This window comes from Rattus rattus, chromosome 15, assembly GCF_011064425.1.
Source record: "Rattus rattus isolate New Zealand chromosome 15, Rrattus_CSIRO_v1, whole genome shotgun sequence".
Taxonomy (NCBI): domain Eukaryota; kingdom Metazoa; phylum Chordata; class Mammalia; order Rodentia; family Muridae; genus Rattus; species Rattus rattus.
The window spans coordinates 69,502,994-69,791,351 of NC_046168.1; the positions used below are offsets into that span (position 1 = coordinate 69,502,994).

The 288,358-nt window shown below is 41.2% G+C and overlaps 2 protein-coding genes across 3 annotated transcripts; one reads left to right on the forward strand and one right to left on the reverse strand.

The window, feature by feature from the left end:
* Positions 1-6,474: 6,474 nt before the first annotated feature.
* Positions 6,475-144,521, reverse strand: Htr4 (5-hydroxytryptamine receptor 4). Of its 2 annotated transcripts, none has more exons than XM_032885516.1 (7): positions 144,176-144,521; positions 128,319-128,391; positions 58,105-58,230; positions 56,698-56,898; positions 42,290-42,443; positions 29,926-30,494; positions 6,475-7,347 (listed from the first exon to the last, which is right to left on the reverse strand). In XM_032885516.1, the coding sequence occupies exons 2-7, from the start codon at positions 128,342-128,344 to the stop codon at positions 7,257-7,259; spliced, it is 1,167 nt and encodes a 388-aa protein (XP_032741407.1). In that variant the 5' UTR covers positions 128,345-128,391; positions 144,176-144,521; the 3' UTR covers positions 6,475-7,256. The 2 variants fall into 2 exon arrangements, with proteins under 2 accessions (XP_032741407.1, XP_032741408.1); XM_032885517.1 differs by lacking the exon at positions 6,475-7,347 and adding an exon at positions 12,955-13,115.
* Positions 144,522-265,712: 121,191 nt separating this feature from the next.
* On the forward strand, positions 265,713-267,969 carry Adrb2 (adrenoceptor beta 2). Its single transcript, XM_032885634.1, has one exon. The coding sequence runs from the start codon at positions 266,155-266,157 to the stop codon at positions 267,409-267,411; it is 1,257 nt and encodes a 418-aa protein (XP_032741525.1). The 5' UTR covers positions 265,713-266,154; the 3' UTR covers positions 267,412-267,969.
* Positions 267,970-288,358: the final 20,389 nt, after the last annotated feature.

Below are 288,358 nucleotides of genomic sequence, written 5' to 3' on the forward strand. Positions count from 1 at the left end.
CTATTTTGTTGTTTGTGCTGCTACGCATGAATGTGTCATTTCGAAAGCAGTTTACCTGGCATGTACGACTACAGGCAGAGAGGAGGTAGATGGTAGAAAAGGATGCTGTAGCATGAACTGATGGGGAGTAAATGCTGAGCAGTGCCTGGGAAACCAGAGGACAAGACCAGATGAACAGAAACTAAAAGAATTTGGAGACCAAATATAAGAAGATTGGACAGCACAGAGGTCATAAATGACTTCCCGCCTGAAACATTAGAAAAGTAGCAATTTTATCAGTTACATGTTGAACTCATTGCCCTCTCCTCTACACTTTAGAAAATTACATTTTAATTAAACTCACCATAATTAAACTCTGTCTAGCTATTTGTGTGTGTGTGTGTGTGTGTGTGTGTGTGTGTGTGTGTGTGTGTGTGTGTGACTATCTTTCTCCTGCTTTTAACATAGAGGTCACCAAAGTCCAAAGCTTATGCATGTGTCTCTCCAGTGAACTTTAATGGATGAGTAGATTCAGTCAGGTACCATAAGAAATGGAAGACCCAGAAGGGTAAGAGCTTACCAGGCAGGGTTTACTCAGCTGGTAAGTGACAGAATGCAAGATAAAGTCAGAATCCATGTTTTTGTGTCATTCATTCTACCACAGTGAAAACATCAGCTTCAATAGCAATGTACAAGGAGCGATAAAATGTCCACACATTAGAAAGTAAACAGACTACTGTCTGACAAGAAAGAGACCTTTAGACAAAGCTGAAATATGTTGGAGCTTTGGGTTTAAGCAGTTTAGTGTGTCCAGAGGCTCCGTGTTCAGCCAATGGCAAAGTTGACATTGGTAAGGAAAACAGTGCCTGGCTACTAACATTAACTCACCTCTTTGACCTCTTTCCAGTCATGCTGCCTTACCTCAGCCAACTAGGAGCTTTTCACTTGACATTATGAAACCCTGGCTCAAATTCCCTTTCACAAAGGCTCATATCTGATGACTCATAAAAGTCCCCTGGCAAGTAAATGCCTGAGGGTGATGGGGAGAGATTGCTATAGGGCTTTGGAGAATAAATGTGGGTGAAGGGAGAAGGCCTGTGTTCTGGCCAAGAATTTGATCATTAGGCACTGGCATATGGGTCCCCATTTGGACCCTGTTGACAAGAGCACCATAAAGCAATGCTTGTCATGCAATTTGGGAACTAAGGCCGGAACGAAATGGCATAATCGCCAAGAACACTGAACGGATATTAAATTATTTGATTTCAATCAAGGTTTGAGAAGCTATATCTAGAAACCAGCTCCATCTGAGTGCAATTGATTACGTCCTCGTCTGAGTAATTCATCGTGTTCATTCTGTACCCTATATTACAGCCCACCCTTTCTTCAATTCATGTTGTCTCAATAAATGCCATCATTGGTAACATTGTTGTCCAGTGTCCTTTAGACCTTTGTAAGGTCAGGTGACTAATTTCCACTCAGCCTGATTCATCTCTGCTTTCTAAAGGTATAAAACGTCAAGATTAAGTTCCTTTTCAACCAACAGTCATGAACCAAAAAAAAGAAAAGAGGCCTGCGGTAGACCAGAGAAATAATGGCATTTTAAAATGCTAATCCTTTAGCTACTTGTGAGAAATATGATAAACATCTTGATTTTATTGTCACAGAAAGTAAAACTCCTTTTATCAGCAGGCTGCAGCTTTTGCAGTGGGTGGCGTATTCAATGTGAGAGCTACCCTGAAGTTTAGGGCTGAAGGGATGGAGAAGAACGACGGCATCGCACAGATGCAATCGTGAACAGCTCTGAATTCCTCCAACTGTGGGAACTTAGTTCAGTTACTGAATGGCTTCAGTACACAAGCACCTGTTCTGGGCACTAGAGACCCAGCTACTGGGGGAGCCCAGGAATCATTAATAATCACTCTGAAAAGCATATAAAATGTCACAGGAGAAGAATAAATAAAGTGTTGGAGATTGGATGGAAAAGTGTTTTTTTTTTTTTTTTTAAAAAAGGTCGTCATGAATGCTGGAAAAAATTTAAGTAGAAGGTCGTATTTGAGATATAGCATGTGCAAGATGGCTGGGAGAAAGTACCCAGGGGACAGGTAGCTAGAGAAGTAGGATGACTGAAGAACTTCAGAGAGGAATGACATCATCCAGACTATCTTGTTTTGCTTTGCCAGGATGAAGAGGAATAACTACAGGTGACATCATAAGCATTCGTATCAGGAAAACAGTAGGAGACCAAGGCTTGTGTGTAGCGACCGGTTCAGATGGGATGATGGCAGGGCAGAATTGGATAAAAAAACTATGAAAATTATTCACACTCTGATATCTAGTGATTATACACTGATGTGCCTTGTGTCTGAAAATGTGGGTTGTTTTAGTTGGAAATCTCTTTCTCTTCTTCTTGAGTAGGAGCTTATTGGCAAGTAGATAACTTAAAGTCAACAAAGAGCCCCAGTATAAGTGTCTGAATCAGCATCAGGTTCTACACATTCCACTGAGCCCACCTCCGGCAACAGTCCCTCACTCCCTGAACTCCTGCTGCCCGTGTCTTGCTCTCTGCAGCCCAAGGAAATTGCTACTCTCTCTGTTCTGCATAATATCCCCACCCCTTCTTGTCTCTGATCACAGAACTCTCCTCTATACCCCCCCCCGAGAAGCCAGGCAATAGTGGTACCTCATCCTTGTAGGATATACTTTTTATTTATGCTCTCTCTCTCTCTCTCTCTCTCTCCCTCCCTCCCTCTCTCCCCTCCCCTCCCTCCTCCTCCCTCTCCTCCCCCCCCCTCCAGTGCACACCAACATCTAAACCTGTCTTCTAAGTCTTAGTCATCTAAGACTTGTGTCTTCTTGCTTATTTTCTATTTGACAGAGCAGAAAGATCGTCAGTGGTCAGTATTGACAGGCTTCTGATACATAGTCTGCTCAAAACTGTTTCTTTGAACCCCGCAGTGCTGTTAGAAGGGTTAAGTCTCAGAATGGCCAGGTCAGTCTGTCCTGCAGGACACTTTTAGGACCTAGAACTTCACCTGAACATGGCCAATACTCCATATTTCGTACTAGCTTATGTTTTCATTCCAGGAAATTCCAGGCAGTAGAGTTTATAGGGAGAGGCTGTGTCAGTAAGGGGAAGATGAGAATCTAGGTCAAGGACTGGCACCTACAAGAATAGCTTGCATCAGTTCTATGGATACTGTTTTAGAAAAATGAAGAATGATGGGAAAACAGTCATCGCCAGGCCCAGTTGTTTAGGTTTTAGCTCCCAAGAAGTGTCTGTCTTTCTAGCATGTGGGTTAAAATGAGCAGATATGGGAAATTCAGAATTATGAAACTCCTTGAATTTCTTATGCAATGAAACTCTGGAAACTCTTTGTATGGAGAAAGGACTCTGGCTTGAAAACCTAATTATTGTCCTGTTGTCTACAATGTATGTTGGAAGGTAGCAGTCCCAAGAGTCGAAGAGTTGGGACTTGTCATTCCACACTCTGCCCCAGTTTGTGGCAGTCTTTTCACTGTCATAATTCAGAAAAGATGGGACTCAAACTTTATCAGCATCAAATAACTTGTCTTGAAGGGAGTTGGTCGGGCTTTGGGTTGGTTTCTTATATTTAAAATAGGTTCTAAGTGAGGCGGCACATGCTTAATAACTTCAATCCGGGATGTACGCATAAGTCACGGTCACACTGCTGTGAAGGACTCCCTATAGATCCTGTCTTTAGTGTGTCTGAGCTGTGTCCCTATAGTATGAATTCAGGACGACTATGTCAGAGAAATCTATCCTAGTGCTTGAGGCCTTAATAACGATGACAGGCAGGCAGACAGGCAGGCAGAATCATATTTCTTGAGATACCTGGGATTCTGGGCTTATTTTAAAGAGAATTGATATTGAGGAGAGACAGTTCCAGTTGACAGTAGCTTCCGGGAGGTGACCTGGTTCCAAGGTTAGAGAGATGCCCCACAGCGCTAACACACATGGGAGATCTTTGGCATTTTATTGCATACTCAAAACTCAATCATTTCTTTTATGACAAGATTTGTCTGAATGTATAACTTATTCAAATATGTACAGATGAAATCATACAAACATGTGTAATATGTCCATACCTTACCAATAAATATAATCTATCAGTTAAAAAAAAACCTGTGCAGGTCCCTGATTGTTCCAAGAACATATTTCAGGAAGCTGTGTCCAAAAAGGATCTATCAGAAAACCAAAGATGCTTTGCATGGAAACAAGGTAATAATCGTGGCTATTCATATCTTAAAACTATCAGCTTCAATAAACCACATACATAGCCAACCAGTTCATGACACCAAAGATAACACCATCATCAGAGCTCATCAACCCTTGAAATCATAAGATTTAAGCTTCATGTTCCCAACAGCACACACACATGTACTTACTGGATTGATTACACTAGTGGCTTCATTGAACTATAATGTTACAAGTAGCCCCATTTGTGACTATGCTTGGAAAAACTGTAAACAAAATGAAGGTATTAGAAAAAAATGGCATTATGCTGTAATCAACAGCTGATTACACAGACTACCCTCAGTCAGAAAATGTCAGAGTCTGTCCTTGTTCCGTAACTTAGTAACCAATTATTTAACATTCTTGTCAGCTGACCTTTCATACATTGATCCACATTTAATTTAATATATATTATATATTAAATAAAGATATATTATGTATATATCTTATTTATAAGGTGGGAATTAATTTTATGGACAGGGAACATTTTTGGATACATTTTTATATGAAAAACAGGTATATTAACTTAGCTCATGAGATTATGAAATTGCATATAAAATTAGTCATTTTTACCAAAATTTGCCCACAGTCTCTTTCTCTATTCACCACTCTGAGAACAAAGAAATCATTTAGATGGAGGGTGGTATAGAAATATGTGTGCTGAGTAATCAACAAGGACCAAATAACGAAGAGGAGTACCTAGGGGCATGTTGGTACTCAAGGGCTGCTATTGGGTTTTGTTTCCAACACAGAAAGCTCATTCTAAACTGATCTCATTCCGTAGCGAAAAATAAAATGGTCTTGAGAGCTCAAGCACATCTACAGTAATTCAAAATACCCATAGTCATAACAAGCATACGAGCTGTCATTTTATGGTTTGTAAAATGTTTCCATAAACATAATTTCTCTCCCCATCAACAGTTATGGAGTACACGGAAGCGTTTCTGAGGCTCACACCATCCAGCTTTCAGTTCCATCCACTTAGTCAGTCCATCATTGACTCAGTGCTTGAGTCACTCACTCACCACTCTGTTCATTGAGAGGCTGGGCATTTGGTCAGTTGAGGCAGATTGGTTGCCTCTCATCTTTTGGGTTAGAGAAGAACCAACCTCAAAACACTGCTTGCCTCCAAATGAGGGCTGAACCTATCCATGGCAGGGAACCAACCACTTGCAAATCAAAGTGGACTGATCCTGCTACAGAGTCAGTATGCAAGGTAATGCAACTCTCTTCATGGTTGACAAGAAGAGGCCTCCAGTGAGAACCACTCACGGGGTCAGTTTTGATGTGAACCATCTCAGCATGCAATATTTCTCAGTGCACATCTTTTTTTTTTTCTCTCAGCAACATATAGAAGTTCTCTCTCAGGGTCTACTTCCTTTTGCTAAGGCTTGCGCTCAAGAGAACTTAAGTCTTCACATAACAGAGAATTCTTTTTTGGCATTTGACTGGTTTTGGCAATCTTCTCTTCCTCATTCCAAAGTCTCTTTTCCTGCCAAGTTCAGTTCCAGAATGAAAGTCAATGCTGACAGGAATAGCAAGTGCCACTCCATGAGAAGCTTAAGAGAATGGTGCAGTACATGGTCCTGAAATGGAATCAAACCACAGTCAAGGTGAAAGCTGAACTGTCACCTGTTTCTGAGAAGTGGTGCTTCCCTTGCTGAGAACCTTTGCTCTCTGGTAGTTGGGACAAACCATGGACTCTGCTTTGAGTAAAAGACACCAGGTTCACTGTAAGGGCACAGATGACCAAGTCAGAAGTCTAGAATACCCAAATCAGTAGGGCCATTCATTTGAAACAATGCCAACAGGCAGGCAGGCCATGAGTTTTCGAGGTAGCAGAAGGCAGGGTATAGCAGCATCCTATTATCTTAGAAATGGAAAGAAATCTTAAAGACTCCCCTACTCCAAGTTTCGTTTGGCAACGTAGAAAGTGAAATTCATAGATGGAAAGACATCGTTCATGGTCTCACAGCATTTTAGAAGCAGGGTCTGGGCTGACATTTGGGTCCTCTGACTTGGAGTCAGATACTGTTTTTTCATTCCTAGCGTTTTTGGACTCTGTAGTTCTCCATCTGAAAGATAGCAAGGGTATCAAGGCTGCACAAGGTGAGCATCCATTGGTTCTGTCCATTGGAAGCAGCAAAGCCATAGTCTGAGGTTTCGAGCTGCTACTGTGGGTTTCACCACAAGCTCATAGGAAAATCTGAGCATCTCTTAATAGATGCCCGTGATGACACCAGCCCCGCCTAAGGCTCTTTAGGTGTTCTATCTATGCTGAAAGGAAAGTCAAATCTCTCAGATGAGATAGATCTGGTCCTGGCACTGGGAGAAGCTGTCTTTGACTTCCCTCCAGGCTTTCTGCAGAGACCATTTTCCACTGACAGATCTCTCTTCTGTGTCTCCAATGGCAAATGAGTGGAGTCTGTCCTCAAGAGAACGTTAGCACTAAACACAGGTAAAAGAAAACAGAGCTCCATGATTGACACAGGACTGGCCAAAAGGATGCACGTCTACAACTAGACAAAGGGAAAAAAGGGTCCAAGTGCACAGCAGAAAGCAGAGAAAGGATGGTAGAGAGTTTAAACACAGCTATGGTAAATAGGACCAAGCAAGAAGTGTGATCAAGCCAGGCACATGTTTTGACAGTATCCGTAAGGTGACACTTCAAAGAAGGCATGTTTGGAAACTGAAAATCGAACACGGTAAACGTTTACAAGACAGACTGGAAACAGCAAGGGGACTGGGTCGTGGACTTCAGAGACCACCAAGCAAGAGTGGAGACTCCAGGAAGAGAAAATGTTGAGAAACAGAAAGCGAAGGAGGAAGCCCTTCTCTCCCCTGACTTCCTCTAATACCGCCTGCTAGAATCGTGGCGGGAAGTCCAGGGTGGATTGCCTCATGCTCTTGAAAAGCCTTGGAGAACAAAGTGCCAGGGGCAGCCACATACACCGAAGTAGCAGCTTAGGACTGGCTTCTTTTCAAGCTACAGCTGTCTTCTAGGTCATTGTCCTGGGGCCTACGTATCACTGGGCTGAGCAGCCACCAAAGGAGAAGTTGCTGTGAGGTGACACCGACTCTCCCATTGGCCACCACATTCCACTGCATCCCTGGAGAAGAAGAAGATTAGAAAGGCTCAAGCACTGGAATGGAGTCAAGGGGTGGCGGGTAGGCACACCCAAAGCAGGCACCTCCATGCACCATGCAAATGGGTTGCAGCTTAGCTGCTAAACTAAAAGTTCCTAATAATAAAATAGCCAATAACTATTCCTGAACGACTTTAACTATTAAAAAATTAATCATGTTCAGCCCAAATGTATCCTCCTAACACTTCTGCCCAACTTCTTCCCTATATTCCAGACCCACCCAAAATCCTAATCTCTCCTGATGGGATTTCTCTTCCCCAGCCCAATAGCTTATTGTATGTTGTATCTTCCAGAACATATTCCGTAATGAGCACTGTCCTATGAACAAAATAAATGCATGTTCTGGTGATGTCTCTTTAATAAAAAGCACTTGAAAGGAGCCCAGCTCTTCAAGCACAAGCAGCACAATATAAAGACTAAAATCTGGTTCCCTAATTGTTTCTTGACTATGTCAATAAAGACCACAGAAGCTAGTCATCAGGAGAAGGTAAAGAGGTGGGATTTCCAGGTCCCTCCTGATTTTGCTTATGCGGACATACTCTCAGTGATCTCATTCCTATCAATGCTAATATGCTATTAAAAACCCATGCTTGTTCCTTGCCCAGTGCCAGCAGCTCATGCTTTTCCCAGGAATGCCAGGAGCTGCGATTGCTCTACACTGACCAACCACCTTCTCCCGATGATTAGCTTCCGAGGTCTTTATTGACATAGTCAAGAAACAATTAGGGAACCAATTTTAGTCATCAGCTACTCCCCCTACACAATAGACTAACAATGACTTTGTTATCAATACATATGGACATATATGTTTCCCGACTTTATCCCTTTAATTTCTTTCCCTTCTCATATTGCTGTAGCTAGTACTTCAAGTACTGTTGAAAAAGGAGTGGGAACAGTGGAAGCCCTCTCTTGTTCCTGACTTTAATAGGATGGCTTTGAGTTATTTGCCAGTTGGGTCATGTTGGCCATATGTTTGCCATATACAGATTTTCTTATGTTGAGGTATATTTCCTTCAATTCAACCATTTCTAGGACGTTTTAATCACGAAGGCATGTTGGATTGTGTCAAAGTTCTTTTCTGTTGCTATCAGGATGATCATGTGATTTTTGCAATGTCAATGCGTAGGACTGCATTTATTGATTTGTATGTGTTCAGCTATAGCTGTATCTGTAGGATGAAACCAACTTGACTACAATGGCTAATCTTTCTTGACATATACCTGTATTTAGTTTGAAAATATTTTATCAGGAGTTTTTCTATCGATATGCATCAGAAATATTGGCGTATAGGTTTTGGAGTTATAGTAATAACAGGAAGCATTTGGAAATACTTGTTTTTAATTTGAAAAATATCAGTTGTAGTTCTTTATTGAAAGTCTGGTAGAATTCTTCTGTGAATCAATCAGAATCTGGACTTTTTAATGTGAGATCTCACATTAATCTCCTTATTTGTTATGGTTCTGTTTAATTTGCTGATACCTTCTTGGTTCCAGTTCTATGCTAGATAAATCTAGATGTTAACCTGTTTCTTTTAAGTTTTCTAGCTTAAAGGAGTATAGGTTTTTAATGTATTATCTTATAATATTCTAAATTTCCTTGATGTTTATTGTAGTGTTTATCTTTAATTCTGATGTTTTGGGTCATCTCCTCTTTCTTCTAGTTCATGGTCAATTTTATCTTTTCAGAGAACCAACTCATAGAGTCGTTAATTCCTTGTATTGGTCTATTTCTATTTTATTAATTTCTGTCATGTTTTAAGGTTTTTTTTCTTCCCATTAACTAGATGTAGGTTTGGTTTATTCTTGCTTTCCAAATTCTTGAATTTGTCATTAAATCATTTATTTGTTCTCTTTCTGGTGTTATAACAGAATCTCCACAGATACATGGGATTTCTAGAGATTCTTTTCCTTTGGATTTCCAGCTTTATTGCATTGTGGTGATATAGACAATATAGCATGTCTCCATTTTTTTCTGTTTTGGTTTTTTTTTTTTTTGAGATTTGTTTTGTGTCCAAATCATGTCATCTAGTTCATAGGCCATTGAGTAGAAAGTATATTCTTTGTTGTTTGGGTAGAGACATTAGATCTTTGCTGTCATTTAATTCTTCTGTTTCTCTGTTAGTTTTCGTCCGGATGATCTGGAGAAAGGAGGGTATTGAAATCACCCACCATTGCTGTGTTGTGGTTAATTTTTAACTTTACAGGAGGATGCTTTTTATAAAATTAAGTGAGTGAGAGTTTGCTGTGTATGTGGTTAGTAATTACATTAATTAGAATTGGTATCATTGGTCTTCTGATTAACTTTGCTGAAGTCCACTTTTTCCAGCTATTGGAATAGCAAGACCAGCTCCTTGCTGGTCCTATTCGCTAGAACTTTTTTTATGTCTTTCGCTCTAAGGTGGTGTCTATACTTGAAGTTCTGATGAGTCTAATCTTAATAATTGTGTTATTACATTATTATATATTACCATGTATTTGACTCAAAATGAAGAACATTTATCTCAGTTACACTTTATTTTATGGGCCTGGTAGCAATTTTCCCACTTGAGTTCATGCTATAAGAATTTCAACATTTCAAATGTTTTCTAAGAACATAGATAAGCTGTAGTAGGCACTATCTGAGTCTTGTTTTCTGCCAAGGGAAAGTGCACAGCAGGGCAGAACAAAATATAACAGTACACCATGCTATAAACATGTTTAACATGCCCTAACATGCTTAAGCATGGCCTCATCCTGTCAGGCTTTGCCTGGTGATATGTTTAAGTGTTTCACCAAAACTTTTCTACTAGAATATGCTCACATCTTACATTGAGTTATTTTTGTTCATTTATACAATGAATGTCTTGGAATTCTAGTGAAGTCTACTTTACACCACACGTTTGTAATTTCTAGAGTCTTTTTTGAAAAACTGGGTTTTGCTTACTGATGTCCACTCTTCCACTGTTTCACCTGTGTTGCCAGAGAGCCATTTGGTGATACTGCCAGTCAATTTTCAAGACATGAGAATTTTGTATATTTTGCTTGGATATATGCATGGCTTTTCATTAACCTAGACAGCAATGTCTCCATAATGTTCTCTTCTTTTCAGCTAGTGTCTTCTCTTATTGTAGAGAATATGCATCCGTTCTTCCTAAAATAGTAACATAAAACTATTTCTGAGACCGCCAGTTTCTCTGAACACACTTGGGATTCAGATTCATTCTTGGTTGTATGTCCTTCTATAATTCCAAATGCCATTAACTCTTTAGATAGCGCAACATATGCCCCAAAATGATTACCCTACATTTTTATCTCATCTGTTGATATATCTACAAAGACTTTTTAAAAATGTGAATACAAGGAAGAAGAGAAGGAAGAAAGGATTGCTCATATGCCATTGGCCAAGTCTTCATAATGGCTGAGCGTCTAATTCCATGGATGATACAATCATTTCCTCTCTGCAGTAGCAAAGGCAGTAGAGGACTTTAGAATAGGAAAGGGGTGGTATGATGATGTCACTCGTCTGGAATAATCTCAACTTATGATATTATACCAGCACAATGAACAGTTAATACTTTACTGCAATTTGCCTGAAGGTTTTTACGCGAGATAAAAATTTATGGAAGATTATATTACACCCGAAAAGGTGGCATTTGTTATAGAAGATGACACTGAGTGTGCACTGTTTTGCCATCGCAGGAATGCACTTTTCTGCCAGCCAAAGTCAGGAGCAGGAGCAAAGTGCAGCAATAAGAACAGAAATCAGCACACAGGGAGCTCTAATGCGGTGTTAGTCTGCCAGGGTATGCCCCTAACAGCACAGACCTACTTCTCTGCCTCATTTCCCCCATTTGTTAAGTGAGTAGGAGGAGAATAATCCATAAGATCCTTTGCAGCTCTGACATTCTGATTCCATGAGTCGCAGAGGTAGTGGGTGACAGACATGGGCCTTCTGATTGGGTAGCAGTTGTGTGTGGGACTGTTCTGCAAAGCCGTGGGTAATTGCTTCAGATCTGGCTTTTAATATCCTATTGTTAGCATTTGATACTTTATATTCCACTTAGAGGGAAGAGGATTTTCTGGAAACACAGGAAAGTTAATTTGTCTTTTGTGTCAAAGAATCGAAAAGTCCTCAGTTTCTGAGCCGCAGATTCACTCTCCAAAGCTGTTAAGTAGAAGGGTGTGGGGTAGGGTTCAAAATACAGTGAGACTACGACCGACTGTCCTCAAACACAGACATCGCCAAGAACATTGCCAGAGCTATGCAAAGTCCTTGATACAAAACATCATTAACAATAAATTTTCTCCAATATTCTAACGGGTCAGTTTGAAAATGCAGGGTTTTGCCTTATGAACTGGCAAAGCCTCTTTATAATGGATGGCACATTTTCATCTTCCTCCATGTTTAGTCTTCAGCACAAATCTATAAGGAAGGAATGTACTGAATATTTATTTCCATTTGATAGGAGGAGGGAAATATAAAGTAGATCTGGATCGATGGTTGGTGTGGTGGTTTGTTTGATTGACATGTTCTTCATAGACTCATGTGTTTGAACGTTTGGTCTCCACTTGGTGGCTGCTTGTGGAGGCTTAGGAGGTGCACACTTATTGGAAGAAGTATGTCACTGGGGACATGCTTTCGGATTTCAAAAGACTCATACCCTTTCTTTTTTTCGGAGCTGAGGACCGAACCCAGGACCTTGCGCTTGCTAGGCAAGTGCTCTACCACTGAGCTAAATCCCCAACCCACTCATACCCTTTCAAGTTAACTTTCTACTTCCTTTCTGTGGATGAAGATGTGAGCTCTCAGCTTCTGTTCTAATGCCAGTCCTGCTTGCCCGCTGCCATGCTCCCTGCCACGATGGTGATAAACCCTTATCCCACTAGAGGTAAGCCACACCAAACCTTTCCTTTCTATAGGCTACCTTGGCCATGGTGTTTTATCACAGCAAAAGAAAAGTAGCTACTACAGAAGTTGGCCCATGGGGGTGGGCTATTGCTCTGGCAGATCTGGCCATGACGGGTTTGGAAGATTCTGGAAGACTTTGGGACTTTGAACTAGAAAAGTGGTTGAGTGCTATCATCAGGCTTGAATGGGGCAGCCTTATAGGAGCCTGGAAGACATTGCTAAGAGCTATATGGCTTGTGGAGGTCCAGCTTAAGAAGTTTGAGAAGGAAGCAAGAACTTTAACAACAACTGGGGTACAGACCATTACTATGATATTTTAGCCTCTGTTTAACCCTTGTCCCAAGAATTGCCCTGGAACTAAATTGAAAAATAATGAACTAATTTACAATTTGGAAGAGACTTCAATACAGCCTAATGCTGACTCTGTTGCATGGTTATTAGTAATCACTCTTACGTAGAGCTGCGATGAAAGAGAACAGTGGGCCAAGCAGGACACAAAATACACAGTTTGAGGAGAAAAAGAGGACCAGGAAATGTCATGCTGGAGCCAAGGCTTGTGCAAGGAGAAACAAGGAGATTAAGGGGAAGCCTGATTCTCAATGTGATAAAAAGGAAGTGTGCCCTCAGAGAAAGACCCAGGTAAACTCCTGCTTGTGAAAGAAAGTGGTTGAAGGAATCTTCTACTTCTGGCTAGGCTTCATCCCAAATGGGCAGCCAGATCTGGCAGATACTCACATGGACCTTGTTTTAGAGTTATGAAGGATACTCACATAAAAGAGTAGTGGAATCTTCCTCTGTGGTTAAGGAGAAAAACTGAAGCCAGGCTATGTGTGGCAGGGCATTCCCTGAATGAAAGCTCAGAGAGGGTAAGAGACCCTGAAAGGCCTTTTTGTGACACTGTGAAAACAAAGCCTGGATTACGTTGGAGAATCCAAAGTGTTAAAAGTTCTAAAGTCATGGGATATTGGCTAAGGAGAGCTGCAAGCAGGGTTGGGACCAGCCCAAGACTGTAATATATTTTACAGGCAGTAAAACCATAAGGATGGAACCATTGCAGCCCCTTGACACTAGATACATTTTCCTTAATGTTCTTTGGTCTTTGGTCCAGCATTTCTTCACTATGCCTCCTGCTTTCCTTTTGGGATGATAGCATGTATGTTGGAAGAATGGAATTTGCTTTTTGATTTAACAGGTGGTTAACAAATTAAAAGGTTGCCAGAAGTCTCAGAAGAGACTTTGGACTTTAAAATAGTGTTGAGGTGCGAAAAGACTATGGGGACTTTGAAACTGGAGGAAATACATTTTGCCTTATGATATGGCCATGACCTTATGGGTGGAAGCAGAACGTAGTAGTTGGAATGAAATGGCCCCCATATGCTCATGTGCTTAAATAATTGTTCTCCAGTTGGTGGATGTTTGGGGAAGATTAGGAGGAAGGATGTCACTAGAGATGGACTTATTAGTTTCAAAAGTCTCACGCCATGTTTAGTTAACTCTCTTTGCTGTTCTGTTTGTGGGCCAAGATGGAAAATTTCAGCTATTGTTCCAGCACCATGCCTGTCTTCTGCATGCTCCCTACCATGATGACCATGGACTCTTAGCCCTTTGGATCCATAAGCTTCAAATAAACCTTTCCTTTTGTATGTTGTCTTGGTGATGGTGTTTTATTACTGCAATAGAAAAGTAATACAAGTAGTTACCTGTGGATTCCACACCATAAATTGATACTTCTTCCTAATTCGGACTCTCAAGCTCTTTCTCGAAATAAAGTTCTCTCCAATGGGGAACATGGGAGTCATTTTTGTTTTGGAAAGAATTTTGCGAAGAAGCTTGATATTAAAAGCTAATAAATAGACTTATAGTAGTTATAAAAGGGGAGAAGAACGGTAATGGAGACATATAATGTTACTTAAGTCATCTATGCCAAAGGACTCTGGACTATGTGTATGATGATTATGTACATGCAACAAACAGAGTTCAGGGTTTCCCACCAGCCCACTGACAGTGGAGGGCAGAGTTTAGGTGAGAAAAGAATTTTGCACTTAAAAAATTACTGGCAACTGATTTTTACATACAGAAGAATACGAGGTCCTTTGAACAAGTGAGTACTAAACTCTTCTATTAATATCTATGAGACAGCTTAGTGATGCAGTCTTGTGGGTAGTAGAGAGAAAATATGAGTCAGAAGGACCACAGCCGAATGTCTGAGGCAGTCAGTGAAGCTCTAAACATGGTCAGAATGGATAAAATGAAATAAGGTACAAAATATCCCTGTGAGAAAAGCTAAAAAGGGCCATTTATTGTTTGTATGACAAGGATAACAAAAAGGCTTGGTGACCAAATCATGCAAATGAGAGAGCAAACAAATAAGTTGTAAGGAAGCACAATAATTAAACAAGCAATAATAATGAAAACCATACTTAATCTCCTATACTTAATCTCCTATTATCTCCCTCTATAGAAACATCCCCCATCAATGGGCCTTTTCTACTTTCCTGATTTCTCTGTATACTTTGGTTATATACTCAAATTAAAGATTCAGAGCTCAGATCTAGAAACAGAGAGAACATGGGGCACTTGAATTTCTGGGTCTGAGTTACATCGCTCAGTGTAATATTTTCCAGTTCCATTCATTCACTTTCATGATTTGTTTTTACAGCTGAACAGAATCTCATTGTGCATATGTACCATGTTTAGTTTAGTTTCTGAGCTACTGTAAACAGAAAGACAGTGAACATGTTGAAGCAAGTATCTTTGTAGTATTATATTGATTCCTTTGGGTAGATAGCAAAAAGTGGTATAGTTGGGTGATGTGGAAGGTGCACTTTTAACTTTCTAAGGATTCTCCACCATGATTTCCATGGTGGTTGTACCAGCTTGCAAGCCCACAAAACAGTAAATAAGGGTTCTCCTTTCCCTGAATTCTTAACAGCATTTATGGCCAGTTTATTTATTTATTCATTTAGTTATTCATTTGTTTCTCTCTTACTTAAAGGTTAATAGGAGCAATGGGAACTCCAACTAGGGGGTGGTGATAAGATGAGTGGGAAGAAGCAGGGATAAATAACATTATTAGCATTGTCTACCATGATTTATAAATAGAAATCTGAGTCTTTGTGCAGGTCAAGATATGCCCGTGTTTATTTGGTTTTGTTGTTGTTTTTGTTTCTTGCTGACTCTTTTCAAATAGAAAGATCTATTTGATCTAGAAGATCATGCATTTAAAATTGAGATTCATAGTAAAAGGAACCTTTATTTGCTTTCTTTATTATTGTACTAGATAAATCATGGGTACCTCATAAAATCATCGAAGAATTCCAGCACACTGATCTTCATGTTTTGGCAAAAGGATGAGGCCTACTAACTAGGCCCAAGTAGAACTGGAGAGCCTCATCAAGTCAGCACCACTAAGTGTGTATTGGCCCTCAATAGACCCCCCCTAAACCCCTAGTCATTGCTCATGTGAAGCAGGGAGGGTGGTTGAAAATATAAAAGGTACACAAAGAAGATCCTGGGGTATGCTGAGCTTCCACAAGAAAGGAGAAGCAAGCGAAAGAGAGTCCGCAGGAAAAAAGTAATTAATTATTGATCAAAGATCAGGAACTGGGAGCAGAGAAGTTTAGAGAGCTCATAATGGACCTGTTTTTGGAGGAAAGATTAATGTGCCAGGAAGGAAATTGAGACAACAGTCAAGGTAGCCCAAGTAGGCCAGTGGCAGGAAAACTCACCAATGATTTAGAGAAAGCTCACCAAGCTTCTACACCTACCACAGGAAGAGGAGGAACATGGCTGCAGTGCAAGTAATGAGTCAGACCTAGCAGGGCTTGTGTGTCTTTCCACCTTCAGCTCACTGCAAGTCACACCACACAGCTTAAGCTTGTTCTGTCACAGCCCAATCCAGCTGTCATGTGCAGTTTAAATCTTACACGTCTGAGTGACCCACCATCCTCCTAGATGTTAAGATGCAAAACAGAGTCTCTTTCTAAGCTATACTATACATCGTTCCAAAAGGGGAAAAAGGTAGAAAAAAACCTATATAATATATTTACTGTGTTGTCAAGGAAAAAAAACCTCCTAGGATTACCAAAATGTGTGATGAGCTTTACATTCAAACCTTTTGGAAAGTTGTGAAAACACTGTATTGAATACAGAGGCTTCCCAGGATGCTCTGAGTAATTTGTTGTAGTTTTGGGTGTGGCATCCAGGAGCAGGATTGGAGCCATCAGAAGTAATCGAGAAGCTGTGAATGCTGAGACACCTTTCTAGGAGGTATCTTGTCTTTGTGCATCTTTGCTGAATCTCTACCTACAAGGATGTTGTTTGTAACTCTACTAGGAATGTAATAGCAAGATGGCGAGTGAATGGATGAACCAACGAGTTAGAGAGAAATTGACCCTGAGTTCTGAACCCAAGATCTGAACTTTCTTTCTTTCCTCTATTGACTCCTAGTGTTTGAGCCTCCTATTTTCTTGTCTATAACACACGGGGTTCAGTAGCATAGCTCAGGTAAATTTTATATAGGACTTTATCAAGCCCCATTATGGGAGAGCCATTGTAGACATTAGTCATGGAGCAATGGTCATGGTTATGTGCATATATCCCTATACTAGCACCTCCTTTAATCCAGTTTTGTTTTGTGTTGCCACACTTTTGAATAAGAATCAATTTGAGCGAAATGGTTTGTAAACCTGAAAAACAAATTTGAAAGCTAGTAAGTTGTAATTCTAGAACCAGTTCCACCCATAAGATTCATGTCTTATATTATGCCAAGATACAGGAAAGTAAAATTTAACTGAACTTTGCAACAATGAGGACTGTTCAAACTGTAGAATTCCTGGCCTTCGATAATACTGAGATACCATGTGTTGGGAGTTGAACTAGACAGCTAATCATTGTAGAAGAGATCCTGCCCTGTTTGGTGACATAGTTTGGATGCTGAACATCTCCCAGTGGCTTAGTTCCAAGAACCAAGCCATCAGTTGATTTCTTTGAATATATTCCCCTCTCAGTAAATTGGGAAGAGTAAAGCCTGCCCAGAGATGATTAAGAACTCAATGTGACAACACATATAATGCATTTAGCTCAATGATTTGCATATAAGCCATTAAATATTATCTGGTAGCCAGCCGATAACAGCCATGAAGAAGAGGTGCAGAAATGTCTCCAGATCTGTGGATTTGACCAAGGTTTTCCTCAAACGCAATCTCAGGCATCCAATAGTTGTATGCTATTAAACTCAGGAATGAATTTCTCCCTCACAAAAAGTCTGAAAGTTGTAATTTTTCATTAGGTTCTAACCTGTCTTAGTTAGGGTTTTACTGCTGTAAACAGACACCATGACCACGGCAACTCTTATAAAGGACAACATTTAATTGGGGCTGGTTTACAGGTTCAGAGGTTCAGTCCATTATCAAGGTGGGAACATGGCAGCATCCAGGAAGGCATGGTGCAGGAGGAGCTGAGATTTCTACATCTTCTTCTGAAGGCTGCTAGCAGAATACTGACTTCCAGGCAGCTAGGATGAGAATCTTAAAGCCTACACCCACAGTGACACACCTATTCCAACAAAGTCACACCTACTCCAACAGGGCCACACCTTCTAAGAGTGTCACTCCCTGGACTGAGCATATACAAGCCATCACAATATCTCAAGATGGACCACTAAGGAGAAGCAGAATAGCCCTGAAACAGATTATATCACCTGTAATACATCTCTAGCCACTGAACATTTCTTCAGCTATTCTCCAGCCTTAGCTGAACACAGCAGCTGAAGTGGGCTGTGCTTTTTCCTGCATATCACTGTACTGTAGGAAGAAAATGGTCTGAGACTGTTTCATTCAACACCCCCCCCCACTTCCCCAGAAACTCTGATAAATGATCACATGTTAGTTCCGGTGACCGGACCCTCATCTGACACTGCTAAGTGGTCATCCAGTTGTTTCCTTCTGCTTGACAGAAGCACTCTAATCAAAGTTATCAATTCCACACTCTGATCGAACACATATTCTTAAAACTCCAAACCATTAAAAACAGACCAGATGTCCCCTTTTCCCATAGTAGTCCCTCAAATATATAAAAACAAAGCTTATGATCTGAATCTTTTGTTCTGTAGACAGACTTCTCTGTTCCTTCCTCTGTTCTTTGGACACAATGAATTGTCCCACGGGGGGGGGGGGGAATCATAGTATCAGCCTTCTTTTGAGCACATTCTAGTTTGTTAAGTCCCTGCATAAGATGAAGCTTCTATCAATTCAATGGACCAGAGACCTATGCCATTCTACTGTGGGCTAAACACACATTTACACGATACTCTAGTTTCTCAGTGGGTTTCATAGTGTGCTTTGGAGGCAATCCCTTCCTGAGCAGCTGCTCTGACTAAATTGAGAGGGCTGTGTCTTTGCCAAGTACATGGTGTAAGGGAACAAGTGCAGAGAGCCTGCCTTGTAGGAAGCTTATCTGCAAGGTGGCTGCCAATACCTAAGCACAGATTTCCCAGAAGAAATCTCAGTCACCTTCCACAAGGCTTCTTTTTCCTTGTCTTGAGACGGCATGGGTTGGGAAATGTCAGCACTACAGGTGCCGTACCTCTAGTGTTATTCAAGAGCTCTCCAGCTGTCTCCTAGCAAGGACAAGAAGTTTCTCTGTGGTGAAACCCAAAGTTTAAAGAACTTTCTATTTTAGGATAATCTAGCACTTTAGGGCCACAGAGTTCTTCCTATAGGGAGCTTCCCTGTGTGCTGTGAGTTTAGCATCATTCCTAACCTCCACCCGTGAACTGTCTATAGCAAACTCCAGCTACAAGAACATGTATATTACCAATCCCCCAGTAAACAGAATTGTACCACTGAGCCCTTGTGGTTTAAATGCCTATTATCTCAGTTCCTAAGAAATGGATCTAGATTTGATCCTCGGGTATTATCTAATTCTACTTCCTCATTTTACTGGTGTAGAGGCAGGAGAATGACTGATTGGTGATAAATAAAATGTAGAAATTCCTCCTGATTTCTGTATTTCACAAGTGGTTTTCCACCTCACTGCATGTCAGAACTCTTAAAAACTTTAGATTTTTGCTCCTTACCCAGGTCAGTCATGCTAGCATCTTGCACATGCAAAACCCACTCTTGGGTACTGTTTCAAAGCTCCCAGGTATCTCTAATGTGCAGTCAGGATTCAAAACCAGAACACCATGCCAAACTGTGTCCATTTTTGACCTTGGATGCTTCCTTCAGTTTGGAAATTTGAAGATGCCCAAGATAATAGTTGTCTTGGGCTTGCCCTGCACACAAATGTCATATACAACCCCTGTTCATGGTTGACATCCATCTCAGAAGGCTGCTACCCAGAACTCTGGTACCCTGAGGGTAAGCACACTTGTAATGTAAACAAGGAAAAAACCCAATACACACAGAAGGTGCTCAGCCTGTTTGACACGATTGACATGATTCATGTCAGGTCAACGAAATGCCTACAGGTGATTGAACAGCCAGAAGACATTCAATATTAAATATGCAATTGTTCAGCACAGGGCACAGCGAACTCAGTGACTAAATCTTATCTCATGCTGGTTAAACAATTACCTATAAGGAGCAGCATATTTAATTAATTCCTGGCTTTTATTTTAGCAGAGGAAACTCCACCTTTCCTATTTAAGAAACACTACTTATTAATTCATTCCTTGGAGACACTTATCAGAGAATTAGACAAAGGTGTTTAATGAAGATGTGGATGATGTTGTATATACAATTATAATGATACCCCCATTTATTGAATGCTTTCTATACAAGAGGGGTTGGGTTTAGCTCTATACATGTGCAATGTTACAAAGTTGTTTTGCGAAGGGTCTAATATTCTGACTTTACAAATGAGGAAACAAACCCAGAAACGTTTAGTGATATGTTCCAGGTCATGTGGACATTAAATGACAAGAAGCACGTGACTGAGGCCATGGTCTACCAAATTCCAGCATCTGCATCTATCATGTTATATTGGTTGGGATGTTTTGGGGCTCTGTGTCAAAGCTCACCTTCCACCAAGTCAGAGGTGGCAATGTGTTCTAAGCCACAGTAAAAAGAATAGGGTTTGTCTAGTGTATTGGTCCAAAAGTGGTTATCTTGGAAATAATCTTCAGCCATTTCATGAATAAATTTCTGAAGGGTGAGCATATTCTGCAGTGAATTCTAACTTGCACCAAGCCCCAAGTTTTGACAAGGTAAGTAGATGTCTTTGGAAGTTTCCTTCAGTGCTTTCCTAGTATGATGTCAACAGACCCTTTATTTTCTGAAAAGCTACTTCTTGTTAAGATTTTGGTGGGGTCAGCTTTATGATTTCAGGAACCAGTGAGACCCCAAAGAGATCAAGCACTGGGTTTAAATCTCTCCTGTCAAAATTGTGAAAAGTTTGATAAATGTTTACTGGACTTATTGAGAGTGCATATGTATCGAGAAGTGATATAAAAAGTTGAGCTACTTTTGAGCTGTGTTCTGTTAAAAAATAAGCATATATGAGCTGCAAAGTACAGTTAGTATAATTGCAGTACTTCTGCAAATATAACTGCCACTACATTTACACTGAAAACTAGTTCTGAACAACATAAAGGTGAATCTTAGCCAAGCACAATGGATCACACAAGTAATCCCAGCATGTGGGAATCAGGGGCAAGAAACCAGAAATTCAAGGTCATCATTGGCTACATAGTAAGTTTAAGGCCAACCTGGGCCATTGTATAGCATTTTCCTTAGAGATTGAAATATTCCATCCTGCAGGAGGGCTCTAAGACAGATGGTAAACAACTAAAAACAACTTCAGGAAGTCACTGAAACTGAGCAGATTAACTAGGCTTCTCCTTCTCAAGTGTAAACAGTAAAGACGGATGGCAATAACTCTCACGCAAGCCAAGCTACAAGGAAGACTCTAAGACCAGTCTAGCAGAAACCAGCTGAGCTGCCTGGAAGGTTTAGAGCAACTGATTCTCCAAAGTGTTGAGCTGCCCGCAGGCTGTGCAGTGTACTCTAGATTCCCAGATTTTGTGAGCTGTCATCTATGCTGGGGTAGGGTTTGGTGATGGAACTGTCCTTGAGTAACTTCTGTTCCTGTAATTCTTCACCCATTTTCCTGTAATTAACCCCAGTAAAATTCATTGGTTCACCAAGTTGGATTTTGGTAGTATCCAGACTTTTGTTGTCATGGGTTCATAATCTGGGGTTAATAGATGTGTGTTGCTTTTACTCAGGAAAAGTTTTGTCATATAACAGCTATGTAAAATTCTGTCTCAAAGGGTGTACTTTTAGGATAATACTTAATTATTCTGCTATATAAAGGTAGAAAAATGAATAATTAAATAAAAATCAAAGCAAAATTAATTAAATAGAAAGGAATAAAACAATACAAAGAATCTGTGAATCTATGAACTGGAGGAGATAAACAAGATTGACAGAGCCTTGACTCAGTTAGAAATAAAGTGATGATCCAAATGAAGAGTGTTGGGATGATAAGAAAACTTCAAAATGGATGCCAAAGAAATTCAGAATTGTAAGGGAAGACTTTAAAAACCTATTCTCTATTACTTTAAGAGCCGAAAAGAAATGGGTTAACTTTTAGATTCATACAAACCACTACAGTTAAGTCAAGAAACAATCAACAACTTAAAGAGATCCACAATAAATGGGAAATCAAAACAGTAATAAAAATTATTTTTTAAAAAGCTTTAAATTAAAAAAAGCCCCAGCCAGATGGATTCACAACAGAGTTTTAGCTGACTTTTAAAGAAAAGCTATAGTTAATATTTCTTAAATAACTAAAATGTTGAAACAGAAGGATAATTTTCAAATTTCTTTCTATGAAATATCACTCTAATATTAAAACCAGATGAAGACTGAATAAAAGAGGAAGGAGGAGGAGGAAAAGAAGGAGGAGGAAGAAGAAGAAGAGAAGGAGGAAAGAAAGAAAATATTACTGATCAGCATAGACTAGAAATGTCCCCAATAAAATGCAAGCTGAATGTAGGCACATATCACAAAGAATGCCCACCACAATCAAGTTGGCTCTGTCTCCAAGACTCAACGACATTCAACTTATGTAAGTCAATAAATCATATAAACAATCTTCACAATACAAAAACCACATAATCATTTCAATAGCTACAGAAAAAGCCTTTGACAAAATCCAAATTCCTTCATAAGTTCTAGGGAGAGAAGAACTGAAGAGAAGACACCTCACCATAATAAACGCTGTGACAAACACACCATCAACATCATTTTAAATGGAGAAAAACTCAAAGCTAAATCAGAAAAATCAAGAACAAGAGATGGTTTCCACTGTCCTCCCGATTTTCAATAGAACACTTGAATCACTTAGCTAGGGCAATAAGAGAAAGAAATTTAAAGGTTAAAAACAGGAAAGGAAGAAGTCAAATTATCCTTATTTGCATATGATATAATGTTATAAAGGAAAGCTTCCATGAGAAACTTGTAGAAGTGATCAACACTTTCAACAAAGTGGTGATGATTCAAAATCAACTTGCGAATAAAAAAAACCCAGTAGCCATTTTATATACCAACAGCAAATACTTTGAGAAGGAGATCATAGGAACGCTGCCAGTCATCTATCCCTAGATAAAGAGCTATAGGTAATTTGTGGCTTCTAAGAGAGGGATGAACTGTATTCCAGGGATGAGTCCCCTGATAGGTTAGCTAAGCTCAAATGGTCAGTCCTAAATTCATGTACATATGAGCAGTACTAGAGAGACTCAGCAGGTCATATTTATGTATATATGTGTGTATGGGCATGCATGTGCACACATGTGCATGTACATTGGTGGGTGTATGCCATAACAATAAAAATTTAAAAAGAAGAGAGTTGTAGGAAAGCCATAATGAGTTTGAGAAGGAAAGAAAGTGATAAAAATGATGGAAATATAATATGCATATATTAAATTCTCAAAAATTATAAATTTTACAATAATTAATTATCTTCTATATAAAAGTACACAGTAAGCCATGACAATAAGTGACCAGGTAACAGAGATAGATGGAAGGAAAGACTTTATATTTTAGTGCCTCTAATGGGAATTTTTCCTACCCTCTTAACCAATAGCCCAATATGTTCATTTTTATTTTGAGCTATAAATTGTGCTGACCCTGAAGAAGATTAAGGGAGATCAGCAAGGGCATCCACATCCATCCTTGACTTAACACAAATTAAATTGACCTTGGCTCAATTCAATGAGTAAATGTTGACTTCATTTGTAACCTCCAAGGTTCAGGGTAAAGGCCATAAAAATGTCATTTAAATGTCAAACAAATTGACAAGATTAGAAATTTCCCGGGATCTCAAGAAAGAAAATCTAAATTATTTGTTCATCTGGGGATGGAGGAATCTTCAACTCAAAAGTATGAAAAGCTTTATTATTGAAAGGAATTAAAGGAATTCTGATAGGTTGAAGTCAAATGTTGGTAAGTGGATTCGTGGTAAAAAAATAATGATTTTAATAGCCATACCTGGGTGTGTGAAAAATGTGTTGTGGTACATAATCTATCTACACTATAGAATATTCTTTTTTCCAGCAAATATACTGACAAATGTCTACATCTTAGGGAGTCCTTAGGAAATTAAGGAGACAATTGCCTGTTCTCTTGTATAGACAGTGTATTGGGGGTGGGTAACAGCTTTTAGAAAAAAGTAAGTTTTGGTAATTGTTTATAAGGGAAACAAAAGGAGGAAAAAACTCCAAGGAATTTCAATTTTTTTTGCTTTGGTTGGGAAAGGATGGGGTCCTCATTCTCTTTTCCCCTCCAGTTTTCCTCTCTTTTTGCCCTCATGTTTTTTTCTACAAATCTGCATTTACTAATCCCATGCTTAGAAATATAGAGGGTTGATATACATAATTGATATACATATCATTTATACATATACATATAACATTATATATAAAGATTAGTATATATACTAGTTTATTTAAGATAGAGCTCTGGCCAGTAACACAAGTTGTTAAGTCTAAGAGAAAGATATATTGTACCCCTTTCCAGAGGAAACCCTTGTTTGCCTCCAAAATTGTAGTATCTAACAGAACTTTCTCCATTCTTTTAAATATTCTACAATTGTATTATCCAATGCAGTAACAACTCATGTGGTTAAATAAATACTAAGGATGGGGCCAATACCACCAGGGAAACAATGGTTTTTTTTTTGTTTTATTTCATTTTATGAATATTAAAACGTTAATAGTCACATGTGATTCATAGTTACACCACTGTACAATATATTTGTAGAGACATGTAGACAGTGGAAAGCCATCTACCAGGAATGTTAGGACCAGATTATGGAAGATGATAGCGAAGAACCAAGCTAGGTAGCAAGTTCTTTGGAATTTGGATAAGTTCATCCACCATTCTAGGAACTGAGAATTGAGCCTGGTGGACTAACCAGTTCGTCTCTAAGTCTAAACCATAGACAATTCTGTTTGTTACCTAGCTCTGTCTACTCTTAGAGCTATCTATGCCATGTAAACATGTATTATATTAACATTATATTATATTAACAAAATCAAATTGCCAAGGAACCTCTGATCAAATCAGTGTGACTTGTCTCTTCCATTTGTCACCTAGTTATGGTGGTCACAGGGCAAAGCTATGTGTTCATATCATGTTTCTCAGCTGAACTGGCTTGAAGCATGGCTCCCTCAAGACAAATTTTCAAAGACAGTTTTCTAGTACATTTTGTTAGCTAATATAAAGTTAATATTTACCCTTATGGAGACTTTATCAGAACCCAAGAACTGCAAGTATGTGTCATAACCCGCAGTCCTAAAATAAAAGCAAAGACATCAGGCACTGGGCATCCTTTCTAATCAGTGCAAATATAAGCTGGTGGATCTTAGAGTTCATGATGCAGAAAATTTGTCTCAGTAAAATATCATTGCACTAGTCTAGCCCTGATTTGCTGAGTAGGGCCTGGGAATCTGTTTTACTAAGTAATTAGATTATTCTAATGCAACAAAACTGTTGATCATACTTCAGTTCATTCTTCTTTTATAAATATGTAAGTCTGACCTGTAATATATCAGTTCTCCCTGAGTCACAGAAAGTGTATTAATTCACTGTAACATGATAGAAGCTGAATCCATTTATGGAGACAGAGAAGACTCAGGCAATGTGGCCAGGAGTAGGCAAACAAAACTAAGAATCTATTTGACTTTGTTAGACTTGAGATTTTTAAGAGATGTGTACATGGGGTTTGTCCAGCAAGCAAATTTCATCTTCTGATCTAGAACTCAGAGTAGGCTATGGCTAAAGATAAAAGTCTTCCTTTATTTTAATCTTTAAAAGTAGGTGGCATGAAGAAGATGGTGAAATTCATGAATGGGGCAGTTGCATGAGTGTTGAGAATAACATTCTGAGAACTGACAAGTCCAGAGAGAAAAGGCTGAGTATGTGAGGAAATTAACGAGATCTGCTATAAATCAGGAGTAGGTCAGGAGATCACAATGTTTAGGAAAATGAATGTGGGAAGTGCTTGAAGAAAGAAGCTAAAATCTGTATAAGAGGTCAAGTAAAAAATGTGGTTTTCGAAATTTGAAACGTCTATTATTTTGTTAACCAAGGTTAAAACCAAAGCAGAAGATAGGAAGCTTCATTTGGAAAGAACACAATGAAGAATTGCTATCCAAAACATGACAGATGCCCAGAAATCAATAAGAAAACCACATATGCTTTAATGGCGGGATATAGAGAAATCAATCTCAACTGACTAAGACAATCTCCATGTTGGCTGGCTTTCATAGTGCTAGAAGGGACTGAGAAGGTTGCCAGGGGAGAAAAGGGATGAATAGCTTATCTAGCACAGAATTGTGTCCAAAATACATAGTTTGCAGGTATGAGATGATTAAATAATTAATAAAACATTATATAGCATCCTTTTGTATTTTAAAATATATTTAGTTTAAACTATTACTTAACGAATCATATGTACCTACGGGATATTATGCCAGTCAGTGAGAACTTGGTTTATTCCTTTTGTTTTGGGTGAGTAAAGAGAGACTCAGAAAAGTTATCTTGTAGTGAGAATTTTGATTTCTTAGAAAAACACACACATAAATAGTATAAAGACATACTTTTGCATAATCCCACGGGTGGGATAGGGAGATACTTCACATTGTCCACAGCGACTGACTATGATTTGCCTCATGCTCTAGCAGGGGCATGATTCTGCCAGCTACAGATTGTTTCTGTAATTGTGTGATGTTGAAAGTTCTGGGGACTTTTCAGAGGGTTTATAAATGTTAGAGTCCCTAGAGGTGTATGTGTGTGGGATCATTGGCTGCCTGTTGGTTGCTGTGCTCATGATTTGTTAAGTAGTCGAACACAAAGAAAAATAAGAAAAAGTAGATATTCTGACATCAAAAATCAAACTTTTCTCAAGAAACTTGATGCCCCTGATCAGCAGAAAGTGATCTAATGATAATCTTGCTGATTTCTGACTCCTGACTTTATTCAGGGATTGCTTTTCTTTCCTCTCTATTCCTTTTTCTCTCTTAACTAGTGTTAGGAGGTTGAAAGGTTAGAAGAAAAGGGATGGAGAAGAATGGAAGAAAGAAGAACCACAAAGTAGCAAAAAGCCAGCTACAGCATCTATATAGCTTTTAAAAGGCAAAATCAAGACTAAAATTCAGACCTTGTGATTTCTAAAAACAATGCTGTTTGTACATGTCTAGTGATATAAGAAAAACTAACTACATTTTAAAACGAGTAGTACATTTTTAAAAAGCACTAATTTTAAAAGATTGTCATGATAAGTCATCTGGGAAATGCAAATTAAATGAATGTTTTTAACAAAATAATAAAAAGGATAATATTTGATATTGGTGAGATAAAAAATCTTCTTACACCCATTGATAAGAATGATAATTGTTCATATAGTATTGTAGGAGTCCATTTTATGGTAAGCATGTTATTAACACACATGTTAATAAAACATTTCAGTTTTGGTGCTATCTGAAGTGTCAGCATATGCACAAAGAAATGTGTTCAAGGGCATGAAAATAGCGTAGTGTTCCAAAATCCTAAAAATGCATATGAGTCTGAGAATAGAAAATAAATAAGACAGTTACACGGGAATGAATGTGTTCTGTTCATACATTCTCCAGTGGAATTGAGTCCAAATACATTATTGTTAAAGAATAAAACACAAGATCCAGAAAACAGAAAGATGTGTAGGTGATCATACCATTTATTTAAAATGATGAAGAAAGTTATGACTTCATATAGTTTTAGGAATGGGTATAGAGATACTAAGAAAAAGATAGCCAAAATGATATTGGAAATAGGGTGGCCAATAAAAGCCTATTTCTTTTTTGTTATTTTAACTTTATCTTTATTTAATTTGTCTACATTCCCTGACATTCTACATGAGAGATCTTTAAGGCTATGGTGATTTTTGAAGATTGCATTAAATAGGATGACTTGATCTGAAGAACAAATTTTGTTCACGCAGTCATCAATGGCCTAAGTTTCTATGTGGCTCAGACACTGGATCCTTGGCATAGAGCAGTGAACCAAACAGGTAGATTCTTGTACCTGCAAGGCTTGACCTACAGTAGATGTAGTTTAGAAATAGATGTATTTTCTTTTCATGGACGACTCTGATTTCTATACGATTCTCTTTCCCATAGAACAATGCTTAGTAACCTGTTCTTCCTTATTCCATGAAGATGTCTAAGGAGGACCTCATGGAGGGTCCATTCATAGCCCTCCAAACCAGTCTTGTTGCTTATGCAGGTGACCAAAGGATCAAGGGAAAGACGTACAGTATCAGCAAAACGAACCATCTTCAGCTATCCCAGAGTCTCCAGAGGTACTTTGCTGTGGCAGTACCTGAGCTAGAAAGTCAGCAACTTTAGAAACAACAGACTTAGCAAGTCTGCTGCTGGAGCACATACTGTTTTAAGTTGCCGACAGCCGGCACTTAGGCAGCTTCCCGCTTCCATAGCTAAAGCTCCCGGCACTCACACACATTCTGCACACAATCCGTAGTTGGATTTTTTTTTCCTGGTGGCACTCCCTCCATAATAATGAAGATAACAGCAGGCTGTCAGAGCGTCCTTCGAGGCCCTTCTAGCAGCTGAAGCTCCAACACTGTGTCAGGCTGCCACTACAAGTGTGCACGCACTGGGGATTGACGGTTCTGAGCAGCCTCTGAGGACCATTGTTTGTATTTCATAGCAGTTTAAGCCCACTCCTCTTCTCGCAAGCATATGAAGGAAAAGCCCTCAAGTCTCAGCTGCTAGAACAGCTCCATTTTGTCATCATCCGAAAAAGACACGTGCTCACTCAGTTACTGAATATGACTGAGGTATTGATCAACTCTGAGAAACGAAGATACTCTTGCAACATCAAGTATTCTTTACGTGAAAATAAACAAGCACATCTATCCTGATTTTAATAAATGATAAAATTATATAGACTCAGAAAAGGAAAGAAAGAAAAGAAGAAAAAGAAGTGCTTAACTCAAATGAGGAAATATTCCTCAAAAATCCTCATTGATCTCAGAGCAAAGAACAGCATATTATTGATACTCTTGCGACGTATTATTGATAATTAATCTTTGCCAGGGGATGAAGATTCTGTGCCTGTAACTTTCACAGTTGGGAACAATTCAAGCTCACACCTAAAGGCTCTCTGTGTGTGGGACAATGCATCATGATGCTAAACTCCAGTGTCCCTCCCACTTCCAGCAGCCTGTGTCGCCTTGTAAGTGCCTACCACTCAGGCGCTCCTAGGCTTCCCTCTTTCTTCCCTGTGCTGCTCTATCTGCCTGGAATGGCTTCTTTTGACTTTCCCCCTTATCTCAATTTCTTACAAACTGCAGTTCTGTGGAATCTCCTCACGTGCCAAATCACTGTCCTTCCTTCTCGGATCACTATTGTAGATCCCCACACCCCACTGTACAATTCGCTTCACAGCATTTCCTACTGCACACATATTCGATTTGTTTTAGTTTTATCATCTCATTTAGACTTTTTGGCTACTACTAGTACAAGTACTACTAGTTAGACTAATATTAGTACAATTAGTGGTACCATGAGCACACTCACATGTTATTTCTTATCGTCACAAACTAAATTAAAATGTAGTAGTATTATTGACATTTTTTATAGTCCAAGAAAAGTAAATGCAAGAAAGATTATGAAGATGGTTAGTAGGCACTGGAAGAATCAAAATCAAGTCTCTCTTGCTTTTTAAAGATGATGCTTCCAGCTGCTCCCTAAAACATTATCTGTGAATTGTAGTGGACAGCACTTACTCTTTCTAAGAGCTTACTGAACTCAAGGTCTGCACTATAAATGCCACACATATTAGCTCACTGGAGGCTCACAAAAGCCCTGGCATCTACATAGGTTACAATTCCAATATTTAACAAAAGGGCAATTACAGCTTAGCACTGTTAGCGATCCAAGGTCAAAGAACTATGGGTATGAATGCAAGTCAGTCTCCCAACAGAGCCCAAGTTCTTCTAATTGAGTCCATGGTTAGATGGCAGAATGGACATGAATCTTGGGAAATGCTGTACACATTTTCAGGACTAACTCCCTAGAACAAAACTGCATCCCAACCTGCTGAGCGATGCAAACCAACCAGAGTGATCCCCTCCCTAAGCACTCACCTTAGCACATGAGTGGATCCATTAATGGTTGTGGTTGAACAGGGGACAGTCTGGCCCAGAATGGGGGGTCTTTTGTAGCGCTCATCATCACAGCAGAGGATGATAAGGAAGGCACGTCTGAAAGACTTATTCAAGAAGGCATAGAGAAAAGGGTTCAACCCTGAATTGATATAGCCAAGCCACAGGAAAGCAGTCCACACCTTCTCGGGCACAGTGTAGTCTATGAAAGGGTCCACAATATTGGTGACAAAGAAGGGGGCCCAGCAGAAACAGAAGCAGCCCATGATGACACATAAAGTCTTGGCTGCTTTGGTCTCTGTCCGCATGCGATGTGTGCTGTGCTGGTCAGCTGTCTGGGGCCTGCTTTCAGAGGTGGCTCCTGCCCGTTGTAACATCTGGATCTGCTGGGCATGCTCCTTAGCAGTGACATAGATACGGTAATAGGCCAGCACCATGAGGAGAAACGGGATGTAGAAGGCCACCACAGAGCAGGTGATGGCATAGGGCTTGTTGACCATGAAGACACAGGATGTAGAGTTAGAGTTGTGGTTGAATTTCCTTTTCTCTATCTGAGAATGGGAGGGAGGGAGAGAGAGAGAGAGAGAGAGAGAGAGAGAGGAGAGAGAGAGAGAGGAAGGGGAGAGGGAGGGAGAGAGAGAGAGAGGAAGGGGGAGAGGGAGAGGGAGAGGGAGAGGAAGAGGGAAGAGGGAGGGAGAGGGAAGACAAATGGGGAGGAAATGGTTTTAAAAAAGTAAGCAAAAGTGAAGAAAACATAGGACAAGAAATAATGAGAAGAGAAGGAGAAGAAGAGAAAGGATCCGAGAAAGAGTGAGAGAAGGGGAAACAGGAAAGAAAAAATTAATGTTTATCATTAAATTCTTATGTTTCTTACAAGTCTATAGCACACAGGACTTTCATGGTAGACTTACATGTCCCAGAGTTCTAGGAGTTTATCTGTGTGGGGGTCTCAGATGATGTAGTCAGAAATCATTCTCAATTCTGTCTACCCAGTCTTTCTTCATTATCTAATTGTACATAACATACAAATATCCCTTAATAAGATGTCTTAGATCAACACTATCAAATATGCTTATGATCTGTGCAGATTCTGACTTCCATAAAGATCAAGTGCATCAAAATCACTGTTCCTTCATTTTTTCTTTTTCTTCATTTTAGACACTTTAAGGAATAGCAAGTTTGTTAATATTTGAAAAGTTCACCCTCTATCATTCTAATCTCAGATCTTTGGGGGATGCTGGACTCTTTCCAGAATTGTTTCTTTGCTTACTGAGTGGACTGATGAAGGTTTTTCCCATGTAGAAAGTATAGTATCCAAAGTACAGATATTAAGAAATGAGCAAGAGAGGCTTTAGAGCATGAAAGAAAGAAAAGGTGGATATTTCAGAACCATGGAAGATGTAACATTGCAGTTGTCCAATTGCTCATAATTTTACCTACTAAGGTTTTACTTCCTGTGGTAGTCTAGTTTAAACACTGTATAAATAAGCAATCCCTAAGTTTTAAATTGTGTGCCACTTAGAGTAACATTAAGTAATTGTACACCACCCTCTTCTGTCTCATGTAGGGACGGAATCACTCCTCTGTCCAGCATGCCTGCATTATATGTCATACAATCATTTATCACCTAGTAGCCTTCTCAGTCATCAGAATGACTATTGAGGTACTTGTAGTCAAGTCTGCCCTACTATACTTAACAATGGCCCAAAGCACAAGACTAGTGAAATTTTATGGAAGCATGCGGTTGTAATTGTTCTACTTTAATGTAATTATTGCTATCGATCTTTTTCAGACAAATAGAATTTTACCATGTGTGTGTATAAGGAAATATTGTAAGTGTATGCAGTATGTATGTACTGGTTTCAGGAATCCCTAGGGGTCTTGGAATGTTCCACCTAATGGATAAAGGGATGCGCATCTCTTCTTATTTTCCTGCTAAATCCACTCCATTTAGGTCTTATCCTAGTCATTCCACTCAAATTGTCATTATGAAAGTTAACAAAGATTTCCGCAAATCTAACACTTATTTTAAATCAGCTATTTAATGTATTGGTATTCTTAGGTCTCCAAGCCTTCCTTGCCAATACATATTTTGTTGAAATAAAATACAGGATCCCAAATATTAAATGTATATGTGAATGAGTTTTATAAAGTATATATATATATAGTCTGTTATGGTTTTTGTATATGCTCAGTTCAGGGAGTGGCATTATTAGATGTGGCCTTGTTGTAGTAGACGTGTCACTATGTGTGTGGGCTTCAAGACTCTCATTCTAGTTGCCTGGGAGTCAGTATTCTGCTAGGAGCCTTCAGATGAAGATGTAGAAATCTCAGCTCCTCCTGCACCATGCCTGCCTGGATGCTGTCTTGCTCCTGCCTTGATGATAATGGACTGAAGCTCTGAAGCTGCAAGCCAGCCCCAATTAAATGCTGTCCTTATGAGAGTTGCAGTAAAACCCTAAGACAGAAGTTGGTATCAGGTATTGCTGCTTTTGTTTGGAAGAATGTGGATTTGGGGACTTTGGATTTGGAAAGCAGAAAATGCTTTAAATGGGGCTTAATGAGCCATCCTAGTAGGACTATGGAAGTGCTTGTTGCTGTGAGTGATTTGAGCTGTGCAGACCTGGTCCAAGAAGTTTCAGAGGAGAATTTCAGTATGTGGCATAGAGACTGGTTTTTTGGTATTTTGGTGAAGAATGTGGCTGCTTTTTGTCTTTGTCTTTGTCTAAGAAATATCTGAGGCTAAGGCAAAGAGCTTTATATTAATTAATTGCATTGACAAAGGAAGTTTCAAAAAAAGCATAGCAGAAACTTTGTTCTCTGATTAAGTCTCATGAAGAGTGTTTTGAACAAGCATAGCAAGATTAGAAAGGAAAAATATAAAATATATGGTTCAAGTACTAAAGGGCCACCAGGAAATGAAATGGGACTGAACCCTATGTTCTAGGAGATAACAGATTAAGGGATTTTGGGACAAGATCCTACCCAGATAAGTTTAGATCCAGGCATGGTGGTACACACCTTTAATTCCAAGAGACAAAGCCAAACAGATCTGAGTCCAAGGTCACCCTGGAACAAAGAAGGTTCTATGTGAGGAAAAGTTTAAATCCAGGCATGGTAGTACATGCCTTTAATCCCAGCACTACAGGAGACAGAACCATGTAGATCTCTGAGTTCCAGGTCAATCTACAGAGCAAGTTCCAGGAAAGCCAAGCTTTGGCAGAGAGGGAGTTGGAAAATAGAAAGCTGGTAATAGAATAAGGGGGCCATGTTCCAGTCCCAGAAAGCAGCAGAGCCCAGCAGCTCCCGCCATGTGGTTCTGGATTTAGTGTGAAAAAATAAAAGGGACAACTGGAACAACTGATGCTGGTTAACTGGAGCTAAGAAATTAGTGGTGATTAAGAAGAGACTAACATCACTGAGGTGAAATCTTCTGGGAAGTGATTTCTGAGAGCACAGAAAATAGACAAGGTTGTACCTTGTGCTGCAACTGTACTTGGTAATTTGTAAGAGTCACCCAGGTGGTACTGTTTTGAAGGCATCATGAAGAGTAGCTGAGGCTTGGCACTGTGAGAGGCCATGGAAGGCCATTGGTGAAGGTGCAGCCTCAGTAGTAGTTGACCACTCAGGACTGAAAGGGTCACTCAAAAGAGTTGAGGCTTGACACTGTGAAGAGAGCCTATGAGGGGCTATTGGTGAAGCCTAGGTGCTGTGGAAGACCCCAGCCTACTGGAGATGCTGTTACAATGGGATGATTACCCAGAACAGCAGCCGCAGTGGAGTGAATCAACCTGAGTTTAGAGTTACAGAGGGCAGAGCTGGAGAAGTGACACCAGCCCGTTGGAGGAGCACAGAAGATCATGTGTGGATCCCAGACATTGAAACAAGCAACCGTAACATTGAAGCTGCCTGGGAGACTCCAAGATTTTTGAAATGCCAGAGCCATAGGATATCTCCTGAGAAAATCTGCTAACAGGGAGTGGAACCAGCCCAGGAAAAGAAGTTTGTTGCAGTCAAAAAGCTGAAAAGGAAGTTGAAGATCTGAAAACTGCTTTGACATCAGACATGGAGATGCAGAGTTTGGTTAAAGTTTGCCCAGCTGGTTTCCTGACTTGATTCAGGGATTACAATTAAGTCATTGGATAACTCTCAGAAGATACTTTGAACTTTGAACTTTTAAATTGTTGAGACAGCTATAAACTGTGGGGACTTTTGAGGTTGAACTAAATGTATTTTGCATTGTGTTATGTTTAGGTTTGGTCCCCATAGACTCACGTGTTTGAACAAGCCTGTGGGGGTCAGGGAGTGGAATGTTATGGCTTTTGTATATGCTCGGTCCAGGGAGTGGCACTATCAGGTGTGGCCCTGTTGGAGTAGGTGTGGCCTTGTTGGAATATGTATGTCACTGTGGGTGTGGGCTTTAAGACCCTCATCCCAGCTGCCTGGAAGTCAGTATTCTGCTAGTAGCCTTCAGATGAAGATGTAGAAATCTCAGCTCCTCCTGCACCATGCCTGCCTGGATGCTGCTATGTTCCTGCCTAAATGATAGTGGACTGAATCTCTGATCCTGTAATCCAGCCCCAATTAAATGTTGTTCTTATAAGAGTTGCCTTGGTCATGGTGTCTGTTCACTGCAGTAAAACCCTAACTAAGAAATAGTCATACATATCAAAGTATAGGATATTAGTGGGCTCCCTAATGTCTCCCAAATGCCTTTCTCAGCCATAACCATGTATTTACAGTCATGGGTTCCCAATGGGCTGCATCAATTAACATGTCTGCCACTCCACTAGGAGTATTATTCCTGGTACTCCAAATCCCCACCAGCACTTATTCTTGTCTATGCAAATCTGTAACTCATTGTGGGCTTGTTTAAGGTTTATTGAAAGTTCTTCCCAATTTCCTTGATATTCTCTCTCTCTCTCTCTCTCTCTCTCTCTCTCTCTCTCTCTCTCTCTCCCTCCCTCCCTCTTCCTTCCTCTTCCCTCATCCCTCCTAACAGTCTCTGTGTATGCCTGTGCTAGTTCTTTGAGAATTTTATATAGTGTGTTTTGACATTAACCCTTCCTCGTCTAAGTCTTTCCAGATACCCTCTCTTCCTCTTTTGCCCAAGTTTGTGCCTTTTTTTGCTTTCTAACAAGACAAATTTGTATTTCCCAAATATACTTAGATTGTGATCTTCCACTGGAGCATAGCAGATCTATCAGTTGCTATACTTCTAGAGAACATTGATCCTTCCTCTCCCAGAAACTAATAATTGCCAGCACCTTCTGTGCTAGGAGTGAAACATCATGGCTAACTCCCATTCAGTGTTGGGATTTGGTCTGGCTTGAGTTTTCACAGATCTTGTGCATGCTTTCACGACCACTAAGGATTCATATGTGCAGCTGTCCTGATGTATTCAAGGGACATTTTGTTGTGGTCATCGAAAATATCTGACTCTAATGTTCTTTATACAATGATCCCAGAGTTTGGACTGGGATGTGTGGTGCATATGTTTTGTTTAGAGCTGAATATTTTATATTTTCACATTTTCTACACCTTGGCTAGTTGTGGGTAACTTTTTTGGTCATGGTCTACTGCAAACAGAAGCATCTCTGATGAAGGTTGAGAGAGATGCATTAATCTATGGGGATAATGCCATTAGGAGATAAGTTAATGCTATATCCATATAGCAGAATAATAGTAGACTCTTGTACAGAGTCTGTGATCTGTCTAGCTATAGATTCTTGGCCTAATAATGGTGGTAGGTGTGGGTTTTTGTCTTGTGAGTTCAATCAGAAAATGATTGGTTGTTCCCATGAGATTCATGCCACTATTGGACCAGTGTTATATCTTTCTAAGCCGGTCATTACTGTAGCTCATAGAAGTCACAGCTGAGAATGAATGATGAGTCCCTTTCTCCTCTGGTAGCATGTATGACATATTCCAGCACTATGAAAGCTAGTCAGTAGAGATGAGGGTCAGTACCAGCTTAATTACTCTGTGTTCTGTGATTAAAGTATGTGGTGTCTTCAGCAATAGTGTCTGACTGTCAAGTTCTGGAGGACAATCAGAATATTGGAAATCGTCTGAGTCATGTGAGCATCCCGAGGAAACCTAATGGCCGACGAGTGAATCCTGGACAGTGTCTCAGGCATTCATGTGGTTTGAATGCATGCATTTCATAGGAAAGGAGGGATGGGTTTCTGCTCCTATTCATGACTGGTGTTCTGGTTCCTCCTCTGAGACTAGATGAGAATGGCGAGCTACTCAACTTCTGTCAGACCACATTCTTGCAATTGTGTGTTCAGATTTAATCCATGACAGTGTTCTTAAGTTTAATGTCCTCTGTCCTCTGTGCTCTGTTTCATGTTTATCCTACCTCACCCGACTAACTGGAATTTTGAATCAAATTCAATAAGCCAAAATAAAGTCTAACTTAATCTGGGCTGTTCACATTGAGAACATGGTTTCACCACACATTTCTAGACATCTAGATGTTAAATTATGACTTTTCCATTTGTCTTCAGAAGTGATGTTCAGGTAATTTCCCCTTAATATACATCTATATAAGTCTTCCTTGTTTTTAATAGTTCTATATTCTGGATATGCCCATTGTCAAATCTACATATTGCAAATTCTTGGTTTGTTTATTGCTTTCTTGCTAGTGTCATTTGATTGCAGTTTTAATTTGAAGAACCTGTAGTTTCAGTTAGTACCTTTGTGGCCCATTAAGAAATCTTTACCCCTTCATGATAAATATTCTCCTGTCCACCACTTAATGACATTTCCTCATATCTTGGAACATCTTTGTTGTGTTCCTTTTCACACTGTGAATTCTTCAGTCTGGTTGGCATGAATTTTTCTGCAAGGTGTTGTTTTTGTTATAGTTTCTATTGCTGTGATAACATGCAATGATTAAAACTTGGGAGAAAAGTGTTTATTTCATTTTAAAACTCTCAGGTCATACTCTACATCCAAAATATTCTTGGATGTATGATCTTCCACTGTAGCATAGTTAGTTAGTTAGGAGTTACACTCTGGGAGAAGCTGAACTTTCCTTTCCCAGCAGCTAACAATGTCCAATCATTCCAAGGCTAGGGTTGGGACTGTGTGTCCAACTTCCCACTCCATGCTGGGATTTGGTCTAGACTGGGCTTGCACAGGATTTTTATTGTGTAATTTAAATTGGCTGGATCCAGAAACTCTCCTGGCTCTGCTTCTGAAGTGCCATGACCATAGGTATGAACTACAATGCCCGACACTGGTTTTTGAATATAGTATATTTTATTCATGCTTATAGTTGTGGTTAGAGTGCTTGTTACCACACCCAGAAATAGCATTCTCTATCCTTACTTGTAATGTGGTTTGAATTGGCTTTTTAGAATTTTCCCTCAGGGTTGGGGATTTAGCTCAGCCAGGAGCGCTTGCCTAGCAAACGCAAGGTCCTGGGTTCGGGTCCCCAGCTCCAAAAAAAAAAAAAAAAAAAAAAAAAGATAGAATTTCCCCTCTTCCTTTGTTTCCTCTTTAGTTGTATCTTCTAACCTTCCATTACTGGCTTTTACTTCTGAGGCATCTTCTCTTAGGTAGCTTCATTCCCCAGACAGGCACATCTACTGTATGGGTTTAAATAGCATCTAGCTCTGAGAACGACTTACCTTTGAGTTTGTTTTTGATAGAGAATTCCCATAAATATCAATATTTGATATTAAGCTGATTTCTACTGTGTTGCAGATTCTTCACAATTACATTGTGTTTTCCGTAGCCCACAAACATTCTACCTTGTGGCATTTCCAATCTGGAATTCCCAGCTGAAGGCAATCATTATTCACTAGATTTTTCCAGTTGCACTGACCAAAACCTTGGTTGTATTTAACTAATGTTTCTCTTTCACATTTCTCTTCTAACCATACAGAAGATCCTTTTAATATTAAAAATACACCTGTTCTGAATCACAGTCTCCATTGCTCTTTCACTGAAGCTAGAGTACCATTGTTGCCTCTTACCCATGACATCACTTTAACAGACTTCCTCTATGTTTGCTTTTTAACAGAAAAAAATGAGGATTCTTTCAAAATATTATAAATCTCATTATTGTTAAGTTCAGACCCTATATTAAACTCCATGTCACTCCAAGTTAAACCTGATGCTTTAAATGTCCTGCAAATGAATACATTATCTCCCTCTTCTATTTTATTTTATTATTTCTTAAACTTCTGTCTTGTGTTTGAACCTCCTCATTAACTCTATAATGGCCTGTCAGTCACATCTTGCCTCTGGAGATTTATATCAGCTATTTTCTGCCTTCTGTATGCTTCTCCAAGATACCTACAAGTATATTTCCCCCATTTCCTCAAAGTCTTTATTCAAATGTCACCTCCTCAATAGAGCCTACTCTAACTCCCTATTTAGAATTCCAATCTGCTAACAACCCACCTTTTAAGATTTAATATTTGAAAATTGTGTGTGGGTGCGTGCACCCACATGTGGGCATATTCACGTGTAAGCAGGTTGCCAAGGAGGCCAGAGGTGTTGGATTTCCTGGAGTTGGAGTTACAGGCAGTTGTGAGCCACCTGGTATGGATGCTGTACATATTCTTAGCTTAATATGCCATATTTTCAGTCCCATATTGAAGTAAAATATAGTCATTATCACCTAACACTCTAGGTATCCGTTTATCTTTAGTGTATCATATATTGCTTGCATCTCACTGGGTGGACGTAAAGTTACAAGTATTTGGACCATTACCTGCTCTTTTTAGTAACACAGATCTAGCACCCAGAAACACAGGTACCCAATAAACATAAAGCAAGGGAAGATCTGCAATCTCACAATGTCTGGACACTTCTGGTCACTGTTATCCTACTCCATGTCACCATCATCAGTTAGCAGGAACATTGAAGTCTCTTCCCAGTGCTTTCCCAATTTCCTGTCAACCCTATCATCATCTTCTGCAGACTGGTTATAATGTTTCTTCAGAGACACAAAGGGGTCATGCCACTGGACTCTCCTTTGCCCTGAACCCTCCAATTATGAAGTAAAATTTAAAAGCCCTCGATTGTTCAAAGTGAAAAAAACAAACAAACATAAGAATCTGGCTAAAGAGCAGCTCTCCAACCTCTGCTTTTGACATTCTTAGAATTAGCAAAGCATGCTCCCAACTGAAGGCCTCTGCATTCGTTCAGAAAAAAAAAAATCAACATTTGAAATATAGTGTGATTTCTCTTATTAGATCATAAGAGCCGCAAAAGTTGAAATTGATTTCTTAGAAATCAACCAAATATGATGGGCTTTTAGTTAATATTTCTTGAATAGTTAAATGAACAAGTAGGGCAACTCTTAACCCATAGACTTGGAAATCAAGATTTTCTTTAGAGAGTGGCTGTGAAGAATGGTAGTATTGTATGGACCAAATGACATTAAGTCATGAAGAATTTAGTATATTAACTAAAGTGCTTAGTAAATGGTAGCCAAGAAGAAAAAGGAGACATTGTTCACAATGTTAAATCCCCTTCGATAAGTTGGTATAGTGTCCATTTGTAAGCTTTGAGGAGGAAGCAGAGCAGTTCTGCCAAGCCCAGATTTCAAAGCATAAGTGTTTCAGCTAAGCAAAGAATGTCCCTGAATGTGGTTTACCGAAATACTGATTAACATAGGGCTTGATACATAGTAAGTATGAAACATTGTTGACCGTTATTATTTCTATTATTTGGATATTAGTGTTTGTTGCAAATTGGTATTTCATTCTCTTCCAGATTTTTAAAATAACTAACAAACTGAAATAAATGGTTTGGGATTCAAGAAATTATCTGCAGCTTCTCCCAGGGCAGAGCCCTGACCTCTTGATTCCTGCCTAGAGGATTTTCTCAGAAGCTCAAGAACTCTTGCTCAGAAATGTCTTGGCCATGGGACTCATTTGAATGTGAAATTAAAATCCTTAGGTGTTCAGAAAAGAAGGCAAACTCTCTCTTTTCTGGTCCACTTGGGTCTGAACTCATTCTTCTTTCTTAGTTTCTTCTTTTTGTTCCCTTCTCTACATCTAGCAAGATCTTAGGACTGGCTTTAAGTGACTGCCTGACATTTTCCTTTAGAAACGTGCAGTCCTAACATTGAATCTGGACTATCAGTTTTAATCCTTATTATAATTTGGAATGTCAGAGTGGATAATTTTGACAGTGAGATGGTTAATGTTATGTGCCAGTGTAACCAAGCCATAGGTATCCAGATATTTGGTAAAACCCGATTCTAAGAATGACAATATTTGGGGTTGAGATTAAGCTCTGAACTGGCAGAATGTATAAATCCATTTTCTCTTCCAATTCAGCACTGCATCTAACCCTATTAAAGGCCTGAATAGAACAAGATAACTGAATAAGTGGGAACTACTGTATTACTGTACTACTAATGAAGGCCATCAGTTTTTCCTATATTTGGATTTGAACTGAAATATCGCCTTTCTTGAGTCTCTAGTTTGCTGAGAATTGTCAACTTCCATGACAATGTAGACCAGTTACAATATGTCTATATATCTGACTCTGTTTCTCTTTTTCTTTCTCTAAGTATATCGGTAGATAAATGAACAGACACAGGAAAAGGTAAAGATAGGTAATAGACAAAGAGATAGATAGATAGATAGATAGATAGATAGATAGATAGATAGATAGATAGATAGATAGATAGTAGATAGTAGATAATAGATAGATGATAAGATAGATAGATGATAGATAGATAGGTAATAGATGACAGATGCATAGACAGATAGATGGATAGACAGATAGATGAACATATACACACAAACACCCTATTGTTCTATGTCTCTGGAAAACAATACCCAGTGTTTGGACAATGCCTGACATATGTGGCACCTGTCCCCTTAAACTCACATTAGACATCACTCAGCACCAACTTCCCTTCAGGATGTTGGACATTAACAGAGCTGGGCTCGTAGCTTATTTTCTGACTTCTATCCCAAAACTTTCGCCATTCCTTGGCAGACTCCATTCACCTGGTATGTCTTTCCCTAGGCAGTGTAAGCCTTATAGATTCTCAATATGAAATAGAATGAAGGCTTCTCAGGGCATATGATATACCTCAAGTTCTGGGAACTGATTTATAAATATCAATAAATATTTACTAAATATAAAAATAAATAAAATTCTTTTTACAGAAGAACGATGTATCATGGAGAATGCAAATTAACCTGCTCATCTTTAAAACAATCATTAACTCTACTCTTCCCAAAAGTATTCTTTTGGGGTTACATGTATAAAGTGTTTACTGTCCCATCTGATTTACAGTAATATTAAAAACTTGTTTGAAACACTTGCTAAGGAGCCTTTATTCCACATTGTTCTCATAAGAGAAAATACTGTGATTTTGCATAAGGAGATTAGATACAACTCTAAAGAACCAAAGGAAAAAAGTGGGGATTTGTAGCCAAGGAGTTAGTTGATGAGGATCAGTGGGCAGAAAATTACTAAGAGTAAATGGAAGGAGAAAGCAGGGTTCTAGCTAAGTCAACTTAGCAGGATTCTTGCTGAAGACAAGCCAGGGCAATCAGACATAACCTGGGCATGGTGAAGGATGAAGTTCCTGGTCCTTTACTGAGGATGGGGGATTGAGGATAAAACAACTCATCAACCTTCTTGCTCAAACTGAGCAATGCAAAGTTGGACATTGTGTTGGTTAGAGGTAGTTGTCAACTTGACGGAATCTGAATCATGTGCAAGAAGTGCCACTATGTATAGCTGGGAAAGATTACGGTGTGTGTGGTAATTGGTGTGGGAAGATCCATCTTAGTTGTGGGTAGGACCTTTCTCTAGGCAGGGGTTTCTGGAATGTAGAAGCCAAAACAAACAAGCAAACCCAAAACAAACAAACAAAAAAGCAAAACTGAGCAGTTTCGTTGCTCTCTTCAGATTTTAGATATTAAGGGACTCACTGCTTTAGTTTCCTGCTGTCTTGACCTCTCTGCCATGATGGATCTCTTAAACTGTGAGCTAAAATAAGCCCTTTCTCCCTTAAGTTGCTTCTGTCGGGTTATTTTATCATAGCACAGGCAAAGAATCTAAGACAGACACGGAAATGTAAACTTTGAGGCTGACGGTTCCATGTGATCTAAATACATTGTGCTCGCATATGAAGTTCTCAAATGATAAATAAATAAACCTTTAAAAACACAAGTTCTCATTGGAAAGATAATTCAGAGGGTCTTGACTAACATTTGGCTAAGGCATCAGTAGGCATTTAAACATGTTGCTCAGACCATTATTATAACATCTGTTAAAATATCTACCCAGTTTAGTGGTGTTTGCTAGCAAAACCTAGTGGATAATAATCCCAAGGTTTTGTACACATACTTACCACATCAACTATGCCGATGTTGTTCCAGCCTTGCATTATGGGGAGAAAAGATATAAACATGGGAATGACCCAGCAGCCTCCCAGCATTAATGCGATGCGTAGAGGGGTCATCTTGTTTCTATAAACCAAAGGTTGGCAGCAGATGGCATAATACCTGGAGAGACAATTAAGGGTGGGCCACAGGCAGGGGAAAATGAGAAGGAGAGGGGAAAGATCAGAGTAGATGAGGGAGAGAAGGAAGAAAGAGGAGTAAAAAGAGATGAGAAAAAGGGAAAATATTGAGAAAAGGAGAATCAGAGGAGGAGGTAAAGAGTAAAACAGGAAAACAAAATTGAAAATAAATGAGAAAGGAGGTGGCAGAGGAGGAAAATGAAAAGGAAGGGAATAAGGGCAGAGAACAAAAAGAAGAGTAAAGGCAATTATACAATAAAAAATTAACACATGGCTGAAACATTTGTTCTGCATAAAATGTTTCTATAGCATCTGAAGGTCATTGTCTCGAATTGGCTCCACTTCCCTCTTCATCTCCCAAAGTCTTATGCAGCCTGAGAAGCATGAAGGTCTACTCTGCCTTGGATTTCCACTCTCTGAGAAATTCTTTGAGCTCTCCAGACCCTGATACGCAGCTACTTTTAGCTTCTGTGACTATAGTTTGAACTATCACAGATTTGTTCCCTTCTTCCTGTTGGCTATGCTGAAATGTATGTACTTCTATGCTTCTCAAATTGTAATCCAGGCTTACCCTGTCTCCTCTCTTCTCCCTCAATAGACTTTGCTGAGAAGAACATGTAGTTCTGAGGCTCTTCTGAATCACAGCCTGCTGGGCAGCCACCTGGAGCATACATTTCCACCACTGAGTCAACCCTGCCTCCGGTAAGTACCTTGTATTTCCCCGTTTGGGGTGCATTCACCCCCTGGCTTCCCTCAGTTAACATGGGACCCATGTCAAAAGTAGAATTTACATGTGTTGTTTCTGACAGTGACCACTTAATTGTTTTTCTAAAGCTAAGGACATTCAATCGCAAACATCGCACTCGTTGGTATTGCCATCTTATTGAAAGTACTCTCCCCGTATTTACTGTGGTATGAGCCCGTTTAAGAATTCACTGTTTACCCTCTAATCTTGTGCCTAAAGTACTATATTTCTTCTACCGCCACAAATAGCCTCAGCTTGAACTCCCAGACTTGATCTCACATATTATTCCAGCCTATCCAAATGGTGGATGCCTTGATTGGCATTGCTCTAAACTAGTATACTTTGTGGATTCAGAGAAACAAATGGAAGTATTAAATTCCCTTTAAAATGTAATGTTGAGAGTGGTGTTATAGATCTAACCCACACTTTCCCAAATCCTTATACAACTTGCAGTACATAGTCAGGACACACTCAGTATCCTGGGAAACGGATAACTGAAGTTCAGATGTTGGACAGCTCCTTTGTCAGGGGCTAGGGAGGGAGGCAGCAATGTCTACTGTGCAGACAATTATGGAAATTTGAGCTTGCATAGACATGAATTATTAAGGAAGGTAGCAAAAATTCTTTCTTATCTTTAAAATATTAGCAATAGTAAAGAGGGGGAAGACTATTTTATTTATTTTTAAACTAGGTTGGTAAAATCCTGAGTGCTAGATTAGTGTATATATAAGGAAAACATGTGATTGTGCCCAGATTCACAATTCAGTTAAATTTTGTCTTTATTTAACAATAAACATAACAATCTTTTTAACTGGTAGCATGGGACAAGAGCTATGGAAATATGAGCTTTTTTGTTTGTTTATTATTTATTTATTTATTTATTTATTTTTTTTATTTTAAGACAGGGTTTTTCTGTGTAGCCTTAGAATTCATTCTGTAGACCAAACTGGCCTTGAACTCAGAGGTCTGCCTGTCTCTACCTCTGCTTCCTGAGTAGTGGGATTAAAGATGTGAGACATCACTGCTCAGAAAAAATATAAGATTCTTAGCTAAAACTCACAACATTGACATAAATGCTGAAGCTTCTTTTTGAGGATTTTGGTACCCTCGAGGCAGAGCTCTCAAAAATCCACCTTATATATTTTGAGTATCTTTTCTTAGATCATAAAATCTTCTCTTTCAAGCAAAAAATATTTAGAAACATTGTTTTGTGTATGGGTGTTGTTTCTAAGAAAACTGCCCTGTTGTATTGTGATCTTTCTCTAAAATATGCATGGTAGCATCATTAGTGAGAAGTTGTTAGTCAAATTGGCAAATGTTCTGAGATTCCCTAAACACACACTGACTGGGTTGACTGTAACAGTCACCATTGATTTTCTTACCAAAGACTCTACTTACAAAATATTACACAACACTCATAACTAGTGTTATGAGTGTGTGCACGCATGTGTGTGTTTTTGTAGGCATGTCTGTGTTTATGTGTGTGCAGAGGAGGCCAGAGGTCAATCTTGATTATCATACACCTGTTTTTTGTTTGTTTGTTTGTTTGTTTTGTGAAAAAGGGCCTTTCATGGGAAAGGAGTTCATCAAATATTCTCAGCTGGCCGACAGGGGTCTGCCTGTCTCTACCAAAGCCTGAGATTACATGCATGCACACCACATCCAGCTTTTTTACAGAGGTTCTGAAGCTTGAACAACATGTAACTTTAGTGACAGGAGTGTCTTTCCAGACCCTCATGAGTTTTTTTTAAAAGACAAAATACACAAATGTATCCATCTCAAAGAAGAAGAAATAAAAATTGATGAGGCCATGGAACACAGAAAAGAAACTACTACTACTATCATGTTCTCAAAGCAGTATAACTTCTAACTGCATTCTAAGTACTCATTCTTATACCACAGATACGTGTGGCTTTTGCGCCATGTCAAAGACGCTTCTCTTTTTTCAGAAGATGGAGACCAACACAAAATCACAACTGCTCAAACTGTAGAGAAGAGTGGGCCATGGGTAGCAGCCCCAGTGGATAGATCTACAACACAACTCCTAAGGCTCAAGGAAAATAGGGGAAGAGATACCAGAAAGATTGTAAAAGCCAGAGGATCAGAACATCTGTTCCAAGATAGTCTCGTATCAAAAATTTAAGACACGATATTAAAGGAAGCAAAAAAAAAAAAAAAAAAAGAGGAGGGTGTCTTTCTTTCTTCAAAAAGAGTTTATTAATGTAGAAGAGGTCACAAAAATTGAAAATGCCCATCCAGGTCAATCCTGCAGCATGTCCTTCTAACAGTGAGAATTAAAAGACGGGGGGTTGTTCATTCTCAGGCTAAATGGATGCTGTTTAGCAAACAGAATTGTAGTTTATCTCAGGAGTAGACTTAGAAAAGTTCTGTTCTTTAGCCATTCATAGGATATTTTTCTAGTGAACCAAAAATACTTTTCCAAAGTGATTGGATAAATGTTCTAATGACAAATTAGGTTTCAGATGACCAGGATTAACTAGAATGTAACAAACGGATTTACAAAAGTAAGTTCTTATGCAAACATTTCAAAGTTTGCTCACAAAACTCCGTAAAAGTCCCCTTTGGTAGACAACTTGCAGCTTCTCCAACCACAGCCACATGCAAATGAGCTATGTAATTGCTTTTAAATGTCTCTAGGGACACAATTTACTCTGACAAGTCTTAGATGACAGCAGTATATTTTAAGCCCCAAGCTAATGTCTTCACCACTCCTGCAATTAAGGAAAATTCTACTTTTCCGTTCCCTGCTCTCTAACCACAGGTAGAGGAGAAGTACCCAGAACAACCAGGAATCTTGGAATTTTACAACTAGCAGGGATCTTAGCAGTCAGCCTCATGTCTCCTCACAGTTTGGCACCGACTTCCTTTACCTTACTCATATGCCCTCTAGTCTTAGAGATAGCTATTGACCCTCTTCAAGACAGTTTCTTCAGTTGTAAGGTGGGATAATGATTTTATGCCATCCACTTGCTGTGAGAATGGAGGAGATAATGTTGAAAACATAGGAAGTTTCTAGTACACACATGTAGTAAGCTATTTATCAAATCATATGAAAATACTTGGATCAGCATCTCTCCTAGTACTTAGAGAGTCTAAGACACAAAACACTAAACAAACTGTTCCCTCTAGGTAAATGGCTGTGAATGATAGAGTTTATTGCATGTAAGATGTAATATGTACTATTGCTTACAAGTCCTGGGGTCGGTGTTTCACAGTAGTACCTAATACAACAGGGTAAACAGAGATCTCATCTATATCAATACATATCTATACCTATACACACACACACACACACACAGACACACGCACACGCACACACATGCACACATGCACACACACTCTTTTTTGTTTTCCCTTAATTTATTAATCTATTTACTTTAGATCCTGATCACTACCCAAGCTTCTCCAAACTCCCCCTCATACAGTCCTTCCCTTCATTCCCTGTCCCCTTCTCCTCTGAGAGGGTGGACCCCTGCACCCCATATTCTCCCATCCTGGCACATCAAGTCTCTGTTGGGAGTAGGTGTATTCTTTCCCAATGAGACCAGACAAGGAAGCCCAACTAGAAGAAATGAAATTACATGAACCAGTAACAGCTTTAGGGATAGCTCCCCACTTCAGATGTTTGGGACCCACATGAAGCCTAAGCTGAACATCTGCTACATATGTGCAGGGTGTGGGGGTGGGGAAGTCCATCCTGTGTATGCTCTTTAGTTGGTAGTTCAGTCGCTGAGAGCCCCAAGGGTCCAGGTTCATTGATTCTGTTGATCTTCCTCTGGAGTTCCTATCCCTCTGGGTCCCTCAATTTTCCCCCAACTCTTCCACAAGACTTCTTGAGCTCTGTGTCATGTTAGGCTATGAGTCTCTACATCTGTGTCTGTCAGGAGCCTCTCAGAGGACAGTTACACTAGGTTCCTGTCTGTAAGCATAACAGAGTATCATTAATAGTGTAAGGATGGGTGCTTGCCCATGGGATGGGTCTCTAGTTGGGCCAGTCATTGGTTGGCCAGTCATTGGTTGGCCAGTCATTGGTTGGCCAGTCATTGGTTGGCCAGTCATTGGTTGGCCAGTCATTGGTTGGCCAGTCATTGGTTGGCCAGTCATTGGTTGGCCAGTCATTGGTTGGCCAGTCATTGGTTGGCCATTCCCTCAGTCTCTGCTCCATCTTTGTCCATGCATTTCTTATAAACAGAACAAATTTTGGGTCAAGAGTTTTGTGGGGGTTTATGTCCTTATCCCTCACCGGGGGTCTAGCCTACCTATAGGAGGTGGTCACTTCAGGATCCAGGGATTGACTCTTACTGCTCTTCAATTGTCAGTAATCTTACCACACTCTTCTATCTGCTCTCACAATGTTCCATCACTGCACTAAGAGCTCTGTGATTCAGAGCCTCTCCTGTCATTCAGCACTATAATTCCAGTGTTCAGAAGAGCTCCCAGAAATCCGTAAGCACCCCATGAATAGTTGATGAAATGAATATAAAAGTCACAGCTCATATATTATGCCATGAAATCCAACTCAACAAATGTGACAGTTGGGTACACAGCGTGGACCAGTCTGGGAAGAGTATATGAAAAGAAGAAACTCTTGTTCACCTTCCTTGCAAAAATCACGCAGATATATTGGGAAAACAAATGGAACTGTGCGATACAGGTTCACAATGATTGACACATTTGATTTATACGTTCACAATTTTGTTATGCTCCAGGGAGATCATTAAGCGAAACAGACAGCTTTTCCCTTGCACGCGATAAAATATGCAGCCCTAGAGTGAGAAGAACATGCTTTACGAGGAACTTTGTTTCAAAGAAAACCTGGGAACTGAAGAGCTCTGGAGAGTTTTGCAGATAGAATATATCAAGTTCTGGGATGGCAGGAGACAGTTGGCAATACAAAAGCAAAGGAAAATACTGCTCTCCTTACAGGTAATGGTCTCTCAAATAAAGTAAAATGGGATTTTTTTAATGCATCCATCTTCCCTGCCTGCTGAGTTCTCTGGGGGTACCCTCAGCTCCCCAGAAAAAGCCTATATCCCAGCCAGACCTCCATTGTCTCACTACCTCCCTTCCCACCTTCATCAGACCTGCTGATCCAGAACCATACAGGTTAGATTCCCTTCCTGCACCCATCTTCCCTGCCTGCTGAATCCTCTGGGGTACTCTCAGCTGCCCTGAGCAGTGTGTTAAACCCAGTAAACCTACCACACCCCACTCTCACAATTGACAGGTCATCTAGAAAAAACTAGATGGAGAAATATTGAAACTAACCAACATTATGAAGCAAATAGACCCAACAGACATGTTCAGAATATTTCACCCAAACACAAAAGAATATACCTCCTTCTCAGCACCTCATCAATCCTTCTCCAAAATTGACCATAGAGTTGCTCACAAAGCAAGCCTCAACAGATACAAAAATATTGAAATGACACCTTGTATCTTGTCAGACCATCATGGCTTCAAGCTGAGCTTCAACAATGGAAACACCAGAAAGCCTACACACTCCTAGAAACTGAAGAACTCTCTACTCAATGACCTCTGGGTCAGGAAAGAAATAAAGAAATTAAAGGCTTTCTAGAATTCAATGAAGATAAGACTACGACACACCCAAATTTATGGGACACAATGAAAGCAGTGCTAAGAGGAAATTTATAGCACAAAGAAATTAGAAAGCTCTCACACCAGCAATTTAAAAGTACACCTTAAAGTCCACAAAAAAAGAAGCAAACACATTGAAGAAAAGTAGAAGGCAAGAAATAACCAAAATCAGGGCTGAAATCAATCAATCAATCAATCAGACAGACACAAAGAGAACAATAAAAAAAAATATCAACAAACTAAGAACTGTTTCTTTGAGAAAATCAATAAGATAAATAAACCCTTAGCCAAACCAACTATAAGACAGAGAGACAGCATCCAAATAAACAAAATCAGGAATGCAAAGGGAGACATACAACAGACACAGAAAATTCAAAGAATCATTAGGTCTTAATTCAAAAGCCTGTACTCTTTACTCCACAAACTTGGAAAATCTTAATGAAATGAATGATTTTCTAGATAGATACCACTTGCCAAAGTTAAATCAAGACCCAGAAAACCATTTAAACATCCCTATACCCCTAAGAAAATAGAAGCAGTCATTAAAAAACAAACATATAAATAAAAAACCCAGGGCCAGATTGTTTTAGTGCAGAATTCTACTATACTTTCACTCCTCAAACTATTCCTCAAAACAGAAACATAAAGAACATCGCCAAACTCATTCTATGAAGACACAGTCACCCTGATACCTAAACCACACAAAGACTCGACAAATAAAGAGAATTTCAGACCAATTTCTCTTACGAAAATTGCAAAAATACTCAAATTCAGGAACACATCAAAAGATGTTATCCACCATGATCAAACAGGCTTCATCCCAGGGATGCAGGGATAATTCAATATATGAGAGAGAGTCCATCAAAGTAATTCACTATATAAACAAACTGAAAGGAAAAAAACCACATGATCATCTCATTGGATGCTATGAAAAAGCCTTTGACAAAAATCCAAGACCCCTTCATGTCAAAAGTCTTAGAGAGATCAGAGATACAGGAAGACCAACAGAGTCAACTAACCAGGACCCTTGGGGCTCTCAGAGACTAAACCACCAACCACAGAGCATATACAGGATGAGCCTAGGTCCCCTGTACATATGTATCAGAAATACAGGTTGGTCTTCATGTGGGTCCCGAGCAACTGGAACAGGGGCTATCCAAAAAGCTGTTGTCTGTCTGTGGGGTATGTTCTTCTAGCTGGGCTTCCTTGTCTGACCTCAATGGGAGGGGATTCAGCTAGCCCTGAAGACTTGATGTGCCAGGGTAGGAGGATACATGGGTGGGCGGGTGGTGGTGGTGGTGTCTCTACCCTCTCAGATGAGAAGGCGAGGGAGATGGGAGGAGAGACTGTGGGAGAAGGGAAGCGGACAGAGGGATCAGGATGTAGAATGAAGAAAGGAGAGAGAGAGAGAAGAAAAGAGAGGAGAGAGGAATGAAGAAAGGAAAGAAAAAGAAATAAAGGAAGGAGAAAGGAAGGAAGGAGAAAAGAAGGAAGGAAGGAAGGAAGAAGGAAGGAAGGAAAAAAAGTAAAATTTACTTTTATAAGTAATTGTATTTAAAGCCAAATGCAGGATAGGTTGCAAATGTGTTCAAACAGAGTTCAACAGAGTTAGAACAGCTAAGTCTTAAAAAGAATCTAGTGGAAGAACAAAGGTATAATTGGTCAACGTAGAGGAAACCGGGGGATAACATGACTCCATCTGATTGTAGGTATGCCAAAGACACCTTTAAACCTTCAGCTCATGGTTGTTCAGTCACTCTCTCTCCCCTTCCCTCCTTCAATAATATTTTTTATACTATATGTTCAGATATGTGCACTTGTTTTATGAATGGAATTGTGACAAACATTTAAGTCTGAAACTTGCTTTTTCTCAAATAACCGTTTTATCTCTCAGCGTATATTACTCGTCAGGAGATTCGATGGCTTCATTTCAAAAGTAGCATCTTAGTTGCTTTTCATTCAACAGAATCTCAGACAATACAGTGTTTGACCTATGACTCAGACTATATCAAGCATACTAATTTTAGTTTTGAAATTCTTTCAATTTTTCAGTAATATGATTCATTGGTCAAAGTACCAAGAACTATAAGAATTATAGAAATGGCTCTTTTAATAGTAAAGATGTTCTGCATTCTTACTGGATCCAGGACCCAGTAATCTGGGCAAACATTAAGACTCAAAGTGAGTCTCCTTCTTGAAAGGCACTATCCTTTCCTAGAACACTCACAGCAGCTTGAGGTGGGAGAGGACTGTGTCCTGGCAGGATTCATGCAGATAACAAGGACATCATACCTCTCCCATCCCCAATCATCCCTAGAAACCCCTTCCCTGCCTTGACCCACTTCAAATGTGATTGTGAGAGGGACACTGCAAAGGTGGAGACTAGATCATAAAGAAAACCATATCGTTCAAGGCAAGTCATTGACTGTAATGTTTGGGATGGACCGTCCCACTCAGTGTGGGTATCACTTGGGATAGGACTGGAGACAAAGAAAACACAAAAATCAGTCCCATCTTCCTTGTGGAGTTCAAGTTTCTAATGTCAACTATGGAGAAAAAAATGAAAACTTGCCAAATAAATATTTATATGCAGCTACTGTTTAATTGTCAAAAGCATCATTAAATGCAAATTCCAGCAACTCAAACATTTTCCCATCCTTGTTCACCATGCAGTGCTTCCTCCCACAAGGGAGAAAAAAAGGCTTTGTGTGAGAAATTGCAGAACTGCATTTAATGAAAAATGCAGTGAGTTCTACGAAGAATTTGTCTAAGGAGATTAGAGATGGACTTTTGCCGCAGGGAAGACAGAACTGAACTAAAACGTGACAATCACACAGTGAGCAAAGGAGCTCTCCAGGCACAGAGAGGAGCCAGTGCCTTGAAGGCAGCAGAAGAAAAGAGGCCAAGGTTCCCAGAGCCTAGAGACAGGGCTGGTGAAGGGCGTGGAGGGAAGCTCTGGATAGAGATAGAAATAGACAGTGAAATTCTCCTTTTCTCATCAATTGTTACCATTCTCATACCTCATTGGAAAAATATCTTTGTGCACTGGATGGTGATTAACACATAGTCACAGCTTGTCAGAGGGCAGAGAATAAGTGTCCAAGGAGTGCTCAGCAACAAATGACACACACACACACACACACACACACACACACACACACACACACATACACACACCATTGATGCTTCGAGACAGTAGCAGAAGAGGGGGCAGAAAGAATCTGAGATTAGAGAAGACTAGAGGAAAAAATGTCTTCTGGATGTGGCAGGACCACTGCATTCATGAACGCAGAGCATCTTTGTTTGCCTGCACGGATCTTCGCAAGACCAAGCCAGTTAACATTCTAGCTCTGAGTGGGAAGGTGATCCTCCGCTCGTATCCAAAAAGCTATGGACAGTGGGAGCCCTTCTCAGGGAGGGAGAGCCAGTTTTCTTGAAGGGCATAGCACCTGGTAGGTTGACTGTGCTCCTGTGCTTGGTCCCACAATTAGGAATATGTGAGCAGCACATATTGGTGTTGATAGTTCATTTTAAAGGGGGACATAAACTTGGGAAGTAGGGGTAGGTAGGTCTAGGAGGAGTTGGGGTAAATAAGATCAAATACATTGTATGAAATTCTCAAAGATTTAATAAAAATATTTTATACAGAGGAATAGCAGGGCATACAATGAGTGGGGAAATAGAAAAAGAACAGGGAAAAACTTTGTGGAGAGGGGAGGAATAAATAACTCCCAAATGTTTGAAAAAGCTATAGGGAGATAATATTTTTTGTTCACTTAAAATTCACATGTGATACAGGTAATGCACATATTGTTTAAATGAAGTTCATTCCCTTGTGGTAATGTTCTCCCCAAGAGCCGTAGATTATCTAACAAACTCGGGAAACTCCTCTTCAAGTTGTTGGTCAGGGTAGCCTAAGATGCTCCTCAAAGAATTTGGCCTATTGCCACTACCCTTGGTTTCCTCCCAGAGCACGAAGGTAAAACTCTGTTGCTGAAAACATGCACACTTCAAACACAGGGATCAAACTGGATGTGGTACAGAAGCCTCTTCCCTGGGGAATTGTATCATAGTGTCATAGAAGGTGACATACAATCTTGCAAGGGAGAGAAGCAGTCAAAACTCCTACTCAAGTGCCAAGCGTGGGTACCACAACAATGACCAGCATGGCAAGATATTCCCAAGGGTCTAAGGGTGGATGATGCATCTTGGGGATAAACCACAGCTGTGGGGCTGTGTGCTCCAAGATCTCTGGCTTGGCTAGGTGCTCGGGTTCGGGTGAGGAGAGAGAACTCAGGCAGGGGTGGGGGGGATTGCAGTCTCGGTGCTGGTTCTTTTCCTTTCTGCCGCTGCCACTTTGGTTGCTCAGGCAGGGCTGAGCCAGCAGGACACTGACTAGCCAGCAAGAAGTGCCGAGGAGCTCCTGCCAGTAATTTCAGAAGGGCAGATCTCTTCCCCAAGCAGCCATGTTACAGCTCTTATAGCAGAAGCTCTCAGACGATGGAAGAATTCCTGCATGCTTTTAATCCTTCTGAACATGATTCTTAAATACAGTTTTTGGATTGGTCAGTGTCTGACAGCAGGTAATTCCAATAGGTTTGGCCTGAGAGCTTGGGAAGATCTCATCTACATATTTGGTGGCTGATCTGTCTTGACCTGTGGAGGAGGAGCTTGGGGCATTTCCCTATGAGACTGATCTGTCTCAAACCTTTCTACAGGGGTCTTTGGGTAGGGGGGACCTGTAGCTATATGAGAAGGCCCTGATCTCCTAAGAGACTGGGAATGTGCCTGTTGTCCCTTTTAGGGTCCGGGTATTTGACCTATCTCGATCAGGAATCATGATATCTTTCACAGCTGGCTGCCCTACTCATAGCCATCTAATAGGACCCACGTCCTACTCAGTAAGCGAGAATTCACACCTGGTAGTGTAAACCTACTCACCTACCTATGGTTGGCAAAACTTTGGACTCTGAAAGAGAATCTACTATGCCACTTTCCTAAACCCTGTCCATTTCCTGACCACATTCTATATACTCACCTTTAGATCTACAGACAAATGTAGCCTTCACCTGCTCATCAGACAAGGGTGTTAATTTTATAGCAGACGGGGACTATGAAGAAATCAACAGCTGATAAAGATGTAGAGAAGTAAGAGGCCACAGGGATCCAACCTCAATCAATATATCTGAAATGCAACCTCTACAATTAAGGCTCAAGGAACGTGGCAGAAGAGAGGGATGGAGAACCAGAATACCAGGTTATATCTGCCGCAAGACCATGACAGAGAAGCTACTATACCCATGAAATCTTAGTAATATATCTGACTTAAGAAGACCTATATTTGGTACATCAACAAAGATGGGGAAATATCACAAGGCTCCACCTTCAGAAGAAAAGCTACAGTCAATGATGGCTGAGAGAATGAGAATCTGTCTTCTCTAGAGGTGAGCTCCTGATAGGTGATCCAATGATGAGTCATCAGGGTTAAACACATATAAGCATGAGTAACACTAAATGGACTCAGCAGGGTGTGTGGGCTGAGGGGAAGGAAGGAGGACAGGGAAGGAATTGAAGTAGGGAGAGGGTAGGATAAAAATACAGTAAATACAATACATATGCATAGAATTCTAAATCAATTAAGTTGGATTCTAAATCAATTAGAAATATTTAATTAAATTTAGAAATTCTCTACATCAATCAGTGAGGTCGTATCTCAAAGCAAGAGGTAGCTATTGAAAAGTTCCAGGCAAGTGGCTCCGAGTAGCCATTTTCAAAGCTGGCCATTTGTTGGATCTTGGAAGTAGAAATGCATACAGCAACCTGAGGAGAACATTAGAGGATGTACTGGTGTGTTGACAGAAGTTGAGTGCCAATCCCAGCCATACCGTGTTGCCATGGACAATGATCCACCTCAGGTAGATTAACCTTTGTCCTGAACTTCGGTCCTGCAAGATTGATGCTTTACCCTCCATTTTTTTTTTTTTTTTGAGACAAAGAAAACTGGTACTTAGAAAGGCTTATTAATCCACTGTCAATCTCAGAGGCAAAAACCTGACAGAGCTGAAAGTTAGATCTCTCAAATGTTAAAACAGATGGCTTTTAATGTCCAATTCCTCACTGCTTCACTACATCCTGAGCCTACTTGAGGAAACGTTCATGAAGGGGTATGAGCTGAAATCTGAAAGTCTGAAGCTAACCCATCCCTGACAGGAGACCTTTTAGCATTTGTCTTGGAGCTGGCTAGATTCTATTCTCTACAGAAAGAAAGCAAAAAGGAAAGAAAGGGAGGAAGAAGGAAGGAAGGAAGGAAGGAAGGAAGGAAGGAAGGAAGGGAGGAAGGAAGGAAGAAATGTCTCCCATTTTTATTCCATGAGTGGTTCATTTCCTTCCCCTGGCTTTTGCCAAAATCTCACTGAGTTCCAGCTTCCCCTTAACCCCAGCCTTGCCTTTTCCTAAGTGTCAGCATTGTATTATGTCTAGTCTCAAAGATCATTGTAGTGATTGTCATACACAGGCTACCCTCTCTGATCTCCCCGTGTTTTCTACTTTCTCATATTTCATTTTATGAAATATGAAACTTCATATAATATCTACTGTTTGTAAAATATCTTTTATATACTGACATTCAATTATAAACAAGCTAAGACACAAATTTCTAATTACGACACATGGTAGGTCTTACTGTTGGCCAACAGTCCACTTATGTTCCTCTCTCTCATATGCAGTGGAGTCTCATTAAATGTATATACGTAGAATGTAGGCAATTCAACTCTGTGTTTTTATCAGGAAAACAAGGAATGGTTTTAACAGTGGAGGCTATGTCACCTGCCATTCTCATCAGCGCCCTCATGACACAGGAGGAGAATCTGTCGTCACAGTTGGTTTCAATTCTTAAGGATCAGCCCTAGATGAGTAATTTTCTAAGAAACCATTATTTTACTGTTTAAAGATGAATATTTTTTGATAATATAGCATCCTCTAACTTGGGCTAATTACTCTTCTAAGTACTTAATTTAAGACATGCATCTCTCCCAAGCCAGAGGAAGGAGGTCTGTGGGTGGTTGGAGGGGAAATGAGATGCTCTCCTCAGCTGTGTGAGCTTCTGAAAGCTTTATCTCATGTTTCCTTCTGGGTCCTAGGCCTAAAGCCACATATTCATCTGACTTCTGAAGTATGTTTGTTTGTTTGTTTGTTATTCAGTGAAATTGACCAGAAATGGACACTGGAAAGAGCTGATAAGCATAAATCTGCAACAAAGGAAGCAAAAGGGGACCATTTGACACCCTAAGTATGAAAAACAAAGAGACAAACACAATTTACACTGGGGAAAGAATGCTAAACTAGAATTGAATGCTAAACTAAAACTTTAAAAAGGCAATTATTAGAGGTTTAATTGTCAATTTTAACTTTCTAGGAAAAACATCCCCACAATCACATGAAATTAGCTAGACCTTATTACATAGGCATATTTAAGGAGAAGGTCATGTCCAAACACAGAGTGATATCATTCTGAACTGGCCCATAGCATCCTGGGCAGATGCACTAATTCTTGTCGTGTGGCTTTCTTAACCTTTTGTTCCTGCTGTCAATACAAAATTGAAAATCAACTTGGCTGAGGATACCTATCGCCACGGTAGACTTTGCAAGCAATTGCTAGTCCGTGCCAACCTTTGGGTCTTCTATATCTCTGAGAGTACCTGCCTGAGTAGGAGTCCTCCACAAGGACTGCACTTGGGAAAGAATCACTGAACTTCCACATCTGTCTCTCTGAAGTATTTGTGATGATTCAGGAAAGGAAAGAAAGACACCAGGTAATATCTGTTAGGTGACTGGTGACAAATGCAGTCCACTGGACACATTGTTCTGCTCTTACCTATCCAGGGAAATGCAGCAGAGGTGAAAAATTGATGCTGTGGTGAGTAGGACATCCAGAGAGGTCCGGACCAGGCAAAACATCTCCCCATAAAACCAGATGTCTTGGACCAACTCAATGGCACCGAAGGGCATCACCAGCACCGAAACCAGCAGATCAGCAAAGGCAAGAGACACAATGAAATAATTGGTTTTTATTTTCCTGTGAGGAAAAAGGTATAGGCAAGGTGGTGGGGGAAGGATGTGGGGAAGAAGGTGGGGAGAGTGAGGGAAGAATTGGAAAGAGTAGAAGGAAGGAATGAAGGGAGGTAGAAAGGGAAAGAAAAAAACATCATACATTAAACATAATCCACGAGACTCAATTTTCCCTTCTGCACCATGGTAGATTCTCTGTGCTCTGACCTTTTCTGACTTCTCCAGACCCATGTCATGCCCAAAGCCCTCTTTGCCTTCTGCCCTTCTGCCCTGACCAGAGGTTGGATGTTGGCGTATCGAGGACCATTCTGAGGTTCCACACAGTTGTGCTTTCTCCCACCTACTCTTCTTGCCACCCTACCTTTGGTCCCAGCTTAGGCACTCCCAGTGTTAAGCTGTACCATTCTCAGCTGCTAAGATGACCTCTTCTGTTCCTACTAAGTGTGACTCCAGGAAAGTTCTGCATTGTTTTTTCTCTGCCTCTTTACTGGGTCAGGGTCTGTCTTGCTTGGAAACAGGATACTTCTGCCTCACCTTTTCTTTTATGGTTGGATGCTACTTAGCACAGGCCAATATCCAGTGAATTTTAGGGAACTTCAGTACCTAGGGTTCAACTCAGATCAATTAGACAAAAAAAGTGAGTGGGTATTATCCTCCTTTGCTGAATATTGCTATCTAAGACACAGGATGGCCAGTTCAAATTTGATGTTTAACAATGGATACTTTTAAAATATAACTGTTTCCAGATTATTACACAGGCCACACGAATACCATACACTATTATTTTGAAAAATATTTTAGATTATTATAATTGTAGCCACAGTTGAGGCTAGTAAGGTACAAAATGTGGTAGATCCAGTGTTTATTCCTTAAATCAGTCATTGATTATGGTTGATTTATTCCCTGAACCATTGATAGAGCAAGGATACATATATACCTACATAGATAAATAGATAAACGTGTGTGTGTGTGTGTGTGTGTGTGTGTGTGTGTGTTTTCAGATAGGATGAAAGTTCTCCCAAGGTATTCTTATGGTTATGTTGGTGTTGGACTTGTAGAATTGCGTGTGGTCCCTTTTCTGATTTTCAAAATTTGTCCCCATGAATGTTTTCCATCATCATGATAAATTATAATGGACATTACTCAGAACCATCTTTACAGGGAGACCCTTCTGACACATATGTTTGCTGACAGGTCCCCTTGTGCTCCTCACCTGAGCTGCCTGTCCCTGCACACAGCAACCATCACCAGCAAGTTGCCCAGGATGGCCATCAGGATAACCACTGCGAAGAACGTGAGCAGTACGACCTTCTCCACGGACCCGAAACCCTCGTTGGAACTGGAGGTTATGGAAACACAAAACACCCAGATGAGAGGGAGCATCCAACACCTTGGAAAGGCCATTCATTTGCCCCCCTCAGTCTTCAGGAAGGTCACGTCATCATCAATCAGTAGTAGCAACATGTATCATGCACCTGAACTTGCCAATGTCTGCCATCATTTGAAGACATCTCCAGATGGCTGGAGAATATGTGAGGGGGATTGGGGAGGTGAACAGCTAGCCCTGACTTCATATTTTTTTCCTTTAGAGTCTCTCCTTGTCTTGTAATCAGGTATGTATTTAGTTGGCTTCTATGTTGCATAACCGACTCATCTATAGTTCAAGCTCCATCACACAAGGACCTCAGCTGTTTTATTCATTCACATGTGTTCAACTCATGATTCTCAATTATCAGATGGAGGAGATAATCTGTGATCAATGAATGGTAGTCATTGGAACCAAGGTCTGCATGAATGAAAGGGCTACATGTTTCTGTATCCTATTATAACTTGAGCAAAAGCTGCAGTTTATAGGTGCAGTCTAGGAAGGGACAGCCATACTGAATGGATGTTCTTATGACAGTTCGCAAATGACCTCAAAGTTCAGTGACGCCTATAGGACAAGAGGCTCTGGCTCTGGGACATCTTGTACTTCATGACATGTTTGTTTACTGACACCTAATGTCCCTTTGACACTCACATCCTTGTCGATTTCAGCACCAGATTAGACTCTGCAAATTATTCTTTTGCCAGTATAAGCTCAGGATTTGGTTTATGAGGTTGATGTAAGGGTTCCTTCTCAAGAAAAGCACTGTATTTTCAGGTTGCTCTGAAACTGCAGGGAACAATTATGTTCATAATGTCCCAAAACAGTCCTTTTAAGAAGTTTGGAAAGGTTTTTAAACTGTTGGACATGAACAGAACACATCAGCATAGAGAACTGGGGTGAAGAGCTCTTGGGACACTATAGGGTTCTGTCTCTGCAGTGCCGATGCCCATTCATTATAGAACATGCTGTTGGTATTCAGCTGCTACTTGTCATTCCTGCATGCTTAAGTTTAACCCTTAGGTGATGTGCAGTAGCCCAACCACCATTTCTTATCTTCATGGTGTGGACTGCCTGACATAACTTTCAGAATTATTCTAAAAATCACCCTCACAGATTGTCTCTGGTTATATTTGCTTTGTAATTTCCAGTGGCAATAAAGTACCTGGTCTATAGTGTGTGTGGTGTGTGGCCATATACAGTGCATACTGAGTAAGCATACGCTAGTTTGCTGAATAAATAACAGGAATGTGATATTCCATAAGGGGAGGCATAGTCCTCACTATATTCCAAAGCATTCTTTGAAAGCACGGAGATATTACCTAAAACAGAGAAGATACAGCGAAAGATTTTTTTAAAGGGGATTTTTAACCACCAGAAGGAATATTCTACTTGAAATAAGAGTAGTTTAACGGGGGTTGGGGATTTAGCTCAGTGGTAGAGCACTTGCCTAGCAAGCACAAGGCCCTGGGTTCGGTTCCCAGCTCTGAAAAAAAGAAAAGGAAAAAAAAAAGAGTAGTTTAACATATTTATTCATTCAACTCTAAGATGGGCCTAGTGTGTGTATAAGAAAAATAAAGTGGAGAGTAAACGGATATGTAAGAAAGTAGGCATTGTCAGCTCTAAAAAGGGTAGGGAGATCAGGAATATCTGTGGGGGTTAGGAGTCTGCCATCTTTGTGTTTGAAGGAGAATGTGCATGTGTGCACACATGTGTGGAAATGTACTCTCCTATGTGAGCATGTGAGGAAGGAAGAATTGTTTCTCGATTGTTTTTAGGGTACTTTGTTGGTTGGTTTTGCTTTGTTTTGTTTTTGAGACTGAGTCTAACACTAACTTAGAGCTTGTCACTTGGGCTACATTGGCTGGCCAGGGGACCAAAAGAATCCACCTGTTTTCATCTTCCAGTCATAGGCAATACCACCATGCCCAGCATTTACTAAGTGAACACAAATGTGCATGTGCATGTATACAAATGCACTTGCACACATGTGTGCATACACATATACACATACAAACACACCCGAATACCTGCTTGTATACAAGTACACACACACTCTACACACAAGATGCTGGTAGTGTTGCCACCCAGAAAACTGACTTAATTGGTCTTGTCTGTAGTCTGAGTGTCAGAACTTTTGAAGTGCCAAGTTATTCCAATTTGTAACCAAGGTTGAGTCTCACTGAAGAAGGAGATAAGAACCTTCTAATTGCCAAGGAGAGACTTCAATGGCTTCCTGGAATTGCTTTGAATTTCTGACACAAAATCCATTTAAGAACACCTGGCTCTACTGAGAGATTAATTCACAGTTGTTAGAATAACTACAGTCAAAACAGAGCAAAATAAACAAAACCAAGTATGATCATGAATGTAAGGAATTTGCAATCTATGTGTATCTCTGTATCTTCTGGGATTATAGAAGGCTTGGTGTGTTCTTAGAATGACCACGTGAACCCAGAAATTTGTAAATATGTATCCCAAAGAACTGAGAACAGGAATAAAAACAGGATGTTTTATACCAACATTCTTAACAGCATTAGTGATAAAAGCCAGTAGATATAATCTAGTGGCTTATACCCATGAACAGACAGAAAAAAAATCAGAATGTAATAGATATGTAAACACACACACACACACACACACACACACACACACACATATATATATATATATAGGAATATTATGCTTCCATAAAAGTCATGAAGGAATTACACATGCTTCAATATTGATATATTCTGAAGATATAATGTTGGGTGAAATGCACCAGAAATAAAGGAGCAAGTACATGATTCTGCTTCTATTAGAACTACAGACTATAAAAAATTACAATAAAGTAAATTAATAACTCCTCAGGCCTGGGGTTGCAGGGAAGTTAGAATTATTACTTAGTAGATAAGAGTTATTCTTTGGGTTGCTGGAAACATTCTGGAAATGATATTGATGAAGATAGTTTCACATGATTATGGATGTACTTATCACTGAAATGTTTGATTATAGTCATTATTTAACATATTACTGGTCAATTATCTGTTTTATTATAATACAAAAATAATACATGGATGAGTATTCATCAAGATGCTTCTGTATAAGATTTCTATGTTAGTGGCCAGTTGTGCTGGGTATTTTAGGCTACTTTCTTACCTACAATGGATGAGAGAATATACCCTTAGCAGGTGGATTCTCTACATAGTTCATGTTCCCCCATTAGAACCACTTTCCCTTTGCTGATTTTCTTTTAGGAAGAGAAAACATAGGAAGCTCTGAAGTGCTTGTGATGGATACCTCTGGCTGCAAAGAATAAAAAACGTGTGTTTAAAGAATGTGGGGCAGAGGTTCAACGTCATGGTTCATTTGTGCACATCAATTAGGAGCTGGAAGAGGCTAAATTTCAAATTATATGTGATAAACTCAATTTAACCATAGAGAGAACTTTTATAATTAGGCAAAATAAATATAAATTCAAGTAACAATAAGTAAAATAAACTAGGAGCTATTCTTTCAAAATCCATGTTAGATCCTTGGGTTGCCTCTGACATCCTCTGGGAACACTGTCAAGAGCAATTAGACAGTTTTTGCCACAGAGCTGCCATCTATGCTAAATGGGTTCTTCGACAACTTTTCCTATGAGAAATTTTTTTCATTTCTTTTTCCATGACCTTTTGACTCATTTACAAAGAAATTCTATAAACTTGCTGGCCAGATTTAACATACTCTCCATTCCTAGTAAAAGAAAATAGAAAGACTAAACCTGAGTTCTCTATACAGGTTAGTTCAAATAAAATCAAATATCAAAGGACAACATTAATACAAATAATTGTCACAACTAGCAGAAGCCTGTGCATGTAATAGCATAAGGTATAGATTATGCCACAGATGGCATTTGCTTCCACACTGGCTCTACTAATACTACACCATGCGACTGTAAGTCATTCACTTATTTCCTCTGAGGCTCAAAAGTTAGAGCAAATGTCTTAACATCCACCAAGTACACACGGAGGGGCAACTACATGCTAATTGTTGTGCTGGACATTGACAAAGTCCTCAAAGACTTCATGCTATGATGGGAACAGAGAAGACAGAAGTAGACATTCACAGAACAAATGCAGCTATGCTCACTATTTCAAAATTGTTCTCTCACTTTGATGCTTGCAATTCACTGAGTTTTCTTTTCCAAATACAGATTCTGTTTGTATAAATCTCAGGTGAAACAAAGGCTTTTGGCTTTTTAACCTTGTGTGACATAGATGCTCTTCTCAACCCTCTTCTATTTTGTGGAGGAAGGATGAAGGTACACATGGGTGTGCAGGCACACAGAAGCCAGAGGTTGACCTCAGATGCTGTCCTCAATCACCTTTCTACCTTGTGCTTTGAAACGTGTTCTCTTGCTAACCCTGAAGCTTACCAGTTCAGTGATTGTAGTATGCTACAAAGCCGAATTATCCTCCTGTATCTCCTTCACCCGTGCTGAGATTACAGGTGCCTGGCATTTTAATGCACATGCTGGGGATTAGATTTAGATCCTTGTGAGTCATCTCCCCAGACTTCTGAATTACAAAACTCTAAAGAGCATAAACATGAAGGTATAGTATAGAGTGATTAAATGAGAGGAAAATGTTAGGTAGGCCAGGAACTCTACAGATGACATTCAGGTGACCTTTGCAGAGGATTCAGATATAGAGGAAATAGAGGAGTGAGGCTTATGAACAAATGCCCTGAGACATGAAAACCTTTTGGGTTCTTTCTCAAGAGAGTCAAGCACCTGAAATGAGCACACAAAAGTACCGAGGAGTAGACTCTGAGGGCCAGTCTTCCCGGGTGAGAAGCTAATGTCCTACTGGATGAAGCAGAAGTGTAGGAGCAGAACAATGTCATTTGGGAATGAATGTGAAAACAAATCAGAAGAGCTATCAGGTGAGTCTTGAAGAGTCACAGTGCTTGAAGTAGAATTGGCATTATGAGGATAGGAGAGGAGAGGCTGGCTCATTTGAGGCAGGAGTGGCTATCTTCCCATAGAAAGCAAACTGGTTGTTTGGTGCCAAATGGTCAGCCAAAAAGCATGCATACAAATAACAATATATAAACTGAGAAGATTATATTTAGGAATATATGTGTATATTATGTATATGTGCACAATGACAATGAATGAAAGAAGAGGTTATGAATTTGAAAAAGAGTGGGGAGGGGTATTGTCTTAGTTAGGCTTTCTGTTGCTGTGAAGAGACATCATCACCAAGGCAATTTCTATAAAGGACAACATTTAATTGGAGCTGGATTATAGCTTCAGAACTTCAGTCCATTATCATCAAGGCAGGAAGCATGGTAGCATCCAGGCAGGAATGGTACTGGAGGAGCTGAGAGTTCTACATCTTGTTCTGAAGCAAATGGGAGAAAATTGACTCCCAGGCATCTAGGGGGATATAGATATAGTCTAAAAGCTCACCTCCACAGTGACACACTTCCTCCAACAGGCCACACCTATTCTAACAGGGCCACACCTCCTAATAGTACCACTCCCTGGGCTAAGCATATTCACACCACTATAGGTATATGGAAAGGTTTGGAGGGAAGGGAGGGAAGGGGGAAATGCTGGAACTATTTTATAATTCCAATAATAAGAAAAAATGTTTAAAAAATTGGTAGACTCAAAGAAGACAGTGCTTACCACAAAAGGGGTAGCATGCACATATATGTTATTTAATATCCAATATGGAAAAAATAATGCCATGGGTGGTGGTGAGAAGTAGAATCAAATCCATATTTCTAATTTGCATACATAGAAAGGTGCTATAATTTTATTAGATGGAAAAATAAGGTGTGAAATACCTGTACGAACTGCAAGTTTGCATGTTCAATAGGCAGCTAGGTTGTGCTTGTAGCTACAACTGGGAAGGGATAGTCACACAGGAAACACACATGGTATTTGCCTTGGGAAGAAATGTAAACATGCAAGAAGAGGGCCAGAATCTGGACCTAAACATGATGTAAAGAGGGTACTAGCTGAAGATATGAAGAAAGTAGGAAGCATTGCGGAGGCATCGTAGAAGAAAGATAGAAAATAAGTGTCTTGGCAGTTTGTGCTGCTGTGGGCATGGGTGGAAAGGAAAAGAGCAGAAGAAGATCTCAGTGCCAATGGGATGATGAATGGATGATAGATGTATGATGGATGAATGATGGATGGATGATGGATGGATAATGGATGAATGATGGATGGATGATGGATGGATAATGGATGGATGATGGATGGATGATGGATGGAGAAGTAAATGGACAGGTGGGGAGTGGGGACAGTGGTCACAGAAGAGGCAGCTTTGGATGACAGTCAAACAAAAAGATGGCTAAAGGAAAATGATCAGATAGTCTAAGAGAGCCCCAGGTATCGGTAGGTTGATGCATCAAAACACTGAAAACCAGGCTAGCCTTCAGAAAAACTATCTGTAGAGAATGTGTCTGAAGGAATAGAGAAAAGCAGAGTACAATAACTATGGGGTAAAACTGAGAATGGCTCAGGCAACATAACAGCCATTCTTTTATGTATTTACAAATTGACCATTTAATAATGTTATATTGACATAGAATTTTATCATTGAACAAAAGTCTTTGCCAGAGGAAGAGGCTGCTAACACATTAGGATTGCCATGTACAGAGGAAACATCTTTGAAGATACACAGTGTGCACTCACGGAGAGTCCTGGGCAGCTCAAATGCTCCTATTCAGCTTTTTTCTTCATCTCCCCCCACCTCACAATCTTGGTGCACTCACATAAAGATGAAGAAAACAGCACTTTTTTCTTTTACCAATCAACAGTCAACCAAAAAATGTAAAACTAGGAGATGGTGGAGAACACCCAGTCATGAACTCAAGGAAGCTGGATCAACAGGTAGGTGATGGCCAAAGATCTCTACTCCTCTGGCAAATCAAGTAAGAAACAAAAGCAGAACAGGGAAAATGCAGAGTCCATTATGTGTGCTCTAGGGAACTCCAGGGGAAGTAGGGTGACCAGACAGCCATATTTAAGCCTCAGAAAACAAGTGCCACACTCTCAGTAATAGACACTTTAAAGAGAAAAGAAGAGAGGGAGAGCGAAAAGGCAAAGCTAGCATGTAACTGCAGCAAAGCAAGGAAAGATGCCAGCAAAACTCTGTTGTTTTAGCACACAACTAAGACAGCAGAAAATAAAAATGGAGTCAAAGAGAGTTGGGACAGAGATGGATAGCAACAGAGATCCTGGGGACAAAACCTGAAATACTAGAAATGGAAAATTCCATCAACCAAATACAGAATGTCATGGGAAGTTTCACCAACAGAATGAGCTAGTTTTTCACTGAACGTTAAACAGCATACTTTGTCCTTTAAACAGGAATTTTAGCTAGCCAAACAATGATAATGTAGTGTGAAGATTGTATCTGTAAAATAAATTTTGAGAAGTCTTGGGACTACTGACTATATTACCCTTGAATCTCAAAGAGTGACATCCCAAGGAGATTGAAAGTGTTGACAAATTAATTGCCTTTGTTTCCACTGGGTGTGACAGTTATAAAATGCATCACTGTTGCTGAGTGAAATACTTTGCTCTAGTTTTTGTAATACTGAAATAGCCAAAATAACCAGGAGTAGAAAGAATACTGGCGCTATCACTATAGAGGATTTTAAGCTGAAACATGGATTCATGGCAATTAAAACAGCCTGGTAGTGGCACAACGTAAGGAAGAATGAAGGACACAGGTATGAATCCGTGCACTTATGCCTATTAATTTCTGGCAAAGACGACAAAATGCACTTGGGAAAAAGAGATAGCCACCTCAACAAATAGTGCTGGGAAGACTGACGTCTATACCTAGAAAATGAAACTGGGTCCTGTCTTCACGATCTATAAAAATTATTGCCAAATGTTTTAAAGACCTTAGTGTCGAACCCATATCACTGAAGATGTCAGAGGACAAGTTAGGGCCAACAGTTCGAGATGTAGGCATTAGACATTCTGAGCAGAACGCTGACTCTGAATGAAATAATAGCAGTTGACAAACAGCCTCATGAAATTAGAAAGCTTTTGGACAGCCTACAGAATGGGAAAAAGATAGTCCCAAAGGTTCAATATTGGCACATACCTTAGAGGTAACCAACAGCTGTCCAATTTTAAGGCCCCCTTCAATAGGAAGGAAATCACGCCCAGTATCGCGAGCCTAGGCATATATCCATTGTTCGTGCTGCCATTACTGCTACTGTCTCCAATTCAGGAAAATTCCCAGTTGCATTCTTAATATCTATCCTTTTGTCTACAGGCAAATGTAGCTCTCACCCCTCAACAAAAAAAAAAAAAAAATTCTCCTCTTGCCTTTGCTTCTATGGAGTTGGTTGGCTTCAAAACACAATCCCTTTTGTACTTATTTCAGTTGCTTTCAAAATATAACCCATATCTGTAGTGACAATGTGGGAAATTTGGGATCTTTAAAAAACAGAGAAATATTAAAGAAGATGCTTTTGTTTTAATCTGTGGTGTGGGATATGGGGCTATTTCAGATTGTCCACAGCAACTGACTGTGATTTGCCTCATGCTCCAGCAGGAGCATGATTTTGCTAGCTGTATTGTGTGATTGTGTGACATTTTGGAATATGGGGGACTTTTCAGAGGATATATAAAGAATAGGGTCCCCAAGACACATGGCGAGCTGTTGGTTGGTTGTTGGTTGTTGTTGGTCATAATTTATTAAGTTGTGTGTAAAGAAGAAACGAGAAGAAATTAGTTATCCTGACGGTGAAGATCAAATTTGTCCCAAGGAACTCAATACCTCTAATCAGCAGGAAGTCGTCTAATGATAATGTCACCCCCTTTCTGACTCCTGACTTTATTCCTGATCTCTTCCCTTTCCTGTCTATCCCTTTTTTCTCTCTTATGTGGTGTTAGGGGTTTGAAAATATGAAAGAAAAAGGGTGGAGGAGGGTAGAAGAAAGAAGGACCACAGAGTAGCCAAAGACACCTACATATACCTGTTTAACTTTGTCCTCTGAATCTTTGCTTTGAAAGAATATATTGTTTTTATAATTATGTAATGCATATTCTTTAGCATTCCCCATTGATAAATCTATGACCACTGGACTACACATAGGAGAGAGTTATTCATATTTGTGTTGGAAATACTTCTCATGTAAATTAGTTTTAAGAACACCATTTTAATTAAAGTAGTAGTAGACTGTAAAAAGGTGGTAATTGTTAACTAATAACTTAAGTGAAAATGTAACTATAACTTTTAAGAGTGTATTCTATTTCCGTTACATAAATGAATCTTTTCCCTGAGGCCTACAGTGATCAGACTACATATAACAGTATAATTCTAGCTGAAAATCTGCAGAATCCACACCTGAATGCATAAGACTTATCCAACTCTCCTCTTCCCTATTTTCTCCTTCTACTTACTAACCACACAAGACCAACCATACAAAGACAGTTAGGTTCCCAAACCAATTACTGAGGATACCATGCTTCCTGTAAATGCATCTCCTGCTCTCCTTCACCTGCAGTCACCACACAGGGTGCTTCTGAAGGCTGTGCACAAATTCAGGGCTTCTCTGTTCCTGGGCTTGTGTTTGAGTCTTGGCTAAATGCAAGGCATGGAGGGCTGGCCCTCTTGCTATACACCCTCAGAATGATGAGTCTCTGTGTGTGCTCCTTTCTTAAGTCTTGGTTTATTTCCACATTCTAGATAAGTTACTGTCACTAGGAACTCTCTATTTTCAAATTAATAATTATTTTCTGGAAGAGAGATTATTTCTTACGCCTTATGTTACTTTGTTGTTTCAGTAAATGTTGAGATCTCTTAGTTAATTTTTCAATAGACTGATTTTCCTCAGGTGCTATTTGAAAATGAAAGAATAAGTAATATTGTGTGTGTAGGACTGTTTCCTAGTGGGAGGCATCACGGTAGTGCCACTTCTGCCTCAGCAGCAATCACCCAGAGGTCTTGATTAAAACTCACATTGCTGGGCGCACCCATACAGTTTCCAGTTCAACGCTTCTGGGCTAGAGGCCAGTTCTAACCAGTTCCCAGGTGATGCCGATGCCACCGGTTTGTGAAACAAACTCCGAGGACCATGACTTGAGTACTTGGGAAGGTGCCAACTCTGAATCCATGTCCTGTCACCCTCTCCCAGTGCTTTTCTTCTCACTGAGAGCTTCGCTTGGAAGTGGGTAGATCTTCATGACGGTCTCCTGCATGGTTCCATATGGGCGACAATGCACCAAGGGAAGGTTCTTTTTTCTTCTTCTTCTTTTATGCTGGCTTATTCCATCTTCACACTTATGCCATCTGATATCACTATGCGGCCACCTGGTTCTGAGACAATATTCTACATCTGTCAAATGGCGGAGCTGGAATTTAAGCCCATGTACTCCGATTGTAAATTCAGTGCTCTCCCACTAACTTGGAAGTATGCTAATTTGGAACTGAGTAAATTTTCCTTTAAAGAAAAGACATGCTGAAGTTTAGCTTTGGTCTAGGAGCTTAGGAACAATAGGCTGATGGTGACAGCTTACGATGCTTCTTAGCCAGGAAAAAAACAAAAACAAAAAACGAAGAAAAAACCATGCTGGATCTATAAAATGGTAGGGGAAAAGAGAGTAAGTCCTACAAGATAGAAATTATATATAATGGAATTCCTTTACAGTGTTAAAATAATTCTCACTGATTTTGAAGAGAAGTATGGTAGCTGGTACTCATGTGGTGACAGGTAATTCTGAACTGGAACTACCATTCTCCTGAAAACTCCTAATAGAGCTTTTGAAACCAAAGATCATACATCCCGGGCATGAGAGAGCTTCCAAGTTCAAAGAGGTTCTGTCTGTGCACAGCATTTCAGAGTTAAAGATTACAAAAAAAAAAAAAAAAAAAGGAAGAAATACAAAGGATATCAAGATCAAAGGCTCTGTTCTCTGAGTCATGCATGAGTTTGTTAAGCAAAGCCGGATCAGATTTGACACGGTAACGATACACGAGGGCAGATCGTCTCCAACTGCAGTGTGTTAACTGTCATAGATCCATTCCCTTGGGAAATTAAATGAATAATGATTGTGTCCATAAATTAAACCATAAAAGAGGCTCCACCCCTTTAAGAAATTGCTTTAAGAAATTTCATTCTCACAAAGTAGAAAGTGAATAGTTGCAGGGATACAATTATATTTACTTAGAGATACATTTATATTTACTTAGGGATACATTTATATTTACTTGTGGATTCCATATAGAATCTCTGACTTATTTGCCAATACGTCTTTACCCACAACTGTTGGGGGGAAATGCCTACTCTGTAGAGAAATATCTTCATTTGTGCTAAACGTATGGTATTTCTTCAGCTTTTGGCTGATGGTTTCTTCGAAAGGATTACCTTGTCTGTTAGAATGTTGGTGTGGGATTGAGGAGAATGGGAACTGTATGTGGCCTTTCGCTTATGGTCAATCATTTACTTCAAGAAGCACTCAACTGAGAGAAGATTTCCCCAGACTCTGCTAATGACCTGCTCCCTGTCTACTGAAAAGAAGAGAAAGCAAAACAAAATAACACCCTTGCTTAAAGCTACTCTGCTGTTGGCACAGCCAAGCAATAGCAGTGGCCAAGCTCGGCCCACTGCATTTTTGTAAATACAGCTTTCACTAGAACACAAACATCACCCTTCCTGGTTTTATGGATTTTTATGGTGACTTTCATAGGACACAGACAGAGTCCAGTGATTATTTAAGACTAGCTAAACTGTAACTTACTCTACAACTGCTTACACAGAAAGGTTTGATGGCCTTTGATCTTTAGGAACCAGAGATAAATTTGATCAACAGAAGAATACTGATAACAGGTGTGGTGGCACACATGTGTCTCAGAACTTGGGAGGCTGGGACAGAAAGACCCGCTTAAGTTTGAAGCCAGCTTAGGCAACAAAGTAAGTTCTAGGCCAGCTAGGGCTACATAAGGAAGACCACATCTCAAAATACTAAAATATAAATAAAAACATCAAAGAATATTGTGTAGGAGCAAGAAGATCAGGGGAGCCACTGATTGTAGGTATGTATGTATGTATGTATGTATGTATGTATGTATGTATGTATGTATGTATGTATGTATGTTTGGGCTGCATCATTCATTCTACCTGAGCAGCACCTTCCCATTGGTTGAGCCAGAGACAAAGCGTCACATCTCGTTCTCTCTTCCTTATTATCTACTTGAGTATCTCCTCAGCCTCTCGCTTCTCTCCAACTTCCTGTCAACCCCCAGAGAGGTCTTTCTTTTGTCTCTATCTAGATAGTCATAAACATCTGTCCTCTTACTCATTTGGTCTGCAGTCCATCAGTTGGCTGAGATTCTAATGTGGCCTCAGTTTACCTCTTGCTTGTCTTGCCCTAGTCTGCTTTTCATCCTACTACATGGCAAACCACCTTTCCTATTGATCGGGCAATGATGTGGGATAATTCTTTATAGGTCTCCTTCTCTAATGCTCACACATGCTAGCAAATTCCTTGAACTCTGTCTTCTAGATGTCACCTCACGTGTGGCCCTTTATCAGCTTCTGTTCAGTAGCACCCAGCTTCATGGTTGCATGTTCTCTGACGCTCTCAAACTGGTGATTCTGCTCCCACTACTTTCTACACACAGGGAGGTCATCCTTGAACTTTGCAAAATGTTAAAAGTGGGACATACCACTTCTGTATTTGCCACCCTTGACATGACCCGTCATTCCCTGGAGAGCCACATCCAAAGCCCTTGCCATGACCTAAATGAGGATCTAAGGATTCTATGATCTCAACTCACTACTCTCTTTCTTCCATACATTGCTTGAGACATAGGGGTTCCCAGGCTTAAGTTCCCAGAATGAGCCAAGCACACTCATCCCCAGCTTTCTCAGAAGATGCTGCCCTCTCACCCCCAGCTCCACATCTTTCTATCCACCCAGATCTCTCCGTCTAGGATCTGATCAGCACCCTCTTTACTTCATTCAGGCCTCTGTTCAGATCCACCTCTGCAGACAGGGAATGTTTCCGGCCACCCATGTTTAAAATAAACCCCCTCCCTCTCAATCCCTTCTCCATGTGTTGTATTGATAATTGTAGCAGTTACCTGGCATGCCTCCCCATGAGCACCAGAGAACGACAGAGAGACGGAAGGAGACAGAGAGAGGCAGATGTAAGTATAAGGTTAACAAAAGCAGTATCTTGTTCTATCGTGTTGATTTTTTTCTAGTTCCCACAAAACTGACATGAACATATCATATGAGTGGTAAAACAATAGTTTGTGGAATACTGAAAGAAGGAATTAATGAATGAATGAGCTCGCTCTTTAATTTAGTGTTCTCATGTGGCCCATACATATACAGCCACCAAACTAGATAAGATGGATGAAGCAAAGAAGTGCAGACTGACAGGAACCGGATGTAGATCTCTCCTGAGAGACACAGGCAGAATACAGCAAATACATAGGCGAATGCCAGCAGCAAACCACTGAACTGAGAACGGGACCCCCATTGAAGGAATCAGAGAAAGGACTGGAAGAGCTTGAAGGGGCTCGAGACCCCATAGGAACAACAATGCCAACCAACCAGAGCTTCCAGGGGCTAAGCCACTACTCAAAGACTATACATGGACTGACCCTGGGCTCCAACCTCATAAGTAGCAATGAATAGCCTAGTAAGGGCACCAGTGGAAGGGGAAGCCCTTGGTCCTGCCAAGACTGAACCCCCAGTGAACGTGATTGTTGGGGGGAGGGCGGTAATGGGGGGAGGTAGGGGAAGATGGGGAGGGGAAGCCCGCATAGAAGGGGAGGGGAGGCTAGGGGGATGTTGGCCAGGAAACCAGGAAGGAGAATAACAATCAAAATGTAAATAAGAAATACTCAAGTTAATAAAGATAAAAAAACATTTAAAATGTAAATAAAAAAATGTAGTGTTCTAACTTCTTTTTCACAACAAGTCATATTACTAGAGTCAAAATTTGGGAAACTTTCACAGAAAAATAAAATACTAATTCCCCCTTTGCTAGAAACCGTGTGATAGCTTTCCATTGTTATTTTGGTAAAATACCGAAGTTTGACCTGGTTAACTCTCTAGTTCTGTTTTTGACACTGCAGCATAATCAACTCCACCACAGAAAAATATATAACCTCTATTGAGGTGTCATGCACATTTAGCCACTCCTGTCTTTCATCTTTACCTGGTGAGCTGTCACCTTGCCTTCAGTACAGGAGCTAGAATCTCATTGGCTGAGAAGTCACCCATCACTCCAGTATCGTTCTTGTCCTATATGCTTCAGGAGTGCTTTGTAACAATGTCTCATGACTAGATGTATTTTTAATTAATTTTAAAAGTTAGCCTATAAAACAGAGGGTGTTTTCACGCATATGTTGTTCTTTTCCATCCCCCGAGCCCAGCCTTCTCCGTAAAACTGCTCTGCTCTCATGTTTCACCTCCTACCCATCAACACGCCTTCTGCTTTCATGATCTATAGATATTCTATTCTATATAGATATTCTATATATATCTATATTATATTCTTTCTGATGGCCCTCTGTGCCCCATCTCTGTCTCTCTGTGTCTCTTCTGTCTCTTCTTCTCTCATGGTCCCCTTTCATGACCTCCTCACACATATTCACATCACATAATATAAACCTAAACCTAGGTTCTGCATATAAGGAAACACATGAGGAATTTGTCTTTGAAATCTGGCTTATTTTGCTTAACATGATGACTTCTAGCTCTTGACTTTTCCAGCAAGTGTCACGATTTCATTTTTTCTTTACAACTCAATAAAAGTCCGTTTATCTGCCCTGTGTAGGATGAGAGGGCAGCATCTTCTGAGAAAGCTGGAGGTGAGAGTGTGGTTGGCTCATTCTGGGAACTTAAGGAAGCCTGGGAACCTCTGTGTCTGGAGCAATGTTTGGAAGGGAGAGAGTAGTGAGCTGAGATCATAGAATCCAGGAGGAGCGAGCTTGCTAAAGCCATCATTTAGTTGCTTTACAACTCAATAAAAGCAACTGCCAGTTATAGCACCACGTTTTCCTTATCTGTCTGTTGATGGACACCCAGGCTGGCTCTATTCCTTAGCTATTGTGAATAATATAGGAATAAACACACACATGTAAGAATCACTGGGGTGGGACTTGAAGTACTTAGGTAGGTCCCTGTGACTGTGCATAGCTGGATAACATGGTAGTTCCACTTCCAGTTGTTTTGTGTAACCCATACATACTGACTCCCACAGAGACTCTGCAAGTTTGTATTCCCACCAGTGGAAAATAATCGCGCCCCCTTTCCCACACCCTCATCTGCATTCGCCGCTTTCGCTCCCCTCGCGGTTGCCATTCTGACTGGTGTAATTTATATTCTTTCTGATGGCTAAGAACGTTGAGCCCTTTGAAAAAATATTTATCTGTCACGTATAGTCTTCTTTTAAGAATGTCAGCTCACCATACCATTGATTGGCTGGCAGTTATTTTGATGTTTAATTTTCACAAAGGCTACCGCGTGTGGTGTTAACTGCAAATTGACCACAATATCATAAGGGTCGCCCATCATTTTTACAATAAAAACTTTACTGAAGCAGAGAAAAATAAAAATATTAGGGAACAGTGACTTCAGTAGGGTTAACACCTCTTACAATAAGCTGCCTGTGTTTCATCTACTGAGAATATGTTCTCTTTGGTGAGGCACCAACTGATTTTTCATTAATGTAAGTAAAAGGAAATTAACATTTAAATTCCATGTATTCCTCTGTGGTATTTTGTTTTGCAAATGCATAAATCATGTTCCTGAAATTATGGAAACCATTTTTTTTGTGCAGTTCTTTACATGTTTTAGATACAGATCCTCTGTGTGATGGTAAAGATTTTATTCATACTCTGTGTCGTTCTGCTGCTGCTGCTGTGTTATGTTATGTTATGTATGTTATGCTATGTATGTTATGCTATGTATGTTATGTTATGTATGTTATGTATGTTATGTATGTTATGTTATATTATGTATGTTATGTTATGTATGTTATGTATGTTACATATGTTATGTATGTCATGTTATATATGTTATGCTATGTTATGTTATATATGTTATTATGTTATGTTATGTTTTTTTGCTGTCCAGAAGCTTTTTAGTCTCTTGCAACTTTATCTGATGATTCTTCAGACAAATTCCTATGATCAAGACTTTTGCACAAAGACCTTGCCTCTGCCTAGATTGCTAAATGTTTTCCTTTAGCCCCTTCAAAGTTTCAGGGTTTATACTGAGGTCTTTAATTCATTTTGAATTACCTTAGTGCAGAATGGGAGGCCTAGATCTACTTTTATTCGTCTACATGGAAGCATCCAGGTTTCCCAGCATCCTTTGTTTAAGAGAGTTTTTCTCCAATGTGTTCTTGACAAACTTTTCTTAGTGCTGTGACGAAATAGTTGACAACACAACTTAAGGGTTTGTTTTTGGATACAGTTTGAGGACACAGTCTATCACAATGGGGATGTCATGACAAACAAGTAAGGGAGCTGGTCGCACTGTCTCCTACAGTCAAGAATCAGAGAAAAATGAATGCTGGCACTCAGCCTGGCTTTCCCTTTCTGTTTAGCCTAGAAACTCAGCCCATGGAACAGTGCCATCCACATTCAGGGTGGGCTTCACACCTCAGCATACAGCATTGTGACTCCATGGTGATTCCAAATTCAGTTAAGTTGATAGTAAAGATTAGTCACCACAACACCTTTGTCAAAATTACATGGTAAAAGCTATGTGAGTTTATTTATAAATCCTCTATTCCATTCTGCTGGACCTACACGTCTGTTTTTGTTTAGAATGCAGTGCTATTGATGTTACTACACACATTTAATACAATTTACAATCATGTTTCTGCCTAGTGTCTGGGATTTCAGGACTGCTTTTTCTTGCAGTCTTATGGAGATTATATTATATTTCTAGACTCTTTTGGTAATGTGAACCTATACTTAATTTGGCATTTGGTAATATTGACATTTTTACATTAATTCTGCCAATCCGTGACCTTGAGAAAATTTTTCATCTTCTAGACTCTTGTACAATTTCACTGAGAAGTCTTTCATGGTCTTGATTAGACCTTGTAATTAGTGTTGCCTGCCGTTTCTCCATAAGTTCATTATCAGTATACAGAATACTTATTTCTGTAAGCTGACTTTGTATTATACTGTACTGTGCTAAAAGTATTTATCAGAACTATGAGTTTTCAGGTGGAGTCTTTTGAATTGTTTGAGTTCACATAATTTGCAAATAATGACAATTTAGTTTCTTTTCTATTTGTATATTCTTTATTCTTTATTTATTTATAGCTCAAAATTTAAGCACTATATTGAATAAGAATAGAGAAAATGGAGACTCTTGTTTAACTTCAGATTATAGGAAAAAAATGCCTTCAGGTTTTCTCCAGGTAGTATAATGTTGACTATAATCCTAGCATGTACCACCTTTAATATATTAAGATACATTTCTTCTATGTGTAGCTTCGTTATGACTTTTATGATGATGGTATGCGGAACCTTTTCAAATGCCTTTTATCAGTTCAAATGATCATGTAATTTCTGTCTTCAAGACTATTATACATATTGTAATAGGTTCATTGATTCGTGTACATTCAACCAGCCTTGTACCAATGGAATGAAATCAGCCTGGTAAGTATGTATGATTCTTTTCACATGTTCTTGAACTGGGTTTGCAAATATTTTATTGAAAAATTTTGCATCTGTGCTTATCAGACAACCAAGTCCACAGTTGAGTTTCAGTTGTGTTTTTATTTGGTTTGACTATCAAGGTAATACAGACATTGTAGAATAAGTTTGCTGGTATTTTATTTTTCATTTCTATTTTGTAGAATAGTTTAAGAAATGCCAGTGTGGGTGTTTACTCGAAGATTTGATAGAATTCAGCAGTAAATCCTCCCAGTCCTAGGCTTTTCCTTTTGGGGAGTTTTATTGCTGCTTCAATCTTCTTGCTTGCTATGGGTCTGTTTGGAGCTGCTTATATCTTGATTTAATTTGGGTAGGTAGGACTTGTTTAGAAATGTTTCCTTTTTTTGTCAAAGTATTACCTAAGGAATCTCTAGATTTCACTGGGATTCTTTGTAACATTCCCTGCAATCATCACTAATTTTATTAATTTGTATCCTCCATTTCTTTTTTCTTAGTTTATATGAGGATTGACTGACCGTCTTGTTTATTTTTGCGAATGAATAGCCATTTGTGTGATTGAGTCTTTATATTATTATTTTATTTTCTATTTCATTACCCTCTGCCCTGATTTTTACTGCGTCTTGCTGTCTGTTGCATTTACGTTTTTCTTGTTCTTTTTTCAAGACCCCGAGATGCATCATTATTTACTTGAGGCATATCTGATTATTTTCCTCTAATATTAATAACTATACCCTTTTGTCTTAGAACTGTCTTAGCTGCCAGAAATTTGATAAGCTATATTGCCATTTTCCTTTTGAGTCTAAGAAACTTCAAATTCCTCCTGTGCTTTTTCAATGATTTTCTACTCAGTCAGAAGTGTATTGTTACTTCTCCATATGTTTGTTTTTGTCTACTGTTGGTTTCTAGTTTTCCTACACAGAAATATTTTGATTTTATTGTATTTGTTAAGCTTTCTAAAGCTTATTTGTGGCCTATAAATATAATAGATTTTTATAGAAGTTTCAGGGGTTGGGAAGAGGACTGTGTACTAGACCTAATTAGATAGAGTATTCTGTAGATATATATTAAATCTAGTTGATCTGTGGTAGAGTTTAGCTCTAAAATTTATTTATCGATTTGTAGTTTGATTGACCTATTTAAACAAAACTGTTTTCTTGAGTTAGGTACATTAGGGCCCCCAGTTATGTCTTGGATATATATCTCTTGGCTGTTGACATCATACACCTAGAGAGATAACTAGATTCTCCAGAGAAAACAAAGTCTTTCTTGTGTTTTACTCTGAAGAACAGAAATATTTTGAAGTATCTTTCCTAATTGTGCCCTGGACACTGGAGGTATTATGAGTTTAAAGAAACGCATACAAAATACTTAACAGATAGCTTGGTAGTATATATTTATGAATGCTGTAAGTAGTGTGTAACTTATAAATGCTACCTACTCTCCTTAACACTGTTTTGTTCTGTTCATTTCAAGGATGAACAAGTGGTATTGACATTTGTCCTCGTTATTTAGTTCACAGTATAGCAAGAAAAACAGCCTGGTCAGTGATTGATCATCAAGGCGGGATGTTGTACTTTGGCTAAGGGCTATTGAAATGACAAAGACAAATGATTTAGGCAAACAGCTGGAAAGAACACAGAGGGGTCTTTTATAACTTGTATAAAAATACGGTGACAGAATAGATAAGAAAAAAATGTGCTGAAAGTTCATAAGGAAGAAGATGGCCTTGGGAAGGATGGCATTCAATGGGAACCTATGTGACAGAAATAGGAAGCATTCAATATCTTGATGTGGCATAAAGGTTTAAAAAGAATCTCAAGGGGTTGGGGATTTGGCTCAGTGGTAGAGCGCTTGCCTAGCAAGCGCAAAGCCCTGGGTTCGGTCCCCAGCTCTGAAAAAATAAAAAAATAAAAAATAAAAAGAGTCTCAAAAATATCAGTTCGCTATCTACATGTGTGTACCCTACTTACACATACACACACTACCATGCATGCAGCCTTAACAGAAGGTGTGACAGACTAATGGTAGTTCACCCAAGATAGACAGATTCATGTTCATATCTCTCCTTGAATCAAACCTCCTCTCTTCTTATGTTATAGAATCACATATAATTATTTATAATAATTTTAATGTTCAAAATTATAATATAATTATATAAATTTCTCCCTTTCCTTTCCTCTTTCTAATCCCACTCATGTGCCCTCCTTCCTCTCTCTCTCTCTCTCTCTCTCTCTCTCTCTCTCTCTCTCTCTCTCTCAAATTTATGACTTACTTTTGCTTTAATTGTTGATATACCTAAATATATAAATAGAGTAATTTCAGTCCATATAATGTTTTGCGTGCATATTGTTTCGGAGCTAACCATTTCGTATTGGATAACCAATTGGGGAGGGGTCTCTACCCTGAGAAGACTATATTCCCCTTTCAGCATTCTTACTTATCTGTAGTTCTTTGTCTATGAATGAGGCCCCATAAGTTTCCTCCTTCCACCTTAGCATGTCTACTTGTGCTGGTCTTGTTTCAGTAACCAAAATGACAAGACTGCATGGTGTGACTTCTCTGACTTTCTAAGAGATACGACCTCACAACAAACTTTATATTCCTCTCACTCTTATAATCTCTCTGCCTCCTATTCCTCAATGTTGCTTGGGCCGTGGGTTCTGGAGTTGTGTTTTAGACGTATCAATTGTGACTAGGCACCACAATCTTACAGTTTGATTGTGGTTTTCTATAATGAAGTCTGTCTCTTGAAAGAGAAGTGTCTTTGATGAGGGGTGAGAACTACACTCTTCTGGATGCATAAGAATAAGCACTTAAAATGTAGCTGGGGACTATGCTAATTTAGTAAACTGCTATTTTCAGGTGTTTTTATAGTATCCGAGAATTCTTTAGCCCCAGGCAGTTAGGTATGTTATCAGGACATGGCATGAGTTCTCTAGTGTTAAACAGGTCTTTACAATTAAAGAGCTATTGGTTACCAAGTGTGCATGGCACCATTGCCCCCTTAGGCTTTATCATGCTGTGCTGGCCATTGTGATGTATCACAGTTGGGTATGCTTCACCTGCACATCTCCATTTTCTACTTTAATTTGTATCCTGTGATTCCTCTTTCTCCTCTCTCTCTCTCTCCCCACTATGGCTTCCTTTTACTTTTCCGGTTCCTGCCATTACCCCAGGTTATATACATATACTTACATCTGGACACTTAGAAGTTGGAAGCACAGATGAGAGAAAACACACGACATCCGTCGTTTTAGTCAAGTTACCTCACTTAGTTTGCTCGTGTTGGGCTCTATCCATTTATCAGCAGATTTTAGAATTTCATTTCTCAATCCAGCTAAATATTATTCCATAGTGCATATGAACCACATTTTCATTATCTGTTGATCAACTGTAGGTCATTCATCAATCATTTAGGTTGATTCCACTCCCTAGCTACTGTCAACAGAGCAGCAATAAGCATGGCAGAGAAGCATCTGTGGAATAGGTTGTTGAGTCCTTTGGGTACATCTGGGTCATAGGGTAGACTTATTTTTAGATCTTTAGAGGGTTCTCCATACTGATCTCCAAAGTGGCTGCAACACTTTGCAATCTAAACAATGAATAAGGTTTCTATTTACTTGGCCTCTTCTCCAACATTGGGGGTAGTTTGGTTGAGCTCTGTCATTCTGGTTGATATAAGATAAAATAACAAAGTTGTTTTGATTTGCATTCTCCAAATTGCTAGAGAAGATAGCCTTTTTCTTTCCTCTTTCTTTATCTTACTTGCTTCCTTTCCTTTTTTTTTTTTTTTTTTTTTTTCTACTTTTTAGCAACTTTATTTCATCTTTTGGGAATTCTCTGTTTGAGCCATAGGCACATTTTTTTTTCTTTATTAACTTGAGTATTTCTTATTTACATTTCGATTGTTATTCTCTTTCCTGGTTTCCAGGCCAACATCCCCTAACCCCTCCCCTCGCCTTCTATATGGTGTTCCCTCCCATCCTCCCCCATCCTCCCCCAACAATCACGTTCAGTCCCCCCCAACAATCACTGGGGGTTCAGTCTTAGCAGGAGCAAAGGTTTCCCTTCCACTGGCATAGGCACATTTTTAATGTGTCTTTTATTAGGACTTTTTTGTTTTTGAGATATTTATACTATCCTGGATATTAATCCTCTGTCAGATATATTTACAAAGATTCTCTCAATTGTCTGTAAATTCTCTTCACTCATTTGCTTCTGTAGCTGTGCAGAAGCTTTTTACTGCTGCGATATCCCCCTCATCAACGGTTGGCCTCAATTCCTGTGGGGAAATGGGGTCCTTTTTTGGATAGTCCTTTCCTGTAGTCCTGTAGGACTCCCTATGTTCTCTTCTATTCATTTTGCTGTTTCATGTTTATGTCTTTAATCGACTTGGAGTTAATTTTTTGTTCAAGCTGACGCCTACAGATCTAGTGTTATTCCCCTACAAGTGGACATTGGTTTCCCCATCACCATTTGTTGACAAGACTGTCCCCCAGCGTACATCTTTGGTATCTCTGACAAATGTCAGATGGATTTAGTTACACGCAGTCTTATCTGTTTCTTCAACTTGGTTCCACTGATCTATACAACTATCTTTGTGCCCGTACCATGTTGCGTTTATTACAATTGATCTATAGTACAGCTTTCGGTCGGCTACAGCAATCCCTCTTGTATTTGCAAGGGATTATTTCGTTATCCAGAGTCTTTTATGATTCCATATGAAATTTAGGATGGTTTTCTGCCTATTTTTGTGAAGAATGTCATGTGAATTTTTATTGGATCGCACCAAATCTGTACATTGTTTTTGGTGTAGTGATCATTCCCACAATATCAGTTAATATTGAATATTTTCATTAATATGGCATGTCTTTCCACTTTCTAGTATCTGTTTCAATCTCACTGTAGAGAGACTTAAGATTTTTATCCGTCTCCCTGACTGGGTTCATTCTTAGACATCTTCTGAGGCTAGTGTGAATTAAATCGTCTCTCTCTAGGTGTGTTTCTTATTTATATGCAAAAATGCAACTGACTTTTGTAAGTTGGTATTTTATCCTGGCACTTTTCTGAAGCTCTTGGCCATTTCTAGAAGTTTTATGATGAATGTTTTTGTATCCCTTATGTATGCTGTCAAAGCATCTGCAAATACGGGTAATTTCACTTCTTTTTTCCACTTGCGTCTCTTTATTTTCCTTCTCTTTTCTATCTGATTAAGCTACTGCTTTAAACACTATGTTGAAAAGGAGTGGGATTATTGAACACCCATATCTTTCCTGATTTTAATGGGGTTGCTTTGTCCTTGTCTCTAGACCCTACAGGAGAAGTTTTAATGTTAGAAATTAATATAGCTTAAAGAAGTTATAGCTTAAAGAATTTTTATGTTTATGCACTATGTGTTCACCTGGAGATAAAGGAAAGTCTCTCTTTTTTGTGAAACCCATCAACTCATTTAGGTTGATTCCACTCCCTAGCTAGTGTGTCCCTAGTGTGCAATTTTGGCATACTCACAAATTGCCAAATTTTTTCTTCCCCTTACACCTAGAAGGTTAACATGTTGTTCTTGCCAAATGGGTCATATATTAAATCATTAATTTCTCCAGGTAGCTTGAGTGTAAGTAGAATCCAAACAAATAAACTCACTGACTCAAAAAAGAGGTTTGGCCAAGGAATGTCTGGTTAGTCACAGGGATGTTTGTCTACTCGCTCAGTCAATCATTTCCTGTCCATGGGTGCATGCACCCAACAAAGTATTTGAAAATGTAGCCTCTCAGGCACTAAGAAGAGAAAACATTTACAGTTCTTCCCTCAGAGAATCCAGAAGCCATCAGGGAAGAGACACAAACCACAGACTGTGTCTGTGTAAACTGACAGCCACGGTGGACGGTGTGAGGGCAATATTGACCTTAGTGGTCCTGTGAAACGTGGAAAATTTTTTTTCAAGAAGTCATCATTCAGGTGAGATTGGAAGGAGAACAGGAGTTACTGAAAAGCAGCAGGAGGCAGGAACGAGGCTGCTAGTGCAGCAATGAGAGAGCTGTGCCTTGGCCCTGCAGAAGAGAGTAGCACACGGCTGGAATGCAGAGAGCAGAGGAATGCACCATGTCTGAGTGAAATCAGAATGGCAAATCTGAGAGACCCAGGAGCTGTGCCTTGGCAGTGGGAAGCTGAAGACTGACTTAAGAACAGTGGCACTGGGGAGGGCTTGATCTTATGTCTCTGTCTGCAGTATCAGGGTAAACAACAGTGCAGTGAGTAAATCAGTTAGTCAGTTGGGTTTTGAGGTCTGACCTTGGCCATGTAAAAGATTTTCCTTATATGTAAATCAGTATACTGGTCTAAAACATGGTTTTTAGTGGATGTAGTCTAGTCTGCGGGGGCTGTTCATGATGACTAATGGAGACATTGGTTGTGGTTATAATTAGAGAACACAACAGGCCTTTATGGGGCGATATACTACAACATGACAGAGAGCCACTCATACAGAAAATACATTGTACATTCTCTGTGGGGCTAACATGTATTCCCAGGCATTTGTGTAAATGAGATATTCTAGAATTCAACTTCTTCTATATGTAAATATGAAGAATTTTACACAGTTACATATTTATACTAACTAAATTGAAAGAAGCCTATGCTGTCATTCTGTTCAAGCAAGCATTTGTTATGTGTCACCTGCAGCCAGTCGCAGTATTAGAGCTATAAATGGGGCACACGAGCCTTAGGCTGTGGGAAGTTGTCCCATCCATGGGCACCTAATGCTCACATGCACATATTTTAGGGTTTTTTGCTGTTTCTGCTTTAGACAAACCTGGGCATTTATATTCCCTATGTAATTATATTATAAATTACTTAAAATTTTAAAATATTCGAATGAGTGCATTACATTGAAGCTTTTATCTGTGCATAATAAATTAAGCCTCTTACAGACCTGCTTCACTTTACCATCATAAAGAGATATTTACAAAATTATCTTACAAAAGAGGAAGCTAGTGGTTGATCCGAAGTGAGAAGAAACACTGAAATAAAAATGGGTGAATTTCAAAATCTCGCTAAGTTCTAGTTCTTGCACATCCAGTGTATTGTTTTACAGCCTTGACTGTTTGCTGCAAATGAAGCCCAGTGAATGTGAAATGTTGGAAAGACGGAAGCAAAGGCAAAGACTGTTTTACCGCCAACAAAATTAGAATGATCTGTTCTAGCTTCAAGATTCTCTCACAGTCTTTAAGAATTTTGACAGCTGTGATAAACATCTTCCATAAAAGGCTGTGTTTCATTATCACATGAATATCTAATTTGCCAAATAGCTATTTGCAAACTGATTTGTGGAATCCTCGAATGTTTGCATGTGTTACTGTTGTCCTTTCCCAGAATAACCTCCGGGGTCGAAACACTTCCACACACGAGATATTGCTGAGATGGGAATCTTGTGTGATAGTTTGACAATAAATGCCCAGCTGCAGTGCACACTGTTACATAATTTAGTCAGAGCATCCCACTGGGATCTACTGAGTTCTTCCTAATCCCCTAGGCTTCATTGTGATTTCATCATAATGTCATTATTGACCGCTGCTGTGAGTCATGAAGAGTACTGTTAGTGCATTCACTGTTTTTATTGTCGCAGGCCTATAGAGATGGGCACGGTCACTCTATTTGATTCACAGGAGAAGCAGCAGCATTCGAGACTTGAGCTACCACATCTAAAGCCACAGAATGAAAAAGGGAAATTCAGGAAATGAACCCAGGGTCTCCTAACTCGAGAGCCTGAGCTCTTCGTTTCTGTGATGTCCTAACAGAGTATTCACTCTTAGATTTATGATTTGTGAGGATGAAATAAAAGGAAGTGTAAATGAATTTAAAGGCCTTGGGGCTTTTTGTTCATCTTTGTTTTGTTTCTGAGAACATCTCTGTGAGCCATATAGCCCTATAAGAAGCTCGTCCTGCATACTTCCTAAGATGTACACTTGAAGCTGTATTACCACTGGTCACAGTCTCCCTCCGCCATTTTAATTTGAAACATTCTACCCTCTGGGTCTCATTTGCCATCTCCAGAATGCCCCCGCTACACTGTGACTCCCATGCCTCTTTCTCTTCAGATGATGGGCCATGCCTTGACCCTCATCCTTCTCACCTTAGAACATGTCAACCCTTCAGAAAGCAATGGTATTTAAAGAGAGCATGAGACTTAAAGTTCTACAGGCCAACGGATATGCTGAGAATTATCCTGGGGGAGAATCATTTTCATCAGCCTGAGAACCATTAAAGGTTTTATCGGACAGAACGGCCTTTGGAATTATTTTTTGCATTGCAAATGACAGAATCGAGGTAATGGGATACCAAAGACCCAGAGTGCATCATCACCAAGCCCTAAAGAGAGTGAATGAGTTTGGCCACGGAATATAGGGGAAGGTAAAATATGGCTCGAACTAAGAAACAATAACACATTTCTTCTCATATTACAGCGTTGACCCCGGGAATCGCAGTTGGAATGTGATATTGAAAAGATTTCTAGGGATAAGTTCTCCATTATTGTGGTGTCACGAGATGGCACTCATAACATAGAATGCCAGTTCTCGGTAACCTGAGACAAGCAGAAAGAAGAAAATGTCTTCCTATGGGAAATTGTCCTATAGAAAACTCTGTGCTGCTAAGCACTCCTTCAGAAACCCAGGACCTATCAGTCTCCCAATTCACCTACAGACATCACAACAGCTCCCCACCCCCAACAAATATGGCTGGCTCAGAAAAATACACTGATATTCAGCCATGGCCATAAGCAGCCAGAGGGTAAGGCATTCTGATAATGGCACAAGGGTGGAGAGAGCAAGTGACTGAGTGAGAAAGAAACAAGAAGGAAAGAGTGTGGGTTTTGAAAATTAACATCTGAACACAGCTCTCAATTAGCCCAAGCTTCTTTGACATTTGCCATTTATGCCACCTGAGTTAGAACCGGCTACCTTTGTAGGCAATGTTTTCAGATAAACTCAGGTTCCTTAAGATTCATTTCATTTACTTCTTCTCTATGAGCTGGCACCACTGTAACTTCTGAAAGTATTTCCTTATTCTTTCATTTTTGAATTTATCACAACAGCGCTCCCCCTGCGAGGGCTAGTAATAAGACGCTAGTTTTGAAGGATCATGATTCCTGTAATATCTGGTCATTCTTTCCCCATTGTATACATTCCTTATTACATCAAAGTCCTATCCTCCACCAAATTAATTTTATTTTGCTATTGTCACAGGCCAGAAAGTAAAATTTGTTGTTTCTATTACTGAAATGTCATCCCAGAAAGGTTGATCCAAACATCAAAGGAAGAAGGGACTTTATAAAACTTAATAAATATAAATAAAAAGAGTAAACCTTCAAGCATTCTAGGAAATGTCCTGGCTCATCTGTAGATGAATGGCTAAAGGATCACACTGGTCCTATTGAGAATAGCTTCTAGGCAGACCCTGCCAGTGCCTTCTGTCTGTATTTCTCTCTCCCTCTAGCTCAGAGCCACTAGAGAAGCCTCAGCTCTAATTCTGGTACTGATTTGACTCACCAGGGGAACTGAGCAATCCTTGGACGACTGACAAAACTCCCCTCACCTAGATCCCTTTCTTTTCCTATGTTGAGTTTCTTTTTCTTTTCTTCCTCTTTCTCCTCTCTTGTCTTCATAGCCCATTTCTTTTTATGTGCAAGGGTAAAACATGAGCGCATTCTTCTTGTTAATTAAATCGGATTGGCAGTAATCTGGCATGACTGTGCATTGGCCTGGAAGATCAGAAAGCCTGAAAGACCTGAGACAATGGAACTTGTGCAAATAGCTAGAAAGTGTACCATGACCCTGGAAAGAATTTTGTCACCCCTAAATAAAGTAAAGGCAAACATAGCCAAAACCTAGTGCTGGGCATAGAAACACAAGGAAATTCACACATGAATCTAATATGATCTGATCATGGAACTGTTTCTATAACTGCAAAACACTGGAAATTATCTACATATCCATTAACAGAAGAATAAAAATCATTATCATAGAGCAAACAAGTAAGTGATGAATATATTAATATTGAGATATTACATATATATTACCAATGTAAAATAGAACATATTTTGACTACTGTTCCAAGACAATATGTAGCATTTTGCTTAGACTAAAACTGTTCCAAGATGGCTCAGCGGTTAATATGTGCTCTTCCAGAGGTCCTGATTTTGCAACCACATGGTGGCTCAAAATTTAAAAATCCGATGCCCTCTTCCGTGTGTCTGAAGACAGCTACATTAAAAATAAATCTTTAAAAAAAATACTGAATATCATTCTAAAAAGCCTGTTTAGTGTGCTCAAAATAATGAAAAACACACAGGAATAAAATAGATCTATGTGTGGGGTGCAGTTACCTCTGCTGGGAAAGTGGGAGGGTGTAAACAGAAAGGAGAAAACTTACTTCCCAAACTGGATGCTGTGACCTACTTTATGTGCAACTACAAACAATCTGTGGATATAATTTATAATATAATCATTTATAAGAAAGCAAGCATTTCAAAAAGACCTGAACTTCACCTTGCTCACCATCTAACACCTGATCCTGAGCTTATGCATAGGTGCCTATTGTTATTGGTAATGAGGTATACACAGAGAGAGATGGAGGAGAGGGACAGAGAGGGAGAGAGGGGGGAGGGGGAGAGAGAGGGGAGAGAAGAGAGAGGGCTGAGGGGGAGAGAGATGTTTAAGCACATACCCTACATTATGTGATAATGCACATATTTTCACTGGATAAGATGGAATTTCGTGTATGTAAGTCTCTCCCTTTAAGAACAATGTATTTCCCTCCCATGAAGAAGGGTATCGAGTGGTCAGAGCACAGGCTTTGGGGACAAACTGCCCTGGGTTCAATGCTCAGAGTTTGGGTTTGGGGCTTCTCTTGATAGAGCAGACCTCACAGTGTCTGCTTCTTGGGACTATCTGGCTATTAGATGAGGAAGATCATGTAAAGCATGCAAAGTGGAGAGCACTTAGAGCGCCCTCAAAACCTGCTCTTACGATTTGAAGCTGCAGTCTATGCTGCAGAAATAAGGGCCGTTATAGTGGAATTCCTACATAAAATCCAAAACATGGCTATTTTACTGAAGATTCATGATGTCCCTTTCTCACCTCAGCTAATTATCCTAGGCTATGAAAATCTGTTGTCCTTCAAAACAGTGTAGAACTCATAGTGGTGTCCCGTCTCTAATTTCTGCACTTAAAGTTTTATTTGTTCAAATTCCAGGCAGTCTTTACACACACACACACACACACACACACACACACACACACACACACACACACAATTTTCTAGAATTTCCCCATCATTTGCCCGTTTTTCAAACTTTGCTCGTATATCCCTCAGTTCTCCTCAAACTCATTGTTTTCTTGTTGCTGCTGCTGTTGTTGTTAATTTGTATGCATACATAAAAATTTACTAACAAAACCTGCTGAATTCACTTAGTGCTGTCTGTCTGTCTGTCTGTCTGTCTGTCTATCTATCTATCTATCTATCTATCTATCTATCTATCAGCACTGACCACTTGGGCTTGGATAACCTGTTAAAGAGCTCGTCCCTGAAGAAGACTAATTCTCTTTCTCTCCACAGTCATTAATTATCTACAGTTCTTCACCTACTTACAGATTGTGAGACTTCCACAGTCACACTGACATGTCAATTGGCAGTGTCATATTTCAGGTCTTGTTTAGGCAATCATGTTGTTGCAAGTTCACTGGTGCAGTTTTGCATGTGTAGAAGACAGGATGTCACAGGAGATGGTATGATGGCTTGCTTATTTCAATCTTTCTACCTCTTTTTCACAATGTTCCGTCAGCTTAGGTGTAGGTGGTGGGTTGTGGCTGTATCAACTGGGGATGGGTAGGTACCCTGTGGTCAATTATTCTGCACATTGGTACCAGTTGTGGATTTCTAGAACAATACATTTCTGCTGCAAACAAGGCCTCTTTGATGGGAGGAATAGGGATAAGGGCTATACTTATCTGTGGATATAAGAATGAGTATTTAGAATGTAGCTGAGAACTATACTGGCTTAGGAAAGTGATAGAGGTGTATGTCAAAACACGGTCTAAGAATGGAGTCATGGGAGGGGATTTCTGAGTGCTTGTGAGAGAGCCCCAAAGAAGCCAAGGCAATAAGAGCCTGTGACCTCAGTTTCTTTAAAAACATGGAATTTTTCTTTGATTAAGGTTTTATCTTCCTCCCAGGTTAAACTCAAGTAAGAGAGAGTTTAACTCAGATTATTCATTGTTGCTGGCTGTTGTTATTTTTTTATATGCTGCTATGGAAGAAAAATGTTTTTGCCATGTGTGACTTGTCCACCACATGCAGCTTGCCATGTGGCTTGGCCTTGGTATTAGACTCTTTCCTCATGTGATTCCTTTTAACCCTCAGAGTATAAATTGCCTGCCGTTCTGAATACAGTTGGCTCTTTCCTGAGACTTTAGTCTGCCTCACTTAGCTCCCTCTCCCAGGTCCCACTGCCTTTAGAGCAATAAACAATAGGAGATTCTCCCCTAGCATCTTTGGCTTCACCAGCCACAAAAACACTAGAAGATGGAACGATTTCCCATGCTCGCTGATTGATAGAATTAATATTGTGAAAATGACTATTCTCGCTAAGCCAATTTATAGATTCAATGTAATCTCAATCAAAATAGCCATGAAATTTTTCACAGAAATAGGGAGGGGAAGAAAATCTTATAGTTCATATGAACCAACAAAAGCCTCCTAGATATCCAAAGCAAAAAGCATACTTATAGGCAGATTTCAAACTATGTTACAGAACTATAGTAATAAAACCAGGTGAGTACTGCACAAAAATATAGTCATGGGGGTCAGTGGGTCAGTGGGTCAGTGGGACAAAACTGAAGACCCCGAAAGAAATTCATGTAGCCACAGCCATGTCATAGTTGACAACGATGCCAAATAGGCAACATCTTCAACAAATGGTTTTTGTGAATTGGATTTCCACATGAGGTAATAACATTAGACTTATGTCTATCACCCTGTACAACAACAACAACAACAACAACAACAACAACAAACTCTAAATGGATCAAAGATCTTAATGAGAAGCCTGAAACTGAAACTGAAGAGAAAATACACAGTACTATACAAGATAGAGGCTTAGGAAGGATTTTCTGAGTAGGATTTTATTTGCCCAGGAAGCAAGGCCAACAATGACAGGTGGGACCTCCCAAAGCGAAGAGGAAGCCCACAGAGTGTGAGAGACTCCTTGTCTACTTTTTGATATGCACTGAGTAGAAAACGAACTCAAAATACAGAGAGTCAAGAAAAAAGCCATTCGTATTTTTTTCTTAAAAAAAAAAAAAAAAAAGACTGTGACTCGGAACAGAATGTTCTCCAAAAGAATTAAAATGGACAAGAAATTTCTCAAAGAATGTTTCAAATAAAGTCATTAGCAGTTGGGGAAATGTAAATCAAAACCACTTTGAGATTTCACCTTTACCCAAGTCAGAATGGCTAAGAACAAGCACTGTTGTTGGTGGGATCACAGACTTATACGGCCACTCTGAAGATCACTGTCAGTGGAAAAAAAAAAAAAAAAAAAAAAAAAAACAAAAAAAAAAAACAAAACAACAACAATAACAAAAAAAACCAAAAAACAAAAACAAAAAAAAAAGAAACCCCAGTACAGCCCAACTCTACATATCATGGGCATGCTCAAAGGACTCAACGTCTAATCCACAGACGTTTGCTCAGCGAATTCACTCTTGCTCCATTCATAACAGCTAGGGGACAGACACAGCCTCAAGGTCATTCCCCTAACAAAGAGATGGTAAAAATGCAGTACATATACACTGTGACTGCTACTCAGCTGTGAAGAAAATTGAAATGTGCCACTAATAGATGGCACTAGAAGCTATGAGACTTGATGATGTAACCCAGATCTGGAAGACAAACGATAAATACATCTGTTCTCTTATGAGTGGATCTACCTCGGACCTTTTCGACGTGAGTGTGTAGTTTGGATTTTAAGAAAGTAAAGGGGGACCATGGTGGGGACAGGAATGCTCTAGAGAGGGGGATGGTAGAGCACTGCTGATCTAAATGAGGAACTGGGAAAGACAGAATGAGAGAGGCAGACTTACCTTGGCTACTTTGGAAGCGAGAGGGAGAGTAACACAGAACAAGTGAAGATGTATAAATTACCCTAAAAGTGTTTTAAAAGGTCGTGGGAGAACATATCATTGTCTGTTTACTTACCATTACGTGAGTGCATATGTGGGGGCTGGGCATGCGGGTGGTAATATACAAACAGGTGTCAGTCATGAAAAACACCCTTTTAATTTGTTGGTCAAGTGAGTGCAAGAGACCTGTTCCCAATATATTAGGCTGTTGACATGGTCCTTGGTTGACTACCAGAAATTGAAGGTAAAGCCCTATCAATAAATAGTGTACAGTTTTTGAACAGAGTATTAGAATAAATTGAGCATGAACCAATCTTGAAGATTTATCCCTGAGTACTACATCTTGTAGTGCCAGGGAAGGGTTGAGCCCCCCAAAACCAGACGGGAGTCGATCTGATGTAAATTAGAGCAGAGTCTTTATTCTTTTAGCAAGCTAGAGTCCCCCCCTCACCCTCCACAATGCACCGCTGTCATGCAAGAAGGTTTTGGTGGTGGGGGAGCCCCAAATGTCTATCAGGGCAAGGCTTTGTAAGCAGCAAGTAGGGGATGAGTATGTAAGCATCTAATTGGAAAGTTGCTTTGGCCTTTAACATAATTGTCTGGTACTGGGAGCCATATCATAAACTTAATTTCTGCTCCCCTCTGAATTGGTGGTTGTTAAGCAGGGGTGGGCTTGTAACCTGGGGGTGCAGGTTTGTTGGGGAATAGTAGCCTGGAGATGTTGATCTTGTTGGGAATTAGCCTAAAGACTGAAGCGAGGCTTTGGTATTGTTGAGGTCCAGACTGTTAGTTTACCTGACTTCAAACTTAGGTCAGGTTCTCTAAAGTAGAGTCTGAGCTTAAAAGATTTGGCCTCTCACTCTCACAGTACCAGGAGCCATGAAAACTACCAAGAAAAAAAAAATAACTGATAATCACCCTATCCAGCATAAATCCTAGAAACCACAATGACCAGACGGTAAGTTATTTTGAAAGGTGCAATAGGAGCACTTAGAGCCTGAGAGTAACCAATGGGTGTCTAACTGGACTTAAAGCCCACCCAGTAGGAGGGAATTTATGCCTGACATGGTGAATTAAAATACAATTACATTATTTCCCCTTCCATTTCCTCTTTTTCTAAATTCTACTATATACTCTTCTTTCTTCTCTGTTTTATTCATGGCTTTTTAAATTAATTGTTGTTACACACACACACACACACACACACACACTATACATACATATATACATACATACATGGTTTTCTATATACATAATATAACATACTTAGTCTGCACAACGCTCCCTGTGTGTATGTTCTCAGGGCTGACCATTTGGTATCAGTCAATAGATGTCCTCTTCCCCACCTACAGGTAGGTTTTTATATCACCCAGAATGGCCAGTTACTGCCAAGTTAATCTGACAACTAGAGGAGTACATTAAGTAATCATACATCCTCTTTCTTTAAATTACACCCAGGGGGCATGGCCAAACTTCCCCCCTTCTAGCTTTCTACTTCATACTAATATTTTTTTTCCTGAATTTTACATAGAACGTGTAACCTGCAGGAAATTTCTTTTCCTTAGACTTCTGTGAATTAACTCTAAATTTGTATCTGTGGTGACCTTATTTTGCTTGTACTTAGTAACTTGAAATATCTGTCTGCCCGTCTATTTGTCTATTATCTAATCTACCTAAGACCTGAAAACAGAAGGAATATTATTTGGAAGGAGGAAGGGATTAAGCCTGTTTGGGGGATGTTTCTGCACACCGTGCATTTGAATACTGACTTCTGTACCCACAGATATGGCTGCAGACTGGATTTCGGTATTGTCGTTATAATGAAACATGTCCCTGGCTCAGTATTTTGTAAAACATTGTTCTCCATCATCTTCTGATTGGTCAATAAAGAGCTGGTCAGCCTGTAGATGGGCAGGAGAGGATAAGGAAGGACTTCTGAGCCCTAAAAGAGAGGCAGAGGGTCTCAGGTGGGCACAGGGCAGTTACCATGAGTACATAAATGAAGAAGGAGACCAGAGTGAAACCAAGAAGTCAGGTAAAGGGCCACATGGCTAGGAAGTAGGCCAGGCCAGCATAGTTGGATTAGAACAGCTCAGAACCTGCCCAGCTTGGTGCTAGCCTTATTTAAAAATATATAAAGGTCTCTGTGTCATTATAAAGAACAAAGGAGAGTGTAGAAAAGGCCATACTTCTACAGAAGCAGGACTGGAAATGAGAGGTAATAGGGGATAAGAATAAAATTAAAGTATAATGATAAGTATCTGTGAAATGCCACAATGGCACCCACTATTATATTCTTAAAATTAATTTTAAATTTTCTTTTATTAAATTATTTTATTTATTTATATTCCAAATGCTGCCTCCCCTTTTCGGGTCCCCCCTTCCAGAGTTCACCCCATCCCCCCTCCCCTTTGCCGCCAAGAGGGTGCTTCCCCCTCACCCACCTACTCTACGCCATCCTACCCCCCAACATCCCCCTTCCCTGGATCATCAAGTCTCTATAGGATTAGGGTCATTCTCTCCCACTGAGGCCAGACAAGGCAGTCCTTTGCTACCTATGTGCTGGGGGCCATGGACCAGCCCATGTATACTCCTTGGTTCTTAGTCCCTGGGAGCACTGAGGGGTCTGGGTTAATTGATACTGTTGTTCTTCCTATGGGGTTCCCGCCCCCTTCAGCTCCTTCAATCCTTCCTCTAACTCCATAAGAGTCCCCAACCTCAGTCCAACGACTGACTAAGTGTCTGCATCTGTCTTAGCTGCTGGTGGAGCCTCACAGAGGACAGCCATGTTAGGCTCCTGTCTACAAGCACAATATGGCATCAGTAATGAATGGGTGTTCCTGCATGGGATGGATCCCAAGTTGGTCTGGTCACTGGATGGCCTTTCCTTCAGTCTCTGCTCCATTTTTGTCCCTGCATTTCCTTTAACAGAAACAATTAATTCTGGGTCAAGACTTTTGAAGGTAGGTGGGTGGCATCATCACTCCTCTGGGGACTCTATCTACTTGAGGTGGTCTCTTCAGATTCTATCTCCCCACTGTTGGGCATTTTGGCTAAGGTCACCCCCAATATCCTGTGGGTTTGGATACATGTTATACTCATATTATCATACCACAAGTCCTAGTAATAAATCCATCATCTCCAAACCCACCATTTTCTCTTCTAGCAAGATCTATCTCATTAACAAACTCAACACTAGACTTTATCGTTAACTGGTGGGAGTCACCACTTGTCCAGCAGATATATAAAAATCAATTCTCTTGAATATTCACTCATATTCACAGAGAATATGAACTTCCCCTAACAGTTCATTGTCTACTTCTATACTGTTGACTATTTTAGGTGTCATATATAAAGGAATCATACAGGGCTTATCCAGTGACAGACTTAGTTCATGTAACATAATTCTTTAGGGTCATCTATATTGTTGAGGAATGGCAGAACACATTTCTTTTTTAAATTAACTAATATCCTGGTGTGTGTGTGTGTGTGTGTGTGTGTGTGTGTGTGTGTGTGTGTGTGTGTGTGTGTGTGTGTGTGTGTGTGTGTGTGTGTGTGTGTGTATGACCTCCCCAATTCCTCTTGGCTTGGTTACAAATTCTCAAATGAAGACAGCTGCTCCAAGGTTCTGGTTTCAAAACAGTCAGTTGGTTGGTTTGGTTTGTTGTTGTTGTTACTGTTATTGTTGTTTTTGTCTCGGCAGGTAGTAAGGTTTTTCTGTGAAGCCCTGGCTATCCTGGAACTCACTCTGTAGAGCTGACCTTAACTCAGAAATCCTCAAACCTCTGCCTCTGCCTCTCCCACTGCCTCTGCCTCCCTGCCTCTCTGCCTCTGCCTCTGCCACTCTGCCTCTGCCTCTCTGCCTCTGCCTCTGCCTCTGCCTCTGCCTCTGCCTCTGCCTCTGCCTCTGCCTCTGCCTCTGCCTCTGCCTCTGCCTCTGCCTCTGCCTCTGCCTCTGCCTCTGCCTCTGCCTCTGCCTCTGCCTCCCTGAGTGCTGCCTCTGCCTCTGCCTCTGCCTCTGCCTCTGCCTCTGCCTCTGCCTCTGCCTCTGCCTCCCTGACTGGGACTAAAGGCATGTGCTACTACTTCCCAGGACTTCAGTTTTTTGAGGTGTCTACCCAGAAGCAAGATGATTGAACTCCACAGTAATCCTACATTAACGTTAGGAATTTCCATGCTCTTCATCACAACTGCTGTGCCATTTCAACAATAGAGCACACGTGTTCTGGTTTCTCTATAACCCTGCCAGTGCTTGCTATCTTCAAAATCAAACAAGCCTAATGGTTTTTTAAGCATATTTTATTATGCCCATTGACAATTTATACACCTCCTTTCATTTTTGGAGAAATGTTTACTATAGTCCTTTAGGCAAATGTTTTCATTTATTCAAACATTCACTCATTCATTCATTTTTCTTAATTTTTTAATTCATTTTCTCTTGAGATTATAATATGGTTACAACATTTCTCCCTTTGTTTCTTCCCTCCAAACCTTCTCATATACCCCTCCCCGCAGTCCTTCAAATCTCATCCTTGTTTTTCAATAATTGCTATTACATGCATATATGTATATTTATATGTACATGTTTCTAAATATAACCTGTACAGTCAGTATAATGTTACATACGTTTTTAGGGCTGAGAAGTTCAACTTTCAAACCATGTATTTTGATCATATTCGCCTTCCCTCTGACCAGGTCCACCTTGTCAGATCCACCCATCTTCCTTATCTACCCAACTTTGTATCATTTAGAAAAAAAACCAAGAAGCAAAAACACCTCCAAGGGCAGATGTGCTGAATGAAATATTCTTGGGCTAAACTCTTAGAGAAAACTGACCCCTTCTTCCCCAGAATCTAACAACTGCAATTCCCATCATGCCTATGGCTAAGTATATGTGCTGCTCTCCTAGTTCTAACCCCATGTTCTCTTCGTTTCCAATACATGCCATCACCCAGCTATTGTCCTCAAAGTGTGACCTTGATTTTAGTTCCCCAGGCTGGGCAATCTTGTTCCTGGCTGCTGCGTTTTGCACTGGACAGTCATGATTGCTCCCCGTGTTTATTTTCCTGCTACCTCCTCTTTCTTCGTAGTTCATAGAAGCTACTGGATTATGTTTTATAGTCTCACATAATTGTCGTTGCTCTTCAGGAGGACAGAAGACCTTCCTACCTCGTTCGCTGCTGTATTCCACAGGCCACAGCAATTCTTGGAGCCAGAGCTGACACCTGATATTTGTCAACTAAATGTGTAATTCTGTTAGCCCTAAAAATTCTAGGCTCCCAAGACAAAATTTGATGAATATTTGTGAGCTGTGCTTGGCAGGTTTCAGCTTATTTTATTTTATTTTTTGAGACTAAATGGATGAAATGAATGAATCCTGAAACCACATTATCTTTAATTTCCCAGAATACAAAATGGAGAAGGTATGTTAGCACCAACCTACCTGCATTCAGAAGGAACAGAAGGAACTAGTGATCCAGACTTGCCTCAGGAGACAACCAAATTCCACTGATATGTTTGGAGGTGGGGATCGTAGTGAGATCGATCACAGACTGAACCTCTACAAAGCTGGGTTTGGGTGGTAGGGATAACAGGTGAGCTCATGGATGTCCCTGCTTTTCTCACCCCACATCCCCTGCTATTCTTATCCTCCTGAAGCTAATTCTGATGGCTGCAGAATCTCAGGATACATTTTCATTGGTTATGTAAATTGTTCACCAGCAGTCCAGTATTGTCGAGACAGTTTTATGTGTATCGTTCCAGAGGATGCATGCACTATATAACTCTCCTGTGCCCTCTCCACCCCAACATTCCTGGCTACTGTGTCACACCTGGCTGCTACAAGAACTTATGTCATTGCCTTGGTCCTTAGAAGACTACCTTTGTATTAGAGTTAGGAGTAGGATGGCTTGAAACATTACCAGTACCACCAGTACCACCAATAAATTAGTATATAACTGGCAGTGAGCAAATAAACACAAGTTATTATTCTGTAGCATTGAATAAGGGCCTTGAAGTGCAATAATACATCAGAGCTGGAATAAATTTGAAATAGTTTGTGCCCATTGCTGTCCCTTGAGGCTGGAAATCCCAACACTTAGAGGGGAGGTGTTTAAGGTCACAGAGTAAGCTAGGAGAGCATCTAGGATTGGACTACATGCCTGGGCATCTAATATCAGAGTGAATTGGTGCAAGCCAGCGATTCTTTGAAATCCTGAGGTTTGAAGGAAACCTGGGTGATGGGCTCTACCTGAGCTGAGCCCATCTTCCTCAGACATTCCCTTCCATCAGAAGCCGGGAGAGGTAGGAGGCCTGCTCCTCCCACATAATGATAGATCTGCTCCTCAGTTCCCCTTCACTAATTTGTACCTGTATCTTTCTTCTTACATAACTAACCACTGTGTATTCTTTCCAGGTAGGTTTAGTGGGGATCCAAGCTACTCCTAAGGGCAATTCAGGCCGCATTGCTTCTTTAGTTGCTGCTCTTGGCCCTATATCATCCCACCTGAAACTCCGGGGAAGTCTAGTCCAGAAGTAATACTCGGTGACGCAGACTCAACCTCCCAGCCAGGATCAAGCCTGCATTCTTAAAGTTGGCAGCTCTTTGTTTCCACACAGCTCCCTCATCCCCCAACCCCAACCTGTGTTTCCTCTTTTAGTCTTGCTGGCCTAAGCAAAGGGGATGGCCATCCTTAGTATTCCTTCCCTTAACTTTTCTGGAGAGATTTTTGGAACTTTAATCTCATTTCAACCATGTAGGAAAATAACATGGAAAGAAGAGAGAAAGGAAAACACCAAGGCCAGAAGATTCAGATCCATTCCTTACTCTGCCACCAAGTATCTCAAAGTCTCCCAGCCAAAGACTCCATCAATCTGCCATTACACAACCAACATTGTTTTTTTTTTTCCACCATCAGCATGAGGAATTGCTGGTGAAATGCGTCTGTAAAATCTTTCAAAATAATTTCCAATTAGGAAACATTTCAGACATCCCCAAAAATGCAGGTAGGCCTGAGAAATGTAAACTGAGGACAAACTTTGAAGTTCTTAGAGTCTGGGTTGGGGAAGAACTGTATGTGACTAAGAGTCTTCCCTCCCTCACCATCACTGCCTAGCCATTTCTGGTTCACTCAGGTCAGTTATTTGTAGGTTTTTATTACACATACACATAAGAAAAAGACATGCTGTGTCATCTTTAACAATAGTGACACCACACTTGGCAGAGCTTGGGTGCCATTCTCTGGAGATATCTGTAATACACAAATAGAACTGAGTTAGCTAATATTGACCGCTAGCCAACTAGAAGACTAAACTACAGTTTACTAATCCATTTTCTTGTTAGAAACACATAATTCATTTCTGATGTTTAGCTATCTTAAGCAAGCTACAATGACAATCATACACAAAAATTCAAGAGATTATTTTCATGTAAAAATCCAAAGGGAGAATGGCTGAGTTATGGGATGTGGACTCCTCCATTCGACTGTCCTCAGAACAGGCATCAAAACTTTGCAAAGTACTTAGCAAAAAGGTCACCAAAGTCCTCTTCAAAATAATCAGACCATTTAACTCTCTCCTGAGTAAATGCCTTTTCCCTCACATTCTATCAACACTTGGTTTGGGCTTATCTATTTTTGATGGTATAGTGGGCGTGAGTTTGTACCTCATTGTGTAAGGGTTGGCATTTCCATGTGTTCTTTGAGAGCTGGGCCTTCAAATTTGACCTATTGCTCAGTCCATTTCCTTCCTTTAAGAATTATCATGTTTCTCATTTTTCTGATGGGATTGTTTTAATTTTTAAGTGATCGTACAGGTTTATCTGGACTCTTATGTACTCGTGGTACTAACTCTTTGGTGGTGATAGGTTTACAAAGAACTTTTCCAGTTTGGCCGGTATTTTGTGCCTTCCTTTTGCATATTTTGTCATGTTAAAGCTTTACTTGGCCCTTCATGAGGCTGTAATGCAAAAAAATGATGTATATTTATGGAAAGTAATATGGTGTCTTGGCATATGTACTAGAAAATGATTGAGTCTAACTAGTTAGCACATACTACACCCACAGTGTGTGTGATGAGTCCCAAGGATACATAATTTCTTGCTAAGTACAGTCATCATGCTTCCCACCAGGCCTCCAGTAAGGACTTCCCTCTGCTCTAACTGAAGCTTTCCTCCACGTAGCCAGCATCTTCTTATTCCACACCACTCCTCAGCCCCAGGAAACCATCTCAGTTTCTGATGCTATATGCTCGACTTTCTGAACTTTCACATTACTGTAGTATTTGATTCCTGGTTGTAAATCTTATACCTCGCTGAAGATAGTCTTAAAAAAAAAGAGTTCATGTTTGTGAAAATATGGGGCTCAGCAAGTGTCCCTTTGGACATGTCTTAAAATTTTCTTTAAGCAGGACATGTGCTACATGCACTACCCAGTCTCCTGTTGTGTTCTAAGCTTCCAGAATATGAGAGTAATATCAGTTTAAAATATATATATATATACCATATATATATATGACAGAAAACTTTAGAATTCATGTTTCACCCAGCTTCCTGATTTGGGTCCAGTCTGCTGATCTACAACAGCATCGCTTCAGGTACCTCACACTCTCTTTACTGTTTCCAAAGTCTGAGGGCCACAGTGCTCATCCCTCGACCTCTGTTTCCTCATTTTGTCTTCTTCCCCCACCTCACATGCTTCCACTTTAATTTTTAAATCTCAGACTTGAAATCAACTTTCTAGTTTTTGCCTCCGTGAACGTCTGGCCTCGGTTAAAACCTTGTCACCCTGTAAATCATTACCTAGGTGGCAGCCAAATGTTTCTAGAGATCTGATGAAACCAATCACACCATTCAGCTGCTTAAAACTCTATTCTGAACTCTCTCGGGCTTCCAAGTAAAGCCACAAACTCGAAACTGGAATGCACGGTCACTGGCATGGCTTTGGGTTTTTATCTCTTTCTATTTCACCCCCACAATGCCTTCAGATGGACAATCTCTCAAATATTCTAATTTTTAAGAATCTATTGAAGTCACCCCAGATATCTTACTTGTCATAAAAAAATTATAATCTGACTTTAAAATCCAGTGCATTCTCATAGCATGGAAGATTCCCCCGTCTTTTCTGGTGCTAACACTGGTTCTCTTCATGTTTAACAGAACAGCTAGACTGGGTGCCAGTCGGCCCAAGATTCTACTTTTAAATGGTGTGGGAATTACTTTCATTTGAAACATTTCACCTAACAGTGTAATAGGGCTGGGCGTGGGTGGAGGTAAAAGTGTTCACTGTAAAAGCATCAGGATGAGAGTTCAAATCCCAGCACCTACATAAAACGCCAGGCATGGCAGGATATGCCAGTAACCTGTGTACAATGTCCGGATGAATTACTGGAGCTGGAAGGCTACCAGCCCAGCTCCAGGTTTAAGGAAAGGTACTATATCAAAGGAATAAAGCAGAGAGTAAATAGAACAGGGCATCTAGAATCCTCCTCTGTCCTCAGGTGTGCATATGAGTACATACACAATAAATTAATAAATAAAATATGTACTATGTATTCCTAACTTGCTTTTGGTCATTTGGTTTCAACACAGTGATAGTAGCCCTGAGTAAGACACACAGTCAGGAACAAAGCTGAACCAAATCCTAATGCTGACAGTTTCCATGAAGCTACGGCAATGCCCTTTATAATAATCTCAATTCAATTCTGAAAAGCCTATATGAGCTTTCATTTTCCACGTTTCATATACAGATTAATGTCATAAAAGAATGAGTTTTCTCATACATTTATTCCCTACCTGCTCATAAAAACCAACTGTTTATGATAGAAAAAAATTGAAAGCAAAAACATCAAGGATAGAGCTCTTCAGGAAAGCCCACCTGACATAACAGAACAATGTTGGTTTTTATATGAACAATTTAAAATATAAGAAAACAGATGTGGCCATGTAGGGAGAATCAGCTGGCATTTGTAACTTCTGTTCACAATACCAAAATGTATTTTTTGAGCTACTTTGATAAAGAAGGTTCCCTGGAAGAAATTATATCAGTTCTGGACTCTTTAGGAAGGCTGGAGAGCCTCGAGTGCTCGGCACTTAACTAGGAAACACTGGAGCAGCACTGTGCATCAACACAGAGGACAATCTAGCCCCATAGGCAGCACAAATACAGGAACCAGAGCTCACACTGCAGTGTCTGGGGAAAGCACTAGAGGTGGCATTCACCTTCATCTCTTCAAAACTCAGACAAGCTACTATCTATTCAGCTAGCAAACAGACCACAGATGCCAATCCAGACAACGACTCACGACAAACTACCAGTCAAAATCAAAAGAGAAAGAAATGCTTTTCACATAAAAGCAGATTTAAGGACTTTACGGCCACAAAAACCAGCTCTACAGAGGAAAGTATATTTTGATTTGAAGAGAATATTAGACACATCCAAGAGGTCACAGGGACTATATAGTCCCAGGAATATTTAACATAAAGAGGTCTAAGAAGAGAATACAACCATGACAAAATACCAGGAATTAATGAACATTCAGTAAGAACTCTCAATATTAATCATCTCAATTTCCACAACAAAAAGATGACTAAGGATTAGTAAAATGGATCCCTCTTATTTGCTGCCTACCCCTAAGAAACACATTTTACCAAGAATGGTACACACCGTCTTAGGGTAGAAACATGGAAAATGATGCTCCAATCAAATGGAACAAAGAAAGAAGTAGGCATAGGTGCCCGATAGCCTACCAAATGGATTTCAAAGTAAAATTAATCAGACGAGATAGGGAAGAAGATTTCATACTTATTGAAGGAAAAATTCACTGAAAGATGTTATAATTCTAAACATTTATGCACCAAATGCAAGGCATTGGAGTTTCATAAAACAAATATATCTAAAATAACAAAATAACTCTACAGAGCAACTATGGGTGACTTCAATACCCCACTCTTATCAACAGAGAGCTCATGCAGACAAAAACCAAATAGAGAAACTCCTGTGCTTAATGATGTCATAGCATCAATAAAAATGGACCAAACAGACAACTACAGAATATTCCACTTGTCTTAGGGTTTTACTGTCAGGAGCAGACACCATGACCAAGGCAAGTCTTACAAAAGACAACATTTAATTGGGGCTGGCTTACAGGTTTAGAGGTTCAGTCTATTACCATCAAGGTAGGAGCATGGCAACATGCAGGCAGGCATGGTGCAGTCAGAGCTGAGAGTTCTACATCTTCATCTGAACACTGCTGATTTCCAGGCAGCTAGGATGAGGGTCTTATGCCCATGCCCACAGTGACACACCTATTGCAAGAAGGCTACACCTCCTAATAATGCCACTCCTTGGACCAAGCATATACAAACCATCACACTCAAACATTAAAAAGTATACTTTCTTCTCATGAAGCCACAGAACTTTCTCCAAAGCTAAGCTCTTTATTAGGATACAAAGGAAGTCTCAACAAATTTAGGAATAGAGAAGTATTATCTTGTGTATTCTCTCACCACAAAAGAATAAATCTGAAGGTCAACAGCAATGCAAAGAACAGAAAGCACACAGGCTCATGGAAAAAAATGCAACAAATCTCAAAAAAAAAAAAAAAAACAAACAAACAAAAAAAAAACAAAAAACAAAAAAAAAAAAAAAACAAAACTGGATAATCGATCCAGAGAGAAATCAAGAAGGAAAACCATAAGTTCCTAGAATTGAGTGAAAATGAAAGCACAACACATCAAAATTTATGGGATGCGATTATGACGGCCCTAAGAGGAAAGTTTATAACACCCAGTACCTACGCCAAAAACCTGGAATGACTTCATTTTTATAACTTAATGCTGCACCTGAAGCAGGCTTTGAAACCTAAGAACAAACCACACCTAAAATGAGAAAATAGATGTAAATATAGTGTTTAAATCTTAGCTAAAGCCATGGGACAAGTGAAGAAAAGAAAGGGAATACAGATAAGGGAAGGAGTCAGAATAGCTTTATTTGCAGATAACTCTCTCTGTAAAAGACTCATAAAGAGCCCAATGCTCCCACATCCTAATCTAATAAATGTATTCTGCATAGTAGCGGGATACAAAATCAACACACAAACATCAACAGCCTTCCCAGAAACCAATGACAAACATGCCAAGAGAGAAACTGGGTAAGCAGTCTAATTCACGAAGGCCTCAAAATGTATCTTGGAATAACTCAAGTAAAGACTTACACAATGAAAACGTTTAGACACTGGAAAAAAAAATGAAGATTTTTTTTTCCAGATGGGAAGACCATCCGTGCTCAGCGATTAGCAGAAATAATATTGCGAAAATGGATCAGCCTACCACAAACAATCCACAGATTCAACACAATTACAACTCAATGCTTCCCACAAATTGGAAAAAAAATTTAAATGCGTATGGAAATATGAAAGGCCCAGAATATTCAAACAATTTGAAACTTTAAATAAATGAATAGAAACCTACTGGAGGTGTCACCAACCCCAATTTCAAGTTATGCTACAGAGGTCGAGCAGTAACAACACCCCAGTACTGGTATCAGACACAGAGATCAATGAAATAGAACTGAAGACAGAGGCATAGGTCCATGTACCTACTACCACCTGATTTTTGATAAAGGAATTATAAAATTATAATACACAGCAACTATAACCATTTGTCTATATAAGGCTGTGTTCAAACCAATTGTGAAAGTCTGGATTATATCAGCAGTCACCAAATTAATATTTGCTGAGTGAATACTATATTAAGAAACTGAGTAAAGTAAGTATCATAATGCTTTGCAGAAAAAAGCAACCTACAATAAAATCTCATAAGTACTAAAATGAGAGGTATCAGGAAAATATTTAAGAAACATGCCAGAGTAAATACAGTTAGCTCAGGCTTTCTCTTGGAAAGTGATATCTAACCTGAGGGATGTTAGAGGTAATATGACAGTCATGTGATGAGATAGGGAAGACTGCCCTTAGTAGCAAGAAAATGCAACTTAAGGGGAATGAAGGAACACACTAGAACTGGAATACTCATAGGAAATGCAGCTACTCAAAATGTACATTGTATCGTGGAGTCGTGTGTCATGTAGGGAGTGTATCCACGTCACTTAAGATTCAGTTCAAGCATGCAGTGTTTCAGTTCTGTGCTGAAGAAATGGGATAGCAATGAGTAAATTGTCTATTGACTGATTTATTGACTGATAAAAGCAGGGCATTCTCCTGGCCTAAAAATCAGTAAGATGCTGAAGAGAGCAAGATCTTTATCAGAGTGGTGCATTGTAAACTAATTAACTGACCCCACGAGAGGAAGATGTCATGCTGCAGGTAATTCTGTTCACTATTACTGAAGGTCTCAGGTTCCCAGATAAGGATGAGACAAAATCTGATATCTACTGTGTCTTCTTCCAGTTCTATTGCCATCACTGGATATGGACATTGGGACTTCCATTGTAAATTAAAGAGTCATGTATTGAAAATTTCAAGCAACATATATCCTCCAAGCACTAGCCATTTGCTGCAAACAGCTCTCAAGAAAGGAAAAGAGGAATTTGTTCTGACACTAAAACAATGGAGTGTGAGAGCATATTGAGAGAGAGAGAGAGAGAGAGAGAGAGAGAGAGAGAGCATGTATCTTTGTTTTCATTTGCATAGACTATATATCCCAAGTTTCAGCAACCTTTTAGGGTGATTTTTGACTATATGGTAATTTACTCACGCTGTTACTCTTAGAAACCCATCCATATAGTTCTGGCATAAGGAAACTGTCAGAATTCACCATCCTTAAAGAATCTGAAAACACAAGTTGTAGATTGTCCTAGGTGGTGGTGGCATACTCCATTAATACCAGCACTGGTAGACAAAGATAGATGGATCTCTCAGTTTGAGGCCAGCCTGGGCTACAGAGCAAGTTCCTTGATAGCCAGGGCCATACAGAAAAACCATGTCTTGAAACAAAACAAAATAAAGGGAAAAAAATCAAATTGTGAGTTGCATGAAGATGAAAAGGGAGTCAGAGGGTCTAGGATCAATCTTAATAAGACATCCTTCAAACAAATATTTGAAATAGTCAAGATAAAATGAGACTTCTCTTCCTCATGAGCACATAGACACTTGCTGAAGAAATGCTTACATTTCTGGAAACAACATTCTTCCAGACTGCTCAGTCAAATGTTGACCTGGAACTTTCACTTGTCAATCAATTCCTCGCTGAGGGGAAAAACTATTCTGACAATTGTTTCCCTAGCGAATGCTACAAATCCTGTACTTTGCATCTAGAAGGCCAGTTGGATCTATTTTTCACTTTGATTCTTATGGTCTTTTCCTCTTCTTTTTTTCTGTCTATTTTTTGTATATAGAAAATAAAGAACAGGACTTTACAGCTATTGAGAAACACACATAGCAATTCTATTTCCGTTGCTAAGCAACAAGAGCCATGGACCAGCACAATGAATGGATTCTGGTCAGCTGTATTATACAAGCAGCTATCGAGAGCTGTCTTCATAACCACAGGGGTGAGTACTCTTGGACACATATACATCTGAATTTGCCCGAGAAAAGGAAAATCTTTCATTTTAAACCTTTCTGGCATTCATCTTTTTTCTAGAATTTTTATTTAATTCTCCTCAATGAGAAGTTAACACAATCTATTATAACAATAATCATCATCTCAAGAGAGGAAAATAAAGGAGAGGATATCAATTTTCCTAGTTCAGACTGTATTCTCCAAGCCTGGGATTCTTTATGGCCTCCTGTCTGATCCCAGGAGGCAGGCTTTCTCCCTACTCCTCTACTGTGACATCCACCCAGGTGATTAATTCCAGGAGAATTTTCTGTCTCCTGTTGTGGTTAATACTTGCTGTCTTCAGTCACTAGGAAGGAAAAATACAGCACTGTTGACTATGCTATGTCTTTATTTAGATTGTTTTAATAATACATTGCCACTAAACAGAATTTGTGCAATACAGATGGATGTATGAATGGCAACACCCATGATCTCACTTATCAGTGACAAGCAGTATAAATATTTCTACACATAGTATTCCAGATTTTATACATAGACATAAGCCTATCCTTCCATTATATTACCTGTATATATAGTTGTAGCTTGCTTTATAAGTTTAATGATAGTCAATGTTATGACTATCTATTACCATAAAACTTGGAAAAATGAATAACAGGGTAAGTCATCTATGGCAAGGTAATTCTATTAATCTTACTATGTCTTCCTCTGAAGCTAACCATAGCTAGCTAGCATTATTAATTTCCCAGTTCAACTAATTGCTCGTTCTCTTTTCATTGATACTAATACTACCTTAATTTAAATCTCTCGTCTGGCCTTTTACTGTAACAACTCTAACTAGACTCAGGTTTCAAATGTTACAAACCCCAAATCGAAGTGACTTAAACAGAAGCTAATGTTTGGCGACACTGCTAAAGGCTCCAGTAGGAGTGAATAGCTGTATGCAGCCATAGCATCAGATAAGTTCAGTGGTACCTGGCTTCTTTCCCTCTACCTCACAGCAACTCTGTCCCCTTATTAGCTTAATTTTGGGGCAGATTCTCCCCCGAATGTGATTAAATGGCTACTACCTTCTTCTCAAGGCTTCCATAATCTCAAGAAAGGGCTATAGAGATGGATCAGTTAACATGTTACACAAGTGTGTTTGGATTCCTAGAAGCCATGTAAATCCAGGCACGTTGGTGTTCACTTGTATCTCAAATATATGAGAGGGAAATAAAGTTTTCTGGAATACATTGTGCAGTCAATTTAGCTAATTAGTGATCTGTGAGTTCACTGAAGATTTCCTGCTTTTTTTTAAAGGTGGAGAAACACACAGATTTGCAACTATGTGGAGTCTTACACAGAATTCCTGGTAGAAACCCTTGACCTAGTCAGTCTACACCCTAATCTGTAAGCTTCTCTGACTGATATGATATTCTGAGACATGAGGGAGGCAGCCTCAGAATATCTAGTAAGGTTCCCAGACCCGGCCTTTTCTCCCAGCCTGACACCCACCCCCACCAATTATACTGCTTTAGCCCATATTGTGTCCTATAACATTGAAACTAGGAGGCCTAGTCTGGCTTCCACATGAGAATGATGCAGCATCCTGTGCTCTTTCCCAATGGAATACCATCTATGGGCAGGCACTGTGGTCCCAGCCTCTACAACCTAAGGACTATCTGCAGGACCCAGTAAGACTTCCATAGACTTATGAACACAGGCAGTAGAAGCCTACAAAAATTTACTCTTGGCCAGAAGTTGCACCTACTCTTCAACTGAGCTTAGAATACTTCCGACATATATTCACACATCAACACGGAGAAGAATGAAAATGAAACACTATTCAGTTGGTTCACAATCTGACAAGTTGGGGAAACAGCAAAGATCCAAACACCCACATAACAAAGGTGTGATCTGATATCCACACCAAAAAACTCTAGCAATGAGCTAATTCTACTCATTTTCTGTCTTGTTGCAAAAATACAAACAGCATGAACAACCAAGACAATCTATCTCCACCAGAAATTAGCATTCTCATAAAAATATTCTGTAAGAAAAGCAACTTAGCTGATATACAAGATGATTACTTCAAAATAACTATTATATATCCAATGACCTCAAAAAGGATATGAAGAAATGCTGGAATTAAGATTATGAAAATACAACAGGTGAATGAAACTAAAAAGCAATTTGATATGAAAATAGAAATTTGAAAAAAATATGGACTATCCAAGAAATGTCAAATTTAAATAACATACAAAGTGGAGAACTTGTATAAGACAAAAAAGCTTAGAGGAAAGCCTTGCCAATAGATTGGCTCAAGTACAAGAGACATTATAAGGTCTTGAAAAAAAGTAGGGGAAATAGATTAATTAGTCAACAAAAATTCAAAACTAGAGACAAACAAGCAAATCCCACAAAAGCCAAAAATATAAGAATAAAACATATAGGAACCCTGGGACACCATAAAAAGACCAAACCTGTGAATGATACTTATAGAAGAAAGAGAAGATCCACAGGTCAAAGGTACAGAAAATATTTTCAACAAAAATCATAGAGGAAAATGTCCCAAATCCAAGGAAAGATAACTATTAAGGGGCAAAAGGTATAAAGAAAATCAAATAGACAGGACCAGAAAATAAACTCCCCACATCACATAAGTCACAAAGCAGAACTATAGAGAACAAAGAAAGAAGACTGAAAATGGTAAGACAAAAGGATTAACTCAAAAATAAAAGCCAGCCTATCAGAAGAGCAGATGAGTTTTCCAGGGGGAGTTTGAAAGCTGAAAGGCTTAGACTGATGCTTTATAAATTCTGGAAGATTATTGATGCCAGCACAGACTACTATACCCAGCAGAACTATCAGCCATAAGAAGAAAATAAATTATCCATGATAAAAACAGAGTTAAGGAATGTATGCCATTGTCTTAGGTAGGGTTTTACTGCAGTTAACAGATACCATGATAAAGGCAACTCTTATAAAAGACAATATTTAATTGGAAGGCAAAGGAAGCTTCCTCAGGAAGCTAGGAGGAAGCTCTCAAAGCCCACCCCCACAGTGACACACTTCCTCCAACAAGGCCATACCTCCTAATGGTGCCACTGCCTGAACCAAGCATATTCAAAAGAATGCACTCATTAAAAACAGCTTTATAGATACCAGAAGTAATACTTTGTTTTGACGAAAGAAAAAAAAAAACAACCCAAGAGAAAAAAAATATACACTCCCAGAACAGTTTAAAAAAGGAGATGGAAGAAAGAATACCACCACAACAAAATAATTGAAATTTTAGAAAATTTTCAACAATAGCTCAAAAGTAATAGTTGCAATACTCTAATAAAAAACACACAGAGCAACTGACTGGATTAGTAAACATGATCCAACTTCTGTTGCTGCCAAGAAACACACCTCACCATCAATGATGGACACTATTTTAGGCTAAAAGGATGGAAAGAGTTGTTGAAGCAATGAAATTAGAAACAAGCAGGCATATCTATTCTAATATCCAACAAAATAGACTTCAAACAAAATTCCATCATAGGGGATGAAAGTTAACATATAACCCTACTCCTTACTGGGGAGCTATTAGCATTTGATAGTTCCTTGCAGAGGCAGAGGGAGTTTTCTTTGAAAGTGTGATTCCTGATAGGTCAACCACACTCTACAACAGACCTTACACCAAAGAAGGGTTGGGTACATGAATCAGATTTAAATTTTTGTGTTTAAAGTAAAGAAGAAAGAGACTACAAAATTATGTTGGAAGGAAAAAAATCAATAGATAAGGAATGAATATGATAAAAATTCATTTTAATGAATTCTCAAATAATAAAAGTATTTTTTAAAAGATAGAAAGCAATAGGCAAAAACACAGGCTATCAACCTCTGGTCTCCACATTTGCAAACACATATGTGGACACATGCCCACACGTACACATTCACATATACAAATGCTTCCATGTGTTGGTACACATACCTGTACACATAAATAACTCTAAAAGAAAAGGAATGCCTTCAATCTAGTTTGTGTTGATCCACATGACTGAATCATGAGTGACTAATCAGGTTCTTAAGATGGGGACAGGCATAGAGAATATGCCAACACTGAAGCCTCAGAACAATGTTTCCCACCCCAAACAAACACAGGAGTCCCAAAGTAAAGGGTATTTCATTTCCCAGAGCAAATCAACTGGGCAATCAAAGCCACCTGTCTCTTCCATTAGCCTCTGAGCTCCATGTTCTTCGATCACTCTTTTCTTCTCCATCTCAGCTTGGTGTACGGACCTTATCACTCAGAGTTCTTTCCCTCCAGCCAGTATCCGGGTTTAATCAGCAAGTAAAAGCATTTCTCCATCTCTTTTCTAAGGGACACGGGTTGAGAGTAGCTGTGTTCCTCTACTAAATTTCTTAGACCCTGAAAACCTCTACAAGCAGACCACTCATCAAACAATTCTTTCCACTCATATATTCACAGCGTAAGAGACTTGAATGTGGGGGTTGAGGTGTGATGATAGCTCCCAGCTACTGCTAGTCCAAGGTGCTACACCATCCCTCACTGCTCTTGTACATCCCTTCATTGCTTTGGGTTTACCTTCATTTTCCTCTGGGATGACCACAATCTCAGCCTCCTGCTTAATTGAAGAGCACCCTTCATATCCACAATGAACCTGAGCTTTATAACCATCTACATTGTCATTCAAAGAATGAACAAGAATCTTTGAAGCTAAAGGTTAAGGGTTCTTTCACTACAGACCACATGTTATGCACAAATAGCACAGGACTATCAGTAAGATTCTGCACTGAGGCTCAAGGAAAGCAGGTCAGCAGGAGCTCACACAGCCCCAGCCCCAACCCAAAACTAAAACAATTACAGAGGAGAGAGTTCCCTACATTTCTTTGTGTGGTCTGTCTGGTCTAGCCAAGACTGTAGAAGTTGTAGGAAGACTTCAAAAGAAAAAAGGAAATGAGTTGTCATTTAACAGTCACAAAAAGAAAACAGAAAAGCATGAACCATATCAGGTCAAAAAAAAAAAATAGAGTTTGGAAAAACAGTCTGATTAGTCTGCAATGAGGTAACTGATAACATTTAAAAGGATGTAAAAAACATCTTTTTGATTGTCTCATGCTAAAAATACCTACCAGAAATAGCCAGTGTGGAAGAAAAACAACAGATAAAGTGAATATAATAAGCTAGGTATGCCAGTGTATACTACAAAGGGATAAAAAACAGGAGGGGGCTCTGTCTTTGTGGGCTTATAGTCACTCGAGACAAGGTAAGGCCTTGTACCAGGCTCAGGGACAGATCAGCAGGTATAGATAGTGGGGGGAATATTGGAGATTTTTCAGAGGCAAACTGTCTGTGCTGGCAAAGTGGTTTGAAGTTACTCATGGAGTAATTGCTCAGTTGGCAGAGGCTGTCTCAGACACTTGGAAATGTGGGCAGGGTCACTGAGATCAATATGGCTCGGTGGATATAAAAATGCTTGCTGTATGTGCCTGGCAATGAGCATCCCATCCCCAGGCTCCTAAATATTGTCCTCTGACATCCACACAGCTGCCGTGGCAAACATGCTCCCACGTATGCACCCAGGAACAATAAATAAAAATATTTTTGTTAAAAATCTTGGAGACATAATAGGACCAAAAGGAAAGTGCTGGATTGGCAGTGTTCTCAGTAGTGCTAGAGTCAGAATGATGATTTGGAAGAGGGTTAACAGTCTACTTGGCAATTTTCTGACCCTGGGACCTAGATTTCACAACTACACTCTCCAATATGGTCCCCCCCCCCTTGCCACTTGTAGTGGACATGTAACTCTGCCAGAAATGGAAAACACTAAATTTTGAAAACTAAGTCACAGAAAATGTTAACTGCATTAATAATTATATTGATATGTGATATCACACGCATGAATCATATTTGGAAGTCTGGAGTTCCATGTTATAAATCATTAAAATTAATTTCAACTGTCTTTTACTTATCTTTTAGTATAGTTGCTAGGCCATTTAAAATTTCATCTGTGGTTCGCATCTGTGTGGTCTGTTTATATTTCTGCTGAACAGTTAGTTATTCCACAAAGTCTTGTTCTCTCCAGGCATTAGTGATATTGCAGTGCTCAGGAAGACTTGACCGAGCCCATTTCCTCCCATCACACAGAGTCTGGCTTTTGACTAGCAGAACAAAAACTACATCAAGACTCAACAGCTGCCACGTTCACACAACTACACCCACTCAGGAATATACAGTCACTTAGAAAAAAAAAGTCACCGGCCGCCTCTTCACATGAACACTAACTTACCATATATGCACACAACCATATCTGTATGTGTCAGAATAATATCCACAAATAGAGGAGGATTAGCAGAATCTCCTGTTACAGTGAAATTTACATTTCTGCTGTCAACTCTAATCGTTTGTTTAAACCAGAAATAGTCATTAGTGCTTGTTAGTAAGTTCTTTGAAATTCAAAAGCATATTTGAACTTTGTGGTTTCCATTTCCTAACATCAAAAAACCAATCAACTGAGGGAGTGATTCTAGTATAAGCTTCTACCTACAGTTGAGATTTCAAGGCTGCTCATGCACACTTGAAGGGAAACGAGCAAAGGTGTTCGGGATAGGAGATCGCTGTTATCGGCTGACAAGCAACACAAGTGTACCCCAGTCTTTCTGCTCTCTTCTTTGGAGGCCTGCTCTTTGGAAATCATAAGCACCACCTGATTCTTCTAGCCTTGACAGTTCCATGGGAATCTACCTAGCCCTCCTCTGTTGGCACCTGCTTGGTGTGCCAAGCTGCTGCTTCAGACTCTTAGCTCGGTCTCTGTAGTAACCCATCACATCAAATACTCAGAATGATCGAATGCAAATCTTAAGAGAAGAAAGAATTTTCTTCAGAATTGACTGTCAAAAAAGTTCAAAAGCACATTGACTATTTAAGCTAGTTCCTGTGTAAGGATATGGGGCCAGTATTAGACACTTTAGACCAGTGGTCCTCAACCTTCCTAATGCTGTGAACTCTTCAATACAGTTCTTCTTGTGGGGACTCCAAGCCATAAAATTATTTTTGTTGCTACCTCATCATTGTACTTTTGCTACTGTTACGAATCATAATGTAGACCTGTGTTTTTGATGGTCTTAGGTGAGCTCTGTGAAAATGTAATTTGATACCCAAAGGGGACACAACCCATAGGTTGAGAAACACTGCTTTAGACTATGAAGCATTCATGCTTCCTCTTAATTTGGTAAAATAATTCCATTTTCCTCAGAGGAGTTATGATTTTATCCCATGTGATCAAAATGGAGCTAAATCCATTCTTTTCACCTTTGCCATATTTGGCAATAGTTTTGCCTAGCTACCACATTTCATAAGTCTGTGAAATTCAAATGGAAATATCATACGAACTACATGGGCTTAGACATGACTATGTGTGCACAATCTGTTCCTAAGAGATTTATTCTGGGGCTTTATCGAACTAGTGGAAAGACATGTAGTTTCTCTGCATTAGAAGGTGGTTAACATATAAGTTGAGAGGTTCAAGATGTTATTAAATGGGCAGCCCTTACCTAAGCAAATGATAGGAAGCAAGGAAAGACTAATTCTAATGCCCTTGCTTTAGATCTGGATCCAGCAAACTGTAAGTGTGAACTTTCAAGGAGGTGAGCTGATAAATTCCCTTAGTTGCTTAACCTACTTAGAATTCAGTTTATCTTGAGAGAACCATAAATACTTAAAAGCCCCCATAGGTAAATAACCCATGTTTCCTATGCCTCAGGGAGCAATTTGTTGTGGAGCCTTCTCTGATGATCTGAGTTCACTCTGAAATTCCCAGTTCCCTTGTCCATGTGGCATGATTATCACTATTAGGACCTGCCTTGGAGGTCTGGTCCGTCTATAATAAGGAAATGCAAAGGTCAATTGAATACTTCATGTTGAGTGGTTGGTAACATTCACCATCAACTCACTCTTGCCACTCTCCTGGACTGTATCCCAGGTTCATGCTCTTAGTTTCTGTGTGGATCCCAAGACCCAGATGCCAATTTGTGTTCCAGCTTCTAGTATCCAAATGTATGCTAGATTCATTATTCTCTCTCATAGTAATTTCTCCCAACCCAGTTGCTTCAGGCATTATTCCTTCCAACCTAAGGTTTGTAGACAAGTCTAACATTGTGAGGAAATCCTTTTAAAAATTTAAACAGAAATATATTGTATCAATAATTAAAAAATTTTTACCCTTGAAAATTACCCTTTAATGTGGTGAATATTATCATTTTCTGACATGGCTATTATTAACTGCAAATTATAATAGCACTGTATTATGCTGTAGCCTTTCCCCTAATCAATGCTATCCTAGGGAATAAATTAACTTCAAATCCCAGAAACTTTACCAAGCTGCAATTAGGCTTTGCATAGATTCCTACCAAGAACAAATATCATCAAACCAGGATGCCTCTCTAAATAGAGTGCACATCTCATCTCTGACATCATGCTGACACTAATGCTACCCTACATTCATTTACTGACAAATGCCTAAGGTAACACCGGACCAAACATCAGAATGTCTGTATTCTCATCTTAGTTTTGTGTGGCTTTTCAAGCAAAAGAAAAAAAATAGGTGAAAGAAAAAACCACTTTCCTTTTTACCAGACTGGGAGGGGAGCCCTTAGTCCTGTGGAGGCTTGATGACGCAGGATAGGGGAATACTAGGGCGCTGAGGCAGGAATGGGTGGGCAGTTAGGGGAGCACCTTCATAGAGTCAGGGGGAGGGGAACGGAATACGGGCTGTGTGGAGGGGAAATTGGGAAGGGGATAACATTTGAAATGTAAGTAAATAAAATAAAAATAAGGAAAAAAGGAAACGGTGCATTGTCACAAAATGTTGTGAACCAAAGGCATAAATTATTAACATGAAAGTTCATTATTCACCAAACCATTAGTTTATGCTTCATTTTAAGCCACAATCAGATTGTGGATTTCTAAAGAAATGTATTATAAAGCAAAATAAGCATGTTCACCAGGAAGTTGGGACTAGGAGATAAGTAAGTTTAAGAAGAAGAAAAAAAATAACAAATGTTAGTGAGAGAAGGAATGTTGGGCAGAGAAGAAAAGCAAGAGACCACAGGGAAACGGGCAAGGGGATACAGGTTGGCAAACACACAATGCAGATAGATGAGAAGAGAAAGACACCAAGGTGGGAAAAGACCACAGAGCAGAGCATCAGCCATCCTTAAACCAGCTGTCCATTTCAGAAGCATCCTGAGAATGGAATGACTCTGGCTTTTACATACTAAGAGCTTTTAGTTACATAAGAATTTGAGCTTTTTGAAAGGGGGGGGCAGGAGGGAGGGAGAAAAGGAAGGAAAAAAGGAAGGAAGGAAGGAAGGAAGGAAGGAAAAAGGAAGGAAAGAAAGAAAGTAAGAAAGAAAGAAAAAAGAAAGAAAAGAAAAGAGGGGGGAAGGAGGATTATTATCGCATGCACATATGTGTGGATGACATATGTGTGGGAGAATGTTGGGTGTGCATCCCAGTGTGTGGAGCTCAGATACAATTTCAGGAGTCAGTTCTGTCCTTCAACCATGGGATCAGAGAACTGAACTCAGGTCATCATGATCACACTAGCACTTCTATCCTATTGAACTATCCTGGCAACACTTGAGCTTGTCTTAAACCCAGCCAGCCCCTATAGAAAACTAGTAACTGAAACTTGCCTAAGAACACAGAGAGTGCCCATTGTGGGAAAAGACAGGGGCAGCAATAGGACTAAAAAAACCTACGGTGCTTTTGGTTGGTGTTGTTTTGGAACAGGGTCTCACTGCAGAGGTCTGTTTGACCTGGAACTCGATATGCAAACCAGGCTGGCCTTGAAGTGATGGAGAGCTGCCTGTCTCTGCCTCCCAAGTGCTGAGATTAAAGGTGAGTGCACCATGCCCAAACAAAACCTAGTCTGTTTAAGAATATCACAGAAAAAGAGCAGAAGGGTAAAAAAAAAAAAATCAGGGATCTTAGTCTACAAAATAAAGGCCAGCCAGTGAGACATTACATAACTTGACACAATATCATTATTATTGCTTTGCTTCACAAAGATGTCAATTAATCTAGATTTAGTTGATTATTAAATCTAATTTACCCAATTATCTGGGCTATGAAATCAATTTAAAAGAAAAAACCCGATCTGTTATTCTCAAGCCTGATCAACTTGAGAATTTCTTAAGGGTATTCCTGGACCAACAGTCTAGGTCTCTGGCTGATTGCACATATCTCTGAGGATGCAAAAAGAAGACATAAGAATAGCAGCTAGCAGATTGGATGAAGAGAATGAAAGAGAGAGGGGGGGAGGGAGGGAGGGAGAGAGGGAGGGAGGGAGGAGGAGAGGGAGAAGGAGAAGGAGAAGGAGAAGGAGAGAAGGAGAAGGAGAAGGAGAAGGAGAAGGAGAAGGAGAGAAGGAGAAGGAGAAGGAGAAGGAGAAGGAGGACATGACTGCTCCTAGGTATAGTGGAGGAGGTAGGGTAAGAGGAAGATTACAGAAAGGGGCAGAGACAAAGAGATCTGGGAGAGTCCAGAGTGTATCTGGCTATACTGAGCCAGGTCATGAGAGGAGAGAAGGGGAGAGAGAGCAAGAGAGGAGCTGCTGACCTAGACAGGCAGCCAAGGCCAAGAGACAGGCTCAGAGACCAAAAGGGCCAAAAAGGACTATATAACCAAAATGGTTAGATTGTATAAGGAAGAGCAGCTAGGAGGAGGGCAGCCCAGCCCCTTGGCTGGAGAGCCCTGGGTAGGGGTTGGCATATGCAAGCCAGGAGGACTCTGTAACAGGTAGGGACTGAGGGATGCTGACAGAACCTGGCAACCAGTATTGTCACCTTTGATATAATAGGCTCCTCTGTTAGTCATTTGTCCTGAGTTTGAGGTCTACCAAGACTTCTGATCAAAAGTGAGGGACAACTCCTGGAATATGAACCAGTCAAAGAGAAACAAGCTATTTACAGGGCGAGTCTCCTCAGGAGGTCATGAGTCACGGGCAACTGCCTGTCCTGTCTGAGATGTGTCAGGGCCAAAGGAAATTCCATTTCCCCAAATTCCAAAAAGTATAAGGAACAAATGACTAAAATCCATGGTGTTTATTAGCATACCAAGGTGATGCTGGCATCTAGGCTCCCTCAATACCCTCTGCTTTTACATACTTCAAAGTCCATACTAACTCACTGCACTTCCTTCCCTACCCTAAACCCTTCTAACTCATGGACTTATCTCCTCAATTACTCATTTTCCTTATAACCCCGCTATTTTGGCTCTGCTTACTCCCATTGTAGTTCTCTCTCTCTAGTCTCTCTCTCTCTCTCTCTGTGTGTGTGTGTGTGTGTGTGTGTGTGTGTGTGTGTGTGTGTGTGTGTGTGTCCTATCTCCCCCTTCTCTCTACTCTTCTATTCTCTTTCTACTCTGTTCCTGCTTCTCTCGTGCTCAGATCTGGTCTTCTGGCCAAGTTCAGTCTACTCACGTCTCTCTCTCTCTGCTCTAGACTCTTCCAAATGCCTCAGGCCGTTCTCCCTCACACAGCTACAATAAAAACCTTCCCCTTAACCATAACACATTGTGGCCATGCCATCAGTTTGTATGTCATAGGCATTCCTCCTCAACCTGGGCTATTTGTGTTGCTAGCCCAGGGAAACAAGATATTGTCTGTGAAGGTCTCGCTTAGCACGATAGCCAAAGCAAAGATTTAGTAACTCATCATCGTGATACTAGAGAACAAGACCTAATAAGATGAGTAGTTATAGTAGTAGTAGCAATTGTTGAAGCAAAATGAGTAGTGGTGGTTTCCGGGCTTGGGATGGTGCAAGTATCTATAAATACAATAGCAATATGTTGTAGCATGGTATTTAGAGGTCTGGGCTCTGTATTCAAACCTAGTTATTTTGTATGGCTCCATAAAATACAAGTAAGTGAGAGCATTTTTCCTCACACTGTTGTCCTACGAAATAAATGAGAAAACACTTGTGAAAGATTAACACAGATCATGGTCTATTATGTGCTCAGTTCCTGTTAGTAATGGCAGATGTAGGGGTGAGGTGGCAGCCCAGGCAAAGGAATCAATCCCACAAAGGGCTAAAAGGAAAGGGCACAGTCACCGTGACACCAGAGGTCCCAATGCCGATTAATAGTTCTACAGGAGAGGCATTTCAGTTTCAACCTGAGAACTCGTGCTCTGTTCATGCTCCCACCACATTCAATTCTTGAGCTTTAGAATCCATGGCTGCATGGACATTCAGTGTGTGCATGGTGGTGGTAGCCATCGGCCTGTAGGCACAGATTTTCTCTCATGAGGTTTTGATAATGAGACCTTGCCTAAAGAGTTGAGAGGTAAAAGGAAAGCCTTTTACATTCTACCATGCCAGGCACTATGTCTCCTTCTGGGTTTATGATGCCAGGCGTGGTTCTTAATACTGGGCACATGAGATTCGGCAGTGGAAGAACACGTTGAATAACTACAAACAACTTTGACAATTACAATTGGTATTGGGAGCTTACACAGAGTTCTGGGGAGTCCGTTGGTGACAAGTGAGTTCGTACTGAGTATGAGTTGGGGGGTAGCCATAGACGGAAGATAACCAGTCATCAGACTGCTAGAGGAACCGTGGATAGAGAGGGATGTAGTCAGCAGAGTCAGAAATGAGATGACGAAGCGTTAACTAAGCAGAGACAGGAAGAGTGAAAAGCAAGTGGCAGAGTGAAGGTTATGTAATTTTAGGGGGGGAAACGGAGCTAAATTAAGCTTTTCTAAAAAGGTTACTACTTTTTCCCCCACAGAGTAAAATCTCATCAATTCAACATAATTGGATAGAAGCATGTCAAAATTAATCAAATATGAATTGCAGATATTTAAAAATATGACTAAGTGCTTAGATTTTTTTTTGACTACATGAGATATATTAAATAACTTTTCACTTCCCTACTCTTACTTAGCAGTGCCAGTGTTCCAGCAACAATAAAAGTAAGGCTTGTCTTCGTAAATACTAACTCATATTTTAGATAATGTAATTACATTATTTTCCCCTTCCAGGAACTCTTATCTGCTTGCTCTCTTTTAAATTTGTGGCTACTTTTTCAACTGGGCTGTGTGTGTGTGTGTGTGTATATGTGTGTGTGTGTGTGTGTGTGTGTGTGTTTAAAGTTTGTGGATCCTTGCAAAAGAGGGTACAGAAAGGTTGTAGGAGCCCAAGGAATAGGAAGTTGGCTGTGAGATTGTGTCTCCTAGAAATGGAGAAGCTACAATTTTGAAGTCTAACCAATATTTCAGCCTAAACAGGAGTTGAACAAGGAAGATGCAAAGAGAAATGCTGATGTGAAGCTGGGTGGGTAACAAGGCTTTAACCCTAGACAAAAGATCGCAGGTAACTAAGGAATGCTGCTGAGATGGGGTGGGGGAGGATAGTCCTCCCAGAAAGAGTAGACCAACTAGTTATCCAACAGCAAATATCTTCCGCTCTGAAAACATGAACAGAGAGCGAGCCCCTTAGAAATGAAATTTCTCCCCTCTAACGTAGATTAAACTTTCTCTTTTTCTGCTCTTACACCTGTGTGCTTAGGTTAGGAAGCCATTTCTGTGGCTTCAGGCTGATTATCCAGAGAAGTGGGCTGAGTTACCCTATAAAAGCAGGTAAGCAGGACAGATTAACTGCCATTCCTCTTTCTCAAACTAACCGATCTGACCCATCTACGATATCAGCACAGAATGTAACTGTCTTGGAGTGAAGAGGCTGCAGCCAAAGGTTTGCTACCGTTTTCAGGCTAGCCTGGGACACAGTGTTAAGTCCTGTTTCAAATAAAGGAACAAACAAGGAGGGGAGGTGGAAGGCCTGGGGAGAGAAGGGACAGGGACAGAGGGAAAGAGAGCAGAGAAGCGAAGAACAAAAAGCAAGAGCAGAAATTAAGATTTTTAAGCCCTTAATTATGGTAGCTTATCTATGACTCACTGTGCTTTTTATTTAACAAGTACTTGTACAATTTTTAACATGATAGTCTTCATGTTTATGAAATAATTATTTACGGAAAGTAGAAATGAAAATTTCTGTAATTCTGGCATTACTTATCAACCTGTTGAAAGTTATCTGCTCTGATAAGCATTCGTAATGGGTTAGTAGCTATCAGAAGGGTCAGGATCCTAACTTTTATATGTACCCATAATTACAAAACAAACAAACAAACAAACAAACAAAAAACAAAACAAAACAAAACAAAACAAAACAAAACAAAAAACCCCAAAAACATCCATAGTCGTTGCAAGATAGAGCAGGAAAGATCCCTGAAACCTCAGGCTCCATTAAAGGACAGACTCCTGCTCTCAGTACCTGGAGAGCTGCATTCACCTTCCAGTAGCTGGAAAGACCATCAACCCCTTTAGGAATGAATTTTATTCCACACAATTCATCACATAGCTTGTGTAATCTGAAGCTTGCTGGAAACATTTACTCCTGGCATCCACGCCAATACAATTCAAGTCTCTATCAGATTTTTTTTAACCAAATGTGTCATCAGCTTCTCCATCTCAGTTGACGCCAATATCCTAACGATTGCTGTTTACTAGAAAAGCAGATCTCTTAAAGTAGTTTCTGTTCACCAGACACTTCTGTCCCTTAATCTGTGTCAAAGGTCAGCTCCCCTGGCCAAGGGTCTCTAGTTCCAGTCAATCTAAGCAACCTGTATCAGCTCAAGGACACCATTCTCCTGACATACACACTTGCTTTCTTCCCCTTCGTTTTTCTCCTCTCTCAGCTGACCAGCACCTGGGGTAAGGGCAGCTTTAGAAGTTTGATCTTCAGTAAATCTTCCTTTCTACCCATGGAGTGGTCTAGTTAGGTAGCTTCACTGTACCCTCACTTACAGCTAACAATACTATAGTTCAGTGGGTAAGAGCACTTGCCACCAAGCCTGATGATCTGAGATCAATCCCTGGGTCCCCCATGATCGAAAGAAAGACCTCTTCCTCTAAACTGTCTCTGACCTGCAAATATGGTCATGGCATACCTGAGGGCTCTCTCTCTCTCTCTCTCTCTCTCTCTCTCTCTCTCTCTCTCTCTCTCTCTCAAATAAAGAAGGAAAGAGAATAGTTAACAAGTCCAGCAAAAATCACTATGATTTTATACATCCTTTCACATACTTTTTTCTGGGAATAATTGTTTAAATGAGCAAGGGCAGCAGCAGTTAAGAGAAGAGAGCGACTGGAAGATGTCAGTCTCAGTTTTCACAGGGAGCACTCAGAGGGCTTACAATAACTTCACACCTGGATCTATTATGCGCGACGGAACAATAGCATGGAGCAATCAAAGATGAGAACTTTGTATAAAAGTTTCCACAGGCACTGAAATGCATAAGGCCTTATAAGCTAGAGAGCAGGAGAGTGGGCAGATGAGAAAGGGGAAGGCTCCTTCTCAGGTTCTTTAGAAATGCAAATAGAACCTACCTTAAAAGGGCTGACAGAGTGCTAATCACTTACCAAGCATTTATTAGGAAACCTGTTCCAGCTCCTTACTTTAAAAAAAGAAAAGCCTTAAACTGAACAAAACCCTACTTGTTAAATATCAAACAGACCTGAGTATCGAGGTGAAAACATACATCATAATTTAGATCCATAAGCTTAGAGATAGGTAGTGCTGACTACCATTTCCTATGAAGTGGTGAAGTTAATCCACGGGGCAGGCCAGCAGATTAGACCCTCTGGCCACCCGCATGCGGTGGAGAACCTTAAGGGAACAGTTCAAAATGACTTCTTTCAAATAAGAGGGAACCAAAACTATTCAGAAAAGTTGTCCCCAGTCCCCAAGAGCGTTTTAATCACTTTGTGAAACTCCAAAAGCCAACATATCTACTAGGCTTTTGGTTTTGGATTCAAATATAAAATGCCAAATGGCAGACCTTCCCTGGCATAACATTGGCAAACTGGGAAGCTCTAAAGATTATAGACTGAGTTCAATCCCTGGAACCCATGTAGGACAACTCCTACAAGTTGTCCTATGACCTAAACACATTGCCATGGGCACATGCACACACACACAGGCACATGCACGTGCACGTGTACACAGGCACATGCACGTGCACGTGTACACACACACACATGCACACACATACACACACAAACACAAATGCAATAAAATCTCACAATGACTTTATACACCTAGACATATACTTGTTCATCATCAAGCAAAGATACGTGAACATACCGACTTTGCTCCTTTTAGGAATGTGACTTTGATGAAAATGAAGATTCCTTTCAGACTGAGGTACATGGTGTATAATAATGTGATATCTATTAATAAAGACCTTCCGGTATTTTCAGAAGTGAGTTTATACAAGTCACCTGCTTCACAGTATGACTAAATCACAACAAGCTGTTCGTTATCAAATGTTCAAAGCATCAAGGGCAAATGATTTTATATTTTGCTTTTATTATCTGGGGCCCTTTCTTTTTAGATTTAGCTATGGTTATATAACATTTTAATCTAAATTTATTCAGACATTAGAAGATAGTCTGTCTTTTAATAATTATAGATAATCTGAAGTAAGCAGTGCTTTAGGAAGAAAATAATTGGATTTTAGTCTTGGGTAAACCACATGTGTGCATGTATGTAAAGTTGTTGCTTTTTAATTATACTGCATGACAGTTTGGTACGTGTGGACAGCATATGCAATGACTAGACAAGCTTAGTTATAATTTCCTTTTTCATTATTCTTTCACAATATTTTATTATCTTATAATAAATATATGTCTATGACCATTACATGCAAAGGTATAATAGCATCGACCGATGATGTTTGGTGAGACACGGTGTGATATTTTAAGTTATATGCTTCTTGGATCTCATAATACCTCATTCTTGCAAAGAAGGACAGCCTAACCTATCTGTAACATACAGAACCATTTGATGCAGACCATACTTTAACCCTATTGTGTGCAGAGATGAGTTTTACTGGGTAGTAGATGAGGATAATATAGATACCGTAAAAGTTTTGGAAAAAATTGGTCATTGCCTCTCCCTCCCCAAGCTCTTTGTAGCTACTGATTTAATGGGAGGTCATAAGAAACCATCAGGAAACATCTTACTGTAATATGGAATTCCAATTAAAGATTGACAAGAGCTGGCAGATTCTTTCAAACACATCTTGGGATGGGTAAGACACCAAGAGACCAGGAGCCAGTTGTGCAGTTGAGTGAAAGGCAGAGCAGAAGGATGATTGTGAGTGGTGATTTGAAGAGATGTGGATTCTTATCTGCAACATGCCCTCATGCCTCAGACTCAAAGAACATCATGGAAGAGGAAGTAAAGGATTTTAAGAGCAAGAGAGCCAGATGTCTGCTGCGACGCTGTGTCTTTTTTATATGACAAGAAAGCTGCGCCTATGAAATCTGAACAACACGCCTGCCTAATCAAGATTCAAATAATGACACCAGTTGATGTGTCAACGTGGATGGAGAAAATCTCACAAAGCCCCTCTCCTGGTTAAGAGCCATAGGCAGTTAATGACTACTGAGAGGGATAAGCCCTCTACTTGGTTACCTGGGTACCAAGTAGTCAACCTTAAAATTATATACCTATAAAGAACACTAAATAGACTCAGGCAGGTATATTTCTGTATTTATTCATAAATACATAACAATGATAATTGAAGAAAAGTAGAGGAAGCAAAGGAAGGAAGGTAATGATGTCAGTACAGTAGACATGTATGAGAACTGATGAAGTTTAAAACAATATTTCGTCAGAATTAAGGTACACCCTGACAGGCATAAAGCAACTGGCTATTCGGCAGCTACAGTTTTAAATGCCCAAACTGATGGTTCAAGAAACTAAACAATCCATCTAGGGTCATGCACCCAGTCACAGGGAATGGCAAGACTTGAACCCATATGTGGGCTGTCTCCGTGAACCAGACGGCTCCTGCTGTTGTGGTGCTCTGCTGGGTGTGGTGCTGAAGTAGAAGCGTGTGAAACTCTATAATGCTCCCTCTATGTACAGATGTGCTGACTGAAGGCTAAAACCAACAAACTGGCGTGCACGTTATTGCCCTGCTGGTAACCTGTGACATATCTTGCTTGAGGACCCCTAGAATCCTATTAAGCACAAAGCTATTCAATGCAAGGTGCGTTTCAGCTTGAATCCACTGTGCCCCTGATCTAATCAAAAGAATTAATGGGAAAATCACCACTTCGTCATTGGGCTGTAAAGTTGAGTATGATTACCATTTACATCCCTAACGCAAAATCAAAATAACTCCTTTGAAACCATACCCACTCACTTTCTCCTTATATGCTAATGGATGTCACAATTTCCGCGTCTGAGGAGAGACTCCCTGTAAAACATTTCCCAGCCTGAAGACTGCACCTGTTCCCAACTCCAATTGCCAGGTTACAAACACAAATTAACCCTAGTTCCAAATTGATTCCATATTGCTAAGTCTCTAGGGAGGACAATTTATATCTGTGAGTTACTTCAAGATCCCAAAATAGCATTAAAAATTCTACTTTGTCCCCAGATTTTTGTCAAATCTAAAATGTAGTGTCACCAGTGCTAATAATCTAGCCCCAAGCCAGCATCTCTACAGAAACAATCATTACCCTTTCTCCTCTTGTAAATTTGAATAATTTCCATAGATTCTATAGTTACACTAAAACCTAAACCAATGTCTTGAAGTGACGAATTATAACTGAGCACAGCAGAACATTACGGCAACTGAACAATTAATTCAAACTCACCACTTACCTCTGTGACAGTTGTTAATTAAGTCACATGTTGTATATGGCAGGACATGTTTTTATATCTGGATTATATGTTTTACTTTATTTCTAAAGTGTTCAACTTTTGGTCTTTCTCATTTTTTTAAATCAGCTTTTGAATAGATGCATTTTTAAAAATCAGAAGTGGATGCATTATCAAGAAAGCAAATGAAGCCAGAGACTCAAAGGAGTTGGGAGATAAAATAAATACACATCCGGAGCCTGGACACCTACTCAGCCTTGCTTTTACTGAGTGTAAGGTTGGGCTCTCAGATTTTTAGAACCATAGCAAAAGAAGGGGATTGGTACGATTTATTATTTTTAACTGTATAAGATGCTTTGTTGCCTGCTGATATGAAACATTAATAAGAGAACACAGAGCCATTTTGCAGAGAAGAAACAGAATCCCAAATGAGGATGCTCTTATCGGAGAAGGAAGTAACACCAGAGGCTTCAGGGGCAGCAAGAGGGAACTTTCCAGAGCCCAGCAGGCAAGAAGATGAATCCAGGGTGGCAAGAAACTTCCAAGACAAAAGCTAAATACACAGGAAGGCTGCTCTTATGCAAAATGTGAGGTCATTATCTTAAGGATGTCTCCTACCTGCTCAATGCTGCCCTGAACCCTGTACTTTCTAGAACTAAACATCCACAGGAAAAAGTCATCAGAAGCAGACACCTTTGGCTGTAATAAGCAACAAGGAAGAAAGGAATACAGATTGTGGCTTTCTTTCAGGGTGACCTGAGCCAAGGAAAACCATATATCAGAGGAAGTGTATGCAGTTATACAAACAGTAAGTTCAGGCTGAAGTGGAGATTTCCGGGTTTCTTTAACAACTCAGTTGTGTCACGTGATATTTTTCTGGAAGCTGTCTCGTGAGAGGTCATGTGATGCTTTGATGAAAGCAGAAACTTGAGAGGGTGCATGATTTATATTTTTAGAAAAAAAATATAAATAGAGCCCCACAAACAGTGGGAGGATGCTCTTGCATTTCTACAGCACGCAACACTTTGTTGGTCTTTGCTGGCCTTTGTTGGCCTTCCTTTCACAGAAAGGAATACGCCAAAGAATTTCTCATGGTTGTCCAGCCGATTCTGGCCACTTCCACTGACTTGTGCCAATTCTAGCGGCACCTTGTTGTTTCTGCTGGATGTGCCATGGCTACAGATTTGTGGTTGGTGTTTGCTCTTGAACTGGACTGCAGGTATCTGTCAACAAAGAGTGTAATTGCCCCAAAGAACTACTTCTAAGTAGGCCCACAATTTCCCTTTTTCTATTAACCTTCTTTTCCCCTAACTCTGGTCAGAAGGGAGGTTGAAGCGTTTAAGAACACTAAATAAAATAGGTTTGGAAAAGTGTAAGTCTACATCAGGCTGTCTCTGAGGTGAAGGAGCAGGCCTTTACAGACACATTGTGTAGCTTCTCTCCCTTACAGAGAAGAGAGAACCAGTGCCTTATTCTCCCTAACAATAAGAAGATCTGGGAAGAGCGGCCACTGCAAACTAAAGACAACCGCTTCCTTTTCCTCTGACCCTCCCCAGACAAGAACAAAATGGTCTACTCCAGAGCTCCCAAAAGATGGGGCAAAACCCCTGGAATTCTGTGGGTGTCAGATTGTTTAAAAGAATCTGTCAGCCTGTCAGCTCAATGTGAAATTTGCGAGACACTGGTTATTATAGAAAGAACTTCTCTGAGCTCACTTTCCAAATTGGTCCAGATTCGCTCTGATGCTTCATCATGACTTGGGCATCCCTACCATCCTTGCTCTTGGTGTTGTAGAAAGCGTTTGCATTGCAGTTTGTAGCTCAATAAACAAGGTCCACTGTTTCTTTTCTTATTCTTCTCATACTGCACAGAGAACGTGACCCACTGTGTACCTCACTATCAGGATTCTTCTACCATTCCTGGCATCCTTGTTCATTTTTAAATGTGGCCCTCTAACATTTTGGTCTTAACTTTTGAAGTTTCACAATAGTTGGTTCCAAATTACCTCTGATTATGTTTGCCAGGATTGGCTCCTGCTGTGTCTAGCCAGGAACCCTGGCAGATAGATAATAGCAGGGACCGAGCCATAGAAGCAAATTCAATGAAGATACATAAACAAAAGCTGAAATTGTCAATATGTTTTGACAAACTCTATAAGACATTTTATTATAGCTCGAAATTTAATCAAAGATTTGTTTTTTCTCTTCATGTTTTGGGAGAGTTGATTAGAGTTCATCAATCTTACAGCCCATCAAAGTGAAAAATTATTTCTGAAGTTTACCCCAATATGTTTATTGTCTCACACTATTCTTTTTCTTCTGGGTGTCCATTACTAAATATTCATTCTCTTTTTTTTTCAAACCATATTTCTATCTTTACCCAGACAGAAATGTCATGTTAGCTATCTCTCTAACCCCCCCACACACACACACAGAGACCCCCACCTACTCACTGACAAAATAGTTAAAGGATAGTAGAAGATAGAAAAGTTTATGACCCTGAGCATAAATGAACAGAGATGATTTATAGTTCCTAGGATTGCTTAAGTCTTAAATGTAGTGATACAAGTCAACATTATAGCTCATAACGATTTCCTGCACCCAACAGTGCAAATGTTCAATACCCAATCTACAGCAAGTTAAAATGTTGTTGAAGTACTATGTCCTGGGAGAGGTCAGTGCTGTGGTGTGTGTGTGTGTGTGTGTGTGTGTGTGTGTGTGTGTGTGCGCGCGCGCATGCGTGCGTGCGTGCATGTGTGACACATTAGTGAGTATATACATGTTCACTACCATATATAACTAATCTTAATGTCCGTTATAGCTGCTAGACCATTGGTTGTTAAGTCCCTTCTTATCCAAGCCAAGCCACGTCCTCTCCTAACGTTGTCTTCTGACTTTCTTTCTTCCCTTATTGGTTATCCTCTGACTACAGAGAAATTAAAAGAACCTCTCTTGAACAAAGAACCTAGTCCATATGAAGACAGAAACTGAAAAGAAGACCCTCTAGTCTCTTTTCTCAAAATGGTAAAAATTTACTCTATCTAGCTATACCTAGAATATTCTTGAACATCATCATTAGTACAGAACCATTGTGATTGCTTCTATTAACTTATTAATATGTATTTCTGGATTTCATTTTTCTTTACATGAACTCACTTTCTAATCTGACTATATTTATATAAAAAGGAAATTTATTTCACTTGATAAATGATAAAAATATTAATTCTCATGATAATAAAAAAATTATTGATATACCACCTAAATTTGTTGTGACCTACTTATGACAAATGCATCACAGTTTGGCAAATGTGAGCCAATATATATCCTTTTTTGTTGTTGTTGCAGACACTCAGAGGCTGTACTGAGAAGGAAATGAATAGAAAGTCCATGACATTTGCCTGTTACTAATATTGTGGGTAGAGAGGAGGAGTGGGTAAGGAGGAACATATGTTGATAGGATCCAGTGAGAAAATGGACTGACAGAATGGTCCACAGACAACATTCTGGGGTATGATATCATCTTGAATCCCACACTATTTTTCCACAGTATCCCAGGAGAACAGCTAATGCTTGCGTAATCGAATCGCATTCCACCATTGAAAGCTAACACTGCTATAAATAAATGTCTAAAAGGTAGCAATAGAAGGGATCGTAATGTCTGAATGATCACCCCCAGAGGTGCACTTTAACCAGCTGACCCCATTTGATCCAGTGTTTAGAACTTAAAGGCCATTTTGCAATGTTGTACCATCAGAATTGCTCACTTTCGGTTTTCTGGTTAACAACAGGAAAGCCAAGGGTCTCTGGATTCCACCATGTTTTCTCTGCATAAATAATCTCACAAGCTTTGAGAGGAAAGTAAAGCACATGCCAGTGGGTCTTCAAATCAATGTGGTGGCGTGTTACAACTGCACCAAGTTATTTACTGCTGAGTAAGTAACAAAATCTACAATGTCTTCTATTAAGAGTGCAAAATATTTTATTGATAAATAATGCTGTTTTAGATCTAGTGTATTAGAATGCAATGCTATTTGAATATGCTCTGTACACTGATGACTACCTGACCAACTACTCTTTATTCAAAACCCATCGCATGCCAGGGATTCTGCACTGTACTGTGAGGCACATTCTGTCCTTCAGGGATTGTCTGGTGGGATGACAGCACAATTTTGCCACTCAAGTCAGACCAAGCCAGTGTTCCTCTCAAGCCAGCTATCATAGATTGTTCTATGTCAACCCAGATGTAGAAGACCCATGATTAATACCTAGAACATACTTTCCCACTGGTCTCAAGTGGAAAAAAATGTCTCCTGTGATTGCATAGGGTAGGTGACTTTAGGATGTCTTCCAACTACAGTTACCAGTGGATAATCCTCCGCCTTAAGGACTACAAAGGCAAACTATTTAAACTTTCTTAAACAAAACTTTCTTTGCACTGTTTGGTAAGGCCAAATAAATCAGAGCAACCTTCTAAGTAACACATTCCATCCCCAAGGTTTACAGAAAATTGCAAGAACAACAACTATGCAAGTTAATATAACTCCACACACTACACGGACATCTGGTATCCCCTGACTATGATCTGATCTCTGGCTGAAAACAGAAGTGGGCCAACTAGGACCTTTTAGGGAAAACTACTTGGATTCACATCTGAAGTTTAGATACAGATAGATAATCTTCAGCCACATTACTTCTGTTCAAATGCATAACTTTTCTTATTGCAGAAATGAATATGCATCTTTAAGTGGGATGGATCTATGGCCCATACAGATAGAAACATTAACAGTTGTGTTTTTGTCATTTAAGCATCAGAATTAAGCACTAGTAATCAAGCAGTATACCACACTTATGGTTCTACATGCAATAGCTAAAAGAAAAAAAAAATCCATTTCAGCTTCACAATTCCACTACGACAGATTTGCAGAGGCTGTCTGTCACAAACTCCCACGTCCAGCAGCACAAAGGATCCAGAAAGGCAGCATACCTCACATTAGCATCAAGTCTGTCCATTACAGGAAATGGGCATGAGTACGTTGGATGTCAGTGCCCACAGGACCCTGCAAGGAAAATGAGATGTTAGGCGGGAAGGTAACACCCAAAAATAAAGGTCTTTGTTACAGGAAGACAATGCCAAGTACTGCCTCCTCCTAATAAGAACTTTCATCTTGCAGAACTATTTAATAACCAATACCATATCGAAGAGCCCGTAGCACACTCTGGTGGGATGCATGAAGCTTGTTTTGCTGAGTTGTGCAGAAAAGTTCTGCTCCACCGATGACCTGGTACACGAACATGCAGCATCTTCTCGGCACCCTGAGTTAATCCATTTGTTTGTTTCTCTTCATTGTCCCAGAAACAGTGTATTTCTATGGTCGGCCTTAAGATGCTAGCAACTATACTGCTAGAAATAAAATAGTAACGGCCTAACAATATTTTTCAGGCTTTGTTTTTGTACGAACAACACAAATTTAGTTGGGGTTTTGAAAATCTAATAAATACTCTCTGCCTAGAAACAGAAAATGTGTGCAAGCAGATAAAACAAACAAAAACCACTTCCTAGGGAGTCCAGGAGTCAAACTCTCTCTTTGTATGTACATATGTCTATCTGTCTGTCTGCCTGTCTGTCTGTCTGCCTGTCTGCCTATCTACCTCTCTTCCTACCGACCTATCTTCTCTGTGTATGAGTGTAGGCTTCACACGCATGTGGAAGCCAGACGTTGACATTCTATAGCCCCTTCTGTCACTCTATCCCTTGTTTCTTGGGAGTCTGTCACTAATCTAGATGCTCACCAAGTCAGCTGGGTTGGCTAGCAGAAAACATCTAGGATCCCGCTGTCTTTGCCCTGTCCCCAGCACTGGGCTTACAAACCAAGACCGGCCTTTACACAGATCTGTGCAGCAAGCATTTTTAGTGGCTGAGCATCTGCCTAGCCCCTGAGTCTAGGAATCTTGAATCTAGGAATTCAGGACTTTAAGGCTTACGTAGGGATTCTAGGCTAAGTAGTCCTAGCCTCCATTAAGAGAAAATTAAATTTCTAAGTACTGGGAGTTCCTTTCGTGCAGACCTGCAGAAGCTCTTACATGCCTCTCTTCATTACTCCTCACTTCACTTAACCGAGTTGGCTCTGTTAAGCCCCTGTGCAAAAGAATCTTTAAGGCTTGCATCCCATTTCTTCCACCACATGGTCAGTTTGAGGATTCAGGGACCGAGTTGCCTCTCCAGGTCACCCTGGATGAGCTCTTTTTTCCCTCCAGGCATCGTCAATCACCTCCAAAGAATGGGAGGAGGTTATAGGGGAGCATCTCTGTGTTAGCTTCCAGCTCTGGTAGCCTATAATTCTGACTGTGCCTTTTCTAACTGAATCTTACCAAGCGAAATCACTAAGTTCATTTATCCACATAGGAGAACCACAAAACTCAACCTGAGCCTTTAGATGCCTTGGCGAGCATTCAGGAAGAAAATGTTCAACCATAACAGGCGCCACTCACAATAAACCCCAAAGTGTACATCATAGCTTATCAGCCCATACTCACGTGACCTGGCTTGAGCATCTTTCCGAACTCAGCTTGATCCATGCCCACAGCCTACTGCCCACTTGCACACGGTCATGCTATTTCTCTTGAACATCAAAAGTATACCTCCCTCACTTCTAGAGAACTTTGCCTTTTTCCCCCTCTTCCTATAGTCAATGAAAATGATTCTCTCGCCTCAAAGGTCGCTTCCCCATGAAATCTTTTTCCCTGTCTAAGATCTCAGACCTCAATTTCTAAAAATTTCCATCTCCTATGTTGTGTTGTTTCTGTCTGATACATGCATTTATTCTAGTCAATTCTAGCCCTCTTTTTTTTTTTTTTTCTTTTTTTGGAGCTGGGGACTGAACCCAGGGCCTTGCGCTTACTAGGCAAGCGCTCTACCACTGAGCTAACTCCCCAACCCCTCTAGCCTGCTTTTTTATATTCTGTTTCTGTCACTCCAATGTAAGCGTCAACAGACCCATTAACTCCTCTAATATCCTCAAAGCCTACAAAACTGCCCGGCACATTGTAGTCTCGCTATACATATGCCAGTCAAATGAAGTAATTAATTCATTTTGCAAATGAGAAAATAGAGTTTTGGCAGTCTGTTATTTTCTCTCTGTAGGGGTGGGGTGTTACACAAACATCCTTGAACACAACATTTTAAGTAAAAAGTAGCCAAAGCCAGGGTAAAGAGATGATTAACATTTCAGGGCAGGACTACTCTTCCAGAGGACTTGTGTTCCGTTCCCAGCATCCACATGCCAGCAGATAATTGTCTGCAATGTTAGTTACCCTAGGGATCCAGCGCCCTCTTCTGGCTTCCACAGGCACAATCACTCACAGAGTATATAGGCATGTCTATAGGCGACTACTTCATACACATAAAATAAAAGCAATTTCTATGTTGGTGAGTCCTACTAACTCTTATTTTTATTAGCTGTTATTAACTAAATAGCTACAAATGCCAGACTGTTTCTTTCCTTCCTTCCATGTCTGAATCTTTATCTCCAACCCATCCATAAGGAAACGGAGGGTCAGAGTCTGGTTCCCTTGCAAAGTTGCATAGCTAACACTTGACAAACCTGGGAATAGCTTGCACAGCTATCAACTCTGGAACTCAAGGTTTATCTTGCACAGCCATATTGATAAGACTGTATAGGTATAGCTTCTCCCACATTTCTAGGAGCTGTGAGCAAACTTCCGGTGCCTCTTTCATTCTGGCCCCTCTTTCCCAATGATCCCTGAGGGTTCAGTAACATTCATTCTTGACTTGACCCATCTCCAAGGTGAGGGTGTGATAATGACAGTTATATGGCATTCTATTATGTAATCTAGGAGAGAAGGAGCTGTACACTCCACACGAGTCTCATTACAAGAAACACTCTGAGATTATATCAACCAGACAAGGAGCCTCGAAAGTTCTGGGGGGGTAAAGTTGAAGAGAAAACAAAACAAAGTTTTCTATCATGTGAGGGACAATGACTGTCTCAGTACTCTCTCAGGACCACAACAAGCTCAGCCACTGGAATTACAGCCAGCACTGTGCATGTCGTAAGAGAAAATGACAGGGGCACAGAACACAGAGTCTTCAGAGCTTATTTTCTTTGATGGACATGTCACTGTCCCTTACAGAGTAAAAGGGAGAAGAAGAAACATCCATCTTTACAGCCCTGGACGCTGCTGACACGAATGCTCCGTCCCCTGGCTTCTTAGCTCTTATGTGACTAAGGGTATGAAAACATGAATGTGCCTCAAAACGGTCTGAAATGCTGCTAGGAAACAGTCGTTAAAGGTTAACAGAAAGTGTGTGGTTGCATCTCTATTATAGGAAGTATGCCCACTGGACTCACCTGAAATGGTCCCCACCTATTGGAACGGAAGATCGATGTAGTTTGGCGTGTTGCCAACACCTGCCCTCCTGGAGCTAAGTCATCACCTCAGTTTGCTTGGCTGTGCCCTGTTTGCTTTCCTTGGATTTGGTTTCACGGATGGATATTCATGCATAACTCTGCTTAGAGGAACCACATTTCTTTATAGAATATGCCTACATGGGTTATAGTTCTACATCAAAGGTCATACTCAATACCTTTGTTTTGGACAAGTGTCAGGAATAAGTAAAACATTATGTATCTTAACAACCAAATTAAGGCCGGGAGCCTGGCATGCTATCAGGAACACTGGATGGAGGTGTTACAGGCTGTGTGTTCTCAGCCCTACCCTGCTACTGATTCACTGCTCCTTGTAAGCAAGTCTGTTCATCGATCAAGAGCTCATTTTCTCCAGAAGTGGAATGGGAAGACACAGATTACTAGGCGGGATGAGCACAGAGAAGAATGTCAAAGAATTATAAATTTCAAAAGTTAAAAGAAACCCACATACTGATCAAATATACTCCACCCATCTTGTGGGTTGAGCCAAACAAACAAGTCAGAGCAGGTGTTTATAAAAGTTAACCATTCACATGTGTACTGTTGACCTCCTCACCTGAGTGATCTAGCCTGTCAGCAACCACAAGCACCAATGTATACAGTCCCACCGGCATCACATAACAGGCAGCCTAAAGGAGGCATATATCCTATATCATCTGTAATTTCACCAGCCCCAACTCTCTTCGAGTGAAAAATGTGCTATAAAAAAATACAGAATCATCTGAAAATGCAATAGTGCAAATTCTCACTAAATAAGAAAATTTATTCTCCCTGGCTATTTACCTGCACTTCTTTCCCAGAAAACACTTGGAATTTGTAGGAAATTGTTTTCATAGTCTTTCTAGCCTCTGTCAATTGATATATTCATTTTAAAAATTTTATCACTGTAAATATCCCCTTCCCAAATCCATATTATTTATTTAAGCATTTACATTTCAGTGTACAGATACAACTGTATACAACACAAATGGCCAAAAAAAAGTACCTGTATCCACAAGCTAGATCTACTAAGGTTGGTAGCCAAACTGCTACTTGAACTAAGTCATCTAAGATAGTTAGTCCTAAGTAACAATCTCATTTCCTTAAGTATAAATCCACACAGGGGCCAGTTCAGTCATTTGGAATATCACTATCCTGGGACATACAAGCATGCATATGTGTGTATGAATGCAAAACACTCTGATGTATTTTTTCAAAAATAACGAAAGGAAATATTCTTCTTGGTTAAATAAAATGTTATTCAGTGGGAAGTTTAGCATCATTGCTAGAAACTGGATCTTAAACAGTGAAGACCACAGAAGAGGCTCACTTAGTCTACCTTGCAGGGAAAGAAATGGTTTATAGGAAAAACAAAGAAGGGGCGTGTAGGAACAGACCTAGAATATTTGTAGAAAACAAACTTTGTTTTACAAGGTGGGGCTTCCGACCCTCAAAGAATACGTTAAGTACACGAGGCTTACCAGAGACAAACGGTGTCCAATAAGGATGGGTCTTAGCATATCAGGATGGAAAAGAGATTGAGGGGAACATACAAGAGATTTTGTTACCACTTGATCAATACTTCCTTTGACCAGAGTCTATGAAGAGAGATGGGGACAGGATGCACAAGCATCTGTTAAGGGAGCAGCATGGCATCATCATTGGAGAAGGAATTAGCCCCATTTCTGGGGTGTTAGAGCGGAAGGCATAGAAGTCTCGAGAGCAGTTTGAGACTTGCTGTTAGGTAGATCACTCGAATCACTAGAACTTTCCATTTATTGACCTGTATGCCTTGGCCAGAGGCCACCTCAACAGAGGCTCAAATAAATAAAATAAAATAAAGACAAGAAAACTCTCGGTCAGTCACGTCTGAGGGGGGAAAGCAAGTCAGCGATGATTTTGACGGTCTCATGAAATCCAAGCGCTCAATGAGAACAGAACAAAATAAGAGGCTGTTTATGGTAGGGCTGTGGCTTTCATGCTTGAGGATCACCTGCAGGCTTGTTAAAACAAAATGCTCGCCACACGTTTCTGACTGAGTAGGTTTAGAGAGTCCGTATTTATAACAAACTCACAGGCACTATTGACGCTGCTGCCGCCCCAGAGCTTCTCCTTTAGAACCGAGGTGGTGCGAGGGCCAGACATGGTTCTCCTACCTCATGAGAAAGAATATGATGACGGGGACCAGGTGACTCCAGGGCTAGGTGCTAAAACATTATAGGGTAGAAAATGTGCTCTGTTTTCATTTTCCATTTCACAAAGTTTTTATTTTATAAGTGTTTGTGTGTGTGTGTGTGTGTGTGTGTGTGTGTGTGTGTGTGTGTGTGTGTGTGTGTACAGGTGCTCTCAGAGTCAAGAGAAAGTATCAGATCCCCTGGAGCTGGAGTGATGTGATGTGTGTGGTGCTGACAATCAACTTTGGATCCTCTGGAAGAGCAGCAAACTCTCCTAACCACAAAGCTGTACCCCAAGTCCCTCATTTCCTATTTTAAACACTGTTGTTTACATTGATGAGAAAGACTCAGATATGTGCTAATTTATCTTTCATATTCTTCCTGCTATTTCAAAATACATACATGCACACACACGCACACACACACCTATATAAATATATAAATATATACATATATATGATGAAAAACTAAAAAGAGGTATGTATGGGAAGGTTTGGAGGGAGGAACGGGAAGACATAAATAGTGTAATTATATTATAACCTCAAAAATAATTTATAAAAGTATGTTCCTGCTATTCACTAATCTTCTTCATAATAAAAAAGAACAACCTTCACATCCACAGTCTTTAGCAAGGGACACACCATTATTTTAGTTGGGTGCCCTGGAAGCAGATCTCAATGTGAAGATGAAGTGCACATAGTGAAGGTGCACTGGGAAGGAAGGATGATTATAGAAAGAAAAAAGAAAGAAAGAAAGACAGACAGAAAGACAGAGAGGGAGAAGGGAGAGAGAGAGAGAGAGAGAGAGAGAGAGAGAGAGAGAGAGAGGAAGAAGAAGAAGAAGAAGAAGAAGAAGAAGAAGAAGAAGAAGAAGAAGAAGAAGAAGAAGAAGAAGAAGAAGAAGAAGAAGAAGAAGAAGAAGAAGAAGAAAAGGGAGGAGAGGGAAGGGGAGGGGAGGAGAGGAAGGGAAGGGAGGAGAGGGAAGGGAAGGGAAGGAAGGGAAGGGAAGGGAAGGGAAGGGAGGAAAGGAGGGAAGGAAGGGAGGAAAGGAGGGAAGGGAAGGGAGGAAAGGAAAGAAGGGAGGGGAGGAGAGGAGAGGAGGAGAGGAGGGAGGGGAGGGGAGGAGGGAGGGAGGGGAGGAGAGGGAGGGAGGAAAGAAAAGATGGGACAGGGAAGGAGAGGGAGCAAAAGGAGAAATGAGAGCCAGTCACGAGAAATACGTTACTCAGACACCGAAACAAAACCCTACAGGGAAACCTTTGGAAATGAGGACATTATATACCTCAGAGCTGCTTGGAAGAGTGGGTGGTAAGTGGGGCATCAGCACTCCCACACCTGTAATTGGTTGGATAGGACTGGTCACAAGGATTCCCAGGCACCTGCATATCATGATGTCTATGAACAAAGAGAATCTAGCATGTTGAGGATCTCTCTCCACAAACAATGCAGGGGTGGCACTGCCTTCTACAGGGAAACAGTGCAGGCACCTGCAGGAATACAGGAAGAAGGTAGACACTGCCTGCCACTGCTATGTAGTGTGCTCTGACACACTTATTGTGTGCAGTGCACTGCTTTTATGGTGCCTTCTATTTCTTGAAAGTGTCACTGACTTCCATGTATGGTTTTGATTCTTTAAGGATACATTTATTTAAGGAAAATTAATTAACCTAAAGGAAAATGCTGTGCAGATAATGCTCCAGATGGTATGGGTGTTGGCAAGATTCACAAAGGGACAGAAGTCAGATGACTGGAATTTGATGCACATGAGCAGAGCTGTTTGAGACAGGGGAGCAGCACACTGTGCCCTTCTGTAAAGGGTCACCTAGGTATTTTGGCTTTTTCAGAGCACAAAGACGCACTCCTAAGCATCAAACTCCGGAGGTTGTGGGAAAGCAGCTACAGACATTGTAGAAATAAAATTGTATGGCTGTACTCCAATAAGTCAACACGGAAATTTGAATTTCATAGAATTTTCACCTGACATATTCCTAACAACTTGAAAACTGTAAAGTGGTTCTTAGATTGCAGTTGGCATAAAGACCAGAGACTTTGCCAACTCCTAATTCAAACTCCAGCCCTGAAACATGCTCTGGTCCTCTCCGCTGTTTATATGACCTTGGTAAATGACTTAACCCTCCCTACCCCGATGGTGTCGTCCATATCATAGTGACAAGTGACATATCAACCTCTCATGATTGATGCACAAATATACATTTAGACACCGGGTTCCCTGTGGATTCTGTAATGTGAGCTTCCTTAACAAGGTGCATGTCAATCATTGGAGACTGTCTCCTCTTGTGATTCTTCAAAATGGAAGCAATGCACCTGAAGACTTTCGCCTCCTATCCTGAGATGTGGTTACAGAAGCCTTCCTGCCTGCAAGGAATCGAAGCATGAGGACGCTAATGTTTCTTTCACCATTGGTGTCAGAGACCCAAAACTGGGAGCATCAGAAGCCAAAGTTTTCATTACACCTAAACTAAGGCTTTAAAGCCTGTGCTTCTCAAGTATGAAGGAACCTAAGAATCTCTTCTAAAATCTCAGGTTCAGAAAACCCAGGGATCTCGAAATTATCAAATATCCTGGTGACTGTTCTGCTACAGATGAATCTGGGGACAACTTAGGAAAGGCTATTCGGATAGAGAGCATCCATCTAAGTGAGCATCCGTTCTGAAATCTTCCTTAGTGTTTCTTTATCTGTTTACACGGCCCAATGACCAAGAGTCCTAGGTCCCAGGGTTTGCTGAACATCCCAAGAGCAAGGGCTCTACAGCCTATTTAACTCTTCTGCCCCCTTCCTTCCATTGCTTCGAAAACTCCTGGATTAGAAGATAGTTTATGCAGAATTCTATATTTCAGATACAATATGCAAATGATCACACCCAATTAAATTTGCCAGTGCAATCTCCATGGACAGAAGCTATTTACAAATTCTTACCTGCAAATGCTTGAGCAGAATCCTGTCCTTTCCCTGATAAAATGTCACCTCTAAAATGTCACCTCTAAAAGTGTCGCCTCTAAAATGCTTCTGTCTATACTGTCCTCCCAAAAACATATCCCCCGACTCACAAAAGTGGGAAAATGAAACTGTGCCAACAGATTTCACAGAAGTGCATTTAACGCAGTAAACAAACAAACAAACAAAGACATTCTAAGTGGGACTAGGACCAAACTGTTCTGTGCAACATCTATTTTGTCTTCATGCTATACTGTGGGGCAGAACTACAGTGATCTTCATTTCACAAATGGATAAACTGAGACCTCTACAATGGATGCTGTCCAGAGAAACACTGGAACGTGTCTCTAAAGCCCAGATCTTTACCTACTGACCTATCCCACGAAAGGACGAACATCTTAATGCGTCCCAAGCTCAACTTTCCCAGCTTAGCATTACTTAGTAGACATGGACATCTTCAAAACACCCGCCCTCTCCCCCTCAGCATCTCCGAGTATTTGAAAGAAAATACATTTTAAACCTTGGCCCAAGCAAGGTTCTTAGCATCCTATCACATTGAGTTTCTTGCTTTGTTCCTGTAAGCCATTGGTCTCCAGATGCTAGGTGTTGCCTTTAGGATACTCAACCCATCTGTCTTGCAGATCTACTGTTTTAAATAAAATAAAAAAAAATTAAAAAACCACATGGAAGAGTTCTTGGAACACTGTAAAGAATCATCTAAAACAGTAAGTTCCCAGCCTGCCCTATTCACAGGAAATGTAAAACATTGAGAAGCAATGAGTCTATAGGTTTCATGAAAGCATCTCTGGTAGGCTGTGCAGTAGGAAAGGAGTAGCGGGGACTGTTTGTCGGAAGGATCAGAGTGGTGGGAATTGTGGCTACTTGCAGACCATTTGACCTTTGTGCTGTCCTTCAGTTCAGTATTTCCTCCTCCTTCTCAGAGGGGATACAACTACATGGCAGAGAGTAAGTGTTTCGCAGAGTGCGACAACCAAAGTTCAACACCAACTGCAGTGACCCTTCCACGTCTGACCTTGGGTGAGCCATGCTCCTGCCTTGATATCAGATTCCCCACTATAAAAATGAGGGGGCAGGGAGCAAGTTTTGAATCCTTAAGGAATATACCAATGGGTGGTAGCATCGAGGTAAAGCAGTTCTAACAAAATATTAATTACAAAAGCTTCTGGGTTTTTACCTACAGGTAATTCCTTCAGTACACTTAACCATGAATTTCTAAGATAAAATATTGGGAAATAAATACAAAATTGCCCCCCCAATGGCTGTTAGAAAAGGTAAATGATATAAGAGTTGTCAACAAAATTCACAGCCAGTGCAAGGTGTGTATTAGCCTTAATTATTTACTCTCTAGGGGGATGTCTGGGGCAAGCTGATGGCTCCCTCCCACTCCTGGGTTCTGTGTGTCAGAGATGTGACACGCATGAACAGAATGGGAGGCCAGGCCAAATGGCACTGAAAACAGAGGGCGGAGATGTGCTAGAAATCCAGGAGATGCGCAGACGGGAGGATAAGGATTCTGTGCAGGGAATGGAGAATGGGGTCTTGTGGGGAATCGTGACTGTGCTTATTACACGCCACATTAATGTTTCTTCCCCATCAGACATCCCTTAAGGAAGAAAAAATATGCAGCCCTGGAGATAAATCTGCCTTTAAATTCTGTCTGCACCACACTAGCTGTTTGAGAGTAGGCAATGGTTTCTTGACTTTTCAAAAGATCACTTGTCACTGGAAAATGTCTACTGAAACTACTGGCATGAGTCCCTGACAGCTACACTTAGCCTGGATCGTGACCTTGACCTTGTGTTCACAGATGAGCGATCCAATAAGAGCCTATTTCTGGAGAATTCCAACTGACTGACACAGACCTTAAAAGGTGTCCCATTAATAAGGGCAACAAATAACACATCCTGAGCTCCTGGAGCGGAGCTCTCTGGAAGTGACCTTTCACCCTTCTGCCCTGGACTCTGGTTCCTCAAGTCCTTAAGAAAAGTCCCAGTGTCCTTCCAATAGACTCCAACCTTTGTTTAAGTAAAGCATTGTTAACAATTACCATGCAGAGGCGCAAAAGAACAACTAGAGTCCAGACACAGGGGTTCTTTAAAGCTCTAGACTGTGTTTTCCAAATCTGTAAATCACAGAATCAGTATTTCTGTGAAGAGCTGATAGAAAAAAAAAATCCAGAAAGACGAGGCATAAAACATCTACTTGGGCTTTGCTAGCACAGGATGGATTCCTAATAAACATTATTCTACCTAAGTTTCAAAATGCCAAGCTCTTTCTTGGAGAGATGGCTCAGCGGTTAAGAGTGTCTACTGCTCTTGCAAGGGACACAGGTTTGGTTTCCAGCACCGCATACAACCTTCTGGAATTCCTGTGTCAAGGAACCCAGTGCCCTCTTCTGGTCTGATGTGCATTAGGCATCTGCATGGTGCACACATGTACATGGTGACAAACACTCACAGAAGTAAAATAGAAGTAAGTGGATCATTTGTGTTGTTGTTGAGACAGAGTTTCTCTAAGCAGGTCTAGCTGTCCTGGAACTCCCTATGTAGACCAGGCTGGCCTCGATCTCACAGTGATACACCTGCCTCTGCCTCCCCAGGACTGGGATTAAAGGCCTGTGCCAATATATCCAGCAAATAAAATCATTTGTTTAAAAACATCTTTCAGAACAAGTTTTTAAAAGTGTTGGTGCTCAGGAGGAATGTGGGGGTTGAGCAAATTTACATTTCGGTTGTTAAAGAAACTTTCTGATTCGTATTTCCTCAGTTACATGCAAATGGGCTGTGGTTTCCCACCATTCTAATGTAGGTCTGAAAGGAAAGGGAATACAATGCAATTGCACAAGAAACAGAGAGGTGGGTGAAGAATCTTGCTTCTTAGTCTCACAGAGGAGTCCCATGAGGTTCTTGGCATCATACAATGTAGTAAAGGACTCTGGGACTGAGTGGGGTATTTTACCATCCAACTTGAGGTAGGGGTTGAGTGTAGACCAGGACATGGAAAGATCTGAGGCAGATGCTTAATGAGAGATGAATTCATCACTCTTATTGTTTTGGGATTTTGCTCCACCAATTCCTCCTCATTAATACAATGCTTGTTTTTAAAAGGTCATCTTCCCAAGGAAAGGTTTCGTTTTAATTATCTAAGTCTTAATCCCAACTGTGACTTCTAGAGAAGCAGCAACAGCGTGTAGACAGCCAGTAGACGTGAAAATCGTCTCACCCAGAAACAAATCATGGGGAGGCTGCCCAATGAGGTAGGCTCTACACAAGCCTGGTGGATATTTCCACTGCTCGTCACAGACTGAAGGCCCCTCTCTCTGACAAACCACAGATGTACAGAGTCAAAACTGATGAAGTTGTGGGCCCAACTGGCAGCCTTAAAAGAAACAGTCAACCTTCTTAGTCGACCTTGGATCGCCAAGTTTATTAGTCGTTGCTACAAGAGTCACCCTTACTCTGACAATATTGCAGGCCAGTCCTAACGATTACCCTGTTGAGGGGACTTCTGCATTTTATTTTTATCTCTGCCTCAATGGCATGCAGAATGGAGTGCTCAAAGGGTGGGCTAAGAAGACTAAGGAGGGAGCTGATGAAAACACAAGCACTTTAACTTGGATGCCAAAGACAGACAGTGGGGGAGTTGTAGAAACGGAGATGCCTTGTTCACTGCTTGGCCCCTCCACCACCTTCCATTTCCCTTTTCACTCTCTCCTCCAGGACCTCACCCAGCTACCCCCCTCTCACTATACACATACCTTTGAGCTAATTCTGAAGAAGAGAAGGTATTTTTCTTTTTAAATGAAGAATGGCATATGACAACTGACTGACAACTGAACGCAATGTACACCGAAGTGTCTTTGACCTCCTTCCGAGAGGTCGACTTGGTTGCACAACTAGGCTAAGGGGTCTTTTAGTTTCTCCTGTCTAGACTATAACACCAAATCCCATCGCTGCACAGCAGTGCAGTGTGAAGATCCCAACAAAGAACTGCAGCAAGACATCACACCAGCCGGCATCAGCACCAACACTCGATAGCTGAGAGAGCAGGACACATTTATTACCTATGTAAACTTGAGTCACTACATTTCTAAAATGAGGGCAGGAGACCTCTCTCTCTCTTCTCTCTCTCTCTCTCTCTCTCTCTCTCTCTCTCTCTCTCTCTCTCTCTCCTAGGATCCCTAATGAAGATTAAATGCGACCATCCACATAAAGCATTTAGAACTGTGCCTGGCACATATCAAGGGCCGGGTTAATGTGAGTTATTAAGACTATTAATGCCTCTGAAATGCACCTCAGCCCGCAGCACATCTTGAGTACTTGCAGGCAGAGAAGTAAGGCAGTGAAAATCCAGGAGGAAAAAAGGAGAGTACATGAGGGTAGCTAAAGAGACATGGTAGAATGGAAGTTAGCAACATAGCAAGTGTTTGGTTGTAAAGCGTTGCTATGAGGCGACCAGGCTTGTATGACTTACAGGAGTGGTTCTCAACCCGAGTATGGGAAGACTTTGTGCCTCCACTCGCACAGTTAGCAGTGTTTGGGTATGGTTTCGGTTGTTGTAACATTGGGATGCTACTAATGGATGCTAGGGATGTTGTTAAATATCCTACACTACATAGGACAGCAAGGATCATCTATTCCAAATGCCAGTGCTGTTGAGGCCCGAGAAAACATGAATTATTATGTAGCATGACATTATCTTCATAAGAAAACTCTGGCACTTCCCGAAGATGTGAACTGAGTGACCTTTAAAACCCCTGACTCTGAGGTTGAAGTTAATCCTCAACCTCAAACTTAAGTCAGCAGCACATCTCACCTTTCCCCTTTACCCCTATCTTCAATCAATATTCTTTTGTAAACAAAGGTTACTACATTTTTGAAGGTTCACATGAGACATTAGGTAAAGTTATTCTTGCTAAATGGTGGCAGCTGGAATGGGTCAATGCTGAGAGAATCCTTCAAAATGATCTAGTTGACAAGACTCTCTTTCAAATTCTGTTTCCACTTTTACAAATAAAGAAGCTAAGCCAGAGAGGGGTAGAGACCTGAGCTAAGTCACGCAATGTGACACTCATCAGGAAGTGATAGAGTGTTTTAGCTAGTCATTGGCGATCACAAGAATTCCCTCTTCCCTCCCTGCATTGATTCTCTCATCTTTCATTTTCCCTATGATCATAGTCTGGGTATGTCACAGACTTTGGAAATTCCCTAAATCTGGGTTTCATCTGACAAAGGTGGCGCTGGTGAGAATAAGAAAAGAGGGAAATTCACTGGCTCTGGGAAAATGGACAAACTGCTAATTGATTAAGCTTTGGCAACTCCTGATGAAGGGGGAGGAGAAATGAGAGGTGACGTCAGTACCCTGCTTAGATGACTTGGGAGATGATGCATCAGCCACATGGGAGAACAGGGGTGCAGGCTGGGATGCGTGCTGCTTTTGACAACTCCAGGTGCTGCCTTCAGTCTGTGATGGTCCGGAAGGAAGAGAGGCTGAGTGGAGATGGGATGATGTTGGCGAGTCCAGAGTACAGAGAAAAGGCATTCGGTTTGATGGCCCAAGGAATAACATTTTGAAGTAAAACCTGGAATACTTGAGGACAACTGCAGGTGTTATTGTCCTGGTGTTCTGGGACCCCCTACCTGCTCAGAACAGAGGGATTGAAGGCTTCCTGAAATTTTGGGTAACTTCACTGTGCTCTTGGTCTCCTAGAGTTTAAATGCCAAAGGTGACTCTACCACATAAAAAATAATTATCGCCAAGATACTCCCCAGAGAAGGAAATGATGTAAACACAACAGGGAGATCAGAGAAAGGATGTACAAAGAAAAACAAATGCAACATTTAGTAACAATTTGGGAATGTTGGAACATCTGGTTACTTTGTATAACCTTTTTTTCTATAGGAAGGTATTTCCTAGATGGGAACTGCTTGTCAGGACTCTGTGGGTCTTGTCCTTTCTCGTCTCTCGGGTACCACATCCATCACCAATGGTGCTTTCCTTCTCTAGCTGTGCTCACACGCAACAATGAGCAACTTCTGATCCCTTGGTCACTGATGCTGAAATCTCTGAGGACCAGACAAACATCTCTCAGCAGCCATAAGCCAGGGTCACCTACAGCTTTAGGACCCAAAGAATTCTATCCCCGAAATATGAAGCCCAAGAAGGCAAACTTGCGCCATTCTGCCCCCACCCCCCCTTATTGGAAGACACTTTCATGTCAAATCTGATCCTTAAGAAACACTTCCTGTTTTCATGGGTCAAATGGGAAATCGCCAAGATTTTCTCCCAAGACTCAACTCTAAGAAGCCAACCACTTGCCAAGACTTCCACACCTTTGCCAATTAGCATTCCCCTGAATCAACAGCCACTTCTCTCACAAGCAGCCAGCAGTGCGCCATGCACAAGGTACAAGCAAGCCCGGGCAAGAAGCATCTTCAATTGAGATTGGATTCCGCGAAAGGCAACAGCAGGATGGTCCCTAGTACTGCCAGTGACTGAGACATCATCACGCAGCACAGAACATCCACACACTCCTGCCACTACACACGCGGGCTGCTTATACACATACACGCAAGAGGCAAATACCTCGTTACACATAGAGGGCACACTCAGTCACACACTCACAATCATCTACAGTCTGTGGAGACATCATCCATCAAATTAACACCAGTAAGGACAGATATACAACATAGCCTCTCTCCCTCCCTCTCTCCCTCCTCTCTCCTCCTCTTCTTTTCACACACGACCTCATATAGTCAGGGAACACGCATGCAGTTTCACAAGTACTTACCTACACAGGTGCAGGGCAGCCTTTCAACCTTCAGTGGTCCCACGCTGCAGACAAGTCCTCCCCAGACAGCCAGTCCACCCACCCACACTGACACACAGCCCATCCGTGCGACAAAGGCTGGTGGGTATCGGAAGTACAGAACCCTGAAGCCCCCTCCAACCCGGGCATCCCGCCCCGCCCCCTCTCGGCATCCCCACCTTCACACGTGGGCTCCTGGGGTTCTGATCTCGTGGCGCACTCCCAGCACCACGCGGCTGCGGAAGGCTAAGGAGAGCGGCACCCTGGCAGATCGCTGCGGCCACCTTTAGCGCAGAGCCCTGCTTCTGCCGCTGCTGCTGCGCTAAGCAGCGCACCCCGCCACTGCCTGCGCCCTCGCCGCCGCCCCCTGATGCCGGCTCCAGCCCCCGCGCTCGGGAAAAGGCAAGAAGGCGGGCACCTGCACCGGCTTAGGCTGGAGACCCCAGACTGGGCTCACCTGGGCACGCAGAGCATCCTCCTCCTTCCAACCAAGCCAGGCTCCGCAGGCTCCACAGCCCCCAGCTTGGGTGTCCCTGCGGTCCGGCTCGCTGCCGCCCCCACAGGGCACGCGGGGTGCCACCTGTGCAGAGGGGCGCACTGGGGAGTGGGCACAGAGGCTGCCCCGATCTCACACCCCTGGGCTGGCCAGCATGTGCTCTCTCTGACCAGGACCACCGTACCCATTCGCTGGGGACAGGGGGCAAACCCTGGCCTCACTGCAGACTCCTCGGTGACCTTGGGCAAATCTGTTCACCTCTTTGAGTGTCCACTTCCTCTATTCAGAGGCAATAAACTCGAGAGTGCTCTGAGGTGTCTGTGCCAGAGGCAATCCTTCTGTGCAGCCTACTTCCTCCTTCTCATGCCTGACACCGCCTGGCCCAGAGCAAGGTTTGTCTGGGAGGGGCCTTCAAGGGAGTACCTGGCACTTTGGGAATTGGATCACAAGTTCTGCAGACTTAATGCTTTCAGATGTTTGAGGGCTCCCTAAGTGATCAGCCCCATCCTTGTGAATCTGCTCTTTGCCATCTTATCTGAAGTTAGCGAGCTGGTTCTTCCAGCTCTGACCACCTGTGACCTTGACCACGTGACTAGACAGGAACTGGCCTCAGTGCTCTCACATGGAAGGCAGGTTACAAACTGATAGTAGTGCTACACGCTTCCGAACGTCCAGGCATGGGTACCACTCAGGGATCTGAAGTGTCTGTGAGGGCCTATGACAGCGCAAAATCCATCTGCTGTCAACGAGTCTGATCAAAGCCTCCAATCACAAGGACGAACTAGTGCAAATGTTAAAATGTTAAAACCTTGCTAGGGCAGTTTGGAAAGAGGCCGAGCCTTTATCGCTCGGATGTGGGAGGGGCCCCAAAACCTTAGAATGAAGAATTCATCTTCAAGTACCACCAAGGCTGTCTGGAAGCCACCCAACAGAACTGTGAGCAGTGATTAACTTCTGAGAGCAGAGAAATCGTCCAAGACAGTCTTAAAAATTATTAACCTACTGTTTGCCAGAACCAACTCAGGTGAAATCAGGAGTTTGTGCTGGATAGTTTGTATCCAGTATGGGGACTGAACCCAAGGTCTCACACATCCTAGGCTAGTCCCCAGCTGCTTTGTCCTGTTACTTGATTGTTTGCCTAGTTTTGGGACAGGGTCCATGCTGGAACTTGAAGTCTTCATGCTTTAACCTCCATAGTGCAAGGATTACAGGAACCCACCGTGGTTGGCCAAAAATTTAAATTAACCACCCTTTTCACCAAAACATCTCATGACTTTAGTTGGTCTTCCTAATGGCCTACTGCCTTCCTTCAGGGTAATAGGACCATATGGGTTTGAGGATGAATGAGTCAAAGAAGACAGATAGATTTTGGAAGTTGAAGACAGGCCTGAGTCTCACTACCTCCATGTACCCCCAGTCCAGAAAGGATGGCGTCCCTGTAGAAATATTGATATTAACAGTAGAAGCTATTCAATTAGTAAACTGGTAATTATTAAATTAGTAATCTGAAGAACTGTTAGGTGACCACACATCCTAAGCCATCAAGGGATTTGCTGCCATGATGGATAATTTATACAGTATTTGTCTCCTGCATGGTCATACCAGTGCCTTACTTTGATGAACAATGATCAAGGTATCCCAGATAGCCAGCTGCTTTGCTAACCCAAACCTTATTGTGTTTTAAGCCATTTTCTCTGTGTCAATGTCACAATGCCCTTTCCCTCTTCCTTCTACAATACAGGTTCTCAACCTGTGGGTCATGACCACTTTGGGAGTCGCATATCACATATCTTTCATATTAGATATTTACATTGTAATGGCAGGTTTGACGTGTCAGCTTGACACATCTGAATCATCAGAGAGAAAAATGCCTCAGTTGAGAAAATGTCTCTATGAGATCCAGCTGTAAAGAATTTTCTCAATTAGTGACTAATGAGGGAGGGCCCAGTTCTTGGTGGGTGGTGCCCTCTCTGGGCTGGTGGTTTTAGATTCTATAAGGAAGCAGGCTGAGCAAGCCAGGGGAAGCAATCCAATAATCAGCACCCCTCCTTGGCTTCTGCATCAGCTCCTGCTTCCAGTACCTTTCCCTGTTTGAGTTCCTGTCCTGACTTCCTTCAACAATGAACAAAAACATGAACGTGTAAGAAAAAACCTTTTCTCTCCAACTTGCTTTTTGGTCATGGTATTTCATCATAGCAATAGAAACTCTAACTAAGACATTACAATTCAAAAGAGTGGCAAAATTACAGTTATGAAGTAATAACAAAATAATTTTATGGTTGAGGGTTCCCACATGAGGAACTGTATTAAAGGGTTGCAGCATTAGGAAGGCTCAAAACCGCTGCAATAGAATGTCCATGAAAGGGTGAGACTTGGGAAGAGAGAGACTCAGGTGCAGAAGGGTCGCAAATGTAACAAGTGGTTCAGATGCCTCAATTGTGTGGGTTTGCAAGTGTGGGACAGATGAGGAGACAGACAAAGAACAAATCTATTCCAAAATTAATGAACAGAACTGAGAAAGAAAGCATGAGGCCTTATCAAGCCAAGATCGTGTCTATGTAATAACTACTATCACTGGCACTTTGTGTTAACCTAGCAGTGTTGGCTGCTGCAAAGCCAGCTGCCCCGAAACAGGGAGAACCGAGGCGACAAGAGTAGCCAAGCGGTTATCACAAGCAAGATAAGAACACCCTGGCCCCTCGTGTTCTCTGTTCTTTACCTGTCCTGATGCTGTTTGGCTTAACTATTTATCTTTGAAGGGGCAGTTAAATGATTCCTGTTTTATGACCAATAAAAATTAAATAAATGACTATTGAGTCTGTTTTGGGGGGGTGACAGCCCAAACATGAAGACAGGTAGTAAGAGTATAACTCAGTGAACGAAACCCAAATGAAAGGTTAGTGGTTTCTTCATTTATAGCTAGTAAACTTAAATTGTTTTGATATGAAATTCTATTAGCTTCCATAAATCCCCAAATCAAAATTGTGTAAGCAATAGCAGCACATTTACTGCGCAGCAGATGGAACTGTAACATGAACAAGTATGTTTGGCATAAACCTTTGGTAATATATTTAATGGGACAGATTTGGGTGATAAGCATCGTCCCCTCCCCCTCTAGGGTTTTTGTCCTAAAGAAAACAAGCGCCTGAGGAGGGAAGAAAGAAGAAAAGGGCACTCAAAAAAAAAAAAAAATGGCCTTTGACCCCAGAGGATCTCTGGGATAGTCTAATCTGTTTAAAGAAAGGAAAACAAAGCTCAAAACAGTGTTTAGAATGGGCATAGGTAGTAGCCAGGACTGTCCCAAGGCAGGTTATGAGTTAGGGCTCTGGCTTGGTTAGTTACAGCATTGTCTTTGGCTTGCAGGGTTGGATCATGTTTTTCAGATCTTTGGTCCAATTATCGGCAACCTCATCCACCAGGAATGGTAGCAAGTATCTGCTTTCAACCAGATTCACATGTTTGTATAACCATATTTGGATTATGGGTAATGTGGATGCTTTGAGATTTCTTACGAGTAATAATGAAACATTATAGTGGGGTAGTTGGTGGATTACTTGGTCCATAATTTATTGTTTCAAGTAGAGTTAACCTAGTAATCTAGATGATTTGTAAATATCCATTTTCTACATTTTCCTCTGCATGTGGGTGTGTGTTACCTCTGTGTGCAGAGACAGAGAAGAATGTGGCATGGCCTGCTAAACATTCTTTGCCCTATTCTGTTAAGATAGGATCTCTAACTGAACCTTGGTCAGTGGCGAGCAAGCCCCAGCAAACCTCTACCAGACAATGATACTGTATGTGTTAGCAAGCCCATGCATAGCCATGCTCTGCAGTTTAAATCAGGGCTGGGTTCTGAATTCAAGCCCTCATGCTAGAGCAACAAGCAATTCTCACTTGATGAGCAATCTCCCAGCCCCAACCTTATCCTAGTCTTCCACACGGTGAGGCATGTGTTTTGTTTTAGGGGACATGACTCTAAGAAGATAGGGTCTTTTCTCTCAAATACTCATACCCAACCAGAAGAGACAGGATTGGGCAGAGAATTATAACACAGAGTGGGAAGACTCATAATGGAAACATTGGTGACAAGTGGGACTCATCATTACTGTTACATTGTATTACTACTTAGCAGCCATTCACCCAGCATATACTATTTGCTGGTTGCTACTCTAAGTGCTTTAGATACATTCTTAAGTGTCTCCTAACAGCTTGGAGAAATAATATTAGAGTTACAAAGTTAGTATTACAAAATAGTATTACAAAGTTAAAAGAGCAATTGCTCAGGGTGAAGGAACATGATATGAAGCCAATGTGGGTGGAAAAAGGCAGAGTCCACATTGGACTCAACATTAGGATCCAGGTTGTCTTTTCGTGAGCAAGCATGGAACCAAGCGTCTTAACCATGGCCACTATGCCAAACAACACTCGTGATGTATTGCATTCAGTGCCTTGGTCACTCAACAGCTTGAGACTCTTAGGAGAACATGTATACAGTTGGGAATGATAGAGGCAGGCTGGACTTTTACGTTTGAGAAGGAAGAGGGTAGGCTGGGACATCACTGAGAACAAGGATCACATCCAGATGTGAGCTCTACATTTGGAGCCATCTGGAAAGGTGAGCACTCTAGCAGCAACTGGGTGCCATTAGCCAGGAATGGTGGAAGAAGAAACCCCTGTTCTCGGTGTGAGGTTCTGTGTCACCTCTGCTCTCCTCGGACTTGTCTGATGTCAGATCTGAAAAGCTGAGTGTCACGTGTCAACTCTTGCTCAGCTGGTCCTTAAATAGCAAGGCTATTAAAGACCTTTCTTCCTTCTTCCTTCTCTTCCTGGTCCTCTCTGTCTGTTTCACTGGAGGCTTGTGTTTATTGCCATTTGTGTGCTGACAAGCTCTATATTTGCTCTGTAGCCCAAGATTTTCCCTAGATGTAAGATACCCAGGGATGTTGCTGGTCTTGGGGGAATCTGATCCCATTAAGGCTGGATGACTGTGTGAAGGTCTCTAGGAGAAAGAAAATATAGAGTTGTGCCAGATTAAGATCCTGAAAAACTTAAAAGAATACTTTGATCACATGCATTTTAAAAGTAAGGTACTTGAATTTTAGGGGCACAAACAGGCTTGTGTCAAATTATCTGCAAGGGGAATCTAAATGGCTGGGCTTTCAGAAAACAGCATTTATGACAGCATTGCCATCTAAATGACATTTCCCAATTTTCAACTTCCTATCCAACTTATGGATATCTGAAAAAACTTACTTGGAGTGACAGAACAGCATGCATAACTCCTCATGGTATAAAAACGACTAGATGATTAGCTGAAGAAAGGACTTCAATGTCCCCACCACACAGAGTAAAAGTCAAGAGATGTTAAGCCCTTTCATAATGGAAGAGCAAATGCCAGAAGATCCATGCTGCTTAGAGTTGCCAAGGTAATCAGAGAGGGAAATAATATACTGGAGGTCACTCAATAGCGAATAAAGAAATAGTTATGGAAACTTGTTATGCACAATAAAAAAAGAGAATTCCTTCAAGAGCCACAGTGAACACTGATCTGTAGATAATTTCACCTTTCACCATTTCCCGTGCAGTGATAACATCTCCCATATCTAGGCAATTTGTGTTTGAGGGAAGCTAACCCATTGCGAGTCTTCTGTCTGACAGGATTCGTCAATATATTCTACCTAGTTGGCGCTAATCTTTGACTCAGTGAAGGATTAATCTAGCTTGAGCCATCGATACACAAAGCCTCAGCTTTGAATTTTGGAAGCAATATTCTTGTTTTTCTGGGAGAGGTCTTAGAAAGAATGTCTCCTTCCATCATCGGGCAGTGAGATATAAAATGTTATTTGATGAAATGCTACAGGTATCTCTTCTGTTTTGGAGAGGCTCAGGCTGGGGATAAAAAGGACACGTGATAAACAAAAACAAAAACAAAAAACAAACAAACAAAAAGCAAAACCAAAAATGCACAGTGTCTCTAAAAGGTAGAATCAGAGTCCTAATGATGTTTATCTGGATCAAACTGTAGCTAATGCTATAGGGAACCTTTAGCTCTTCCATAAGCCAGGCATCTCTGATTGTCACCCATTCTGTATTGCCACTGATGAGTAACCAAATCTCACTTTTATTCAGGGATAGATGACTTTATCCCCAGCGTCTCAGCCTGTGGCTGAGTTTTGGCCAATAAAATGGGAATAGATGTGCTCTGTGGAATTCCCAGGAAGACTCCTGAGAGTCCCCAATTATGTAGGGCACACTTCGCTCCTGTTCTTTTCACTGTGGAGAATGAGGGAGCAATCTCTTGAAAACGGAAGTCATGAGGAACAAAGGAAAAATCTTGGGAGGTGGACTCCTCTAAGATATTGCCTTCTCAAAGACTGCAGAAAGACAGTGTTATTCATCGAGGAGAATCCCTAAGCCAAGGAGAAAAAAGTTGAATCTTTTTTTTTTAAAGAAACTCTAGTTCTCTCACAAATTGGAAAATGATATTCTAAGGAAATCCTGCACAGTTTTCTACCTAAGTGGAATTTTAAATTATGGATGGGGACACTGGAAGTATGGGCATGCACAGATACATATATCCAAACGCCTCTCAAAGAGTATTTAAATAATACAAGGCAATATTCACAAAACATTATTAAAAGGAAGAAGTGGAATGCCTAACGGTGCACTTAATAGAAATGCCTTCAGTGGCAGATTAAAAATGTATGAGTTATTTTAGAAAACACTGGCGTCAGTTTTCTCTGCCTGACAAATCAGAAAGGTATGCTTTATTTAAAATGGTCATTACACGTTTTAATTGTAAAATGAAAGCTGGACACCGATAATTTGGGGGACTGGTAATATATCTTGTGATGTCAGCTGTGCTGAGGGAAAATGAGATTGGAGGATGTGCAATCCAAAGCAAAGTAGGCGGGCCATACAATCCTCTTAAGGGTCGGCATAGTAGGTATGGGATGGAAAGAAATCCACAGACGTAGAGAACTCACTAAACAGGCTGCCCTGGAACATGGTTACTCACTTCTGCGGGTCTCCACGTCAGACATTTTGGTGGAGCAGAAAAAAAAAAAAAAAAACCAGGAAACACACATTAAGGCGATGAGGTGGTTTCCGCTTAGGGGAGCATGGCTTTTTGAAAATCAGCTGAATACAAAGCTGGCTTTGTATGCACTTTACAACTTTTAGTATCTTCTTTATCTAGAAGGCTGCCTAGGTCATAAAATGGCTTCGGGAGAGAAGATGAAAAAGGTACAAAGTCAATAAAATGTCTCTTATGTTGGCCCCAGTAAATATAGTAAACACAAGAATGGAATATAAAGAGAAAACTGAAGTAAGACAATTAGCTTTTAAAGGGAAAGTCCTGGTCGTGAGAGAAATAAAACAAAACAAAATCAGGCAAAAGGTAAATATGTGTGTGGTGGATAAGTGGAAGATCGAATAGCTCTTCGCTTAGCTCTTCGCTCAGCTTTACTTTGTAGTATTAAGAAACGAGGTAGCCTTTAAGATTGATTTAAAAACCTTTGAAACTGCCAAGTTTGGACACAGTAAAGAGCACACACAATTCCAGTGCAATCGGTTCACTACTTCATTAGTAGATGAGATCTCTGGCCATGGATTTTTTTTTTCAAGCACTTTAAAACAGAAATGCTTTAAAAAGACAATAGCAACAGCCACATACCATTCCCAGCCTCCAATTTTTGCCCCAGGGGACTTTTAAAGACTCTGCTGCCTTGCATCCTCAAAGCTTGTTTCAACTACTACCTACTGTGCGAGCCTATCAGCAGCCTCCCTCAACCCTCCTCAGGTGGTTGGAATGAGAAGGACCCTCAGGCTTACACGTTTGAATCCTGATTGGTGGCAGCACTGTTTGAGGAGATGATGGAGCTTTGCTGGGGACTTTGAACTTCTGTAGCCTCGCCTCACTTCCGGTTCACACACCCTGCTTCCGTTGTGAAGGTGTGAAGTTGAGATGTGGTCTTCGAGCTCTCTGCTACTGTCACCAGTATGGAGCCATTGTAAGCCAAGGTAACTCTTCTTTTCCTTTCTTTTCTTTTTTTTTTCCCCATTAATTTATTTACTTATTCACTGCATCCCGGTTGAAGCCCCCTCCTTTCATCCCAGTTCCCGCCTCACATGGACATGGTCCCTACCGCCCCCCAGCCTCCTCTTCACCTCTGAAAAAGGGGAGGTCCCTCCCAGGGAGCCAACCTACCCTGGCACCTCAAGTCACTACAGGACTAGGCACATCCATACCTTCGGTCATGGTATTTTATCACTGAAACAAAAATGTAGCTAGCACACCTCTTTTTCTCCTGGCTCCTCTCCTCCTATTTCTAGTAATAACGGTAAAAACCACTACAATGAAAACTAATCGTTGGCCACCTTGGGAACACTACTCACGATGTTGGTCTGGCAATTGGTCTTTTTTTTTCTCCCAAATTGAAGTAAGAATTTAGTTCTTCAGAGATTTTTTTCTTTGGCATGCCTAAAAAACATTAAGAACAAAGAAAATCTCTCCTTTTCACTCTTCTATTTATGTGTAAATATTTATGAATGCTCCTTAAATAGAATACACTTCCCTGTCATCACCCTTTTTACTGTATTGTCTTTCTGTTTTATTAGTATATTAGCTATAGAGAAAAACACGTTTCAATATTTTATTATCAATTATGTATGTAAGGAACTATGATTGTATTTACTCCCCCACTGGCAATACTTGCCCTCTTCTACCCTTCTTATTCCTTAATAGTACCCCTTTCCATATATTCTTCCTTGATTGAGCTTATTTTAGTTAATATCACATCACAAAGAATGTTGTTAGAGCTGTAGATTCCATTGGAGACATGATCTGAGTATAGGTCTTCATGGCAGGCTGATTTGATTAGGACCCTGAAAGGCTGGACTTTCAAAACCCTTTTCTAGAGAGAATTTTACACATAAGCACTCTATTTACATCATTTGCACCCCTTCCTTCTCCCTACACACACACACACACACACACACACAGAGAGAGAGAGAGAGAGAGACAGACAGACAGACAGAGACAGAGAGACAGAGACTGATTCTCCCTCTCTCAGTAGCCATTACCTCCCAGTAGTTCTTTATCTAGGGATGCGGTCATATGAGATATCCCCCATCCACATTGACATGTTAATTCATGTTGCCATTTTTTAAGTCTTGCTTAGGCAACCATCCTTTTGAGATTTCATGAATACAGAAAATATTAACTTACAAAAGATATTCTGATCCTCTGGCCCTTCTTCTGCAATGTCCTCTTAATGTTAGGTATGGGGTTGTGTTTTATCAATTGACACTTGAAATCCCATGGTCAACTGTTCTATGCATCTTGAGCAGTTGTGGATTTCTGTAATTGTCTCTCCGACTGCTACACCAAGAAGCATTTTTGGTTAGGGGTGTCTGAGTTACTTTTCTATTGCTGTCACAAAGCACCATGACCATGGAAACTTACAAATGAAAGCATTTAATTGGCAACTTGCTTACAGCTCAGAGAGTGAGTCCATGACGTTCAATTGTGGGGAGCATGGCAGCAGGTAGGCATGGTGCTGGAGCAGTAGGTGAGGGCCAACATGTTGAGACAAGAACCATGAGATAGAGAAAGAGAGCTAACTGGGACTGCCATGGGCTTTTAAAACAAAGCCTACCAGCAGTGACACACTACTTCCAACAAGGCCACACCTCCTAACCCTTCCCAAATAGTTCCACCAACTGCAGACCAAACATTCAAACACATGAAACTAACAGGAAAGTTCTCATTTAAACCACCACAAGGGAGCGAGTTACACTTCCCTGTGAGCATTAAGATAAATATTTAGGATACAATTAGAAACTATGCTGGTTTAGAAAGGTAGTGGTGGGAGGGCCACAGGCAGCTGGCTAAGTTTATAGTAGCAGGCAAGGGTTTCTTCCTATTGACCGAAACTTAATCCAATTAGACAGCTGCTGGCTATTCCTAAAATGTAAATGCTACTATTGAACCCTTGGGAATATCTTGCCAGGTTGGCCATGGCTAAAACTCATAGGTCTTGGCACCTGGCTAAGATTGTCGATTGATTGGTTTTCCTCTGGTAGCTTTCATAGCATCCTGAGATGCTGCAAGAGTTGAATCTCAGGGCAAGCAGCTCCAGCCCCACTCCTCTACATCCTCTGACTGAAGAATGCTGTCTTCAGCACGGAGTTCTTGGTGGCAACCAATGGTAATAGCAATGGCCTATATTATTCTGGGATCTTATTGGGTCCCTGACTAACAACTCAAAGAAAGATTCCCCAAGCCTGGCATGAGGGATTCTGTTAGATAGTCTATGGCTCTTAGGGGGAGCATTATAACCACACATGTCACAACTTCATTCAAACTGTGTGTGTGTGTGTGTGTGTGTGTGTGTGTGTGTGTGTGTGTAGAAACCAGAAAAGTGAAAAGGGACCTTGGTGAGCATAGAAAGAAGGCTATCTAGAGAGCAGATAATAGGAAACAAATACTAAGAAGGAGAAATAGAAAAAGTGGAGATTTAACTGAGAATGATGAGGAAGGCCAAGACTGAAAGGGAGGGAGGAAATGGGGGAGGGAAGGAGGGAGGGAAAAAGGGAGGGAAAGAGGGAGGGAGAGATGAATACACTAAGAATGTTCATAAAAGCCATAGCAAAACATTTCGGTTTCCTTAAAAATTCATATATAATTTTGCTTTTCTTAATGGCTAAGTAATATTTCATATAGAGTCAGAGAGCTAGCCTAGGTAGTAAAGTATTTGACATGCAAGTATGAGTTCTTCGATTTGATACCCAGAATCTATGTAGAAAATCCAAGTGTGGTGGTACACATGCTTAGGATCCCAGAACTACAGGGGGTAGAGATAGGCAGATGGTGAGTGATCACTGACCAGGCAATCCTGCTTGGCTACTTGTAAGCTTCAGGATAGTGAGAGACTCTGTGTCTTAAAAGAGAGAGAAAATACATACTCCTGAGGAATCATGCCTGAGGTCATCCTCTGGATTCTCTCTCTCTCTCTCTCTCTCTCTCTCTCTCTCTCTCTCTCTCTCTCTCTCTCTCCTCCCTCCTTCTCCCCCCTCTCTCTCATACACACACACACACACACATTTGTGCCACATCCATATACCATATTTTCTTGATCTGATCAACAGTTGGTAGGTAGCTGGACTGGTTTTACTTTGTCGTTGTGAATGGTGCTGAAATAGACATAAGTAGTGTTAGTGCCCCAATTTATGCTCCTTTGGATCTTTTAAGTGCACAGTCAGAAATGGTCTGCCTAGATCATGCAGTGGCTCCACTTCTGTGTTTTGAGGAAGCCCTCTGTTGATGTCCACAGCAGATACATCAATTTCCATCCCTGTCTACAGTGTAGGAAGGTTTTCCCCGTAAATCGTTTGTTGTTGTTGTTGTTTTGTTTTGTTTTTCTTTGTGGCAGCCATTTGCACTAGGTTAGATGGAGTAGGTTGATGGGGTTTTAAATTGCATTTTTCCTATAGCTAAGGGAGTTGGATGCTTTTTCGTGAATTTTATGGGCCATCTAAATATCTATTCGTTTGAAACACAGCCATTGATTGGATTGTTTGTTCTTTGGTGTTTAGCTTTTTAAATGTTTTTTGAGTATTCCCCAAATTAATCCCTATTGGATGAGTAGCTGGCAGAGACTTTTCTCCCATTCTATAGGCTAGCTCTTCAGTCTGTGAATTCTTTTTTTTTTTTTCTTTTTTCTTTTTTTCGGAGCTGGGGACTGAACCCAGGGCCTTGTACTTGCTAGGCAAGCGCTCTACCACTGAGCTAAATCCCCAACCCAGTCTGTGAATTCTTTTCCCAAACTCAGTATTTATTTTTAACTTTTAAAGTGTTTTAAAGATAGGACTAGTGTCTTAAATTTATAACAGGCTCCTAAGCACCCAGGGCAGTCAGTGACATGCAGCTGATATATCTAGCTAGTTCTAAGAGCCAATGTGTTAGCACATGAACTTCCAAGATAAGTACATCATACCACACTGACAAATATCTCTTCCTTAGGTATCCAATTTATAGCAGAATCATAACAAATTTAACACTTACCAGTGGGACTAGGAGATTGAGACAGAACATGTATTTTCAGATAATTTGAATGAATTCAATTCTCTATGTTCAAGATACACACAAAAACAAAATCAATTTCTATTATAGCAACAATCCTTTCATCTACATCATTCAGTTAATGTTTGCCTGTGAGTTAGCAAATGGGAGTAAAGTTTTTCCACTCCCTTCTTTGGTCCAGTTTTCATGAAATACTTTTAAAGTGAGCACTTCATGGTGCTGAGAGTGATTTCAGCATCCCAGGTTTGATGTTTGCACCTAACATACCCTTGATACGAACCAATGAGAGAATGAGTGACCAATCCCAGAAATGACAACTCACCTAAGACAGAAATCCTGCTCAATTGGATTTACTCTGCAGTAGCATCCTGGTTTCCAATGTTATTTTTTTTTAATCAGATTTCCTGACACAGTGACATTTGCACATATGTATTTTTGCGTTTCACTCAAATCTGATCATGTCTGAGCTGCAACTTTACTATAAGTGTCTGTGGGGTCTGAGGAGAGTCGTGTGCTGCACGAGTTGACATGGCAGGAACCGAAACTTCAGGCAGAATGGAGATCCTTCTGCTATCACAGAATTTTACATTTTCCCATGTCCTTCTTTTTGGTAGTTAGGATTTGTAGTTGAGAAATTCAATTTTGCTGTAGTTTTAGAGGTCCTTGTTCTAGGGAAATGATTTTTTCCACCCAATTATGTCTGGTTTTATTTCAAAGTTCTGGGAGAGAAGAAGAGAGGGACGAGTGAGGAACAGAGGAGACCAATACATAGCATCCTTATCTTGGGAATTATTTGTGCATTGCATAGTTTTCAGGGAAGGAAACTATCCAGACCATCTAAGGTTCTATCTAGGCAGCACTAAACAGATGCAATCCTCTACATACTCCATCCCTACAATGGCAGAACAATAGTATCTCTCCCAGAGGATGGCAGGAAAACAAAATCTGTGGGCTTGGTAGGTAGCTCAGCAGTAATGCGTTTTCTCAGCATTTACAAGTCCATGAGTTTCACCTTGGCACTATAAAAAATGTAAATGGCATAATTTTGGTAGGGTAGGACTACTTTTCCTTGCGATGACTCTTCAAAGTAGAGTACCATGTTTAATGCACATGTTGTAACTTAGACTAGTTTTATTTCTTGTACTTCATAACCACATGTTGCTGCTGGATTCCATTTACAGTAAGCACAGTATGAGACTAACCAGTTCAGTTTGAAGCATTCAGCTTTCTTTAACAAAAAAAAAAACACCCAAAAGAGATGACTCATACTCTGTAAAGTGAGGCATTTGAAGCCAGGGTTAAGGATCTGGCTAGAAATAAACACAAGGGCTGGAGGGATGGCTCAGTGGTCAGGAGTACATACTGTTCCTGCTGGGGACTTTACTTGGATTCTCAATGCCTGCACTGGCCAGCTCCCAGACCTCTGTGACTCCAGCTCTAAAGAACTTGGGGCCCTGTTCTTGCTTCCACAGGAACCTTCACTCATGGGCATTTAACCACACACAGACATACACATATACATTCATTTAAAATAGTAATAATACATTTCCTTTAAAAAGAAATGGCAATAAGAATATTTTTTAGTATTGATACATTGAGAATGTACAGGCAGCATTAAGAGAGAGACACTATACTCTTTCCAGGGAGCCATCATTGAGTTATGGCCTCAAGGGAGTTCCAGGAAAATTATTTACCTCTAAAGAATGATTGGTTCTTGTTGTTATTTTTTCCTGTATGGCCGATGAGAAAACTAGAGAAACTACTTACTTATGGTTATATACTTTTAGGGTTTCTATTGCCATGAAAAAATACCATGTCCAAAATAACTTGGGGAGGGAAGAGTTTATTTCAGCTTACAAGTCTCAGATCACACTCTATCACTAAAAGACATTAGGATAAGAACTCCAGCAGGAGACAAGAACTGAGGCAGAAGCCATGTTGGAGGGCTACTCATACTAGTTTGCTTCTTATAAGCTTGCTCAGTCTGCCTTCTCGTAGGACCCAGGACCAGTGGCACTGCTCAGGGTAAGGTGAACCCTCCTACATCAATCATAACAGAAACAATGCCTGTGGGCCAATCGGGTAGGATCACTTTCTCAATTGAGGTTTCCTCTTCCCAAATAACTCCAGCTTATGTCAAGCTGACATAAAACTAGCCAACACGTATACGTAATTAAAATCCAAATGATCCATAAGGACTGCAGTCTTAAGTACGATAAGAATTATGTGTCGTAAGGGGGAATTGTAACAAACATTACAATATTAAAGAATATAAAGATGTATGTTAGCAGTTGAACCCAAGTGACACTGGAAATGAATTATGAAGATAAAGAAACAATCCTGAAGGTAGTGGTAATATAAAAATAAAGATGGACAGAGTGATAAATATAAACAGAGGAGGAGAGGGAGGAGGAGGGAGAGAGAGAGAGAGAGAGAGAGAGAGAGAGAGAGAGAGAGAGAGAGAGCACTAAAGCCACACAACCTAAGGAAGACTGAGCTTAGCTTCTCTTGGCTCAGTGAAGCCATGAAGATTCAGAACAACATACCCTGGAGGAAAGCAGGAACCCAGCAGAACTGCTAGGCAGGAACCGTAAGACATTACCTGACATAGATGCTCTTCGGTTGATCTTCACGAGCTATGTTACAAAACAACACCCTTGCACCCTCAACCCCTGCTGCCAGCCTGTAGGAAAGCTCGGTGACATTAACTAACCCCAACCCCGTGCTGGAGCTGTTTACCACGGTGGCTCCTCCTCCACCTGTAAAATGTAGACCCTGGGAATGGAATGTAAAAATGGCCGCACATGCTGATCCATCGGTTCTGCGTTTTGACAAGTATCATGGACAGATGAAGAGCTCAGAGGCTCATTCTTTTGTTCCTGGGCTCGGAATCCTGGCCACATCATCTGTCCTGGAACCTCTGTGAGCCCCACTCACCTGGATCATGGGAGTAGAGGGCTCTCTCGTCCAGATCCCGCTGCTGGGTACAAGGGAGATGGTGCGTCCTATCTGCAAGGCTCAGTGCCAGGCACCAAGCTATTAGGTTTAATTATTTTTAACTCCCTCCCTATAGACATAGCTTTGGAAAATGTACGCTTTTAACCTGGCAGACGGTCAGATGTTTCCATACATTTTTTTGTTCCATGCTAAGCATTTAATTACTCTGGCTAGTTAGGGAATCAGTTAAAAATACCAACAAAAAAGACAGTTTTAAAAATGTTGTTACCCTATTTTAGCATAAACATAGAAGGGGAAGATACATCCTGACTTCCTAAAAAGAGTCTTTAAGGTAGTGCCACGCCCTCACTGAACACAGAAGAATCGGGGGATGGGGAGGCAATAGAAGGCAAATGGGTGTTAATCTCACTTGTGGAGGTTATACTATTTAACTTTGGATTTCCTGCCTTACTCACCAGACCATTGCTGACAGAGCTGGAAAACACATCCTTAGACCTTGAAACTACTAACACTGCAGCAACAGGCTGATTTCTTTGTGCTTCTCACATTTTAGCGCTCAGTCTGCAGCAAGCTGGATCCCTACAGTTATATTAATCGATCGGTGACAGGGTGTAAATAATTAGCTTTCATGCGACCTTTTCAAACCTGCAGGAGGATCTTGCTATAATTCCTTGGGATCAAGAGGAGACGATGTAGGCACAAATGATAAGGAGATAATTTGGGGAGAGAGACAGAGAGAGGAATAAGGGGGATACCTGCAGATGGAGGCACAAGTGTGGGAAAAGAGAGAGTTTAGACTGTCCTGGAGATAGCTTCCCATCCCATGGTTGACACACATTTAGAAAGGATTTGGGTTGCATTGAAATGGCTATAGGTTACATGACTTTCTCTCTTTCTCTGTCTGTCTGTCTGTCTGTCTGTCTGTCTCTCTCTCTATCTCTTTCTCCTTATCTCTCCTTCTCCCTCTCTCCCTCCCCTCCCCCTCTCTTCCTCTCCTTTTCCCTCTCCCTCTGTCTTTTAAATGCCATTCCTAAGCCAGTGGCATCATTAGGGTACTTATTGGTCCCAGATGCCAAGCAGCCCAAGGCCAGGTTTCCTCCTTTCCCCTCGATACACCTCCTTCATTGCCCGCTGGACCCAGTGCACAGCTCCCTGAGGGGTCTTTTGATGAGAACAACTGAATGAATGTATTCCAGTGGTGTCTGTGTGACCCCCTTGCTTCGGGAAACTGAGTCACAAGGGCTTAGAATTTCCTTTTATCACTCTGATTTAGCTAGGCCTGCATCCCTCCATGCTTTGACATAAACCATGTAGAAACTTTACGTGTGTTTTGTCTGACTCCTTTTTTGTTTTTCTTTACTTTGCCGGGGCTTAATTTGTCTCTCATGTTCGTTTCAACTTTTCTCCGTGCTTTTTAATTCAAAGAGGAAGATAATTAAGCAAGAAACTCAAACAGGAAGACAATTAACCTCTTTTCTGCTAACCCCAGAAAAAGTTTCAAGTACAATGTAGGAAATAGAGATACTGCTCTCCTGAAAAGTTGCTTGACCTCTCCCTCTTACCTCTCTAACCTCTCAACCACACTGTGCAGATGTTGGCGCTGATGCGACCCTCTGCCCCACGACAAGCTCTGTCACGTGGACCTGCTTCTGCGTGAGGCAGCACACACATCTGACAGAGTAACAGAGTCTCCCGCAGCCACTGTGGAGTGGAAAGACTGACGCACAGCATCTCCACAGCAGCTCTTGGAGGCTCTTGTGGTCCTTCGCCTCTGCCGAAGCCCAGAGGGGCCGGGAAACCATCCCTCTCTAGGTTCCCATGGGAACGGAAGTAAATGCAGCAACAATTAGAGGAGATGAACATACTAAAAATATCATTTTCACAAAGTAAAAAAATGTCACCGCTTCAAACATTCACATTATACCTGCTGTCCTTTCTTGCTCTTAGGAAGGTTTTAAAACAGCGTATGAAATCATGGCCCTTTGTTGATTCTACGGCTTGCTTACAGTTCCCAGACTGCACTACAGTGTGTGTGTGTGTGTGTGTGTGTGTAAAGGAGGAGGCAATTGTAAAATCTCTCCAGGTACACACTATAATCTTTTTTATTTATTCTTTTGCTTAGCTTTTAAAAATATATACTTTTATTTTTTAAAGTAAAATATAATAATATAAATTTCCCCTCCTTTTCTTCCCTCCTACCCATTCCATGTATAATCCCATTCCCTCTCCAATCTGTGGCCTCTTTTTCTTTAATTGTTAATTGTTTCATGTATGTATAAATACATCAATATATAAATGTAACTTGCCGGTTCCCTTTAGTGTTGATGTACGTATATGATATCAGGGCTGATTGCTTGGAATTGGATAGCCAATTAGGAGTCTCATCCCTGAAGATGACTAATTACTCCTCACACAGCAGCCCTTAGTTGCCTGTTGTTACTTGTCTAGGGATGAGGCCCCCGAGGTTTCCCCTTTTGCATTAATTTGTCTATTGATATTGTCATTGTTTAGATCCAGTGTTGTTGAGGCGTCACAGGTGTGTCTTCGTTGACACTTCCAGGAGACTCAATCCCACAGCAGACTGACTCTCACCAATCTTTCTGCTCACCTCTTCTGCAATGTACCCTGAATCTTAAGTGAGGGAGTTGTATCCCAGATGTAACCCCTGAGTCTGACGCAACTAAGATATTTGTTCTCTGCATTTCTCCATTGCGGGTTTTGTAATAGTCTTTGTTTGCTAAAAGGTTTCTTTGATGAGGACTGACAGCTACACATGTCTGTGGGTATAAGGATAAGCATTTAGGAGCCAGTTTAGAATTGTGCTAGCTTAGGGAAATGCCGGTAGAAGGTTGTCCTCCAAGACTCATGTCCTCACTAACTCCAGGAGATAAAATAGGTTTCCAGGACTTAGTGTGGTTTTCCTCCATTGAAGTCCAACTCGAGCACTGTCGGTTCTCACCTAGAGGAGTGCTCCTATTGTGCCTTTAAAGCTATCCTGCCATGCCCGTCATGGTTGTGGTTTGTAGGTATCTCAGCTGGGCAGGACTACTGGCTGCTTCCCTGGTATAGCCCCTTCTGGTATGACAAAAGCTAGTCTTCAGGCTTTCAGGTCAGATCCAGCTTGGATCCTCTGAGTCCTGTGTCCAGTGTGTGTGGTATCTTCAACAACAGGGACTACCAAGGTAGGAGGTTACCAAGGGCAACACAAAAAAAATATTGTATCGTTTTGGGAATTTCTAGGGCTTTCCTGGCCAACAACTCAAAATGCCTAATATTGGGAGACTTATTGGGAGGGGAGGAGCATTGAAGCCCAAGAGGCTTAACTTCATTTAAACTATATTTGTATGTGTATATGCACACAACACACACACACACACACACACACACACACACACACACTATATGTATTATATATAACTTTAGGTTAAAACAATCCCTCTGGCTCCTTCAAGCATCCTTAGCATCATTTCACCATCTTTGCTCCCTTTCTTTCTGTATGTTTCTTCTTCCGCCTTCCTTGGTTAAACACATTTCCTCCTCCCAACCAACTTTTATGAAGCGCCAAGAGCAAAATACAGGCACCATGCTATAGTCTTAAAAGTTTGGTATACATAGTCTAGATGGAGAAACAGAGAGTTTGAAAAGCAGGCAAAAATAAATACAGTCTATGAAGCGAGACTTGCAGGAAGTCACAAGGCTCATCAGGAAGCACCTGGGAAGGGGTTCTCTCAGGAGGATGAGAGATAGTGATCAGCAACTGGGTTGTCAAGAGCCGGGGGACTGCATCCAAGGTTCAAGGCCGAGAGTTGGTGTTAAAGAAAATGAAAGGAGACTGTAGAAAGCTCAGTGAGACCGTTACATCTGATGCAGAGGAATTTATCTAATACTCAAAATGCAATGAGATATGCAATCAGCCAGTTTGTATTTCGAAGATTATGATGGACAGTATTTTGAGAGCATGGATGATTTAAATATGGGAGCCAAGTGTGAAATTTTCCAAAAGCCCAGCAAAGGATGATGGTAGCTTAGACAATCACAGAGTAGTAGAAATGCGGATGCCTGGGGATGCTTGGAAAGGTGTTGAAGGGGACATGTCGGAACATCTTGTGCTGGTTCTCTGCTTAGATCTCTTCTTACTTAAGTGTCAACCCAAGAGCTGTAAAACCTTCCAGTTTCTCTGTTCTCTGCCCTTGTGCTCTTCTATACCCTGTCCCATCACTGTCTGGACCACAGTGATCCTCCCTGGTCCTGGAACACACAAACTGCTCTCAGCTTTTCTCTCCCTCTCCCTGAAATAACCTTCGCCAGGCTGTTAAGTACCATTAGTGTTTACCTCTTCAACTCTTTGAATCTTTGCCCAAAATATATCAACAACCAGGGCTCTTTCAAGTCGCATGGCCTTCACACCAACTCCTAAAGCACCCTTTGCCTTTGTGTTATAAGTCTCTCCCAACTGATATGGTCTGCCATGTTCCCCTGTCTGCCTTCTGATGTAAGAATAGACAAGCTTCCACATATTTCTTTAGTGCATGGGGAAGGGTTTAGTTTTATGAATGCAGGTGGATTAGGAAGAGTAACAGCTGGTTCTCAGGTTCCACATGTGGTAATTAGGTAGATGTTTGTAGATAATGTCAGAAAACTTAAACAAGAAAAACTTCTAACCAGGAATAAGAATCAAACCATCCCACTTTCTTCTAGGATATCAGTATTCAGAAAGAGCTGAGATTTTAGTAAAGTGAGACATAGTCATGTTAAGGGAACTGAGGGTGACCTTAGTTGGCCATGTGTTCTCCTCGGGTGCGCATCCAGACCCTTCCTCACTGTGACGTAACCACCCTCCTCTGTGAGCCTTATACCATGTGTTTTCATTCTGGCCTACCAGACTTCTCGCATTTTCTTGTAGCTATTACTCTCAATTGTGGTCTTAGTCCTCTAAAAACCAATCAAAGTTACTATCATAGAATAAAGTCCTTCCACTAGTTTTTCTCAACCTACACTTCCAAAGTCTCCATGCATTTATAAGGACATGAACCATTCCCTGGGCAAAAAAATCCAGAATAAACATCCCATTCTTCATACACCAGACCTCCTTGGCAGCCCCGCCTCATTCTTCTTCTCTGTCCTTTATAATTAGATAAGGAATCAAAGCTTCAGTGGTGTGAGATAGTGAATGGCTTCCTGTTGTACTTAGAAGGCTGCTAGAAAGACTTTGATGAATAAAATAAACACTAACACCTCATTGCAGAGCCAAGAACTAATAAGGAGGTAGCCTTAATTGCTCCCTTTACATGCCAACCTTACACTAAACACCTACTTTGAGCTGAAGCATTAAGAGAGGATTCTTTTAATTTCTGTTTAAATATGATTTCTATTAGAAAAAAGGCCAACTAGAAAAGTGCATATGGAAAAACTGAGAAATAGTTAACATCTAGATGGGACTCAGAAAGGTGCTCACTCAACAAAGGCCCCCAAATGGTCCTCAGAAACAGGGAGAAACCTCCTCCTTTGAATGAATTTTTCAGGTGGTTCACATTTCAGAGCCTAATAATCTTCGTCGGTATTCAGCTCGTATCTAGTTCATGAACTAAGACGATCGTTGAACTGGAGATTTCTGGGTTCTAGTGTTTGTCGTGTTTTCCCAACCTGAGGCGTGCAGTGATGAGTCTGTGAGTAGACAGTTGGAAAGGGACTTACATACTATCTTCCTTTTATTTTAAATCTCTTTTTCTTGGGGTAATTTAGGGTGTAGAGAGGGGAACACAATTTGCCTCCAGTCATGTAAAAATGTTTTCTCTAAGTTAGAATGCCAGCAAGGTTTCCAGCCCCACTGCTGTCTAGGTGCCCTGCCTTTCCAGGACAGGTTTTCTCACACAAAGCCAAATCTTACAGTGAGACAACTCTACCTAATGCCACAGAGAAGACATAATGTCCGGCTATATCAAAGGCAAAGTGCAGACAGAACTTCACCCTTTAACTTCTTGATTTTTCATTGGTCTTTGGTTCTTGGGTGTAGTCCAGAGCTGACCTAATCCAAATGCTGGGGCTTCCCAGTCAGGAACAAGACAAATGTAAGAGAGTATTCAGAACCGGAAGTGGGGGGGGGACACACTCCACAGTGTGCTTCTTTCCATCAAGGATTGTATTGTTGAACAAATGAATGCATTCTCAATATATCTCTGGCATTGCCCTTACATAACAGGCTCACATACAGTCTGAGTCTCACACTCAAATTAATCTGAAAAAGGTAAGAACTGGACAAGTTAAGAGCTTAAAACACAAACTCTCCCAAACGTGTGCCTCAAATAAATTTGTATAGTGGATTCATTTTTTTCCAGTTCATTTCTCTTTGCTGATGCAACTTTGTAGTTCTATGTCTGTCCCAAAATGTACACATCTCATGCTCCAGTCATGGAGGGGAGACAATCAGTAAAGAAGTGATCATATAAATAAATATATAACTGGGTCATGGAGGCATATTGATAATTTACATACATCTATCTTCTCCAGAAATCAGGAAGTGATTTGTTACAACTCATGTCTTCCCTATACTTGAGTTCAGTTGTCATGACTGGAATTCTATGACTGCCCAGAGATTCACTGCTTCTGGGGGAGGCAGATAAGGTTTCAGGGTTTAGAGCAGTAGGATCTTATTAACTCTATGGAAAGTACCTTCAACATCCCTGGTGATTGGTCGTCTCTCTAACTCCAGGTACACAAGCAAAGCATTCTTGGACAGATCCACCTCACTTTGTTCTTACTAGCATGGAGCAGTCCTTTGAGTTCCAGCTGCCTTCTGATTTAAGATAAAACCAAGAACAGTTTATGGGGCCCGTTGCCTCTAGTGTCAGTGGTAGTCATCTAATGACATGAGGGCTCCCATAGCCTGTGATCCTCTGTTCTCTTCTCTTGCTATACAATCATAAGAAGACATAAAAAGGAATTCCCTTGTTTAGCCTTTAGAAATTCTCCCCACCCTTCTATTGGGGTCCATGGTTCAGCGATGCAGGGTATAAGCATTCATTGAAATGACTCTGAGACCTCATCTCTCCCCAGTAAGAATGGTCAAAGTCCAAAAACAAACAAAAACGAAAACCAAATGACAGTGAATGCTGGCATGGGTGTGGGGAAAGGTGAACATTTCACTGCTGGTGGGTATGCAAATCGGTACATCAACTGTGGAAATCAGTGTGGGGGTTCTTCAAAAAGCAAAAAGTAGACTGACCATAGGATCCAGTTCTACCATTCTTAAACATATATGTAAAGAACCGTGTATCCCACTCTCAAGACAACTGTTCATCCACCTTCATTAATGTTCTATTGACAATAAAGTTCTCGATTTAATAAAAACAGACATGCCTGGTTGTTCAGTTTCCTCTTACAAATTTGAAAGCTTCCAGATCTGGGAAAGGAAGCTTCAAACAGAAAAGAATCCTTTGTCATTCTTTCCTTGGAGGACAGTGGAATAGGCCCTGTTCTTGAAGACTCCAAAGACTTGAAAAACCATTCAAGTGTTCAGACAGACAATGCTAAGTTGTATCTCAAAGAATAAAGGGGAGAATTGAGTTCAAAGAAGCAAACACTGTTTGGCCATATTAGGAAACTCAACTTTATCACACATGCTTTCATAAATCCCAGAAGTTTAATTTCTTAGAAGTGTTTGATGCTTTTGAGAAGTACTGGGCAGGAGTTTCCACCAATGCTCACATTAATACTCTACACCACACACTCTTCTTTCCATATAAGGTAGATTCTTCCTTGTCAAGAAGTACAGTCTGTGCCTCCTCCCTGAATCTGCATACAACTGACATACACTAAATCATAAACAGAAGCGTGGCTTTCCTGACTTTTCTTGGGGTACGTGTTGTATTACTTACCTTGCTCATTGCTGTGACCAAACACTTGATACGAAACAACTTAAGGAAGATGAGATTTATAGGTAAAGAGGAGAGTGAAGGGGGAGAAAACTGTGGTTGGGATGTAATGTATGAGAAGAATAGATAGGTAAATAAAGATTTATTTTGGCTCATAATTTGAGCCCATCGTACCAGTGACAGAAGCTTAAGGCTATAATGACAAGGATATGTGACTGCCTGGTCGCATCTTTATGGATCAGAAAGCAGGGTTAGGTGATAAGCCTCAAACAGCTCCTTCTCCTATCACCAGAGATCCAGTCCTACCAGCTAAGCTTTCTTTTCTGAAGGTCCACAACCTTGTAACGCAATGTCACCAACTGGGGCATACGTGTTCAAACACATGATTCTGTAGCAGACATTTTATATCCAAAAACATAGCACATGCACTTGGAATCCAACCAGCATTTCCTATGGAGGCAGAAATGCCTAGGGAGGCCAGGCAGGATGATTGGCGCGACCACGGAGGCTCCAGGATAGCAGCACTAACTTGGAGCCTTGAGGATGGATGAGCCATGAAGCAATTCCAACTCTCAGGTATTGGATCATCTCAGCACTTTTGATGATCCCAGCGGAAACCCAAGGATTTATAAAGCAGCAGCAAGTTTACATGACTCTGACTGGTACACACCTGGAGCATAATAAAATGTTTGCTGCTGCCTTGCTCCATTAGTCTGCACATGGAACCTGAAACCTAGGTCTCCTTATACCCCTTTCTACTAATTTTCATCATTTTTAGGAAACTTACTGATGATACCTTCCCTTTTTATGTTTTACCTACTTAAGACCTTCCATGTCAAGATGGTTTTTATATGCTTGGCCAGGGAGAGGCACTATTAGGAGGTATGGCCTTGTTGGAGTAGGTGTGGCCTTGTTGAAGTGGGTGTGTCACTGTGGGCATGGCCTTAAGACCTTCATCCTAGCTGCCTGGAAGTCAGTATTCTGCTAGCAGCTTCAGATGAAGATGTAGAACTCTCAGCTCCTCCTGCACCAAGTCTGCCTGGATGTTGCCATGCCTCCACCTTGATGATAATGGACTGAACCTCTGAACCTGTAAGACAGCCCCAATGAAATGTTGTCCTTATCAGAGTCTGCCTTGGTCATGGTGTCTGTTCACAGCAGTAAAAGCCTAAGACACAAGATTTACACAAGAGCCCCTGCCACCAATTCTATTGCAATTTCAATTCATTTGCAGACTTTAAAGATTCAGACTATAACCTGACAAGGCATGTAACCAATACATTTTCAAAGAATCCATAATGTTACCTCTCCTCTTTTCTTAAGGAGAAGAGATGATAAAAACAATTTCCAAAATCTGTTAGTACCTACAGAAGATTGAAAGGGAAAGGGAAATAGATGTTACAAGAAAATATAGTTTCGGGGCTGGAGAGATGGCTCAGGGGTTAAGAGCACCGGCTGCTCTTCCAGAGGTCCTGAGTTCAATTCCCAGCAACGACATGGTGGCTCACAACCATCTGTAATGAGATCTGATGCCCTTTCTGGTGTGTCTGAAGACAGCGACAGTGTACTCATATACATAAATAAATCTTTAAAAAATATAGTTTCATCTAACTGTAAATGAACACCTGTTCATAAACCTTTCTCCCAGCACCAACACGACTCACGATTCAGTCTGCATGCAGACTTTTATAATAACACTTCTTTCTTGATCAGAATAACCCCATGTTTTGAAACAGATCCATAATGACAAACTGTAAATTTGCCATCAATATTAAGGTTTCCCCAAGTGCTGGCAGAGAATTGCTCCATGCATTTCTTGGACTAGTCCTGGTGTCCTTGTCTTCTCTCTTTTTTTTTTTTTAACTTGAGCTCAGAAGCAGGAGACTCAGAGAAGGGAAAATGAATGATAGTCATCGTCTGCTTTCTGGACCTCTAGCTACAGATTCCTAGACGAATCATCCACAGAGATGAAGTACGTGTGAGCCCCGGGACTGTCTTTTTCACACCAATCACCCCCAAACACAAGAGCAATTTACTCTGCTTTGGATATGGTCATCTGCTGCTCTCAAAGAGCCCTCTGAGTTGAGCACAGCAGTAGGGCTTTTGGGTCAGTTTTCATTTCTAAAAGTTTCATGGAATAACTTAGTTGTGGTTTTATGGGATTTTTATCATGTTTAGCAGGTCTTACTGAACCGTTTCTGACAGTAGATATGTGTATGCAACAAGTTTTTATTTTAATACTTAAAGAGCAAGTTCAAAGGAAAAAGAATCTGTCTGACCACTAACATTTTAGAGCATCTGAAGACTCTAGCCATCCTAGACACTATCCACAAGGATTTTGTTTAGTTCTTCAAATAAACCTATAAATCTGAACATCGGATTGTCAGTCTTACAAAGGAGGAAACTGAGGCTTGCAAATCTTAAAGGAACCCGAACACAGGCACACAAATGAGTAATAGCAAGGCTGAGATCTAGCCCAAAGCAAACAGCTTCAAACCCAACAATTATAGGAATTTGCACAGGGCTCTGATGTGGAGCCAAGCTCAAGGCTACAGGCTCCCAGCTTTCCCTTGGTTCCAATCAGCCAGCAGATCAGTCATACAGAACAGCTTTTCAGGCTGTCTGATCTCAGCTGATGCATGATATCCACTGCCCACACTGTTTGTAATTTTTCTTCTCGACTGTCTGGATATTGTTGGGCTTTTCTGTCCTTTAAAAAAATGTGAAAAAGAAATTAGCATCTAAAAATACCCCAGTAAGGGTATCTAGTGTAGTTCCCAAATTGAACTTGCTTAGAAAACAGAATGCTCAGTGATCACTGTATCAAGATTAGGGGCTGTCCAGCACTGAGACTGGAAGTTCAATGCTATCTATGATCCATACTTGGACCAAGGTTTCTGGGAAGCTGAGAAGCTTTGGGCAAGACACCACTTTTCCTGGACCCCACTGTTTCCATTTGTTTATGGTATAAAACAGTGTTTGTTAAGCTTTATACCTCAGAGATGTTTACAAGGTCACTTCCAGAACAGGTGAGGGGCAGAGGAAAAGTTCAACCACCTCAAGTTCTCTTATCCTCCTCCAAGAAAACAGAAGAGCCTCACCTCATGAACAGTGAGATTCCAAATACATTGTTATTGAGGCAAATAACCAAATGGTATCTTCGCCTAGCTGCCATCAATTATGTCTCCTCAGAATTCTTTTCATAATGTCCTTCAACTTTCCCAATAAAGCTGTCTCCACCCCCACCTATCATGGCCTTTGTTGTGGTATCAGAAAATACAATGTCACTTTGGTTGGGAGACAATAGCTCTATGGTCCAAAACAAAATCCCAGAATCTCTGGGAACTTGAGTATAAAACATAGAGGTCAAGAACAGAAGAACTTGGAGCAGGTTCATCCCCAGACATCACCAGAAAAGAGCAGTCAGTAGTAAGGAGTAGATGGTCAATGTATGATTGAAACTTCAGCTAACCCCCATGAGACTATTTACAGATGCATTTACATTTATGATGAGTTTGTTTCCAAGCAACGTGATCAATTGTTAAAAATACTGTAGGACAACACCACCTTGACCACCACCTACCTTACCCAATATCATAGCACAGTAGCACAGTTCACTGTCAACTGTTCATCTTGATATCTCTACAGTTGTTTAGAAGCTAGGTCCTGCTGAGGTCCGCCATCACAAGAGAATAATTCCCAGAAAACTGAGAAAAGATGAATTCAAAGTATGGTTTCTACTAAACAAACATTACCGTCACACTATTATGAAACTGAACCATAAGTCTTGAGCTCTCTGTTGCTGGAGATTGGACCTTTAAGAAGATGATTAAGATCAAAGAATGTTATAGGGTGAGAAACAAATACAGAGAGACCACCGTCCTTACAGGAGGACACCCAAAGCAAATGTACACAGAAAACAAATCACTGGGGGACTCAGGGAGCAGTAGCCATCTTTAGTTCAAAAGAAAGGTCTCACCCAAAACCCAGCCTACTAGCGCTTGATCTTGACAGCCAATATGAGAAAATGAACTCCTGCTGTGTGCGATATTATGGACTCAGCCAAGACTAACACCGTCAAGCAATAAAATCTCGGATCTTCAAGGTCTAGACCTGCCTTTTCTAAAGCTCTCCTTTTCTTTGCCTTTGGTCATCACTCTAGACTTTCCAATAAATTGGCATATGTTACAGAGTGAAATTCTGCTGTTAAAGAAAGCCAAATGACTGGAATAGCACTACTCAGAAGCATAATAAGCAAACACGTGGCTAACTGGTCTCTGTAGCTCTATAGTTAGCCATTTATGGTTTTAATGTCAACTTTATCCTAGAACTGAATGTTTTTTCTGCCATTGCAAGCATTCAGCTAAGAAGGAAGAAACTCACAGCATTCGTCATTTATCCTGTGAATTTTGAAGTAGCTAAAATATAGGAAGTAAAATATTCATTCTTTATAGTTTCTTTAGGAATATAAGAGCCTCAGGCTATGCCTGGGGAAGCTGTAACAACTCATGCTAACAATGAGCTTATCACCGCCACTTACTCAGTTGTTAATGAATGGGAGACTTCTCAGAACCTTGATTTCTCTAATTGTAAAATGAGTAAACAAAGCTATTTCTGAAGATATTAATCTATTTAACTTTTAAGTCTATGCTTGTTTTCTATGCATGTAAGCTCAGTTTAGTCATCCCTTGTTTTGAAGACCTGCTAAAATGCACATTCTTTATGTTTCTTTAAATCCTCACACACACAACAACACACAATGACACACACACACACACACACACACACACACACACACACAAGTCACACACACACCACACACACACACACACACACACACACACACACACACACACACACACACACACACACACACACACATACACACACACACACACACACACACACACACATACACACATGCACATTCATGCACGCACACAAACACGGGGTTAGGGGGTAGAGAATGAGAGGACAGAGAGTTAGTTAGTTAGTTAGTTAGTTAGTTAGTTAGTTAGTTAGTTAGTTAGTTAGTTTTAAAACCAGTCAAGCCTTTGTATTTCTTTCGCTTGAGGAGCAAGGGAGACACATTCAACACAGAATATTCTTAATTTCCCATACTGGGATAATTTGTGCTAGAATAGGAGATGTTAGAAAAATGAGAGCTATCATTATGGACAAGAGGACATGGGTCTATGATTTCTAAAAATAGTTATGGGCCTCAGCTTTGATCAGAGCCATCTATCTCCAAGTGGGAACCAGGACTGGAGAAAGATCTTCTATCTGAGGAAAAACATCTCCTCTCAGGAAGGTGTCTCCCTTGAAGCTTAACAGGTAAGACACCGTGCTTGTTGGTTAAGGAACCATGCAAGTATACACAGAACATTTAACAGTGCTTACCATGGACAAGTACAACCAGAACAACATTTCTAATGTGAATCTATGGAAAAGGGAAACGGTAAGCCTTGGTAAGAATGAAGTTTCTGTTCACCTACAAGACAGAGGCCCACAGATTTCATTTCTTTCATGGAAACAACAACAATCTGACATTTCTTACTCAGCCATGTGTATGAATGCGATTTTTATGGGTCAGCTACATGAGGCAGACAATTCATATCTCTCAAATTTTTCAAGTATCAAATGCTAAAAGCCACTTTTTCCTTTTCAGCCGGAAGAATTAAAGTTTGCTTTCCATGTAAGAGGGGAGCGTCCATTGTCCAGGGAAGTGGGAGTTGGCATCACATTTGCCACAAAGTGCACATTGGTTTCATCAGTATCTCCCAGCGTAGGGAAAATGAGTTCCTGGGGAAGAGGCTGGAAGAGGAAAGCCAGGAAAGTATTGTCTGCACACGGCGTTTGCGTCCTTCCTACAGCGCAGCCTTGGGAAAGCACTGCATCTGTTAGGGAGGTTTCATCATCTCCAGCTTCATCTTCCACCTCCTGTTTCTCCTTCCTCGTTGTCCTCATCAGGACCACCATGTCGTTGTCATAGCAGCTACTTACTCTGCTATAGACACTACTCTACTATTCTAAACTCGTAAGCTTATTACCATATTTACACCACATAGTTCCTTAAATGAATTCCTGTTATTATTCTCATTTCATTGTTAAACAAAAACCAAAAAAAAAAAAAAAAAAAACAAAACCCAAAAAACGGGATTTAGAGAGATCACCTTACCTGAGAAGTGATAGATCACTAGATTTCATGAAGGCACCACAACTACGCATGCAAACGTATTCTGTGTTTAAAAATATGTTTAATTCAGAACAAGATATAGTATACTAATTTAAATGTAATTGTAAAAGCCCAGAGAACAGCTGTAAGGAAAAAAACAACTGGATCTGAAGAAGGATTATTGTTCAAATGTTAGTAGGAAGCTAAGGCCTACTCCTTGTGGTTAACATGAGGTATCATTATGAACCACGTTTACGGCATCTGATGGACCCCACCCACTCACTCACTCTCAGTAATGGCGTCAACCTCACTTCTCTTGCTTACAAGTACAGTTCACAGACTTCCTAGCCTACCTGCTATCAGTATTTGTATATCTGTCATCGGGTTTGTTCTTTGACAATATCAGGCACGCTTAAAGTGCATTCTGACTACTAGAAAGCCCAGCCCTCCCGTTTCCCTCCCACCTATATTACCTTCCTGGCTAATATTACGTCGACACGGCACAAGCTAGAGTCTTTAGAGAGGAGGGAGCTTTAATTGACAAAATGTCTCCGTAAGACCTGGCTGTAGGCAAGACCGCAGAGCATTGTCTTAATTAGTGATTGACTAGGGGAGGTGCCAATCCATTGCAGGTGTTGCTGTCCCTGGGCTGGTGGTCCTGGGCTCTGTAAGAAAGCAGGCTGAGCAAACTAGGAGAGGCAAGGCAGCAAGCAGCACTCCTCCATGGTCTTTTTGCAATAGCCCCTGCCTTCGGGTTCCTGCCCTCCTTGAGTTCCTGGCCCATTGCTTGTATTTAATGAACTGTGATGTGGAACCATAAGATGAGTAAGCCCTTTCCCCTCCAAGTTCTGTGGTCATGATAATCCCAACTAACACTCTAGGATTAACCATGTGGCTGTAGGCTTGGGACCACCCACTACAGCCTGGTGGGTATCTCAGTCTGCTCATTTAATTCATCTCTCATTTATCTGCTAGTCACAGTTACTCAAGCCAAAAGTAACTCAGAAACCTAAAAACTGCTAATGATCAATAGAATTTTGAGAAAAAATTTCTTTAGAACAATGTTGCTTATATACCTAGCTGTCTCTGCATTCCCCTTCAGCCATCCCCTTGTTGTATGTAGAGTCATCTTGGTCATGACAAGAACTTAGCTCAGGGCCACACTGCACTAAGAGCCACTTGACACCATGACATTTCTCTTTGATCATACAATCCCAGACGTTTTCCCTAAAAGGAACTCACTCATATGTTATGCAGAGAAAAGGAAGTCTTGAAGTATATGGTTTCAAGCAAGGAAGTGGCATGCATGACTGTCCCTTTTAAAAATAGGCATTGACAGCTTCAGAGAGAGACATGAAAGTGAGGGTGTATATAAATATACACCATGAAATTCGTTTTTATAGGCTAACCAAAAATTTATTACAAATAATTTTTTCTTCTTCTTTACAATCTTGGATTTTCAAGTTCCTTTTATTGTTTTTATTTTTTCTTCATAAAAAAATTAAGTAACTAGAAAGCAGAAGTGATGCCTAACCCAGTGATTCACGTGAGATGTCATAAAGAACCCAATAGAGATGCCCAGTGAGATGAGGTGGACAAGACCGAGTGATTGACATGAAGAAAGGCCACTTTAACTGACATTATGATAGATGAGAGAATGGGAGGGTTCAGGAACAAGGTTGAAGTACATAGTTAAATAGAATATGAAGAGAGGGGTCTTGGGGATGAGATTCTGATGCAAAGGAGAACCCTGCCTTAGAGTGAGGGTGTGTGAGAAGGAATCCCAGGAAGAACATGGAGGCCTCATGTACGCTGGCTAGCCTCGATTTCAAACGAAAAGGGAGAAGTGAAAGCAGCTCATCACAGAAACCATGACTTATGGTGGAATTACGGGTGGCAGAGAGGAGAATTATATGGGAGATTTTTTTTCAAGATATGAGGAAATACCGGGGCTTCCACAGGTCCAGTAATCAGAGTCACAGATTTATTTCTAGTCCGATTTGTTATGCTCGGTAAGGATGCTGACAGTGGAATCCATCCACTGAGCTCAGAGGAAGTCCCAGGGCTTCTGCTCCTAACGTGATCTCCTTACAAACATTTTAAAGGTGCCAGGGACAAAGGCTTCCCTTCCTACAAGGAAACCTAAGTCAACCTCCTCCCTTACTTTCCAGATGGCACCGTACCTACTTGATGGAAATGCTCAGGAAGCACTTTCTTCTTTGAACTAAAAGAAACACCTTCTTCCCTTACAGCCCACACCCACCTTCTCTCCCTCCATAAATGGAAGCTGATGTCCTTTGCAAATTACCCCGTGACCAGTCCTTGCACCGTCTGTGTTCTTGACAGATACTCTGCAGTAGACTGATAAGGATAGAGCTTAGTGACGTTGATGTTTCTCCTGGTTTCCTTAGCGATGTCCCAGCATGCTGCCAGCTCCCCTACAAACCCGCTTCTGAGTCAGCCTCTTTTCGGCTGGCATCTAGACGCTGCCAAAACACCACTGTAAAAAAAAAAATGATAATTTTTTTCACAGCACCTCACAGTTTATAGAATGTTTCCCAGACTTTACTTACTTTATCTTCACAGCAGAAACTCACAGAAAATGTAGTATCAATATCTACATTACACAAGTAAAGAAACTGAGGCTCACAGAAGCTTCTGGACATTGCTAGCATCCCTGGCTGTTAAGTAAACAAACACATAATTAAATAGAAATGATCTTGGAGACATGGGATGGTGGTGTTTTCCCATCTTGGACAGTAGTCGATACCGAGTCATAAGCACAGCATCTCCTAGCTGACTGAGGACCTCAGACATGATGAAGAAGAACTAGAAATCAGGACTTCCTTGCAGATTAATGGAGGTCCAAACTGCATAGAAGCCAAATGTTACTTCAGCTACTGGCTTGTTCCCTATATGTTTTTAGTGTCTAAAATACAATAGCTTTATAGTGCTTGCTATATAGTAAGTGTTCTATGGGCTCACATAGCTGTACCCCTCCACTGAGCCATGTATAACTTTGACTTTACATTAAAAAGCTATTAAGGCAAGGCTGTCTGATATAGTCCTGCATTGTGTAGATCATTGAAATAGTGAGTAAAACTTCTTTTGAATAATTGATATAGGTTAATATTAAATTGGCATCTCAAGAGGAGTGTATGGTTATTGGCACAATGTCCTGTGTTTGTACGCATGTGAGGACCTATACCAGCAATATGGGCTCCTTCTCAAGACCCCTAAAACATTGATGGGTGACCACATTACAAAGTATGAAAGAATGGATTTATCTACAAACCTCAGAGACACTGGAAAATAGAATTAATATTTACAATGCAATGATTTTTCTAGGCTCATTTTAAAAAATCTCCTAATTTAAAAAAAAATCTCTAAATTTCTGAATTATGAAAGTGAGCTACACACTCAATAGAAAAACCTATTTTCCAGCTTCTATTTCTGAAAAACTCAAAATTATTAATTAAGATATTTGACTTGAAGGGCCATTGGGAATAACATGAAAAGACAATTAAGTTAAATCATCTGTCCACCTGTCTACAAAAAATATATTCTACTCTCCCACTTAACCCATTAACAGAGTACCACTACTTCATCCATAATCTGATTTTTCCATTATGTGTCCAACAAAATATTTTGGTATCTTCAGTACTAGTGTCCTGCAATTCATATATTCTCTGTTGGTATGTTTTTTGAAATTATAATACAATTACATCATGTTCCCCTTCCCTTTCCTCCAAACCCCCCTCTGCATCCCCCTGCAACCAGGGTCTTTTCTACCCATGCCCCATTTTCCAATTAATGACTCTGAGACTTAATTATTTATGAATAGATGACAAGGCCATAAGCTTGGGCTTGTTCTCCAACTAGCTTGTAACTTATACAAGCCATATATTCTATCCTATTTGTGCACCATGGCTCATTACCACTCTTCAGTTTTGTAAGTCCATCTCCTCAGAGTGCACACATCTATCTCCCAGAGTCCCAATTCTCTATTGGAAGTCCTACCTCTTATTCCCTGACTTTTGCTAATAGGCCATTGGCTTTTTATTGACAGTTGATGCTTCCACACAGAAGAGAGTCTCTCTACATCCCCCTAAACTTGCTCTCTTTCTTATACATGGCCTCTTTTTTTAAATTATTGTTTAACATATGTGTACCTGTTATGGCTATGTATGCCACAAACTAACAAAAGCCTATTGAGCTGCTGGCCATATAAAAATCTAACACACACACACACTGTGTACTTGATGGCTAGCAATAGGAAACAACAACGATTTTATCACTAGAATATACTCCTTGCATAGAGTGTTTTGGAAAATAGCATGCCTCACTGTACAGGCAGCAGTGCTGAGTCCGACATGGCCATATAAGAGATGGAATGACATGGCTCCCACCCCTGGAACAGAGCCAGCATTTGGAAGTATTGATGGTTGCTGTGGGTGTAAAGCTTGTTTGTATAATAGTGTAGCTATTTTCACATTCCTTCTTTGAGGAATGTCCTCTCTGCCAAGGTTAATGACTCCATGATTATCACAGCCCCAGTCTGGGAGATGAGGGTGTATCTATGTCTCAGCAAAATGATAGAATGCTGTGACCTTCGGGACAACTCTTAAAGCTGTGGGAAAGAACACTGAAACCATGAGTTCAAAAATATATAATTTCTCCACTATGCAAAATATAACAATGCTACGTGAGTTATATAAGGAGCTTCGCAGATCTAAAGGAACAGAGGTAGCTGCACAATGAACCAGCTTGTCAGGAAGCTACTAAGGCAGGAGATAAGGAAATTTAGGAGTGGTGATCCCAGGGCAAGATCCACACCACCCCCAAGCTAAGTGGTTTTTTTGTTTATGCTTACAAAGGCAGACAGACTCCTGAGTTCAAGATCAGCCTGGCACAGAAGAAGTTTAGGTCCAGGGCCAGGCGTGGTAGGAATGGTAATTTTAGGGCAAGGTCCTACCCAGATCTTTTATTGTCTATGCTTGTGCTTGCTGTCCTTTCTAAGAATCAAGGTGCTGGGGTCATGAGATGCCAACTCAAAATGGAAAGGGAACCTGGGGTAAAGAATGAATTGATATGTAAATAAAAGGCTGGGCTTTCTGTCTGCAGGAGATGAGATTTTAGAATTGAAAAAAAAAAAGAAGAAGAAGCTGTCTCAAGCAAAGAGCTTCCTGAAGATCTCCAGAGAAAGTGGATCATAGATAGAGCAAACTGGAAAGCTGTCTAGAGCAGAACATTGACTGTCAAACTATAACCCGAGATTTGACTTCGAGGTATTTGTTTTGTACTCCTTCTCTCAGGAACCCCTCTCCAAAGAGTTCTTGGTCCTTAGCACAGCAGCCTCGTCTAACGTGTGTTTGTTGCATCTCTTAACTGTATCAAGAAGTCAGGTTGAGTAGTTGGCCTCTGAATGCTCAAGTTCCACTTGTGTAAATACACTTTGTGATGTTGGCATGATGATGAAATAAATAAAGGCACCTTTCTCAGAATTTATCCCCCAACTTAAACAACACGTGACCCTGTTTTCTTTTATAGTGACCTATATTTTCCCTTATACTAGCTCTCAAGATAAAGTTGTGGGTTGTGAAGTTTGATAACCTGTATTTAAATGTGGGCTTTGCCACTTTCTCTTCAACAACTTGGGACAAATTACTCTCAATGCTTCAGGATCACAGCGCAACAGATTATAACTTAGGAAGTATAAAGTCAATGCTACCTCTCATAGTTGTCACAAAGGTTCACTGAAGTAATGAATAATGTTCCTGTAATACAATGCTTGTCATAGTTGCTACTTAATTAGGTGTCATTAATACCCTATACCTTCACCTTCTCTGACTTGGCCCTAAAGACTTATGTGAGGTATGCAAGTAAGCTCTACCTGTGCCAAGACTCCATATTTGAAGTGTTCCTGTTGGTATTCTGTCTAAGCTCCACCCCCACAGTTGCCTGGCAACAGCCAGCTGTGCCTGACACTACAAAAAGGGGCTGTTTGCCCCCTCCTCTCCCTCTTGTTCTCTTTGTTCTTTGCTTCTCTGCTCTCTTTCCCTCTTCCCTGTCCCCACCTTTTCCTTCCACTGCCCAATCACAAGCTCTAGCCTTATCTGACCAATGAAGGTTTCACCTGACCTCATCTGAGTAGTGATCTACTCCCCATGGGGCACCCCTCTCGAGGGAGCAGAAAATATGAACAGTAATCCACAACAGATTTTATCCAATCATTTTATTTCAAAAAACTTGTTCATATCAAAAATTATAGTGATAAAAGAAATAAATCATTTGACAGAATCTGAGACCTTGTCTTTCTCTTGTTTTAAGGCCTAAAAGTCACCCATGGGGGCACAAGAGCCTGAGGAGACCCTCAGAAATACTATATAAGGCCACTGAATGCTGTGGGCAAGGGATGAGGATTGGACTAAAAATCCATCTGTAACTAGAAAAACAGCAATGAGAAGTCTCAGAAGTGGGGTAGAGAGGAAAACATAAACCAGAACGGCATAATGTATTTATCTACAATGTCATTTCAAAACAGTTTTTACAGTATGCAAAAAGAAATAGGGAACTATCAAATACACTGGAGGAGAAAAGCAAAGAAATAGCTGTAAAACTGAGCAAAGCTCCCTAAGTAGCCATGAGAAATATTTCTAAGGAACTAAAGGAAATCCTGATTAAAGAAATAAAGTAAGTCTGGCGGTAGTGGGGCATGCCTTTGACCCCAGAGTGATGAGAGAAAATGACTTATCACTTAAATAGCAATTCAAAAAAAGGTGTTCTCATAAGAGCATAAGTTCTTTATGAGAAGACAATGGAATGATAAAGTGTTCAAGGCGGGTGGAGGGGGGGAAGAGCTGTCAGTTAAGAATCCCACGTCCAGAGAAGTGATATTTTAAAAATTAAAGTGAAATTAAAAATTTCCAGATTTACATACACTGAGTAAAACTGACATTTCCCGGCTGTTTTATAAGCACTAAACATTCTCAAGACTCAGAGCATATTATTCCCCACAGTAATGTGATTAGAAAAGGAACAATACCAATTATGCTGATTATGGATCTGAGACAATATAAACATATATTTCTTCTCCTTGCCTCTGTCTATTGATTTACGAGGCAGGTGCACTGAGCAACATTGCTCGTCTGTATTGTGAGGCTTACACAGCGCAGAAATGCAATGCATTCAAACAGGGTACAAAGGAAATAGATGGGATCAAGTTGTATCCAACAGGAAAGAGCTCTACATGTTCAGTTGAACTCAGATCAGAAGAAGCCCTGCAGAAACGATGAATGGGAAAGTTACCATGACAACTCCTGTGGCTAGGCACATGACATTATCCTCTGCCAGCTTATCTAGAAGGCACTAAGCTATACAATGAGATTACTACGAAAATATTTTCCTGAGTCTGTAACATTCATAGACATACTAGCTGCAACCATAATACCAAAAGACAAAGGTTATATAGGAATAACATTCCTACCTTTACTTGAATTAAATTGTTTATACATATGATGTTTTTGATAAATTATGCCATACATAAGATCTGATATAATCATGAGGGGAATAATTCAAACATGAGTGAAGAATCATTGGCAAAATGAAAATGCTACATAAAATATTCATGTAATCCAAAAGAAGCCAGCGAAGAAAGAGTCATGGGAAATAAAGACGTGGGAACAAGAAGACAGAATGAAAACTGGCAGAAGCATTCCCACCCCATTGTTATAAAACAAAGAGAGACATTCTCAGACTGGATTAATAAAATAAGCTCCAGGATGCTGTGGGCAGGACATGTACTTCAGACTTTAGACCCCTGTTCTCTACAACCCTTTAATGCTGTAACCCTTTAATACAGTTCCTCGTATTGTGGTGACCTCCCCCAACACAAAATTATTTCGTTGCTACTTTGTAACTGTAATTTTGCTACTTTATGAATCATAATATAAATATGTGATAGGCAGAGTATCTGTTATATAACCCCAAAGGGGTTGTAACCCACATGTTGAAAACCACTGCTTTAGACTAAATGCTTTCATCCTAAAATTTGCACCAGGACAAGGAACGTGTTCTCAGCATATCTTCAACTTTTTTTTTTTAAATAGAATGATATATACAAAGCCGCAGAGGCAGAAGGGACTGTATGAATTAAAGGTTGGCCTGGTCTACACTGTGATAGGCAGCTGCTATGCTGAGACACCCTGTCTCTAAAACAAGAAAACAGAGAGAGAGAGAGAGAGAGAGAGAGAGAGAGAGAGACCTAATGGGAATCATCTTTCTCTTGTCCATCATCCCCAGTCTCTCTGGTGACTCTCAGGAGTCATAGATACAAGCATCACCAACAGAATACAAGAGATAGAAGAGTGAATCTCAGGGGCAGAAGATACTCTAGAAAACATTGACAGAACAGTCAAAGAAAATGTAAAATGCAAAAAGCTCCTAATCCAAAACACCCAGGGAATCCAGGACACAATGAGAAGATCAAACCTAAGGATAATAGGTATAGAAGAAAGCAAAGATTCCTAACTTAAAGGGCCAGTAAATATATTCAACAAAATTATAGAAGAAAACTTCCCTAACCTAAAGAAAGAGATGCCCATAAACATACAAGAAGCCCACAGAACTCCAAACAGATCAGACCAGAAAAGAAATTCCTCCTGTCACATAATAGTCAAAACACCAAATACACAAAACAAAGAAAGAATATTAAAAGCAGTAAGGGAAAAGGTAAAGTAACATATAAAGGCAGACCTATCAGAATTACACCAGACTTCTCACCAGAGACTGTGAAAGCCAGAAGATCCTGGACAGATGTCATACAGACCCTAAGAGAACACAAATGCCAGCCCAGGTTACTATATCCAGCAAAACTTTCAATTACCACAGATGGAGAAATCAAGCTATTCCATGATAAAACCAAATTTATACAACATCTTTCCACAAATCCAGCCCTACAAAAAGGATAATAGATGGAAAACTCCAACACAAGGAGGGAAACTCCACCCTAAAAAAAGCAAGAAAGTAATCTTCTTGCAACAAACCCAAAAGAAGAGAGACACACAAACATAATTCCACCTCTAACAACAAAAATAACAAGAAACAATCACTATTCATTAATATCTCTTAATATCAATGGATTCAATTCCCCAATAAAAAGACATAGACTACCAGACTGGATATGTAAACAGAACTCAACATTTTGCTGTATATAGGAAACGCACTGCAGTGACAAAATCACTAAGAATAAAAGGCTGGGAAAAAATTTTCCAAGCAAATGGTCCCAAGAAACAAGCTGGAGTAGCCATTCTAATATCAAATAAAATTGACTTGCAGCCAAAAGTTATCAAAAAGATAAGGAAAGACAGTGTATACTCATCAAAGAAAAAAATCTACCAAGATGAACTCTCAATTCTGAACATCTATGATCCAAATGCAAGGGCACCCACATTCATAAAAGAAACTTTACTAAAACTCAAAGGTCAAAGGGGAGTAGGGGGAAAGAAGGTAACATTTGAAATGTGAATATATAAAATATCCAAGAAAAATAAAATGAAAAAAAAAAGAAATTGAAAGAGTTCAATTTTCAACAGCATCAAAAAGAATACTAAACAAGAAATTTGAGAAAACAGATCTTTTTGCTCTAAAAATCATGAAGCATTATAAAACAAAATCTGAATGAATTACAAATTCTCCGTGTCCATTAACCAAAACACTCAATTAACTCTTATTTGTAATGACTTCTAACTCCAAAAGTTTTTGAGTCCTATATTAGTTTATGAAATTTAATTGTAACATAGATATTTATACAGATTTGTAATGTTGCTTGATATTCCTTTTACTATAATATTTTTATTTATACACAATATATTTTGATCATATTTATCCTCCACTACTTTCCATTAACTCCTGGTTCTACTTTCACTCTTTTATCCCCTGACATGAAGTCCTCTTTTTCTGGTTTTTAACCACTGAGTTCAGTTCATGTTATTCATACACTCAGGGTCTGGTGCCAACCACTGGAGTACAGTTTACCAGCAGAAGACTCACTCTTTAAAAACCTCACTCCTCTCTCTTAGCAAATATCATTGTCAGTACCTCCTCAGCCAAGAGAGAGGAGGAGGTTACCTGCCTCCCCAATCCATACTAGACTATATATTAGCTTGATCTTACTCAGGTCTTGTGCAGGCAACCATGGTTTCCGTGATTTCAAGAGTGAAACAGCTTGTGCAGAAGACACTGTTTCATGTCAGTCCTCCCTAACGTCTGGTTCTACCACCTTTCTGACCCTCTTCCTCAATGTTTCCTAGACTTTTGGGGGTAAGCAAAAACACTCAATGTCCAAGATAACAATAGTCACTAAACTGATTTTCAGATTCAAAGACTCCTTACCTGAATCTCGCCTAATTTCTCCACAAAGTTTTTAAGTTGCTTCTAAAATTCATGCATAATTTTGATGGGTGTAGAAAATTCAAAACTGTTCTGAAAAAGATGAAGTATGTAGAAAGTCTAACATGTCCTCATTTAAATACTTACTATAAAACAAAGGTAGTTAGCAGAATAAGACTGATAGAAATAAGCTTGTGTTGTTATCAGTTTTAAATATTGACACAAAGATTATTCTAAGTAAGGAAAAATTATATCCCAACAAACAGTATTGGGATAAGAGGATAGAAAGTGCAAAAGAAATTAAATAAAGTTGGACTCTGAGTTTATATTACATAAACATTAACTTACAGTAGATTGAACCTAAATTTAAAAGTTAAAACTGTAAAACAGAAGAAAAAAAGGAATCTGTATCAATTGGAAAATAGAGTTCTAGATTTATTTCTCTTATTTTTAAGTCTCTCTCTCTCTCTCTCTCTCTCTCTCTCTCTCTCTCTGTGTGTGTGTGTGTGTGTGTGTGTGTGTGTGTGTGTGTGTGTGTGTGTGTGTGTGTGTGCAGGTGCCCAAGAAATCTAGAAGCATCAGATTCCTCTGGAACTGTAGTTATAGGCAATTATTAGCCACCGACCCAACACAGATTCAAGGAACCAGACTCAGGTTCTCTGCAAGAGCAGTGCAGACACTTAGTGGATGGGCCATTTCTCTACCCACTGAAGTAATGGATCTTTTTAAAATGGCACCTAGTTCATAAGTAACAAAAGAAAATTTATATCAGTTTAACTTCCTCAAAATTAAAGCTATTTTACTGCAATGTTTTCTATTGGGAGAGTGAAAAAACACCCCACAGAGAAAAATGTTTGCAAACCGTATATCTAATTAGGAACTTATATACAGAATACATAATCTTAAGGCCTAATTGTGAACAAATAACCCAATTAAAATATGCAAATGCCTTAAAAACACATTTCTCAAAAAAGAACTATAAATATCACATAAACACATGACTATTATAATAGTTGACAGAATCACTCTCCATAGGGGGAATTTTTGGAAAATAGCATATCCCATGTCACAGCCATTATGGAAACTATAATCAAAGTTTCCTCACAGGCAGTATTAGCCAAGGGGAGGGTGTGTGTGGAGGCATTGGAACCCTTATGCACTATGGTGGAGCTATGAAATAGCCCAGATATTGCAGATAAAACAGTGTAGTAATTCCTCACTTTATCACATGATTATGGCATAATTAGTCACAACATTCAAAAGGTATAAACAACTGGATCTACCTAACAACAAGTGAATAAATAAACACATTGTGGTATATCCATACAAGGATACACAACCTTATTAGGCCCTAAAGAAAAATTAAGTAGAAGTGAACATACTGCAGTTTAAATGAGTCTTGACCTAACACACACATCATGCTATTATGCTATTTCTATCATACATCAGTCTATGGAAACAGTAGATGAATGGTTGTTTACAGTGGGAGGCATGAGGATGGTAGCAGGAAAGTGAGAGAGAGAGAGAGAGAGAGAGAGAGAGAGAGAAAGAGAGAGAGAGAACATAAAGTAAGAACTAAGGTTAAAACAGTCAAATTATAATGTTAGAAATACTAAGTTAATTCAAGTAAGAGATAGACAAAATAGTTTAAAATGACTGTCACCAAAGAGATTGGGGATGATAGACAAGAGAAAGATGTTTCCCATTAGGTCTCTCTCTCTCTCTCTCTCTCTCTCTCTCTCTCTCTCTCTCTCTCTCTCTCTCTCTCTCTCTCACACACACACACACACACACACACACACACACACACACACATTTTACTTTTTTAAACCATGTGAATGTATTGCACTGATAGATTTGTTCGTTGTTGTTTAGAGAGGGTCTGAAAAAGGATGACTGTCTTAGGGTTTTACTGCTCTGAACAGACACAATGACCAAAGCAACTCTTTTAAAGAAAACATTTAATTGGGGCTGTCTTAAAGGTTCAGAGGTTTAATCATTATCAAGGCAGGAGCATGACAGTATCCAGGCAGGCATGATGGGAGAGGAACTGAGAGATCTACATATTACCCCAAAGGCAAACAGGAGAAGACTGGCTTCCAGGCAGCTAGGAGGAAGGTCTTAAAGCCAAAGGCCACAGTAACACACCTACCAACAGGGCCGCACCTATTCCAACAAAGTCACACCTCCTAATAGTGTCAGTCACTGAGGCCAAGCATATACAAAGCATCACAATGATATTAACCTCAATATTTAATGTCAAGTTGGGGATTTACTCAACTGTAATAAGTTACAAGGGAAGAAAAGAAGCCTATCTATTGGGGGAGTTTAAAATACTTTCAGGCATTGAAATGCCTAGTTAAAACAAGAGTCAACTAAAAGAGCCATTTAAAGAACTCGGAGAGTCAGTATAATATCTTATTTAATAAACGTTTCCCCTGGGTGCAGTAGAATTGTCTTTACTGCTAGGTGCTTACTGCTAATTTCAGCATTTAGCTATAGCCAGTGATTGACACATTTCACAGCAAAGATGAAGATGAAGCGGCTATCAGATTCAAAAGAATGACCAGCTAGGCTTATGTAAAGAACTATATTAGAGGTCAGTGAGAGTTCAAGGACTGAGTGAGGTTCAGTAGGGTGTCCCAAGAGACAACAAGGTAAAAATATTAGAAAGAGGACATACCAGAGACCGAGGAAACATGGTAGATGGTTTTCATTGGATGAAAATGATAAGACAACTGGGAAAGTAAGAAGGGGAAATGACAAATTATAGGAAGAAGGGAGAGGGAAGGAAGGGAGAGTTCGGGCATGCTAATCTCAAGTAACCACAGAATGGCCTGGGACAGCCATGAGAGCCAGAAATTTATATGCTGCAAAGACTGTGACCCACTGACAGGGAGCTGCCCTTCCGTCTCTACCAACCAGTGCCTCTCCATGCCTGCTGTTCTTATACTTGCTGGTTTCCAGGCAGGATTCAGATTTGTACTGGGATATATGATAGACTCGTATGCTTTCAAATCAAACTATTAATACACCTCCCTCCCTAAAAAAAGAGTTGGTGACTGGTTTCAAAGTAGAAACTATTACTTTCCACCTCATATTACTGTAACTCAATCATTATCATCATAAGCTTCAGTCTTCCGATCTTCAATAGCGTAGTATATTCACCTTGTTTAAATTGCAGAATTCTACAAGAGCTGAATAAGATTACTATGTGGCAGTACCCTATACGAAGATGGCACTTTGCTGTAAAGTTGTCTTTGAGAGATTTTTATTAAAACCAATTGCATATCACATGCAGTAGAATGTAGATTACAGTACAGTGCTCGTAATGGATGCATTTGGCAGTACATTCTGCACGTATCTATGTCGTTGTTGGTCTAAGAGAGCTTAAGAATGAACTGCACAGGGGTTGTCAATCAAGGCAAGTAGCTTAAGCAGCTGTAAAATTTCTTATTCCTTATTTTGTATGCTTGCAGACAGTTTTGACTCATACTAGTTGGCTAAGGCCAGTGGAGGGGTGATGTAGATGTCCCTATGGGTAACAAAGAAAGGGTGTCAATCAATATCACAAGTCTGTTGTCTCAAGGGCTCCCAAGAAACGGTTACCCTTCACACATACAGATAGGGACTACCATGTGGGGTCATTTTTTGGTCTGGAACATTGTAAAAGCCATTCCTGAAACCCAGAAGGATCAAGCAAAAATTGAATTAATGGAAGTTAGTAGAAACTGGGACTAAGGCCAGATGGTGTTCTCCGGGAATTTGAGAAGGGACAGAGACAAACCTTGTACAAAGGCTTCTTTATGGAATCTACCCACAGCTTTTAATGTAGTCAGCAATCTCATTTCCAGGAAGTCTCTCTTTGAGCTTAATGGACCTTATGGTAAAGGTTCACCCGGAAGCTGTCTCAAATATGACTGTTACTATTCATTTGCTACCGGTTCAGTTATAAGTATTGGTACGTACGACCAAGGTTCAAAAGAAAACAGTCAAAGACCAGTTGACGAAAGGTTTTGGAGGCTACACCACTAATTGGGAATGTCTGTAAAATTTGGGGATGAACTGAAGGATTTTAAGAAAAATATTAGCCATCTAAATGTTATTAACTATGGCATGTACCAAATACCCTACTACTTCTGAGCAAACCTGCGGAGAAAGATAGGAACTGAAACTCATGGATTCACTTTCAGTTCATTCCAGTGTGAGAACGAACATGGAGTAGAGTCTTTGGAATCTGTTTTTGATCAGCAGTCTATGTCCCCAGGAAGAAAGGGGATTTAAGCAACACACATCACTGTTTCTGAACCTTGCATCCTGATGGCTTCTCTAAGACAGCATCAGAGAAGACCAGGACAAGGAGACCTCCCTGGGCAGATGACATCTCCTCAAACATAACCACAAACTCCTAAACCGACACCAGCAGCGAAGCCAAGGGTATAAGCTCTACTTCCTGCTCTCTGCAGATAACAGCTGATGCAGGCAGGAGAGGGCTGCGAGCTGGTGGGAGGAGGGCAGGGAGCCGGAGCTGCACTTTGCTAGTGGAAACATTCTCTGAGTAAGGCACAAATAACCCACAAATACTCACTGATCCCCCCACCCCCAAAGGCAACACAGCGAGGTTCTTTTAAGCTGTGGTGTGAAGGCAGCAACTTTGATTTTAATTTTCTCATTATTTCTGGATGACAGCAGATAAGACATACCAACAGAAAACCTCAACCAGCTGAGACGAAGTCGCCTTTGGGAATTTACCTCCTGGATGATTCCTGAGCGCTTCACCCCAGAATCCCAGAGCGCAAAGACAACTAACAGAATACACGCCGACCTGTTATCTCCTGGGCATTTTGCTTGCCTTGAACTCGAAACTGTCTGTGATTTCCCTGCCCACCTCTTTCCTCCTACTTCTGCCTCCCAGTCAGTCTATATCTCCACAAGGCAGAAACATTTAGAAGGTATCAATGGCCAGGCAATGTGTGTTTTAGGTCACTGTCAATGTCATTGCCCCAAGTTTACAGTTTCATTATGGCTTCTTGCAGCTCATGTTGGGATATAGTCCGATTTACATCTAACACAAGAAGCAACTCACATTCTCAGGACTGCTGTTGACCATACTGGAGGAAATCCAACTGGAAGGACTCCTGGACAAGCTTTTTCTTATTTTGCTTCAGAGTGCTTACGAGTGAACTTCCGGGCAAGGATCTAAGAACACGAGTGCCATACCTCAGCCTACTAAAGGATTCCGAAGGCCTTTCCCTCTGCATTTATTTTTAATGATGACTGCTGATAGCACATGGCAGATAAAGATCTTAATATCCTCCCAGATGGGGTGATCTCTGCGTTCTCCTAAGCTGCTCAAAACCCAACAGGTCATAAGCACTGGGCAGAGACAGTGCCTCACAGCCTAATGCAATGAGCAAGGATTGATGCCGACTGCTTTTTGAAGATGAGAAAATGCTTTTTAAAATACCTGTATCCTCACTGACACAAGTGTAGCCTCCCTAGAGCATAGTATAGAATCATGCTGCATGTTGTCACCGAGCGAGGTCAAAATTGAGACTCTCCGTCACCTCACATGCTCCTCAAAACTGACATAGAATAGAATAGAATAGAATAGAATAGAATAGAATAGAATAGAATAGAATAGAATAGAATAGAATAGAATAGAATAGAATAGAATAGAATAGAGGCTACCAGAGATCAGAGAGGGTGGGATAGAGGGAGGAATATAGAAGGAGTTGAAGGACACAAAAATACAGTTAGGTGAGATTAAGTTCTATTGTTACGTAACAATTAGCATTTAAAGATCTTTCCTTAGAATATACTGTGAAAGCTGTAAAGTGACTGAACTGAATAATGGCCCACCTGACATCCATTGTTCCTTGCTCTTTAAACAAGAGAGATCCAGTTCTGGTTGAGGGCATCCTTGCCCGTGGATTTGATGCTATTTTCTAGAGTCACCTTAAAAGAAAGGTGTTCAGGTAGCTAAGCTTCAAATGAGGTGTCTGGAGTAACTCTGTCAGTTTGTCTTTTTTTCCTCTTCGTGACTTCTCCGTTCTGTCAGGAGTGTAGACCTGATATCTGGAGTCAGAATGGTCATCTTGCACCTGGATGACAAATTAGTAAAACCTGTGTCTAGGACCTATGTGGCATCATGGAACAGCCATAATGACTGTAGGAGGTCAGTTTCTGGGATGTCTGCATATGTGACCCGCCCCTAAATGTCATTCCTGTTTGTCTTCTATGATAAAAGGTAAATAGAAACAGGACAAAAGTTTGAAATCAGGGTGTGGAATGAAGAACATAGCCAGACAGTCTATGACTGTCAGGCAGACAAGGTACAATTTCTGGGGTGGGGTGCTGTTTCTAGGAGGGGGTGGGGGAGATCTGTGATCCCTGAGTGACAGGGAAGATTTCTTACAAGAAAAAAAAAGGAAAAAAAATCCAGTAAGTTTCAACCATGCTTCCAAATACTTTGTGCCCATGGCAATTATTAAACGGCATTATTTATCAGTACAATTTGCTAAATCTGGGGATAAAATGCCTGCCCCTTGTCAAGAGTTCCTAGGTAGTTTCTGAATCTACTTAATGAGAAGTGAGATGAAACACTGTAACAAGTTCCTGTAGGAAGCAGGGAAGGCTTTGGAATGGTATTCAAAAGAGCTTGACTCTGCCTTCCTAATTATTCTTAATCCACTAAAGAGCTGGAAACCTCTTACACATGCTAATTAATTAAACCCCCTACCAGTCCACCGGTGAGTCCAGGAAGAGGGCCCTGGGCTCCGTGTTGGGACTGTGAAAGAACAGCACAGTGGGCTGGGATGCACGCACATCTACCTAGGGGAGGCGGAAACTCCAGAAAGGTCAGCCAAGGCAGCGAGAGGCACTCCCGGAGTAGAAGGACAGTGGAGTGTTGAAGATGTCAGGAACGGCCTGCATGAAACGTGAAACTTCATTATTTCATCCTCCGTGCAATTTCCATCTCTCCCTCCCAGTGGAGAGGTGCCCACCCTGCACCTTCATTTGAGAACCCCTTATCTGACGGGCTTCTCGCGAGTTCCGCCACCTCTTAGAGCATCGATTTGACAGCGATGATCAGCGCATACTCCGGTCCTGTTTTAGTGCTGCCTAGATTACGTTCTGCTAAATCACGTCGTGCAAGTCATTTAAATTGACCAAAGTGATTTTGGTTACAAATGAAAGAAAACTCAGCTGAAATGGATTAGAGGGAATTTGTTGAATCTGGTTCGCTTATCTGAAGAGTTTAAGGATGGGTCTACTTTGAGTGTCATTTTAGGGTGCAATCTCGTACCTTCCAGCAGAGTTGCGTTATAATAACCAAGTATAACTGTATCCACCGGGTGGGGGGTGGGAGGTGAGGAGGTGGGATGGGAAGGAGGCTAAAGACACTACAGCACCAAGAGAATCAGTGTTTCTTCAGGTAGAAGTCTGTCAACAAGAGATCCTGGATACTGAGCGCCTGGTTGACTGATTAGATTTGCCTTGACTCTATTGATGGGAAGAGGATGGAATGTCAGGGCTTCAGAAGTTACTTATACCCCTTGGGGACTGGGGGGCAGGGGTGCTGAAGCTAGCCATTCCTTTCTCACCTCTGTGTCTGAATCACCATCCCCCTTTGAGTATACTAACTTAGCAGACCACTAGCTCCCACCAAGCCCAGAGCTAAGAATGTCATCAGATAGCATCCTAGGCCAAAAGAAAAGCTTTCCTTATCTTTTAACTGTAAATGCCTCTTTGATGTACCCATCAAACACCATATGTATTTTAAAATATCTTTGATTTATGACTTTCTTTCTTTGGTAAACCTATAAAACTTCCTGAAACGAATTCTACATCAGAACCTGGAATTTGGGTTAAACTAAATCTGTGTTTCCAGGCCATGAGCTCTCAAATTTGAATAAACTATCTCTTATTCCCACTGAAACAATAGTTTTGTCCTTGTACATGAGTGCACGCACATGCATGCCTCTGTGTGTGTGTGTGTGTGTCTGTGTGTGTGTGTGTGTTTTGTGCGTGTATGTGTGCACACACATGTGCAGGCATGTTCACGTTAGCATATGTGTATATATGTATATCTATGTATATGCATGTGTACATGTGTGTATGCGTGTACATGCATGTGGGTTGACTTGGAACTCACAATGGCATGCAAAGCAACAGAAGTTTACTCCTTGCTAAACTTGCCAGCTGAGAGTTGATTCCTATCAAGCCTGAACTGGAGAACAGCGAGTTTGGAAGACACATTGATTTTATAGCAGTGGTAAAAGCAATGAAAAAGCACATATTGGTGCTGAAGCTTCCATTTGAAAATGACACTCACAGTTTTACTCACAGTTTCCAGGGCCAAGGATATGGTTGCCTCACGCTGTCAGTAAGAGGAGAAGTCAAATCCTGCAGTAAGAAAGCCCAGATGGGATGAGTGTGCAATGCCATCAACGTAGGATATGTGGCTGCAGATGGTATACACTGGCTGGCTCAACCGCCAAGGGCACACATCCCTGCATTAGCAACGGAAGCTAGGATTTTATACACTTGGGTATTTGCTAATGCAGCCTACCTCTCTAATGAGAATGGATTAGTCATGGCCACCCCACCTGCTGCAGTTCACCCACTTACACACACGGTGCTTATAGCGTCTAACAGAGGATACAAATGAAGCTTAAAGGATGAGAAGTGTTCAACACCACTGAGGCCAGCACTGGGAAGCTGGTCCTGTCAGCTGATTGTGAGTTACTACAGACTTTGACTCTGGTACCACCACGTGTAAAAATTCCTTACCTACCTCATTTGACCAGCCAACTTAGCTAGCATAGGTAGAGGCTCACTGTTCTTAGGCACTTATCATATGTAATTCACATCTTTGAAATATGAAAGCCCACGCAGAAAAAGAACGCTTCATCTGAAGAAATTGGGCATGTTCCTGCGATGCAGTTCCAAACGTACGCTGTAAAAACATCCTGAAGATCAGTCTGCGTACCGGCAGAAGTAATCTAATTGTGTTCATAGACTAACCAAGAAATTCAATTACAAATGTATCTCCTGTTAATACCATGGAGGAGTAGAAAACAAAGATCAATAATCTGCAGGCTGGAGAGGTGTTCACTGGCTAAGTATATATCATGCTCTTGCAGGGGATCTGGGTTCAGTTCCCAGAATCCACATCAGGTGACTCACCAGTGCCTAGAACTCCAATTCTAGAGGACCCGATGCCCTCCAGCGACCACAGCCACCTGTATTCACATGTACACAGCCACAGGTACATACACACACCTACATACAAATTTTTAATCTACAATTAAAATAATTGCATAAACTATAAAGGTGCTTAATGAAACAAAATTTGTTATTTTAAAAGTATTTTTATTTTAAAGATTATAATGTAATTATATAATTTCCCCCTCTTTTTCCTCCCTTCAAACCTTCCCATGTACACCTCCTTGATCTCTTTCAAATTCACGGTCTATTTTTCTTAATTGTGTATATGTGTGTGTGCATGTGTGTGTGTGTGTGAGTGTCTTACCTATATATAATGTATGTTCAATTTACATATACAAAAATATATACAATTTACATATATATATCACACACATATGTAAATTTAACCTGCTTGGTCCAGGTAATGCTACTTGTATGTATATGTGTTCAGGGCTGACCATCTGGTGACAGTTGCTTTGCTCTTTCCTATTCCCAGCAGCCTTAGTGGCCTTAAGTTCTTTGTCTAGGCTGAGGCCTCGTGGGCGTTCCTCCCTCCACACTGTCGCATTTACTGATGCCATCCTTTTGGGGGTCATGTTTAAGTGGCCATACTAGTGAGACTTTGTGGATGTTGCTTCTGACATTACTAGGGAACTCACTCTCAAGTTTTAAGCAATTTAAATATTAAAAAAAAACTCCCTGAAACTTATTAAGTAAGCCAGAGAATGAACATTTAACAGAGATCTAAAAATTATAAATCATACCTGGATATTTAATCACATATTTTATTCTGGTCTAGCAAACTATTATACATCACTTAGGCAATATGTTTCTTTTTACTGTATGTGGGATTAAAAACGATTTGCGCTTTTGTTTTTAACCTGTGCTTGTGGTGGTGCCTACTTTTCTGCATCACAAGCCCGGTGGTGGTGGGCACACGCCCTTATTCCCAGCACTCTGGAGGCAGAAGCAGGCAGATCTCTGAGTTTGAGGCCATCCTGGTCTACACAGTGAGTTCCAGGACAGCCAGGGCCACAGAGAGAAACCTTGTCTCCGAAAAGAACAAAAAAAACAAAAAACAAAACAAACAAACAAGCAAAAACCACTTGATGGGGGGAGGGAAGTGAGGGGGAGAGATAAAAAATAAAATTCTGCTTTTATTGAAGTCACCATCCCAAATGAGAGGCAGAATGACGCTGCCACCCGTAGTTTTATGTCCTGTTGATTAGACTAGGTTGCCTTTACCTATGATTGAGTAAATTCACATGTAGCCCAAGCAATAGTGGAGCTGAACAAAACAGGAAATGTGCCTAGAGAGAACTGAAAACCTCTTGCTAAGAATGGTCAGTGTGACTCTAATGCAGCCCAGCGAGAAGTCCTTGATTTTAGCTAGTTTTATTAGAGAGGAAAGCAGAATTTTACTCAGGCAGAAGATGCCCATTTATCTCTCCAAATGTTCCAGCTTGGCGCTCAAAAATACCAAATTCCTTTCATTTTTAATCCTACATGGTTCTAGATGCCTTCTGCCTGAATTATCTCTTTTTGTCAAGAAACAGTGCCCCACGTCAGTGGCACATGCTGCTTTTATTGATTGGTAATGTTCCCATTCAACAAGCTCAGGTGGGGATTCTGGTCTCTCAAGCTGGGGGAAGGGGTAGATTTAATCAGTACCATTTAATTTGCCAAATTGACTTCAAGCAAGGCAGAATTAACCCTGTGGTTGCAGAGGGCAGGAAAACGGCTACTTTTCTCTTGATAATTGTCTCCGCTCCCTACCAACCAGAAGTTCCTCAGTTCAAACAGATGTGCTATCCAACTTCTGTGAAATTTCTTTCTTGACTTCTTTAAATCTATGCCCAGTTAACTTCCTTAAAATGTTTGATTTAGCACTCAAGAAAGAACTGTGGAAGCTCCTCCTTCACACTGTGGCCACACCTCCTCCTTCTGCTTCCCGTGATAAACTCCTTCACTCTACCAGTGCCCTGGCACATCTCCTCCCCTGGGCTTTGCTCCCCCCCCCCTTTTTTTTAAAGCTATTGTTTCTGAAAATGAGTAATGCAAATTGTAATATTCTTTTAATTCTCCTCTCACAAGACTGAATACACAAGCGCAGGAGAAAATAGATTTTATCTGAATTTCCCGTGGATTTGGTCTGTGGTACTGTAAAAACATGCCCATTTAACATTTTATGTGGATTCTTTTCCTACATATACCTAAATAAATGTAACAGATACATTTATACCCAGATAACCTGTTTTTTTTTTCATTTTAAGGCTTTTCTATAGACAATATGAGAATATCAAGCAATTCAAAGCAAAATTTTATATAAACCAAAAATAAAGTGATGTCAGATAAAATCAGACTTGTATCCTGAATGCCAAATTCCTCATCTAAAAGATGAAAGTCTCACTAGTTTCCTATCCAGGTCTAATTTAATGAATCTATTTAAGAAACCTCTCAAAATGTCACTTAGAAAATTGGATCTGTGACTAATGCTTCTTGTCGAAGCGTACACCAATATCAGAAATGTGACCTGTACTTTTTTTAAACATGGGTGTAGATGCCAAATCCTCTGGCTATCTGTAAGGATAGCTGAGCTTCCTGCATTTTTCTCCCCAAGAAAAGACCCTGAGAATACTTACTCAAAGGTGCTTTCTTGAAGAAATACAGAATGAATTAAAAAAAAAGTCAGCCTGAAATTACAGATACCTTCACACTGAGTGGCAAAGGAAATCTGGACCTTATAGCACTTCTGATGAAATTTTGATGCATTCCTCTTACCTGTCCCATGGAAGCATATTTTTTTCTCATTTTTTATTACTTCTTTGAAAACTTCATACAGTGTAATTTGAATATACTCACTCCTTCCCAACTCTGTCCAGACCAAACCCCCACTTCCCTACCCACCCAGCTTTGTGACCTCTTAAAAAATGAAAAAGCATCAAGTGTAGATAGAGCTACTCATAAATTCCACCTCTTTTTCCCCAGCAGCAGCAGTTACTGATGTCCAGTAACTCCTCAGCGAGGAGTGGAGTTTCATGCCCACCTCTCCTCCATGCTGGGATATTATCTGGCTTGAACTTGTGAAGGTCTCGTGCATGCTTTCATAATCCCTCTGTGTCATATGTGCAACTGCCCTGTGGTGTCCAGAAAATAGTTTCCCTATGGCCATCCGCTATCTTTGTTCTTTCAATTTTTCTGTTCTCTCTTCCAGAATGATCTATGAACCTTGGCAAAAGGGGTATATTCCATTTAGGGTCGAGCATTCTATGGTATCTTATTCTGTGCACCTTGACCTATTGTGGGTATCTGTTAGCCACCATCTATTGCTGAAAAAGTCTTTTTGTGTTGATTTGGTTTGGTTTGGTTTGGTTTGGTTTGGTTTGGTTTGGTTTGGTTTGGTTTTTCCAGACAGGGTTTCTCTGTGCAGTCTTGGCTGTCCTGGAACTCACTCTGGAGATCAGACTGATTTTGAACTCAGAGATCTATCTGCCTCTGCAACCTGAATGCTGGGATTAAAAGCATGTGGTACTATGCCCAGCTTAAAAAAGGGTTTTCTGCTGAGGATTAAGAGGTGTATTAATCTATGAATATAAATATTAATCATTAGGAGTTAGTTTAATACTACGACCATTTGACAGAGTGATAATAGTGGTAATCCCTAGGGCCAATGATTTATCTATCTACCACAGGTTCTTGACCCCTATAATGGTTACCATGTATGAGTTTCAACTTGTGGAGTGGGCCTGAAATACATTAAGAGAGTGGTTGGTTACTCATATGTCAATCATACCACTGTTGCACTAGGAATTGTGCCTGGCCAGGCCAGTCATTATTGGCCCTCACAGTGTTTGCCCCTAGGTTAAGACTGATGATCCCTTGTCTCCTCTGGTAGCATGATAGTACCTTCCAGCATTATGAAAGCTAGCCAGCAGTGATGAACCTTCTAGGTTGGTTTTTCTGCATGTTCTGACTCAAATACACAATTTCTTCAGTGGGAGAATCATGCCATCAAGTTGTAACCTCATTGAGCAGTCCAGTATTTGTTCATTGTGAAGTCAGTGGTGACTTTTCCCTTTGCCTCCCAACCCCCTTTCTTCTGGCTTTCCATCACCACATAGAGTCTAGTTGGGGTTACAACAGACTGCTTTGGTCATTTCTCAGTGTATTAACTAACCAATCTCAAATAAAGAAAAGATCCCTGTTTGGCTGTTCAAAGTGTTGCAGTGGAAATAATGGCAGGACCATTTTACAAGTACTCTGAAGTATGGCACAGATGAAACATTCACTCTTCCTTTCATTCTGCACAGGCTACAAAGGGTGACACACCAAGAAGTACCACAACCATCCTGTCTAAGTAGTCTATACCCTCCTGGGTATCCCTTTCCCACCTGTATAGCCCAGTTGTACCTGGGTAGCCCATCCCTCCAAGGTAGCCCGTTCCCATTTGAGTAGTCACTTTAATTTACCTTTTGTACTTCCCTTTTCCCTCTTTTGCTTGTGTTATTTCATTTTAATTTTGAATAATTATGTATTCCTTTTCACCCAGTAAGGTAGAATATCGTATGCTTTATATATGAAGAAACTGAGCTTCAGAGAAGTTAAATGCTTTTTCTTCCACCATAGTCTTGGCCAGATGAAGAACCCATCAACCCCAGAAGTCATTTGAGCTGTAGTTTGAAGCTTAAGACCCACACAACAATGGTCACTGGAGAGTCTAGACTCAGGATCCCTGGTGGAGTTCACATATGTGAAATGTTCCCTGGCCTATGAACCTCATAGTTCAAGGAAGGACATTTGCCTAGCACAATTGCCTGGAGCTAGAGATTTTTCGAGACAATTCAGTAGGTTTCCTTCAGGGAAAGTAAGGTTTTAAACACATGTACTTGCAGGAAGATTGTCAGATGAAACACAAGATCCCAATTGGATTCAGTCTCCACAAAAATGAAGATATTTTACTGTAAATATGGCCTCCAGGATATTTAATGTGTGACTCATATTGTATGACTGTTATTACTAGAATTAGCTAAGTCACAGGGAGTTGTCAAACTGTGACCCATTGTCTTAAAGAGAAACTCTCCTTGGGCCTAAGAGGCAGAAAGGCTCCTGCACTAATATATATTACAAATATGAAAGTTGACATAGGTTTCATAGGCTTTAAAAATGAAAACTGCTCTGACTGTTTGTGGAAATAATTTTTTTTTCAAAAGTTTTCTCAATCCCAATTAAACTGATCCTGGAGGTCATAAACTTGATGACTTTAATTTAGCAAAAAGGGTAGGGTGGATAGTTCCTTAAACCTTTTGTTTAATTTAGCAAGTATAAAATATTAATGGTCTGTTAGCTCCCATTGTCTTGGTTGGTTCACAATATTCTCTCATGTGGTGCCTTACTATTTGTACTTTCCTTCACATAAAAAAATTTAACAATATATTTTTAAAAATTCATATAAGAGGCTGGAGAGGTGATTTGTTGGTTAAGATCACTTGTTGCTCTGCCAGAAGACCTGTGCTCAATTCCCAGCATACACATGGTGGCTTCCAACTGCCAATAATTCCGGTTTAAGGGGACTCATTGCCTTCTTCTGGCCTCCACAGATGCACAGATGAACATGCAGACAAAATATCTACTCACATAAAATGTTTTTTAACATAAATCTTTAAAAACCAAGTTTAAATTTTGAATGAGCTCTTCACCCACTAATATAGACCATGGACTATGTTTGTATTGTTTTAGCAAATGCTCTACTACAGAGTTCTATCCTGAGCCTCACTTATCTTACTTTATTTTAAATAAACAACAACACTTTTCCCTAGTTCTTCTTATTTTTATTAGGTTTTGTCCTGTAAAGTTTTATATATGTGTATAATGTGTTCTGTTTAATCACTCCTGCATCCTATCACATCACTCATCCACATGAATTCCCCATCCTCTTTCCACATCCTTTTCTAAGACCCAGGATTCCTAGTTTTATTTTGTAATTCATTTAGCTTAATGAGGACCATCTGTCTGACCATTGGGCTGGACCAACGCACTGAAGTCTAATACACAGTGGGTATCCAACTGAACTTAATGTCGCCCCCTTTCCCTGCTTATCAATAGAAGTGGGAATCCCAGAACTGCCTCCTCCATCCATGGCTAGCGGCCAATAAAGTCATTTTTGTGTAGGCCCAGTGCAATCATATGCAATTGTCAAAATTTGTAATTACTATGGTGGCATATTGACCAGTAAATGCCATTTTCACAGCCCTTTCTATTTTCTGCCTCTAACATTCTCTCTGTTTTCTCTTCCACAGTATTTCCTGAGCCTAGGAGAGCATATAAATAAATATCTTACTTATGGCCGAACATTCAACCATCACTTTTACTCAGGACCTTTTGCAGCCACAAGTCTGTATTCACCACAGTTCACTGGAAAGAAAAAAATAAACCTCTTCTGACTAAGGTTGAGAGTAGCAATTGTCCATTAATTACAAGCATTCATACTTAGCAGGTAATGTGCTGCCGTATCAATTTAGCTAAACAACCAGATATAGTTCGCCCCTCTAGGATTTATAACCTCTCCTACATGGACTTTTCAGAGAACAGCAGTTCGCCTCCATTACAGAGGTACCAACCACTATTGCACAAGTGGGCCCACCTTGCTAGACAGGTTGCTACCGCAGATCATAGGGTTCACAGCTATGTAAGACCTCTACTCCCCTGCAGTCTGCACGGAACTTTTTGACACTGTGAAACTTTATTATTCTATACCATGCGACTTATTCATAATTTCTTTTGCTGTGATAAAACACCAAACACAGAGAGAGGAGGAAGCTTTGAGTCCTGACTGAATGTGCTTTTGGACATGCGCATGCCCAAATCAAGGACACCCAAGGCCTGTGACCATAGTACTATTGACAGAGCTGTTACCCACATGGTCAGACTCAGCAGTTTTTCTTGGGAGTCCAAGAGTGTTTATAAATGGTTGATACTTGCACTAAGACCAGCAACTATAGCCTCCTTCTGCCTGATGTTTACAGCCTGAGCCTGCTGTCTTGCATAGACTTCCTACTGAGACTAGCTAACTCTTCCCTGTGCTGTACCTAATGGACGCTCTGAGGTCGTGGTGGTGGACATTAGTGAACCCTAGCCTGCTTCACTGTGCCTGTCTATGTGCTTCTCCTTTCTTCTCCTCATCACCTTCACTAGCCTGGGTCCTGGGAGCAAGCTGTATAGTATGTAGCAAGCAAAGAGTTTATTTCAACTTCCAACTCTCAGGTCACACGCCATCACTAAGGGATGTCCAAGCAGGAACTCCAAACAGGAATCTGAAGACAGAAATGGAAGCAAAAGCCATGGAGGGGTGGCTTGGTCTTCACGGCTGGCTCCATCTGCCTTCTTGGACCACCCAGGCCCTCTTTCCAGGGATGGCGCCAGTGTCACTGAGCTGGGCCCTCCCACTTCAATCACTAATTAAAACAATGCCTTCCAGACTTGGCCACAGGACCACTTCATGGAAATATTTTCTCGAGTAAGATTCCCTTTTCACAGTGATTTCTAGGTTTGTGTCAAGCTGTCAAACTACCAAGCAGCACACCATGCAGCCACAGTCCTGTGGACTTCTCGAGAAGGTGCCCTTAACCTTCACCGTTTGAGCTTATTTTAGGTGATATAAATCCATGGGAAGCCAATCAGGAAGTCCCTAATGCTATGTAGCCATAATTCTCAAGGTCCCTTGGCATTTAAGGAGATCTCTCTAACCAATAGCCTCTGGACGCTTCTGAGGCCCTGTGCTTGATTTTGTCTGTTCTATAATGCCCGTGATCTGTGGGGGAAGTCCTCTTTCTTATCAGTCCTGAGAATTGTCATAGTTCCACCCTGTAACAAATCTCCTCTGGCTGTCATTGATCACCTTTTACTCTAGAGTGTGATCTCCTGGCCACCTCTGGGCTATCTCCTGGCACCCTCTGGGCTATCTCCTGACAATCTTCTGACCATCTCCTGGCTAATTTCCATCCATTCTCTGGCCATCTCCTGACCATCTTTTTCTCATCCTCATAAGATATTCTTCATAAGATTTTCTTCAAGATCAATGACTATGGCTAGTATCTTAAATGACTATTAAATGTGTCAGCGAAGAGTTGAGGCTGAGGCACTCTAAGTGAGGGAAGGCAAAGTTTCAGCTGCTAAAGAGACTGAAAAACAATATAAGGGAGATGTGAGTGAGTAACAGGAGGAAACTTGACTTAGCAATGGCACCACCATATTGCTGCCGGCAACAGAAGGTTATAGACTCTTCATTGAAAAAAAAAAATCCTTATATTGCGAACAAAAGAGACTCTGTCCAGAATAATTATTCAGAATGGAATTGGCTCCAAAGGGAGAAATTTTCATTTACTTCTTCCTGTCAGCTGTGACCTCAGTCTGGAAAACACAATGTGAGCAGTAAACACTCCGTGACCTGGACAGGTGTGTGTGAGCCTGGGAGCCATGGACGTGGTCTCCATCCGAGGTCTCCATCTTTAATGAGCAGGTCAGCAGAAACCTGCCTCATGTCCTGTCAGTTCACCTTTCTGTAGCTGGATAGAGTAACATGGATAAGTAAGGACTTGGATTGACAGTTTCCAAATAGTGACAACATGGCTAGAAGATTGACAAAAGTCACCTCTTCCCTGGGAGGACACAGAAGGCAAGAAAGAAACATGAACCCTTTTACTAATGAGCAGTCCCTGCTGCCCAGATAACCCAGTCTCATTTCCCTTCTAGTCTGTAGCTTTTACACACTTTGCAGACAGTTATATGAGCTGCTGTAAGATTCCTTTGACAGTAGTGAGTACTGCTATAAAATTAGCAAGATCTGCCCTCTAATGGCCTGAAAACGGCAGTGCCCTTATTCAATTAAATTGTTCATGCATTTTGATTGTTTTTAATGGTTGAGCGGCCCCTACTGTCCCATCATCAACACTTAGAATGTAAAGAGAAGAGGAATTAAAAATAAAAATCTGGTCTTTTTTGTTTGTTTGTTTTCATAACTCAACTCTACCAAAGTGCTAGACTCTTGCTTCAATACTTAACCTCCATGTAAGGGCAGAAGAGTGTTTTAAGACCACAGAAATATCTCCCGTGCCTGATAAAATAGATGTTGTTAAAGGTAACATATTAGCTGCAACCACAATGGAAGGGGGTACAATTTAAGCCAGTCTTTAAGATTTGGTAACTACGAAAAGAAATAGACCCTGGCGTAATTAATTAATAAAACCTCTCAGGCCAGCCCGTATCTCAACAGAAGAGTTTGTCAACAAAATATGAAGAATTCAAATTAATGTTAATAATAAAAACTATATAAAAAAAAACCACTTTCAGTAGTCAACTCAGCATCTCAATAAAGGAAAGAAAAAATAGGTCCAAAAGAAGAGAGATGTAACCAAGTAGGGTCATCTACACCCTTATTGAAACACTATGAGTAAAGCTACACCTCGTTAGTCAAGAACACACAAAATAGAATTTACAAAAGTATGCAAATTGACTACTAGAAGCATGAGTGACTTATCAAGATAGAAAAAGAAGGGGTGGGGGAATTTCTCTCAGTAAGCAAAGAAAAACCAAATGTGAAACTCAAGTTTCTTTATAAAACCTTCACTACAGAGAGAAATTCATTAAACTATTAATCCATGACTGGAGAGATTCTCAGTGGGTAAAAGCATTTCTTGCTCATGCAGAGGACCTGGGTTCAGTTCCCAGCACCTATACAATTCACAACGATCTGTAATTCCACCCCAGGAGATTCAATATTCTCTTCTGACCTCCATGAAAAACAGACATGCAACACACACATCCATGTGGGCTAAACATCCATACACATAAAATATGAATCTAAGCAAGACCTCTGAGAAAATTATAAAACACAGACTATCATGAAAGAAAAGACTGCCTATTTAAGAAAAAATATTTTTAAAAAGTCACAAAAATTATTTCAAATGCAACAGCTGATAAATGACAAAGGAATGAAAGGTGAAATTGAAGGAAGGCGTCATGGAAATACTGATGGGGACAATGACAGAAAAAAAAAGGGAAAACAGAGTGACTAAAGCCAAGATAAAATATACAGAGAAAAAAATGTGTGAGGACCCTTGGTGCATGCAGTAGACTGTAAGACAAGCCAAGAGGGAATTCAAAGACACAACCTAAGAAAATACCCTGGGAAGAAAAATGGGGTTCACAGATGTCTTAAAAGAATACCCATGCACCTGAGTGCTTGCCTCAGTCTCCAGTACTGGAAAACAAAAACAAATGAACAACCCACAAAAGCAAAAAAAAAAAAAAAAAAAAAAAAACCTTACGACCCCAGCTGAAAATTCTTGTAGGATGATCAGAACTGAGAAATCCCCTGGTTAAACTGGTTAAATAAACCCTTACCAAGATTTAAATGAGTGTGCATAACTACAGCAAGTGACCACTTGAAAAAGAGACCAAAAACACACAGAAGGGAAAACAGCATCTTCAACAGATAGTGCTGGGAAAATGGAAAGTCCAATGTACAAGAGTGAAATCAGACCCGTGTCTAGTTTCGCTGCCTTGCACAAAAATCAAGGACTCAGTGTGAAATTTCTAGAAGAAAACACTGGCAGTACTTACAACATACAGGTGTAGGAAGGGACTTTCTGAATAGGCCTCAGTTTGCTCAGGAATTAACACTGACATTTAACAAATGGAAACTCAAAATAAGATGATTCTTCACAACTATGGAAACAATCAAATAAAGAAGAAATCCATGTAGTATGAGAGAATCTTTACTAGCTACCCATAAGATGATTAATATCCAGAAATATTATATAATATATATATATATATAATTAAGAAACAACCCTATCAAAAATTTTTTTAAAACTTAAGTGGGCTATAAATCTGAACAGAATTCTGAAAAGAAATAAAAAAATTGCTAAGAAATATCTTTTTAAAATGTCCAATATTATTAGCAATTAAGGAAATGCAAATCAAAACTACTCGAGATTTCTTCTTACCCCAGTCAAAAAGGCTAAGATGGAGAAAAAGGTCATGCTTAGGTTTCTGTAATAAAGCATCATGCCTGTAGGAAGTGGAGGAAGCCTGAATGAGTGAAATCCTGATTGAATGTGTACTTCAACACAGCCATTCTGAGATTGCCCAGGACCTGAGGTTGACCAGTAGGACAATTGACAAAGCCATTGTTTGTAGAATTCAGATTCAGGAGAAATGGCAAGGCTTTTAGTCCACACCAGATAGGGTCCTAGAGCTGAGAGAAACGGACACATGCCCCATCCCTAACCCAAAGCTGTCTCGACTGATAACCACTTGCAAATGAAAATTTGATTTTCCCCAAGGGAGTCTCCATGGGGAACCAACCTACTCTTCAGGGTTGACCCCATGCCCAGCAGTAGATGGTTAAATGAAAACAAACTCAATGGCAACTTTGCAGGTTCCTTGTCTCATAATGTTGTAACAGGATTTCATTTATTTATTGAATGAAATTTTATCTTATTTTATTTTTATCTTTATTTTTTCCCTATTTACCCCACAGGTCCTTTGTGTATATATTATAGCTTTCAGTTTAGTGGGGTTATTTTTTTGGAATTCCTGAGTGTGTGAATGAGTGGGTCTCTGTCTTTATATCTGTTTCTTATGCCTTTATTGGGATCTTTTCTGTTTGTTTATTTGATTGTTTCTTTTGCCCTATTTTGATGTGTTCGATTTTCTTTTTCTTAATGATTATCCCCTAGAAGCCTCTTTGTTTTCTAATTAGAGACAGAAAGGGGGTGGATCTGGATGGGACAGGAGCTAGGAAGATGGGAGAGGAAAAGGCAGTGAAAACTGTAATCAGGATTTACTATGTGAGGAAAAGTCTGATTTCAATAAAAAGGGAGTGGGGACAAGAAGATGAAGGGGAAAAAGAAGAATCCAGATAAAACTTTCAGAAACACACAAATCAGCCACTAGAGGGAGAAACCAGGCATTTTCAAGAGTTTCCTTGGCTTTGGCAATGCCCACAGACAAGGTAGCAAGACTAGGGTACTTATAAATACAATGTCAGTCAAAGGTGTTATAGAGACCAGAGATAAAAGGCTGCTCTTTGATATGAGGAAGCTGGGGAAATATATGTCCCTTGATCTCTTTTCAAAACAAAGGCAACTTAAAACTCCCTGACAGTCTTATTTGAAGAAAAAGAGGATTTAATAAGGAACTCACGAAGGCAGAACTCTGTGGAAAATGGTGTACCTTTAATATCACAACTAAGGGGATCCTGTATGGACACAATGGCCATATTAAACAATAGGCCACAAACCCCAACGAAGTGAAAACGACAGATAAAAATGTGGAGAAGGAAACACATGGTGACTCTCCTGTATCTGTGCCTCAGGCAGACCTGGCGCACCGCCCCTTCCTGCTGTGGGCCAGACCTGGTGCATTGCCCCTTCCTGATAACTGAACACTGGAACCCAGCACTGTCTCGCTTACACTCTGTCTCCGAATGCTTCACGCTGCAAGTGCAGAGAAGCATAGGTTGGGACCAAGATGTTTTATCCCACAGAACAAACCTTAAACATTTGCTCTCTGACCCATTATAAAAATGATTTGCTGGCCCATGTTTTAATGCACTGAGACAATCCATGCATTTAAAATTAAAACAACTTTTAAACTGTAATGTTTTAACTACAGAAGGATTTACATTGAATATATTTCAGATGACACATGTGCACAGAGTTGCTGAAGCAATGTTCATCATGCATTAACTTACACTTTTCATCTTAAATAGCAAGTTCTAGAATAGTTGTTGGTCCTTCTTTTTCTCTTCTCTGTTTCCTGAATATTGTTTCTGTTAGGAGCACATATAATCTTTCAGAAAAAAAATTACTCTTAAAAAATCATTTTATGTCATTTTTAACTTGCTTCCCAGAAAATACTCATCCAACTGGCTCAAAGTTCCTTTCTGCCCATTTTTCTCATTAAGGAAAATATTTGTGTGTATTTGGAAACATGATTGAAGGATTTTGGCCCTTCCTGTTGTCAGAATTTGGGTGGGAACACATACAGACTGTTAATGGGAATGTAAACTAGTACAGGCACTTGTGGAGAGTCCGAAAGCTAACAACAGAATCAACACATGATCCGACTATCCCATTCCTGACTATATACCAGAGGAAATCCAAATCAGCGAACTATAGAAATGCCTGCACATACATCACATCCATGTATATTTCTATACTCTCCACAACTGCACACCCATGTGTATTCCTACACTATTGACACTTGCTTGTCCATATGTATTACTGTACTATTGACACCTGAACATCAATGTGTATTACTCTACCATCCCCACTTGCACATTCATATGTATTACTGTACTATCCACACCTGCACATCCACGTGCACTCCAACACTATTCACACCTGCACATCCACGTGTATTACTATACTATTGATACCTGCACATCCATGTGTATCCCGACACTATCGAAATCTGCACATTCGCGGGTATTACTACATTATTCACACCTGCACATCTATGTGTGTTACTACACTATTCACACCTGAACACCCATGTGTACTCCTACAATATCCACAATAGGCTAGACATGGAGTCCACCTCTCTGTTCCTTGACAAACCTGCCAGATAAAGGAGAAAGTTGTACATCTACACAGTGGAGTTTTACTCAACCATAAAAGAAGAATGAAATTGTGTCATTTGTAGGAAAGTGAACTGAGTGATCATATTAAGTGAACTAAGCCAAAAGCCAAGTTCAAAAAGACAAATGTAAACAGAATCCAGATTTCAAATGTGTGTGTGTGTGTGTGTGAGAGAGAGAGAGAGAGAGAGAGAGAGAGAGAGAGAGAGAGAGAGAGAGAGAGAGCGTGCCTGTGCATGCACGTGCACACCCATGTGTGACATGAAAGTTGAAAAGAAACTATTTAGGAAAATGGAAAGAAATGGTAACACAGAAGTGTGAATGTGATGAAATTGCATGATATGCATGTACGGAAAAAGTCCCTGTGAGGGAGTGAGATGGCTCAACTGTTAAACGCACTTAATTTGTAAGCCAGGTTACATGAGTTCAGTCCCTGAAACACACTGTGGTAGAAGGGCACTGTCAAGAGCTGTTTTCGGGTTCTTGCTCTCTCTTGCTCTCTTGCTCCTCTCTAGCCCTTGCCTTCCTGCCCCCTCTCCGCACTCCCTTCCCCCTTCTCTCTCCACGTGCTCATGGCCGACCTCTACTTCTCTACTTCTCTACTTCTCCCTCTCTTTCTCTCTGCCTCTACTACTCTCTTACCTTCCCTCCCCATGCCCTGAATAAACTCTATTCTATACTTTTTAAAAAAGTTGTTTTCTGGCCTCCACTTATGAACAATTTTAAACATCAGAATGGAATTCATGATTTTGTACAATAAACATATAGTTGAGGTAAATAGGAAGAGGGAAGAGGAGAGAGAGGAGGGAAGAGAAACAGAAAGAGAGAGACAGACAGACAGAGAGAGAGAGAGAGAGAGAGAGAGACAGAGACAGAGACAGAGACAGAGAGAGAGAGAGAGAGAGAGAGAGAGAGAGAGAGAGAGAGAGAGAGAGAGAGAGAGAGAACTTTAGATCCTCAAATGAGAGTTTAAAGGGACACGGACAGCAGGGGGCAGCCTTTGCCCATCCAGTCCTGCCTGATAAAAGTGCATGAACAGTAGACACCTGTGGCACTTAGGTACCCATGTCCTCCTATCACTCTGTCCTTGACACTATAGAATGTCACACATATCACTTACTTTGGAAACTTTGCATCACATTCAGACTAGATTCTAAAGTCCGAGGAGGCCCTGTGTGGCTTGTTCCTGCCAATTTCATTCCATACTCATAAAAAGATGTACAAGTTACAAGGTCACTTAGTCACCAGCAGCAACTCGTTGAGCGTGTTACTACTTCTGAATCTTTGCACTTGCTACTTCCCGTTCCATCACTCTGTGTTAAGGGATTGTTCTCTCTGCATAATCTAGGAGAACTGTCCCCTCAGAGATCTTCCCTGACAATCTTATTCAAAACATTAGCCACTTAATTTACTACCAAAGTACTGTGTATTTTTGTTCTTGTACTTTTCACAGTCTGTAATTGTTCTATTTGCTTGATCTTTTGGCCCTATCTCTCCCAGCAGTACCTAATTCCCTGACAGGAACCTACCTGCCTTCTTTGGCATCGTATCTTCAGTACCTATTCCAGTAATTGGGATTTATTAAATATTCAGCAAGTATTTATTAAATTAATGAAGAAATAAGCTCACAAAAAATTAGTACTAGCTACTACATCAAGGCTACCACAAAAAGAGAGGGAACGTAAGTCCTCTGTAGGAGCTGAATTCTACCTGTATTTGTTTGTCAAAGCTTTAACCCCAAGCCTATGACTGTGCTTGAAGATAGGGACTTTAAAAGGTAGTTAAGATTAAAAGAGGTCAGATTGGTAAGACACAATACAATTGGCTTGAAGGAGAAGAGGAACCACTGTGTACATGCAGGAGTGGTGGACGGATGGGCGTGTCGAAGAGGGTCAATATAGGTCCCAGCAATACATGAGGAGCTGAAAAGCCAGAGAAGAGCTTCAGAAGACAATAATAGCTCTGGTACTTCCACCTTCCAAAACAGTGAAGAAATACATTCCTGTTGTGTAAGCCACCCAGGGTGCTAAAATACATTGCTATGGCAGACTAAACAAACTAATACGGTTCCTGGTAAATTAAACATTACTAATTAAAATAACGTCGCATTTGAAAGAAACATGGTTAGACAGGAAGAGTGACTCAAAAAATAGCCAGAATGTTAAAAAAAAAAAACAAAAACACCAATCCTATTTGAATAGGAGAACTTGAGAAATTAAATACTAAGGTCTTAAAGAGAGGGATGCTAACATTATTTGTGGTGCTCTGTAAAAAAAATAAAATAAAAGCATGTGTTTTCTTATAGGAGGAGACTGCCAAAGTGGCAGTAATTATCCCAAAATGTCCTTTATTTTCCTCTCTCCATGACCTCTTAACCCCTCATGGTATTTATACATGTTATTTCATGTTGATACCCAAAAGGTTAAAATTGAGGATTAGCAACCTGAATTTTACTATCCATTGTTATACCATTCATTGTGCAGGGCTAGTTTGAAGAGATATGACCCCCCCCACCACACACACACACACACACACACACACACACACACACATTTTAGAGTCCCTGAAATCCTATTCATTATAGAAATGTATGAAACAATCAAACAGTAAAATAAGAAAGAAAGGGGGAAGACAGAGAGAGAGAGAGAGAGAGAGAGAGAGAGAGAGAGAGAGAGAGAGAGAGAGAGAGCGAGAGAGCGCAAGTGCAGTGCACATCTGGAGCCCTCTTGATATTGCACCGTGTATACCTGTATAAATCACATGCCCTTGGAACCACATCTGGAGAAAAACAAAGCCACCCTCCACAGAGCAAAATGGGCCAATCCCAGACTGACCAAAGGCAGAATCCTCCAACACTCAGCACCATATCTAATCATCTCTAATGCCTTCCTCTAAGGAGGCACCAATGTGAATGAAGTTCAGTATGCGGTCCCGAAAGGTAGAAGCAGGGCTTTACACCATGTGCTGCTAATTTTCACAACAGTGTGTGTTGTCTCAAGCTCCATGCATATCTGTGAGTGTCTAAGAGCCAATAACGACACCAAACCTTCTAAGGCTGTTTCCGAGTTTGCAAAGACCAACTTGCAAAGATTCATGGGGGTTGCCCCTGCTTCTAAGGTAAAATTGGCCTGCATCCACAATGCCTAAGAGGTCATTTTGCAGGGAAGAGGCCAGCTAGGCACCTTGCAGAAGCCACTACGGAGGAAGGTGGAGGCAATAGAGGGTTCCTTGGTCCAGCTACCTGAAGCTGCCATTCAAATCAACTCTGGTAGGAAGTGTGTAGCCTTAACTAGTATGGGAAATCCTGAGTCACCTGGCCCTTTTCTGAAACTAGGGAACTGGGTGTAACGATCCCCAATGGGTCACCCTGTTCTAAAAATAACCAACCCAAGTGAAACTCTGACTGGGGTGACAGAGATGGAGCCTGAGAGTCATGTGAGATAGTCCAGCAATAAATAATGAGCAGAGGCCACTCTGAGAGCCCTCTGGGGACTGGTCAGCGTTGGACACAGGTTTTAAATGTCCTCTTCTGCTCCTATGAACTGATGTCTCTCAAGGTAAGTGGATTTAGGGAGAGGGAAGGGCAGGAACTATGAGCAGTTCTCTATCTTCCAGTTCCTTCTTCCTAAAGTTTCTAAGTTGGGTCTTTTATCTCAGGTAACAACAACCTGTTTTTCATGTGGGGACACACTTCACCTCTATTGTGAGATCCTGGGTGGCTGCAGCCTCTTTGTGGCTCCTCCCTTGAAATAAGCCTTCCTTAAATTGCTGTAATGCCTTACACTGGGTCCCATCTGTTTTGCACTGGGTTCTTCTAACCACCGCAAATCCCCATGTTTTCTCCCCAAAGCTTCTCCCTCTTGTTCAAAGTCCATGACTCCATAGATCAGTTCCTTTCCCCTTTTGTCTTGTTCATCCATTTGTCCAAGAGCTGTTTGGGCAAATGGAGGGGAGGAGAGACTAGGAGAGGAGGACCATGGTGGGAGGATAACCTGGTCCTGTTTGGGAAGAATGGGACAGTGTATGCGGTGGATCTGCCCAGACCTAGGAGTCTTGGATAAGAGGAAACTGTGCAACATAAAAGTAGGAGTCTTGGATAAGATTGTTAGATTTTTTACACACTGGGACCATCTCCTCTTTGTCTATGGTTTGGAGACCTGCTCATTATAGTTGAGTAATAGCTCATAGTTGAGTAAAAGTATCTGTTAGGGACCAGGTCAGACATATGGAAAGTGAAACAAAACACACACCTAACCTGGCCCAGCCAGAGGTGGGTTTCTCTGCCTGAAGTTGCCATATTGCATAACCCATGACAGCTGAGCAAGGGCTTTTATGACCCCAGAGACTGGCAGATGGCTGAGCAATCAATACATGTTTCAGAAATGATTGATCTATAGAGTAATTTCCTCCTCTTCCAAAGAACCCAGTGAAGTAGGCAAAATGGAGCTTGTCATTTTTACCTGACAGGAAAGGAAACCAGGCCAAAAGAAGATGGTTTCTTGGTTCATATGGCCAGTGGCTGTTGCTACTCAGAGCAGAACCCAGGTGTGTCAAACACTAACGTAAGTACATTTCAAGGGGGGAAGCAAACAACCCTGTTGGAAAAGAAAGAGAGCTTCTTCAGGGGACCTGGGGTTGGAGTTTGTGTTTTAAGTACCTTCTCAGGCCCTAGGATCCCGCCCTGCCTTTCTATGATCACCCAGGACATGACGAGAGAGCTGCCAGTGGGGCAGGGTAGGTAGAAGTTCAGGCTGCCTGACCAGCAGGGAGTTGAGCAAAGGGGACAAGAAAAAGGCTTTCCGGTGCCAGGACTCTAGGGAAATGTTTGTTGACTTTGCTTCGCATTAACTACATCCAACTAGGCTTTGAAGCTAACTTTTGGATAGAAAGGTTCCATGGGGCGGGTTGAGAAGTTCATGACCTTGTCACTGTGTATTTCCAAATGACAGAAAATCCACAACAGCTCTAGGAAGATGGCAGAAATACACAGCAAGCTGGAAGGAAAACTAGGGAGAAAACAGGACTGTGAGGCAAACAGGGAAAGAGCAACATGAATTAAAAACACAAAACATGAGAAACTACAGGGCCCAGGCCTTAAGAGTGTTGAGGTAACGGTTCACAGAACCCACTGTCGGAGGTCAAAGGCACCATCTTCCTAATGCATTCTCAACCATGGCTTTGGAAACACAATTCTGAGCTTCTGTTGCCTTGTTCATTAAGCAGAAGGTGCTCCCCCTGCCTGTCAATGCTCCCCAACAGAGTCCTCAAGGGCTGGAGGGTGTCTCTCTCCACCCCAACAATTCTAACTTTGTCTGGGATCCATATGTTTCCCCCAGCCCTTTGGCTAATTCCTATCCTAATACTTAAACATGACTTTCTCCAGGAACACTCTTCTGACCGAATTTGCACCCCTGTATTAGATCCTGTGCCTCTCACATATATGTCCACAGTAACACAGATATTTTATAGTGGTCTCCATGTTTCATAAAGGGCACATATATAGCATTCCCAGCTATACCCCTGGCATGAAGCAGAGATCTAGCACCGATGATGTGTCAATTAAATACCTGTTGAGAAAAATCAAGGGAGATCTGGTCAATGTCTCTAAATGAGCCTTCTCCCTCATGAAGCAAAGGAGAGGAAAATGATCACATGTTGGGATTTGAGCAACGAGATTATTTTGAGAGAAAAAAGGAAACCCAGAGAAACAAACAGCTTTTCATCTAAGCGTCATCAAGACATAGATTGCCCCCTTGATAATTGTGCAGTTATAATCGTTGCTGCTGAGCAGAGGGCCTTTTGGAAAAAGGATTACAAAGATTTCCTTCCTTAAAAATAAACAAAGAGGGGTTGGGGATTTGGCTCAGTGGTAGAGCGCTTGCCTAGCAACTGCAAGGCCCTGGGTTCGGTCCCCAGCTCCGAAAAAAAAAAAAAAAAGAAAAAAGAAAAAAGAAAAAAAAATAAACAAAGAAAACCAAAGGTTAGTAAATGCTTATATACCTCAGAATACACTCAAGCTCAAATGTATGTGTGAACAGGACAGAGGGCTGAGAATGCTAACAGGGCAGCTTGGTCCAGGAGTAGTTCTTTGTCAGCTCAAACTAATTGCTGAAAACATGCAAAACTGTAGGTCACTGTTAATCAGAGAATTCCCAAGTCTGTTAGAGGTTTGTTTGTTTGTTTGTTTGTCTGTTTGTTTGTTTGTAAAGTCTTCTGCTTAAATATTCCTGACCTGTTTATGCTTTTTGTAAACACCGATGAATCTAAAGAGCAACTATGTAGGACCGGGAGATGCTAGGGATCAACTATTGCACCCGGAAACATGATTTCAAGAAGAACCGTTACCTAAGCACATGTCAATATCAAACTGTACTCCAAGGTCTCCAAACAATGGAATTTACCCACAAAGAGTGATCAATATCTCAGTCAATACATGACTAGGCAGCTACATGAGAAGCAATTACTGGTACTCCTTTTAACTGTGGAATCTGAGGAGCCTTATGCAATCTATGTCTGCACTTCTATGTATCTACCAAAGATCGTTTTATTCTGTGGCTGGAAGCATGGAGAAGTGCAATGTCACATGAAGAGTTTTATAGATTGAGACTGATGTGCTGTCTATTGCACTAAGATTTTAGCAAAAAAAAAACAAAAAAAGTCAGTAAAATTCTGCTATCCTCGTAAATTGGTGCCCAACCATCATCAGAGAGGTTTCTTCTGGCATATTTGGAGCAGGTTCAGAGACCTACAGTCAAATATTAGACAGAGTTCAGAGAACCCCGGAGAAGATGGGGAGGAAGGATTGGCAGAGCTAGAGGGCTGGGACACCAGGAGAACATGGCCCATAGAATCAACTAAGCAGAGCTCACAGGGGCTTACAGAGACTGATGCAGCAATCAGAGAGCTTGCATGGGCCTCTGCTAAGTTCTTTGCATGTATGTTATTGTTGTGGAGCCTGAGATTTTCGGGACTCCTAACAGTAGGAGTTGCAATGTCTCTTACTCTTTTTCCTGCACTCGGGACCCTTTTCCTCTTACTGGGATCCCTCGATATGAGGATTTGTGTCTAGTCTTTTTGCGTCTTATTATGCTGTATTCAGTTGCTATCCCCAGGATATCATATGTATATGTATGTATTTACATGTATATATGGATGTATATGTGTGTAAATATATGTATACATTACATACACATATGTATATACATGTATATGTCTGAATATACATATATATATACATGTATATGTGTATGTATATACAGACATACATGTATGGGTTTTATAGATACTTAACGTAGATGCCCCATAGATCCAAGTGTGTCATCTCCTTACACATTGTTTTTCCTATCTCTCCTCATTTCTTACTCTTGTCACATCTGGATACAACTAAAGCCATTAGAAAGAGATGGTCTTCCCAAATGTGAGTAAAATTACATTTAGAAGAAGAGTTGGATGACCACAGTGGGGAATGATGCCAGATATTCAGGCCGCTCATGGTGGATGGCCTTTAACCCAACTACGACATCGTCCATTTGCTTTGGTATACAAAGGCACATAGACGATGATTTTGGACTCGATGGGAAGAAAAGATGAGATGGTCTTGGTTACAGAAGGCATTGGGGACCTTTTACGAATAGTTCGTGAACCCAATGAATATTGAAGGGTGAGACAGAATTCGTGATGGGAAACAGCAACAAGAGCATCCACACGTTCATGAACCATTTACTGAGTCCCGAGGTCTGAGAGTGCTGCTGACCGCCTGAGGTACAGCAATAAGGAGAGCACTGCCTGGAAGTGTGCCTCACTCTAGTGGAGGAGACATATAACAAAAAGTGCATTTGTGATAAGTAGGAAGAAAAGCTATCCGACAGCGTGTTTCAAAAGAGACACGGCACTTGTGTTTCTTGGGGTACTTTGGGTGGCCCTCTAGGAGGAGGCAGCATAGCAACTGAAGGGTGAGAGGAGACCAATCAAGCCAAACAAACTAGGGAAGAAAGGGCTGAGCCAGGCATGGGAGCCAAAGACGTCTCACAGGGGAAATAACAACTTCCCCCACTTCAAGAACAAGAACTCAGATTTATAAAGCTGCTGGGGAGAGGTTGGGAAACCTCCCAGGACATGTGAATGATAACACATTCTTCTGATATCAAGATAATGCAATGGAGAAAATAGGAAGGAAAGTAATTAAGCAACAGGGCCTTGACAACGCCTCTGCTGCCTACAGAAGCCACAGCCAGTCCACTTAACCCTCCACATTCTGGAGCGTCGTTTTGTTGAAGGCAGCCCTTGAGCTCTGTCTCCTTAGAGCTGTACACAGACAAATTTCCAAAAAATACAGCAGGAAGCACTTGTGTTCTGAGGGACAGAGAGAACAGATGTGAGCACAAACGGCCCTTCTAGACTCCATGGTTGTGAACTCACGTGCCCTAAACACAGTGTGACTAAGTTTGTGTGCAGGGAGAGGGAACTTGATGGTGAGATTATTCACCTGAAGTATGCAGATCCCGGCATCTTGTTGGCAGCAAATGTTGACCCAAACACAAACCATCATGGCCGATACTGAGTGGCTTGGTGGCCAGCATGTAGTCTTAGAGAGTGAAATGGGACAAATGCCATGGAGCATTTGATTCCAGGAATAATAAAAGCAGCATGGTCACCATTGTCCTCTGAAGTCAACAACAGTATTTATCTCAGCTGCCAGCCCTGTCCTCCTTTAGCTCAATAAATCCCTCTCTTCCCCCACCATCTTAGATATCCTGCAATCTGTGAGCTCCCACTGTCATTGGGTCCCGTGTTCTCCTTACGTCATTTCAGAGTCAAGTTTATGATCATGAATAAAAAGGAAATAATAGAAAAGACAATGCTGACAGCCGAGGCCAAAGAGAGAGCAGCATCCATTAAAGAAGAGGGACCCCAGTCTTTACCAAATGATACAGTGCTTTCCCTTGTAGCCCAGGTTAGCCCTGTGTAGCTGAGGATAACCCTGAACTTTTCATTCTCTTGTCCCCAACCTTCAAAAGGCTGAGTTTACAAACATGTCACACTTGGCTCATACAGTGATGGGATCCAGCCCACAATTTCCTGGATGGCAGGCAAGCATGTTACCTACTGAGCTACAGACTTTACCTACCCTGCTTTCAGACTTTATCTTAAAGCTCGGTGTTTTCCTAACAACTGTCATACTCTCACCGTCCCAGCATTTCTGCCACAGCCTCAACCCTTCAGGACTATCATGTTCACATTTTTAATCAACATATATTTAATTTTTTACTAAATATATTTTGATGGAAACAATATTAATGGGATTAAAAACCAGAAAAAAACTTAGCCATTGAGTAACATCGCAAAATGCCTTACATGCTTACATGTCTCCAAACATTTTCTTGAGTGGGTTATATCTCAAACTTAAAGACTCAGAATGGTGGGCAGGAAAAGCTGAATTGAAAGATTTGAAGTCTCATGACAGAGAAATCGGAGTTGAAAACAATTCCATTTTTATCTCAAAAAAAAAAAAAAAAAAAAAAGCAAAACACCAAAAATTACCAATGATCCTAACAGTCAAGAAGTAGGGAGGGAGGGCAGGGAGTTATTCCTAGACAAAAGCTTATGCCCCAAGGGGCTTTCTGTTGGAAAGTTATTTGAAGTCAACCTCGACAACTCTGGAGAATAGCAAACTACTGGGCAGGAACTTGGAGGAGGTTAGAAACAACCCAGGCTATGTGGAATTTCCAAGTTTGGTTCTGTTTCCTTTTGTCTAAGAAGGACTGCTTAGCTACTTGGCAGTTGGCTAATAAAGAGATTTGGATGAATCTCCTGAAAATGAGGAACTAGCTCATAACTCCTGACAGGGGGAAGCCAAGTCTAATACAAGTCCTTTGTTCTTTTTATAAATTCGTATCTGGTAGCTTAGACAGAGATGTAACCTAAGCATGCGTCTCATGGAGTGCTCCAGCTCTTCATTTTGCCATTCTATAAATATTCACGAAACACCTGAAAAAGCATCAGATACAGTGGCTGGAGAGATGGCTCAGCAGTTAAGAGCACTGGCTGGTCTTCCAAAGGTCCTAAGTTCAATTCCCAGCAACCACATGGTGGCTCACAGCCATCTGTAATGGTATCCAGTGCCCTCTTCTGGTGTGTCTGAAGACAGTGACATAAAATAAAATAAAAATAAAAATAAAATAAAATAAAATAAAAAATCTCTAAAAACACAAACACATCAGAATTCTGTGCAGAATTCAAAGGTAAGAAAGTGAGTGATAACTCTAGATATCTAGCAGGCTCCACGAAGGAAAGATAATGACAAATCAGCCCAGGGTAAGAGAACAAGGAGCCTACAGCCTGCACCTGAGAAGGAACCCGTCATCCCCCTCTGCTTCACAGCAGCACTGTAGGATGTGGAGACTATGAGTCAGGTTTTCAGAGACTTAACTGGGTGATCAGACATTGCACACATGCTAGTTATTATAATAACAAGGCCATTGGGATATAAGATGGATATATCTTGGTTTCTAAAAGCTGGGGAAATCATTTTAAATACTGTGAAAACTCGGTGAAATAAAGAGATCTATCAAAAGGATAGTGAAGAGGATCTATCAACATTGCACACTAGTTATTATAATAACAAGGCCATTGGGATATAAGATTAATATATCTTAGTTTCTAAAAGCTGGGGAAATCATTTTAAATATTGTGAAAACTCAGTGAAATAAAGAGATCTATCAAAAGGAAAGGAGCCTGAAGGCTCCAGTGAGTAACTCCTAGATGTCAGTAAGTGTAAGATATTCAGGGGCTAATATCGGGTGATACAATGTGTTTATAAAATTGTGGCACACAGTATGTGCTGGTTGCATTTTGTCAACTTGACACAAACCTGGACATATCTGGGAAGGGGGAATCTTAACTGATTCCTGCCACCTAACTGATTCACTCCATAACACAAGATTATGGGACCTTTTCTTGACTAATGATTGACAGAAGATGGGCCAGGTCTTTGTAGGCAGCATCATCCTTAGGCAGTTAGTCTTGGATGGCAGGCTTAGCAAGCCATGAAGAGCAAGCCAGTAAGCTGTACTTCTCCATGGCCTCTTCATCAGTTCCTGCCTCCAAGTTCCTGCCTCCAGGTTCCTGCTTCCGAGTTCCTGCCCTGAAGTCCTGCCTTAAATTCTCATAGTGATAAAGTGCGACCTGAGAGTTGTGAGACGAAATAAGCAATTCACTCCCTTGGTTGCATTTGGTCATGGTGTTTTATCGCAGCAATAGAAAGTTCACTAAGACAGAGCCAAGCTATAAGTATTATCAGAGCAAGACAAGGTAACCAAAGAAACCCAAAAGCAGAGAAATGACTTCGCCCTACAGAGGGAGCAGGTGTGTCTCAAAACCTATTCTCTAAGAATTAATAACAATATTATAATTTAAAAATTAAAAAAAAGCAGAAGAAAAAGCAAGTAACTATTAAATGAAAATTTACTAGTTAAAAACAGAACATAAGCTATTTCTGGCCACATATTAAGAAATCCAATAACCTCAGTGAGGAAGGAACAGAGGTCACAGTAAGTTAGCCAGAGAACCCACCAATGAAACCATCACTGTGCATGAGTAGCTTCCAGAAAGCATTTTCAAGACAGGCATGTGTAACCCTTACCCCAAGTATTCATAACAAGAATTTCTTAGATTAAGAATGGTATACTCAAATTTCACAATATCTCTTCAGTTAATTCTTCCCTAAGCCCTTCCTCAAGTCCTTTATCACAATGTTTGAAAACACTGACAAATGCAATAAATACCATTCTTCTTCTGCCTTTCCTGTTCCTCCAGCCACCCTCCCCACCCGCCCCTAATTCAAGTGACCTAGGATTCCAGGTCACTCTGAGAGTATGTGCAGCAGGGGTCCCACTCAAGCCAGCTGTGCACTCAGCAAAGTGAAGCCTCGCCTAGGAGGGTTTTTCCCCCCTATATGCAGCAGACACACTTTCGTCATTTATACAAATGTGCTCTGTGTGGAAAAGCATGTAGAGCTCAGAGATTTATTACTAAGAGATCCGTTTCCAAGACATCTTTCCCCAAACACTGATGAAAATGCCCATAACCTTTATGTCCACTCAGGTTGTAGTCAAAATGCCAACCAAGTTATGTCAAATCTGTTTGGAGGGAAGGATGAGCTTCCTACTCAATTGAGTTGTAAAATCAAGGAAGTTCACCTGTATTTTTTTTTTAAAACTTACAACTTAAAAGTCCTATCCGAATGTCTCCATGAGAATGCCTTAGCTTTCATCTTCTTTCCGAAATATTATTTGCACATCAAAGAAGCCCAGCTATTGCTGTCATGGGACAGATTTCAAACCTGCTTCTTCTGTTACCTCCAACCTTCCCCACATTCCTCCTGGGGGAATCTGCTTATCTAAACACCAATCAACTGGCATGAGCAACAAATCTTGATTCAAACTGGGTTCTGTCAGGAAGAAGACGCCCAAAGAATGCAGCATTCTTTGGATGCTTGACATATATTTCAAAACCAAGGAATCCTTCAATGTGCGTTTACTTTCTTTGTACCTCCTCTTTTAAATTATGCTATTTTTTTCATTTGAGATCGCAGTAAAAAGAGATTTGCACCTGCCTTCTTTGCCTATGAAATGAGAGAAGGTGGTACTTAGGGTTCCCCAGTATTACTAAAGTTAATGGCTCAATAAAACATCAGTAGAAGTCATTAAAATGAGAGATATTTGCATTTTGGGAACTATACATTTGATCCAAAATAAGATGAGGGGAAATTGTGGGGCCCTGCAAGAGGAAGTAATCCTAGCTGACTTGGCTTTGTAGTTAATCAGCAAGGTGCACAGATGGTCCATGCAGCTGGATTCTGCTTGTGTGGACTTGAGAATGGGAAATAATGACCTCTTGCAACTGTGACCCTTTGTGTTGAATGTGTTTGTTGCTTAAGAAACATTCTTTTTTATAGCCAGAACAGTGTTTGGTTCTCACACTGATCTTGAGAGGTTAGCAAAAAGTGAGCATTGATATCACTTTGCAAAAACACTGGAACCCCCAGATTCAGTGATGCGTCTGGTTGCCACCCAACACCCATTGCCCTTCTAAGGCTTCCTTTCAGCCCACGTGCTTTTAGAACATATGGCAACCCTCTCCGTAACTGCAAGGATGGGACATATGGATCAGAGCGTTGGACTCTAGGTCTCACAAACTACCTCAGGGATAGACTTGTAGATTTGGTTGGAGCTGCAAGAAGACTGGTGTTGGCTGGTGGGATGATGTCTGCACGTTCCCTAGCACCTTCACGTAGTGTCTTAGAAGAAAGCAAGCATATCGGAGAAAAGAACAATGAGGAAGGAAGTCCTGTTCCAGATGAAACCAGTTCCTCCAGTGCAGGGGGCAGTTGGCTTCTCTTTTCCTCATTAATTGGCTTGTGCTGGTTTATTGGTACGTGCGACCAAGGAATGCCTCAAGATGCGTGTGGTGCCTATGGCCCCTAACTTCACTTTTCAGTGAGCGGCAGCTCTCCGCTGTCCATTCGGCATCAGCGTTCTGTATCCATGTGTGTTATCAACTGGAATCTCTCCTCCCTAATTCAGGGAGAGAAGCAAAAGGATGGAAATGTAGCCAACTCCTGTTTTCACATCTAAAAGCTCCTGGCCATCAATCAGCGAATGCATTACGTGCTCCTGGCTCGATGCATTCTCCCTTCCCCACTTAACCCGCAGTGGCCAGAGTGTGGAGAAAGAGGAAGTCATGTGGGCAATAAGGTACAGGATATGGCCAGCCACAGAGGCAAGCTAGTGAAAAACCGAAGACTCGATGAACTATTCTACTGCTTCCATACTTCCCTGTGAGTCCAAGAGATGGACAAATTCCTAGACAGAGAAAAGTAGCACAACTTTTCTTTTGAATTGTATGGTCACTTACTTTTCAGGTTTGTGCCACTTCTTGGACTAACTCATGGGATTTCCACACGTGGATGTACTGAACTTGAAAACAAATGGCCTCAAGTGATATGAGTAAATTGTGAGTTAATGGAGAAAAATAAATAAATAAAAATATTCTCAAGGAAAAAGGAATAAGTGATGTATTCACACCAAGTGAGAACCAAACAATGTCATGGAACTTCCTGGTGCAAAAGGTTTACAATGATGAAAATAGAAACTGTGATGGAAAACTGAGGTTCAGGGAACACGGCCAAGTGGAACTCCAAAAGGTCTCATGGGGCAGATTTATGGAGAATTATTTCTACCTAGAACTGTTCCTCGTGCTTTTAGTCCATTTCAAGTCTAGCTGTTCTCTAGTTTTAATTATATTTGATAAATAACTTTATGCTACTTTTGTTTAATTCAACCACAAGATGAGCAATTTATTCTACACATATATAATATTGTAATAATATAATAATGTAATATAATATAAGTTAACATTATGAACCACAAGAAAGCAAATTTTTCCTTTAAAGGGGTTATTCCATGTCTTAAGCTTGAAAGCTAAAACAGTAGTGTGTGTTTCTTGCCCTCTTCCTTAAGGTCTTCTCTCTAGAATACTTTTCTTTAAAGAGAATAGAGCACCTTGTTAAATTCTGATGACATGCTAAAAAAAAACCTGTACATATTTAATACATACAACTCAATGAGTTTCTAGACAAGTATATAATTCATGTGCAAAACATATGTATAAGTGTCTAACAAAGCATCATGCCCTTTGACTGCTGTAGCCAGACTTCTCTCTTCATAACCACTGATGACCGCCCTTACTCTCTGCTTCTGAGGGTTCAACTCCTTTGGACTTATCATACAAATAACATTAGGTCACATTTGTCCTTCTTTGTCTGTAGGGTTTCACTCAGCATGTCCACCGGTTACATTCATGTTGTCACAAAATTCCAGAGTTTTCTCTTTTCAAAAAGACTAATATTCTCTGTACATATGTGTAAGAACATGTACTGTTGGACATTTGGCTGCTTCGTTATCTTGGCTATAGTGAGTAGTGTTGCAAAGACCATAGGAGTGAAGATGTCTTTTCAAGATCCTGATTTTTCCAAATCATTTGGGTGTGTGCCCAGCAGTGTGATTCCCTAATCATGTGGCTGTTCTATTTTAATTTTCTGAGGAACCTTTATATTTGTTTCTATAGCGACTGTGGCAATCTGCTTTCCCAACAGTAACCTACAAGGGTTTGTTTTCTGTGTATTTTTTCAAGTACTGATCTTTTAAAAACAAAACTATAATAATTATAGTACAAATCATAAGGCAGCCTCTCACCGTGGTTGAACATCTCTTCATATACCTACCAACAATTTGCATATTCATACTTACAAGGGAAGTGTCTGTTTGCTCTTTTCCCCCTTTGAAATCAGAATTATTTGTTGGCTTTTTCCTATGGAGCTAGAGATTCTTTATGTGTTTATCACATGCATGGTTATGACGATGCTCTCCCTTTTCTGTGGAATACATTTCCTTTCCATGATTGCTTTCTTTGCTGCACAGAAGCATTTTGATATCATTTTACTTATTTATGTGCTCCCACACTGGGCACATACACAGTTAATAAATTCCTCCTGACTGACACTTTCATTATTATGCAGTGAAATTTCTTTATCTCTTGTGACAGCTTTTCAAGGTCTTTGATGTTTGACATGAGAATGTCTTCATCTCCTTATTGCTTCCAATTCACATGCAACGTCCTTACTGTCCAACTTACTGGCTGCGTATGTCCACAAACCAAAACCGGTTCTATTACTTACTTCCTCTAACAATCAATTAGCGTGACTTCACTGTAACTTTTTTGTTTTCTTACTTTTTGACTCTTTTGTAATGATACTTAATGCAGACATTTATACAGACTCATTGTTTGACTAAGTGTGAGAACCTGATGGCCATCCGAAGGACTTTGAGGGAATAATTGCATTTTGCATGCTCTGACCTGACCAATCAATCTGTGAATTTATACTACAATAACATTCTCAAGAGGAGGTGGTGTATAAACTCTCCTTTGCATTCTTCTAGCAAATACTGTATGTGCTGAATTCTGGAGAAAAGAGACACAATTTGGGGTGAGATTCCCTATCATGCTGAAAAGGTCTCCTGGGGTTGTTGGAAAAGGGACACAGCTGAATTTAAAATCCATCTTCTCTTACCTCCCACTCGATCCTTACTCATTTCCCAATGTTTACCCACACAGAGACTGTTCTGCTATGATTAATCATTGTCACTGTGTTCCCTGACATCTTTGAGTTTTTGTACACGCTGTCTCCTCTTCTTTCTGTCCATCCATTATTCTAGTTAATAGAATGAACTCAAAGGCTAGTTTTTCTCCACTCACTGACTCATATTTCTGTTAAGAATCAACCCAACTGTCATCAGACACCTTTCTGCTTGCAGTGGGTTGTGATTGACACAACCGACCAAAGTACAGAGAGCAAGCGACTGTGGGATGCTCAGCGCTAAATGGGACATCTGTGTCACACTCCTCCTCCCAAGGCTCAAGGGTCACAGGGGAACAGAGGATAGAATGAGTAGAAGAGGCAGTAGAGGTGATAAACACAAGAAAGCGGCATCTTCCAAACACACCACAGCAGGGCAGCTACACATGTGAACTCACAGAGGCTGGAGAGCATGCATAAGACCTGTGCAAGGTCAAGTCAGACTAGAACCCAGCATGGAGTGAAGACAGGGCCATGGAGTGCCACCAAGAGCTGAGGAGCCACCAGCAATTAATAACTGCTGAGAGAAAGAGAGTGTAGCCTCTGTAGGCAGTGGTGGTACGCATCTTTAATCCCAGCACTCAGGAGGTAGAGGCAGGCAGATCTCTGAGTTTGAGGCCAGCCTGGTCTACAAAGTGAGTTCTAGGATAGTGAGGACTATACAGAAAAACCCTGTCTCAAAAACAAACAAACAAACAAACAAACAAACAAAAACAAAAAAGGAAAGAAAGAAAAGAAAAGGAATGTAGAGCTTGGTCAGTCAACTGTGTAAAAAGTCACACATCCAAGAACATCTGGGCAGCAAAAATTGACTATGGGTGTAAAAACAAATTAAAAGAGTAAGTTAAAACTAAAGAGGACACAGCGTTGTTTGAGTAGAAGGAAGGAAGAATCTAGTAGGAGTTGAGGGAGAGAGAGAATATGATCAAAACATGCAGTACAAAGTTCTGAAACAACTAGCCATAAATCTTGGGACAGGGGATTAACTGATGGACTGATGTCTTTAGTGAGCCTTTCTAGTGTCATAGGTGACTATTGCTGTTAGTATCGTCAGTAGAGTATGGAATGGATGAGAGTAGGGAGATGGTATGGTTCAGTCCTTTGCTCAACCGCCCGGCACATAACACGGTCTCCAGTCAACAATCAAATGATTAATGACTCTTTAAACCCTTTTCACCTTCCACAAAAATGAAAGTACAGAAAGGGGATGTGAGTTTTTCAAAGTTCTGATGTGAGATCATTTTTCTGGCTTCTTCTAAGTAGGGGTTGTCAATATTTCTCTGAGCAGAGTTAAAATGAGCAACCGCATTGGACTGGGGAATGAGGTAGCTTGTGGAGAGGTGAGTTCAAGCTCCTGGAAACTGGGTCAGGACTGATAAAAAACTGATAAGCTGTTTAATGACCTTTTGTTGCCAAATCTCAGAGCCCAGACTGCTCAATGGGGATTAGCAAGACTCTTGAGAAAGAACTAACTTGTAAGGCAGAAAAACTGGGTTTCAGCCAGTGCACACCCCTCTGTGTGAACCTGGACAAGGCCCAACTTCTTTCTAGACACCAAATTCTAGTAATGGAACTAACAAGAAGTAATAAAAATTCACGTTTATTAGATCCTTGCTATGTCCTAGGTACTGTGGCACAAAGAATTATTATAAATGGAAATATCTACCTGCTAAGTATTGAAAGGCACTGAGCTATTAAGTTATAGAGCCAGGAACCATTCCCAACGGGCCTTCTTAAACTCAAGAAACTTCTGGTGGAGAAATTTTTGCATAACTTCGGTTATATATAAGTGTGTAAAATAAGCACACAAGTCAAGTATTACTGATACTAAATTAAATTAATAGTTCAAAATAACTGTTTGGTAAACATATAATTTCGTCATTTATCAGACATCAAAGCAAATTTTCACACTTTGATAAGATGGATCTACATATTTATTTTCACATAAAAATTACTGTGTAGCACAGAACTTCAACATTGTCAGAATGGATGTATACTGTGATTTTATAACAGCAAGGCTAATGATGACACTTTTCATAAATATCTCTCACAAACTGCATATTTAAGACCATTTCAGAAATTATTGAAAAGTCTGTCTTTATCGCACACCAAAATTTATGTAATTTTTTAACTGAAACTCAAGTTAACAATTCAAACATGATACACATATCACATCGATTGATATTTACATGCTGAGAAATGACAATGAGAAAGAATGAACTCTTTGCTTTCCATAATTAAAACATCTTGTCTCTTTAAGGGCAGAAAGCATTTTATGCACCACAACACTGTAGTTTACAACATTAATAGTCTCAGGTCCGAGCTGAGACGTTTCAGGCACGGTTCATCTGCACTGGGTGGTCTAGCAGCAAACAGTACAAAGTGCACATACCGTGTGTACAGAACCAAGGCCACTGCGAAGTCAAACGTGCAGCAAGGATGAGTGCTCCACTTTGGATTTATTGCAAGCTCGATTTCCAATTACTCTTCGGTCACCATGTGCTCAGACATTTTTTACTCCTGCCAAACCTTTGTGATCCTTATTTGCTGTCCTGTGATCACATACAGCCATGTTTCAATTTTCCTAGAGCTGAGCCCCTTTAATTCAGTTCTTCTCCTCATGTTTTGATGACCCTCGGCCATATAATTATTCTATTGCTATGTTATAACTCTAATTTTGCTACTCCTATGAATCATAATGTAAACATCTGATATACAACCCTAAGGGGTTCATGGCCCATAGGTTGAGAGCCACTGATATATATATATATATATATATATATATATATATATATATATATACATACACACACATATATACATATACATATACATATATATATATATATATATATATATTCGTATCTCAACAGCTGGCCTTTAGAATACTGGACCAGACTATCTAAAATCCAACTCAACTATAAAATCCTTAAAAGATTTTCTGTCATAGTATGTTAGCACCAGTCATTATGTCGAATATAAGCAAATCAACTTAAAATTAGGAAATGTCTATTTTGGCCCAGGGTTTCTATCCATGGTCTGGTGGTTGGTGAGATATGGCTAAGCAAAGTCATTTACTTCATGGAAAAGCAGGATGTAGCCAGGGTCCCAGTATTCTACCACTCAGCAAAGGCACCATAGGCAAGTTTCTAAGACATGGACCTTTTGGGGACATCTGCAATCTAAACTATAGCATACAATAAACCTTGTATATCCTAGAAATTACTACACATTATATTATTATATTATATTATACGCTGTCTTTTAAGGTATACCTATGTACCTAGATATCTTTCTTTTTTATTGGTTATTTCATTTATTTACATTTCAAATGTTGTTTGAAATGGTTTCCCCTCCACAAATCCCTTATCCCATCAGCCCTCCTCCCTGCTTCTGTGAGGGTGCTTTCCCACCCACTTCCCTACTCTTGCCTTGCCGCCCTAGCATTCCCCTATGCTGGGGCATCTAGCCTTCATAGGACCAAGGGCCTTCCCTCCCACTGATGCCAGATAAAGTAATCCTCTGCTACACATGCAGCTGTAGCCATGGGACCCATGTGTACTCTTTGGCTGGTGGTTTAGTCCCTGGGAGCTCTGGGGGGGGGGGAAGCATTTGAGATTCTCAATGGTCTACAATGGAAAACTATTACTTAGGAGGAAAAAAAAACCAGCTTCAACATGCAAAAGTCTTAGCAGCTAGATTCTGTTCTTCATCAGTTTCTTGTGTTTAATTATTATTAATCATATCAGCAAGTTAGCAGGGTTGTTTCATAATATATGTTGTTCACTCAACACAGCTCCCTGATTTATTTGAGAATACAGAGAGCACTTGACAATAAGTAATGATGTTGGTGTCTACATTCCAGAAGCCCTACTTGGCCACTTTCCAACCTCTGCAGTTGGGTTGGCCATAGGCAGGGGTAAGTTTATGCAAATCACTAAGAGGTAAGAACCCTGACATCCTTTACCCAGCTGCTTCAACACATATTAAATGTGCATAGCTAAAGGACCAATAAGTCTATCTCCTCTGACTTCATCACTTCCAGGCTCTGGTTTTTGAAACATCTCCATTTGAAAATCCTCCGTCTCCCATAGGCAGCTGTGATACCCAGAGAGCTAGCTAACTCTCACTTCCCAGGTATCTATAGCTGCTTTGGGAGAGATTGTCTTTTGGATTAGGGCGTGGCAATAAAGCAGATTACTCTCTCCAGGTCAGTACAGACCCCCCAAGGACAGCCTTAGTAAGTCAAAGAGTTGGAGAGAGCCTGGATTCTTGCTGCTGGGCTAACAGCCTCCCCTTTCACCTGATGGTAGTCAGGAAGGAAAAAGAATGTTCCTGACTCTCAAGACTTCAGATGAAAATTAGAACCCATTGGCTCACTGGTCTTTCAACACCACCATTTTGCCTGTGTAGGATGTTGACAGCTAATTATAGGACCTTCCTCTATCCACAATTATGTAAGACAGTATGTTATAAGTACTGAATAACTGTCTCCCTGCCTATCTCTCTGACTCTTGGTTCTAGAGAAGCTCATCTGACCCAGACATGGTTTGCCCTATGAACAGCATGGAAGTGAAAAGTGCAGGGTTCGCCACACTGCCCAGCCCTTTGCACACTTTCTTTGCTGACTCCTCCCCCAAGACCCCTCCCCGTTCTCATCTCTTTTTTTTTTTTCTTTTTTCTTTTTTTCGGAGCTGGGGACCGAACCCAGGGCCTTGCGCTTGCTAGGCAAGCGCTCTACCACTGAGCTAAATCCCCAACCCCCCGTTCTCATCTCTTGATTGCTTCCGTCTCTTCTGTGGACTTCACTTTCTACAAAACAGGCAGAGTGAACGAGGTCCATTTGAGTCTTGTGAGGCTTTGGTGAAAACTTGAGATCTTATGATAGGTTAAATGTCCACATGATTTGTGCCTCTCACAGAAAACCCTGCTTGTTGCCAGGGACTCCGAAAGGCAAATGTTCCTTAACATTTTGCCCATTGTGTCTTTTCCTTCCTTCCATTTTGTTTGTGATTCTTGGAGATGGAGAAGATAGGGCCCAGAAGGTGGGGTGGGTGCCTACTTCATTGTTGACCTGGTCATGCACTCACGGGGGAAGGGAGTTCAAGTGGTTAGGGACACCAAAAGCCCCAAACTACCCCACCCTTTCCCACCTTGGCGTCCAGCTCCACTTCCAAATTACAGGGTGGTTTCCAGATAAATGTCCTGATTGACTGGCAGTCACCCAGGGTCCCACACAGCCTTCCTTCTGGTACTCTCTCAAGGGTTCTTCATGCACCCAAGTACATTTGTGACCTCTATCCACCCCCCCCCAATCTCATGTACAAGAAAGAAAGACCTTTCTGTGCTATTTCTAAAAATATGAGTAAATGTTTGAAACCACCTGTATGTATATAGACATTGACTAGTTCATGAAATAATAGCATAAGACAAGCAAACAATCACAGGGCTGGTGGCATACACCTTTAGTCCCAGCACTTGGAAGCCAAGGTTCCTGGCCAGGCTAGCAAGGACCACATAGTGAGACCATATCCCCAGTCATTAGACCAGGAGCTGTGTCTATTTACCTGGGCTTGGTTCTCAGTATGGGGGAAAGTTTGCTTTGCATGACCCTTTCATGGATAATGAATCTAACTTGGTGAAGTGTAGGGGTTGAAAGGGTGAACTTTAATTGTTTACACGTATTATATATAAGCATAGAAGTGAGACCCAGGCTAAGTGAGGTCAGCTCCTGTTCAGTCAAGAATGAGCTCATTCGCCACCCTAGTCCTCAGAGCTCCCAGCTGGCACATGCGGTTAATGAAGACAGGGATATTTGGGGCCTTGAGTTTCTTCATGGAGGTAAGCCAAGGGGGGCTGTCTGCCCCTCCATGTCCCCCATTACAGAGGCACACACGGTGAGCTGGAGTGCTCCAGTGCCCATCATGTGAGCTTCTTCATATTGGGTCATGTATAGGGTACTGAGTAGTTTCCTTAATATTGTCCACCTTCCCCCACATAATCAAACAGTGTCACCATGAACATTGTCTGACATGACACCCTCACCACAGCACCAGGCTGGGCCTGAGTGCAACCCACTTCAGTCTGGCCTGAATCTAACTTTTAACAAGATAAATGGACCACTAGCCCCGTGTCACTAATGAGCAAATGATATAACCAGGGCTCCGGACCAAGTAAGTCAAACTCTTAAAACCTAAGCAGATCACGCTATGTAATAATGCCTTGTTCTTAAATGCCCGAGGAAGTTTGCCATATGTATATCAATTCTTATCAGGAAGGCCTGGAAGCCCTTCCCCTAAGTCGTAAGACTAGGATTATCCCTATTGTGTGACGCAATGGGAGTGAGCTACCGTGAAAGAAAACTTCCTTGTCTGCAGAAATCCTCAGCTTGTTGGCACAGACAAAGTCTAGAATCAAAAGAAGTACCCAGACATGGTGACTCATTGCCTGTAACCGCAGAACTTGAGGAGGTCAAGCCAGGAAGCTCGCCTGTGACTTTGAGACTAACCTGGGCTACAGAGCAAGTTCTGGGCCAGCCTGGACTATGGAGTGAGGATCTGTCTTAGAATAACAAAAACAAAAACAGAGAAATGAGACTAGGGGGAGAGTTGAAGTACCAACGCATTACATGTTTTCTTTTTAAATTTTATTTATTTTAATATTTTTTGATGCCAGCACATATTGTATGTTGAACATATTGCCTCCGTAGGCCTCTGCCCTACCAGCTCTTGCCCCACCCCATTAGTCCTTCTCTCCCCTTAGACAGCTTCAGTCTATTTTCATCTTACAAATGTTTATGAACTTGTGTAGCTTTATAAAATCTAGGAAGCCCAACTGAAAACTAAAACTAGCTTAATACAATTGTCTCCTTATTGACGACAGAAAGTGGAAAGCCATTTCTGTGTATGCTGATGGTCTGACAATAGCTCTGTCTGAACCTCACAGGCACCACACATACCGATGGTTGGACTTTCTGGAGCTGAGCGACAAAGCAGCTGGAAGTTCATGCTGCTAAGAGCGTTCTCCCTCCCCTGCGTGTGTGTGTGTGTGTGTGTGTGTGTGTGTGTGTGTGTGTGTGTAAAGTATATATTTTAATGAAAATTTTGTTTTCCCATCTGTGACATTAGCTAAACCCCAATGGCATAAATCCATAGAAGGACAGCCACCCTGAGTGTAGCAGGAAGCTTTCAAACAGTTCCTTCTTGAGTTGGTGTTTTGCCACACCAAACTTGAAAACGATCCAACTAATGTCCCTGTATCTCTAGCCTCAGTGATCCTGAAACCGCCTCTACTTCTTGCTGTAAGTGGGTTCTGCCTGCGCTGTTGCTTCACGCTGCTCTTCAAGGCTCACCTGGCTGTCGGATGCCTATCTCGCCTTGCCCAAAGCACTACGGTTTGGAATATCATGCATCTACTCATTAAAATACACCAACTGGTATCCGTTTGGGTATCCTTAAATTCCCAACATCATTACCATCAGCATGCTTACTGTGTCTTGGGAAGCACATGTTTAAAAAGCAAAACATCCTGAATATTAAGAATAAGCTGCATTGCACTGTTTACTCCTACAATTCTGGTCTACAGTAGAGTATAACTGAGCATCTAATTTAGCACAGAGTTTGTGACCATCGTATTAAATTTAACACAGCACTATGTGATCCTGTTCTATCAAGAGTTGCTATGATTTCTAGGAACTTTGCCAGGCCGTATGATTTCTAGGAATCAGTGGACTTCACAAACAAAATGGTCAATTTGCCCTGTTCAACTCAGCCTTCCTAATATGGCCCTCTGGTTCGATGTGCACCCTGTCTCTTCTCTTTTATGTATTTGTTCATAGATGTAGTTGTGTATGGTTTGTTTATGCAAAAGATTCTTGCCAGCTATTTTTTAAAAGGCACAGCCATTAAATAATCCTATAAATATTTATTGAGCATTTGTCATGTGCCAAGTACTAGCTAAGATGTGGAAAGCCAGCAGCATTGAACACTGGCCTTAGGTTCCTTCATGTTAGTAAGGCAGATAGGCAACCAGGATGCTCACAATACATGGCATGACATGCTATGTCAAAGATTACAAGGACCCTTCTGTGGAAAAGCTTAGGAGGTAAAGGCTTATATTTGACGCATGTATAAATTTACACCCAACCAATCAAGTAGTCAGAGAAGAAAAGTTCCTTATCATTCTAAAAGAAGTGTACTTTCTGATATCCAGTTAATTGGGATTTATCACTTCAGCTCCCCTCCCCCTCTGAGGCATACCCTTGAGTCACATGAGGACTCTGATGTCCTGCTCAGGGCATTCCTTCCATGGAAGCTGGGGCAGAAGAAAACATGATCAATGACGTTGGGTTGAGGAGTTAGGCATGTCAGTCCATGGACTGCACTTTAGAACTTCTTTCAGATGGTCCGAGAGTCTGAGCGTCTCTATCTGTATCAGCCACATTTGACTCCCTGCCCACCTCTATGCTCTTAATACATCTGTGTTTGAAAGCATGATGCCCTACTAGCTATATATTTCCACTATGGCTTTGATCACAAAGTGGCTACCATCTAGGATATTCTCAACATAACTGTAGTCACTCTAGGTACAAAACATTTCTATTCAATCCCATCTCCGTTTTGAGCCTTGAGGATGCTCAGCTTGTTAAAGTAGTCAAGGTTCCCCATGCTCATCCCAGCACTCCCTCTCTCTCTTCAAGTATAACTTCTGTTGTCCTGCCATGTTGGCAGCATTGACTTGGGCTTTACCAGGTATAGTGTGTAGAACCTTCCCATGCTGCCTTCTTGTTAGTCTCACTAAGCCTTCACGTTTCCATCTGTCCCCACTTTCATTCACGGTTAACAATGGCCCAAGCCCCAGTCTTGCAAGAATTCTTTCTTTCATATCCTCATCTTTTCTTCACTCATGCCACTGTGATTCTCCTTGTTTGACTTCTTAAGTGAAACTACAAATTTGAGAAATCTTTTCTCTCCCTCGCATTGTTTTCTTGGAGGTCAGTAATGCTGGCTATGCGCACTCTTAAACTCTGGCTATAAACACTCCAGAAACTATTAGGGATTTACTTAGAATAAAAACAACTAGCTTAATATTTCAAAACAATGTATTCCCACAAATAAAGAAATCAAAGCAATTCCACAGAGACACAAGTCACCCAAGCTATCGCCCAGCCTTTGAAAACTTAAAAGAAAAGGCAGAGGTGAAGTCATACTTGTTGACTGTCTTCAAAGTCAAGGTAGAGTTGCAGGTGTTTCAGGGTCCCTGTCCTTTTCATTCTTCTGGAAAGATACGGCTTTTGTCTTCCAGAGAAGGGGATGAAGTTTGACAAGATGCTATATCATTTTTGGCAGAGTTGAGGCCAGAATTTACAAATTTGGATCTCCAAACTTGTTTGATTTTTTTCCTTTTCCACAATGGGCAAAGAAAGCATCATTCAATAGCAAACTAATAGAGTAGCGATGTTTTTTTGGTCCTGTATATGCTATTTATGGCGTGTGATGTTCTTTGAGAAATCAATGGATGTAAATGCATTTGTTACTGTCTTCCTGCTTCGGGAGAGAGCATAATGTACTAGCTTAGATGTCTGTGGTGACTGAGAGATGTACCCTTGCTTTCCAATCATCTCTGGGTCCCACCGCTTTGATGTGGAGTCTGTACTTCCTGCAAAGAACCAACAACAAGGTTGGGAAAATTAAGCCTGCCGTGACGACTTGTTCCACACAGCTTTCAACAGAACCTCGTGTTGAAGAGAGGGTCCTGCCTATGCACAGAAACACAGAGTTTTCCCTGAGTGGCTCCAGCTTACGGGAGCGGCTGCCAAGTCTCAGCAAAATCAGAGCTCTCTTCTGAGCATAAAGAAACCTCTGTGGCATGCAGAAAAGCGTCTCAGCTGACATTTTGGCAGCTGAACCACAAGAGTCCCCAGGGTTGAGAGTTCGCACGTTAAATATAACTTTCTTACCATGAATATCCACTCAAGCCCTCCTGGAAAGTCTGTGACACAGAACATCCCAATGAAGGTGATAGAATCCATGAAGTCTTTCCTATGGACTGGGAAGCTAGAACAGGGTGGCCAGTCCTGAATTACTCATGCACGAAACACGTGTTTTCCAAAGAGAGGAGAATCTAGTACTCATTAAAACAATATAGGTAAAGAGTTGTGTTCTTCACATCTGAGTGGGATTCAAATGGTTGATGGGCTGCTATTTTGTGAAATTTGCTTTTTGGTAACTTATGTATCATGTATACACAATATAGCTATAGATACAGGTATGTGTAACTCTGTATGATATGTGTGCGGTGGCAGGTTAGTTTAGAAAAGAACACTGAACCAGAATCAAGATTAAAAGCATATTCCTGCCATTTCTGGCAAACCATGGAATTTTTAAAATTCTTCTTCAACTCCAATGTCTCAGGTTTAGAACAAAAAATTATTGTCTAATAGTACATAATATAAGCTTATTGTCAATTGGCACTTTACCTTAACCTTAATAAGCCTCTATTGTCAATTGGTATATAAGCTTAAGATATACTATATTCTTGTGATATACTCATATTCAGTTCTCTGTGTGTCTTGGTCAGCACGTTATTGCTGTGAAAAGACACCACGATCATGGCAATTCTTATCAAAGAAAGCATTTAATTGGGGCTGGCTCACAGTTTCAAAGGTTCAGTTCATAATCATCATGGCAGAAAGCATGGCGGCCTGCAGACAGACAGAGTGCAAGAGAAGTATCTGAGAGTTCTACATCTGGATCCATAGGCAGCAAGAAGAAAGAGACACTGGAACTGGCTTGGGTTTTTGAAACCCAAGGCCCATCCCATGACGCACCTCCTCTAACAAGGCCTACTCCTCTAACACACACCTACTCCAATAAGGCCAAGTCTCTTAATCCTTCTCAAGTAGCCCCACTCCCTAATGACCAAGTATGTGAGCCTATGGGGACCAGTCCTATTCAAACCACCACACCTTGAAAATTAGGTTAGTCCAAAGTTCCCATTCAGGCTGTCCTGCATTCCACTTGGTGTGGGTAGAATAAAATAACAATTTTTAAATAAAGTCTTTAGTCAATACTCAAAGCCACAAAGGACAGAGACTCTTCCTTTGTTGTTCCCCATTGTGTCTCTACACCTGGGTCAGTATCACCTAATAGCTTTTTTAAAGAAGAACAAAGATGATAAAATACGACAACCTGTGGAGAACGTATTTGTTCTGAATATTGCAATGGCATGTTAATATAATAGCTAGTTTATGGTTTTCTCTGCTTCACAATCCTTTCTAGTACCCATAACCAATCTTCTGCATCTAAGCTGTATGCAGATCTAATGATTCTATATCTGATTTATCATTTTTGTAAGATAAGCACACAAAATTCAAATGTTTAGCATGTAAAAATTTGTTGAACAGTTGATCTTATTCATATCTATAAACTTACCATCATTCTTCACATTCCACTTACATTACTAGCTCTTTCTACATCCAAATTAGAGTTTATAATTTCCTAAGACTGTCATAACAAATTGCTACAAACCCAGTGATATAAATTAATGAAAATTTATCCTGTCACAGTGCAGCAGCTAGAAGCCCAAAACCAAGGTTCTCGCACAGGTGGTTTCTTTTAGAGGCTCTGCAGTGCTGGCACTTGGAAATGGTTGACAAGAGTTACAGGCTAGCCTGGATTACATAGAGACAGCAAACATATCCTGAGCTACCCAGTGAAAGCCTGTCCCAAAATATCAGGGACTAGAGGCATAGCTTAGTGTTAGAATGCTTGCCTACCTGGCATGTGTGAGGTGTTTGTGTCACAACATGAAACTAAACTAACTAACTAACTAACTAACTAACTAACTAACTAACTACATAAATGGAGATAAAGGAAGAAAGAGATTTTTACCTAAGGATAAGAGATTTATAAGATAAACTATTAAGTATAAGGCAAAAAAGCAGTGTAGAGCCCTGTACGTAAAGTGAAGAACTAGAATTTGCATAATATATGACAGGAAACTGCCAAGAAAGTGTTGACATTGGTTGCAGAGAACTAGTTGGCCAGAGGCCACACTAAGAGGGAATGCTTTTGCTCCAAAACATTTTGTACCTTTTGAGTGTTGGACACTGAGAATATTTTGTCTGTCATTTGTCGTTGATATATTTCACAGATTTCATAGTCACTCAAAAGTTTTTAAGTTATTTGAAATTATCAGTTATTCATGAGCAGTTGTGAATATGATTTATCTCTTTTCCTTCCTGGAACTCACTATCTAGACAGAAAACAACTTTTCTAGTTATGTCAACAAGGATGCAGAGAAGAAAGAAGGCAAAGTTGGATTCGTGGTTCCAACATCTTGTAAAGAAGGAGAAAAGATAAAACTCTTTATCCTAGAATTGGAGATTTCTGAGATAGAGGATCTGAGAGAACCAAAATATAGGGAGATTACAAAGTAACCATTGCACAGTCTATGGGAAAGGACACAATGGATGAATTGGAACTGCTTCCCTCTGGGGAATTGAAGCTAATGCAGAAGTCGGGTAGCAGCCTTTTTATTGTGTGCTGAAATTCATCATGACAACATAAGCTTTATTGCTTCAAAAAATATCTTTTATTGCTCAAAATGTAATGTTTGAATGTTCAGTGCTGTGAATGAACTTTACAAAACATTAAGTGACCAAAATTGACCCAGAAAGCAATAGTTAGGTGTAAAATGACTGATGGACCAAGGGTGAAACTGGAGAAAATTAAAGTAATCATTCTCCTTATTATTATTGCAACTAGTATTTTTTCAAATTTTCATTAAATGTTGCTTTCAAACGAGAAAATTCTCAGGGGCAATGAGTATGAAAAAAGTAAATTCTAGTCATGTGAACTGGCATGTGTCAGTAATTTAAAATTATTAAATGCTGTGATTAATTTGATTATGGCTTGGTCTAATTGGAATCTAAGTAATTAAATTCATTCATATGGTAAGAGAGTTATTTTCTGACAAGGAGTTTGCTCCTAATGTTTCAAAACTGGAAAGCCACCAACAATACCCAAAAATAGGAACCTTGAAAAAGACTTTTAATATAATTCTCTATCAATCTTTGACAGAAACAATGACTGCATTGGGAATAGAAGGGAAAGTGAGACTTATCTGTCTTCCAGAAATGTATTCAATTGTTATATTTCAATTTCCGAAAAGCTAGAAGAAATTCCTCTTTGACACTCAAAAGATTTGGATGTTAAATGATTTGATGCCCACCCTTTAAGAAAAAAATGACTTGTTGAAGTCACTCAGTCATTGGGCAAATGACTTTGGAATGTTTGCGATCAGAGACACTCTTACATTGCCTATTGGATCAGCATGGATACGATGACGCCCGTGAATTCAAGAATACTCAAGGCCACGATCACGGGCACTACGACAGTGCATTACATTTCGCTGGAACAATCTACGTGATAAGGCTAGAACCCTCACTTAGTAATTGTGACCGGAAGTTTCCTCAGACCTAGTGAAGATGGAGAGTAGATCCAGCCAGATGAGGAAGCTACTGGATCACATTCTAGGGGATGGGAAGGGAAAGGAACTACTTTAGGAGCTAAGATTTTTCGGGTTTTCTGTGAGGGCAGACACCAATTGATAAGGACGAAATCATCTGTAATGGTGGCAAGTTGAAAGGAAATCCCCCAAACCAGAGAAATAAAGTCAGTCATAGACATCAAAACTGTGCAATAGATAGCCTCAAATGGCAGAACCACAAAGGCCCAAGAGATACATAAAGATATGAATATAAAATACTTGTCAGGAAAAATAAATGCGACACTATAAGTAAATCAAATGTCTTCACATTGACAACGGCAGCCAGAAATTATGAACAAAAGTCAATAGCTTTAAAGTCTATTTTAGTTTTTTTGGCAGTGTTACATAAGTTTGTACTTTTTAAAAAGGAATATCTTTTGTTGGTCCCAAAATAATCACTTCTGCTGAATCATAGGAGACATGCCCTGACTGCAAAAATTTCCAAAGGAACTCACATGTGGTTTTGTTCTTATCCTTGAGTCCACAGATGTCCCTTTATGCTGGACCCAGGAAATATTTAAAAATAAAAGACAAACTCAGACATATAGACAGCACTAAGTGAACACAGTGGACTTTTTAAAAAGAACACACAAAGTTGGGAGGCAAAATATTATTGGGGTAGGTGGGGGAGGAAATGGTCGGGAGAGAATGGGGGTGGCATTGATCAAAATATACTACATGTATGTGTGAAATTCTCGGACAACTAAACTCTGAAGGAAAACATAAGGCATGCTCAATAAATGTCTTTTCATCAAATGACAACAGCAAACAGTGATGCTTCATTTCCCCTGGAAAATCCCTGTTATTAATGAGTCTTTGTAATTGGAAGAGCATATAGAAGTCAAGTCTGGTGGGTTTTAATTCTGTTCCACTGGGTGGCTCAGGACTCCCCCTCTCAGATAATGAGGTGACATGCTGGTGCAGTTCCTTTGTCTCTCCTCCCACACTCCGTCCTGGAATGCCAAACACAGAAATAATTCAATTGGAGTAACACTGCTGAAATATCTGCTTCAATACTGATGTGCCCAAGCACGGCAGCGTAGGGAAGTCAGATGGAGGACCTTGATAACAGAGTCTGAGGCCCCAATCTGACCTACCTACCAAATCAGTGTCTGACAATTAGCATCAATTGAACACCCGTCACCACCACCTCCCCCACACACACACTGTAATTCTGATGAAATCCAAAAATGGAAACCTCTCCAGAGAGGACTAGAAAGAGGGTGACATTTGGCCTTGGCTGGGATGCTTCCAGTTGCCAGAGCGTTGTCTCCATAGAGGTGTAAGAATTATAAAAGGACAATGATCTTGACCACGGAGTCAACCTAACTCTTGTTATGCTTTCTCGTGTCAACCAGAATCAAGAAGCCTCCTCATTCTTGGAACAGATTAAGTGGACTAACTGGGGATGGCCACTGCTTCATAATTGTGCTTCAGGGAATGGGCTAAGGCCATTGTGAGACCTCTGCAGTCCATCATCTTTTTTCCACCCTTGCCTGATTCCTTCTCAGAGAGCTGTCCTCTGTAAGGGTGTTCTAAGCAAACCTCCAACCTGGAGTCTGCTTTTCCGGATGATCCAAGCTATGCCTCTTTGCAGGAATCTCATCTAGGAAGGAAGGGACTGAGCCGAGCTGTAATGGAATCCCACAGCACTTTTGCTAATGTTCTAGCCTTGCATAATAATGTGTGGTTCCAAACAGCTCAACGCTTTAATGCTGTGATATTCAGACCTGAATACAACTCTCCAAGTGTGGGCCTTCCATGCTAGCCTATAGGGTGACCTTATTGCTATTCATACTTCTATAATTTAGCTAAAGATTAGATCAGCTTCCTAACGGCCTAAAAATGTAGTTGGTTTATTGGCGTTCATGTTTTCCAACCACTGCCATATTTCTTTCTGTCAAGGCAGCTCCCTCTCCCTGCATCCAAACATCTCCACTCCTCAAAGAACTGCCTACACTTTACGGCTGGCTATATTTCTTAGCCATGTTTAAACACATGCACCAAATATGGGCAAAGCTCTGGGAGACTGGAGAGAGAGGAAAGTCTTGTTTTTGCAGTGTATAGCACAAAAATAATACGTATACAGAATATATATTGTTCTAAAACTGTGTACGCTGTTTTCCCACCCCGTGTTCAGCCTCCTTGGCAGTTTCAGAAAACACCTTTTATGATTGCTTTGTGTTCTCAGTTAATGGATGAAACTTTTAAACAGATCTAATGTGTATGGTGCATGTGACAATTGTCCCAAAGATGTTCACTGCTAGTTATGAACTATGTTTGAAAATGCTATGTCCCAGTTATTGGGTCTCACTGAGAAAACTGAAATGGCTACAGCTCTAAATAAAGTTTATCATCTTTTGATTTCTAGTAGTGAAATGTGTGGAGCTGTGTGGAGCATAAAGATATAGTACCAGACTGCTGAGCACACATCCATCCTCTCACGCTCCCGCCCACCACGACAGGCACTGCTAATTGAATCTGGCTGTCTTTGAGCTACACGCCTTTTCCATTCCCAGAGGATCTTCTTCTCCCGAGCCCAAATGCTGCTCCATCTTTCTCAGAACATCCCAGTAGACACCTCCTCCAGTTAGCTGGTTCTGTAAAATGGAAAACAAGGTAAACTTGGCTTTGCTCCTCTCCCCCAGTCATTGTATTCACCTCAATGGGCTCAAGTCCAAGATCCAAGTTTATAGAGTGGTTGATAATCAAGCTTCAACTCATTCCCAATCCAGTTCTCTGCCTGCCTGCTCCATTCTGAAATTTGCCCAATAATTTCAACCACCATCAGTCTGAAGACTAGTCAAGGAAGTAGAAGTCTGGTCTCTACATCAATAAGCATGTATTCCATTACAGAATGGGTATGAAGTCATTTCCTTGGTATCCTTAAGACACGGTACCTATCTATAGGAAAAGAAAGGGTCACTCTAGGCCTCCAGTATCCACAGGCCATAGACATGACACCTCAATAACACTACTAATAAAGCCCTGACAAATGGAAACATGTTTTGTACCCTGTGACTCATACCACTAAGCTAATCCCACGAAGGCTCCACCTTGCTGTTACAATCAGGAGAGAGAGGGAGAGGAAAAGTAAATGCCATGTATGTCCATCTGTTTGGTAACCATAACAACCAGTCATAAATGAGAAGCGGCAAACGGTTTTCTTTGAAATCAAGACCAGCCCTCTGGCTCCTAAACCATCAGCCGGAGCCTGGGAGAAGCAAATGACCTTTGGTCCACTCAGGACATTGGAAATCGCTGAATCTCCCCATTGCCGGCGCGAGTTTCTTTATGCCTGAGACACAACAGAGCTATCGAATCGCCAGGATGGAAAACCACCAGTTGGCATGAGGTGCCCTGGGAACCAGGCAGAAATTACAAGATGATGTGTCAGAGTCCAGGAAATGAATGGAGCTTGCTTTGTCTTTGGCACAAAAGATGATACCTGAAACGCCAACCCTGGACCTCGAAGTTCAAACATCAAATCAGAATGGATTTTAGAGACACTGGCCTAGCATCATCAATAAATGATTATAATGAAGACCAGAGAGGAAGGAGACTTGGCCAAAATCATACAGTATGGCTTATATTTCTATGAGATTGGTTTTTCTTTATTTTTTAGAAAGAAAAAGAGGCCCCAAGAATGTAACTGGGAACAACCGTAAACTTAAATAATTCACCCAGCAAAATACCAGTTGGTCTCTATAGATCTGCCCTCAGAAAGCACAAACCCTATTATCTATCCCATCTGGCTCCAGTCCTACCAAGGGGTCTTCCTTCTTCCCCAGCTCTGACGCTTACTAAGGCAAATCCCTGGCTACCAAGTGACTCAGTTTGGAAACAAACTGGTGACTCAGTCTGTTCTTAAACCACTAGTCTAAGCTCCTGGAGACTTTGGCTTTATTTCATCTACCAATAAGCCAGCATGAGAAGGGCCCAACGCGTATTTAAAAAAAATCAATAAAGGTGTAGATCTCTACTAGACGGCATGATAGAAACACATGGTGATTGATACTCAGTACATACTAAACTAGGACCAATGTCACATGGGCTACCCTTTATCATCCTCACGACAACTGAGGATAAAAATGACTGTTTGATGGTCCAAGATAGGAAGCATCAGAGAAGACAAGGACGGAGAAAGATTTAGGGGAGGTGACCCTGGTTTCCTTTGCCCCTTACATTTTCTTCTCGACCTTTAAACTGCACAGCACACCATGTGTTTAAGGTATGACAACCTGCATTGTTTTAATGTTTTTGTTTATTTTCTCTTTCCCTTTCCTCCTTCCAAAGCCTCCCATATACCCACCCTTTGCTCCCTTTCAAATGCATGACCTCTGTTTTCATTGTATATGTGTACGTGTATGTACATATATATGTAGATGTATAAGCACACACACACACACACACACACACACACACACACAGAGCTAAATACATAAACACAGCCTGCTTAGTCTGTATAACATTACTTGCTTCAGGGCTGACCATTTGATACTAGATGACCAGTTGGTGTGCTCTTCCCTGGGGAGGGCTGTTTCTCCCTCTCTCACTCAGCATTCCTTAGTTTTTCCCCTGTCCACATTAACAAGTCTGTTGCTGTTCAGCTCGTATTTAGGTAGGCGTGTTGTTGAGATTTTTATGAGTGTCACTTCTAACATTCCTAGGAGACACAATGTTGGGCATCAACACTGCAGTTCTGTGGTATCAGTGTTGATGGACGTAATGGGGGGGAGGGGTTCAGGCAAGATGGGTCAGTGAATAAAGGTGTTTGTCATCAACTTAACAATATACATTTGCCTCCTAGAATCGGCATGGTGGAAGGAGAGACTCAACTCCAAAAAGCCATCATCTGACTTTCAACCATCCATACACTTACAATAAAGATGAGATGAGATGAGGTGAGGTGAGGTGAGGTGAGGTGAGGTGAGGTGAGGTGAGGTGAGGTGAGGTGAGGTGAGGTGAGAACAGATTAAATGAGATGAGAAGAGATAAGATGATCTTGAAGGTGGAAAACCTATGAGACCTTTAAGAAATCTCGCCCAGGGTTTGATCCTCAGTCTTCCTTAACAGGGCATTGACAAGAGCATCTACCTGGTGGCTGGGCCTCATAAATGAAACCAAATAAATAGTGTAAGTTCAAGGCTCTTTGGATGAGTTGTTGCATACAGTCATACTGTCGGAAAGTGAAAGTAAGTTCACACAGATCTTCAGAGATGTTAGGAAAGCCATGGAAAAGCTGATCCAATGAACTGGGACTAGTATAGCTCATTTCTTGGCATATATATAATATATATCTCGAAATAGTGCATACAGCTTTTTAGCTTCACAGAAGTTTTTAGAACATAATTTTGTTCAAACTAATAGCGCTAAGCATGCCTTAAAACAGTGATTCTTTACCTCCCTAACGCTGCAACCCTTTAATACAGTTCCTCGTGTTGTGGTGAACCCCAATCATAAATTATTTCATTGCTACTTCATAACTGTAATTTGGCTACTGTTATGAGTTGCAATGTCAATATTTGATTAAAGAAACCTCAAAGGGGTCTCAAGTAAAGAACAAGTAAAGAACTGCTATCTTAAATTCTTTCCCCTTTACTTGGTGTTTTTAGAGGCTTCCTTATCACATGTCAGTTGAAGTAGAGCAGCTTGTGTTCGAAATTATAGACCACCCTCCTGCGGCTACTTGGAAGCAGGTGCTCCAGAGTGCCTGAGGAAGTGGAGTGAGCTTTGAGTGTGTCTGCCTGCTGAAGAGAACCCAGCCTGGCAGTGTGGCTCTAGGCTTTCTCTAGCGCTCTCTCTCCATGTCTGTGTGTGGTCTCCCATGCTTTCCTGAGTACGGCCCCTTTCCTCAATCCCTTCTCTAACGCATTCTCCCATGGGGCATTGTACAAACTTGCTTCCTTAAATCCTCCTCTCACTCTGAAGGACCTTCTTCCCCCTCTCCCTGATTCCACGGCTCAATTTTCCTCCAACACCTCCAACACTCTGACTCGCTGTATAAGCTAACAGGAAAGGGTGACTTGGTCTCAAAAGGTAAGTTATCAAAAGAAGTTATGAGTTCGGTATGCACAGAAGTCTTTCCATCCCTGGATGCTGGGGAGGCTTAAGAATTTAAGGAGTGGGATCTAAATCCAGGCTCTGCTCTAAGGGACAGGTTAACTCTGGGCCTGGAATTTCATTTTAACGTAAGCTTCAAAGTGGCCACCAGTCTTTAAAATGCCTCATAGAGATGAGGAGAGATAATGTTTGACAAGGACATGTGGAAGAATAACCAGGATATGTACATTATCAGTCACGTGTCCCACTTTCCCCATCCCACTACTGATCTCTGCAAAATTAACACTTCTCTTAAGCCATAGCTTCTACCTACCTATCCCCTGCCTCCCCTAGGAACTCGGTCCCACATGGACTCTTCTCCATTGTATCATCTATGACTTCTTCCACCCCTCTCATAACTCTTCTTGATAACTTATCATTTACAGACAATATCACATATGTCAATCAATGTCAGAGACTTCCGACACCACCAGAGATGAAGCTCTGATACAATCACAACCCCCACAGACCATGTATCCTTCCACATTGCCTCTGTGCATCATCCTGTCCTTCCCATAAACCTTGCTGCCGTCCCTGCATCCTCTTTCATCTCGAGGCTCCCTTTCCAGACTTTGCCCTTTGTAGCTTTGCTGCCAGTCTGAAGAGTCCTTTCCTCTTCTTTATGAAAGGCAGTGCTTATCTGCCAAAGCATGGCTTATCCAGATGTCGCTCATTCTAGGATGTCAGTTCTCACTGCCTACCTACTTTTCAGGCTGTATTACTATACATGTGTACTTTGTCTCTAAGATATGAGCATCTCAAGTATACGTCTCACAAGTACATGTGTGTCTCCTTACAATATCAAGTATAGAGCTAGACATAGAAAAGGCCCTCAGAAGATATGCATTGACTTCAAGCTTTAGGAAAATAATTTATCTGGGTGGAGAACTACATTGGTGAACACTTACTCAACCTTGGCGTGTGTTAAGCAGCGAATGTAGTGGCAATGGGGTGAACTAAGGTGAAAAACTAGTCATCGACCTCTGTGACAAATATTGCATGTGGATTTTTTAATTTAATCTTCAAAACAACTATAAGCAGGATAAACTATGCGTATGCCTATTTTGCAGTTGGAGAAACTAAGACTTGAAGAAGTTCAATGAACAGTTGTCTTGGTGTGTTTTGTGTATGTATGCTATAGCAACACATGCAAACTGGGTAATTTGTCCAGATGGGAAACTTGTGTTTTACAGCTTTAGAGTGTGGGGAATCCAAGATCAAGGGGGTTGGCATTTGGTGGGAGATTTTTGTCTGCACTAGTGTACAAAGACAAAGAGGGAGGGAAACAATTGGGGAGTAAGGAAGGGGAGAAATGGGCTGAGAAACAGAGCATTGAAGTCTGATTTGAAGCAAACTCTAGAAATAATCCACCTATTCCCACAATGAAATCAATCCATTCATGAGAGCAGTGTCCACAGAGGTTCTACCTTCCTTCTATTAATGATCCATTGGAATTGATTTTTTAGCATAGGAAATTTGGGGGAGAGAGTTACTGTTGTTTCTTTCTCCAAGGAAAATATAAGGAGATGTCTATACTCCAAGTAGGGCACCAGAAGATGAAGAAAGGATTCTACCCAAGCCCAACTTAGTGAACCAATGAGGCTGACTTACAGGAGGAGGGATGAGTAAACACACACACGCACACACACACACACAGACACACACACTAGCACACACACACACTAGCAGTTAGCAGTTCCTAACCTGTTGGGCAAGTTAGGAATCTCCAGAATTCCCCCTCGTTTTACGTGTCAACCTGTCTGATCTCATGAGGGTGTTACATCAGACCACAGAGGCTCTGCTCCACGGACAAGCAAGTCCAACTTTGAGTCAAGAAATATACTCTGGCATTCAGACCTTATCAGTTGCCTCTTGTCATCCCAGAAATGTATGTCAGAATTGAGTATACCTCATTTACTGATTAATTTACCTAACTAAAGCTCTATTTTCTATTTTTATTTACTTACTTTTTTATTTTGCTTTCCAAAATCATTTATAGTCCCCAGGGTCCTAAAAATTATTCTAGGTAAGTCAAAAAGTCAGTGAGTATGTAAACCAAGGCCTGAGAATCAGAATGATCATCATATCAATTTTAAAAAAGACCGAAAATCAAATGAATTCTATTGATATTAGTAAACATTGTGATGGGATAGGATTCTCATGAAGATAAAAGTTGATATTTATGTAGTCAAATGATTTTGACTTTTAAAATAATAGAAAATTTTAGTAAAGCTTTTGTTACTTAGCATACATTTTTAAAAAGATTTATTTATTTGTTTATTTATTTATTTATTTATAAGTACACTGTAGCTGTCAGACACACCAGAAGAGGGAATCAGATCCCATTACTGATGGTTGTGAGTCACCATGTGCTTGCTGGGATTTGAACTCAGGACCTCTGGAAGAGCAGTCAGTGCTCTTAACCACTGAGCCATCTCTCCAGCCCTCCAACACACAATTTTAAGGTGTTTTATGAGCTGTTGGACTTGCTCGTCCTTGGAGCAGAGCCTCTGTGGTCTGATGTAACACCCTCATGAGATCAGACAGGTTGACATGTAAAACGAGGGGGAATTCTGGAGATTCCTAACCTGCCCAACAGGTTAGGAACTGCTAACTGCTAGTGTGTGTGTGTGTGTGTGTGTGTGTGTGTGTGTGTGTTTCCTCATCCCTCCTCCTGTAAGTCAGCCTCATTGGTTCCCCAAATTGGGCTTAGGTAGAATCCTTTCTTCATCTTCTGGTGCCCTACTTGGAGTATAGACATCTCCTTATATTTTATAACTTATATTTTATAACTATAAAGAAGCACACTCTCATTTGTACAAGCTATGAAGTCATAAGTAGAATATCATTCCTATCTTATTTAATTTGCAGTGTGATAGTTAGTGTGATGGAAATTGGATAAAGCAGTCTTACTTAATAAAACTACTGAGACTGTGAGATGGGAATGTAGCCGGGGCTCAGTCACTTCACTGAATTGACCTAATTTAGTCATTGGCCAAACAGATCTTTCATTTATTTGATAAATGATTTTCTTTGAATCTACCCCAGAAGGCATTCTTCCAGGCTCTGGAGACAGAAATGATAGAGACAAGTCTCTTTCACATCCTACATTCTGTCATGGAGCACCAAACAGAAAAATAAGCAATCCAATGAACAAACAACAAAATGTAAGTACGGACGAAACCACAGAATGAAGGCAACCAGAGCTGGAGTCAGTAGCTGATGGAAAAGAAGGCTTTTTGGTCCAGAGACCGAGAATGAACTGGCCAGAGACCTCAGTGATAAGAGACACTGAGCATAGGGAAATGTGGGCTGAGGAAGCATGACTAAAGAATGCTGTGAGTAGAGGCCCTACAGCAGGATAAGCTTGGTGTCCTAGGAAAAATGATACCAGGAAACCCCATGGCAAAGACTTCATCTTAAAACCAACTAAGCTTTGTTCAGAGATGAAAACAGAATTGTGTTGCATAATTACCCATGCAGCCAAGAATTTGGGTATTCTGAGTTACTGTAAAACAATGTAAATAACGGATATGCTCGAGTTCAGAATAAACAAATACATAAGGTCACTTTTCTGTCCTGTATAGAACAGGCTGAGCTGCCCCAGAGAGAGAAGTTCCCTTGCACTATGACTCTGGTTCCAGAAGAGAAGAGGAAAGAAGGAAAGCAACCCAATGGGAGTGGGATTTGGGGGAAAGGTTGCTGGGGGCAGGGCAGTGGTCAAAAGGAGCAAGGACAAACTAAGAATGCTGCATAGGACTAATGAGTGCAAGCTTAGGAATTCTGGAGGTCACCTCAAGTTTCCACTTTGCTGGGGAAACTGAGGAGAGGGGAAAGGTTATCACTGTGCAGCCAATCACAGCACTACCTGGAGTATGTTGCCAAGTGTCTGAGACACATATGTAAGTGTTCAATAACGTGGCAGCAAACCACATAAACACATTCGAATATCCAATGAGGCTGTTTCAAAATTAAACAAAAATTAGATGTTATATATTTGACCCTGAACTACCTTTCTGCCTAGAAATATCTTCTTGCTATCCTACCAAGTTGCTAAGTGTGCTCCTGAGTAAATCCTTCTGTGCAAATACAGTTGCTTTTCACTGGTATCTGCTCATGTTCTGACCTGGGTTATTCATCATATTTGTATATTTTTGGTTGTCCTAAGCAGAGAAAAGATTAAAGAATGGCAGGGAGCAACAGAGCCTTTTAGATCAGCTTAATTCTTTTCTTAATGAGAAGAAGCAAGCCTTTCCCTTTCTAGCAGGGAAATGTCAGAGTTTTACTGTCCTTACCAAAGCTTACATTGAAATTTAATCCCATCGTGAAATATGAAGAAATGGGAATAAATAAATGATTGGGTCATGAGAGTTCTGCCTTTATGAATGAGTTAGTCCATTTACAAAATAATGCATTAATGGATTAACAGATTATCTCTAGATAATCTATTATAAACTGTTATAAAGACCAGTCTGGCTCTATTTCGCCTACACTCACCATGTAGTGCTCTAAACTATGTCAGGAGTTAACAGATTCTCTAAGGAGAGCCTTCATTAAATAGAATCCTGGTTCATAGACTTCCTAGCCTCTAGAATTTTAATTTGAAATATATATATATATGTATATATATGTATATATGTATATGTAGGGGTGTGTGTGTGTGTGTGTGTGTGTGTGTGTGTGCGTGTGTGTGTCACTGTCTTAGTTAGGGTTTCTTAAGAGACACCAACCATGACTACAGCAACTCTTATAAAGGAAAACATTTAATTGGAGGCTGATTTACAAGTTCATAGGTTCAGTCCATTATCATCAAAGCAGAAGCGTGACAGTGTCCAGGCAGGCATGGTAGGGAGTTGAAAGTTCTACATCTTGATCTAAAGGCCTCTAGGAGAAGACTGACTTCCAGACAACTAGGAGAAGGATCTCAAAGCCCACCTCCAAAGTGACACACTTCCTCCAACAAGGCCACCCTACTTCAACAAGGCCACACCTACTTCAATAGTGCCACTTCCTGGGCCAATCATATTCAAACCACCACAGTTAGCTTGTCTGTTTTACTGTTATAGCAACAAAAAATTAACTAAGTAAGGTAAGAAGTTACTTGCCCACAACTGGGAAATGCCCCGTTACCAGAGAGATGCCCCCGCCCACTCCCCAACCCCCCTACCTCCGGTTCTCCTGGTCTCCATCTAGACCTGTGATTATCATCACAGAATCTTGTAATAAATTTGTACCTTGAAGTCCTGGGGTCTAACCAAATGATTCTGCAGCTGGGGAAGCTGGAAGTTTGAAGAGTGTATTCAACAATGCATATGAGCACAGTAGTGTCGCTTAGGTGAAGAAAGGCTCAGGTATCCTGATTCCTGCCAAGACACTAATCTCATGCTCCTCTCTGCTTCATCAATAAATGCACAGAAGAGCCGGAACTAGTGCGAACTGAGTCTTCCATCATCTGAAAACTTGGAGTTGTAGCTGAGATAAATACTGTCAACATATGTGTAACCAACTAAAGGTTAAAATTAATGTTTTGCAATTATCAAAATGATCACATTTTATTTCTAAAAGCCTCATCACTTACTCCACCCCTATCTGGACACTCTTGGGTCTTTTCTTCATTTCAAACTTTAATACGTCATTCATGGTGGCTATTTTAAGTTCTTTTTTGTGTCCAAAGCAGATTGTCTCAGCTTAATCATCAATCTGTTCAACAGTCAGTGTCTGGGCCTGAAGAGACCCTTCCAGTGAGGTACCAGGGATGGAGCAGACGCCGATAAGTACTAACAGGTAAGATGCTTACTCTTGATTCAGACTAATGAGGCTGATCATGTGCAGTCAATTCTACTGTGATAGAGTCAGAATCATAAAGAAGCGGTGACTGAATAATTATTTGTGAATCTAGAATTTATAATGACTCCAGTTCTCATGGAAAAACTGAGTTTCTCAAAGAATAATCTTTTAGGATTCTGTATGCCGTACAAGTGTCAAGAAATCAGCTGTCCAAGTATTGGGTAGATTAAGTATATTGACAACTGGCATGAAAAAAAAATGAATCTTTTGACTAGCCACAAGCTTAACATGATCCTGTGATGGGAAATGAATGGAATCTCTTGCAATACTCCTGGACATGTGCCACTCAGGAACAGGGACGCTAGGACTAAAGTTCATGTTTAGTTTTCTTGTCAAGGAGTTTCATGGTTATTGTTTAAGTTTCTATGGATTGTTTTTAGGAGTTGAATTGTGTCTTGTCCCAAGGAAAGGTTGACATTCTAAACCCCTGTGCCTTTAAAAATAGCTTTACTATAAAATAAGAACCTGGCAGGTGATAAGCTAAGATAAGTCCATTTATATCCAATCGTTTTCTAACCTTGACATAAAGGAGAAGTTTATGCAGTCATGCACACAAGAAAAATGCTTTGTGGTGATAAAGAGGGAGATCAGGGTGATATACCATGATCCAAGGAACACCAGGGGATTACTAGTAAGTCACCAGAAGCTAGGAGAGTGACACAGAATAGATTATCTCTGACAGCTTCAGAAGCAGCTAACTTTTCTGACACCTTGATTTTGGAAAGAACACAGCCTCTGAAAAGAATCCAAAGAGCACCTATTCAAACTTGAAAGAAACAACGATACATGGTGGAGCGATCGCTCCGTGGTTAAGAGCAATTGTTGCTCTTCCAGAGGACCCAAGTTCATCTCCCAGCACGCAAACAGGGCAACCTCTAACTCCAGGGCATCTAGCATCCTCTTCTTGCCTTCTTGGGCACCTACACACACACACACACACACACACACACACACACACACACACACACACACACACACACACACACACACACACACACACACAAAAATAAAAATATTTAAACCATGAAGTAGAGACAATCTCCACACAGACTCTTATCAACAAAGCTATCCCATAGGGGCAAGCATGTAGCAGATATGCGGTGGTCATTCATCTGTAAAAGAAATGATGTTCTTATCAGCCCACTACTGCTAAAGGAGAAAAGGGAAGATACATTGCCAGATTACCTTCCTTTAACATCTCCTTTCTACCAAGCACAACCCATTCAGTACACCCTCATTCCACTTTGATGGGTAGCACATTGTGGCAATTGACTAAGTATAGGTAAAGAAACTAGGTCTTAATGAGGAAGAGGACCCAGTCTTCACTTGTGTGTCTCCCCTCAAGGAAGACTCCTGTTTCCATTTTTCCTACTACAGTCTCATGTCTTCTAGTATTCTCTCTCATCTGTAGTTTAAAATGCAAGCGAGAGATGAGCTATGCTTCTTGAAGCCAAGAAATATCTGAAGAGTGCTGGAGGTTCTCATGAAGAAAGAGCGACATCTACTATCTAGGGAAGAGTTGACTTTGTACAAGTTCTCCTACAGCAAATAATATAGGTGAGCAGTCTTGTTTCAGATTCACAGAAATGATACCAAAAAGGTTTTACTTTTACTTTATAAGTATAGGTGTTACATTTATTTTTATATTTTACTTTAAAGGGTTTTGCCTTTATTTTATAAGTGAGCTAAACATAATTTATCATATATATATATTATTACATATTCTCTGGATATAACTTATTCAGAGAAGTAAGGCAACTTTTGCAAGGGTTACAGTTTACATGTAAATCCAGTGTTGTGGTTTCTGAAGTCTACTCTCCTAACCTATTTTTCTATGATAGAATTGGACAGTGAAGAGCTGGCCTGATGCAGGAAAAAGAGGTCTATGATAGATGAAGGAAATTGGGGTACCATTTGGCCCTAGCCACTAACCTTCTCTGAGACCTAAAGCAAACATCCTTACCTGCCTGGGTCTTAATTTCCTTAACTAAAAATTGTGAGGGGGAAAAATAGACCATGTGCCTGCATCTAAGTCTATCAATATTGAACCCTGGCTTCAATTTACTGGTCATTCACTATATGTCAGGTATGAGCTAGAACACTTAGAATCAAGTAATTGCCAAAAGTCTTGCCTTCGTGGAGTTCGGCATACTGAGTGGGTGAACATGAAGTAAAATGTTTTTGAAAGATGTGCGAGGCTAAGCACATCCTCTCCCACTGAGGCCAGACAAGGCAGCTCAGCTAGAAGAATGTATCCCACATACAGGAACCTACATGAAGACCAAGCTGTGGCTCTCAGAGACTGAACCACCAACCAAAGAACATACAGGGGCTCACAATTACCTAATTCATAGAATTCAGTTGTATTTGCCAATCATGCTAAGCCTAACTGAGAGATTAGCTAAAGCTTCATTCTTATTGACAGCATGCCACTTAATTGGGGATGGTTTTTAGAGTCTTTACTAAAGAATCCCAAAAAATCCTTTAATAGTTTGTAGTTGACCCATGCTTCCTTATTGAAAGTCTCCAAGAGAAATGGCTCCTAATAACAATGTCCACTCATTCTTTTGTCTAGCCCATTCTTCATACTAAAATATGAAATGTACAATTACACTCTCCTTAAAAGCCTCCAAGGATGACAGTTCTCAGTGGTAGTAACATTATTCGTGTGCCAAATTCCATATAAATCCACACAAAAAGAGAATACATTTATAATTTATAAGTTGCTTTTTATTTTATCATTTATAAATGTATCTTTTATAGTAATGAGTAATATTCCGTTTCTAAATTAGACTTCAAGTAACCTGAATCTCTCAAAATCTCTAAATATGGGTATTACTCTCAAGATTAAAACAAAGAGAAGACATCCATGGGGTTATGGTGTTACCAACGGGTACTTCTCATCCTAAATTCAAAGCCCAACCTTAGCATTATATATGAAATGAGCAACCTTAGCCAACTCAACAAGATTCCTTAGATTCGCTCCTTTATTTTATATAATAAGTAGTGCGTGCCTCTTCTAGTGGTCATGGGGTAAATGACCTAATACCTATAAGCCCAGATCCTGGCTGAATGACAACTGTAATTAGTGAGCCATGGAGTCCCTTTCCCCACCATTCCTCATGTTATCTCATTGATTTGTATCAGTGCTGCCTCGGAGAAGGTGTGGCTCCAGTGGGAAAGCATCTTATCTCACAGCAGACACTGAAATCAATGGTGTTATGAGACCCAACTGGTTCTGAGGGCCAAGGACAAGAACCTAACTTGCTCAGTGGGTCTTCCTCCTGGCTTCTTGGATTCATCGGCAGCATTTGGTATTCCTTGGAATGTAGACACATCCTTCCAGTCGTGACCTCCCTCTTGCATGGTCCTCTGCTTTTGAGTACTGTCTCTCTCCACACCTGTCCCCTGTCTAAGGATACCTACCTGTTTTATTAGATGAGAAACTTCATGTTTGTCCTACTATGGCTCTCATTTAAACACACACACACACACACACACACACACACACACACACACACACACTACAACCTTATTTACAAATAAGGTGACAATCTGAATGGGAGTAAGGACTTCAGTGAACATACCTAGGAGAAGATAGCAACTCCACCTGCACAGGCCTTGACACGTTTTCTTATCTATCATCTCTGCCCTCGATGTCTCCTTTAACAGCCTCCCAAAACCCACAAACTTGTTTAACAAACTAACTCCTGCTTGACTCTCAGGTTTCAGGGACATCTGACTTTCTAAGCGCATCTCAGCGTTCTGCCACCTCATCATTTCAGAGTCAGGGCCTCACTGCTGTCGTCCCAGTGTCCCACACCGCCAGAGCTCTTACCATACCCGCCATTCCTGCAAGACCTCAAACTCCTGGTAGGCCAGGCAACCTCAGTATACCTCAGAATCTAAACGGATTCCGAGTCGCTACCTTGTGAATGAATGTCAACGTCTCATCTTGTTTCTTCAGATCTCACCTATTGTGTGGTTTTGTGGTTATTCATAAGGAAAAGGCTGGAAGAGGTAGAAAGGTCTGTCAGCATTGTATTGGTTGAAGTTGCGTTTGGAGCTCAGAAGCTGTGCTGGTTGTTTCAACTAAAAGGCATTTAAGGCAAGACATGTGTCACACAGTTATCCAAAGCTTATGCAAATAAAATGCTCAGAGAGCCATGTTGAGAGTAACTTCAGGAGGATGCTACCACCAGCCAGAAGAAGAGAACAGAAGGAAGTGGAGAGGCTGCCAGAGAGATGCCATGGACAGGAAGTTCACAGCTAGGCAACACTTAGATCTCAGAAAGAGGAAGAGTCATATGACTAGAGCATGGGTTTCAGAGCAGAGGGACAGTGTATCCAGGGGTGCTGAGATGATCTGTACCAACCGTGCCTTGCTGCCAGTGAGATCATCAAGATACCCAGCAAGAAACACTCAGAAGTGGAGTTAGCAGATCTCAGCACCTGCATCTCAGAAGTGAAAGAGGGAAAGAGAAGCAGCGGCTTCAACGTGCACGATAAGCACAAGCCAAAGCCTAAACCAGAGGCCTATGAACCACAAGGGTTAGGGATGAGTCCTGGGAAATGGGTTTCTAGTGATGGCTGACATGTGCCAACCATATCCTTCTGCAGAACATTTTTTCCTCTTCTGAGATTCTGATTCACTATCTGTGGCAGGAAGGAGGAGCAAGATGCTTGAGGGCCCTTCCCAGCACGCACAAGGATTGGGATGAAAAGCACCAGGGGATTGTGAGTGATGCTGACAGCCTCGAGTCCATAAGATTCTGTATCTGTCTTTCACCGTCCTATGCATGAATAGAGAGCATTTCCTGTTTCTGGTTCTGTGGCTTTTGTTAATGTGTCTCTAGACAGGAAGGAAGCCAGGCCGGTATTTCTCTCGTGGTGACTCTTGATCACACTGATTCCAAAATGATCCATTGCACGGAAGGAAGGTTTAACTGCAATCTTTGAGAAGTAAAGGGAGAGATTATCAAAGTGACAGCTGGGACTGGGGTAGGGGTAGAGGTCTAGGGAAAGGGAACACAATTGGGAGATGACTGAGAACTGACTTTTACTTGCAAAGGCCTGGGGTTTCTATAGGACTGCAGTGCTGTCCCAGGCCTCTGCCTCTCTGCTTCCCATGGTTCACCTGGGAATTTAGATGTCAGGGAGGCTCAATTCCTGTCTCAGCGCAGCCATTCATTAACTGGGAGACCGAAGTCTGTTTCCCAGTTCTACGGCCTCTCCAGACAGCAAAGCTCAAAGGAGCTAACACAGGCAGGTGTGCCGTCTCACACTAGGCACCATATACAAAATAACAGTCTGCTGTTGAATATTCTTGTCTCCTTTGGTTATTTCGGTTTCAAGGTTCTTGGCCTAAAACTTGCTATGTGGTCCAGGCCTGCATTTGCAAACTCCTGGCCTTTGCACCAAAGTTCTGGAATTATGAGCACAAACCACTCTGTCCAGAAGAGGAGTCTCTTTATGAATATAATATGCGAAAATGTCATAATAGGACACAGTATTTCATATATAAACTAAAATATACTCATGAAGTACATGAAATATATCTAACATGCATATATGTATGTATGTATGTATGTATGTATGTATGTATGTATGTTGTACCTCAGTAAGACAATTACTAGACTGTTAAAGTGAGAAGTGATTTGAATTTATTTTAATTGATGAGCCGAGGGTGATGTCGGGAGAAGACGTGACCTCCTTAGATATTGGACCCAATAAGCCTGAGCCAATAGTACACAGGGAGCTACGTGTTCTTGGTTAACATCCATGGCTGCAGACATGCAGATGCCTCCTTTGCTTGGATTCTAGCTTTGTAAAAGGAGAGCATGCTTACAGGAGAAAATCCAGAGAAGGTAGGGAACTACGAAACTGAAAATTTTAAATATCCATATTTTCAGCCTATAGATAAAAACGTAAAGATGATCTGTGAATTTTAAGTGCTATATAAGTATGAGGGACTAACAATTCTGTGTCTGTCTGTCTGCATGCCCCTGACGGTGTAGAAACCAGAAGACGCTATCAGATGTCTTGCCTTATTCCCTTCAGATAGATTCTCTCACTAGACTTCATGCTTACCATGTTGTGGAACGAGCCAGCAGTCAGCCAGCCCTGGCAATTCACCCGTTTCCACCTTCAGACAACCCTGGAGCTGTAAACGAAGGCAGCTTACACCAGCGCGTTATATGGGGCTGTTGGAGATTCGAATCCCAGTCCTCATGTTTGCACAGCGAGTGTTCTTAACCACTGAGCCACATCCTCTGCCTGAAGTTGAAAATCCGTATAAGCCAAATATAGACAGCAAGGCGGGGGCCCTCATGAGGCAGGAAACTAGCACCGAGAAACGGCACCGTGAGGTGAATCACTGCTCCTGTGTTGGTAGATGACAGCTAACCGCTTAGCCTGAAAACCAGGAGTACCTAGGGAGTGACAGACTCTAGCCAACTCAAGTCCACATGGCCAAGTGGAGGACTTTCCTATGCAGCCCTTATTTATTGATTCCACATTTCTGGTAAGGCTGGTTCACTGATGATTTTATGAGATGCTACGCTTCCTAAATTATATACACAATTCCAATTTTAACTGCTGGAGATTGGCTAATCCTTTAAACTCCGCAGGCCAAACCAAAAACCATCTGTGGGCCAGATGCAACCTGTGAATGCCAACTTGCAGGCATTGCTCACGGCAGAGAGGGCAGGGTTTAGTTCACTGAAGTCCCTGACCAATAAATAACAGGAGCAGACTGTGTGCTTGGGAAAATTCCTGAGGCAGTTAGCATAAGGAAGGGCTGGGAAACCTAGAGCTGACATTTAACTGGCCTTGAGGATAAAAACAAACAAACAAAAAAACAACAAGCATACAACTCCCCTCCCCCACCCCTCCGACACCCCTCCCCCATGCCCCCTCCCATTCCCACCCCCACCCCCCACCTCCCAGGCCCTCAGCAAATAGGAGCAATTCTGGTGAAGACAGGGTCTGGAGGAATTGAGGAAGTGTTGCAAAAGGAACCAAGAACCTAAAAAGAGAGACCCGGTGCAGTTTTGTCTTGCAGCCTTGGGAACCCACTGTTTAAATATGAGGAAGGAAATGCACCTTGTTTGACAACAACTTGGAGAGGAGGGGGTCACTGGATACAGGGAAGACTGACTAAGGCACTGGCTGTGGGCCTTGAGGGCAGAGTCTTGAGAGTGGAAGAGAGAGAGGGTGGGACTAACCACCTCAGTGACTGACAGGTCCCGGTGGGGGCTAATCAGCCTGTGAGGGTCTGTGGAGGGGAAGCAGGTGAGTCGAATCACAGTCCTACAGTCCTTGAAAGGACTTGGAACGCTCGATATGAAGATGAGTAGCAGGAAAATGGGAGCTTGCCTCTCACAACAACTTCTTGAGTGTCAGCAAGCACAGAACTAGAGTTCTGGTAATAGGTCGCAGCATTGAAAAGTCTTCTGGGAAAAGATATCGACTAAAACCAAAGGTATAGAGAGTTGGGATACGCGCTGAGACAGCAAGGGGCTTGGCGGTGTATCTAGGGTGGGAAAGTTGATTACCACAGGAAGTGATAATTAAGCTCGAAACTAGGAAGTGAGTTGGCAAAAATGTGTTAAACAGGGTTGGAGGGTTGGGGTGGTGGGGGTGGAGAAAAAGCTTTGAGCACCAGGAACAGCGGGTGCAAACACCGACCCACAAGGAGAACTGAGAAGGGCTAGTGAGGCTGAAGCTAGGCTTCTCACCACCGCTTTCACTGTCTGCGGCCATCTCTGAGGCTCCCTTGCTGAAGTAAGGTATTGCGGATTGAGGTGACCCTTCAGGGCACCTCTGAGACAGAATGATCTGTAGCCCTGTTGATCTGCTGGACTGTTAAAAAAAAAAAAAAAGGTCCCATCAGCAAGCTGCATGCAAAGATAGCATAGAGACGCACTCAGCGTGAAAAACAGGCCTCCAGCTCTCTTCTAGAAGCTTCCTCGTTGTTTTAAGTTTTACCCATCATCATTTTCATTTCCTGGTTTTGTTTTACTTACATCCTTCCTCCTCCCTTTCTAAACAGATTGAAAAAAAGAAAGAAAAAAAAAACCTAACGATTTCTACTTTTACTTCTTTGCGGTTATCTGTAAATCTCCTTCCTACCCTCATGCTACGGTAAAATTGCATGATTACTTCAACTGTGATAGTATGTTCCAGAATTCCAGGAAAGCATGACCTGAACCATTCAAAAACTACAGCGCATGTCAAAAAACCATTGCCCTTGTCGCCCCTGCTCCAGCTAGCCCCTCCCCCACATCCGAGCCCCGCCTCTTTAAATCTAAACTATTATAAGCAGACCCAAATCGTGGCCCTTTCTGAATCTGCTTCTTTCCTCGTCTGCTCTCTGTCACTGGGCTCCTGAGCAGGTCTCTGTGGAATGGCCTCTCTTAGCTAGCTGTGCAGATTCTTCCAGATTGCCATGGCCCAAGACGCCTCCTTTGCTTGTTTATTAGGACTGGGGCCTCCTCACCTCAGCTTTCAGGGAATTTGAAAATGCGCACTGCACCTCGGCTGCTTCTGGTCCCTTCTCCCACAGCAAACACCAGCACCTCCAAGAATATCTGCTGTTTCCCAAGCAGAGATGAATGGGCCCCACTTCCAGGCCTTGGCCTGTGCTGTTTCTCCATCACATACTCCTTCCTTGTCAGACCACCAAAATCCCATTCGGATTTCAAGCCCAGCTCTGCACCCACCCAGTTGGATGGAAAACTCCTGTGCGTGTACCTATGAGCGTGGAGTCCTGAGGTTGCTGTCCAGCCATCTTCCTCAGCTGCTCTCCACCTGAGATTTTGGAGGTAGGGTCTCCCTTGAACTTGGAGCTCATCGACTCAGTTAGTCGGGACAGTGAGCTCCAGAGATGCTCCCGAACACTAGGATTGCCGAGATATTGGCTCGCAGCGGGTACATTTGCACACATACTGAGGATCCAAACACGGGTCCTCATGATAACGCAGCTATGCTTTCCTGACATTTCCCCAAAGCTTGGTGAACATGTTTATGCTGTCTTTTTATCTGCCTCGACACATCTAGCGAAACCAGCCTGCTGTTACGTGCAAATCCCCTTTCACACTTTTCATAGCCTTCACGCCACACCAACCTTCCACACTTACTACGGCATTACTGTACATTTTTGACATGTAGTAAGATGACCAATGACCCCGAGAGTTTGCAGCAGGGTCTGGGATAGTAGAGGAAGTTCCATTGGATTTCACAAAGCCAACGTATCGTTTTTACAGTACAGCAAGGCCCAGTGCCCGAGTCACTCCCCATATATCGCATACATTTTCAGTGACCACATATCACAACACACGGTTTTTCTCCTCATCCATTTAGATCCTTTCTCTTCTGAGCAGCTAGTACTTAAGGATATTTCTTTGCTAGAATAGCTTCCGCAACTCGCATTTAAGAGAGAGCTTCGTGACGCTGGGATTCTAGATGAAAGGACGTGTACATTTTTAATAAATCCTACCAAATCACTTTCTCCCGGCAGCCATTACAATTCAGTTTCATTTTTAAAAGCCCCATTAGCCTGTTGGCCGGAGTCCTCCTGTTACCTATTACTTGCTATTCTTAGGAGTCTTGCTTTGTGCATCTCCTTCCCAGTATCTCTGCTGGAAGGTGAGGTACTGAGCTGGGTGGACCCCAACCACCCGTCGAATCAAGTTTGTAGCTGTGAAATGGTATTTACTGCATTATGCGAGAGTTGAGGCTACTTACTAATTGCTACTATTATCAGAGGTGCCTCCTTATTTGTTTCCTTACGATGGTTAGCTTCTCCCATGGTACCTTAAGAGTGTCTAGGTCTGAGGTAGGGTATCGCATGCCCCTGCATGTGAAGTACTTGTCTTCTGTAGCCTTGACCCTGTATTGGGATACTGTGATTACAAACAAATAAAGTACTATATCAAGCAAATTGGGAATTGATACTGACATTATACGAGAGTTATTGTACGTTCAGTGCATGCAACCACACTAAAAACCTGCTGATCTAACTCAATCTACCAGTAAGCAAGTCTTCTTGGAGAAAACTGAGTGAGTACAGGTTCACGTGTGCGTGCATGTGTGTGTGTGTGTGTGTGTGTGTGTGTGTGTGTGTGTGTGTGCATTCTAGGGGGTTGGAACCCACACAGGAAATGAGATTTGAAGAAAATCAAGTGAATGAAGACATAGGAAAGGGGCATGAGCACAGAGACTTACCGCCAAAGTCCAAGCACTCTTATCTCACCTCTCTTTTTAGAAATCATGAATGAGGTACTTGGCTCAAAAAATCTTGGTTCTTTGGCCTTGTTCCCTTAAGCGTGGAAGCTGATGCCTCTTAACTCTGGTAGTCTTGCAAAGCTCAACTGTGAGCACCTAGCAACAAGGCACTTCCTCACAGCAGGCAGAACATACAGCCTTGTTTTTAAGCTACACATGTGGGGCTGAGTCCTGTGACAATGATTCAGACTTAGGCTTGTAATCAGATGGGGCCAGTTTCAAAGCCCTTCTTCTATTCTTTACTATGTAACCTGGGGCATGCTGCCCTGTGTCTTTAAACCTCCACTGTCCCACCCATGAATGAAAATAGCTTCGCCCCTGTTGTAAGGTTGTACAGAAATGAGAATAGAACCTAAGGTTACAAATGAAAATAGCACAAAGGTGCCACATCCAGTTCCTGGTATGTAATGGGCGAGATGAAGAGAAAATTTGATTATTGTTTTTCAGACTCCTTAGTAAGTTTCAACTGACTAGGATGTACTAGGAACTGATCTTAAAGACTCTTGATTCGACCTTATCACTGTCTATATCTGAAAACAGAGGCCAGGTAAGGGGCAGTCATATAGTTCAAGGAAGTGCCAGGACTAGTTTCTCCGTGTTACCTGACCCACGGTCAGTAGACATAGTTGGGACGCCTTGACCTCTCCTTGACCATTGCAATTGAAAAATCTCCTCCCTAGGCTTGGGGATTTGAACGTTTGACTCATAGTAGTGTTTGGGGAGATTTCATAGGTACAACCTTGCTGAAGGAAGTAAATCACAGGGGCAGACTTTGAGAATTCAATCTCTCTGTTCCAGGCTTATGGTTGAGGTGTGAACTCTCAAGCTTCCTGCTTCTGCATCATGGCTTGCCGCCATGTCTCTCTGCCAAGATGGACTCTTACGCCTCTGGAAGGGCCAGCCAAAATAAATCGTCTTTGTCCCATAAGTTGTTTTTGGTGATGGTGTTTTACCACAGTGACAGAAAAGTAACTGGTACATTGACCCGGGCATGGTTTCTTTCTGTGCCACAGCAGAAGATCCTGTGTTGGAGAAGGGCCTCTGTGTTTCTTTCCTGAAGATTCTCCTCTTCCTCGGTCCTTTCCTGCAATCGACTTCATTTCCTGCGGTTTCTTCATCAGCTCTGCTTTCTCTCTCAGATCATCCCAACCCCTTTGCTTCTCTCTTTCAGAGACCCAGAGACCCAGAGGCTCCGCATCTCCTTGTCTTCTGCCACAGCACCATGCAGTTTCCACGTGGGACTTCCTCAGTCCCAGTCACACGACCGGTCTCCGCTCCGCAGCCTGTTTTCTGAACTCTGTCAATAATGGGCCTTTCTACAGATGCTCCGGGTTTACGGTCAGTAATGAATGTAGGACAAACTCTCTGGCAAGCTAATCCTCACCACATTGGAGATATTGCCTTGTCTGACACTCGCAGCATCCAGTGAGGTTGTGAGATAAGAACACTTATAGATAAGCAACGTGTGACATGGATTAAGTAACTGGTTCAGGGTTTTTCCACTAACAGTTGGCGGAAGCAGTTGACTCCTGAGTTGCTCGAGCACTACTCCTAGAATCAGGCTTTGCCTGGCTCTGCTTCTTTCCACCCTCGGCTGCTTCTCCTTCACGAAGACTTTCCTTTCTCAATACTAGCAAGCAAGTCCTCCCCATGAGGACTTGCAGTTGCCAGGAACTAATCTAATGCAAAACCTTACCAAGTCCACTATAGGTAACATTCAGTGTATCAAAAGGGTCCATGCTTTGCTGGATCAGTTTCTTGATCCATTTAAAGAACTGCCCTTAAGGAAATGAATAGGATTTCCTGAAATAGAATCTGCCCCAGAAAACTCACAATGATGAAGATGATGATGACGACAACAATTTCTATCGTGATGACAACTATTCCTCTTGGAAACACTGCGCTAAGTCCCTTAAATGCACTATTCCCTTTAACCATCTAAAACATCTGAGGGCACTGCTACTCACCTAACACTTCCGCCATAATGAAGGGCCAATACATCCCTCCCTTCTCACCTGCCAAGGAGTAACTCGATTCTCAATTGTCATTTAGCGTTTTGGGATACATAGAAACACTCTCCTTAGGTACTAAAATACCACTGATAGTCTTTCTTTTCAACAGAGAGCCTGTCTCGGGCTCAGGACTTTGGCAGGCAGCAAAATCAAGCTACATTTCACTAGCATTGTTTGGTTTTCATGGTTACTTTCTATTTACGGCAAGTGATACTAGCTCTCCATACGTGGTTAGGCCTGGATTTAATTTTTTTAAGTGTATTTGAGCTTTAACAGTGGGCCAATGACCTAGGAAATCATGCTACACCTGCTATTCAGGACAGTGAAATCAGGGTGGCAGGAGGCAGAATGTGAGTGTGGAATTGTAAACGAGTTGTTTCGTAGGGTTCTACTTTGTCCTTGCCAACTCCACAGTGACTCTTCCCAGCCAGGAACCCATCTCCACAATGGCCCTCAAGTAACTTCCTCCCACGGCAGGCTGGTGAATATTTGATGGGAAGCTCCTCATTACATAGATCCCAGTTGAGGCTCCAAGAGAGCAGATGACTTGTTGAGGTTACTCAGAACACCGTGGCTTTTCTGGGATTAGATCTAAGGTATGTTCATCCCCTACTCATGGCCTGTCTATTCAATCCAATGCTCCCCTGCCATCCAGACATCCAGCGCTTACGAACTGCTCCTTATTCATCCCCACTCCTGAAGGAGACTCCAAGCCACCGCTCTCTGCTTCAGCAAGAGAATCACGCACAGATCCCTCGACATCCATCGCACGGTGAATACCTACAACTTCCTTCTTATGTCCTTAGGAGGATGCTTTTGTAACAGCTTAGGAGAACTAGAAAGAATACTTAGTCAAACGATTTTCTATGGGATTTAATTTTCTCACAAAATTTGAATCAAGAAAGCTGTTGGTGTTTAGTCCCTTTGAATGATTAATTCTTTTCAGGTCAAAGAGTCCTGTATGTGGTCAGATGAATGATCCTCCCCCTCCCTTGTTCTAATTTAATGCTGTCTCCTTTTGTCCAATGCCCCTGGGATGTAGAGGATTTATTAGCATGTCTCTCATAAAACCCAAGCATAGCAGGAAATTAAATTCATCTGGCACGAGCACCTGTTTGGAGAGTTTTGCTGGTTGCCCTGCTCTACTTCACAGTTGCCAAGGTGATGGCAAAGTGACGGGTGGCTTGTTTGAGGATGGTCCAGGTATCAATGTTAGCATCATCAACTAAATGAAGCACTGTGGGGGAGAAATCAGTCATAGTGGCCCAGGGTATCCCAGACCCAGGAGGAGAGATCTAAAAGCGAGAGGTGACTGATTTGAGTGGCCTCAAGGGGGCAGACTTAAAGGGTCATGCCCATAAACAGAAAGAAGACAGATTTTAGCTCAAAATCTGGACAGTGGAAGCAATATACTGTGAACGACACCAATGGGGTTTTTACTCACAAGAGTTTGGGGAACCCACCATGTCAAGAACTAAGACTCTTCACCCCAAGTCATTACCACCCCCTACAACTAGACCACTCAAATGCTAGTGGTAATTATTTTCAGGTTCCTTCTTCTCTCTGGAAATTCGAGTTCCTTTTCTCAAGGGAATGGAGTTTTGTTTACCCTCATTGTAACTCAAACAAAAAACAAATTACATATTACTCGTGGTCAAAGGGTCCTTTCACACATGATATGGTGAGACACATATGCATTCTATATCTAGCTTTTAACACAAAAATATATGACCAAGGGGACACCAACTATCTAGTTTTGAAGGTAGCATGTTAAGTAACTCATGTGTGTTTAGCCTCATTCAGCATAAACATGGTGAGATAATTCTGTCTAGAGATATTGTTAGAAGATAGTCATGTTAAACAAAAGAATTCCACAGATGTTTGTCTGCCCAAGAATCGGGAAGATGGAAGAATGATTGCTTGAGCCTAGATCCAGGAGAAGGTTTCTTAGGTGTCCAACTAGTGGCTGGTGTGCGGGCCTTCTCTGGCAGTACAGACCCTTACTCCTGTTCAAACCCTCATTAAATAAATCAAACTGTGTGTGTGTGTGTGTGTGTGTGTGTTTTATTCCTGTTTGGCAGACGGGAAATGGCAAATCAGTGTCTTAAGGGATTGACAAGACATGTAATTAGACACAATCAATCACCATAAAAGAGCTCGATTTTTCTTACATCAGATAAACGCAGCTTAGCCTAAAGTAGTATTGCTTAACGCAATAAGGTCTCGAGGTCCATAAGCCGCCGTAGCAGACTCACTCACTGTGAAATGAACAAATCACAGTTGCTAGGTAGGGAAAGGGAGTGCTGCTAGGAGGACGGAGTCAGACTCTTAACTTTCCTAACACCTTGAGCAGGACACGCCCCATTTCTTCACTTCAGGCCCCTCTTTTTTTTTTTTCAAGCTAAAGGAAATAAACAAAATAGTCTGCTAAGCTCGTCCCTATTTTAATCGTGTCTAGACTTAGAATCCTAAAAGGAGGTCAGAGAAAAGATAACATTCTGAAATTCCTACCTCAGGGGGGAAGAGTATGCCCATTTGTCAAAACTGGTAAGGAGCGTCGCAGGACCTCCTTTTAGACCAATGTTATTTCCCTGTCTTCATTTAGGATGTGTGAGGTTTTTAAAAGATGTTTCCCAAATTACCTAGTTCAAGTTCGGGACGACTTAAGTGCACAGCGAATAAAAGGTCGTGTTTCTCCTAAAAGAGGTTTTGCCTGAATCGTTTTTTGGTTGTTAGGGGAAGGTTAAACTTCATGCTTATTTATTCCATACCTTCACAAACAGGAAGTAGGTTTCAAATGTTTTAGTTCCACAATCTGGGGTAGATGTGTATTTAAAGGAAGGTTGTTGTGTAACACAAAGCCTCTTCCTAAAACGCACCAGACCAGAGCCAGTTTTAGAAAACGCAAATAAGAAGTGGGTGTGCTTTGAAAACTGTGTGAACAGAAGAGATCTTCAATTGATATTTGTGGGGTTTCTGGGAAATATCTTTGAGGCACTTGTCAAAAGAAAAGTATGTGTCACTGAAGGGTCTGTGTAGGTCCCGTTTCTAAGCCCCATTTCTGAAGTCAACCCTGCATGTTTCTTTCACAAAATGCTTTACTGTTGCTCTGTTAGAGGCAACAAGCATTGTGTTCCAAATGAGTAAGCACATTGCACAGAGCTCACTGACAAACTCACACTTGTCTGACACTTAGCTAAGAAACAGTACTTATGGTTTCTATAGAATTGGATTGACGCTCATCATGATGAAAGTGGTGGTCTCTCTCTCTCTTTCTCTCTCTCTCTCTCTCTTTCACACACACACACACACACACACACACACACACACACACACACACACCTGCAGCACATCCCCTTCAGGATGGAGAGATACCAATCCCTTCTTTGTGGTTTGACTAAGGAAAATGATTGTCAAAGTTTCAAGGTGAACCTGGAACCCAGGTGCTCCAATCCCAGTTGTAGCTTTTTCTGTGCCCTCCCCTCGTCTACATGGAATAACACAGTACCTTAGAAAGGTGGCAAGGAAATGGACCTTGGAATCAGACAGATTTAGGTTCCGATTCAGATTCCGGTGCTGCCTGGCCAGTGTCCATGGGCAAGTGATTTGCCTCTTTGAGCCCCATTGGAGCTAAAAATACTCCCGTGGGATTGTGGGAAGGATTAAATGCAATAATGCACAAACGGCACAGAGCGGAATGTCCCCTAAATGTCAGCCATTGTTATGTTATTATGTAATCTACAAAGTATGTTTGCTTATTCCGTGTGAAAGACTTTCAGTCTATCAAATATAATACATGTGAAATCAAACCTTGAAAATTAATTTTTTTCCCCAACAGTCATCATTTGCCAGCTGCAAAGGTTGGTGTTTCATGAAATCTTAGTCTTGGTCTGATGTTTTTTTAAATGGGAAGGAAAAACTATCATTTTCTTTCTGTAGTTTTAAAATGGACTTCAGACAACACATTTTTAATATAATGAATTATATGAAATTGTGGGGTTTTTTTTTAAAGGCAGAAAAGGCCCAGTGGTGGCAGGTTCACATGACACAGCCTAAAAGATTAGCTAATTATCCAGCCAACACATACAATTAATACAGTTAACATTTTTATAGTTACAAAGGAGTTACTTAAGAAATTGTTTGAAAAGAAGATTATGCAGCTTGGAGAGACAGCTCAGTGGTTAAGAGCATTGGCTGTCCTTCCAGAGGACCAGGGTTCGATTCCCAGCACTCATAAAGGCAGCTTGTGAGCTGATACTATCTGTATATTCAGTCCTAGGGAATCGGATGCTCTCTTTCTCCTGACCTCCAAAACATGCACAAACGTGGTGGTGCACAGACAAACACAGAGATAAGACTCTCATGCGCATAACATAAATAATGTAGTTTATTTTTTTATTTTAAAAAAGAAAATTCTTGCATTTTCGTTTTCAATGCATCCCTGGATATCCACCATATAACAAGAAAAATAATGCCACACTCCCAAGAATTAAGAATAACACCCCCCCCCAACTCTTCCCAAGTGCTGTATGTACACATCAATTCCTAAAGAAATGCAAAGGGCGAAGTTACTGCTTGGTGCAGTTGCCTGCATGTTCTCAAGGAGGGAGGACGCCAAAAAAATATTTTTCACAAAGTGTGCTCAGAAACTCTGTAGCTGTTGGAGTCACCTCCTGTGTTCTTGCCAAATAACTGAAAGGGAATACACTGGGCGTCTGCGAATGGGGTGTCATTTATGAGTGCTAGAGGAGGGTAGTACCGGGATGTGAACACCGGTGTCTAAGTGGTCCGCACTCCATGTCTCCACCGGAGCGCTTGTGTGTGTTTCTTTCGGCATGCTTCTGGGTGTTCCTGGGTTTGTTTATAGCCACCTCTCTCTGTGTTGGACCAGGAGACAGCTGTCGTCTCCAGCGTGAGCGAGCGCGGGTGTGTCTCGGTGTCTGTGGCTGTGGTTCGGCATAAGTCTGAGCACGTCCCAGTCGGCAGGGTGCGTTTGTGCCTGTGTGTGCGTGTCCGGGTGAGCTAGCTCTTTCTGTTCCTAAAAGAAAATGCACCCACCGCCACTGGCGTCCAGACACCTCCCAACCCGCACAGGTGACCTACATGGACAGGTAGCACCTCCCGACAGCGCCTAGGTGGTTGGCGGGTCGCACAGCAGTCCCAGATTTCTCTCTTGGGAACCCCAGCTAGGGTAGCTGGAAGGGAGTGGTGGCCTGGCCTCCGGGGAGCAGCTTGGGCCCCGCCCGGGCCAACCCCAGGAGGAGGCGGGCTAGGCATGGAGGGTTGGCCCTTAGAGCCTCGCCCCTCCGGGCATGCGACCGTGCCATTGGCTTAAAGTTGCTGCACGTCACTGGGCAATTCCCCTAAAGTCTAGTGCACATAACGGGCAGGGCGCACTGCAAGGCTGCTTCTCCCGCGTTCAGGCTGCAGCTGGCAGGCATCGCGAGCACGGAGCACCCACGAGCTGAGTGTGCAGGACGCGCCCCCAGCACAGCCACCTACGGTCTCTGAATGAAGCTTCCAGGAGTCCGCCCCCGGACGGCTGCGCCCCTTCGGAGGTGCACCCGCTGAGAGCCTCTGGGCACTGAAAGCCGGTGCGCTCACCTGCCGGCCATGGAGCCACACGGGAACGACAGCGACTTCTTGCTGGCACCCAACGGAAGCCGAGCGCCAGGCCACGACATCACTCAGGAACGGGACGAAGCGTGGGTGGTGGGCATGGCCATCCTCATGTCGGTTATCGTCCTGGCCATCGTGTTTGGCAACGTGCTGGTCATCACAGCCATTGCCAAGTTCGAGCGACTCCAAACCGTCACCAACTACTTCATAACCTCCTTGGCGTGTGCTGATCTAGTCATGGGCCTAGCGGTGGTGCCTTTTGGGGCCAGTCATATCCTTATGAAAATGTGGAATTTTGGCAACTTCTGGTGCGAGTTCTGGACTTCCATTGATGTGTTGTGCGTCACAGCCAGCATCGAGACCCTGTGCGTGATTGCAGTGGATCGCTATGTTGCTATCACGTCGCCCTTCAAGTACCAGAGCCTGCTGACCAAGAATAAGGCTCGAGTGGTCATCCTAATGGTGTGGATTGTGTCCGGCCTTACCTCCTTCTTGCCTATCCAGATGCACTGGTACCGTGCCACCCACAAGGAAGCCATCGACTGTTATGCCAAGGAGACTTGCTGTGACTTCTTCACGAACCAGGCCTATGCCATCGCTTCCTCCATCGTATCTTTCTACGTGCCCCTGGTGGTCATGGTCTTTGTCTATTCCAGGGTCTTCCAGGTGGCCAAAAGGCAGCTGCAGAAGATAGACAAATCCGAGGGCAGATTCCATGCCCAAAACCTCAGCCAGGTAGAGCAGGATGGGAGGAGCGGGCACGGACTCCGAAGGTCCTCCAAGTTCTGCTTGAAAGAGCACAAAGCCCTCAAGACTTTAGGCATCATCATGGGCACCTTCACCCTCTGCTGGCTGCCCTTCTTCATTGTCAATATTGTGCACGTCATCCGGGCCAACCTCATCCCTAAGGAAGTTTACATCCTCCTTAACTGGTTGGGCTATGTCAACTCTGCCTTCAATCCTCTTATCTACTGTCGGAGTCCAGATTTCAGGATTGCCTTCCAGGAGCTTCTGTGCCTTCGCCGGTCTTCTTCGAAAACCTATGGGAACGGCTACTCTAGCAACAGCAACGGTAGGACAGACTACACAGGGGAGCAGAGCGCGTATCAGCTGGGGCAGGAGAAAGAAAATGAACTGCTTTGTGAGGACCCCCCTGGCATGGAAGGCTTTGTGAACTGCCAAGGTACTGTGCCTAGCCTTAGCATTGACTCCGAAGGGAGGAACTGTAACACAAACGACTCGCCACTGTAGTGTAGGCTTTCTACTCTTTAAGACGCCCCCTCCCTGACAGGACACTAACCAGACTATTTTACTTGAGTGTAATAACTTTAGAATAAAATTGTATAGAGATTTTGCAGAAGGGGCACATCCTTCTGCCTTTTTTATTTTATTTTTTTAAGCTGCAAATGAGAGAGAGAGAGAGAAAAAAAACTGTATTTCAGTGCTTAATGTTTTCCTTGTACAGTTCAGTTCCTCTTTGCATGGAACTTAAAAGTTTCTGTCTGAAGTGTTTTTGGTCTGTCTGTTTGGATGGTGTTTCCATGTATCTACCTCACTGGTCAAGTATTAAGGATAATATATATATATATATTGCTGCTGGAAATTCATATCTAAAGGAGAGAGTTTTCTTCCTGTACCCTTGGACTTGAAATATCCTGTGTCTTGGACCTTTCTGCTGTGAATGTGGACTCTCTCTCACTCCACTTATTCACTCAAATGGAGTGTTGTAGGCAGGGATTTGAGGGACAACATCAGTTGTTTTTCTGAGCAAAGTCTAAAGTTTACAGTAAATAAATTGTTTGACCATGACTTCATTGCACCTGTTTCTCCAAAACCTCTTGACTCTGGAGTGTCCTTGTCTTTCCCACTGGAAACCACAGGTAACTATGCGTCATAACTGCTGAGTGGCTTAATGTGTAAGGGTACCAGAATGGCATGCACCGATTGCCTAGCCCTTCCTGTGTCTTCGGATCTCTAGATGCAAACCGGTGTCTTTCCTAACTTCACTTGTGTCCTAAATCAGTCCCAACCCGTTCTCAGTACAACCCAGTGTGTCCTACAGTTGCCAGTCTGTGCTGTCACCTCGGAAACCCTGACTCACAGAGACAGAGTTGTGGGCATATGTTTTGCCCCACATGCTCCTGACACCCACCTTCCAGCCCCACTTACTTAATTAATAACTGTGTGTATTTATACCACTGCCGTCTCTTACAGCAGTGCCCTCTGTACTGTGGCAGGGTTTGGTGTGTTCAGGATGAGGAAGATGTTCTGTGTAAAAGCTATCCAAGCATCTAGGAATTCCACGGGAAGTCAGAGGCCTTGGTCAGAGAGAGAGAGAGAGAGAGAGAGAGAGAGAGAGAGAGAGAGAGAGAGAGAGAGAGAGAGAGAGCAAAGCTTTAAAACATCTCTGGTGAATGCATCATGCCTTGAACACAGGTTCAGCCTCTCTTTGCTCCCTTCTACTGTCCCATGTTTTCTGTCCCCCGATTCTCTGCACTTCTGTGTAAACTAGGCTTTTCTGTGTCTGGCATTCCCACGTGTTATATGAAGTTTAGCAGTAGCCCGGTACCCAGTAAATTCCAGTAGCACCCCCTCGAGCTTACAAATAATAGCCAAAAGTAACCTCAGCCATGACCTGTTACCCCTAAGGGTGAAATACTCCTTAGCAGAAAGCCTGGTGTAGACTTTGCAAAACTAAATCAGCTGTTTTATGCTGTTCACTACAAAGGCTCTATTTCTTACTCCTACTAAAGCCCCCCCCCCAGTTTACTCAGTTCTGACAGCCCCTCAGACCTCAATCCTTCCTCTTTCTTCTTCATCACACTGCCTGCTAAATTTGTGTCCCAGCTTCCCAGGTAACCCCAAGAAGTTAAGGTTTTAGGTTCATGCAACGAGTTATATGGGAGGGTTTATCAGTAGATGTGAGGCCCACAGGCTCTTACCGCCTATTTGCTGAGAGATTATAACACTGGTAAGAGGCACAGAGGGAAATCACAAAAGTAAACACATTTCTTCTTGCAGCCCCTTTCTATTTTTGCCTGTGTGCCTGAGCCAGAGCTTGGCCCAGGTTTCCTGGAGTGGATCGTCCTCCTTGGCAACACTGGACTGGAAAGGGTCAGTCTTCAAGATTCTATGTCATTTCTTTCACTCATAAAGCTGACTCTACTTCTATGTCCCCTACTGTCCAAAGTCCCCAACACCAGCCTCCCCTGCTTCTCAAAAGCTCAGTGGTGGGGCCTCTGGAGATCACTGATCTCTCTGAGGAAGGCCAAGCCCATGCGATACAAAGTGCAATGTATGCTATTCTGTGCTCTCACAGCTTGGTCAGGGCTTTCATATTGCAGTCTCCTCCTGCTCTGGGACTCATGTCCCGGGGTACGGCAAGCTTCTCCAGATATCCTCCACATCCCCCATAGGGGGGGGGTCTTGAACTTGGAGAATCCGTAAGTCTGAAAGCTTGATAGCAGAAAGGACCTACACAAGGTAAGTGACGAAAGACGTGGGAGCAGGGGTTAGCCAGCAGCCCAATCACCTGCGAGGAACTGCTATGCTGCCTTGATGGTATCACCACTGACCTCTGCCTTCATCTGAGTTGTGGAACCTTTCCTTGGGGTTGTACCATACTTAAGTCATTAGGGCAGGGATTTTGGTTTTGGGTTTTTTTTGGGGGGGGGTTGTTGTTGCTGTTTTGATTTGGTTTGGTTTTTGGGTTTTTTGGGTTTTTTTGTATATGTAATACAAAAATCAGAGACTAAATAAATATTCTGCAAAAGGAACAAGAATAAGAATTGCTTTATTAAAAAGAATCTACTCAGTTACTCCTTGCGTTAGAGAAGTTGGAGAATCCCCTAATATTCTTTATGACCAGCATGTAATTTCAAATCACTTCAGTTAGAATTACTCACAGTTTTAAATATATGTAAACCTGTCTGTCGTTATTTGTTAATTAAGTGGACAAGAAATACTATTAATAAATAAGTCAACATTATGCATATATACTCTTGGCTAAAGGAATTCCTAAGGCAAACCTGTTAAAGTTTCAGCTATGAAGGTTAACGTGGATTCTCAGCTAAAAGAGACTTTTGCAATATTTGAGTCCCTTTAGGAATGCTTTAAGCTTAAGAACTTTGATCCAATTTTCGGGGCTCAGAAAGCAAAAACACTACGGCAATCCCTTGTTTTTCACCTCTCATGTGGGTTTGCTTTCCCTCATCCCTCCGTGTCTCCAGTTTGTTGACACGCTAGTTACATAAGGTTTGTGTTGGATTTGTCACCGTAAAGTTTTCTTTGCCTGGACAGCAAGTTCTCAGAGTCTGTCAGATGAGAACCTTATCCTGAGATGCAAGCTGACAGGTGTGAATGGTGGCAGGACAGGGTGGGCCTGCCTGCAAGATAATTACTGAGGCAAAGAATCTAGGAGGGGAGAGGAGCCTGGAAATAGGAGTTGCCCTTACATGCTGCTGAGAATGTTTGTCATGGTGGATTTGCTGCCAAATCGTTGGGCACCAGAAAGAGTCCTCGGGTCGTTGTAGTGCACTTGCTGGGTGCATGTGAGAGAAGTGTGAGCTTGTGGTCTCCTCCTTCTGGGCCATGATAGAATACTGAACAGTTATCTGCCGTGAAATTGAACTGAAGGTCGGGGTTATGTTAGGCAACTGTTGAGAGCTGTACCATCTTTACAAAACCTTCAGACGCAGATAGAATAGTTGTCATCTAGCAAACAAAGCCGATGTTCAAAGAGCCACCCAGTCAGTTCGTGGCTGAGGAAATATCAGAGCCTAGGTCTGTGTGATTCAAGAATACAAGGAGCCTAGCACCCATGCAAAGCAGGAAGCAGCAGCAGGGGGCGGGGAGAAGCTTGTGATGTACGCCCAAACAAGCGCCAGAACTGGAAACGCAATACCTTGTTGAGAGAAGAGGGAGCTTGTTGTGGGCTGGGACAAGAAGGAATGTCCCTGTAAAACATGTGACTGCTGGATGCCTAGGCACCAGGGCAGGGGACAGATCACTGAAGTGCCTAGTGGATTTCTCTGGGACTTCATCTTTTCTTAAAGAAGGAGGCCAAACAGAAAAAAAAAAAAAAAAAAGGATATGAAACTTGTAAGTGAACACGGCAGGGTACAGGCTGACGAAGGTCCCAGCAACTTTATTCTCTGTTCCAACGTCGGGAAGGTCTTCTAAGTTGAATGGGTAGCTGAGCCTTGAGGACACTGGTCTGGCTTGTCCTGGAGCTGTCTGTTTTCAAGCTGGTGTTCTAAGGTGAAGGGCAGTTGACTTCCGACTACACAGAGCAAGGAGGACACATGTGCACTGACTGACATCTTTCATTGTATAATCTCCACTCTTCCCTTTGCCTGCACATTACAGCACAGCGTCAGGGTCAGCTTGCTAAGTCTTACTTTATTGATAGGTGGTACAAATAAATTTGTTGGAAAAATGTTTAAAATACTGTGGAAAGAAAAATTTCCAATTGCTTTCAAGGGTTTAAAATGCTGGTGTACACCTTTAATCCCAGTGCTTGGGAGGCAGAGGCAGGCAGAGCTCTGTGAGTATGAAGCCAGTCTGGTCTTGAGAGTGAGTTCCAGAACTCACGTAGTGAAGCCCTGTCTCAAAAAACAAAACGAGAGAAAGAAAAAATGAAAGAAAGAAAGAAAGGAAGGGAGGAAGGGAGGAAGGGGGGAGAGAGAGAGAGAGAGAGAGAGAGAGAGAGAGAGAGAGAGAGAGAGAGAGGAGAGAGAGAAAAGCTGATATATTGTGAATAGTAGAAAGTTGTGTACAATGAAGAGATTTTAAGACCTGGGGAGTAGGTCTCTACTCAACCGTTCTCTTTATTTCTCTCCCTCTGTTTCTTTACAGTACAGTAAGGTAGTTTCCTAGGGAGGCCTCAGTTTGTTTACCTGTAAAATGGTCCTATAGATATTACCCAAGCTGTGCTAAGCCCTGAATTGTACAGCTGTTCATTTAGGGGCTAATTGGAGATTTCTAAATATCTCATGTTTCTAGTTTAAAGCGCATGACATTTGTTATGGAAATAACAGCTGGGCATTCTGAGAATGCTCAGTCTGCCCAGGGCACGCTGGGAGGTGCTATCAAGTGTTGGAAGACTGTGTGCGGATCAGGCAATGTCTATTGTTTGTTAACACCAGAGGACAAACATGGCCAGATGGGTAGGCAGATTCCAGGGCAAGTAAAAGAAGGTTTCCCTGAGCATAAACTACAATAACGAGCCTTCTTTCTGTCTTTGGAAGCTTTCAAGAGGAAGCACTGCTCAGGGGGAAGCACACAGTCTTCTCCACCGAGCCAGACTAGGTTCCTTCCACATCTGTAATCCCACTTCTTGAAAATAGTAAACCTGACTGCCCTGTGCTCATCCTTCCAACTGGCCTTCCCCCCAGTTCCTCTGGATGTCAGAAGTTTCACCATATTCATAACTGGGAAACCTCCTGGGGAAACCAGGGTCTCAACAGTCCGTGGCCATGGGGAGCAACCAGAAATAGAGCGATAAGGTTAAGCAGTTTTCCACATCATCAGACCTTTTCATCAGCTGCTCTTCCCATGCCTCTCGCAAATGACCTACTAACTCCCAAAGAGAGGGGAATGAGAGATGCAAAGGTCTCTCTGCAAAGGCTATTACATCCTTCTCCACCCTTGAAACCACCGCACTTCCCGGAGTCCGCCATAGACCCTCACAGAGCAGGAAGGAGGGGAGGCAGTCTGGCCAGCACAGAATGCTCTGAACAGTCTAGCCTCCAAACCCAGAGACCTAATGTCTGTGATAGCCCAGCCACTAATGGTCAGGGTGGGGAACCTCTGGCAGGCCACTTCCTCTCTCTACACATTTTATCTTATCTTCAGAGGTACCCTGGGTTACATGACCTACTAACTTTCCTTCATCCTCCTATCTATAGGAGTCCAGGATGCCTTCTGTGATGCACATCTGGTCACTTTGACTTTATTTTAGAACACATTTCCCCTCCTTAAAAGGGTAGTGGATGCCTAGTATAGAATATTTTAAAGCATCTGAAAGCTAAATCTCACATCATGTTATTACATGCATGATTCCTGTCTCAGTTTGAAGCATGTTTATGCAGTACATATACATATATTTTAAACTACTGTGCAATTAGATTATTCACACTGGTTTTCATTCACTGCTAATGCGTCCACAAATACCCTCCCAAATGTTTCTATCTGTGACATGACCTAGGTATTATCACTTTTCGATGACCATTAGCCTCGTGATACAGAGTCCTCCCAAGTGTCACACATGGGGTACAAAAGGACAGACACTCTAAAAGACAGAATCAGAAGATCATACTTGAATATCCAGGAATCTACAGTCCAGAAAGTTCCTCGTGATTTTATGGCATGAACAGCTAGGAACATGTTTTAAAGAACACTCATGTCTAATATTTTCAAAGACGTATGATCATGGAAATTTTGAAAAAAAAAATCAGACCACATTTTGAAGAGTAAGTTTTTCAGAGACACAAACACTGCAAATTGAACAGAGTTCTCCTTGCTACCTTCCTTGCTAAAGGAAGAAACAGCTGTTTCACTCCAAAGCCTTGATGAAGGCATGCTGTCTGTCTGCTTTTAGCATATAGAAAGCTAATCACTCAACTCTCAGGACTAAGTTCTTTCTCTAGTGTTCAGTGCCTCTAGCCCATTTTTGACTTTTGTTCCGATTAGTCTATGCAAGCCAGGTAGTAGCCAAGAGCTGCACGTGCAAAGCACGTCGGTATGCTTCTATTCCAACCACAGCTCTTATGAACTGAGCAGGGAGATGGCTAGCAGCCACATGTGCTGCCTCAGGGCCAAGTGCTGCCTGGGCAGTTGTCATGTCTGCTTCCATTTACTATCCAGAAGCAGCTTTAAAACCTCATACTGTTGTGTTTGTTGTTACATCATGAATAAAGAAAGAGACTTGAAGAGGCTAAGTTGCCCAAGGTCACATGAGCCACTACAGTGAAACCAGAACTCTGTGTGGTTTGCCTGCCACTCTTCCCTGGAGAGAAACAGCCAAGAGAGGAGGGCAGAGGGAGACCAGAAGGGGACGTAATGGAGGAGTTTAACTGCCATTCTCCGGGGACATGTCTCTGATTCATTTATTATCCTGGGAAGAGCAGGGAAGGTCCGTGCCATCTAGGCAGGCATCAACAGCATGGAACTCCAGCATCAATCACTTCCCTATCATCCAAGTACAATTTGAGTGAGTTTCCCCTCCTGGGTGTAAGGAGTAGCCAGAGGCACATGGGGACATACCATAGCCTGCTCTGAGTTAAGTCTCCATTTTCTGTGAGACATTGACACCTCACCACTGTATGCTTTCCCCGTTCTTCTGCTTGGGATAGACCCGGATGTGCCTCTAAGCACTTAGAGACCACTGGCTTTGCAACCCAGGTTCATGGCGACAGGAATGACCCAGCAAGGCAGTGCCGCAGCCGAGAGGCCAAGGTCTTTTCTGGCTTGTATTATTTATTTTTCAAACACTATGAGAGGAAGCTGGAGTTTCTGATGTGTTCATATCCAGGAAGAGAAAACAACTTTTCAAGTCACAACAGCAATACCCATGACACAGCAGAACTGGAGTCCCTAGACACTCCTGTCAGCTCTTCAACCCTACCACGTTAGGCTTGAAGGCTAAGGCTTGTGCGGGAAAGCCACCGGTGCCTTTGTCTGGGTATTTTCTTTATGATCCAGTTCTATTGCTGGCTTGCTGGCTTGCTGGCTTGCTGGCTAGCTTTTCTCTTTATTAAGAAAAGCCCTTTTACTGTTTCCACACTATAGATTGTTCTAACCATCTGTTGTTGGGCTTGGGAGTTGTTCTCTTGGGTTTTCTGTTTGGCTGCTTGTGGGTTTGTTCTAGAAACTCTCATTTCTTCTGATTTGTATTGTGTGTCAATTCTGCTCCCAGACTTTTTGCCTCTGTTTCTTCTTGCCTTGCCTACAATGTCCCTCTGTAAACTCCTCCTCATCCAGTGTCCTCAGTCTGAAAGAGTGGAAGTTCTCCTTCAAGGAAATGAGGCTGGCACGTGTAGCCATCCCTTCCTGTAGCCTTGTGAGAGAGGTGGGAGCACCAGCTTACATTTCTTGAAACTATTTTTTCTATCAAAGTGGGCCTCGAACCTTATGGAACATACAAAAAAGGAGTTGGTTGGGGGGAACTCCTGAAAAAGAACACACCCTCAACTCCCATCTCTGAAAGTCTTAACCAGTAACCAATGCAGCTGGAGGCCAGAAAACTCCATTTTGCCTCAAGTTCTCAGAAGATTTCAGAGCAGAATCTCTCAGGACAACAGTCATGTGGCCTGGACATCATACCATTGTCTTCTTCCCTTTCTGCTCCTGAGCACAAAATACAGGCCTGGGTGTTAAGCCCTACCCTTCACGTCAGTGTGTGTTCACACACATAACCACTCTGTCCAATAAACAGAATCACGATTTCTCTCCGTTCTCTAATAAAAACAATGTAGGTGGAAACAATTCGATAATGATGCCTGAAAGAGAAAAAGGATGATAAAGCATCAAGGCATTTAATTCAATGGTGATTAATCACAAAGTGACATTAAGTGCCACCTCTGTCACCGAGTCACCAATCCTCTGCATGGGACTGGGAGGTAGCAGCTAAGTTTGGCTTCTTGTCCTTAGCTCCGTGCTTGACAACGGCCTGCCTTGCGCTAAGTCAAACCACATTACGGTCTACATGAATCAGTTCTCTTGATGTACATAAATGCTTCCACTTTGAAATCTAAAGAGAGACCCACCCAGCTTCAGAGAACAGCATGACTCACACATATGCATGTGCCCACGGATGCACACACCCAAATAAGCACACAGACTCTTACATTGCTGTTGCTGTGTTTTAAATATGGTTTGTCTCTTCCAAGAGTCATATGCAAATGTGGTCTCCATTTTGGTGGTGGTGTGAGGTGGGAGTCTTGAAGGGAGGTGGTTACATTATTAAGGAAGAAAAATGCCCTTCTCCAACTCCCTTTCCACGAGAGCATGTTGTCATAAAGTGAAACTGTTCCTTCTGTTTTGTCTCTCCTGTTCATACCTGTTTGCCCACTGATCTTGAAGCCAACAGACACAACCAACCAATCTTGAACTTCCTAGTCTCCAGAACCGTAAGCTAAAATAAACTTTTCTTTTATTATAAATTAAAGTGTCTTGTGTGTTCTGTTACAGCATCAGAAAATGAACTAAGGCAGATGTCTACAGGCAGATGAGCATGTTCATGCATGTATTTTTACACACACACACACACACACACACACACAGTGGGTACACACATTATTGTTTACGTGTGTGTGTGTGTGTGTGTACATATACTCATTCTTTTCCTATGTATTCCTCATTAATATGTACACCTAAGTAGGAAAGGAACAGTCTTAAACATCCTTCCCTATGCATCAAATGCAAAAGTATTCCTAGGCATACCTCTATGTCCTCTAGGTGAGCAAACATACCACATTATGTAATCATAGTCACACTACTAGCTACATGTATACAGGTCCATGTGCTGACCCCTCTCCCCAGACAAGTACACACATACACACACACACACACACACACACACACACACACACACACACACACACTCACACATCCCTGATTCATTACATGTCTACTGAGCTCTTGTTATTTGCCAGGAAATCGTAAGTGTTGAAAGTTGGTGAGGTAACAATAACAACAACAAAAACCCTCTATTTTTGCCCTATATTTGTGTGATAGAAACAATAATTCTTTAAAAGGCATACCCACTTACCAATGCCACCCCCCCCGTCACACACTGAATGTATGTGAATGTATAATATTGCAATTATGGTAGGTACCATGATGGTACTGTGGAACGTTTAGAGAGAATATGACTCATTCAGAACGGTCAAGTAAGGTACTCTCAAAGAAATGGAGTTTCAGTAGACATCCAAAGGATAACTACATAACTCCTAGGAGAGGAAAAGGAAGGAATGCATGCCACCTGGGGGGAAAAGCATGTGCCGGTGTCGTACGTTAAAGGGAAGCCTCTTACCTCAGAAAAACCAAGCACACAGATAACTAGGTGCAGCTGGCATCCAAAGAAGAAGCCACAGGTGTCCCTGCAACTGCAGGCAAGGGAGACAGACCATGAAGGCTCCTAAGCTACATTAGGGTCTGGGTCTCTATCCCAAGAGCATTTCTACACCAATGATGTATTTATAATAGAGGTCCAGCTCTTCACTAAAGATATATTTAAAAGGATTCTCGTGTCCATCACTACACACAAAAGGTTTACATAGATACATGCGTTCTTTAAAGTGTATATTTACATGCATGTGGATTAAACTATCTCTTGGCTACTTTACAAACAAATCACACATAAGATCAGGGGGAAAGCACTCAGAGGGCACTGAGGGGTGAAGAGCACTCTGTTTACCAGATAACACCAGGCCCAAAACAGTCCGTGAGGCAAAAGCTGGGACAGCAATGGATTTGAGAGGAACGCTCTGCTCTGCCTTTGTTGTTTCCTCTGTGTTTGGCTGACTGGTATTTTGCATGTGCCTCCAGCGCTGTTCCTCCTCCTCTTCCTGGCTCAGAGCACCCAGTGACAAGGTGGAGTTTCTTCCAGAACATGATCATTGACTATTCTTGGCCTGGGCAAGGAGAGGAGGATGGGTTGGTCAGGTTGCATAAAGATTGCCTTGTGCCTCCTCAGAGTTGTAAGCAGAACCTCTGGCAGCCACAGGCTAGTGTACTCTTAGCACAGAGTGGGCCACACGAAGCCACAAACACAAGTAACAATGGGGAAATCAGAAGACTTGAAGACTTGCTGGCACCGCGGTGGGAACAGCCATGAAGCTCTGGGACATGTGACAATGGAGGTGATATCAATGGTGGCCGTGTCCTCAATGGCCTTAATACAGTAACTCCTATTTACTCATAGTGAACTTTCCTCTAGTTGGGGGTAGCATCTCTCAGTGGGGGAAGTTGTAGGGAATTTTTCAGCCATGACGTCCACATTACTCTCCCATCAGTGAATTAGAACTATGCTTGTGTACATTTGGGTTCCTGCTTAACAACAACACCAAGGAGGGCCTTGGGCAGGCTCCAGGGTGAGCATTGAAACATTCAACAGCTATTAAACTTACCTAGAGCCTGTGTACTCTGACCATGAATAGGTCCATGGGGGATTTGTTGATACCACAGGGACTCCTACCCACTGATATTTTATTTTCCAACATGATCTTAGAAAATATTTTTCTTCCCTAATTAAGAGGAGTTCCAGAATATTTTTCTTTTTCTTTGGGCTTGCAGGAGACATGCTTCTTTCTCCTCAGTTGGGCACTCTTCTTTACAATCTTGGTGGCAACTTGCCAGCCCCACTGCACTGCTGAAAATGGTAGAGTTCAAATGAACACTCAGCAGTGCTGGTCCTCCAGATTAAGCCAGTACTCTACGGTTTACAAAGGACTTTCATGTTGGCCATCCTGTCTCAGCCCTACAAAAGCCCTCAGGTCAATGTGGGCATGCTATTTCACAAACAGGAAGACTGGGCCAAAAATCCTAAGCATCGGGCAGAGCTTGATTTTTCAATTCCTATCTACATGCTTATCTTTTAAAAAACACCAGTTCTGTAGCGGCCCCCAACCCTGTTACCCTCCTAAGACCCAGGACTCCTCCCTGGGCTTCTGTGCTCTCTGCTGAAAGCATCTGAGTCAGGACTGATACTCCCCAGCACTGAACCCACAGGTGCCAAGCTAAAGATAAGCGGGTGCCTACTGCAGGGACAGTCTTCAGAACGCTGTCACTGTTGATAAGCCGTATGCTTGCTTAGGTCTAGCAAACAGGACTTAGAGCAATATTCCCAAGCCCTCCATGTTCCCTATGCAGTCTGTAGGCACTTATTACCCACAGTGACATAAGTGATGGGGATCCCAGGTCCCACATCCCACGCTGAACTGAGCTATCAGCTTAGACACTCTGAACTATTCTTGTTCGCACTGCCCCATTCCTCTGAGTTCAGGACATTTCTATGGGACGATCTAATTGATTTAGCCCAGTCCCACACCCACTGGAGATGATCCAATCTGTTTCAAGGGCCAAGTTCCACACCTCAATAAAAAATTAAAAAACAGAAATAAATAAATAAATAACTGCAGGCTCCGGGAAGTAGTTGAACTTTTTAAAAACAACTTGTGTGTGGTTGGAATGTTTTATTTTAATCATAGCAATTAGATGTTCTTGTTTTGCACAACATCCTGCAACAGACTCGCCGTCAGCACTGAAGAACAGGTGAGCCCGCGTGTACAGTAATAGAGCTGGGGAAAGTCTTAGGTGGGTGACACTTCCCAAGTTGAGGAAAAGGGTTGGCCACCTCTTCTCTAAGTAGCAACCAGTATGGTTTATTCAGCTTAAAGTTGTCTTCATATATCCAGTGGGGGGTCATTCGCTTTAACAATTTTAATCTGCCAGAGATACAGCAGTGACACAAATAAATATAGCTTGTCTTGCCTCTGTTAGTTTTAATCCAAATGGGAAGAGAGACAATGAAAGGGAAATTATAAATAGTATTTGCATCCAGGGCTCTGAAATTAGCATTCAATCAAACATATTTATAAGCAGGAGTAAAGGGTGAGAGATGGCCTTCTGGATTTTGCTAGTAGATGTCTGTCAACTCCAGCCTAGATGCCAATAATCCATAAAAATGTAACTACCTCTCCTTTAAAAACATCTCGTGGAAGAGCAGGGTTGACGGAGGCTTCCAAAGCCCTCTGGGTCTCAGTCTCTGTTTATCCTACTCTGTGGGGCAGGAGGGTCTTCATCTATCCAGTGGACTGTCAGTCAAGAAGGAAGTGGAATTCAGCAGATACTCACCCAAAAGATGTTTTTCAAGGGAAGGGATGTCAGAGTTGGCAAATTAAAACGGAGTTCACCCAGTTAAATCTGAATTTCAGATGAGTAGCGGATACTTTTCCTTGTAAGTATGTCCCGAATGTTACATGAAACATACTTGTAACCAGAACGTTTTCTGCCTAGGTGACTTTTGAAGGTAACTGAGTACCAGGCAGTGGTAGTGCACACCCTTAGTCTCAGCACTCGGGAGGCAGAGGCAGACGAATCTGAGTTCAAGGCTAGCCAGGGATACACAGAGAAACCCTCTCAGTGAGCATGTAACACTGGACCCTCATAGCCCTGGGAGAAAAAAGTCAAATGGCAATAAGGATCAGGAATCACCAAGCTTTCAGCATGGGAACACAACAGCAAGCATCTAGCTATGCAGAAGAAGGAGGTTGCAAACACTATTTTTCTCAGTTCTATGGAAACCAGCAAAGGACAAACTGGGGGAAAGCAAAGCCCCAAGGTCAAAGGTTTAGAGAACAGCCTGTCCTGTATTTCCCTTTTGGAACCCAACCTCTGGTCACATCATAAAAGCTCTGAGAACCCTACAGGAAGTGTACCTGGCTGACCTGGTTTAACCAGGCTGGCCCACAGATGCTATTTATGGAATCGGTTTTATCTGTTTGTTTTATAAGGACACCTAGTAACATCATGCAAACGGACTGCTCTGCTCAACGCACTCTGGAGAACCCCAGTATAAAAACTGAAAGTCGCCTTCATATATCCAGTGGGCTGCTGGGTAAGAAGGAAGTGGAACTCGGTTGCTATAAACAAAAGGGCAGCTACTCACCCAAAGGATGCAGGCATCCGGGAAGCAGGTGGTTGGTTCAGTGTGATGTCTAGACCTTTCTAACAGTTGGAACAGTATAGTAGGTAATGAGTGAGTTTCTAGGGACTTATTAAATCAGAAATGGAATGCTGTCAGGGACACTAGAGGATATCCTTGCTCTGTGTAGGGAGTTCTCTGACTGCTGTGACAGATCACATTGCATGCAATGTGGAGGGGCCTCCTCAATGAATCCCCATGTTCTATATCTTTTCTGAGGCCTAGAGCCATCTGTCCTATGCATTACTTTAATATGCTACCTCACATCTGCAAGCCAAGCACATTTCTTCCTCAGGGATGTTGGTCCTCCAACAGGAATGATCGATGGTCTCATCTAGGTCTTTGTATAGCCTAGTCACCCTGGGTCATTCCCTGCGCCTCTGGGAAGAGTTTATCAACCCCAGATGTTACCTAGAGCTTGAGACCGCACTTGGCAGAGAGGAAAGGGTGCAGAAGAATCTGGGTTGGGAGGCCGATCTTGTGATATTTGATAGAGCACATATTATCTGAGACACAGAGAACAAGGTGCTCCAACATAGTTCAAATCCTACCTCTACCTCTCCAAGGCAACTGTGACATGGAGAAAGCTTCCACATCCACATAAACTTTATCCACCCTTGTAAAAAAAATATAAAAGGCTGAAATGACAATGCCTCCATCCCCCTGTTTGGAAAAGGAAGAGCAACAAAAGGGACACAAAGGGACCCCACAGAAATCCTGCCACTGAGCGGCAGACAGTCAGTAAAAGCTATTGTCTTGAGTGGCGGTGTTTGTTCCCATTGACACAGTAGCAAACTTCCAAGGAACTCAAGACCTCTTTAGAAAGTCATTAATCATAGACTAAGAGCTCAGTTCCTTAGAGACTGGATAAGATGGAGATCGCCTCACTCTCTAACACCTTCTTAGAGAACGTGCCGGGGTAAAGAAACTAGTAGACAGATGTATTAAAAGACAACAGCCCTTCCTCCTTCAGCGAAGAAAGTGGCTGGGTTTGGGAACAGGTTGCCCTGACCCTTGACTCAAGTAAGGGTCAAGCCTCACCACAGTTCCTAGTACTTCTTGGCCGTAAAGAGTCACTGATAGTTTCCATGAGCTGTGCGGCTGGAACCACAAACACAGACCTTCCTGTAACACTGTTGATTTCATTCTTTACCTCTTAGCATGGGAAAGCTTCACAAACCTAAAACACTTCTCACATTCACCAGCATGTGCACAGATTCTCTGAGGTCACTTTGATTGGTATCTTTTCTTAGGCCAATGGTTCTCAACCTGTGGATAGGGACGATTGGAAAACACACACACATATTTCTGGTGGTCTTAGGAACTTCCAACCATAAATTTATTTTGTTTTCATTGCTACTCCATAAGTGTAAATTGGTACTGAGCAGTTTCTTGGTTCCTAAGACCCTCAGAAGTGTGTGTTTTCCAATGGTTGAGAAACACTGTTTAGCCCTTGCTCCTTTGGTGACAAAGACTTCAACTCAGAATTGTCGGTGAGGAAATGTACTGATAACAGACTCGGAATGGGACAAGATCATTTATTCCAGTCCTGGGTCTCTGGGCAATGGCTTGTTTGCTATCTGATGGGTGTGGCTTCCACCCACCCCCAATGCCCAATCTTCATCCTCCCCATCTTTTGCTTGAGGATCTCGAGCTCTGTGTCTCTTGGGAAAGTGTCTCTGATCTATTTTTGCCTGGCTTTTCATGCTCTCCACACAGATTTTCATCTGCCTGACTCAAGTTTTGATTAGTTCTTTTGTTTGATCTGTTGTTTCATAACACAAGCCTTACAGCCCATTACAGCTCCTCTGTGGTTATGGGAGCGTGGGTTAAGGTGTCAGAGCATTTGTCACAGTCTTCAGAGGATGACTTGTCCCCTCATCCCTAGCCCATGCTACTCCGGATGCTCCTGGACACTTCGGTGCAAGCGAACGCCTTCCCCTTCACGACAGGACTCTGAGTGAGTCTGGTTTTCACATTAGCCGAGAGGAGGCTCTGAAGTCAGAAATCCTTGGCCTATGAGTCACTTTGTTTCTTTGTGCCTCATTTCCCCCAACTATAAATAGGCCAAGCTGCACGCTTTCTCATCTCCCAGGATCCGAGGGCCTGGTACAGGTGTCCTGTGCAAACTGAGAGCTTCTCCCCAGTAGCCCTGTCTGCTCTTTCCCAGGTGGGCTCCCTCAAAGATCATGGCCCTCAGGGGTCTCTAACAAGCCAACGTGTCTCTCTGTCTCCCTACTTGCTTTCTTGGCAGCTGCCTCTTTCATTGTGTGTGTGTACGAAGTTTCTGGAATACAGAAGCCAGGCTTTGCAATCAAAGCTCTCTCTGCCTCCCTACTGTCTTTAAAGTCCTCAGCAGGTTATGTTCACACTGAGAACAAAACACATATCCCAGCACAGGGCAGCACATGCCATCGTGACCTGTTCAGACCCCCAAGACACAGGGCAAGGTACTGGAAAATGCAAAAGGAGGAAGATGTGCTTGTTGTCTGAGACGGTTCCATGCTTTTCAAAAGGGTAAACATGTGCATACAGGGAGAACTGCGGTTTTAAATACTAATGGTTCCCTAAAAATCATAAACTTTATCATCTGACCCATTTTACAGATGGAGAAACTCAGGTCCCTGAGCTGGTAAATTATGGGGGCAAAGTGGTTTTACTAATCATTTACCAATTCCTCCTAATCTGTAATCAAAGGTGTCTTTCTCACTTCCCACGTGGATGTGTTCTGTGGCTTACCACATACCCACAGAAGCCCAGAGGCCTGGCATGATTGATGCCTACTGCCTAGGGTACTACTCCCTGCACACTAGGCCCCAGCTACTTTGGAGTTCTCTCTGCTCCCTGAAGACCAGGTTTTAAGGAAGCTTTGCTGTTGCCTCAGATGGAAAATCTCTTTTCTCTGATCTCTGAGCTTCTGGTCTCAGCTCGAAGGCACCACTCATGGAAGGTGGAGGCATGGTCACCAACCACTGGGCCTCTTCCCATGTGTGCCAATGGGTACATCAAGGGGTTTGACTCAATGCTCTTGGTTTGACCTCGAGTGTCTGCGACAAGGTTGACTCATCCTTAATGTGTAAGAACTATTTGCTGAATGACTGGGTTAGAGAATAAATACTGAGAGGAATCTCATAGTGCAAGGTCATATAAAGAAGAGAAGAAGACCCATTTCTCCTTCTACACATTGTTTCTATTAGCACTGAGAATACTGCTTTTTCTCCCAGATCATATCTGTGTGTGTGGGGGGGGGAGGGAGATGTCACTCTCTGTTTCTTTCTCCATATGTATGTATATGTATGTATATTATGTATATGTATATTTATGTGCATGTATATACATGTATATATGTGTGTATTGTGTATAATATATGTATATATATATATGGTAAGTGATATACATACATATCAATAAAATTGATATTATGTTAAAGTATGGTTTATATGCTCCTTTTTCCACTTACCATTATATTGTATCTACGTATGATACAAAATGGGCTTTTAAATTGATTGGTTTTTTTCCCCTAATTAATCCACCTCTTTCTACATCCTTCTCACGGGACTTGATTTTTTTTTTTAAGACACTTGTAGTAACTGTTTTTGACTGTGAGTAGTTGAGTAAGAAATATTCAGTTACGTGCCAGGAAGTGTCAACAGAACCATCATTAACTTTGTATGCTTTCCGTGGCTTCTTTCAGTCTGGCTGACTTCGATAATGACCTCGATATTAAGTCAAAGATCTGTGGTTAGAGGTTATGTTTCTAAAACTTCTTGTTTTGGAGATAAAGCAATAGCAGTATGTATGAATGACAGAAGCTCATCACGGGAGAACATAGGCAGGTCCTGATTACCCATACACGAGAGTGTCCCTGCTGAAATCAATTGATATTCAGGGACAGAAGATTAAGGGATTTCCAAATACAGACATAAATGTTCAGAGAGCTGGCTGGGCAGTAGTGGCATATGCCTTTGATTGTGAGGCAGTAACAGGCTCTGTGAGTTCAAGGCCAGCCTGGTCTACAGAGTAAATTCCAGGACATCCAGGGCTCCACAGAGAAACCCTGCCTCAAAAAGAAACAAAGAAAAGAGAAAAAAGCCTAGAGAACTGAAAGGAACACAAAGTCAGCAAACATGTCCTTTGCCTTTTATAAGAAAACGGAGACCTGTAAAGGAGTACTGTCTTGTCCAAGATGACTCCCATGGCAAACAATGACGGAGACTGTGCTGGAGGCTGACTCTGCTCTTCACAGGCAAGGTAAAGCCATTTCCATGCAGGGAAACTGAGATCCTATAGCAGAATATATTTTAAACTTCAAATAACTGTACTAGCCAGAGTTCTTCAGAGGAACTGAAGCAGTTCTACATATATGCATGTGCACACACACACACACACACACACACACTATATATATATATATTTATATATAGTTATATATATAAATGTATGTCTATATGTATGTTTCTATATATATATATATATGTATGTATATTGGCCCTTTTACTTGTAAAGCTTACATGATTTTAAAATAAAGTACAAGTACACAAAAATAAAGACTTTCACATCAGAAATCTGGTAAAAATCATTTACTTTGGCAATTCTTGCTATTCTGTCTTCATGCTGGAGAGCTAGAGTACGTACTCCTTGGTAGATGTTTAGCCCAAAAGTTAGGTGCCTCAGAACAAGAACTAATGATACAACCCCCACCCCCTTCAGTCCAAGGCTAAGCCAGTTCCTCCATTTTTTACTTTTATTCCTCATGGTGGCCAGCCTACTGGTTAAAGTTAACCACAGTGGATGGGTCTTTCTCCCTCAGTTGGTGTCCCACAGTCCATTGTCTCAGGAAATAGCCCGAGGTAAATTCCAGATAAACACCAGGAGGTGTGTTTTACTAATCTCTTTGGTAACCTTCAATCCAGTCAACTGGAAATTGAGATTAACCACCATGGTGTTCAAATTAAAAGACAATTTGAATTATAGTGTCATTAGAGAAATTCACTAAGGACACATCATAAGTGACTGTCCAATTACTAAGCTCACCTAGTTGAGATACTTGAGGTTGTAAGACTACACGCTCTAACTCTTATCAGAAAAGATTTGCTAGCAAGCCTCTAACACATGTGAACACTGTGCCTAAGAGCCCTGATGTATTCCACAGTAAAACAAACAACAACCACAAAACCAGTATCAAGCCATTCTGTATTCTCACTGCGTCCTAATGAATTATCCATTGTGCTTCTTCTGGAAACCGCTCATCAAGATCATTACTCTTCACCAAGAAGTAAAGCTCATGGCTCATCTGTGAAGCATGACGTCCATCAAGCCAGGTACTAAATGAGTTATGATGTAACAAGGAGAGAACAAAAGATAGACTGCATGGTAGGGGTGACTACTGCCAAGTAGAACCTGTTTTCAAATATTGGTTGGTCCGGGGAGATGCCATCTGAGGTGTTCTCCATGGCGTGCATCCATCCGAGTCAGCAGTTTGATGACTGTGACTCATTCCCACGTTACTTCTACAATCTCTAACCTCATCACTCAATGTCATCTGGTTGTGCATGAGTGATTATGGTTTGCTGATCTAGAGTAAAACACTAATGTGGAGCTCAAGTGATGGTCCCGTGGTTGAGAGAGGACCTGGGATATTAGTTCCCAGAACCCACCTGGCAGCTCGCAGTGGAACTCGAGTTCTGAGGGGGATCCAACAGTCTTCTGGTCTCCACAGGCCCTGCATGCATGTGGCCCAGAAACGTACCACCTATGTATGTACTACAGTACGTACGTTCAGGCACTCACACAGACACATAAAAAATAATAAAATGACATGATAATCTGATCAGTCTCACTTGGCTTGCAGAACGGAGTCCTGACTCCTCAGTCTTGGGTGTCAAATCCTCGAATCAGTGGCCTACCACCATCCTATTCGCCCCTCCCCCATTTTCTACTGCTGCTTCCATAATTTCACCCCTATCTTTGCCTCCCATTTTGGAGTGATGCGAATTTCCAGGTCTTCATTCTTTCTCTGCATTTTCAAACCCAGGCCCTTGTTTGAAAACATCTATCATCACACTGCACTAACGTCACCTTCGTGAGCACCCAGGATCTTTCCACTATTTGAAATTAACTCCATGCCTGAAGAAAAGCATGGATTTTTGTAAGCTGGAGCTAACCAAGCATGCTTTGAAATGAAACTGTAAGAAGGATCATACCCATTGACTCCCAAGTCCTCTCTAAGAAACCTCCCCCTTCATAGTCAATAATGCAGGATACACAGAAAACTACCGCATTCATGATAGGATTCCATATGTCGCTCTGGGCTAGTAGGATAGTCTAGCACATAAAGAGTCACAGAAACTACCCGGAAGACACTTGAAAGTCAGTTTATCTGTTTTATCCATGCTGACACCAGCAACAGGACACGTAGCTGGTTCTGTATTAGAGGTATTACAATCATTGTTTATTTCATCCACACAGGAGCCGTGTAGTTTCGATAGTATTGTGCCCAGTGTACGTGTAAACCAAACTGCAGCTGAGAGGGTTGGAAGAATTCGCTTGTTTGTATAGCCTGGTGCTTAGACAGCTAAATCCATCATTGCTACTACCATGAACCACTACAGGACCTGCCCTCCACTCATTGCAAAAGCGTGTGAGGAAAGTCTGAAACCACAGGTAGGGCCCCACCTGGCACTCCTGTTTACTAGTGTTCTCTCTCTGTCTCTCTGTCTCTGTCTCTCTCTGTCTCTGTCTCTGTCTCTGTCTCTCTCTGTCTCTGTCTCTGTCTCTGTCTCTCTCTCTTTCTCTCTCTCTCTCTCTCTCTCTCTCTCTCTCTCTCTCTCACACTCGTTTTATCTTTGTTTTTTTCTGTTTTGTTTTCTTACTTGCCGACCTTCCCCTCTCTGTCTCCTTCACACTTTCCTCTTTACCTGTCCTCTCTGTTTCCTTTCAGCGCTGCTAGATTTCGGGAAAGATTTCCTAGCGCTCCAAGGGATCGAAGAGATAAATACCCCACCTCTTTATTTTGAAGATGTGAAAATGAAAGAACAGAGAGAGGAAGGGCGTGGACCCAGCTCACAGCCAGCTGTGGTGGGGCTGAAGTGAGAAGCCACTTCCTTTCCTCTCCATCCATCAGCTGGTCTACGGTCTCCGTTCCCAGATGCCCTATACTGTTGTTACACACAGCAGCTTGCCCCTCTCCACTTTGCTTAACTTGAAGTCATGCTATTCCATGTGGAGAACAGAGACACGACCGCTTTCTGTGATAAGAGATTTTGATTGTCGACTTGAACTGTGGGATCCCGGGAGACGGACAGAGTAGACCGGTGGGAGTCTGTGCAGATCTCTGGCTCAAAAGGGCTCTGACTTCATTAGTGTTATAATCTATGACTTGAGTTCAAGATTTCAATGGACTCTTGGGAAGTTGTGAGATGATAGGAGGTGGGCCCCACTTAGGAGAAATGGATCAATGTGTGGAAGGGGGCGTGTATACAGGATAACTTG

Coding starts and splice junctions, on each gene's coding strand:
- Htr4 (XM_032885516.1), bottom strand. CDS start 128,344: ATGGACAGACTTGATGCTAATGTGAG. Junction 58,231..128,318: donor AGACTTGATGCTAATGTGAG/GTATGCTGCCTT, acceptor CATAACCTCCAG/TTCCAACGAGGGTTTCGGGT. Junction 42,444..56,697: donor TGCTGCATTTCCCTGGATAG/GTAAGAGCAGAA, acceptor TTGTCTCTCCAG/GTATTATGCCATCTGCTGCC.
- Adrb2 (XM_032885634.1), top strand. CDS start 266,155: ATGGAGCCACACGGGAACGACAGCGACTTCTTGCTGGCACCCAACGGA.